The sequence below is a fragment of the Cygnus olor genome, chromosome 3, assembly GCF_009769625.2.
Source record: "Cygnus olor isolate bCygOlo1 chromosome 3, bCygOlo1.pri.v2, whole genome shotgun sequence".
Taxonomy (NCBI): domain Eukaryota; kingdom Metazoa; phylum Chordata; class Aves; order Anseriformes; family Anatidae; genus Cygnus; species Cygnus olor.
The window spans coordinates 56,455,741-56,711,103 of record NC_049171.1 but is presented as its reverse complement, the minus strand read 5'-3'; the positions used below and the strand labels follow the sequence as shown (position 1 = coordinate 56,711,103).

Here is a 255,363-nt window from a genome sequence, read left to right as displayed (position 1 = left end):
CTCATCCTCAGCCCCTCAATCCTAAAGTAATGCTGGAACAGGTGACGAGGCTACTTTAATGACAGGTGCCCATTTCTTGCTTGGTACTGCATGTGTCTTGTGAATGCCCTGACACAACAGGACATATATGCATGTTTACTAACATTAAAACCACTTAGCACCTAATCACAAAGTATATCTCAGGCCACAAGTATAAATACAGTTAAATATATATATTTTTTTAATCAGTAAAGAGTAGGTGATAACCAGTGGGATGTGTGCCTGGCATATAATTTCCTGCAATACCCCTGATGATGGATTACAGCAAACTAAATTCAAAGAGTACAAACACAAAACAAGAGTACAACACAAAAGTGAGAGATAGGTTAGATTTCAGATGAGGTCAGTTGATTTCTAATAACTTAAATCCTGCTTTGTGTGCCAGAAGCTAAGCCATAATGTTATCATTATATACAGACTTGGTAGAAGAAAGAATAGCAGCAGTAGTGAAGCAAGAATTTGCGTATTGACTTCCAGGTGCATGGAATAACTTTATGATACAATAGGAGTGGCCTTCAGAGCACAAAATACTCGTATACTATGCAGTCAATGAGACGGGAGGGAAAAAATAAATATTTTTCAGTTATTTATATCTTTTTCATCGTTGCCAGTAAGGGAGTTTAAAAAAGAACGTTTCAAATAAAATATAAATACTTCAGAGTAAATTGTAATCTGAATGTATTTTTTCAGGCAGATTTTCAGAAATGAAGAGGCTTTTATTGAATGCTAAAACAAACTTACAGTCACCTGAGAATAAGCAGTATAATTTACACAAAACAGTTTAGCACAAAAGGATCCTCAGTCAATGATCCAACTTCTTTAGTAAGCAGACATAAAATCATTCGACTTCAAAATTATGTTAATAAATTAATGATTAAATATGAGCTATCAAGAGTGAGATGGATATAATTCAAGTATTTTTTTCCTGGGAAAAAAAGGAATTGAAAATTTTAACGTCAGTTTTGTAATACTAAAGAATAAACACCCTGGAGAACAAGAGAACTACTGCTTAGTTTCCTTTGTTACACTTGCATTCATTTTGAGTGCACAGAAATTTTCCTGAATATGACTATATGCCATGCCCTTTTCAAATTTGCAAACACGCTTCTAAACAACAGCAGGAATTGAAAAATATAACACACACACACACACACACACACACTGGAACTATTCCAGATTAGGATTGAGAATCAGTTCTTTTCTAAAGGATCTAAATGAAAAATTTACAGTTTAAAAAAATTCTGCTGCTATATAAGCATAAACGAAGGGAAAATACTTCATCAGAGAGCATGGTAGTATAGGAATTATTAAACCATTTTTCTTTCAGCTAGTTTTTTGTTGTTATTTTTTGTTTTGTTCATTTTTTTGGTTGGTTGTTGTATGTTTTGTTGTTGTTGTTTTTTCCAAATAGCCTGCTGTATAGTGTATAGAAAGGGGTTAAGTATCGATTGAGATAAAAATTCTGTTATTAGCTTAGAATCATTTTACCTTGCGAGTACGATAACATTTGCAGATTCAAATTTGATTGGAAGTGGTAGTTTTCAGAGTGAAAGCTATTGTATAAACTTCGTGAATGTAAAACAACACCAGTAAGTATTGCTTAAATAAATGTAACTTTGACCACAATTTTGTAAATAAACAACTGCTGATACGATCTTTTTCTTTTCCTACAGAACAAGCCTACTTTCTTCAAACAGTGCTTGACACAAAGAAAAACAGTGAGGGCGTAACGCTTCAGGTTAATAAAACTAAAAGATAGCAGCTGTAGCTGCTGCCTTGCACGGAGGCAAGATACTGCTCCCTGCTGTAAGAAACTGCATTGGAGCCTTAACATAAGAATAACCATTGTTGTCTGTGGAAAAGAGAAGCCATATCGATTTTTCTTCATTTACCCCAAACTGCTGTGTAAGCATGTTGTTACAACAGAAATGTACATTGAAGCACAGTAGCTATTAGAACTGGTTTAACAAATGGAAGTGACATACTATTTTTCTAGAAACAATGAGGCTGTCTACCTTGAGTATACATAGAATAACTTAACTAGCACGAAGCCAAGAAAAAATTCTATTTGAAATTCACAACTCTTGCATCATCACAGATCAATTATAACAAAACTAATCCAATAAAAACACAGTGAATCATAACACAAGCGCAAGATTTTTTGAAAGAGTGTATTATAAAGTTAGCTGACAGTTAGAACACAAGTCAGCTCTAAGGTGTAACTCTCACCTTTATCTGAGGTATTGCAGATAGGGGTTTTGTATTTAGACTGCCTAGCATGAATGCTAGAAAATGTTATGCTTGATTTTGCAAAGTACAGTGATGTTTTTCATAGTGAATAAGGTTGCTGTGATGTTTCTTAAACAAGTCCATTCACTTGGGCGTGGGCTCTGGCTCCTTGATACCACCAGTGAAGCACCAGCTCCTAGATGTACCATGGAATAGTTCCCTTAGATCCTATGGAGGACGTAGGTAGCGTCAGACTGCTATTATATACCGTCCTGATTTTACCCCTGTACAAACCATTTCCTGAATGCTGCCACTAAGCAATGCAGTGGTAAACATAAAAATGCTGCTCGGAGGCAGCTCTGCCTAAAATGGTGGCGGGTGTGTGCTATTCCAGGTTTTTTTAGTGCTAATACATTGATATTGAATACTGTCCTGCTTTGAGCCGGGAGTAACAATACGGTATATTTAACATCTGGATTTTTTTTTCTTTCAGCATGTTTTTCAGACTGGTTTAAACGTACTTGCCGTTTTGAAGGATGTGTTTGCATCTCTCTGGAATTCTTCCCACTTTTTTCTGATGACATGGTGATATCTCTAGGTCTGTGTCTCAGCTGCATTGTGAAAAGTGTCCAGGAAGAGAACCACTGGGAGAAAGAGAAAAAAATTAAGATTGTACAAGAATATGGGAAGCTGTGACTAGGTGCTGTTGTTTTGGAGGTTTTCTAATGTAAATGTCATACAGTTGAAGGCCCATACTCATTGGTATGTTCAGCTGTTTTGCACTGCTTCAAGTAAGCAAAACAGCTGTAAACCTAGCTTAGCTCTCCAATTAAGCTGAATTTATGGCATCTTTACAATACCAGTGCACAACAAAGCAGCTGGAGACATCAAGTAATTCTGATCCGAGCAATCCCTTTTTAGGGCTTTCTTTGGCATTCTTTAGTCAGGCAAAACTTTGCCAGTTTGCCTAAGATTAAATTTAGAGGCCTCTGAGAGGCCTCTGAAGATTAAACAAAATTATACCATAGAACACATGTTCATAAATGCTTAGACGTTAGATGTTTCAGTGTAACATTATATTTTGAGCAGATTAATCCAATTTGGGTGCCTAGTGAACTCAGAACTCTCACTAATTTCTGTAATTACCAGGATTGCATCTTCATTAATCTTGCCTCTTACGATTTTCCTTTTTTTTTTTTTTTTAAACAAAGAAGTAAATTGATTTTTCTCTCCAAAATAAATTTAATAATTGCATTCTGCCACAGTTCTTACAAGTGTGAATTCTGTGTGTGGATGACAAATCTCCTTTTGCCCTTAGCTACAAGACTCCTGAAATATGGTTCTGAAATACGGTCCTGAAATACCTGTTTATAAAAAGAAGCCACAGACATTAGTATGTTGATGTACAGCTCAACTCCTTAGTGCTTTTCTTTACGATTGTCAGCACAGAGGACAATTTGAAATAACTATTACTTTCTCTTTGCATCTGTTCTGTATTACGAGTCAGCTGCCTTTAGTAGACCCAAACAGCAGAGCCTTCTTGTTCTTTCAGGGTGAGACTCCCCTTTTTGATCTCATAGGCAAGATCTGTACTAACAAATGTAACGTTAGGGTTAGTCATAGGTCTGAGAGTAGGTACCTATGGCTAAACTCTCTTCTCCCCCCAAAAAAGAAAAAAAGGTGATCTGGTCAACCCTGACTACTGGGAACAAACCCTGCAATGTACCAGGGTCTGGACCGTGTCCAGGAGCTGACTTGCAGAGTGCTTGTTGCCTTGGGCCAGAGCTGTGCCTGCTACTCTCATACTGCAAAGCAGAATAGTTGCTGCTGTTGTATGCTGGTGTTTGTGCCTATACCTTCCCCAGTTTAGCACGCTGCACCTGTAGCTGTGCAGTAATGCAGTTACAATTGGATGGAAGCAGTGCATTTGCCAGTGAGGCTGCAAGTACTAAACAAGAAGTTGCAAGTCAAAAATAAACAGGCTCATCAGTCCAACACAGCAAAGAGGCTGGTCCATGTTGGGATTGTTTCTGGGGCTTATTTCATGCTCCAATGTGCCAGGACCAGGGTCCAGCAGATGGATCTCCCCTGTGCCTGGGGACTACCCTAGTCACTGACCTACAGCATCAGCTTCATAAATTCATGGGAGAATGAGGTGTATGTATTTATATTGCTATACATGCAAAAGTCCTGAATTACTGTAGAAGCAGTGCCTTGGTCCAGAGCTTTCATTTTGAGTCTCTTCCTTTGGAGATGCTGTTCCATCCATATATAAACCTGAATTTAACAATTGAACAAGTACTTCTGCTTCCTGGGTCCATAAGAAGTACAAGACTGGGTTCAATCATACAAGACTAGGTTTAGAAGTTCTCTCTTTGGGAAGATTTGATTCGAGAATTCCAGTTCTAACATTTCTCTGATAATCTGAAGTCGGCTACGTGAGTATGCTGTATTATACATAAAAAAATATGACTGAACACAGGGGGGAAATGAATTGCTATATGTAGCAATTAATGATTAAAGCGATTTTGTACAGCATTAACTTTATTCTGGCATATCATAAATCAGTGGTACCAAGTACATGCACTAGTACCACAAGTACTGTGCATGAATACATGATATCTAATCTGGTGTTTTAAGAGACGTGTTTTTTTTCAGATGATACAGTTCTATACAACAACATGCTCAGAAGTTAGTGAGGCATTATAAGTTTGATAAGCATTCTTATTTTGCATTTCTTGTTAATAAAATTCATGTTTTAAATATAACCAGTCCTTCCTGTTACTCAAATTAAAGCTACCATCCACAAAAGAGTCAGAATGTTTTCTGAATTCTATAGGATCAGTTGCAACCTCAGCCACATCGTAAATCAATATCTATATTGTGTGATACGTTAAATAAGTACAGCTTGTCTTTTACAGGTTATCTCCTCTCATTGACTGTCAAATGAAACACAACAAAAATGATAAAAAAAAGCACTCCTCCGTAGTAATTGCATGAGTAGTTGTCCGCTTACTCCAAAGATCAGTAAAATGTTTGGCAAGAAAAGCATGGACTGAGCATGAGTACTCATTCACATGTCAAAGCCAAAATTGAAAACATAGTTCAGTGGAGTGCAAGGACGAGAGTGCCGGAAAGGCACTGCTGTAAATGTGTGCTACAAAACTGTACCACTCTCCACCTTCTGTATTGCTTTCATGTACAGCCCAAATACATTTCTGTAAAACAACGTGCGTGAATGCAACTCAGGAATGTGTATGTCTTCTGCGAGCAGACACAGAGCCAAACACCAACCCCTGTATCAAAGCCCAGACATATTGCACAGAATGAAGAGCAATTGCAGCTACTGAGAAAAAGCATGTTTTTCTCCCTCCCAGGTTATCTAAATGCTTGATGTGTAGCACAAAAGTGTTTTAAACATGATTTTGACCACATTAAATCTTGCAAACTAAATATATATATATAAGTATATATACATTTAGTGATGGAGTTTAAGCTCTCTAAAGTTTTAAATTAATGCCATACTTTAGCAGTCAAAAGTAGGTGATTAGTTCAAAATCAAATTGTGTGAAGTTCTGTGTATTTAAGTCACCGCCTGACACCTGCCCACACCTTCAGAATAAGCCGTGTGGGGTCCTCAGAGTAATAAGCACAGCTGTTAAGACCCTGTTTGGTGATAAGAGAACGTGAAGAGTGTTCTTTTTCATATGGCTGGTAAGTAAGCCAGGGCATATGCCCTGGCACAATGCATATGCAATAGCACGTGTTTTCCTCCGCAAAAGAAATCAGCCACACTGATCCACTGGATTTTTTACAGCAATGAAAGATATGGTCATGAAAAATTGTCCCTTAATGTTGGCCAGGCATTAAGAAAAAAAGTGGCTCCATGTAGATGTCTTTTTACACTGATGCTGAATAACTTGCAGTGGAAGACAAGGTGATATGGAACAAGAAGGATGAGTGTCCAGGGATGAGACCTTATCTGAAACTTAGCATATATATGTTCTTGGGTAGCATATATATGTTCTTGGGTATGTGTGTTTGAGAGAGAGACACTGTGATATTGTAACTTTTTAGCTGAGAAAATGCTGGAGTTTATATCTTGGGCAACACCCCATTGAGAGGAATTAGTCCCTATCTAAGTTTATATTAAAAAGAAAAAACAAAAACAAAAACAAAAAAAAAAAAACCAGAATGGTTCTTAATACCTTTTAAGATAAGCAAACTCGAAGGTGCTTCAACCCTTTTAAAAAAAATCTAGTCCTTTTTCCCCTCACACATACATTGACGGCTTTAGCCAATACTTAGCACTTAATAGACCCTTAAAAATGAGTATCTTCACGTGACTAAACTACAGTAAAGTTGATACAGAAATCACGATCCTCGCTTTGGAGATAAGGTAACTGGTTCTAAGACAGAAAGACCAAAGTGTAAAACTTGTTACCATAAATCGGAACATCTGCAGACAATATTTAATAACAAACAGGTGATGTAAGTGTTCTCAGGACTGAAAACATCAAAGTTCTTAAGGTCTGCGGAGATAGATGCCCAAGTCTGAAAACACTGTTCAAGTTCATGTTTAGCTTCCAAACACTTCAAACTTGCATAATTATATTTACTTATCTGCATGTGTTTACAGACAAATTATTATTATTATTATCATTATTATTATTATTAGAATTTCATGTTTGAGACAAGGCTACTTTTTTCAATAGATTTGCTTTTTGCTTCTTCTAGAAGAGGAGTTACTTCTGGGCTAACAAATTTCCAGACCATTTAATAATGCATGAATTTTCCTCGTATGAAGCTAGATAGTTTTTCCATCACTTGTACTTCAGTATTTCTGAAACCAGGTGTTAATTTTCAGGGGGATAGGAGGTTTCCAAGCAGCTGCCAGGACTAATATAGCAGCCAGCAGTAAACGCTGAATAAGCTTAGGTACAAAATGTATACCATCTGGTTTCAGGAGCCTCTAGCCAAAAATGTGAGGCCAGTTCCTTTCATGTCCAGAAATCTTCCCGTTCACTGGGAATTGTGAAATGGATTTTACCTTTGCATTACCTTTTAATTCACAATTCAGAGAAAGATTTGAATAATGGTCTTAAGAAAATGTTGCATAACTATAAAATGGGAAAACAAATATGCTCGGGTTTCATAATAAGAAAGATGAACGCTATTTGACAGGCTGAGATCAAAGTCCTTGCTCAGCCTCACAGTAGTCCAGTTTTCCAAGCTGGTATTTCTCAAAGTCAGTAATAGCTACCTGTGCTCAACGTGGAGACAAAGTCCCTCAGAGGAATTGACTCCCTAGACCAGTAAGTCAATAAGGAGATATAAAATGAAGCCCTGAAGGATGGATTTAAGACCAGGGAAGTGAGGAATGAGGTCTGTCTTGTCTTTCAGTGAGGAAATCCTTCTGGGTTCCTTAGGTGTCTGAAGAGAACAACTGATCTACATAAAATATAATTTTACTGCAAAAATTGATAAAGGAGTAATTTAAGAGTGTTCTTGTCTGCAGACACAAACACGTTTAGATGTAGAGCTTAGTGATATCGTTTAGTGGAGGACTTGTTAGTGTTAGGTCAGAGGTTGGACTCTGTGATCTTGGAGGTCTCTTCCAACCTAAATGATTCTGTGATTCCGTGATTCTATGAGGCGTATATATGGTTTGGGCCAGTCTAGAGGTACCTGAGGTGATCCAAGCAGCAGAAATTCCACTGGAGAAATGTGGGAAAGGAGTGTTTCCTGCAAAAAGCCAAATCATTCTGCCCCCTCTCTCTCAGGCAGCCATTTACAGCTACAAATAATCCATAATGTACCTTTCTTATCAAATCCCTGAAGATACCAACCGATCACCCTATTCAGAGAATGGTTAATCTCTCTTGGATTTTCTCTTAATTATTTATGGGTTATGTATTCAAAAAATTGCATATAATTAAAAACCATGCAACGCTATTTTTCTCTTTCTGCCTTCAACTTACTAATTAAATCGTTGATTTAAATGAATGATTAAACCCTCTTGAGAAGGGACTGCCATGTTACTGTGTTTGGCTAGACCAGAGCATAATGATTCTCTAGTCTGCAGGGACTATCACAACGCAGCAAGTATCATGCTGTTACTTTCCTGGTAACTGTGGGGTTTTCTTCACTGTGGTATAGCATAAAGGCAAGTGAGATTGTCCTGAGATCTGTACAGCAAATTAGAATAGCTCTATCGTGTGATCTAGCATCAGATTTTACAGAAACATATATAAAGATGGGCAGATGAATACAGATCAGTCTAAAGTAAGAGGGGAAAAATATAGTTTTAAAATCTTGATGTTTTCATTCAGCAACCGTATCCAGAAGACTTAATGTTCAGAGGATTTGTTCTGACTTCTTCTGTGGCTCATAATACGTTTTTATATGTACGTCTAGTAATAGTAAAGTGATAACCCTTCTGATTGTATGCACCACAATAGGGTTTGATGATAGATTCCAGCCAGAAAGCATTCTGAATTAACCATTTCAGGCAGTGGAACAATAGTCGTGGTATAAATCCCAAGATAGCACTCAGTGTACTTTAAGAGAGAACTTTTGTCGCCTTAAAAAATTTAAAAGGCTGTGGTCCACATTTCCACATATCTCTGAGTGTATGATAAAATGTTGATTTACAGAGTCTTCTGTATTGCACCCATGTAGCATGAAGCATCCGTAAGTAATAACTTAGGCAACCTTAGTTTGCACTGATACTTTTCAGAATGGTAACAAAATACACATCAAAATACTGACCAGTTACTGGTTAACCAACTGCTGTATTCCAGAACAGTTGCCTCACTCTGAAGCGGTAGGCTTTGCATACAAAAGGGAGGACTATTCCACAGACTGCAAAACCACTTAAAGAGCAGCCGTGCCACTAAGGTCAACCAGATCCAAAAGGCCTTCATGTTACTAATTTTCATCTATTTCATTATTTAACGTATTTGTATGGTTAAGAACCATCTAGTATGGTTCCCAAAACTCACAAAACACTTTTAATACCAGAGAGAAAACATTTCAGTGAAAGCGAGTATATGCACAGCCTCTATCCAAGAAGCAACAGCAGAAATTTTATTACTCACTCTTCTTCAGTGTTAACAGCCAGAGGGAATACACTCTGGAAATCAATTTTCTCTTATGGGAACTTGATGTGGGTAGCTGCTTGATGTGTTCAGCTTCTGTATGGCACAGATTCAACAAGACACTTAAAAGCGCGTCTGACTATTCATGTGGGTATTTAGGTATGTGCTTAAGTACCTTCCTGAATTGGGACTTATGTTATGTCGTATGTATTTACTAGGCCAGGCATCTAGGCTAACAATTTTTCCGTTTTTCCTAGCTAGACCGCAGATAAGTACTGTCACACTATGCACTTGGAAGCACCTGCAGTGAATTTATCAGACAGCGTTACCCAAGGCAATGCAGAATACCCAAGGCAACAGAAAATGTTCTGTTGGAGAAACATATTAATCTGCCTCCTTAGAACAGACCCTGTACAATGCTGAGAGGATCTGCCTGGGCCAAACTTCAAACCTACAGGATAACAGAGTACTGTTTTATTTAAATATGCTGCCACAGTATCCAGCAGTTGCAGCCAGTCTCATGCACTATTGTATGAGGTGCCATAGAGAAGCATGAGGTCCCTGCTCCAAAAAATTTGCATTCTTAAGAAGCGTTGCATGCCAGGGCTAAGTAATTGGAGAGCATACATTTGCCACAATGAAACGCTTACCAAGATAAATCAAAAAGCAGATAATTTAGGAAGGAAAAATTAAGTGCATGACTGCTCTTTCCCTCTTTAAACTCTGGCTATTAGCCCAGACATTAGCCTATCTAACCCACAAGTGAGTAAGTTGTTTAGGAAACACAGTGATTCTAAGCATTAAGGAAGTATCACTGAGCAATTTTTTTCTCTTTTCTTGGAAGACAACATGTGATTAAGATTGCTCTCTAGTCTGCTCACCAGCCCTCTCTTACTGACTTCTAAAATGGTGGCACATTTTAAACACAATAGCCCAGAGGAATAACTGTGCCAAGGGGACAAAGTCCCCAGGTGTTCTTTGAGATCCCGTGGCTGAACAGAAGAGGAACCTTGCTGCTGTTAGCTGTTGCAAGTCCTGTTTGTGAGGCAGAGCCTGGCTGGAAAATCTGGTGCCTCACTCTAGTTGTAAGAGAGATGGAAACTCATACTCACTGCAAATGAACCAGGTTCCTTTCCCTCTTCTACCACTGCCTGTATTTTCTCTGATTAAACTGCAGCATCCCACTCATCACTTAGTTATCCTGGCAAAAATACTTACAAAACCTTGAATTAGTGCTGTCTCTGAAGAGAAGACTACAGCTCAATTAAGGTGTCTAATCAATATGTGCATGTAGAAGAGCCAGTCAATTCATGCATGGCCATAAGAGAGCCTGAGCACATGGGGAATAAAGAGTAGGAGAACTTGAGAGGGAGCTGTAGTCCACAAGGGTCGTAGGAGAGAACATAGGACACAAATTCAGGTTTCACTGGTTCCACTGCTCACTTATTTTGTAATTATCTTCCCTAACTTGCTTCCTGTCAGCTGTAAATGACAAAAGTGGTTCTCAGTGTCTCCATTTCACCTCAAGATCAATACTTCAGTCATTCTTCTGTTCAAGTGCAAATTATTTTCAGACTGATTGCTTTTACATAATTCAGCAGGATTGAACGTCGGTCTTGGGAGTTGTGGTGTTGTTGTTTTTCTGTTACTGACAGCACACAACACTAATATGCTGATGCCAACTTTGTGAACTGAAATATCACCCTTCTGATTTTCATTCAGGCTTTCTGTAAAGTTTAATTGAGAGTGTCAGGTCATATTATAAGATTGATTCATATTTTAGCGGTATGAAAATTCTTTGCTATTTGCAAAAAGCCACAGATATATCGTCATATTTTAACAGTGGAAATATACTGTTAGCATTGACAAAAGGAACTAGTGGAAACTGCTCGAGCCATATTTCTTTCTTAGTGTAAATTAAATACAATGCTGAAGAAGTTTAGTGTGCATCAGAATTAATGGGAAATCACCATTAGGTTTGCAGAACTTCTGCCTTACATCTCACCCATCTTCACTGTTTTGTTTTGCTTTTTTGTTTTTTTGCAAGTATTTTCAGGGCTAAGACTGGTATAAACTTCAAGCTGAGGAGGTGGAAACACAGAAATGAAATGACAGAAGAGAAAAAGAATGAAGCTGAAAATTAGGCCAGAAGACTGAAATCAGGATGAATTTAAATCATTTGTTGCTATTTTATTCATCTTGGTTGCCTGATAAACTACCAAGCAGGACGAAGTTCAGGAGTCTTGATATACTGCATGTTAAGTCTTTGTTGTTTTAAGGTGAACTCCCTTACTCCAGCTTGCTCTCCTCATCTCCCACACTTGTTGTTTTAATACAGAGGAAAGTTCAACTCCCCCTGCTTAGCTCCAGTACCTCTTAATGAGAGAACTGTAACACTATCCAGTCATCTCACCACACAGCAATCAGAATTTCACTGCTTCACACAGCTTGACTTATGTCAAAAAGAATGGTTAAAATTCACCCAAGTCCTGGAAACCCCCTGTTGAGCTAAGCAGATCACATCTTAGCTACAGGAGGATTTTTTGTTTGTTTTGATTTTTAAATGGTCAAAGGGCAAGAGGTATTATTTGTGAAAGCTCTTTCACATACATGGTTCTTAGGATGCTGGCATCAGTAAGATGATTTATATATCATATATTTAGAGACAGCAATGATAGAGCTACACGTGCCAATAAAAAGAAACATTTACAAAAACACAGTCTGATCATACAAACTGAATCCTCTAGCCTATTGTGGTTAAGAAAATCTCTTAGACCGTCCTAATAGATTATCTTTGACAGTGTGGGCCCTTACATTTACAAAAGAGCAAAAATCAGAAGTAGGAGGTTCAAGGCCAGTAAACTTGAACCACAGGAGGTAATGTTATTTATGTGCAGCAGCACTTGAACAAGCATTCCTGAAGCCTTCAGGACAAGCCTTCTTGAAGGCTTACATGCACATCATATGGTTACTGCGACTGCTGCAAGAGGAAAAAATACAAGCAAGCATTTGCAGGCACTTGACTTACGCTTGCTGTAGCTCAGGTCGTACCTGCCAAGAGTTTTCAGACATGCTTTCTTTTTTAGTGTGCTGCCTCAATTAAACTGCAAACCAGACACAAGAGAATGGTCTATTAAACTGTGAAATTATTGTATTGCATTACAGGAAGCCTCCAAGTATATAAAAATAGGAATGTCTTTGTGGTATAGGGGTAAAAGATTCCTTTTACCCCAGTTACAAGACAGTTCAAAGGATATCATAAACAATTACCACTGAAATGATAATGCTGTGGATATTTTTCTGTGTTTGTGGAGTCAGCAGAAGGAGATGACCTTTAACAGTGGTGGCTCTACGTCCATGAAAAATTAATTATCCAGAGAAAATCTGAATTGCCTCTGAACAACAGCCTTGAAACCAACAAATCAAATCATATTTTTAAATGGTGGCTCATTTAAAGATCATTTAAAGATATGCGGAATGACTGAGCATACCAGCATCCTTTATTCTGGTAAAGACCCACTGAGGGAAAATACAAAGAGTTTATAGAATCATAAGTGACATGGAGGTAGATAGGCATCAGCTGTTCACTATTCTCTCCACTGCAAAACCAGGAAGGTATCAAGTGAATAATGTAAATCCTGATCCAAACAAATTTGAGAACATGCTTCTTCATACAATGGGGGCAGTAGTGGATGACCTTGAGAGGACACTAAACAAGTTAATGGAAGAAAAATATAATACAAACTACAGCTGATTCAGAAAATCCCTCACCTAGAGATAGCATAAAACTGGGAATCCTCAGGGCATAATCATATTTGCTTGCTCTGTCCTTACTTTTCTGTGGGCAACTGCTTACAGCCATTGTTCTCATTAGATCTCCCCTTAAAGACACACTTCAGTCCATTCCTACACCAGCTACCCAACCAGGGTAAAGGATGATGAAATAAATAAGTAAATGTAAAGGCAAAAAAATTAGAGACATCAAACAGGAAGAGAATCAAAGGGTCAAAAGTAGAAAAAATTATGTGTGGATGAGGTAATGGGAACACAAAACAACCCCAACCAGTGTATGCCAGCAGTATCACCACTCCTTCAAGGCACCCACGTCAAGGTATGCAGGGCAATAACAGGTATTGCTTGGTGGTGCTCTTCCAAAGTGGCAGGAACAGGATGAGGGAGCACAGCCCGGTCCTGCATGCACCAGAGCCCATCAGGGGCTCCCTAAGAGCCACAAACAGTCAGCATAGCCAGGGCCAGGAGTAGGTTGACAATGAGATCGTCTGGCTTTATGAGGCCTCAGGTGAGGAGGGTGTAAATGAAAATCTGAGGAGATAAACGCTGCCACAGTCTCAAGGACTTTTCAGTCCTTAAGCCAGAAGATCTGCAGGGACATGCACTCAACATACTGCATGCCAGAGCCTCTCACTCACTCCAAGTCAGGAACCTTTTGAACCACTTTACACAACACGGATCAACATCCTTATCACAGAATCACAGAATTGTAGGGGTTGGAAGGGACCTCAAGAGATCATCGGGTCCAACCCCCGATGCCAGCTCCATCTTCTTCCTGAAACCAACATAGTCTGTATTCATCCTCTTCTTTAGTATTTACCAACAGTTCTTTTGGCTGAAAAATGTAAGCACAGGTTGGGGCCAGACCATGCTGGAGACCATGTTGGGGTAGAGGCTTTATAGACAGGCTGCCCATCACCCATCCAACTTCTGGTTCTTTTGGCACATTTCTATCTCCACAACTCTCACAAGGCAGGGCTCACAGCTTCTGAGATGAGTGAAGCTTGTGGTACTCATTAGCATGGCCAATAGTGTCTGTGTGCAGAGGAGGAAGAGGTTCTATTTGTACTACAACGCACACCACTGTTGTGCAGCAAAAAACAGACCAATCCTTCAAAATGGCCCAGAGACTTAAACAGTACAGCCACAAGCCAAGCTGCCTCATTTGGTCAGGAGGCATTCTTTGGTGTGAATATCACCAGCAAAATCAATGTAGCCTATATATACAAGAAGAATGCAGCAATGTGGTCCCAGGACCTCAGAGTTCACAATACAGCATTTGACAAGGTAGCCAGAATAAATGGACTGCAGATAACCTAGGTGAGTCCAAACAGTGCCCTCCAAACATCTGATGCTTTTATCACTTGCCCCAAATGCAAGTTCTTCCATATCATTACCATGATTCAGTGCGGTGAGGAAGAAAAAACACAGCATTTGTGCACACAGTCTGAGAAAATTTGGACTTCTCTCTTTTATTTGTTTATTTATTTTTAGGGAGAAAGAATGATGAATTTCTCTGAGAGGAATCAGGCTTCATGTTGAAAGTATGAATGACTTGTTATGTGCAAATACTGAAAGCATGTTATGTTTCGGGTTATTTGTTAGTCTTTGGATATGGTCTGTGCTATGCGGATTTATGACCCACAAAACACAATGGTCTTAAACTAGGCCCAATTGTGCTTTCAAAGTCAGGGTGATGTAAGATAAGAAACTTTACCACATACATACTGTGCTGAATTTCCCAAGTGCAGTGCAAACATTCACAAACCTGCTTGCAGAATGGAAGATCTATATTGTACAATAACTTACATGCAGCTACCTCCAAGGGAAAGGTTACACATCTTGTCAGGGCCCTGAGTGCAACCTTTGTCTTCCCTGCCTCTTTCCAAGGACCGGCTGCCTGGTCTCATGGCCAGCTTTTGATGTAGTCTTCAGTCAGAGAGCCACGAGCAAAGAGTTGTGAGAAGCAGGTTTCTACCCTTTGTTCCTGAGGAGCTGCTTTTAAGTTCAGACCTCACCCTTGATTTCTGCCTAAGCAACGCTTGCAGCTCTGTCTGTACCTGACCATTACCAGGTGACTGGACTTCCCAGCTTGGCCCTGAACCTGTCTCCTCAGTATGGATGTTTCTGGTGATCTGGACTCTTGATGGACCCTGGTTACCATCTCCAGACTTTGCTGCTCCTGGTACAGCCTGGAGAACCATCCTATGGCTGATCTTGGCACTAGCTTCACAGCTGCTGCAGACAGAGACAGACTGCAGGGTTGGCCCCAGGTGATGTCGGAGACCATCCCAACAGGTGGCATCCCACAGCCTTGATCTCACCACCTGGTTAGTCCCAACAGGCTGTCTGTGAGCTGCCTGGGAGGCAGCTGTGTCAGGGTGCATGCCATGATCATGGTTTCATGTCAAAGGTTGTATAGACATAGGCAAAGTGATTTACAAAGCTAAGTGGAGAGAGAGCTAAGTCTATTCAAATATCAGATACCATAATTCATCCTGATTAGCCTGGGATGATTCAACAGCTGTAACCATTTAGGCTGCAATTCAGAAAGGCAAATACTTTAATCTAATGCTAGCAGGGGACGGCCAAGGAAAGGGAGGAACTGAAAAGAAAATATATCAAAATTTCAAACTTCGTCCTGGAAACAGAATTCCAAAACTTCGTTAAAATGCTTATGCTGAAAGTATCAAAATATAACTCAGTTATACTAAAAAAATTACCTCAAATTTGTTGAGAAGGATCCAGAGCACCCAAGATGCAATGTAGACAGAACTTAGGTCCAAGAAAAGTGATGAAGAAAGCTTTTATTCAACAGTGCTTTATCATGAGATCATATAAAATGTAGTGGGCACATCTATTGTGCCTTTTCATGGCCTTAAAGCTCTCTAAGTACCTGCACATCCACAGTTGGGCCTCTGCTATGAAGCACATTTTCATGTACACTCCACCATGATCCAGAGATAAGGATGTCTGTCTACAGCTGCAGTCCATTACAACCTGCTTAAAAAACACACAGGGCACTAAGGTCAGCACGTAGCACACAGCACGGCCACCTTCTCCCAAAAAATCTGGCCAGCACTGGCAGCAACCTTTCCTCTAATGGCCCTGCCAAGGGACAGAAAGATTGATGTGGTCTGGAGGAATCTGGCTCTGCAAGAGAAGCAGAAGACATGGGCCTGTTTTTAAAAGTGTGAGCCTTACTCTGCGAGGGGCCTTAGCCCTCAGTGCACCAACACTTAGCTCTCAGCCCTGAGCTGTAGCCCAGGTTGCAGAGAGGAGCTGGAGGTCAGACGCACTGCCCCTTTCCAGCTAATGCCAAGCACTGTCCTGCTCAACACTTCCCACCCAGCCTTTCTGAGGGCCGCCATGCCCTGCACTGGGCCCAAGCCCACGTGGCTCTGGCCACAGAGCACCTCAGTCAAGAAATGGTGTCTCCCTTGTCTGGCAATCTCAGCTGCTTGTGTTGCTGTTGTGTGACACGATCCAGCTTTCACTTCCCTTTCTTTTAAGTGGGAGGGTAGGCTTTTTTCACCTAGATGCTTCAGAGCTCCAGCCCAGGGAACAGCCTCCTGAACAGCTGATCAGCCCAGTGGAGGTGGGAGCAGACTCTGTAGAGGGGAGGAACAGGTGCCAAAACTTGGAAATGGGAGCCTCTGCTTTGGGACTTCACATCTCCAGTCTCTCTCCCTGGTTGATGTGTTCACGTTTGCTTGTACTCCTTGCTGTACTTCATGTTGCAGGTAGGATATGGAGTCTAATCTCCACTGACTGACCAGTGCTCAGGAACCCACATCTGCCAGTGTAGCCCCGCACACCCTGTGTTGGCTGGGCATTGTGCAGAACTACCCCTTTGGTGAGAGGAGGGAAAAGGCACTAAGCACCATGAAACTGAACCTGGGCATGTAGCATGCTGTGAATGTATTGTTATTTTCTTCCAGTGTAGGCACGCTGTGAAATAACATTCATTCTTCACCATCTCAATGTCAGTGTAATGCAGCTGAGTCATTGATATATTAGGGTTCACTACACATTGCCTTCAATGTGTAGTGCCCTTTTCAACTACTAGCACTATAAAAAAAAAAAAAAAAAAAAAAAAAAGTGGTTAGGTAGTGTCTTCCTCCTCCTTCAGCTCACAAGATTAATTACTTGTCTTCAGTAAAGACCAAAAGAAGAGGCTCATGTAACTCTGGATTCCAGCTGGGATGGAGACTTTTCCCAGAACAGCAAAGATGTCAGTAACTGCAACACAGTGTTAAGAGACACTGTCACTAAGCAAGGGTGCACTGATAAGATCAGTGTATGAGAAAAAGAGGTTAGGTCCTCTTTCAGCCAATTTGTTCTTATAAATTGTTTACTATTGTTAAAGTAAACAGCAGTTAAGATAAGCTTTCTTCTAAAACACTCTTTCTGTCAGAAGGAAAATGGGTAGGCCTGGGATGCAAATGTTTTTTCAAGGCAATTTGATATATACTGCCTTTTCTGCAAGATAGTTTTTAGTGGCTAAGGAAAATTGACTGTCATCTTGTACCTAGTCAAAAAACATGTAGGTCACAAATGCCTAGATGTTCACATTTTGGCAGTAATTGATATGGCCAAATGTAATGGCCATCCTTACACTGTCTGTCATATACAGGGAAAAAAAGAAAAACATATGAAAAAAAAAAATCATGGTTCAGAATTCTGACCAGTCTACCAACAAGAGACAAACTGTGGGCTCAGAGGACAGCTGAGGTTGGAAGGGACTTCTCACAAACATCTAGTCCATCTACCTGCTCAGAGTGTCAGCTAGAACAGGTTGGACCTGGGGCATCCATAGTCATATTTTGAATATATCAAAGGATGGAGACTCCACAGCCTCTCTGGGCAATCTGTTGCAGTGTTTAATCATCCTTATCATAAAAAGATTATTTTTCCTATGTTTAAATTGATTTTTTTGTACTTCACTTTACACACATTGCCTGTTGTCCTTTCACTGGGCAATACTGAGAACTGTCTAGCTCCTGGAATATGCTACCTGGTTCCCATACTCTACCCTCCTAGTCTATAAGTTTTTTTCTGATATCATGTCCTCCCAAGCCATAATTTGTGACCATTAACCCTTCTTATATTATCTGCCACAAAGGAGAAGAGCTTGGCTCTGTCATCTTTGTAGCTCTACTTTTACTGCTGTTAAATCACCCTTTAGGCTGCTCTTTGCTAGGAAGAAACGAGCCCAGCTCCTTCAACCTTTCCTCAGAGGTGATGTACTTTGGGATCCCAACCAGCTTGGTAGCCCCTCTGGTCCCTCTCCAGTTTCTTCTTCTGGAACAAAACTTTCTATCCCATGTGTGGCTTCACAAGCACCAAGTAAAGGGGAACTATAACAATTATAACTTCCCTTAAACAACAAGCCATGCTCCTCCTAATATTGTTCAATATGCAGCTTGCCTTATTCACTCATTTATTTTTCTGCCACATCCTACATCCTTGCTCTGAAATATAAATATGTAGTCATTGTTTGAAATGAATCCATAAATTTAATGATGTTTTTAAAACAACCTATGCTGCTCTTGAAAGATATACCCCAAAGTTATTGGTTTCATGTTCTGGTGACAAACCAGTTGACCACAATAAATTAACATTGCAGAAAAAAAAAATGTTCAACCAAACTGAGCATTGCTTAGCAATCTGATACTTGGCACACCTTCAGAGTTTGCAGACTTATTCTGCTGGTGTTTGTGATGGGAGAAAGCAGACTTTTGCTGCAAAATGGAACCCATCTGAAAATCAAAGACTTCTTAGTCAAGGAGATCAGACAGTATCACAAATTCCAGAATTAATGTGTGGTATATGCAGAATCTGTTTATCTCTGGAAAAATACTTCAAAGTCAGAGCATGACATTCAGAAGTATTGACATGCATCTCCACCCATCCCTTGAAAAACTCTCACTCAAAAACCAAAGCTTCCATCCTGGCCTAGATGAGCGATCTTGGCTGAAGGCCCAGTAGACCTTGCAGTCTGCCTAAACCAAGCTTGGGTGGACCCTGAAATGAGATATAGTCGCTCTTTTTTCATTATAAAGGCAGTGGCATTGAAAGAAAAAGAAAATGTAGAGAATTGTATTCAAGCCAACTAATAGTAACTTCAAGAAAAAGTTAACGGTTGGGAAAAAAAAAAGAAAAAAAAACCACCTGCCCTTTTACAATAATGAAGAAGCAGTAGACTGATATATTATTATTATTATTATTATTAACTATTAACACCCAGTGCAAGGCACTTAACAGCTTCCACTCCCAGTAGCTTCAGTGGGAGAGGCTGTACTTTGTCAACTGCTTCCCTCTTCTTTAGCAAAACCTTGAGCCATCTGAGACACTTAGCTCATGCTAAATGATCATATGCCAAGTATTGTGATGATGACTGATCTTGCTGCCTGAGTGGAGTTACACAATGAGCAAGAGTGGGAATAAGTAGGTGATTAAAAGCACTTGTGCTCTTAAGAACGCGTTTGTGCGAGTCCCTGACTTCTCGAGCTACAGCACTGTCTTAGAAAACACTGCTGCCAAGTAACACCCATCCACTTGACTGCCACCACAGCCATCAAACCTGCAACTTCAATCCTAGAGCTTGAGCCAAAGGACACACAGAAAGTGTGCTCCCAGTGAAGGGACACGTAACCCTCATGTAACCCTCAGAGGGTTACAGTCAGGGAGCAGCAAGAACAGGACCCATGGAGGGGGACAAGCCAGCTGCCAAGGGTGATCCCAACACAGGCTGTGCCTTCATCAGCAAGGTACTATCCCATGAACACAGCAGGCAGAGTGAGGAGCTATAGCAGGGACCACCAACAGCCCCCAGAACAGAAATTGATGAGCCAGGGCCCACCCCAGGGCCCCAGTCAGGAGCAAGAGGAGATTGGCCAAGAGACAATGCTGGAGACAAGCTACAACATATGACCAAGGGGTCCATCTAGGATACAAGCTACCTACAGCACAAGTCCAAGGTCCATCTCGGAGGCAGGGCTGGAGACAGGCATGCCTACAGTATGGCTCATGAGGACTACATGTCCAGTACTGAATTTAAATTGAGCCCCTGGGCTGAAGATGTGGGGCTGGGGATCCCAAGTAAGGATGGTTGGGGTCGTTAAGGCCTATCAATGCCCTCAGGGCAGTGCTTTTACCTCACATAGCCCTTATGTTTGTGTGAGGCATTTCTCTGTATTATAGAAAGATGCCACATCAGAGAGCAAGAGCAAGCAGGAAGCAACTTATGCAGGAAGCACAAGCAATCAACCTGGATCTCCTCATTCATAGGGACTAAGCACATGAGCCCAGAAAGACTGAATCCCATTTGCAAGAAATCATTAAATGTTGTACTAGACCAGCTGATATTAGTAAGGCCACACAATCCCTGTTGTCGACAGCTTATTCGCATAATTCATGGCTGCCTCCAATTATCTGTGGGAGATTTGCAAGCCGGACTCTCAGCCTGCGAAGGAGGTTCCACATGGGCAGGCGCTTAATGAACAGATTGGATTATAAACACTGGCTAATCTTTCCCACATGTACACCTGAAGAATATCACAAGTGACAGCTGTTTAAATTTCCAAGGAAATTAATGATTCCTAAAGAGGCAAGGCTTATCAAGGCTTTGACTGGGACTGATAACGGACAACCACCAAGGGGCAAATTGTTTATAATAGTCTATAAGTGCCTCATTCTATGGGTTCATCTTGGAAACTTTTATTGATGTGGTCCCTTTTATTAACATTTGTGCTGGCAAAGAGTAGAACAGCTTTGTTCAATCTACTGATGATATTGGGCTACTAAGGCCTCTAATGAGCATCTCGTATCTTCAGGTCGCAGTCAGCTTAAAATGATTGGTACTGAGGCCAGGATACCCTGTGCTCAGCTGAGCCCTACTAGATGGCTACATTGTGCTTACCCCGTCCAGAGCTCACATCCTTGCAGGACCCATCTGTGAGACTGCTGAAACATTAACTAGCATATGGTAGATCATTTAATGCATTCACTGTCTAGAGAATTGGGAGTGAGAGGTGGGAAGAGAGCAACCCAGGTTTACCGTGAGACTCCAACCTCTTCTAATAGACCTAACATGGAAAGAGAAAGCCCCTTTCTCTGTCTCTTTTGCAGAAAGTCGGTAGCTTTACAACAGGACACAAAACCTGTGTCAGTTTCTTTCCCAGTATTCTTCCTTCCCCATGGAGCACATGTCAGGAAATACTTCCATGAGGACTTACCACAGTCTAGTTCTATTTTAAAGAAGGTGTCAGGAAGAAAGGGCACCTATGCTGTCCTGTAAAATTGGCCAAGTGGAAAGAGCTTTGTGGAACTCAGGGGTCAAAAAAAAAAAAGGTTGACAGCTACAGCAAGCCATTCACCACAAGTTACAAGTACTGCAATTCCTTTGCAGGATTGGGTAGCTAAGGGATTTTTTTTTCCTCCTGGGCAATGAGTGTTTCACAAAGGAGCATGGAACTAATTTAAATTCAAGACTACAGACAAATCAAGCAGCCCACAAACAATTTCAGCTTTTTCTTGCATAAGAATAACTCTGTAATCCATCACTGAGATCACTGCTGAAGTATCTGGCCACAGCAAGGGACCTATTCCTTCTGCCATGCTGGTGTAAACCAGAATTGACTCAAATGAAACAAGTGGATGAAGGTCATGGTTACAGTCATGCTAAAACCAATGGAACTGGAAAGAGTCTGGTATGTGTTTTATCTAAACCCATTCTAGTATTACTTTCTGACCCATTGCACTCAATTGGGCCAATTTTGGATGCATGTCATATGTTCTACAATATTTGTTTAATTACACTGATAGAACTCTGCTTGGTGAAGGTCTGGTCCTCTATCTGCTAGTTTAATTTCTCTGTCATTCGTCATCAAAATTATTTGGGGGTTTCATTTAAAGACTATTGAAGCCTCCGATGACTGGATACACTATTTCTGCTTGGATAATTTCTTGTGTTTTCTCGAGCTAGGATGGTGTTTTTCCCAATCATGAATATGAAAAAGAAGTAAATCAGTGATCTTACAATTGGATTAATAAATAACGGGTATCTTAAAAAACAACTTTCAGGAAGAAATGATCTATGTCCTCCCAGCATGGACTCATGTGTGCACACAAACACACACATACACATATTTTCTCAGTTTTATTTTAGGATCTTGCATAATTGGGCTTTTTATTCAGATGCTGAATATCTGCCACGGAGAATGTTTTCTTATAACCATAACAATATGATGCTATATTAGGATAGGAACTCAATTTGTAGGACATTTGGAATCTTTGTTACTTATGATTCAAGCCTGTTTGCTGTCATGAGGCAAAAAAAAACAAGAACAGCTAGCCTAAGCAGATGTTGCTAGCAGGTAATAGGACTGCTTTGGTCAAATTAACTGTTTACTAACTTGCTGCTGGATTTCCAACACAATCAAATTTTTAAACAATGTGGACAAGGACATGGTTGTTCTCTATGCTTCACTAGTTTGTTTGGGTATTTCCTTTACAGCATATGCATCCTTCAGTAGTTAATACAGTGCTATTTAATCAACAGTTAATGCCCTCTTCCTTCTTACATAACAATGGGAATGAAAAGAACACGTACAGAATGAATGTATGCATGATGGCAATTGGTGTAAAGCAGGTAAGGGCAGTGCTGAAGCCATGTAGAACAAATCAGGCAAGTCTTTTCCTGATGTCCATCTTTTCTTTTCCGTTTCTTGTTTCTTTGTTTATCTATCTTTCTTTGTCTGGTATGAAGACCCTGCCCCGTCTCCTGGCCCAAGGAGGCCAGGTCCCCAGAAAGCTGGAGAGAACCAGCTGACCAGCGGGAAAAATATGATGGAGGCCCCCCTGCATGGCAGGCAAGAGAAAAAGAAGTAGGGAAAGGGAAGATTACTTTCCATTTCTCATGGCTCTGCACCTCTGCCGCTGTTATCCCCGTACATCAGTCCTGTCCTAATGCAACTAGTTTTATAATACACCTACACACCACTTCAGGAATTTTTTTCTGCTCTCAAGGACCACTGTTCAAATGCCTATGCTGGATTCTCAAGGTCAGCTAGCTCTATCTGATGAAAGATTCTCTATGGCAAGGAAAAAAAAAAAAAGTCTCAACAAAACCCCTTTCTTACAGGACTAAAAATTTGCTCATATATGCTGAGAGATTTTAGAAGACGATGTGCAACAGTGCCATCTGATGGGCTTATTCAAAAGGGTAAACAAGGTGACTAAGTAATCTGGAGGTCAGGCGAACTTCTGCCCTCTGTCCTAAGCAAAATGCCATGACCAATACTGGATTTGATTAAAAGAAGGTGCTGTCCAATTGATTGTTATTAACATAGCCTTTTCCCAGGAACTTGTGTCAAACTACTTTTTAAAATAAGGGTTTTTTTTGTTTGTTTGTTTTTTGGATAAAGGTAATAGGGTTAGAATAGTTTATATGGTGGGATATTTGATTTAGCATTGCAGAACATTTTGATTGAGACACTACAGCAAATCAAACATACATATCATGTTAAATGAATTAATTAATGGGTAATAAGCCCTCAAGAGAAATGTCAAAGCAGGAAGCAGTACAGGAGAGATGAGGGTCAAGAGGTCTCTCGGGAAGAGCTGGTGTGTCACATGGGCAGACTGTAGAGCTTCCTGGGATGACAGAAAAAGAGAGGAAGTATTATGTAATTGATCAATATTTATGTATCTTCTTTATCTCTTTCGCAATGTGAACAACTGTGGATTTTATCCTTGGAGAATACATTGCCCTTAAATAGTTTTTAGGAATTTTTGGGACCAAAGTCAACATAGTTTTTTATTAAAACCTTATTCATTCCTCTGTAAGACTCCAGTGAATTGACTAGTTTAAAGAACAAGACAAGTTCATGTGATCTTTTAATTGATTTACATCTTCATTATTGTATTACAGAATAGGTAAAACAAATTTCTCCAGGTCTGAGCTCCTGTGAACATATAGAATTGGAGAGCAACTTTTATTTCACTTGCTGGAATGAAATAGCAAGAGCCATCCCTGGCCACAAAAATCAGTTCAAGGCCCTGCACTGTAAACAGCTTTTATCAATGAGCCAAGAGAAAACCTTAAATCATTATTTATACAATCTCTAAATAACAAAAATACTGAATATATGTAAATAATGGAAAGAAAAGATTTTTGAAACAGACCTCGACAATTTGGCTAGTAGGGTTGAGATCAGCGTTATATTGTTCAGCATGGGAAAATGAAAATCTTAAGGAAAACATAACACATCTTTTGGGGACTCACTTTATCTTCAGTAAGAAGTCTGCTAAAAAAAAAAAAAAAAAGTTATGAAAATTAACTGGCTTCTGTTGTGTGTCTGTTTTCAACTTCCTTCCTAACTCATAACTTTCACAAACAAAAATCCCTAAATTTTTTCCCCTCAAATTGATTAGTCTTGGAAACAAAAGCAATGCTAGACTGTTGTCATGCAAAATTAATTTTTTACAGACTGAAAATAAGAAGAACAATTTTACTTTAACTCTTGATTTTCTTTGGAGTTCTAACCCCTGTCTAGGGGCTGCTTGTGAAGGAAAGCTCTGTTCAAAAGTCTGTCTTAAAGGGGGATTAAGTGGGTGGGATATGGAGTGCCAGGATACAAAGAAAGGTCTATTCAGGAAAGCGTTGTTTCATTTATGGCTATTTGGAGGGAGATAAGGGAAGGGAGAATTGCATGTGTTGGGGGTGTGTGTGGAGGGAGGGGATTGGTGAGAAATAGGCATCTCACACCTGAAGAAAGCATCATTGCTGCTTTTGAAAAACTGAAATTAAATATGCAAACACTATGGATGAAGCATCTTATTGTAGTTGACATTTCCTGGATCTACTCACAACAGCCTTTGATATTAAAAGAAGAACAAACAGTCCTGTGCCAAAAGCTGTTAATGTCCTGTTTCATAGCAAAGCTCAATTCATAGTGGTACCCACAGATAACTTCAGCTTTAAAACAAGCAACCTGTAAGGTAACAGAAGAAAAGAGAAGAGTATGTCCATCTGGACATACTGTTCTCCCCGAGAGAGTATTTAGATCCTATAATTGACTCTAGTTAAATACAGAAGCTATTTTGCAGTAAAAGCATAACTGAAAAACTCAGGTAATCAGGCTTTTCTTTCATGTGTGTATATGTGTGTGATTCAATTATGCAGCTAAAAAGGACCAAATCCATATGTCCTTTGCTTACACAGCAGAGAGCATGTCTAAGAAACACCAAAGCTTGCTGTGAGCAGCACCACATTGCTGTAACAGGACATGGGTATAACGCATCGTGATCTGAGGAAAAGATAGGAAGCAAATATGCAGCGCCATATCCGTGCTTTCATCTACTTTTGTTATTGATTCTCAAATCCCCTGGGAGCCATTCTACAAAGAATGTTTGATATTTAGATTGGTATTTACCAACTAATTTTCTTCTGCCTCATATCACCTTTGTCAATAAGTCTCGTTCTGGTTATGGGCTCTAAGAGTGCGTGATGAAAATGTGTACAGCCAGAAGCCAGTAACATTGTCAGAGGTGAAGGCACATAAACCTCTGTGAGTGACTGAGTGTGTGTGTGTGCCATGCCAGCTGCCATGAGCTAGCTGCTTCTGGCCTCCAAATAGAGTTCCTGGAAGTTCATCTGTCTGGTCTAGAGGTACTTCTGTGATAAAGCAGATTTAATGGGGAAGAGCTCAACGTGCAATAACATAAGCTGTATGTTTTCTTTCTTCCCTCTCACCAAAAGCTAGTATTCAGTTTCCCTCCTGTCCAAGTCAGATTAGCTTCCCATAACACCACTCACTCATGACAGTCCCACTATTTTATTTCATGACAAATTGAGCTTCATGAACTAATACACTTGCTTTTGGAGCTGACTGCAGTGGATGCTGAAAGAGCCCCGAGCAGTTGCATGTGGGAAGAGGCAAAGCTGTGTATTTATATCCTATCTTTCTGCCTTTGTGTCTGAGCATATATGAGATCTCATGCTGAACTTTCTCGTTCATCTGTGAATTGCAACACAATGTAACATGCAGCACATGTGGAAAGGAACGATTTCATTTACAGACCATGAGCAGGTGTGGCATCTGCAATTGTTTAGTTATTTTTTTGTTTGCCAAGAGGAAAACAGGTCTTGCGATTTATTTATTTTTTTAAATGAAGACTCACTATTTGTAGAAGTTTCTCAGTAGAAATATTATCCTTGTACTTTATTAATACTGAGTGACCACAAAGCAAACAAACAAACAAAAAAAAAAAAAAAGAAAAAAAACACTATAGAGTTAGTTCACTGGTTTAAAGAGAAATCATTAGCTTATTATTTCTTTTTAAGTTAGTGCCACTTTTTTAGTTTTTATTAGTTACAAATACAATGTTTCACTGCATACTTAGCATAAAGTCTATAGTTTCATGACAGCATTTAAAATATGAAGAATTCTCATGAAATAGAGGAAGGAATGAAACAAAAATTAACAAGGTTTCAAATGCAGCAGAAACAAGAAGCATGGCAAACAGTCTGTAGAGCCAATAGACAATTCAGCTGTAATAGCTTTCCAGAAAGATAAGGCCATGAAAGAAAAGCTAAATCAAGTATTTACTTATTAAGGGATGTTTCCACCACAGCTCCTCTTTACAGAGGGCTGTTTCAAATTGCGATGTCAGAAGAGATTTTTGAATAAAATTTATAAAATGAGAAGTAGCAAACCACAAGGACCAGATGGTATTCACCCAGGCATTCTGAAGGAACGCACGTATCAATGTGAAAATATTATGTGTAATCTGTCACTTAGAATCAATCTCATTCCTAGAGAAACAGAAAACAACGAATGTGACACCGCTTTTAAGCAGTCAGGAAAGATTTCGGGAACTATAGATCAAAAAGTCTCACTTCCATACAGGGGAAACTATGAAGACTGTAATAAAATCTAGAATTAGTAGCAACACAGAAAGATTTTATATAAAATGGAAGAGTCAAAATTGCTTCTCTAGATGGAAGTCACAGCTGTCATATTAAATATTTCTTCAAATTAATTAGTGAGAATATTGCTAGGATATTCTGGTTGACTACACCCAAAAAGCTTTCAACCACTTCCTTCACTAAGACTTTTCAGGAAACTATCTTGGTACAGTAAGGGGGACAGGTTTCACATGGATTAAAAAGGTAAGAAATAACTGGTCGTTTTGCACCAGGGTGACTTTACCAGTGGAGCTCCACAGGAATCTGTACAACCTGAGCTTTCTGAGAATACAGAATTACTCAGAGCTGTGAAAGCTAATCCTGTCTGCAGAGACTTTGAGAATGAAATTCTGATGGTTTGAATGGTGAAGCAACAATAGACATTAATAAACAGAAAGTACAAGAGATGGGGAAAATCAGTGACAGTTACATGTACATTTATGCCTCTAAATTTAATATTAATACTGACATTCAGGAAATAGATCCACATCATTAAGCCACTGTATGAATCCATGTTGAGGGCTGCATGTAAGTCTAACCCTTGTGTATCAAAGTGTATAGGAACCTTAACAAATACACAGAGAAAGAAGTCATTAGCATAGCAAAACTGTTAAGAAAGGACAGCTAACTTCTGACGTTGCAACACCACTGAGAAACATGTTATTTGAAAAAAAAAAAATAATAATCTTATTACTGAAGGAAAAAAGATTCTTTATAGAAAATAAGTTTTTAAAGTCTTACAAATATCATAGATTCATTTAGGTTAGAAAAGACCTTCAAGATCATCAAGTCCAACTGTATTACAATCCCAGATTTACCTATTTTTTTTTCCCTTGAGGTGAGACTGACACTTATTTAGATGCTGATCATTCTTCATTGATGAAACCATCTCTATATTAAGATGTGTCCAATTTTTATTTTTATTATTTTTTTTCCTGAAGACATCAGTCTGGACCTTTGATTTATAACCTGCATTGGCTTCTGTTTTGTTGGTTGGTTTAGGATTTTTTTGTTTGTTTGGTTGGTTGGTTGTTTTTATTGGCAGGTGGAGGTGGGGAGATGGAGGAAGACAAAGACTTATGCCAAAATTAGGGCTTGGGGTTTTGTTTTGAACATACATGCAAAACTTAGAAATAAAATGCCAGTTATTTGAATCTTTTCTTGTGTTTGCATTTAAAGTGGAGTCATCCAAATAAAAAAAAAAAATGTCCCCAGGATCTCTTGAGCAATACACAGGGAATGAGTTTCCTGAGCATAGCAAAAAGGCTAATGTTAAATGGAGATTGAAGACAGTTACTGAAAAGCTATTCTGGAAACAAAAGACAACCTTTCTCCAAACAGAGAGGAAATAAAAGCCTGAAGTAAGGCTCTGAAGTTTGGAAGAGTTAAATTCCAGTGAGAATGGGTGGTTTAACCAGAACTTTTATCCTACACCACTCTTAGCACTTGTTTCTAATATTTCCCTTCCCTTCCTTCAAGATTATCTTCTGCAAAATCTGGTTCTTGCAGCCACAAGGAACTGCCTGTGAGGATTTTGAGGGAGATGCTAAGCAAGGCAAAAAAGAGGGGAATGGGTGGATCCTGGTGAGCACAAAGGAATTGATCCCATGTGTGGAAGAAATGCTTTTCTGCAGTGTAGGCAGTATCTGGGCAAGCCCAAAATTCCTAGGCCTGTTTCCCCAGTATTGAAAGATAGTGACACTCATGGCCACATTTTCTGAGACGCTAAGATCCTGTGATCAATTTTTGTGGAACTCAAAAATGTTTTTAATGTCCAAGGGAATGGAATTACAGCACCTGCATTAAAAAAAAAAAGAATTAAATTTTCAGCAACAACAGGTATGTTCATTCTTTCTTTCTTTTGATCTTTCTTTAGATTTACGTGTATGAATAAGGATATATCTGTATTGCATAGGGGATTTTGTTCTTAAAATATGTTTTTAACAAATATTTACAGATAATACTGTAACAGGCAATTTCAGAACCTCAGTCTGTCCTTCCCCTCCAGCATTTCCTCTGGCCTCTTTTACAAGTGGATATTTTAGTCTATCCCAAGGCTAGTGACTATGACAATTACTCGAATAAGAAGAACCTCATAAACACATAAACACACAAGCACTGATAACACCATAGGTCATGTTTCAACAAGAAAAAAAGTCTTTCCTCATTGTCTGTATACCAGAAAACAGCTCTTTATATGTATCCCATTCCCCACCACCACCTTCAGCAGCTACACACACAAGAAGAGGCAAATGTCCCAATAATATTTCTAAATCTCTCTTTCACTTAACAGAAGGAGTGTTTTCTTAGCAAAAAGCAAAGCAAGTAGCCTCTCTTCTTGATTAAAACCCTCTGACTTTTGGAATCTCCTACTAAATTATATTTGTGATACAGGAAGGGTGTAGGAGGGAGGAAAAGAATTGAAAAACTCCAGCCTTGTGTCAATTATCAAGTGTTTTAAATATAGAGATTTTCCCATCAACTAGAAACTAAATCCACTTGTTTGTTGCCAGGGAAAATGGGTGAAGATGCCATTTCTAAAATGTGTAAAGACTTCGTGGTTCATTTCACAATAATATTTGTTGAACTTTTGTGGCATGCTTTCAGAGGAAACAAGATGGGGCTGCGTTAGTCATGATTTGCTAAATAGTACATCCTAATCCTTCCTAGTTTTTGTTTATTCATGCCTTGCTGTGGGATTTACAGTATTAGCTCATGGAAAGAAAAAGAAAATCCCAGCACATAGAGGAATGTAGCCTTCCACTCCTCTGCTTGGAGGCAGGTTTGGATATTTGTTTCAGGATGATTTTCTTCACTTCTGACAGAAACCCAGAAGCACAAAGAATGGGCAAAGGGGATAGAAATGGGGAGTCTGTTCCTCAGGCACCAGTTTGCTACACCTGTGAGACCAAGTTCCACACATGCGATGTCCTGGAAATCTTGAGCTGCCCTGCAAGGCAACGTAGGGTGAGCTGCACCCTCCTGAGAGCACACCATCACATCGTGCCTCTGCCTGCTGCCTCTTGTGGCCAAGGCTCTTATCAGGTAGACACTATCTGACTTCAGATACCCTAGGGCACCCTCTTTTTCAGCCCCAGCACCTTGGCCTCTGTTTTGTCCTCTCTGGCCTCCTTCCTGAGCAATGACATATTGAGAAGTTGGCCAGAGGACAGAGGAACAGAGGTGAGGAGGATGCAGGCTATGGTAGAAATGTTCCCACCACTCTCCCCTGCCTCGTAAGGTATTTTCAAAGTTTGCTGTCACTATCCATCACTCCAGACAGAACTGGCTGATAAAGGAACTCTTCTTAGTTTTTCTCACCTGCTCTGAAACAGGATCTGTTCCGTGTGAGAGGCCCTTTTGTCAGAGGGGAGAATGTCACTTTTTTGTGTTGTTTTGTTTCCTCTTGACTCTCATTGGCCATAACCTTGGCAGAACCAAGGACGGTGCTGCAGGTCATGGAGTGCCATCCCACTGGTGGGGAGCAGGCGTGGAGGGGTGGCAAGCAAGGCAGCAAACATGATGAAATCCTTCCTGTGCTTTTCCAATCCAGGTGATCCTCTTGGTGATAGATCTGGTCTGAAACTCTGCCATGGCTGAGGAGGGCAGGTGCAGAGGGAAACCAAAGCCTGAGGTGCATAATGCAGTCCTTATGAGCTGAAAAGTAGCATTCGATATGCCATGGATGGAGATGCTGACAGCAAAGACCTGTGCTTTGCAGGAGAATGTTTCAAAGAATAAATTCACTTCCTTTGAAAATCCCAGCACAGAGCCAGCATTGGCCTGGAGAGCAATAGGTCTGCTCAGTGATCACTCCCATCAGAGAAATAAGGAAGAAATAGTTCCATTTTACCTTAGTACATTTTACCTTCATTTTACCTTAGTACATTCCTCAGCTGCCTAGCATACAGAGCAAGGACCGTGGCATTCAGGAAGACTGGATTTCTGTTCCTTGGCCTGACGAGATCTCTAAGGATGAACTTATATAAGTCTGCTCTGCTCTGGACACCTCAGTTTTTTTCATTTCAAGTCTTTGCAGCTCTTGAGAAGCTGAGTATCAAATATTGTTATTATTTAAAGTTTTTTGAAGCTATTTTTAGACTTCATCAGTCTACCAGTCCTCACATCAGTTTCTAGAAATCTCTCTTTTCCAGTAAAAACGTATTTTCCTACACAAGTTACTGTGAAAATAATGCGGTAAGACTCCATAAACAGGATGAATGTGTGCTGTGTGACTGATATGTAACAGATAAAAGACTGGGCTATGAAGTGATTGGGATAACAGGAACAAAAGCATATATAATTCATTAGTTTAAATCTGACTGTACCTTGCAAATTTTGTTATGAACTGTTAATTTGAGTTACATATTCTTCTTTATAACACGGAATTTTAACATGCCTTTTCAACTGCAGTAAGAATTCCTTTTGGTCAGACTGCTCCAGTACCTTATGTTTCCTGTTCACCCATCTTTTAACAGTAGTCATTGCCAAGGTTATCTCGCTTCATTATTTTTCTTCATTTATTCCTATAAAGTTGAAGGTAGATTTGTAGGACCCAAACTGTGAGCATAGTTCCACAATCTCTCTCTAGTTGTCATGATTTGAAGCAGCTGTGCTGCCCCAAATCATGCTTAGCATTCACACTGTATAAAGGGTGGCCATTTCATACTTGAATAATTTTACCCCTCTTGCTCGCTTGCAGGTTGACAGCTCCCACACGTGGTAGGGAGAGCTCAGATCTAGCTCTGGGTTGGCCATGGCACACACATCCCACTAACACATCTGCAGGTAGCTTGGCTTTATCAGCTTGGATATATGCACAGCTGCAGCGGTGTCTCTCGTGAGAGGAGCCGTGTCAGCTCACAGTTGCAGACCTGCACCCCTGCTATAGTTAAGTATGTATTCCTAATGTAGTTCTTGCCTTTTACTTTTTCAATTTCACAAAATAATCTATGTCTCTGTCAGTGATTCCTCAGATTTCTCCTTTTTGTCTAGGCCTTTCTTTCTTTTCTTTTTTTTTTTTAATTATCTCAATAAAGCATAAAATTTTCAAATTAAACGAGATCCATGATGAAAGACATAACACAATTTTGTACTTTGGCATGAGGAGAAAGTTGAAATTATGCTTTTATTGAAGGTAGATCTCATTTCTGGTTGCTTAAACCACTCTTACAATTTTTGCAACTTTACAAAAAAAAAGAAATAGAAATTGAAATTTGGCACTGTCTTCATTTAATGAAGTTTTTGTTCTGTATACTAGTCTGAACATCACTTTTAATTCAGGAGATTTTTGAAATAAGCAATAGAAATCATTTTTTTTCAGCTTGTCTTTGAAGTGTTGCTGCTTTTGTGTCACTAGAATAGATTTTTCTATTACCCACATCACAGTTTTATAACATAAAGGTCTAAATTCAGAGTAAACACTAACTTCACAACAATCTAGATTAAATCATGAAGTGAATGTAACAAAAAAGTCTCCTCTCAGCACTGCAACTTCGTATTATACTCTGCAAAACATCATCTTGCACAAATTATATGCCAGTTTATGCTCTCTTCAGCTTCATTGCTTCCATGACAAAACCCAGGGCAAGCTCCAAAACCATGATCTCGTCTAATAAGACCATGACGCTGAAGTCCATCATAATTTCTACTGTGAAGCCACTGATGGCCTGACAGGCAAAACAGACTGCTCAGTTCTAGTTCAATGCCATTTATTTCAACAGTTTATTTCCAATTTTCTCTTGTGTACAAAACAAATTAGATGCACTTATATAATAATATTATGTTTCTGGCTGAAAGCAGCAGTTCTGGTGGTTTTAGAGTTACCATTGTCATGCTTGATTCAGGGTGGTAGAAAAATATGCATAAAAACATTTGGGTAAGCATTCTTTGAGTCTTTTCTTACAACAAAACAAAACCTGAAATGTTTTTGGGTAGCAGAAACTTGCACAAACCCATGTTCAATTTTGGAAATGTCTGTATTACATGATGGCTTGGCCTGCAGAGCTTAGGAAACTGCATTACTTTCTGTTCCCCTCTATTCAAAATTCAGATGTTTTTGGCCATGTCTTTTCTTTTCAAAACTGTCTCCCATTAGTACTTTGCCCTTTTCCTACTGACCTGTGTTCTCATGAGAGTAAGGAATGGATTTAGTTGGATAAGAACTAACTTGTACTTCTGTAGATAGTATGCAAATTTTGTTTATGTTTTACCTTCTCCATTATACAAAGTGTGTATAAAAATGTCATAGCAAAGTAAAATAGCACCCAAAATCATATCTCACTCTTCACTGGGATATCATGGGGTAGCCAGTGCTCCCTTCAGTTCAGCTGGTCTGCTCTCACCTACACAATAGCCCACCCCACTGGGAATGAATGTCCATGGGTATTTGCAAATCAAACCCTGACTTCAGAAATATGAATATGGGGGAAATGAGGTCAGAATATCAGATTCATGTCTACAGTTGAAACAATATGCTGTTGCACAAAGTTTTCATTCTGGAGAGAAGGCAAGTAGTTGCCAAGCTGCAAAGAGGGACAGAACACAGCAACAAAATATGTCCTTATTGTCTTCAAGTTTCTTGAAGTGTCCCTACCACCCAGTTATTTCTGATGACATCTGTCTTTGCTCAGGGGGTGCATGTTATTGCATAGCCCCATCACCTATGCTGAGTAACTGAAAAAAAAAAAAAAAAAAAAAAAAAAACCACTCAGCTCAGCAACACCCTGTTTACAGGAGAAAAGCTTTAATTTCAGCACTTTCAACTTGGAGTGCTATTTGGAAATATTTAGCTCATAAAAAGTCTTACAGTTCATGCTTTGACCTCATCATGACCTGAACATTTTGTTAACAAAGTACCCTGTTAATGTTTTGACCAAAAGAACTAATGTACTTGGGGCTGGTTATGTTGCCAAAGCGGTGCTTGCTCCTAAAAAGGGAAAGTTTTAATTCTATTTTCAAAACCAATGTCTTACTCCTAACTATATATGGAAATGTCATCAATCAGTCCTGGAAACTGCGTGCACGGCAGTGCATTATAATAGCTTGTGTTTCTGCATTCAGTGTAACAAATCTCACCATACCGTAGCTTGTGGCGGAAGTCTTTTACTGTGTCTATTTTTTCTCTGCTAGCTTGAATAGATGTGAATATCTGTCTGTATATAGAGAGATATTTTTAATCACCATCAGTACGAGAGTCCTTCTCTTTACTGATCAAACTATGATGTGTAAAGTAACAAGCTAATCAGGAAAGGAGATAAGAAAACACATAGCCACTGCCAGCTGTATTTACAACAGAATTATTGGAATAAGGTTTCTTTGCTTGTTTGTTCTTTTAATTAATTTGTACCCACCTGAACCCTTCAGCAGATTACACCCTAAGTCACCCTGCTATGCTGCCATCACATTGTCTTTTATGTGAAGATTTTTTTGTATTTGTTCTTTCGTGGAACTAACCTAGGCATCTCACGTTAAAGAAGAAAAATGGAAAATAAGCACACACAAATCACATGCTGCTTCATCTGCAAGTACCTGGATACCATTAACTCTTACTCAACTAGTAAAAGTAATACCATTGGAACAAATACCTCTGTGCATATTTTTATATTACAATGTTTCATAAAATATATACAATTCTTTGAGTTAGAAAGAAAAAGAATTGTATTCTTACAATAGCTAAGTACTCAGAAGTCTGCAAGTTATCTGTCTAACATGTATTACAGCTCACAGGTATTCTCGTAAGATACAGAGTTTTTGTAAGCTGTAGAACTGACAGCAAATAAAGAATTTATAAGTTAATCTGGAAACTACTTCTGGCTGTTGGCTCTTTTTTAATTTAGCTAAAAATGGATTCTAAACATTTTTATCATTGCTTTGTTAATACCTACCAAAGGACTTCAGTAACTAAAGCAACTGATTTCCTTACTTAAAGGAGATCATTATTTGATCATTTGTTCTACCATGAATGCAGAAAAATAGTGTTTCTGAACAAGACAGTGAGTTTAGACTATGTACTCTTCATCTTTATAAGTCAAATCCCATGAAATTCCTGACTGATAAATTAAGTATCAACAACAGGAATAAACACATAGAAAAACTACGGTAATAAAGAAAGAGAGTTATTAAGAAAGGTCATATTTGACAGATTAGAGTTGAACCCTGTTAAAAACAGTGCATTGGGAAGTACTGTGTATGCAGTTATCATTTACTAGCCGCCCAGCTGCATATCATCTGTGTATTTTGAGTTTTTGGTAAGTCTTGGTCAAGATCAAGAAGTAATGTGTACTGTGTATATTTTAAAACATCCTTATTGGTTCCCTTTTTTGTTTATTTGTTTGTTTGTTTGTTTGTTTGTTTGTTGTACGGAGCACTTCAAACATTTGGTATTCATTTTTTCATTGTCATTCATATAACTTACTACTGTCTCCATATGGGAATAACATGCATTTCTAGGTTCTTTCAGAAGTGTGTTTTAGGGACTCAAAAAAAGAAAAGGAAAAAAAAAAAAAAAAGCAGTCATAGCCGATTGGTTTAATATGCAAAAGGGGGTTCTTCAACCCCCTGGTAGAAGAGATCTCATGGATGAAAATATTAGCTAAGTGGACAAGATACAGAAAAAAAAGTGAAAGAGGATAATAAATGGGAGGTTCTGTGACTTCCTAAACTATTGCCAGCTAAATGTAGGACAGCAGAGACCTTGTCAAAATTAGCAGTCAACACGATCTAAGTGTGTAGGATAACATCTATTTTATTGGTGAGGAAAAGCAGACTATTGTAACTTATTAGCTACAGGATATTGTTACTGACACATCGTCATCATGTTCTTATTAATACGGAGGCTGAGCCTTATTTGTGTCAAAACTTTCACTCAGAAGCCTCACTTCCAGCAGACTTCAATTTCTTAGTAATCTGTACTCATATAGATATTTTTGGTTTGGGGGTTCAAACTTCATTTGATGACAGGGTAAAAATGGCAGACAAGCAGAAAGAGACATAAACCCACCACAGAGTTCAAACTATTGAGCAGGTTACAAAATCTAGAGTATTTTAGGTAGGAATCCTGATGATCTATAAGGGCTTTGAAAAAAGCCAAAGCTCAACTTGCTGATTACATGTCCCTGATTAACTGACTTTCAATTACATGCAGAAGAGAGAGAATTTTCTTGTTCAGAAGTGCCTTTGTGTTGTGAGAATGCTTTAATTTCTTTACTGATTTGTTTCCTGTTAGTCACACCAACCTGTCCTCACCTTATCAGAAAACAGGATGCACAGTTGCAAGGATTTTGGAAAAATCTGTATTTTCCCACTTTTGTAGTGCCCCATTTCTTGGAGAGACTATACAACATATAGGTCATCTAATTAAAATACTTATGTTATATACAGAAGGCTATACTTAGTTATAGTAAGCAGATACAAAACTTTAGGAGAACAATTAAATCTGGTTTAGATTTAAGCTAATCTCTGTTAACCAGAGGTTGGGAGAGATCTCCTTCAGTGTGTGTATGAGTATTTTCATGAGCAATCTAGGTGATGGAAAACAGAAAGACCTTATTAAGTTTGCAGACAATAGGAAGGGTGGAGCTTCAGCCATGATGAAGAGGTCAGAAGGATCCTGAAAACTGAAAGTTACACATAAAAACTGGATGGTATTCAACAAGGAAGAATGCAAAGCGCTACACTAAGCCAGAAAGAAAAAAACTCAGATATCAGATGGGGAACAACTGGTTAGGTGGACAGTACAGAAGAAGGTCCCAGGGTTATAAAGCACTGCTGTCTGCCTATAAATCAGCAATGTCATCCCTCTTTGAAAGGCCAAACACTAAGATAAACAGGAGAAAAGACAAGCAGCATCTTCTGTTCTACTCAGAATGCAAAGTTCTGCTTTAGCCAGTTTTGGGTTCCCCACTTCTCAGTCCTCTCCAGTGCTATTCTCTGGTGGTATTATTACTACTCCAGGCATCATGATACTTTCATCAGGGGATGCAGAACAAGCCACACTAGTGACCATGTGCTGGGTGAGCAGGGCTGCAGCGGTGCCTCCTTCCTACACAGCTCTGCCATACACAGCTCCCCAAACTGGGGATGGGGCTGCTCATTTTGCACAGCTATTTTTTTCCATTTTCACTGGAGAAGATGGGCCCAAATGCCCAGGTCTGACAACAGCTCTGAGATGTTTCAGTTTTTAATTTCTCCCAAACTCTGGGCTTAACTCCAAGTCCTTCAGATGAGAAAACGTTGAATGACATTTGTATTGTCTTTACCTCAGCCACTCTGCAGCACCGCCAGGCCAAACATCCATGGGATGGAAGGGGAGACAGAGAAAGGGCTAGAAGGTCAGGTCTCTGAATATTAGACATAACTCACTGAGAGAGGGATGAAGAATTTTTGCATTCATAATTTTACTTGAGTTCAGGCCAGTTGATAAACATCCTTATTCTGAAAAATACGTTTCATAGCTATTGTAATCCTGCATTTTGTTCTGTTGTCTCTTAAAACCCTTTCTTAGATTTTACTTTTTCCTTCATTTCTGATGAGAATGAAGACATTTACTTGGCCCAGCTTTGTTCTTCTGTATTCTGTGAACACTATGCCCTTCAGAGAGCAGAAATTGGCTAATCACGAGTGAATTATCATAGACAGCATGGGGAATGGCTTCATGAGGAAAAACAGTCACTGCTGAAGTCCACTATTCCCTTCTTCCTACAAAAGATTTAAAACTCTGATATTTCTATTGCAAGCAAGTAAGGACACTGGTTTCAATTCCACCACCCAGACAACACACCACCTCCCTCAAGTGGTCAGTGAGATGAGAGTTTGTTGTTTTGTTGTTGTTTGGGGGTTTATTTTGTTTTGTTTTGCTTCAAGGGCCAATTTTTGGCATTGCCCACAAAATGTGTTGAAGAACACATTTTTAAAAAACATTATTAATAGAGCACGTTTAAACTGTTCTGCACAAAAATGTATTTTGAATGGTAGAAACAGATAGCACTCCCACAGAAACAAGTATGTAGCTGGCATCACTTGGTCACTGTGGACTTTTGATGAGAAGAAAACTGAAATAGTTGCCTTCTTGTGGATGGGCTCTAATAGCTGTCTGCCTGCGGTTACAGGCATTCAGTTACGGTCACTCTCACGGAGGGACTGTATAAGCACATAAGCTAATCAAAACAGTGGCCCATTTGGAAAAGCAGCACTGTTAATTCTGATGGCTTGCTCAAATCCTCATTGGAATAATTACAGTTTTCTTCTTTTGTTCAAAATGTTCCCCATTTAGAAACATTTCTTTTGTAATTTGCTGTCTAATATGTGCTTGCGGAACAAGCTGGAACAGCTCTGGGGAAGAGCACACAGGAACTCAGAACAGAATTAGATAAGTTACAAAACAGCAATAATGATGGTAAGATAGAAGCACAGAGGAAATAGAAAACTTCAAACTTTGGGAAGCAACCCAGGCACTTACTGCCAGGGCTTGGGATAAAATTTTCTCATGGAACACTGCTATACGAGTCGCTTGCAAAGTGCTGTACATCCAACACATGAAGGAATGGCTTTGTACTTATGCTGACAATATCCATCACAGCAATGGCTAAAGAAACTCCTTCTCATACAACCAGATCTTGCTCTTCTACACATCACTGGACACCTGCAAAATTCTGTGGGTATTAGAATATCCATGATGAAACTGAATATTCACACAGACCACTACCCCATCAGTGCCCAAACACTGTGTTTTTCAGCATTACTTTGTATGAGCAAAGACTGATAGCAAACATAAAAGGAAAGCAGTGTTGATCGAACTGGGTGAGCAATGAAAAATCATAACTGCTACAAAAAGTATCTTACCATAGAGACAGACAACACATCTAATAAACCTATCTAACAAAAGACTACACACCGTGTAGGTTGGGAGGTGAGAGGGGGACATAAAAACAGTGATGCCAAGCCACCAAGCAGTTAAATTAGTTAGTACAGGAAACACAATCCTCATGTTTCAAGGCCTAAGTCAGTCCCCAGCAGGAGTCACGAATAAAATTGTGAAGTGTGACACATATAGCCAAATATATTATAAGCATTGCTCTTGCTACAGGCAATGTTCTGTTCTAGGATGTAATTTTTGTGTTTCTTTAGCTTGGTAAAACTGCAATCAGGTATTTCCAACCACTGCTTTTAACAAAAGCCTGCTAATTAAAGCAACACTACCCAGCCTCCTTCTTGGCATTAATGAAGTGCCAGAGGAAGGAAGCCTTAAGCATTTATTTTCCTTTCTGAACATCTAATATCCCACACTACAGCTGGTGGAAAAATGGTAACACATTTCCTGACCAAAAAAATAAAAATAGAAAAATATTAAAAATAAAAATAAAAAAGAGAGAGCGTATATCACAGAAGTTTGAAGTACAAAGTTTATTTTGCAGGTCTCTCTGAAAGCTATTGGAAGGATAATGTCCCCTGTATATTTGAAAGAAACATAAGTGATATGCAGAAAAGTCCTTTTTGCCTTACTACAGCATCAGGGTGGTTTAGCTTGGCTGTTGCAGACCTCTTAAAAATATAGCAAAAGCAGATTGTACACAACCTGCGGGTGTCGCAGAAGATACATGGGGAAGGACAGCAGCCCTTGACTTGTAGTACAAATGTGAAGAGATGCAGAGCAAGAAGATAGCTTCAAATAACTTGCAAGGTCATCATTGTTAACTTTTAATTAATCTACAGCTACAACCTCCATCTAGTTGTCTACTATTTTCCCTTACCCTACAGCTCCCACCTAAGAGCTGTCTTTCATTCACTCTGGCATCTGAAAAGCCTTTAGAAATAAAAGCAATTTCTTGATACCAGATGCAAACCAAACCAAACTCCCACCTCTAAATATCCTGGAAGCTTAGAGTTGCTTGAAATTTAAACTCATATCTAGGTCCAAATTTGGCTGTTTAAGGTCATCTTTACACATTTTGTTTAAAAAGTAGCATTGTCTGATTGTCCCAACCTTTCTACTTTGTTCTTTTGTGTCATGTTCTGATTGACTTACCACAGACTCTGGTAACCATACACATCCCATTCCCTCCCCCCTCCACTTCATAATCTTCCAGAGATGAAATTCAAGATTGCCTACTAATTGTAACAGGACAGCTTCTCAGACAGATGACTTTCCAAGTAACCTTCTCATTCCACTCATATTCGGGGAATGAAAAAGTATGCCAGAGCGTTATGTGATGACGGATAAGGGCCAACGTTACAATTTATGTTTGTGACCTGGCACACAGATGGAAACACAAAGTATGATTCAGTGGTTTTTGCAGCCTTAATCCCTACTAAAGAGTGGCTTTGCCAAGGTAAACCTGACATTTTAAATGAAACTGCTTTGCATACACTGCATGGAACCTGAGATCCCACTTTTGTGCTGCGGTTTCCTTCTAAAATGTAGCTACTGCCTGACAGGGCAGAGTAAGTGTGCAGTCTGGGCTCTCTCGTGCTAATGTTATTTGGTCTACTTCAGCAAATGGCAGTGGCCAGCAAGCCGTGCAAACGCTCTGTTTGAGACATATGTTATTTGAACAAGTACGTTCCCAAGGCTGAGAAGAGGAGCACAAATAAGGGCTGGATCCCACTTTCCTTCCCCACCCAGGCAACTCCCAAGAACCAAAATCCAAATTAGGCCCCACATTTGCAATAACATCACATTTCCTGGTAAATCAATCATTAATGTGCAGAATGAGAAAAGGCAATACATCTCATTATTATGTCCACAATTCAAAACAAGGCTTAACACTGGGAGTAGTTTCCTCTTTCCCCTTGCCATTGCTTTCTTTGTGCTCTTTCTAAAAATAAAATATTGACAGGTTTTAAAAGAGGAGGAGGAAGGGAAGGAATTCAAGCTACTTAGTGATCATTATAGTGCCAACCAACCCAGTACCAAAAGCTAGCCCCTGCTTAAATACACAAGTGGACAAAATCAATGAGGTCTATCATAGCTTAAAAGTACTGCACCAAAGCCTAAATGCATCCAGCTGAGCCTCTCTGCACCACTGTAGCAGGAACAGCACTGGTTTTCCTCAGGCAAACCCCACCAAAACACCTCAAATGCAGAGAGCCCTACCCCAAACACAAATACAGCTCATCTCCATACTCACTTGCTGTCCCAAAGACCCTGTATTGGGTAAGCAGTGAGGACAGTTGTGTAGCCTGACAGCAGGTTGTTTCACCTGGACACCCCATGGTCGTAAGACGTCATCAAAGCCACTGTGATCTTTGCCTGTCGCTGCCCAGACCCAGAGTCAAAAGACCAGACTGCAGTAAATGAATTACATGTCTCCAAGCACTGCATAAGCCTGGGAAATGAAGAGCATGGAGATAAGTGGGGGCAGTCAGCTAACATGGACTTTCTCAGCCTTCCTGTCTCTGCCCTGGAGAGAACAAAAAGCAGGTAAGTATCCCCTGTCTTACCTGTCCTCCACCCTCAGCCACCTTCTGCTTCCCTTCACCCTGACACAGTTTATATGTTAACAGATGAAGATTCAAAGCCCCAGCAAAGACAGTGTCTTGGGCCTCGGGACTGAGAAGTACAAAATGCTGTTTGAGACCTTGTAGGTAGCACTCCCCCTGCAAGGGTTACCCTAAACACCTAGGGCCACCTTTTTGAGCATTGTCCTCCTTCCCAGGAGCTCCCCATGCCTCATCTCCCAAGCCCTACCAGAAAGGAAAGGAGAGATTCCTACTTGCTTTGTGGCTGTCCCACAGATAAAACACAGGAAGATCATTTGACTTTGAAACCAGCTTGGAACATTAGGCTCCACTGAATGTGTACCAGTAGGGCTGGAAGTAGCTGCCGTGGTAATTTCTATTTCTCTGGTTAACTCTAACCAGAACAAGAGTATTTCCACACATCTATTTGATCTAAGCCTACTAGTGAATGTGCTACCACCCAACCTGCTCAACCTCTTAGCTCTGTGTTATGTGAGAGAAGCATTTAAAATTTCATCTTCTTTCACAACATAACAATGGGAAATGGCAAAGCATTTCCTGAAGAAATAAAAAATCAGAAACGTTTGAAAGACACGATTTTCCATCCAGCTCTCTAAAATTTTGAAGGGCAAAAAGATATAATCCAATGGATTTTCTACAGAGGTCAAACAGGTATGAAATGGGCTCTTCCTAAACTCCCACAGGTGCCAGGGAGATTGGAAAGCTGCCTTTAGCATCCTAAATGTTTTAGCTTAGGCATCACTGCTCCCCCAGTACATCTGTCCCTGACCATCTTTATCCTAGTCAGGTCCTGTCCCAGACCACGTAGCTGGGACAGCAGATTTCTGATCCTTCCAGCAGGGTCATTTTGGACTTCAACCACATTTCTCGGCAGCTAGACACAGCCTCTCTCACACAGCTATAAGTTTTTTCCTAATGCAGTGGAATCTTCTACTATTTAAATAATTTTTTCCAGAATATAATTTAAACAGGATTTGCCATAATTATATACGTTTTGGAAATTGGAAAAAACATATGATAGGAATGTATGTTTCCTCTTTTCCATCACTGACTTTGAGGTTCTCCAAGGAGCACTCAGAAAGCTTGAAAACTTATCTTCTGCTTTTAATAATCACATCTTTTTGATATTAACAGTTAAAATGCAGTGGTTTACAAGTCCACAAGTCCCGTGTGTTTTCTTCACCATACAACCCCACAATATTGCAGGAGCACTTGTCCTTAGAACAGAAGCGCAGACAAAAAATGAGACGCAATGAAACTCCTAAGAACGGAGAGGAGAAGGTAGTGAGGGATGGATCCAAAAAAGAGGAAAAAAGACGAAGGGGTGCAGAAGCCCATCCTTGTGTCTCTCTCTTTCTGTAACTACCAGCAGATCAGTACATCTTAGAAATGCTCCACAATGGAGGGAGGCAACAAATAAAACCATCTTTGAAATATGATTAGCTGTAAAGGATATCCAGGTGCAAAGACATGTAACTGTATTAGGACACCCTCAGCTCATTACTTCCTAAACATTTCTGCAAAGATAACAAAAATTATAATAAATTGTAACATAGGAGGATGATTCGATCTGGCTAATATGTAGCATAAACTTCCTAAACACTATGACAGAAGATGTTAAAAACCTTTGGACTTACATTAGCATTTCTTTTAAATGACGAGAGTAACAGTAACTTTAGAAGCATATCACACGTTGTAATATTTAGGAGCACATTTAGCCTTTTTTTTTTTTTTTTTCTAAGAACCCGTTAGATTCATGGGTCATTTGAAATTTTTATTCCCAAGAAAAGAAAAACAAGAAAGTTGCAAAGAAAAGCCCTGCCTGTAGTCACACAAGGAGAAGTGTAACCAAAGTAGTGGAAATCGGAAACCGCAGAAAACACATGCCTGGTTCTGTGAGGGTGCTGGCGTACAGAATTAGGTCTCCAAAGGATGTTCTGCCTCCTTTTAAAAAAAAATTCTTGGTTTCCTGAATAGAAATCCAGGAAATCCAGGTCCTATGGATTCCTGAAGGGCCAAAACAGTGTCAGCTGCTCCCAAGGACTGGAGCACTTCAGGTTCACATCCTGAGCAGCACCACAGGTGAAAGAGGTGGCATTCTTTCCTCTAAATGTCACCTACAGGCACAAGTAGGTTTGCACAAACAGTAATCCAATCCTCTTTCCACTGTTTAACACAGATTAATTTGCTCTTAAATATAAATCTTCCTTGGGCATTTCCATATTTTTTATTTTATGTCTGTAAGTGCATGTTCTGCAGAGACAGAGACATAAAAATCTGCTGCTGAGTCATTTTGGGGCATGAATACTGTACCGAAATACCACACAAGTCTGTAGGAAAAGCGTGAAGAGTTAAAGACAGTCAGAACTAGTGCTGGTCTCTGCCCTTTGGGTAGCAAAGGCTTAAAGCAGGAAGCAAAAGGGACTGATCAGCCTAAGAGGGATTAAGCCCACTCACTCCCCCAAAGTGCTCTAACCACCAGATCATAGGGTACGCCGGGCAAGAGCATTCCTCGCTCTCCCGCTTGAAACTGAGCCACAGCGCAGCCGGGCATAGAAGAGCTACGGAGGCAACCAGAGAAAAGGCAACAAGGAACAGGACTGCAGCTAATGCTTAGGACATGCATCTTGGAAGGAAGGGGTTGAGCCCCTTATCCCAGGTCTGCTCAGGACTTTCTTTAATCCACATCTAATGCAGTGACAAACTGAAGGGAAATGCATGCCCATCCCAAGAAGGATGTTCTAACCCCCAGCTTCCTCCCCTCCCAGCCAAGCATCCAGCTAATCAGCTAAAGTCAACATGTCTCCTGCTGCTTTTTCCTGTGGCTCACCCCAAACTGCAGTACCTCTCCGGAGGTCTTCTATAGTCTTGGTGGAAAAGGAAGGCACTTAAATTAGGTGAACTGACTGACCATGAGAGATGGCACTGCTCACACTACAGGCAATGAATGAGGTGAGGAGGCTAAGCAATGAAGAATGCACCTAATGCTGGTTTGTGTGCACACGTGTGTGTGTTTGAAGAAATGGGAGCATCTTCCAGTCCAGTGATCTTTCAGGTAACATCAGGAGGAGTTAAGACACACACGCACAGACACCATGTAATGATCCAGCCAGACTGCTGTAAGCTTTTGGTTTCTGCTGATGCAGACCAGATGTTGGCAAGATCTGAATTTCTGAGTTTGCTTAACTCCTTGGAGCATCATTTTAGCATCATAACACAAGAGGCGTCTTTTCTCACTGCTCTCACAGCTCTCTTTTTCTCTCCCATAAAACCTACCTTAGTTGAATAGGTTATTTATTGTCTAGTGGGAAATGTCAAGTACACAGCATCATTTGTACTGGGAGGGAGGGAGGGGAAAGAAAATCACTATGAAATTTTCCAGGCAAAACTGCCTTTTTACCCACCATTTGATCTGATACAGTGGTTTGCTACAGTCAGCTATAGATCCATTGACATGTTTAAGCAGACCAGAGAAAAACCTCACACTATTCAGCATAGTAAGATAAATGCAAATTTAACGTACAGCTCATTGAAAACTCATTTAGGATTTTAGTCAGACGATAATATAATTCTCCTCTTCCTCAACATTTATTTAGTGCATGAAGAGCAGGTGCTTGGAGACATAATGGTTTCAGAGAGAGTGTACCCAGATAAAATCAACATCTCTCCTGTTCCACTAGTGTAAGGTAGTACATGACAAAAATCCAGAATTTCAACACCACCTAGAGAAACTCTGTACAGTTTCACCACTAGCATAAAGTGCCTTGAATTATGCCAGCACAAATGCAGCACTACTGCCTTACAGTGACATTTGGGAAGGGGCTGGTCATGAAAGGGAAGTTTCCAAGCTGTATCTCACTGCCTTGCTCTTTGTGTCCTTGCGGCAATGCTACCCCTAAGAGCCCTGTTGGGACTCAGGAGCCAACAAGGGGAGAGAGAATGGCCCTGGCATTGCTGCTGGGGCCAGCAAGAACAAGTCTCTCCTAGGCCTGTCCCCTCTGAATCTCTACCACTGAGAGGCACAAATGAACACTGAGCTCTATGTACAGCTGCATGGTGCTTCCTGGCACTCCTTAAACATCACAGTCCCAAAAGTGAGGAGGAGGAGCGGGAACGAGTGGGACCCCCCCTGTGCCAACCCTCCCTTTCACAGTAGCTGCCCCAAATCTGCTCTGCCTCCCAGATGTCCACAGTCTGCGGCTCTGGCTCACAAGCAGGAAAAGCCACCTTCTTTCCTGAAGGAAAATTGCTTCAAACATGGAAATTGTGGGAAGAGGCAGCAGACCAAACTATATGGCATGGCAAGGTCTCTGACCAAAATAGCCTAAATTGCACTTATAAAAGGGACCAAAATAGCATAAACTGCATTTATAAAATGAACAGAAGTTCAGGAAAAAAGAACATATGGGTGACCTACAGCAAACTTTTCATCCAGGAGCTACAGTATTCTTTTTGCAGTTTACGGATATAACTGAGAAAATGTCACTCTGCAATGCCTCTACATTTGCAAATGTGTGCAGATGTTTAGTGCAGTGCTCTGAAACAGCACACTGCTGCCTAGCTCACCAGAAATACACGGGCTGGGGATTTGGCAGAACTGACTTAATTATTTTCACTTGAACTGATCAGTAGGATCACAAGTTTGTGGGGAACTGCAACTGTCTATGCTGCAAGGATTTCTTACAATGTATAATTTGACTGTGCAGCTAGCTGAAAATGAAAATCAAATTAATTTTATGAGCAGAAAACCCATTCCTCATTGCAAAATATTTGATTTTTTTTTTATATGAACCATCTCTCTTCCCTTCCCCTAGATCAGCAAGGGTGATCCATGCATTCCAGAGAGAAGATTTAGAAGTAGCATGGTAGAAAGCTAAATAGCTGGAGAAGCCACTTTAAGACTGGGAGGTGCAAAAGCATGCAGCAAGGCTTTAGGCTGGCTTTCAAAGCTATGGAGGACTCCACTATAAGTGGATGTGAAAGAGATGATGTTTGCAGCGCTTCAGATGTTTAATCCATTCAGTGGGTAAACAATAGTAAAATCAGTCTACTGGATCTGATGAGTCTGCAGGGATACATACACATGTGCAAGAAACACCCTTCTTTTATTAGGATCAGAGAAGAGGAATCCCAAAACTTTTTGTGACTTGGGGTCGCAGTCTGGAAAAGATTGAGAACCACTGTGTTAGAGATCCTCAGTCTCTGGCACTAGTCAATCCAACATCTTTCCCAAGTGGTGGAAGAGGTGAAAACCCATCTACACCACCCATAGATCACTGATAGTTCAAGCAAGCTCACTGATCATCCAGGCCTCCGAGTAATATGCAAAATGAGACAAAATAATGAACTCCAGCTGTAGATTTTGAACATACATCTAACTAAAGCATCTCTCTCTTTAAAAAATGTCCTCCTCCTGTCAACATTGCAAAGGCTTTGCTAGACAGGCCTGGTCTCCCTGCTCTCTGTGAGTCTGACAGCCCTGGTACTGCCAGCTGCTCTGCAAACGTTCCCATTTATTAGCCGGAGGCTGACAAGTCTATTGAATTCCACTCAGCAATAAAGCATGTAAGGAGTGACACTGTATTCTGCTTCTGGCATTACTCACTTGCTTTCTTTCTGAGGCAGCGCTTAAGTGCTTTGCTGGATCAAACCAAGCCACTCAGCACCACCCAGGATCTGGCACTGCAATCCTAGCTGTATATCCAGCGTGCTACATAGAGATGCTTTTAGGGTAGGAAAAGCTGATAAATATTCATAGAAGAGCAGGGAAATCATGAAAGATTTGAAGGAAGGCGATCAGGAGCAGAGCGACACTGGTGTCATCTTTAAAGCAAACCAAGAAAACCTTCAAATCAGATGTTTTAAGAGATCTTGCTCTACACAGAATAGGGAAAATAAACAAAGGGAAATAGTCCTAATTTGACAAGGTACAGGACGTGCTGGAACAGCCTAACACAATGAGATGACAAATCTAGGCTAAACATCAGAAGTTAACTATAAAATCAGTTAGCCAGAGGAGCAGGCTCCCAAAAGAGGCAGATGAAGCCACAAGACCTGCAGCTATGCAGGAACCAGTAAGGTAAGGTACCAGAGGACACAAACCAGGGCATGGTGTCCCAAATGTCCCATTCAGATGGCCCTTTTCTGGATCACCCAGGCTGATGTATTTTTCCCTACCCATTGATAGACCAAGTCTGCTTCTGTTGAAGTCAATGGGAATTTTGCCACTGACTTCCAAGGGAGCAGCAGCCCTATGATTTGGCTGTGTACAATTTCAATTAAAAAGTCTATGAATCACATCATTCTCCCCTTGGCAGCTGAGAGACGAAGACAGCGGGATAGGAAAAGAGCAGCTCAAGCAAATGGAAATAATTTTTCTATTAGACTCTTTTTTTTTTCTTTTTTTTTTTTAAAGGAAGATACTCAGAATAACTTATTCCTTTTTTCCTTCTGTTCTGTTACTAATAACTGCCTGGTGTGATTAAAGTGGATTGCTAACATCTTGTTTACTTTTCACTATCTATGAGTTTGATCCTGTAAGATTTATTCAGCATGGATAAAACATTCCTGTACAGAAAATGCTGTCTCGTTCAGGGATCATTCAAGTCCTCACTTTGCTCAGTTTTGACAGTTAATTTGGGGTTTAGGTAATGGCATACCCTTGAAAGAGGGCAATGGAAAGACTCTCAGAAATATTCCTGTGAGCTTCAGTGGTGCCAATGGAGCCAACTAATTGTTCAGGTTGTAAACAGCACTCTGCTCACTGCCTGTATGCTTCCTCTGTGTCACAAGCACCCAGCTGGGTTGAAACATATCATTGCGTGTGCATGTTTGCATTATACACTGTGTATATTTAAGTACATTTTAAAACAAAGCCATCCTGTGAACACAACTGCAGTTACATAAAGAACCTCCACATGCCAATTTTATTGTAAGCTGACACAGACCTTGAAATAAAACTTCCCTATGCCTTCGGGTGCAGTAGGTTGCTAGCTTCAGATGAGTACCACCACATGATTCCAGACATAGCCAGGATCACTGTCAGTTGGGTTGATTCAAACATACTGCAGAGACCTATTTTGAAAGTGTTTTCCTAGAGATAAAATACTACTTTCTGCCTCTTTATCCCACTAGCATCCATATTATGTAGCACTGTGACCTTGTCATTACATAGTAAAGTAATAGTGGTACTAAGATAACTCTTTCTCTAGTAAGAACAAAAGCATCAGAGCCACTGCAAGGTTCAACCTGAATGACACCTACTGATCCAAAGCTGAACCAAGAGAAAGTGAGATAAAGCACTGAGTGCAGCAATAGCAAACAGCATGTTTTGGAAGAATAATGTTTGCTGTTGTTTTTTTTTTTTGTCTTTTACGAAGGCATCAAGCCACAAAAGGTAGATGAAAAATCTTCCACCCTGTAAATCGCTTTATCCACAAGGTCTTCTTCATGTGTGTGCCATGTGTCCCCTGGTAATCTTCCTATTTAATACCCCTAATCCACAATCTCTTTCCATAACACCCATAATCCTTTGATACTGCACGGAGCAAGGTTCAGAAGCTTTGCGAGCCAAGACATTTTTTAGTGATTTATACACCGAAGTAGAATTTCCTTTGCCCACCTGCAAAAGCTGAAACATTTCTGTGATTGTAGTTCATTTTCAAGAGTTTCCGTTCATGTAGTTTTTTATTATTATTATTATTAAAAAAAGAAACACATTAAAGGGATTCATGTATATGTGCCTGCTACTTAAATCTTCAACAGATCTGACAGTGTGCCACTTGGAAGAACAAATGTGATTTCATTTGAAACAGTCTGCTTGCCACACGCAATTGTTTTAGCTGTAAATTGTTTTGCTACACTATAAACAAATAAAATATAGGAAAGGAAAATATCAATTACACATGAAGAATTTTTCCTCTAATAACATCACCACACAGGCTTGTTTTTATTGTAGAATGAAATAGCAATCTGTTCATTTTCATTAGCAATGTCACACTCTAACAGCTATTAAAATCACTTCTTGAGGATCAAATTAGAGCAATCAAAAGTAGAAATAAATAAATAAATAGATGAAAGACAAAAAACCCTTCTCATATAGTTACATTCTTTTAACTTTCTTAGTCCAGACATGTAGAAGCAAGATAGTGGCAAACATTTTCATATCCCATTACCTACTCCCTGAGATGTGCTGTCCCTTGTTAACAGAAAAGAATCTCAAACTAATCAAAAGAATACATATCAGAATATTTAATTTATAACAAAAGGAGAAATGGTTAGCAATGTCATGAAATCACAACTGGTAACTTAAATGTTCAAGGACTGCAGACAAAAAGCAACACTCAAATCTCTAAATTAAAAGCACATAAAAGACCTTGTGGAAAATTAAGAAAAGGACCCCTATATTTAAAACAAAATGTACGGAATATGTTGTAGAAGAAACTAGCAAAAGCAGCAGCCATGGAAGAAAAATTATTACAGGGTACATAAACACCAGTTAGAGGAATAGCATGGCCTTCTTCCATCTTGGAAGGCTGTTATGTTACTAAAAGGCAGCAATAAAAGATCAGAGCATTGTTAATCAGCATGAAAGGAGAAGATCAGCCAAGAACAGCAAAAAATAAATATATTTTTAATGGCTATTAAAAATCGCAGGTCTTCTGGCCAAGCAGGGAGTCTGGGATGTCTGGTTACCTCACTCTAGCAGGAGACACAGTAATTGAATTTACCTTTTGGTGCGCACACAGAAGAGACCAGCCTCAGCAGCACCTGAGCTGTGCAGAAGCAGACGGCATCGCGAATCCCAGGAGGTGGCTTTGTCTGCCCTTCTGGTGTGGGCTTTAGGAGTCAATGGCTTCAGCTGTGCATACAGAGCAGCGCAATAACCCCTGAGAAGCTGTGGCACTGAATCACCGTTAAGTCCATGAAGGCTAAATTCCACCTCAGTTTAATATAGTAGGTAGTATTTCTCACAATATATGGAATTTCCTACTTAATTCCCATGCACAAAATACCCTGCCTACAGGTTTCCATCCTTTGGAGGTGCTTAGGCAGTAGAAAACACTGGAAACCTTAACTGTGTGGACATTTTCTCAGGATGTTTTTCAGCATGTTCCAGACACAGCCTTGTGGGAAGGGCAAGGAAAATACTTGTTATACCACAAAGAGCTTGAATGGGCTTGAGCAGCAAAGAGCAGGGCCTTGTGGAAAGGTCTGCAAAGTATGAATTTAGACTAAGGCAGAGGCTCCTTTATCTAAAAAACAAATAGGCTCTAGACTGGCCTGGGAAGACCGTCTGTAGTTCAGTAAATGAGCAATATGAAAAGCAACACATCAGCGTTTCAGTAAGTGCAAGCCTCTCAGAGCAATGATGTGCCCACTCGAGGAGCAGGGCATGGAGTCACCCCTCCAAAGGGCTGTGAGAAAGTATTACCTAAACCTTACCCTCGTGGAGGAGGATCTCACTGCTGGAGTTTTGATATCCCTTGTGGTCTTTCAGGAACTCCAGGCCTCTCTCCAACAAACCTTCAAACCAGACTCAGGCCCAAACAATCTCCCTAAATGTTTCTGGCAGGAGGGCATACAAAATGAGATCAGACTTTTAGCTCAAAGCTATTGGGTGCTGTCCACATACCCAAGAGCTTTGTTCTGCACATTGTGACTTTCCTCACTCACTTCGTAATGCAAAAGTGGATCCATGTTTCACAAAAGAACTTTTCTCAAGAAACAAAGATAAAAGGCTTATTTCATAGGACTATTCAGAAAAAACATTGAAGCACGTTACACCAGATGCCTGCTATTTGCTGCTATGGGACTTATTGCTGTATGTATGATACAGTCCGTGGGGCGTTGCACAGAGCTGATCACGCCCTACTTTGGGGAAGCTGAAGTCTGAAAAATAAAGAGCATCTAAAGCATGATACTTCTACTGAGTCACATGGCAGCAAGCAGTCTCACCCTTGGGTTATTTAATATGAAATTTCAAAGCAGATATGTTTTTCCTGATGCTATTTACAGATCTCTCAAACTGCAAATACAATTCTTTTGTTGCTCAGACTTTTTCACTGCTGAAACATAACACTGATACCAGCCTGAATGTTAAGATTCCTCTAAACTTTTTGTCTTTCACTATTTGTTAATGTATCTTTGGCTCCCATTTAGACATCTGTAGAAAATACAAGTGGATTTACCTTTCAACAAGAAATTTTCACTGATTTTTTTCTCTCCTGGATGAAATCTCTCCTCCTGTTTTCATGGGAGGAAATACAGTTTTCTTCTGCGATTCCTTATTTTTGCTTAGTTCTTTCTGAGACCTTTAAATTACCTCTTACCCTTCAACTGGTGGGGAGAAAGGAAGAAGGATCCCTAAAGGCATCTCATGTTTTGGTTGTTCATTTTTAGTAGGACCTCAGAATTATATTGATTATATTCTCAAGTAATATATTGTAGTATTTTACTCAGGTAGCAAATTGCTGACACAGCCTTGGATTTTTAAAATTTTGCCTGCTTTTCATGTAAAAATTCTCTGTTCAGAGGCAAGGACTACACTGATCTATGTGAAATGCAGCATACTCCAACCAAAGGCAGTTCAAGAAAGCAGCATTTAAGATCCATGGCACATTTCAGCTGGGGTTCAGGGTCCGGATCTGAAACTGAATCAAAGCCAAGAATAATGCTCCATTTATTTCCACGGCTTTATTTCTCATTTAGATTAAAAAGAAAATGAAAGAAAACACAGAATAGCCTTAAATCTCACAAATCAAGTATAGTCAGAACTGTAGAGTACAATCCCACAAGTCTAAATTCAGGAACTGGAGCTTTAATTTCCAAATGTGGGGGGCTTAAATTTGATGGTGCACTTAAGATGGTCCAGTCTAACACTATAATGGGTTACTTTATCTTATATTCTACCTTAAATTAATATAAACCATAGGCCAAATGCTCTTGCCTAAAACAAACCGTATGGCTGCACAATGTTAAAATCAGAATAACTTTTCTGGTACAAGGCATTCAGGTAATTTCTGTTAGATGTCATATAGGCTACAAGAACCTGCTACTTTTAACATTGTTTTAATTCATAGTACCAGCAACAGGCTACTCTTTGAAAAGTCTAATTTCAGTTTCAATTTTGATTCATTTTCAAAGCTAGTCCTATCCAAGACATAAAATTCACTGCATGAGATTACAGATCTTTTAGAAGTGGCCTTTACCGCCTGTTTTCTAGGACTTCATGCAGTCCAGGATTTTAATAGCATCTCAGGACTTGTGGTTCCACTCCTGATTACAACCAGAATAGCAAGGACTTTTTAGAATTGCTTGAGCATCGTAATGCTCTATTCAGCTTTAACTCTGGAAACAATCTGTGTATTGCAGACAGAGGCACAGAAGGTATTCCAGACCAGCTCATCTGTCTGTGGTTTCTATCACCCGAGACCAGTGCATACGTTACATGTACTGTTAGAGGTGACTTAATGAAAAATCTTACCACTGTAGGTCAGCTTGGGCTGCCCTCATCCCTCCTCTGTAGGATGATAGCAAAGATTTCACATCTTCCTTCTTTCTATGGTCACCTACAACCTTGAAAAGCAGCTACAGGACAACAGAGAATAGAGCAGAGGTTAGAAATCCTGATAATAAAAGGCTGCAAAACAGAAAATTGGTCCAGTGGGGGTGGGGAAGGAAGTGATAGAAAAAATTAGATATTCTTCTCTCTGTTTTTTGTTTTGTTTTGTTTTTCCTGCAGAAGGCTATAAAGAGAAGCACAGGCAACCAAACAAAGCCTACAAACTCAAAAAGAAAACAAACTTCTGGAGAATCCTCTTTGAGACAGGAGTAAATGGGAGCTCCCATCTGCCATTGACAAGAACATTTTGTGCTTCCTCAGGTTTCTTTATTTGCTTTGATCTGAAAACAGAGACAAGACTTCAAGGCTTTCACTTCAAAAACATAAGTATGGGAAATTTAAAAAGAGATGGTAGATCCTGTGGGAAAAGAAACCTTTACCATCTTGCTGTTCTGCTGCTTTAAAGACTTTCACCCATTTTATTGTAATTGTTTGACTCATAAATTGAGGACAAGATCTACAACATGTAGTAAATTAATGCAGCAAAAGTCAAGCTCATTTACAGGAGTTCAAAACTGAATCCTCCATTGCCTTTGGGTATGTCTTCTGCAGTAAGCAATTCCCCAGTCTTTTTAAACACTTTGGAGTACTAGGGTATTTTTGTACTCTATTAATAAGATTAGCTTTGTTAGATTTATCTCAAGTTTCAAAAGATGATGCCATTTTGAATTACTAAAGCAATAAAACCAAGGACTTTAAAAATAAAAAATAAAATTAAAAAAATCCTAACAAGTTTGCCAGCATCGTAAAGTTAAAAAGAAGCAGTCAGAACTGGCAAAAAAAAAAAAATAATAAAATAATAAAAAAATCAGTATAGACGAGGCAGGTTATGACTGGGAAATATGGAAAATCATTTGTCCAACTGCATAATGAGTTAATAAGTATATGTATTTTATGCAGTGCAGGCTACTATATCACTATTTTTACTTGTAAAAACAATCTCCTTTTATCTCTCCGGGCTGTGGAACATCTGGTAAGCAGCTTCCATTCCACATTCTTTGTTGCCCACTAAAACTTTAAGGCTTGAGGAAAACCCATTACCCAACTTGCCCCTAAAAAATAAATATTTTAAGAGATCCACCAGAAAGTCTGATGATAATTCACTTATTTATGGACATGCTATTAACTTTATAGCTCAAGCCAGTCCTGCCTCAAATGTTCTGCATCTGATAGCAGGGAACCTGTTTTTCATGGCAGATGGATGGGAGGAAGGATAGCCCTTCTCAGAAGGAACGCTTTAACAGCTTTTGAGAACTGAGCTGCACAGTGCAACTCAATCAAATGCAGTAAGTGGATCTGAAGACTTGGCTTCTTGACAATATTCCAACAACTAGTGTCTTTGGAAGGGAAATTTCTCACAAGAGTCTTCTTTCTAGCTTTTTTTTTCCCCCCTCCCTCTCAGGGAAAACCTCAACACCCAAACTCTAAAACTATTCCTCTCTGACCTGCTCTGTCCCCTTCCCCACTTCCCTCAGAGGTGGGGCTTCCTTTCAGCTCCTCCCTGCTCACACCTGCAAGCAATGCCAGGAGAGCCAAGGGGCAGCCGTGGAGCTGAGTTGCAGGTCAGATTCAAATGGTCTCCTTTGGAGTTGTGCCTGATCTTGTTAAAAAGCAGAGGGCACAAGAGTGGAGAAATAGTACCCAGCTTGTTTTAAACCAAACCAGCATATTTAGTGCACTCTCTTATACAACCCCCACAATATTTCCACGTTCCTTTCACACCAGAGCAGTGAGTTTTGAAATGTGGTTTGCCATTTGTCCGATTTACTCGTAGCTCACCAAAAGCAGCTCGACAGTGAGCGACAGCTCTGCAGCTCCTCTCCCTTGCAGCACGCTGCTGTGGCCATCACATGGGCTGTCCTCGCCATGCTCAGGGACCTGCTGCTCAAGCAACAGGATGCTCAGACCTGCATACACCCAGCCCTTCCAAAGGGGACTTACAAAGGCCCATACAGGCATCTCAATGGCTTTGGGCTCCATGAGATTCTAGGGCTGGGTCTGGCTCCACACAAGTGCAAATTTCTAGCAACAGCTTGAAAAAACTTATATGGCAGCAGTTGTTCTGGCTGGAAAATATCTGAATCACTAACTGTACTTTTGTGTCAGTTTTGTGCTACTTAGCCTATCCTGGGCATGGTCCTAAGGATGAAAGGCAACAGAGTTACATCATTTCTAGACATTGCAAAAGGACACTGAAGTATGAGTCTGAAAAGGTTTGCTTCAAATTAGCATTGAAAACACATCCACAGGTCCTAAATTGAGCTCTTCTGGTTCGTATAATTTGTTATACTGGCACTTCCCGCCCCTGGCTTTGTTTAATGTTACCCAGATGTGCAGTACCGCAGAGATCCAGACATGAGGCATGCACATTTACTGCTCCACCCCAGTGCTGCAAACTGTCCAACAGGTGGGATCGCTGCAGAGCAACAGACTCCAGCAGTGCCAAGTGCAGACTAGAAGGGAGATGATCAGGGCCAACAGGAAGATATGAAGCAGAGGAAGGAAGTTTTCCTTGTTTTAACAGCTAAGTGGTGAGATTCTGTGGAGGGAGCCCATAATGCCAAAGGGAAGGTACAACCGTCTCCCGTGACCTCCCTCCATTCTCCTACCCCAGCCTGCCTACCTTCTCCTTCCTGACTTTGAAGACGAGAAAGGAAGAAGATCCCTCACTTGCTCTTCTCATGAAACAAAACTCTCCTTCTTCCTCCTGCCCTGCACTCTGGATGAAAAGAGAGGACGAACCCACAGCATCCCCTCCCCTGGGACTCCTAGGCAGCATAAGGAGGCACTGCTGGCATGGGTTTCGTTGTTTAACTTTAGGAGTGCATTTTTGTCCTTCGCTTTTAGCCTGTTTCTTTTTAAGAGAACATACTGGATAAAAGTCATTGCTCAGGGCGAAAAAAAAAGACACTGGGCTTTGAGTTTCATTCAACTTATTAGTCCAAGCTGACTTGTGGTATAACTGTAATTGTGCCAGCTATCTGGTTAAATGTCCAGCTCGCTCCAGTTCTGGGACTGTTTCTCCTCAGAGTAACTTGTAGCTGTACAGAAATGGTACAAGTATAAGCACTTGAAGTAAACAGGAAAAACTGTTATTGACAAGTCACAGGTTTGGGTATCTAAAGGGTGGGCTTTATTAATCTGTCTGTGCTGTTCCCAGAAATCTCTCCTTTGCCATGACTCCTTCTAAATGACTTATTGAAACCCACACATAAATAAAAACAACAAATCAACAGAGGATGGCAGCAACAGTAAAACACTGACTGAGAAGAAGCGACAATTTACATGTAAGAAGCAAGCAAAATATCAGGAAATGCGACCCAGATAAATAAATGAAGCGAAGCGTTAGCTTAAATTTAGCATGCAGCTGTCCTACAAACCTAGAAAAAGGATTCTTGGTTTGTTAGCATAGCTACTGGGAAAACAGCTGGTCCTCAGTCAGGAGAGAGCTGGGCCGGTCTGCCTCCTTAGGGAGCCAGGGTGGAGCTGGCTTCTCAGCAGCACTGATCTCCCTTCCCAGATCTCCAGGAGAGCTGTCTGTGAACGCCGATGGTGGTTTTCAGGCGTCTCTCTATTTGCAGACCCCCTAAAATATTACACTGGAAAGGCAGAGGACGTGATATTGCCTTAAATCCTTTGCCGCTAGGCTTGATTTACTTACTTACCATTCACTGACCTTTTTTAATAGTCCACAGACAGTCCAGAGGTTGGAAAGTACTGCCCTTGGACCCTTGCTTGTGGCAGTGTGGGAACGTAGAAACAGTGCCAAAGCTAAGAAAGCATGCATCCATCAAAAGCAAAAATCTAGGATACGCTAAGGTTCACAGAAAGTCCTTAGGAGAACTGGCTATATCCCTGCATAAGAAGGTTTTCATGACTGTCCTAGGAGCTGCATCAACTGCTTTTATGCCAGGAGTCACTGTCTTAGGAAGAGCAACAATGTGGTACAGTCTATCAGAGATGCCAGAAGATGACATACAAGGGGCCCTATTTCTTCTGGAACCAGACTTCTTGATGTCTGAGTGAAAAATCTTATTCAATAAAACAAACAAACAAACAAACCAAAACTCTACTTCAGAGAGACTCTACTTCAGCCTCTCCTGCAATAGAAGAAATCTGATAACCACTACATACCTGGGATAACTAAGTACCCAAAAAATACAAGCAAGGAAGAATCACAAAACCATAGAATCATTAAGGTTGGAAAAGACCTCTAAGATCATCCGGCCCAACCATCCCCCTACCACCAATATCATCCCACTAAACCATGTCCCTAAGTACCACGTCCAACCTTTCCTTAAAACTTTCCTTAAGAGTATACATTGCTCTTGAATTCAATGAAAGTTAATTCCATATTTTCAATGAAAGCAGCAACAGCCCTCTTCAAAGCAGAAGTCTCTCTTCAAGTACCCACAAGGATAGTCTGATGAGGCGAGAGGGCTTTGTGATTTCAGGATCAGGCCCTTTGGGAATGAATAAAATAAAAGGTTCTGTTATGCTGATAATATTCCTCTGTACATTTCGGTCTCCATAATGCTCTGGACACAAAGCATTTAATTTAATTAGGGATGGAACAAGAAGGCCGTGTTATGGTTTTGGTTTTGAAGAACTACATTAGTCAGGTTGTGATTTGCACAACCCAGATCAGGGATGGTTTAAATCCAGGTTCCATTTTTAGCCAAACCACTAAAGTCCAGAGGGGATAGAGAGCCCAGATAAAAGGTTTTGAATTTAGTCTCATGCCTATAATGGACAAACTGGAGTGGTATGGGTTTGAATTTTGCAAAACCTCATCACTCAGGTTTTGGTTTTGCAAAAACAAAAACAACTTGGGGTTGGTTTGGATGTCATTCTGTTTTATCTGAATCATTAAATTTGGGGGAGGGGATGGGGTTGGATAAAGGCTCCATTTATGTACCTTCTCCAGCTGTAACAGCATTTTTGTGATCTTTCCTGTGATTTTTCAGGAGATAATCAGCCAAAAAAGTAGATTATGAAGTCAGTTTACAAGTCAGTCTTTCCAGATGCTAAGCAAGATTCTGCAAGATACCGAGTTAACATAGGTGCCAACAACTTCACAAGATGTTGAGGGCACAGAGCATTTTGCAAGGGACTAAGACACTGGCACTTTACAGACCAAACCCTTGACTGGCAGAGCTGTCACCATGTCTCTGAAGCTATGATCTGCTACACTGAACAAAATTTCACTGTTGTAATCAAGCATGTAAGTCTCATTCAAGAAGTTAGTCCACTTGGATAGAAGTCACTGGAAGCCGAAAAGGTTAGAGATTTAGGAATTCAGATGACATTTGAAACAGAATTAATATTCTTTGAGCTTAAAGGTTAACATTGTCCAGTACAGGACTTGCGTTGGGAACGATTAGAAAAAGAACATCTGATTCACAGTTATGAAACAAGGATTCCTCAAGAACTGGGAGCAGAGAATTGGACGCACTGTTCCGTCTCATTTAAACAATGCTATTCATAGCGTAATTCAATTAGATTTTATTATTCTCTCTTCTTCTTACCCTGACTCTGTTGATTTTTCTCAAATCCAAATTCACATATAAAGCCAGTTGCTAACATTTTCAGAAACCAAACCTGGTTGCATAGCCTAGAACAATTTTTCTTCCCCCTTTTTGATCTCTCTATTTTCAGCAAATGAAAAGAAATATATATATATATGAAAATGCATATATCTATAGATATTGTCAATGTTATTAACAATCAGATTTAAGCTGTAAATTTAAGTACTCTTTCATTGGGAATAGAACAAATGTCAATTGAAGCTATCTCCATTGCTCAAATCAATTTTGGATCAGTTCTGTAGTCAACAATTACATCTCTGTAGAGTGGTATGCGATAAACAAGTGGGAAGATGTTAACGAATGGTAAAGTATTTCTGTCATCTTCTTACCCACACTTGACCACCACTTTGACCTTCCTAGACTGCTCCATCCAAACACTTCTTTCACTCTTAAGCCCTGCCTCTTCATTTTCCCAAAACAACCATTTCTTTTCCTGATTTCACGACTTGGTGATTAATGCACAAACTATAGGGCAGACCTGGGCCAATGGAGACACCTGCTCTGCACAGTTTTCTTTCCAACCTCCTCAATACATCCAGGTTTCTGAGATGCCAGGGTCCATAACGAAGCACTCTGGAAGACAGCACAGATTGGAGGCAGCTGTGCTCACTGTCATCTTATTATCATTCTTGGCCATTGCTAATGACTATGTCATGTAGTGCAATTTATTAATCAGTCTTATTCTAAGTCGTTTTATCTATTATTCGGGATCTCTGTTTTTTATACTTTCTTTTCTTCTTTGTCTGTCTTGTCTTTTCTTTCCCCTTTTTCATTTTGTCTTTTCCACTTTCTCAGACAATGCTCTTTCACTAACTTCAGACCTTCTACTAGCGTGCATGCTGACGATATAATACTGAGCTGTCCCACTGAACAAGAGGAGGATGCTGATGAATGCCAGGCAACATGCTCTAGTGGGAAAGGGTAGGGAGAGATCAGGTGGGAGAAACAGCTCTTGAAAACAAAAATACTGTGGCACCATTCTAGGGGAAAAAATCTCCTTTGTAATTCCCCAAACAGACCTGATGTTTACACATATCTGGCATAACTGAAGTCAAACAGAAGATTTTTCAGTCAATGTAGAATAAGTTTTAACCTGGATTTTTTAAACTCCTACCTCAATGTCATCCAGACTTCCAATAGCACTCTAGACTCATTTACTAAGTAGACCCAGGGAACAAAAAAAAAAAAAAAAAAAGAGAGAGAAAAAAAGTGGATAGGCAAGAAAAGTTTCTTCTTACAGATGGCAAAATCAAAAACAAACAATGACAACAACAAAACTACCTGACCAGTAGTCAGGTTTGCTGCTCAAGATTGCCTAAGACAATAAATCCCACGTTTCAGGGCTCTCCCTGAACGCAATTTCACCTTTCCAAAACTCATGTTGAACCAATGTCAGTTGTAAAATAATAATAGCAGGAAGGGCATTGCACACCTACCCCAAAAAATGTTTTGCTCTCATTGTAGGAAAGTGTTATACAAAAGAAATTTGTTGGAAAAAAGGTTAAACAGAGCTTTAACATGAAAGGGTGTTAGTTTGGCAAATTTTGTCACAAAGGGTTGTGGGAATTATTTTCTCTGCATTTAACTAAGGAAATTAAATGCAAACAAGTCTCCTTTATAACTCATTTGGGATTTTTAAGCACTGAGAACTCAAAAATTTCATTACTAACATTCCCATGGCAACTGTAACTTGTCCATACTGCAAATGTATATGGCACCATAAAAACTAACGCTCCAGACAGTAATAGAAAAAATTCTGAACAATGCTTTTGCACTGTGGTGGTTATTGCAGAAATTAAAATGCTGATTTCCATCATACATGTTGTAGCAATATATCAGCCAGAAGGCTGAACTAACATTGGAGAGGTTTCACTTAACCACTACGGCACTCTCTTAACTTCCTCAGAGAAGTTCCCTTCACCTCTGCATTGTCTTTGAGCCCTCCCTACCTCTGCCCTTGAAGGACACGTAGTCCTTGGCTGCACACTACCATAGTCCATGAGATGAGATATGCTGCAGATCTGTTGCATGCATTGGAGGATGAAAAAGGCTGGTAGATTACCCTCAGGGATTCATCAAAAGGACCTGCCGCTGGCCAGAGACGAGCCAGCGAGCAATGTTGGCTGGGCCTCTGGGAGAACAGGCTGAAGAAAAAGGAAAGAACAGAACTGCTGTGTAACAGCAGCTGGGAAAGAGAAGTGAGAAACATCCTGCAGCCCCCCCAGGTCAGTGCAGCAGGAGGGCAGGAGGTGCTCCAGGCACGCAGCAGCAGTTCCCCTGCAGCCTGTGGAGAGGCCCCTGGTGGAGCAGGCTGTCCCCCTGCAGCCCATGGGTCCCACATGGAGCAGATCTCCACGCTGCAGCCCCCCCGTGGAGGAGCCCCCGGTGGAGCAGGTGGATGTGGCCTGGAGGAGGCTGCGGCCCATGGAGAGCCCCCGCAGGAGCAGGCCCCGGGCCGGAGCTGCAGCCCGTGGAGAGGAGCCCACGCAGGAGCAGGGGGGCTGGGGGGAGCTGCCGCCCACCCGTGGGGGACCCGTGCTGGAGCAGTTTGCTCCTGGGGGATGGACCCCGTGGTACGGAGCCGTGTGGGAGCAGTTCTTGGAGAGCTGCTGCCTGTGGGCAGCCCCCGCAGGCTCAGTTCGGGAAGGACGGCATCCCGTGGGAGGGACCCCGCGTGGAGCAGGGGCAGAGAGTGACCGTGAGGGAGCAGCGGAGAGAGTGTTAGGGACTGACCACAGCCCCCATTCCCCGTTTACCTGCACCACTCGGGGGGAGGATGTGGAATAGGGTGGATGGGAGGGAAGGTGTTTTAGTTTGTTTTTAGTTTCTCTCTTCTCTAGCTTGTTAGTAATAGGTAATAAATTACATTAATCTCCCTATGCTGAGTCTGTTTCGCCCGTGATGATAACTGGTGAGTGATCTCCCTGTCCTTATCTCAACCCTTGAGCCCTTTCCATCATATTTTCTCCTCCTTTCTCTTTGAGGAGGGGGAGTCAGAGAGCAGTTGTGGTGAAGCTCAGCTGCCCAGCTGAGTAAAATCACCACAGCGAATTGTCGTGATACTGTCTTTCACCTTTGTGATAGCAGCTGAGCTTATGGAAGCCAAGCTGAGTCAGGAAAAAGTTGACTATTTCTCCAAGAAGCACCATCTGGCATCCACAGTTGGAGAACCACTGCAAAGCTTGTCTTGGTATCACCATCTGCCATCTGGAGGCCAAACAGCCGCATAAGGTGTTCAGGTGACTGATTGCTTTGAGTCAAGAGCAGGGGAACTGGCAGGACAGAGGACTGTGAGCAATATAGAGGTACCAACCAGCTGCAGAGGAAGGCATGGTGCTGGAGCAGGCTAGCATACAGTCAAGAAGATCACTCTTCCTGCATCTGTGTTCCCACTTTTTTTTTTTTTTTTTTTTCTCCCATCCTTTCCAAAACATCTTTGCTCTCTTTTGTTGCTCTGCTCCCTCCTGCACTGCTCCCAGGATGGGTGCACTGCACATCTGGCTCCCCGCCTCTCCTCAGTTCCCATCAGCTAAAAGGAGCAGACTGTCAGTAACCAGGACCCCATGCAAAGCAAACCAGAGAGCACTCTCCTGCTTACAGGGCACCTCCTCGTTCTGGCCTGCTGCTGTAGAAGGGGGCTGTGGACAGGCAGGAGGACACTACGCAGGCCGAGCAGCATGAGGGAACTGGTGGTTCAAAGGGAAGCTGAGGATGTTGGCTGGGAAGCAAGTGGAAAGATCAAAAATATGGGAGACTCCTGCTTCAACTGCGTTTTTGGCAGTTCTGTGACTGTCGTTGGCTCAGAGCGCAGTACATGACTGGCACAAATAGCTATTTGGAGGAACAAGGGAAAGGGAACACTGTATATTTCACATACAATTTGACCCACCATAATCAAATTTGTTAATAATAACCAGCAAATAGCTGAGCGGTAATGAAATGATACAGAACATGTTCTGTGGAAATTTCTAGACAGCACCAAAACTCTCATGCTGAGTTCTGTAATACACCACCCTTTTAAGGAGGAAAGGAGCCATTTGAAAAACAGCCTTCCCATCCTCCCATCAGTCAGATGCAGCAGATGGATTCAGTTACGGCAAAATCAGTAGAATAAAGAAAGAAATTAAAAAATAATCAGGTAGCTGAGCATGAATACACCTAAGCAATAGAGTCACGGCAGCAAAGGAGGACATATCGCTGATGATAGGGAACTGAACAGGGAAAATGTCACGGGGGAGGAGGTGAAGAAGGAGAGGAATTTGGGGGAGAAAAACAGCAAAGCAGACAGGCTCCCAGTCTCGGAGTTTCCCGAAGCAGCACAGTGCTCTGTCAAGTGGCACCAAACAGGTAAAGTATAACTGCTCCTATGGAGGACCAAGCTTAGTTAGCCTTGCTCATGAAACACGGTTATGTAGGTCCATCTTGCAGATGCTGCCCTGCATGGTACTGGGTGGGCAGAAGTCCTTGGTCTGAATGTGCATCTATGCACGGAGACCTAGCAGGAATATATGGAAAATTTTGAGAAAAACAAGTCCACTGAAGCCAAATGAAGATTGTAAGTGGTGAGGGGGAAGAGCACAAGCCTCTGTTGTGTCCAGCAAGACACCCCATGGCTCCATTTGTACTTCAATAGTAAACCAAGTGGGAGCCACATGAGGAGACTAATGCTATGAACCACCTGGCAGTGGGGCTATTGAAATCACTTTTTATGCTACTATGTAGGGAAGATCTTAAAGACCTCACAATATATTTTCCATATGCGAACAAAATAGCTGCAAGACGCATGGCTCAGCACAGCCACCAGCATGCAGGCCTGCCCGGGGAGGTGCTGCTCTGCAGCTGCTCTGCGAGCGCTGCTGGTCTCGCAGCTGCCGTGGAGGTTTGTCAGCACAGCGCTGCTTCCTGACTAGCGCACTCCATGAATCTCACCCACTGTCAATGCATCGTGCAGAGAGGATTTTGTTTATGTATGCCCCTGCATATGTGACAGAGTTCACTGGAGCTGCATGCAGCGTAACCTGTGCTTTGACCTTTCCCTGTTGCTGGCTTTAATCAGGATGCGAGATTTCTGTTGAGGACTTGCTATATGCAAAGTAGATTTCGGAAAACGTGATAAGGATAAAGCAGTTGGATGCTAGCTGAACAAATGAACAAACAAACAAAACCGCTTCTAAAAATTGCTATCACGTGGTTCTATTTTGGCTTCTGTCTGCAGCATTTAATGATAACCACACTGGTGCTGACATTAAAGCGTCCAGCTGCAGATCCCCCTCTCTCTCTCGCGCTGCTGTGCTCCTCCAGGTCATCCTATGACCTGCTTTTCCCTCCCTCACATTCTCCCACGGGGATCATTGCATTAGCGATCACAACGCTCAAAACTGCCAGCACTGACTTGTTTGGCGAAGTCACAGAAGCATAAGGAAGCTGCCCCGGCGCAGGTACCATGCCCAAGGGAAGTTTCCCAGCGCAGGGCCCCAATCACAGAGCGGTTTCAGGAGAGGCCAGTGCCCTGCGTTACAAGCCCTAGCTAATTAGTCTTATTCGTTCTTGATGGTTATTTTTGAAGGTAACTGAGGAGATGATGGTCCCACAGGGAGCTGTTCTGGCACTGGCTGGGGCCTTCCAGGGTGCCTGGAGAACCCACGGCAGGCCACAGGCATGTCCCAGCACCCACCTGGCAGGAAAAGCACTGGCAAGAGGGCGGAAGTCAAGGTCTCCCCGTCTGACCTCGTGTGTCCTTGTTATTAGCTTTGGTATGCATTTTTGTTGCATTTGAGATTCCAGGTCAGAAATCAGCTGAGGTGTTGACACAAGGGGGCATGCAAGTAAACATGAGGGTCCTCAGCTGCTTGACAGCAAGGTGCATGGGCTTTCCAGCATGCTGCCTTCCTCTCTGAGGCTTTTTGTACAGAAATGCTTTCTATAGACACCAAAGCTCCACTTGAATACAAACACCAAATTAGATCTACTCAGACCCAGAAATCCTTATGCCTTCAAATAATTTTGCACCTAGAAACTGACCATGGAGACATACTGTTCCCTTGAGATTTTACATGGCACATCTGAACAAGCAGTGGCCTTCACAGCTTTCTACAAATTGCTCATCTTCAATTTAATTCTCAAACTATCATATATTGAAAATGAAGAACGGAGGTGAGGGAGCACAGGGTTACAACCTGACAGGCCAGTGGCTGCCTTCCCTCAGGTGACACTCCAGCCATGAGGCTGGCTTCCAGCTGGACGCTCCTGCCCGCATGCGGGGCTGTATCACTGACAGGGACCTTGCCTCTGAGTGAAAATCTTGGCATAAGAGGTCTTACAGCTCACCCTTAAAAACTATAGCTCTGAGAAGGGCAGGTCCCAGAGAGCGTGCTTTCTTAAATCTCTGTTATATTCCTAGCCCTTACACAATGACCATTTCCTGAGAGGGGTGGATTTTCTGTCTTTAGGTCAGAATAGTTTTTGGTTTTCAAGAGTCATCGTTCCCATGTGCTGTGATTTTTATAAGGCCAATGAAGCTTTGTGATGTTTCTACCATATGGCGTAAGTGCCTTAACTTGACAGCTCACTTTATATTTCATCCATAAACTTGGGCTAGAAGTAAGAAACACAAAACAGTAGTTAGAAACTCCTTTACTCTCACCTTGCTCTTCTTACTGACTCCCTGTGAGGCATGGGACATGGGACTATAGCAATTCTTAACAGCAGCCTCTGAGCGGGACTGCACAGTTTCTGGATAGCAGGAGACACTGTAGGCCTCCTCCTCACATTTCCGGTGACTATAAAAATCAAATGTTTGTTTTCCACTAAAGTATTCAGATAAGAACTTAGCCACCTAAAAGTTACTGGACATAAATGTCTGTATCAGTTTCCCTGTTTCTAAATGTGGGTGCTAATATTAATCTGCATCATTCACATGGACTGAGAATCAGTTATTTAAAACCTATGCAAACCTTTGATGTTCCCTTTGAATCAGTTCATATCCAGTCTCTCTCATTTCAATACAGAATTAAAGCCAGGTTGAACCGGGATATACATGTGCTATATAGCATAATGTTTATATATATAATAATAGTTAGCATAATGCTTAATGGTTGTATAATGTTTATATATATAAGCAGTCTTCAGATGACTTTTACTTGCATGCATCACAGGCACTTGTTTTTTTTTTTCTACTATTGTTTCTCTGTTGACCCCAGAGAAAACGGCAGGCTTGTGAAAAGACTGAGCAACTTTCTTACAGCAAAGAGTTAAGTATCCAGAATGACAGCCCTTCAGAAGAAAATGTGTCATAAAAAAATTACTGACTCAAAGAGGACCAGCCACATGGAAACGTTTGCTGCTCTAAAATATCTTGGGTAATCCCCAAAGCCTTCTTCTCAGGGTCCTTGCTTTATACCTGTCAGTTCCCTGGTGAAGAATGTTATGCCCTCTCTAGCTCAGGGCTTGTTGTTAAATAATTAAAAATATTTGTTTGCTGAAGCCTCTAAGCTAGGTCATTTAAGCACATTTTTCCAAGGTGTGTAGGAAGACTAAAAGTCTGAGAAAAGTTCAAGGACTTGTGGATTTGGATTGGTTTAACGCTGGGAGTTTGTGTTCCTTTTAGCTCCTGGAGAAGGCACTACTTGCCTCATTTTGTGAACGTGATCACTAACAAAACCAAGGTACTCTTATACCACACGTGGTAGTTTCTGGGTACTGGCCTCCTATGTAAAAGAGAGCACACCTTGTGGCACAGTTTGTCTCAGCCCTTAAATTTAAAATAAAGTCCAGCTTCTCTACAATGACTACAGCATTGATGGTTTTGGCCCTCTACAACTAGCCTTATAACGTACCTGTGTCACAATGTGTACATGTAGTTGCAACCTTCTCTGCCATACTCAGCCTGTTTTGGCACCTCACCCAGCCACCCATGCCAGTCCTATTGCACGCACTGCCTGCCATTGTCATCCTGTGCCCAAAATGGCAGGCAGATTGGGAGATCCCCAGGTCTGAGGTCTCCTTACAAGCCATCATTTTGGACTCTGCCTTGACTGGGATTTTTGGTGGGCCTGCGATGAGTGAAAGTCATGCATCATTATCCAAAGCGTACACTTTCCACAGAGAAGATATTAAAGTAAACTTAAGCAGTAAACCTGTATATGAGGACAATTCATGGTATAACGTGGCATAAAGACCAATCGATGCCAGACTGACTATCTGACGATAAGCAGCTCCTTTAGCAAGTGTTTTCCTCTTATGGGCTGCCTATTGTCGTATTCCTAAAATTGGTAGGATCTCCTTAAATCAATCTCCTTAAATCAATCAGACATGGGTGCTTCACACACAAATGCCCATTTCTGTGTAAAACTTTCAGAAGTGCCATTGTTACAAACCGCTGTTGACTTCAAGTGGTACTTAGGAGATCAAACACATAGTCAGGTTACTAGAACTTGTCCAACCTGGATTTACCAGAGGTTGTGCATAAGCTGAATGGCAGTAAATATCTGTGTGCATACAAATGCAATGTAATTTGACCTAATTTAAACCTCTGATATTATGAGGTAAGTTCAGAGCTGCTACAGACTGAAAGCAGACACACAGAGGTACTGCTATTTAGCTGACACACGGTAACCCATGTAGGCTGGGTGGTTGAGCTGGGCTCCTAGGTTCTTAAATTCCTTTCAGACATGGAACTTAGACACTTCAAAAAATTTCACAATTCTCACTTGAATGTTGACAACCCAAACTCAGCACTGTAGCTTTGGAGGCACTTTCAGAGAAGGTTGCTATTGATAATAATAGCATTCTGGGCAAAATAAAAAATATAAAATAAAATAAAATAAAATAAAATAAAATAAAATAAAATAAAAATATAAATAAAATAAAATATAAATAAATAAATATATAAAATAAAATAAAATAAAATAAAATAAAATAAAATAAAATAAAATAAAATAATAAAATAAAGCTTTCAAAAATAAAAAGCAACTCTGACAAAGCTCCTGCTCCCCTCAGCTGAAGGGACTATGGGACCTTGCAACTAACAATGATTTCTGACTCCCATGCAGAACACAACAATTTCCCTCAACTCGTCACAGTCAGGAGATAACTCGATAGTGGAAAACTGAATTACTATGTACTTAGCTTTATTCTCAAAGAGGTTTCTAATGAACTTATCATGTAATTTCCATAACAAAGTGTGTAATTATTCCTCATTTTTTATTGTGGAGATTTAATTTTGAATAGTAGCCTCAGGTCTATTGCTGAACCACATGCTACTATAAAGCTGCTGTTTTGTTTGATTTTAATTCTTAGACCTAACAAAAGGACACCCTAGCAGAGCTTGTTTAAAGCGGAAAATTGCCTACATCCCTTGAAGCTCAAAGAAAACAAAATTTATTATACAGGCTTCTCAATGTCTTCATAAGCATTGTCCATTTTCTGGAAAATTATGTCAATAAATCAGCTGCTAATTGTTGTTTGAAGTCCAAGCTAAGGGTTTTGTTTTTCTTGCAGTTGACTTCTCTAGGTGAAGAAACATTTGGCTTTATGGCTAGTCATTCTCATTCTTGGAATTAATTTTCCACAAGTTCTTGTGCTACTGACTGTCAAATATTTCTACCCTTGAAACTGTCACATCATTCTGAGTAGCTAAATCTAATTGCCACCTCTTTGAAATATTTCTTTGAGCATTTCTGTGGCTTTTTAATTTTCATATGTATTCTTTTCTTCTCTGCCTTTGGCACTTTTGTTCGTATGTGTGTGTGTATTCAAAGATTCAAAGACCCTTCTGAATCCAAGTGCCTTGTTAGGAGCCAGGCTAAAAACAAAAATTGCAAGTGATGCTTCACTGCTCTGTGCTGACTTCCTCAATGCTTTAGGAAAGTGTTTCACCTGCCCCCTTGGGCTGAGAGAGGGATTGTGGGTGGCTGCATGGAGAGGCAACCATGAGAGTTTGCTTCACAGATGCAAAAGTCTACGTGGGAATAGATGTAACAGATAACTAGAGAGAGCAAGGTGTTGATGGGGCTATGAGTGTGGCGGAAAGGAGAGAGAAACCATGGAAAGCTGGTTGGCTGAGGGTCTCCAAGTTCTAGCTGGGAGTGCTGTGGGAAGGGCTGTTGAAGACAACAAAGGCAAGAGTCCACCATGACAGTCCAGCAGACCAGGTGTCATGGAGTCTGAATGCCTTGAAAATGAGCAAGGGTAATTACAAGGATGCATCTCTCCCCTGATTTCATCTCACACAAATAAATTATGCACTATCCCAAGGAGCTGTTGGAGAGAGCTGCTGTACATAGGGTGTCATCATGGAGTTTCTTTCCTATCGTGTGTGTTGAGCTATCGTATACCACTTGGCAGCAGTCCCAGGGAACTGCTGCACCAACACGTGTGATGCTCTGGCTATGCAGCCCACTGTTCTTGCTCTCCACAGTGAGTCGTGGTGGAAGGCTGCCACATTACTCCCAGCACAGTGTGCATTGCAGCATCCTTTCTGCTACAGCCAGCAAAGCTCATCTCACCTACTATCAGATGCCAGTAGATATCTACACATGGACTAATTGTGTAGACTCACTGCATAGTTAACAGGCAGAAACCAACACTTCAGAAGCGTAGTTCAACTTTTCCTAAAGCAGACATATCAGGGCAGATCCAGTGCTCTCCCAACATACCTATTTCTTTTCTTTGACTATAAAGGAAGTAGACTTTGTAAGCCCCTAAAGTTAGTTTAGATGAATGAACTCTGCATATCCATAAGAATTACTTCTAATTTTGCAAAGTCCATGTGTGCAATATTTCTTGGATTTTTACTTCTTTCCACTCTTTGCTGTTTTCCACACCACTAACTCTTTTTCATATTTTAATCTCTTTGCCGTTATTACATGTATGATGTCTAACTGCTGTGATGTCTATTCCTTCTCCATTGCCTTGCTTGCTTACCAGATATCAACAGTATGATTAGGTGCCAGTTACATCACAAAATATTCACTCCGACTGAGCAAAGGTCTTTTGATGTAGATGTTGATGTTTGGCACAATGAATCTCACCCTGGGTGTGACTTCTTAACATGCAGAAACTGGCTGTGTCCCAGTGCTTTAGAAATGGACAGCAACTCCTCATCTTTTCCTGAAGAATTAGTCTTCCAGCTGAGAGAGGCAATCAAAATAGTAAAGACTATACAGCAGATTGGGAACAGATGATTTCAGAACGAAACTGAATTTTGAGCAGGAGTGCTTGGAGGTGTTGAATGGAAAAGAAAATCTGAGTCTATTTTTCTAAGAAAGGAAATTAAATTGTTGCACATAGGCAAGAGAGAAGACTAAAATGAGAAAAGGAGAGGATTAAGAACATAAGAAATGAGTGAGGGCGTTTTGGAGAGGGTGCTTATAAATCTCTCTTACCTGCTCTGCTACAGTCAGACCTGAAATGCCTCGTGGAACTGACCTTCCTCGTGCCATCTCCGCCTGCAGGCAGCTTGTGGGGGCACGGTGCTGCCCCTGCCCACATCTCTGAGGAGATAGCCTGGCCTCCAATAGCAGCCGAGGTGAAGGGCTGGGAGGGAAGGACTGCACGGAGCGATGTGAGGAGACTGTGCTGCCCTGTTCCAATGGGAGGGGGTTGTATCCTACTGAGATCTAGAAAAATGAGTGGAAATTGTAGCCATAAGTTTTGAATAAATAAAATAAAATAAAATAAAATAAAAACAGTTCTGCAGTTCTAAGGAGAAAATAATATTTGATTAAAAGACAAAACATGTATGGGGTAACTTTTTCATTTCCTGTTCATGATGAAGGTATTACTGACATTATTTAAGCTCAGTTGAAGACATATAACGAGAGTCTAAGCAGATATAAATGTTCTTCTGGAATGTTATTTATAGTTCCTTGGTACCCAGTGCCAAACATTAATAAGGTTTATGAGAAACCAGCGGAGACTGTAAATTGTTAGACTTCTGATTTAAATCACGTTGCTGACTCCATTTGTTTCCTACACATTGATCTGACAGTCAGAGATAAGTCTGATAAAATTCTCGGAGTTGGAGAGGGATTTGTTTTCTGTCAGTGGGAATCCAACTATTAGAGAGACAAGGAGTGAGGTTATTGGGAACAAAGCCACAGGCAGTAATATACCACACTTGAATACTTCTTTTTTATTTATTTAAATGTTACAGTATTTGATAAATTGCTTATGCAGCCATTTAACTGACTCTTCTGGAAAGTGTTTATTTGCAGTCACCTCAATGTCGGCAGTGAAATGAGCTGGGACTGAAATTTCATTAAGAAAGTCATATTTCATTATTATGGCCCCAGCGATCATCACTCTGTGTACATTAAGTACAAAACCCATAGAATGTTTAAGTAATAATACAGCTATGGCAAAAAATGGGCATGAGCCAGACAGGATATTCACTGTTAACGTACTAGCCATACCAACAGCTTGGGCTCTTGTGCTCAGACAAATAGCTGAAAGAATATGGGGGTCTTAATCTTTGACTTTCCTTTGATTCGCCCATTTGAAATTGCAGCCTTAATTTCCTTCAGTGCAAAGAAAACCTCAGAGTATCCGCTTTGTGCCAAATTAAGCCCTCCTGCTGTAAAACCTGAAGGAGAAGGCCAAAAAGGGAGAAAAAAAGTTAAGAGGATCTTCCGTAGGATGTCTCCTCTGGATGCTTACCTCAGGACAGAAGGTGGATTTCCTCCTGTTACGAGTCAGGCCTCAGAGGTGGGTGAGCCCCCCATCCCCTGGACAACCTGACAGACACAGGAGTCTGGGCCGGGGGCTGGTGCTCCCCTGCTCAAAACGTTGCATCTGCAGTCTCGTGGACATTTGCTAGGGCTTTCTGCCTCCCCCATCTGTTCACCTCAAAACCTCTTGAAAAAGGATTCCACTGTAGAGAAAGGAGGCAGAAAAAATGCACTGTGGCCCAATAGCGAGCGCAGCTTGGAGGGAGGTGGCTTGAGTCTTTAGGAGGTTCAAATTCAGTGCCTTGATCTATCAAAGCATCCTTGAGTTGCTGAGCAACTTCAGTGGCTCTCCTGTGCCCCTGTGTCCTATACTCAAAACAGAAATCATTCTGGTTTCCTACCTCACAACCAAAGGGACATACTAATGCTTAGGGACATGGTTTAGTGGGTGACATTGGTAGTAGAGTGATGGTTGGACCAGATGATCTTGAAGGTCTTTTCCCCTCAGGCATGGGAACCTGCCCCAGCAAAGGGACAAACTTGCCAGTAGCACAAGTGATTTTGAAATTTCCTGCCACATTATTCACATTTCAGAGCAGCTAAATTTAGCCTTATTCCAAACAACACTGTAGTGCATGTCTACAAACTTGCTGCTTGCCCCAGTTCAACTAAATCAGCTTAAACATTTCTTCTCCCACTCACTACACGTGTCACTGCAAACTGTGCTGTAAGAGTTTGGTATTCCTATGAAGGGAGCATGATTCAGAGCCTGTGAAGCCAACAGAGAGTAATAGACAGACAGACACACACGCAGGTCTGCAGGCAAGTGTCAACAGTGGAAAGCTCCGGGCAGGAGGGCCTGCTGGGAGGGATGTTTTGCCCAGGTATAGCCTTGCACTTTAATTTTTTTTCCCATCACATACCCTGTCACGTAAGTGGTCTGGTGCACCCCAAAGTGTCACACACTAACTCAGAAGATGCAAGATTTGCATATAGCTGTGTTATGAGTGTCACCGTAGATTTAGAAGTCTCATCTTGAGGAAACAGTATTTGGAAACAAGTCCTGTTCTGTGTGTGTGTGTATTAAGAGAGCATCAAGAAGCCCAGTCAAGAATCAGGACATGAAGCACTTTATGGCACTTTATGCTTTAAAGAGATTGGTGATACATTGCATTTTATTCCTATTTTCTGTCAATCAGAAAAATCCTCAAGGAAAACAGGCGTACAGAAATGAGTACTATTTAGATGAAGTAAATAAATCATGGTTGGTTGGTGGGTTGAGGTGTGTTTTTTTTTCTTTGTGCCTTTGAATATACCAGATTGAACCAAATGAAAATCAAGGAAAGTGGAACCAAAGGGGACCTTGAAACATAAGCAGCTTTTAGACAGCTTATCTACACCTTGCCTCCCAATGGTGCAATTCAAACCCTGCAGAAGTCAATGTGTATCATAGGCTTCAGTGGCTTTAGCTCAGCTCCGCAGTGTTTTACAGTCCCTTCGGAACAAGAGAAATCTAGCTTGCCTTCTCCCATACACCAAATAAAGTTTCCAAAATGGCACCTCTGCCTTGCTGACTACACTATTTTCTTTTTTAATTGTACACGTGTATCCCTGAGAAACCTCTCTCCAAATTCAGGATAAACTCATGTTTCCTCTGCTTGCCAGAAGAAAATGAAAAGTAAAGCCCCATCAATTTTATTGCTCATAATTGTGGATAAAATGCAATATTTTTGGCTCATATAAATTTGCTAGCAAATTATATTCAATAAAACCCTGGTGAGCAATTTAAAAGCATAAATCCCCCCATGCTGAAAAAAAGCTCATAAATTATACAAGAAAAAGGAGTGATTTCATCAAAGAGCTAAGCTCTGCCCATGGAATGTTTCAATAGTACTGGATTTATAGTTTTCTGAGAGACGATTTATGATCCCTAATTTTCTGCAATAAAAAACTCAGCAGGGATTCTCTGAATGAAATATCTTTTAACAAAGAAATAAATAAAAAAATCCATCCAAGAGTGAATGCAGACAATGCCATTCTTGGAGATCTGCCCCTTTCGTATTCCTGTTTCAAAATTAATCATGGAAGACCATAATAAAGATTGCATAGTGAGAAAGGAAAGGAAGACCATTAGACTGAAATAAATGCACTGCACAGTTGGAGAGGGAATTTCTAGCAATAAATGTTCACCTGTGACACTTCAGAGCCATTGTCTTTCAGTAAGAACAAAATGATCAGACTGATTTAAAGGAAAGGTTAAACATTTCCAAAACACATGAATGGCTATATTATATAAACAACCTAGGGGGAGGATGTGTGTGAAGCCTGTGCACAAGTGAAGCATAACCACAGCTAGATACACTGAGAGATTCACTCACCTCTACTAATTTTAGGGCTCTAAATCACAGTCCTTGCCAAATTTAGAGGCAGTGGCTGAAGATGTGACTGTTCCCACGGGTCATCAGTCATCAGGCAGCAGGGACCATGAATCAGAGCATGCATTTGTCACAGGTCACGGAGCAGGGTAGGAAGGTGAAGTGAGAACTACAAGTTTTAAGTTAATATGCCAGGCTGTGAATTATGACAACCAAGGAGACCAAATGTCTCTCTGACTGCTAAAAGAATGGGATAGAAAAAGTCCTAAATCACCTTTTAAAACTCTCACATAAATCACCAAGGTTGTGACCAAGAACTCCTGTTTTAAGGATCTGCTACCGGGTGTTATCAGAGAGAAGATAGTGGGCTGGATGGGCAGTGCTGTAGTACACTATGGCTGTTTCTCAAGATAAGATGCTATTATTCCTGCTTTATAGATAAGAAGCTGAGGTATGTAACGATGTAAAGACCTATATGCATGATCACACAAGCAGACTGGCAGTGCTGGTAAGTGAGAGAATTATCTTACAAGTCAGACTGGGGACCGTCCCACCTCTGTCATAGCAGTCCTCCATACATCGTCCATGATCCTAGCATACAGGGATAGGGATATCTGCCAGGAAAGCTGGGAGCAGTGAAAGTACCCACGTTGCTGGGCTCAGCAGCAAGCACTCAAAAGTACTCTCTCTCTACAGATTTCCAGACTTTAAGAAGCAGAAAAAGGGTGAAGGTGAGTTTCAAGTAGCTTTCCCATTTCTATCCATTGTATTTTCCCTGTTCTTCATTTCCCCTCTGTGAGGGCTCGAACCAAGGCTCCCAAGCTTTCAGATTCCATGGCAAAAAAATAAAGACACAGGCAGTTACGGGCTGATCCAACGCCTACGCAAGCCTGTAGATGAAAGGACTCTTATTTCCTTTGCTAAGCATAAGATTGAGCCCTTGCCTAAACCCACGTAACACAAATGAGAAGAAAATTCTCAAAAACATTATGTTTTGACAGCAAACAATGGGCAGAAAAGGTTAGTGAAGATATTTGACTGACCAGTCTTTTTCTCATCAAGTTTTATTATGAAATAGAACAAGAATTGCTGAAAATAGCCTTGGTTCAGCTAATTCTTATATAGCACAGCAGACTCAGTTAACAAAGTTTCAGAAAAGAGGGCTAAGAAAACTGTAGCAAGGAGCAAGACTTTTCAAGAAGTTAATTTAAACTCACATTGCAGCTCAGGAAGACTTTCAGCTAAGAATGCTGAGGCAGAACAGCTGGCTGAAAGGAAGGAAGTGTGTCTTTGGAAAGGTAATTTGTAAGTATTAAGCATGCAAGATTTGCTATCTATCATCTATCCCTGCTCCAAAACATTTTACAAGCACTGGGCATTTTGCCCATGTCTGTCCAGCAGGACCTGGGAGTATTTCCTATCCCCTCTGGCTAGATATTCATGCCAACTACATCTTATGGTATCTGAGGAGCAGACCCAGTTACAGACAGGTCCCCCCCATCCTATGCAGTGGAAATTCAGGAGGTAATTACGAAGTGATCCTGATCTGGACAAAGAGTGTGGGTCTGGAGCTAACTTAGCCCATGCTCTGCAGATATTTGTGGCTGAAGCAGAAGAGGAGATGACATTCATCAACACCTCATTCATTTTTCCCATAATAAATAATAATAATAAAAAAAGTCTGCAGCTCAATCATTCACTGATCTTACAGAGTTTCGTTTTGTTTTGTTTTCTGAGAATCCAGTGTGTTTCAGATTGATCAAGAATTCAAATCAAGATTTTGTTACCAGGTATAATTGTTCTATTTATCTACAGCTATTCCAGTAATCTATATTCTTTTCATCCAATGTTGATACCAGAAGAGACTTCAGGGAACATATATATATGTAGCCATATATTAACACATCTACTTGGCCTCCCATTGTACCAAAAAAGCAGCATTTTCTTATGCAGACAGTGGTATCTGGCTTCCATACCAAATAGTAATAACATTTATTTGACATAAGTAGAAACATCCCTACAAAACAACATCTCCCCACAAAATAAAGGCATTCAAAACTAAAACTCTGAGATCCATTCAGTCATCTGACTAGATTAAATTTCAGGGACAAAATGAAATCTCTTTATGATATATTTTGGAGATAATGCCAACATTTCAGTAAATGAGACTTATCACTGATGATGCAGAGTCTTCATGTGTCTCCTGAAGTACATCACCTGTCTGACCTAGGCAGGTGCTATCTGTGCTTGGGAACAGCTGTTCCTGAAAGGGCCTTTAAAAAACTCCTTCCGGGGGTCTGACAAGTAATTTGGCACAACAAAACAAAGAAAAAAAGAAAAAGAAAAAAAGAAAAAGAAAAAAAGAAAAAGAAAAAAAGAAAAAGAAAAAAAGAAAAAGAAAAAAAGAAAAAGAAAAAAAGAAAAAAAGAAAAAAAGAAAAAGAAAAAGAAAAAAGAAAGAAAGAAAAAGAAAAAGAAAAAGAAAAAGAAAAAGAAAAAGAAAGAAAAAAAGAAAAAAAGAAAAAATGAAAAAGAAAAAGAAAAAGAAAAAAAAGAAAAAGAAAAAGAAAAAGAAAAAGAAAAAAGAAAAAATGAAAAAGAAAAAGAAAAAGAAAGAAAAAGAAAAAGAAAGAAAAAGAAAAAGAAAAAGAAAAAGAAAAAGAAAAAGAAAAAGAAAAAGAAAAAGAAAAAGAAAGAAAAAAAGAAAAAAAGAAAAAATGAAAAAGAAAAAGAAAAAGAAAAAGAAAAAAAGAAAAAAAAAAAGAAAAACAAAAAAAAGAAAAAATGAAAAAAAAAGAAAAAGAAAAAGAAAAAGAAAAGAAAAAGGAAAGAAAAAGGAAAGAAAAAGGAAAGAAAAATGAAATAAAAGGAAAGAAAAAGGAAAGAAAGAAAAAGAAAAAGAAAAGAAAAGAAAAGAAAAGAAAAGAAAAGAAAAGAAAAGAAAAGAAAAGAAAAGAAAAGAAAAGAAAAGAAAAAAAGAAAAGAAAAGAAAAGAAAAGAAAAGAAAAGAAAAGAAAAGAAAAGAAAAGAAGAAAAAAGAAAAAGGAAAAGGAAAGAAAAAGAAAGAAAAAGAAAAAGAAAAAGAAAAATAAAAAGAAAAAGAAAAAGAAAAAGAAAAGAAAAAAAAAGAAAAAAAAAGAAGAAAAAAAAGAAGAAAAAGAAAAAGAAACCCCATCTCTTCTCTTAGTTTTTTATCTTGATCCACAGAATAGACCTGAACCAACCTTCCAAACTTTTACTTGATCCCATATGGAAACTCAGCTCAATAAGTATGGTAATTATTCATGTCATTGTTAAGCCTTACTGCATTAGTACCAGCTCCCAATGATCCGCAACAATAAAAACAGAATTTTTAAACAACTGCCCATTATTAGTGCCTAAAACAGCAGAGCTGGATCTCCAGAATAGGTTATATTCAGAGAAGTGAAGGAACCTTGCCTGAAAGCTTTTTATTCTTATTCAGCACAATCTAACTGACCTACAATAGATATCTTGCAGCTACTAAAATAGCAACTAAGCAAATATTCCTCAAATCAAAATACATAAGAGGACATCCAAAAGGAAACAAAACAAGTAAAAGCAAAATTTACAGTAGGTACAACAAAAGGATCCTGAGCTGCAGAACCATCGGCGTGTATAGACTGAAAACAACCAAAGAAATACCGCTCAGGAAGGGGTCCAGCTTGAATAAACAGCCTCCCAGACAGTATGTATAAAATGCAAGGTAACATTTTTGGGTAGTATGTTCATTCTAGCAAAGTGAGAATCCTAGAAACAAGGCTGGGAGGGATCTCAAGAAGTCATTTACTCTATCCTTTTGATGCAAGGAAGGCTATACACAGCTGAGAGTGATATGTCCAATCTGTTCTTAACAACTTCTAGTGAAGGTCAAACGAAAGACATATATGGAGAGTAAGGGAACAAAATTAATTCCAAACACAACACCTGCCTTGCAGAGGGCCACATTCCCAAAGCAGCTACTTACTACAGCTTCCAGAGTTACAGGCCATGGCACTGACCAGCCACAAAGCATAAGTTATGGTGCTGAAGTCAGCTTCAGCATGGTCAAGGTGTCCCAACATCATTCAGTTAGACTTAATGCAAAGGGATTTTTGTTTTTGTTTGTGACAGAGAGCTAAAGACATAGTAGGCTTTTCCCAAATTTTGTGAAGTTATGATCCAATATCCAAATGGCATACATTCGGAATTCAGCTGCACCCAGCTGCAAAGGTTTAGGAGTGGAAAGGATTAAAAGCAAAGGAAGGAAAAGAAATGTTCAACAGTACAAATAGGTGCTTACTAAATAAGCCATGAATGAGCCAGGGTACCTCTAGCCTAAATAATACGGTGTAGCTATTTTTTCTCCACTTAATTTTTGACATAAGAAGGATGAAAATGGCTCAAAAGGAAGACTGAGCAAGAGGAAGCTGTGTGCTTTATTGAGGATCAGCTCTAGGATGCTTGTGGAAGTGAATCAATAGAAAGCAATAGAAAAAATACCTGGAAGGAGTACACTAACCTGCCTACATGCCCACTGTGGTGATCAGATATCTCACGGTGGTTCTGGGTTACAATGAGACAAATCAGTGCTGATGCTCATGCCAAGCCACAGATACCACAGCCAATTTGTTAGGGAATAACCCTAGGCCTTTCCAGCATAATATTCACTCCTTCCATATCCTGTCAGTGAGCAATATGGAAAAACTTCCATCTAATGGGTGAGTGCTGTGTCCTAAAGCAAGACTGGGAAATCATAGTTTGTACTTCGTGCATGAAAGTACTGGAGAATTAGAAACTCAGCTGAACCATCCGGATTGCATGGTGATGAGGGTGGAAGCTTATTAAAAAAGTGTGGAGGAATTTATTCTTTGAAATTTACAGCTGTTGCCATTCCAACCACAAGGCCAAATTTACATCCATGGCAGTTGTAAAACAGTGCAAAATCTAGCTTGAAAATTGCATGATCGTTTTCCACCTTTTTGTGGGAGGCTTCTGTTTCCTTCTATTTTAATGGCTTTGTCAGGGCAAAAATATTTTGTTTGGTACCCCAGAAAAATGAAGTCTCTTGTTGTTCCCCAAGGTGGGGTAGCTGGGAAAGGAGGAGGATCTCAGAGTGGTTTCTGCCTTATTTGTGTGGAGGTCAGGCCATTTTCAGTAAGAGTGGGATTTCTAATCTCACTTCTCCATAATGCCTTCCTCCCTCTGTGCTCCCCATAAAACTACCTCTACCAAAACTGTGCTTCTTTCCCAGAGGGGGGATAGCATTGGACTCAACTAGATATAGAAGAGCAGATTAGAATCCATGCTTTTTTTTTTTTTTTTTTCTTGTAGGCTCACCAGTTAAATCCAGCAGAGGCTGTGATGTGTTTTGTTTGTTTGTTTTTTGTTTGTTTGTTTTTTGTCATCTGGATAAAAAGCTTATGCTCTATAGCCACTGCAATGAGACCCTGGTGCAATGTATTTTGCATAGTCCATTCAACAAATGACAACAATCTTTCATTATCTTGATTTTTTATCCTTGATTAAACCGAGCTGCTTATTTGTACTTTACCTCAGAAGTGGGTGATCTCTTCACTGTTGTTCCAAATTCAGTGAAACAAGATCAAAATCATCCAAGAATAAACCTTAATATTGCCACATGTGCACAGTTCAAACCTTCTTTGCAAGACCTTTTTGTAAATATCCCTGAACCTGTAGATTGCTTAGTCTGATCATAAGAGCACTGGTGTTGGGGCAGGTGTTCCTTTCCATTACCCACACTGTGTAACTCTAAGGCTGATGTGCTAAGGACATTCGTATGTGTGATGGGCAAGGAGCAGCCTATTGCATATTTGGCTAGGTAGTGTGTGGTGTGATGGACACAGAGCTACTCTGCAATAACGTTAACAGTGTGCGTTGGACCAACAACTGTTGCAAACATTGCACAAATATTTTGGTTAAGTTTAATAGCAGACTGTAAGGAGAACAATCAGAAAGGATGAAAAATGGCTCGAACTCAGCCAGCCCTGCAGTTAGCACAGGACAATGGGAAAGTCATGGGCTTGCAGGAGTCTAGTTCAGCTTCCTGCAGGGCCTACTGAACTGGTTGGGAAAATCAGAGCCAAAAGTCTGACAACCGAGAAGCACAAATGAACTCTGGCAGCATCAGCAGGACTGTCTTTTCAGTGCCAGGGAGATCTTGGGGAGCTGTTCAAGGGCACCAGACCGAGACCCATACACTTGCTGTAGTGTCTGCAGAAGTGAGACCTGCCTCAGTTGCCAAAAGGACAGAGCTTTGGATAACTTGGAGGATGGGGAAGAATTGCTTATTTTATAAACTCTGTTTGGAAAAGGAAACAATACTACAGTTCTGAGAAAGGGGTTTTGTCATTTTGTGGGCATCTTTGTCACTCTGTCCTTGAGGGAAAGCCCACAGGCATCCAAACATTGCTGGACTTGCTGGTGAAACCTTTCCTCCCTGTACTGCAGCCTCTGGCAACTCAAGGAGAGAATAGACTCAGACTCCTGAAATCTCCCCAGCTGGGCAAGACTCAACGCCCAAAGTGAGGTCAAGATCCATATTTCAGTAGCAAACTCTGGTGGGGCTTTGGATGTAGAGGCCACCCTGCAAGCTCCACAGCCCAGCTGGTCCTGGATTGCTTTGTTCCAGCACTGGCAGTTGGCTCAACCACATCTCTACTGCCAAGAAGAGCATTAGATAGCCCCTGATGTCTGAGCCAAATTGTTTTCCTTCCCTCTTGTGGGCCTTACAGCCCATCAGAGTCCCAACACCAGAAGGGCAGAAACACTAGTAGCTCTGCTTTCAGGATGAAAGGGATTATATAAGCTCAAACAGATGCACAGGGCAAGCTTGTACCATCAGGAGAAAGCATTGCCTACATGGAAGGTGACACCCCTTGCTAGGACCAGTTACCCTTTGCTCCACTGCAAATAAATAAGCCAGGCTCATTTAAGTTACTCCAAATCATGTTTAACCCGTTTTCATATTTATCCTTTTGCATTACAATTGCAGTGGAGCAGGCATGAGGCTGGCCCAGTTCCTTCCTCTCAGCTCAGGGCTGTAACAAGATGTGCTAATGCATGTCCTCCACAGCTTTTCCATACTGCATTTCAGGACTAGCAGTTCTCCTCTTCCAAAACCAAACTGCTTATTTAGATGAAATTTCATTGAGATTTCTGTGGGCATTATAGATGTGCATCAGTAAGAAAGGGCACAGCCCTTGTCGGACAACAGTGAACAGTCACTGGCTTATGTATATGAGGACAAGTGACTGCTGGGTCATATTTAATTTAACCTTACCACACTGGCCATAATTCTGTCTAACCAGAAGAAAACATTGCATGATAGGGAAAACAGGCAGACCACAAAATAAGTATACACCACAAAATCCAGTACAGCATGTTGAGTAAGCAGATGCCACTGGAAAGAAAGTACAATACTATAAGGTATTGAAAAGCTTTGACTGATATCTGCATTTCTTTATTTCTGTCTAAAGGTCTCCTTTAATAGCTGGCTTCATGATCTTATTTATTATTCTTTCAGGTGTAAAATGCTGGTAGCTTACATCTGTGATTCTTTTAAAGATGTTTTTTTTTTCTGCTCCAGAAACCCAGATAGCTTCTTGTTACAGGTGAGTTAATGTTTGTCTGATAGCTGATTTTTGAGCAGCACTGGTGGGTTACTGAGAAATGGTCATATTTGATCATGCATACAGAAAACGGCATTTATCTGGATAAAGAATCATCAACAAAAACAAAAGGGTTGTCAACCTCAGATAACCTAAGTAGCACCTTTGTCCTTCAGCAGGGAGCTAGTCTTGAAGAGCAGTACTAACAAGGGAAGAACTGGCACACAAGAGTGTCTACTTCTCTTCTGTCCACAATTCCTCTTAGAAACTACCCCTCAAAAATCTCAGGAGGGACTTGGATGCTGAGTACCTCATACTTTGGATGCACAACTGAGAAATATTAAAGGGGCCCAGTTTTAAGGAGGTCTCTCAAAACTCAGTCTTTGTTTTGGATACCATAGACTCCTCAGTAACATCAGACAGTTGTTGAGATCTTGGCTAGAAAGTACATCCTCCCAGTTGCAGTGTGCACATCTTCACAACAGGAACCTAGACTGCTGTTTGTAATGCTTGGCATTCTAACTTCGAGTAAATACACCAAGTAATCTGAAGGATATGTCTCCAAGCATGCTTACATGGTAATAATGATGTTAAAGCAGAATGTCCCTATGATTTATTATGCCTTGTGAAATAAAGCAAAGCCAATCTCTTCCCACCATGGGAAGTACCATCACAGTAGAAAATGGAAACAAGAAAAAATGAAATACCACCCAGGCCTGGTTCAAACATGCAAACTTTCTAATAAAATATCAGAACCAGATGCTGCTAAAGATGAGTGATAATTAAAGAAGATAAATTAAAGAAATGTTTTTCCAGGGAATGACTCTGCTGCACACAAATTGTTTCAGCATGGGGAAAAAATATAATAAAATTACTGCTGCTGTCTGTTTTCAAAAGTTTCCATTAATGAGTCAAGGCAGGTTCCCTGCTAAATTCCCTCACATCCAGGCTCCCTCTTTGCCTCTGTCGGTCTAATCTCCGTGTGGTTTAGCAGAGTGAACAGAGGACTGAGCGCCAGGAGCTCGGTTCCAGCACTGACTCACTGTGTGGGCTCCGTGATGTCATCCTCGGGGCAGGTCAGCCCTGGAAAGCAGAGCTGTAAAAATGGTGCTGAGGGGTCCAGAGCCTGATGGTCGCCCGGTTCTCCCCATCAGATGTGGGTAGTTCACTGGGGGTTTTCCCCCGACTGCCAACCCAGCGAGGTGCTCGCAGGCTAAGCTGGTGGCATGTGATTTTTTCAGTCTGGAAAAAAACTTTTCAGTCCCATCACAAGAAATGAGTACCTCCAAAGCCAAGCTGTGCAGACACCTGTGCAAACTCCCAGCAGGAAACATGGCCAGAGCGCTGCAGATGAAGGGCGGATGCAGCAGCCCCTCTAAGACCACCCTGGAGCGTCATGCTCCCGTGTATAAACTCATCTAAGTCCGGGCTGTTGTTAAGCTTCATCTTGGCTAAACATGAGATCATGTTTAAGCCCCTTGAAGACTTTTAATTTCTTTAGGTCTCTTGCACACAGAAAGTGCCTATCCAATTGCTATATGCATTTTCATAGCAAATAAAATAACGTGCTACACAGGGAAAGAAAAAAAATAAAATGAAACCATGTAAATACGTGGCCTAGTTCCCTTTTAACCACATGTTCCCCAGGCTCATAACCTCTGTAAATGCCTGTGAGGAATAATGCGGTTTGCAGTGTGCCTTTCAGGTCAGCAAATCTGGCCTGTGTCAGCCCGAACAAGGGCTCAGACACAGGATCAGGTTCCCGTTGCTTAATGAGTTACCACGTGGTGAGTGTCTGTGCTAGCATGTTTCGCACACGGCAGAGGCAAGGTACAAGGCAGCAGGTCTCACCGGCCTTGCTGAGGACGAAATCTCAGGACCCTTGCCTCGCTTGTCTGACAGGCTGGGAGCACGAGCATGGCCAGGCACCGTGACTCAGCGGCTGCACCCCAGCTCACTCAGCCACGGTATCCCAACCACATGCCTTGGGTTCAAGTGCTGAAGCCCAGAGAGCTTCACAAAGGACATGGGGCCTGCAGCTCTTTCTCCTAGACTGCAAGGCCAAGCTGAATAGATGCATACACACACAGGGAGCCAAGAGCAGGGACAGGCCTCTAGAGCATCTACGCTCCAAGCTACTACAGATGTTTTAAGCTAAAACTGACAATTTACACCACAGTCGAGACTCTGTGCAAGCTAAATCTGTCCACAGGCCATGAGTCTATCTGCCTTCCATGTGGTAACACCAGCTGCTCTCTGCACCTTCTGTCCCAGCACCTCCCAGCCACCCTGTCCTGGGAGCACTCCACGGCAGCTCAAGCACAAGGAGAGAAAGGCATGGACGGCAGCAGCTAGGGCTGCTTCCAGACCAGCAAAAGCCATGGTCTGCTAGCCAGACCTGGAGAGAAAAGAGCAGTGCTGACCACAGCTCTCACTTGATCCTCTAAAAAGTACATTTATTAAGACCCTCTGCCGCCTGCAGAGCTTTGAACTTGAAATAAGTTTTGGTTACACATCTCACAGGGAGACTGGCAATCTCTCCTCAGTCTCTGCTTTACTCCTGCACACTACCAGCACTGCAGTGTTTCTGCCCTGGAGTCATGCATCCCATGTAGGACAGGCTTCCCAGAGACATCAGATGCAGGATTGCGGAAGGGAAGGGAAGGGAAGGGAAGGGAAGGGAAGGGAAGGGAAGGGAAGGGAAGGGAAGGGAAGGGAAGGGAAGGGAAGGGAAGGGAGGGAAGGGAGGGGAAGGGAAGGGAGGGAAGGGAAGGGGAGGGGAGGGGAGGGCAGGTCAGCAGAGTGGAGGGGAGGGGAGGGGAAGGGAGGGAAGGGGAGAGGAGGGGAGGAGAGGGGAGGAGAGGAGAGGAGAGGAGAGGAGAGGAGAGGAGAGGAGAGGAGAGGAGAGGAGAGGAGAGGAGAGGAGAGGAGAGGAGAGGAGAGGAGGAGAGGAGAGGAGAGGAGAGGAGAGGAGAGGAGAGGAGAGGAGAGGAGAGGAGAGGAGAGAGGAGAGGAGAGGAAGGAGAGGAAAGGAAGGAAAGGAAAGGAAAGGAAAGGAAAGGAAAGGAAAGGAAAGGAAAGGAAAGGAAAGGAAAGGAAAGGAAAGGAAAGGAAAGGAAAGGAAAAGGAAAGGAAAGGAAAGGAAAGGAAAGGAAAGGAAAGGAAAGGAAAGGAAAGGAAAGGAAAGGAAAGGAAAGAAAGGAAAGGAAAGGAAAAAGAGACACGAATCTGGGTGTGTAATTTATATATGAGGGAAAGTTTAAACCAGTGTGATTGGCAAGAATACAATGTTACTAAAAGCCACAGACATGCTAATTGGTGAGTCATTTTAAGTAAACCCTATTGATCTTGTAAGTTTGCCAGCTTTCAATTTTCACTTTTGCTTGAAAACAGCTCAGAAAATAAGACTTAACCAGAAACTCATGATCGGTGACTTTTTAATCCAATTTTTTAGCAATTGTAACCTATCTGTCTTGAAGGGAGCCTTTGTCTGACCAAGGAAACGGCTACAGCAAGCTTCCCTGTAGGAACCTAAGCCTCTCCCAGAGTGGGCTGGAGATGCACACTTGGGGTAGGTCAAGTCCTATGTGCCTTTCTCCTGCTGCTGCAAAACAGGATATTGTTGTAAGTGGAGGTCCTTACTGCCAGCAACCAGTTTCTTGTGTATCAGCAGAAACCACCCATGACATAATCACGGAACAGGTGATGTGCTACCTCTGGAGGTCACCTGCTCCAACCCCGAGCACAAGCAGGGCCACCTAGAGCAGCTTGCCTAGGACCATGTCTCAGCGGCTTTTGGAGATCTCCAAAGAGGAGACTCCACAGCCTCTCTGAGCAACACCACTGCTGAAGTGAGGTGAAGCCAAGCTGTCCAGCTTGGCTCAGCGCAGCTCTGTTCCTCTTGTTTCTGTTTCCAGCACAGGAGCTCCGAGCTCTTCCTCACAGTGCCCTCAGAAGTGTGACAAGCATAATCTTCTGGCAGACGGTCATAAAATAGGTGGAGTACCTGCTGTATTTTCTCTGCAAGTTAAAATAATAATAATAATAATAATAATAATAATAATAAAGTGACATGAACAAGACATGTAAAGGAGCAGCAGAAGAAGAAGAAAGAAGAAGAAAAGAAGAAAGAAGAAGAAGAAGAAGAAGAGGAAGAAGAAGAAGAAGAAGAGGAAGAAGAAGAAGAAGAAGAAGAAAAACTTTTATCATATCATCCCAGTCCTCCTTTATTATTTGAACAGTAAAGGCAAACTTTGCAGAAATGTCCAAGGCAGGTACCCCTGCTGTCCAGGCTGCTCCTCTGCCGCAGTTAAGGAGGCCTGGCCCTCCCTGAAGGCAGCACTGGCTCCCGCACAATCCCAAGCCACCGTGATAGAGGGACGGGCTCCTGCTCCCCCTCCAAGGCAGCACCATTAAGCAGGCACAGGCTTCCCACATTCTTAAGCAAAATATTTACTTTATATGTGCTGAAACAAAATTTGGAAAAGTGAAGAATAATATTTATTTTGACAAAGTTAAATTGCATTAAAGTTTAAAGTGAAAATTAGATGCATGCACATATACTGAGGGCATTATCCACTAATCACAGGAACATAAAAGAACTGGAAAATACCCTCCTCCACTGCCACTAGGAAAGTTGGTCTGGACTAAATTACAGGCGAAATGTATAATTAAGCAAGCTATTATTATCCAGTGTCTTAGCAGATGCTGACCCCATTTGTGATGATTTGGATGCGAATTCAGCTGAGGTTTGATTTCACAGCTGTGTCCATAATGTCTTGGACCTGCTGGACTGCCCCAGAAACTCTCTTCATGTTAGCACTGGTGTCAAAGAGCAGTGCTTACGGTTTCCTCATCTGCTGGTTGGTGAGCTTTCCTTCAGCTTCTCAGAAAGAGAAAATGGTTTTACTGATCTGTCAGCCAGCCTTAATACTTGAAATCTGTGTTTAATTCCTTTGAACAATCTTTAATATTCCACTAGTACAAGGAGGGGGGACCTTCCACTGCTGTTATTCTCTTATTATTTTTTGCAGGTGTATGTTTGTGGCTTAGTTACTGAAATAATAATTCTGCTGGAAATAGCATTGGCATGAGAGATGAGCTGCCAAAGTGTTACGGGCTCAGTAATTTGTACATGGAAATGAGGATCCAGGGGACGTCATGAACATCAGTGGCCCGAGGAGTTTATGATTAAAACATGATGCTGAGCTTTTATGATTTCTACAGCTAATTAGCAAGATTTATAAGCACCCACCAAAAAAACAAGGCTGAACACAGAAATGATCCTTATTTTCCACTTGGAGCAGTAAACTACTGGGTTCTAAAACAGAAGGAAAAGGGGGAGAGGAACACACACTCCTATCTCTTCTCTTTTTAGCCTAATTGTCCCTTTCTTTTCCATAGGTTGAGTGAATGCCTCTCAGGTAGCAAGCGTGAAGCCTCTGTCTTATTCACATTGATGGTAATCCCTCATTGATTAAATACAGAAAAAAAATTTCTGATGTTTCTGTATAGTTTCAGACCAACACAGGTTTTGTTTGCCAGCAGCGTGTTCGGGCAATGTGAGATGTCCACAAAACCCCTTCCACCAACATCTATTTGGTTGATTCTGTTCCCCAGAGGTGCAGAAGGAAAAGGAGAAAATAAGAAGAAATTCAAGGCTAGTATTCCCTACAGGAACAAACTCCTCAGTCTGCAACCAGGGCCCCCTGTTCCTGGGAGGGTTTCCAGCTAGCAGTGTATGTGTGACCTGCCCAGATGCCTTGGTGTGCACCAGGGCTCTGCATGACCTGAGCCCTTTCCCTCAAGCTCCTGCATTTCCAGAAGCCCAAACATCCTCACATAGTCCACACTGGAAAACCTTAACCAGTGTGCAAAATGTCTGAAATTCTGCCTGCTCTTCTCCAGCTAGAAAAGGAGACATGCTCCAGAAAACTTGGTTGTGTGGAAATCTGGTTGCATAGGGTGACTCTTTCTCAAAGTACGGATGAAAAAAATATATTATTATTGAAGTCATTGGCAAAGGAATTTCTCCAATGCAGCCCCACAGCAACTAGAGTCAGATGGGGTGGTGGTTCTGCTTTGAACAGAGCCAGCTAATGTGTATGGCACAGCCAGAAAGGCTGTTTTGGCCAGGCTTTCCTTCGCCCAGTGTTGCCTTTGGGAAGAGGCTCTCCAGCTGCAGCAGGCACTGCCCTTCCTCAGCAGCTGTGGCAGGCACCTCGCCCATGTCCAGCCAGGAACACAAGGACCACCAGTGGCTCTGTACTTTCCCAACTGGGACTCATGGGGCCCTCAGCTGCATGGGCAGGAGCTCTCCTGGTATGGATGAGCTCGGCTCCATCATGAGGAAGAGGAAGGAGCAGTCACCCCAGGGCTGACCTCAGAGGTATGTTCTTCGATTTTTCACAGTTGTAAATTTCTAGTGGCAGGCACAGCATCTTCCCACCTCCATGGAAAGTGCTTTACCTGTTCTGCATGCCACCACAGTGTAATAATTAAAAACACACCGCCCTATTACACTGTTAGTGTGGCCACAGAAGTCCATTCATATAGCTCCACCTATTTGTACTGGAGCTGTGTTTGCTCAGCTCACAGATATACAAATACTGGTATGCCACGGTTAATAGCATCCTAGCATTTTATTCTTTTTTAATGAACCACTGTCATCACCTCCTCTAGTATTTTTTTATTCTTGTTCCTGTATTCCTAGACAGTTGGCCTAAATGGGAATAATGGGATAATTTCCACTCCAGCAATGGTTTGGCGCTAATATCAGTATCTGGTAGCTGGCGCATCGTTAGGACACAGAGTTTGCTGTCTATGGTGAGAGCCATGCTGGCCACATGACATACTCTCCATTTTCACCTCCCAAACCAGTCCATTTCTTAGTGAAATGGGATGGGAACAACTGCACAGACACATTTTTGGAGAGTTTCTACTCTAACATTAGATAGAGAGGTTCAGGCAGCAAATTTCCACTGAAGTGGCACGTAGGGTCCTGCTTTCTTGGAGATCCTGGAGATGCTTCAGACCATGAGCAGACCACGTCAGCATCTCCAGCAGCTGAGACACAGCCAGTGAGAGCAGCATCAGCAGAGCTTGCCCCCATCGTACGCACCCCGCGTGCCCAAAGCAGGGCTGCACAGGGCCACAAAGCTCTAAAAACAGGGCTGTGGGTGAAGGGACCCGTCCCAAAGAGGAAACAGGGTGGTGGGGACCCCTTGTCAGGTCAGCACCCCTGCCCCTGAGCGCAGGGAGCAGGGTCCCCCTTTTACAGGTATGGAGGAAAACAGGGGAGCAATGTGTGGCCGGTGCTCCCATCCCAAGCATGTGTGCTCCAGATGTACCCGGAGTGAAACCCAGCCAGCGAGGAATATTATTTATAATAATAATAATAACAATATTAATAACACAAGAACATCTGGTAACTTCTTTTTCCATCTACCATTTGGCTGAAAGCAGAGCATCTGGGTGACATGACAATTGGTATTTCTGTTTCCAATTTAGCCCGAGTCCAGCTGCTGCAGCGACTCAGAGACAGGCACTGCCAGGGACGTGTCCCTGGCTCCTGGGCTCGGCTGGCCCCGCAGGTGCCACTCGTGCCAGCACCGCCTGCAGAATCACCTACAGTCATCTGGGCTTGGGTTTTCTCTATCAGCTATTTCACAGGAGACTGCGAGGAGCTTTTGCACTTTGGTGGCTCCTTTCCATCCTGCCCCATGAGAACGTTATCCAGCTCTACCGGTGTATGGTTTCAGACAGAAAACAAAGGCTGGCTATTTTGTAATCAAAACAAAAGGGGCTATGCTACATATTTCACGCTATTGAAAGTGTATTTGACTAAATACATGTTTAAACCATTTTGGTGTTGCTTTCAATTTTAAGGCTTTCAGACGCGTCCAGTAAATATATCACTTCCACCTACAAAGATTTCAGCCTTGACACGCAACTAGCATGAAGCCTAAAAAGTTAAAAGACGGCACTCTAGCTTTTCTCTCCTCGTTATACTGACTGAAAGCTAAAAGCAGAATTACCGTGGCAGCTGCAGCTGCTGCTCCCAAACCGCACGTAGGTGTGGTGGAAATCATTTCACCCGTACTGCTCACCGTTCGTTCCTCCCAGCAGACTATAATCCGAGGAGTTCACTCCTTTGGGCAAGAGGGTTGACTCCACAACCGTGGAAGAGGCGATCGTTTCGAAGCAGAAACGCACTATGCGCAGTCTCTCATCTGCTATAAATTTATACAGGTTGATGATAAACTTAAAATGTGCACTATTAAAACTTCACGTTCAAGAATAATGTTCATTTAAGTATTTGAACATTCTCCCTTAAGTCATTAAAGACTGAGATTTATGTCGAGCAAATGAAGAGGCCCCCGTACGCCTTTGGAGACATATATCCTGTTCCTGCCCTTGGGGCCCACCACAACTGCACGTACGCTCAAGGGCAAGCCAGGCTCCAACACTCATTATATTATCACATTTGCATATGAAGCAGCAAAATTTGCTGATAGACAGAAAATCTAGGCCTTTGGCTCAGCACTTGTCCAATTATTAAAATCAGATGCTTTAGATCACGTTATTATAAATAAATCAATTTCTTCTAACGCGCTTTACACACCACTTTGTAAATTATAGGTTAGATTAAATCTAATTATGCAGCTTGAACTCCTGGGTTATGCAGCTGAATTTATGGGGCAATGTTAGTTGCAGGACTGTTCCCATTGCTTCTAGTTCTAGTGTAACGATTCTTAAATACACAAGGTGAAATCTGTAATAGCGCACCTCTATCTGTAACTAGCGAGAGCCAGGAATTAGAGTTAATTCCACCTCCAACCTTATATTAATCCCCACGCAGGCTCCCTGTTGTCACAAATATTATTTGCACATGAAACCTGCCAACTGCTAAAGTTTGGGGAATCCCAATAACCAAAGAATTTCCATACCCTTAAATCTGACCTATTTTCTGTAGCAGATGTTCAGCTGGTGTGTGTCCTACATACAGGTCCCCCGGTTTTGGGACCAGCTCCCGCTAGCTGGCAATGCAATGACACCTCCACCAGGAGCCTGAGCTCTGGCACGCGAAGCCTGCAGAGCATGACCACTGTCCCTTTTCCCCGGGGAGGTCCAGGCTCTCTGCTGTGGTGACAAGGTGCTGCTCGAAGCCAGCAGGCAGCACTGGCTTCTGTGGGACACTTGCAGAGGAAGCACTAAAAGTCAGCTTGCTTGTGGGCCTTGTGGATCGGAGGCAAGGAGCTCAGCACGGAAATACGAGTGAAGATTTGGCAGCTGAACAGCCAGAAGAGAGGGGGAAGAAGCAGCATGGACGTGAGCAGAGATGGGAAAAAAAGAAACTGGGAAGGAAAAAAGAGAGAGATATAATCAGAAATAATATAATCTGAAGCAATCCTGTTAATATGTTATGCATAACAATGTCCTTGATGACAGTCCAGGAGTCTGAGCTTGGGCCAGGGAAATGTCAGCTAGAAAGGAGTGAGTCATTACATAGGCTCATGCAATTAATAATGACAGTGCTCAGTAAATCTTACCTTGTGCACTGTAAACAAGTTTTTATTCCTGCAGCTCAGGAAGAGTCCTTCCAAGTCCAGAATTTATTTGTCTCCCCGCTACACAGACCAGAGGTCCATCTTCACAGGCACAACTGAAACTGAACATTGCACTAGTTGCACGTATTTTTTTACTATTAAAAGGTGTGATTAATCTTCTCGCAAGATGCTGAGCCCCTCATTCACTTGCTTTTCCCCATCACACATCCTACCCTTCACAAAGGGGGCCTTCCTGTTTCATTAATAAATCACTTTTGCTTCATGGGAACTAAAGTATTTGCTGAGGAGCAGTCACAGAAGTGGGTTCCTGGCTGTACCTGAAAGACTTGGTGCAGTGGGAGAGTGGGAACCAGTTCTCTACAGTCTCCAGAGAGGTCTAACAGCCTGCTGAGTGATCCCGGCTTCTTCTGGTGTTTCCTGTGAATGTGATAATTAAATCCTTCCATGCAAACATGACAGCTTGGACAGGGAGACTGGGTGCCTCACCACAAATCCTTTTAACCCTTTTCTCCTACAAGGTGGGACAAACAGCCCTGGATCCTCATAGCAAAGGCAGGGTCTCACACCAGGAATCCCACAAACCAGATGAGCAGCTAAAGTTGGAAGTGCCAAAACTATTCTGGAAGTGGTTTTGGGGTCTGTCTTGTGTTTCCATTAGAGGTAAGCAGTGAGCCAGCCATTCTTTGAATACCAGCAGCTGATGACTGTATGCCTTCACGCAGAGGTGCTCTTCTCCCACCTGCAGGATGTCGGTAGGCCATTGCTAAGAAATCCTGAATATCAGCATTGATTTTCCAGTAAGATTTTCATTATTTTTTAGAATGCAAGTGTAGTAGGCTGACAAAAGATCCCCAGAACAATGTGTGTTATGGTGTTAACATCACTAATCCAGAGAAAACATCACCAATTCATATTTCTGCAGGCAGGTCATCTGAAAGAGAAGCTTATTAAATGCTGAGTACAATATTATCATAGAAGGACACAGAAATCAAATAGGAGAGGGCACACACACTTCTGGCCACACTAAAACATAATCCTAGGAAAGAATACTGCAATTCATTAAACATTTCTGCTGTTTTATGCTTTCTTCCAAAGGCTGCCTTTGATCATCAGTCAGAGGCAAGGCACCTTCCTCTCCTGCTGGCCAAGGAAAGAAAAACCTCCCTATCAAAGACGGCCTGGAGGGGAGTAGATGTAATCTACCTGTCAATTGCAATTTGGAAGTCCTCAAGGAGTTCAAAATCTCCCAAGTATCAATGCCCACAAATTTCCTTGAACATTCAGACCTCTTTTTCTGTGGAGACAGACTGTCACCTCAAAAACAAGTCTGCTAGCAGGGGAGCTGCCTCTTGACTCCTGGTTGGTATTGCTGCTGATGAGCTGTGGGCTGGCTCTCCAGAGAATAACTCTGGAGTTCATAGAGATGACACTGGAGAGGTCAGTAAATGGCAGGCAGAAGTGAGGACAGGTAGAGCCGTACTGATTGCTATCAGCAAGCAACTCTGAGCACAGTCCCTTCCATCCTCTTTATTTGGAAGGACAACAGGGCTGAGGAAGAGAAGAAGCTGTCCAGCCCAGTGAATCAGGACAGAGAGTCCATCTCTGCAATCGGTAAATGCCCTGGTCCAGTTCCTACCACAACGTATCAGGAGCTGGAGGTCTAAGCCCTCTTAACTTTCACCAACTTTTGCTAATGTGGGACCTTAAACCACACATTTTGGGGGATCAAGAAACAAGAGTGCTACTGGCTGAGTTACAGTGAACTAAATGAGCAGCAAAGTGAATGCACATGGGCAATAAAAGTAATAGCCAGTGGGAAGCATGAGGAATCATTTGAGTGATGCAAGAGAAAGGATATACATCTGAGTCTATTTTTCATAGGCAAACAGATGAAAACTGGTCCTCCAGCAAAGCTGGGGTACAGCCAGGGACTTAGATGTTGCAATGTTTTAATTTGTAGATTTCCTGTTGCCTAGCAGACTCCTCGGCCAGGAATTAGACAGTCAGGATACAATTTCCAGGGAGAATTAGGTAGTTTTGAATAGTATTCCTAGAAACCAGCACATTGAGCATGAAGTTATTCACATTGGCCTGGAGAAACCACAGAAGGAAAGAGCAGGACCACAGTCAGAGACAGCAGGACCCTCTGTGCTCAGTCTTGAGTCTGCTCCTGGAGGTAGGTGTTCAAGCCCCATTAACCCTCTGTCACAAAAAGACACTTCACTCTTTTTTTCCTCCCACTGCACTAGCGCAGCAGCTACATCACTCCCCACAGAGGAGGGAAACCTGCTTCAAACCTCCATGCTGCCTGACCTGTGGCGAGGACGTGCTCGAGTCCAGCGCACCGCTCGTGAGCACGCACGTCAGTCCTGCTTACCCGCTGTCCCCCCAGCAACTATGTGAGGTAAAATGTCTTCAGAAAGAGAAACTGGGAGAGGCTTACCATAAAACACCAGGTGAAGCAGTAAGCAGCATGCTGACAGAGGATACAAGGGTACGGCATTCAAATATTTGTTCCAGATGAACTAGGGAGTGGGAGTTTGCAAAAACACCCCGCTTCCCAGGTCAGCCTGTTGTCTACTGGGTAACATCTGTCTGCCACGTCCTTAAAAGCCTGATTGACGGCTGCTTGCAAAAGCAGGATACTGTTTGAGGAGAATCATGAAGACCATCCCAGAGGTATGGTGAGAGAAGACTTGCTGCACTTGAGAATCTACACAAGGACCCAGGGGCAAGTGGGGATCACAAATTATCAGCCATACCAAAGCTGAAGCTGTGGCAGGCTTGACAAGAGGCAGAGGTTTGAGTAGACAGCAAGGGCTTTCAATTGTGCCAAGAAATCAGGTTGTAGGCGCCCTGAGGCGATACCCATCTGATACTCACACACCCATAGCTGCCTATATTATTCAATGTGAAGATGCAGATGAACTTTGTAAAAGCTTAATGTAGAAGGATTTCACAGCCAGCTCTTCGTCAGCATTTTCTCACTCCTGATTGAAAAAATTTTGTTATCTTCCCTCCTTCATGCTACCTTGTGAAAGAAGGTTCTGCTGTCCCTGAGGAAGAGGAGTGCAGCTGTGTATTTCTTCTATATTGGATGCAGAATCTGTTGAATCCTGCCAAAATTTTCACTCCTCCTTAGGCTTCCTTGTTAAGTGTATAACAGTAATATTTATGTGAAATCAGCTGAGAACTATACATCCAAAAGACAACTATCCAAAGAATATTTATGTGATTTTATCCAGCTAACAGTAAAATGCTACAGATTTACCTTCACAGAATATATTTATGCAATACTACAACATGCACAGCTGCATATTGCTTGCTGGGAACCTCTCCATTGATTTCAGTAGGTTAGCGTACCTTAAGGCAATGATGAAACCTGCTTTAAAATGATTAACTCTATATTTCTCATTGTCATATATTCTTGAATATATAATAATATTCTTGAAAGTCTAGTCTAGGAACATCATTTTGAAATCGGTGTGAGTTATATACGTTTCAAACTTGTATCGTGGATTTTATGAAATTTAAGCTTACTGAAATGTGCGCTAAGTAATTTTCACAATGATGTTTGCACTATGGCACCATTCCCAGTCTTTGATTCCATGGATTTCTGTCTCTATGGCTGCCAGTGAAACTCTTATTTCCTTCTATAAGCAAAAAATAAAAATAAAAATAAAATCAATAGTGTATTTTTGAGATCTTTAAGATAGGCTTCCCTGCTAGATAAACCATAGCAATATGAAACCACAGTAAAGTCAACTGAAAACCCTTTTGTCCAGAACAAATGTAAATGTACAAGTAAACATGCTCTTGAATATATCAAAGAGCCCTTGGGTTAACGTCGATGCGTGCCAATATCCAACCTGTTTTCTGCTAAGAGAATATTCTAGACTAAAAGGATAGGGATCAGCAGGACTTGAACAGTGCTCTGGATGTAGATGTTTGATTTGACCAGTTAATGAATTGTGCTACAGAAATATAGTCTGAGTCTAGTCTGAGTAACAAGAGCCAAAAAACAGATAATTTTTCTGACCATTCAAGGCCATCTCCCACCTCTCAACAATAGCCCAGACTACTCCATTGTTATAATTAAGGTTATGTGGGGTATTATTGGTGGCATAGCTTTGTCCAATAAACGGAGCCTATTTAGCAATCGACTGGACAAAACAATAGCAAATAGACCATGCAAGCAATAATCCTGTGCTGGCAGCGATGGACACTGGATGATCTAACTGACCTTCTGCATTTGAACCTTCTCATCTATCACTGGCTACGGGTTGCAGAAGAATGAAAAATGTGTGAGATGAAAACAGGTTTAACAATAGAAAAAGAAAACACAACTGCAAATGCAGAATGCAATAGGATTGCTCAAGATGCAAATTATAACCAGACCCGGGGACAGATTAAGAAATGATGAGTATACTCAGAGTGCCAGACTCTAAATAGTAGGTTACTGTAATGTCTCCTTTTTAACCCCACTCAGTCACTAAGCCAGCAGTGAGCTTCCTTTGCAGGACTTGCATCTCTGCATGTTCAGGAAGTGGGTAGGAATGCACATTCAAAGTTCCAGTTCTACTTCTAGGTCTATGGCACGGTAGAGGCAATAACCTAGACTTCATTCTACACCTAGAAGAGTCACGGAAAGTAGCTCATCTAATCTGATGCAGCCCAAGGCTGGAAAAAAAAGGTCTGTGGAAGATGAGGCAATTGACACATCACCTCTGAGTACAGTTCTATAAACTCTGATTTCCTAGAGTTTATGCCAACTGTACTGCTGCAATTAGCTGAAAAAAGCCTTGGATTTCTACTATAATCAGCCTGAAAATCTTTGGTTTGTAGAATATGTCAATCTGCATTGTTTCCGTGTCTGCGGATTTGTTATCACTTTGTGCACATATTGCAACCAGCCCCATTAAGCTAGCCACTGCCAAAGGACAACAGCATGTTAAGTGCCTCTCAACACCTTCTCTCTGCTTCAAGATGTAACACGAAAGGATTCTCTATCCACTTATGTGGGCTTAGGTCCATCAGCCCACCAGACAAAATACAGGAGAAGAGACTTTTCCTGCTCTAAAGCTGGTATCCTTCTTTCCTTTGAGAAATGCTATATTTGCTTCATAGTTCTTGTTGAAGAAGCAATTCTGATGCATCCCCCCATTGTCCATCTGGAGCTCAAAAACAGAAATTTTATAAAACAGAGGAATGAAGTAAAAGTGCCTGCTAGGAGCCACAGCTCTACTTTCTCATCTTTGCTGCTCAGCTTGAGGTCCACAGACCACCAGGAGGATGTGGCTGTTAAAATGACTGCACCTTGCTTTAAACACACCCACAGTCTCCAAGGTGGTTCGCAGAGAAGTGTCACTGCCTGCTGGAGAAAACAGTGGGAGCCAGTCACCCAGCCATCAGGTCCTGTGGGCTGGCAGCCCCTACTGGCAGACGTAAAGAGATTAACAAGAGATCAACATTTCTAATCAAATTGTTTGACTACAAGATCAAGTTACAAATATGCCAAATTTTTAGCCCAGATGCCATAGATTCTATGATCCTATGAATTTTCTTACTTACTACTGACCCTTTTATTCCATGAATAGTGGGACACAAAAAGGTTCATAGGTTTTTATAAGGCTACATCCTTCTTCAAATAAGAAAGGTTGAGAAATACTAGCCTTATTCAGAATAGTCAAAGAGGCTACGAATCCCTCTGCTCTTTGCCATATTTTTCAAAGCTAGATTAAGAAGGGAAAAATATAACTTTAGAATAGGCAGATCAGCCTCTCCCAAATTCTGAGTTGCAATAGAAATGGAGTTGGAAATTTCCATATGAGCAACCCTTTATTGTTTTTTCCATTTTCTTCTACTGCAAGCACAATTAATAATAAGTTTAGGTTCATTCTATACCTCAGACTCTCTCAGGGAACCAATTGCTGTTCTCCATCTCTAACAAAAGGTCCCCAGTCTCAGCATTAGCCCAACAGCTCTAATAAACAGTTACAGGTTGCCACTGAACAATTTCTTTGCAAATCAGATTGACACAGAACAATTTCCTTGGCCAAGAAAACCAAGAATTCAGCCAAAAAAAGACAAACAAAATCCCTTTTCCCCTCAATTTTCAGGCAAACACACAACTGTAATAATATTTGAGCATATTTTATCATCAAAATCAACTACTTCACTCTTAAACAACTTACACTCTATAGCCAGCCATCCAGCTATAGTGTTGCCCTGTCCAAACAATTAGTCATATTTTAAACCAATGATAACAGGCAAGACCATGGTTTCCATAATAAATAAAGTGATAATTTTTAGTAGAAACCATAGTTTGTGTCTGTTTCTCCAATATATATGTTATTGCATACATATTGATATAGTTAATGTTCAGATGGTAACTGATGGAGAATTGACAAGAAACTGAGGCTGGTGTAGATCCTACCTCATCCTGAGTTTCTGCTTCTGGGACAGGAGTCAGGAAAATGAAAGGTCTTCAAAAACTTCGTTCTGTCACAAGTAATGCATAAGAGGTAGGTGAACCTACAAAAGAACCAGAACAAGATGTTACCTTGGGATTTCAAACTCTCTTCCAATTTGTATAAACAGGGTATTTCCTTTGTTATTTAGATCCCCACCCCACTCCATTGAACATTACAAATGGAGGTCCCAACCATTGAACTGACCGAGTTACCACAATACGATCCACAAAGAAGAACTGCAATCCCATGAGGTTGGCTGGTGTGCCACCTGCAAACTGGTGGGCTCTTTCACCAGGGCATAGCAGCCACATTGGAGCCAAATGCATGGTACATTTTGGTCCTTCTAATCCCTGTGCCCCTGGGCACAAAACAATGCTTCAACAGAAAGGGTACCAACAGCACAAAACAAAGCCACTCAGCACACCAACTCTGGCTGTCCTGGTCAGAGAGTAGGTGTCTTTTTTGGCCTGCAACACCCAGGCAAAGACTCCTTTCCTCTTTATCAGCCTGTCTAGGCAGTGCTATGCCCATCACCCCTTCCAGGCTGCTGATTCTTCACCTTAGCAGGGGCTGGCCACATCAGAACCTCCTTTCTCACAAGGACCAGCAGAACCAAAGTCTTGGGACATTCAGAACACAAAGCCAGGGTTTCAATTTTTTTTTTTTCCTGGCAGACATTTATGCAATAGAGAGCACCTGAACTAAATAATGATGGGTGTGAGGTAGAGGGGGAGGAAGGGGGAAAGGAGTGGAAAAGCTTGGTCATCAATAGTTCCTTACCTATAATAATCTCTGAACCACGCTAAGCACATAAGCATGTGCAAAACTGCATACACTGAAGTCTTCCTCTGAATCACTTCCAAGACACTAATTAGAGTATCCAGAACTAAAATATATAAATATATATATATATGATTATCATTAATGAGATTATAGATTTTGTGAAATGCTGTAGTTTCCAGCTCAATGTAAGAACAGTAATTTTGGAGGGGTCAGTTGCCCTTTTTTATCCAAAGGACTTGCGCCAATGTAAAATTACTAAGTGGGAGGAGAATTAAAGCATGTCCCTGGAAACTGGACAATTTAAATCTCTGGAGATATACATCTGGTTTTATAGTTCATTCTTTGATATTTTTATTTAAAAGACTGAAAAAGCACAAACAATTGAATACCAATTAAACCGTTACAGTGTCTGCAGTCTTTTTTTTTTTTCCGCTGCAGGTTCAATAACCTAAATGAGGCATTTTAGTTACTTCTACAGAATCCAGATTTTTAAGAAAAGAAAAGAAGAAAGAAAAGAGAAGAGAAGAGAAGAGAAGAGAAGAGAAGAGAAGAGAAGAGAAGAGAAGAGAAGAGAAGAGAAGAGAAGAGAAAGAAAAGGAGAAAAAGGAAATAAAATCGCACACACACAAAAGCCTTAGAATGCAGAAAAAGCTGGTTTATAAAATCACAATAATATTAGTTCTGAAAGAACTCAGAGTACAATTATGAGCAAGAGTCCAGTTATGTACCTGATCAGACAGCCAGCAGATAGTGATCACTTGGAAGAAAGACACCCTTTTGTCCCATTCAGAACAGTTATGTTTCTGGTGGTGAGTCGAAGTGAAGTACACGCAGCCATTGTAACTACAAAGGTGTCCTAGAGTTACAGCAGAGATTACTACAAAATTACAGCACTTGGGCTTTGAGCTAAAAATAGAGCAACCAGGTGCTTAGTGTTTGCAATTCAACAAATCTTCTTTACCCCCTTTTCAGAACTGTGGGTACTGACACAACAGATGTGTTGGGCACTGTAAAAACAGCCCTGTCCAACTTTCCAGACACTCCAAACCTACAAAGAAAAAGGCAACTGGTACCAAAATAAAGTCTTTGGGTACCAAGCTTACAGACTGGCAAAATCTTAAGCCAAGAAGTGGTTAGGTTTCCTGCTCTCTCTGCTCTCTGCCCAGACTATAAAGAGGATGTAATATTTCATGGTAAAAGAGTGCCATGGAGGATATTAGCCTGCACTTTTTTTTAATGAAGTCTATTTGGCAGCTATAGGGGAATGGGCCATTAGGTATTTTTCCACCTCTAATGTCTATTATTGTAAATTCATCTAGGAATAGCAATGCAGTATCCATCTGTAGCAGTGCAGCTAGAAAGGTAGAGCTAAGCACGGACATAAAAACACAGGCTGCTGGAACAGCCAACGTGATCAGTTGTCCATATCTGGTAGCCAGTAATCTGATAGTCCAGCCTTTTACCTTTAAGACTGAAACTATCCATCATCATAGAGTGGGGATTCATTTATAGAAGAACGAACAAAAAAACTTTGAAAATAATCTTCTAGGCATATGCTGGAGATACCTCACCACCCTCTCCTCTCTTTTTGTGCTGATGTGTAGCATCCTGTGAAGGCTAAGCCAGACTCTCTGAAATGTTGTGATGTTTTTCTCTTCGCCTTGTCACAGCTCTGCTGAGTGATGGAAGAGGATTTGAAGGGTCTATTGTCTCTGGAGTGAGAGAATAGTGTCAACACTGCTCTAGATTTCAGATCTGGCAAAATGTGCCTGAAGGTGATTTGGAAGAACAGTAAGTTTTAAATGACATCTCCGTTCTCATATGACTCCTGTGAAGATCTGCCATTAATAAGACAAAACTTTCTTAAAAATTAAATGTTATTCTTGTGACTCTCATACTGAGTATTTCAGCACGATGCTGAGTTAAATAAAGCAGTCACTATTTTATTTCAGATGTGGAGTGATAAGAACCAATGACTTACCAGTTTTAATTAAATTCTATGAGTACATTTTAGTTCCACCACCACCGGAGCTCACAGACTAGCAGTGCTCCATAAATGAGTTACTCTTTCTTGACATTAGCAATCACAAACACAGTTTTTCACAGAATCACAGAATCACAGAATTGAAGGGGTTGGAAGGGACCTCGAAAGATCATCGGGTCCAACCCCCCTGCCAAAGCAGGTTCCTTAGAGCAGGTTGCCCAGGTAGGTGTCCAGACGGGCCGTGAATATTTCCAGAGAAGGAGACTCCACAACCTCCCTGTGCAGCCTGTTCCAGTGCTCCGTCACCCTCACCGTGAAGAAGTTCTTTCGTATGTTGGTGCAGAACTTCCTGTGCTTCATCTTGTGGCCATTACCCCTTGTCCTATCCCCACAAACCACTGAAAAGAAGTTGGCCAAATCCCCCTCTCCCACACCTCAGGTATTTATACACATTGATGAGATCCCCTCTCAGTCTTCTTTTCTCAAGGCTGAACAGACCCAGGTCTCGCAGCCTTTCATCATAGGGAAGATGCTCCAGGCCCCATATCATCTTTGTGGTCCCCCGCTGGACTCTTTCCAGGAGATCCCTGTCTTTTTTGTACCGGGGAGCCCAGAACTGGACACAGTACTCCAGGTGAGGCCTGACCAGAGCAGAGTAGAGGGGGAGGATCACCTCCCTTTTAATGCACGCCAGGATCCCATTGGCCCTCTTGGCCACGAGGGCACACTGCTGGCTTACGGTCAACCTGTCGTCCACCAGGACCCCCAGGTCCTTCTCCTCAGAGCTCCTCTCCAGCAGGTCGTCCCCCAGCCTGTACTGATACGTCCAGTTGTTCCTTTCCAAGTGCAGGACTCTACACTTGCTCTTATTAAACCTCATTTGGTTTCTTCCTGCCCATCTTTTGGAAAACCTAGCACATGGGGGTCACTTTTGGAAAAAGTCTTGCAGGTAGGCTTTGAAAGTAACCACTACAATGAAGTCTCTCTTAGTTTCCTAGGTCTCAATCTGTTTGCTGTAATTCAGCATAAAATAAAGACTACCTTCCTTGCAAATGACAGGTTAAAGTGAACAATACCAACTGTGCAGATTACGACCTTTGAAGTTTTTCTTGAAGAGTACACTAACTGACAGAAAAATTTAACAACCAATCATTTACAAATCTGTTTGCCTTGTTGTTCATGGTACCAAAAAGTTTACATAACCTGTCCAACATATTTTGTTGAACAGAATGTGCAGTACATTGTGAGTAATTATTTTATAATTCATCATGAATTTCCCCTCTAATTTAAAAAACATTTCATGTATTTTCAGTACACCCTTAAGGATCATTGGTTCTCTCCAGTTAAAAAGAAAATGAATGTCAACGTTGCCCACAAGCATTAAAATATTAAATGCTACAACAGAACCCTACAAAATGACTAGCTTCACAGCTGGATCCAGATTTAGATCTACAGATCCAGAACATTTTGCTTCCTCTATCTCCCAGCATGGAAAAATAACCCAGTCAACGTACTGCATTGTGAGCTGGTTGTGGTCAACCTTAGCAGAAAAGATGGTGGAGTGGTTTGGGATCTAGCCTGAGACTTGGAAGATCTTCATTTTCCTGCTCTACCACAGGCGTCATGTGTGACCTTGGGAAAAGATGGGAATAATATCTCTTTTGTAAGGATCTTGTGCAGACAAATGCATTCAAGAATGAGAGACGATCAAACATTATAGTTGTATGGTTTATATATATACATAGAATAATTGTGCAAGATCCGTGGCTGGAAGCTTTGCAGTGCAAGGAGTCCTAGGTTCCCATACATTTGTAGAAGGAATGGTTCGGTGCTGGGTAGAGTCTTCAGCCTGAATTCCCAAAGGCAGATGTTCCATAGGGAAAGATGTTCTCAGCCTCAGCAATGAGCGCCCACTTGCATTTCACACAGAAAATCCCTTCAGGCTTCAGGCAGGATATAAAATCTGGGGTACCCACTGCAGTCACAATTGCTGCTCTGTTACTCTTTCACCACTTCATCATCTCAGCGTGTGGGGTACAAACATCCCCAAAAGTACACACATAATGTCTCATTCCAAACGGCACCCAAAACTCTTCTGGGCACTGCTGTTTGCCTGGTAACTGACTTAACAAGCTACACAACACTGCTGTTCCCCTGTACTTTTCATGGTGGGATTAACAAGTCAATGCTTTCCCACACCAAGTCTGCTTTATATTCTGCTCCTCAGACCAACACAGACCAGGACTGTCCCACCAAAGAACTTGCAGAGAACAAAAACCTAGCACATCCATCACAACAATGCACCCATGTACCACACCAGCTACCTGGGCATGCTCTTTGAAACACATGGCTCAAAAACTTGCTGCAAACAAGTTAAAGGAATGCCGGGCCACAGCACATTTGACAGACCAAGAGGAAAGAACTGATTTTTCAGTAAAAATAAGTAGCCACTGAGATATGAATCCAAAGAGGACACAGACCAAATCACAAACACATTATGTTCCAAAAGGGTCCATTTGATAGGGTTGGAAACAATTTTGAGCCAAATCAGCTTGGAGAGGTAATTTTTGAAAAGAAAAGAGAAGTAATAGTTATGAAGTATTCAAAAAGAGAGAGCACTGGAGCCAAAGTCACCCTCAAAAAAGGAAGAATTTGCTGTTATGACACACACTATGGCTACACTTTTCTACACCTTAAAAGCCTTCAGAATCTGAAGAGAGGCTGCCAGTGTCCCTGTGCTGCAGATCTCTTCACGCCCCTCCGAGGTGCTAAATCGCATGGACCAAAAACTCGGCTGTGGCTCCACTGCTCATGCTCATGGTTCCTCTTGATTAACTTCAGCACACCCTGCCCCCAGACCACAACAGAAAATAAAGCTGTCCACAGCCACAACATAGCTCTTCATTGAGAAGAAAAACACAATAAAGTGTAAGTCACAAGTGAGTAAATAACCCCCAGATACAATCCTTCTCAAACGATTCTCCTTCTCTTTCCTTTTCTCAAAGACATGGTCAATCTATGTTTAGAAAGGCTGCTAATGACTTTTTCTACTTTCTATTATTTTACTTTTCAACAAAGCCCACTGTGACACCAAAACTCATCAGTTGCTTTCCTTTTCCTGGCAGGACATCCTTGGATGATCGAGCAAGGAGCTGCACAGTCTCTGCAGTCAGCCTCTGGCCTAAGTAAGAGTGACGTGGCAGAGACCACAGCTTCATGATCACAGCCTGCTGATCCAACAGCTTACCTCTGATAGAAGAAAAGTCGCTTCCTGGTCATCATCTTTTTTCAGCAAAAGCAGTTTTCTGCTGGCTTTGTAAGTCAAAATGACCCAAGACTCTGTCCAATAAAAAACAGCTGGTGCACAAGTGGGCAACTCTCCTGAGCACAGTGTGAGAAAAGCCAGGAATGGGGAACAGGGGAAAGGCACAAAAATCCTTTCAGCAACACTGAACTGTCACATTAGCTCCCCTGCTTGTGTAACCGCAGGCTGAGGACTTGTTACGGAGTAATAACTCATCTGCAGAACCCTTCATGAAATGTAATCTGGTACTGCCAAGCAGAATTCATATCTCACCCACCATCTCCCAAAAGCATCGTATGTATTAAGTAACAGGCTAGTGAAGGGGAAGTAATGCTGCTGTTAGAAATAAATATTTAGATTACTCGTGAAAAAAGGAAAAGTACGTAACAACTCCTAGAAATGATAATCCAGAAAACTGATAAGGCAGAGAAATGGATAAAGGAAAATAAATTCTGTGATGTGACTAAGAAAGGAGAGATTTTGATGTTTGGGTGTTTGTTCTCTGGTGGTTTGTTGTTTTTTCTTTCTTTCTTTCTTTCTTTCTTTGGTTGCTTGTTTGGCTGGTTGGTTGGCTGAATTCTTGTTTTCTTGCTGTATATCAAGAACAACACTGGTTCACTTTTGGATGGACAAGTAGGTGAAAATGAAGAGGCAGAACTATTTCATAAATATTCTTATCCATCATTATAGAAGAAGCAGCTGATATGCATCTATGGAATGAAGGTGAATTAACTGGCCTCACTGTAAAGAAAGAGTCTCAGTAAAAGATTGACATTACCAACTAGAGATGTTCTTAAACAAGTCATGCGTATCCAAGAGCTCTAGAAGAGCAGACTGACAAGTGCTCTGGACTTATTCCTCTCCATTGACTAGAAGGAGGCTAACAAAACTGTTTTAGACATAGATGCTGACTCAGCATCTGTAGACTGAGTCAAAGCTGTCTGAACACTGATTGTCAGTAGGATGCAGAAACTTGGGATGTTTGGAATAAAGCTCATGTTGAGCTCATTTAGTAAAAGACAAAGTATTGGCTTGCCAACTTGGTGGTACCAACCTTGGCATAAGACCCAATTAACGACAAGAAAACAAGAATATTAAAACAATTAACACCAGTCAAAATCAGTATCTGGAAAGCAAGCTTTAACAAACTAGCACTGCAAGATTCCATACTGGTGATAAAAGATTTCTCAGGAAAGCACTTGACATGAGATATTGCATAATCTATATTAAGAGCAATGGAAAAACAAGCTAAAAAAAAAAAAAAAAAGCCTTAAAGAGAAGGCACAAAGCACCAGTGGTATGCTTCTGTGTATGTAATGCCACAAGCATCAGCTCTTGTTCCTCTGCTACTTGACCTTTTACCCAGCAGCACATGGTTCACACACCCAGAAAAGAAGCATTCCACTGGAGACAGCAAGTGCCGGTGGTAGAAATACAAACAAAAACAACCTCCTTAGCACAGCCAGAGTTGTTGGACTTAAAGCAGGAATTAAAGCAGGGAAATCCTGTGGCAAGTACCGTGTACAAGGGCAAACCAGACAACCACAGCAGTCCACTCCATACCTAACATCTATAGATTAACGCCTTAGATAAAAAATTGTCCTGCTGAAACTAGATGCAAAAACCATGTTTAAATTTTTGAGAAAACTATTAGCAGTTACTTGAAGGCATAGAGAAGTTCCTAATAAGATTTTCCAAATGTCTTTCAAGAGCTAGGAACCTAAATCTAGTTAAGTCTTTTGTGATTAACATGTTTGCACTTCCGAGAAGCTTGCTAGTTGCTTTTTTTGGCACGTAGTAATTCCTGAAAGCCTGCTATTCGAAATTCTAAAAAAATCACAGCACTCTATGGTTAGTTTAAACAATGAAAATTTTGGAAGTTTCATTCCCAAAACATGGTTTCCATAAATCAAGATAGAATGAAGTATGACGGGAAACAGTGAATCATTTTGTCCAGTTCATTGGTAGTGAATTAAATGGCTCGCTCTTTTAATTAGGTATACATTCCTAAGGTGTGATCCAAATCATGCCTAATCAATCCAAATGATTTAGTGAGATGAAAATTCAGAGGTAGGATTCAAATTCTTCCATCTCTTGTTGTTCTTGAAGGGTTGAATGAATTAAAAACTTTAATCAAATTCAACTAGAATTGTATAAAATTCTTAATTGATTAGGTTATTTTGTTCAAGGGTTTTTCAGGTATTTCATTTCAATCTGTTCTCACTGTAAGGTTCACATAGACCTTAATGTCACCAAGGAACTTCTATACTATCTTTTACCTAAAGTCTCTTCTCTGATAGGTAAGCATTATTACCACTGAATACAGTAAGAGCTGTTCACACAAAAATGTGTGCTCCTTGTAGCTTATGTTGTGTGCGCTTAGATTCTAATGCACCAGCCTAAGAGTTAGAATCTAATGGAAAAACAAAGCAACTTGTTAAAATACGCATTTTTATTTCGAAACTGGGACTCCACACCTGCTGATTGTTGATAATTAGAAGATGATTAAATAAAGTATCTTTAAAATGAAGGGTGCCCAAATTCATGCCCTGTTTATGCACTAAGACTATAAACAGGAACTGTGGCAGAAGTTTTCAGGGACACGGTCTGAAGGTAGCAGCTTCCTACAGATTTTGTTAGGAGGATAAATTATCCTGAATGACGTTCTCTGCTCATAATAGCAGAAAGGTGGAGTGGGCATCCTCTTACAAGGCCACCAGAACAGGCTGCCATTGTCACTGGATTTAGGGCACTGCCTTGTCTCTTGCATGGCTGTGGAGAGAGAAACACAGCGAGCAAGGTCTTGGTAAGCACACAAGGTTCCAGAAAGCTCTCCTGGAGAGAGGCAGGAGGGGAAAGAGCACGGGCCGTGTGCCAGAGATTGATCTGTCCAATTTGAAGAAATTAATTTAATCGTTCATTGCAGGAGAAGAGCTTGCAGCTGCTGCCTGCACGGTCAGAAGGCCTGGACGGAGCAAAAAAACGATGCCAGCTCCAGTGGGGAACTTGGTGCCTTCGCCATGTCAGACAGGCAGCCCTCAGCGCGGCGAGCTTCCTGAAACGCAGGCCTGGCATTGCATCCTGGTGCAGCTGGCACAGGAGAGCCTTGATGGCCTCCACCTCCACCTGATGGCCTCCACCTCCACCCTGCCCTCACAACCTCAGAGCCCGGCCTTGCGGAGGGCCTCACTGCAGAGCCCCATGCGAGTACACCGCGGCCCCCGAAGGGGGAAGGCGCAGGGAGCGCTAACAACTGTGTAATTGCAAAATTATGTTTGCTTGTTTTTCCCCCCCCCCCCCCCCCTTTTTTTTTTTTTGCCTCAGAAGATAAGAACAGTTGGAGAAGTCTATGCTGTGGGGCCTCAGCAGATCTACTGCCAGGATTTGCTGTTTGAGGCTTTCATCCATCCAGTTTTAATCCAAATTAGTAGGAGCTTCAGAAAAGGATTCTGGCAAAGTCACAGCTGGAAAGATTTTCATCATTAATTCTGCCAAGCATATAAAAATACAATTAAAAAAAAAAAGAGAGAGAGAGAGAGAGAAAGGGGGGAGGGGTGTAACAGTTCTTGGCACAAACATGCTTTGGTTTGCCTTTAGAGTAAAAATATTAAAAAAAAAAAAAGAAAACCCATATTTAATTAAAAAAAAAAAAGCCATATCTTTGTTGTCTTTGCCATCTTTACATAAGGCTAGAAATGCTATTCTCTTATTATTATATAATTTATTTTTTAGAGGTGGACATTTGCCTTGTTTTACAAGCAGGAAGGTCAGCTGGGAGGTCCCACCTCCCTCACCCTGTGGGCACAGGGACTCTGCGGGTTTTTGGCAGGTCACTCCCTTCAGCGAACAGCAGTAGTTTATCAAGTTCAAGCTGCAGCTGGTCACATTGCCCCAGAGAGCACCAGAAATACAAGGCAGAGCAAACGTATGCAGTATTTGGGAGCTTGTGGATATTTGCCCACTGCTGTACGGTGCCATCATTCAGGCAAGCAAAACCCAGGCACCAAACACTGTCTGCACCAACCCCTTGAAGTTATGGGGCTGAGGACATTCATCTTGTTGCTGAATAAGCTGCTTTCCAGCAACCACCACCAGCCCACAGGTGCACATACACCTCTGCAAGAGCAATTTATAAAGCACAAACTGCAGCCAAAGAGGCATCATCCTGCCCCATCACACACAGCCGCCCAGAGAGCAGGACCACAGCTCTGTGGAGAAGACTGCCTGGGCGGAAGGAGCTGTCATTCCAATTGAATAGATCCAACTGCTCACCAGATTTTGTCCACATAAACAAAAGCTATGTTTCACCTCTAGCTGAAAAAAAACAAAACACATTATTTAAATGAACCTTCCCTATCAGTTGTTAAGAACTTTCACACCTAAATTTATCCTGTACTGAAATTATGCCCTTGTGTTTCTCCTTGTGCTGCACACAACAGAAAAAAGACCAAGGATTAGTCTTGCTCCAAAATGCAGTCATCAGCATAACTCCCAGTCTACGGTGGAAATCTCTGTTATCGGTCTCAGGATAAAGCAAGCAGACTTGTCAGATGTCCAGTCCTGGCATTAAATACCCATCCTCGGTCATCACTCAGAGACATCACATCTTTTGGGGCAGACTTTTTATAGAAGGAAGCATTATGATTAATTGCTATATAACAATTTTGCAAATGGTATCTCCTTGTGCAGATGAGATTGTTAAGAGTTATCTGTTTATTTAGAATTTATTAATAATCCCATAACATACAGTAACATGACTGGTTATTTTGCACTGTATTAGTGTAAAATTTATTAGAATGAATCCATGAACAACAAATTTTAAATTCAAATTTTATACAGTAAATGACATTTGCATTGAAATAAAAGCTTGAAAAAATATTTTAAATAAAACTTAGTTTTGGAAAGAATTAAACCAGAAAAGAAAGAATTAAAATTAAAAATATAACACTGCTTTGATATTATTAGAAGGGAAGATTGTTTATTTTAACCATTTTATTTAATGCAACAGACATTTTCAGTTAGATTCCTAGATGATTATTGGCAATCATTGTTTCCTTGTACAAAATAATCTCTTCATCCCGCACCCCAAAACTGAATTAAAAAAACAACTTTTGTGGAATTTTAAATAAAACAAAATGTCCTGTTCCTAACCATTTGTACTGAAAATACTCCTTGTCAAACTTGACATACAGGAAGCCTCCTGTGCCTAGGTCTGCTGCGGTTTGTCAGAAATCTGTAATGTATCTCCCAGGCATCTTACTGAGACATACCTAAAATCACAACAGTGGCAATGAAGACAATAAGATCTACCATCAATAGATTTTATTTTTTGGCTGCTTACCTCATTTTAATTGACATATAAGAATTTAAAAAGATCTAACTTGGCAAACTTGTCTTGAGGTCCAATACCTTTAGTCTAGCCAGGCAGCTTGTCATTTCTCCAGGACCTTGAGTTTGATTAGACTTTTTAGCTGAAAGAGAGCTGACGTCTCTTTTGAGAGGTATCCTCCACATCCGTAGGCTCAGGAAAGCTGTAACTGATTAGAGACTGTACAGAATAGCAGCAACAATGATAGACACCCATAATGAAAATGGTTGTGAGCATACATACATAAACAGAGATTTTTACAATCCAAGAAGCCAACAAAAGAACACCAGAGAAATATATTTAAAAGGGCAGCATAGAGGCAGGTGATATACATTTAGTTGTTTTAAATGATGCGATGACCAAAATCAGCAGCATATGCAAACGCGGTTAAAAAAATATTTTTTCCAAATAGCAGACAAAAGAGAAAGGGATACTGGCCCCTTCCTTCTCCTGATTACCCAAAACTCTGTTCTTTTTAGGAGCGAGGAAGGAATTTCCAAACTGAAAAGACAGCCTTGTTCAACTCTGGACCTCAGTTTAGACTGCAGACCAAACTAAACAGCAAAGAAAGAATGTTTTTAAGTTTTCTTCTCAGCTTCAGTGAAGGGGTGGAAAGAAGAGTCAGAAAAGAGAAACGTGGTGGCGACGGGAGCTGAGCCAGCCTTTGCTTTTTGGAGCCTTTATCAGTCTCCCGGCAGCTAACCCCAGAGCTGCTTGCGCTCTGACAGGGAAACTGGTAACTCCTGCGGGTCATCTGCTCCAGTCTTGCCCTCTCCCAGAGGACATCTTCATCTCCGGAAGACTGGTGGCCGGAGGACAGTGCAAAGTCACAGGGTCACCTTCTCTGGATGGTGGCCCAGAGGTTGTGAAGCTCTTCTGGGGATGGTGGAAGTAACCATTAACAAAGAGACCTTAAAAAGTACTGATGGAAGAGAAGATTCAGAATTATTAAGGTGCTTCAGCCTGTTAACAGCTCTGCAGTTAACTGGTGTATCAGTACAGCCTGAGAGAAAGCCTATCTTCTTAGCAGTGTTTTTCAGTATTTTTGGACAGGCGAGCCTTGACTGAGAACTCAGAAAAATTTGGCTGCCTTCTGCCAACTTCCACATGTACGGGTACAAATGACCCTCTTGTAAGTCACAGTTCTGAGCTAAAATACTGCACATAAGGCTAGTGGAAAAAGGAGAAGAGAGGCCAAACAATTAAGGACTTCCACCACAGCCTACCTGCCCTGTTGAAAAAGTAAAGAGGAAGGAAGGCTCCACCAAAAGCTGCCTTCAAGAGCTCAAGTGCCCCTACCCAGCGAGTGGAAGTTGCTGTAGTGCGTGGTACCAGCACAACGTCCAGTGCACATCCTGTGGAAACAAGAGGCTTGCTCTGCTAGCGGAGACCAAGCTCTAGATGTCCTAACAACAGACACAGGTTTCTTAGGCTGGTTTAAAGGGAGGACTGCTCTTTCCCTGAGATGTTCAGCAAGCTGGTACATCTGCTTGACTCCTTTCATCAGAGCGATGATAGCAAACCACTGAGTCTCAGCCTTTGCGAGGTGGTGTCATGTCATAGCGTGAGTAGGCCTTCACGTTCCTCCAAAAAAAAGTTCTTTGCATGCTTTTATTTGGGTCTTTTAGTTTTAAAGAGACGTTCAAGTAGCAGCAGGATCAGCACTGTTTGTGGCAGCAGGAACAAAAATGGTTGTTGGCATTCTTGTCTCAAGATCTTGTTACCATGCAAGTTCTCTGATGTTGAACGAGAGCTGAACTCTTATTTCAGCCTTTCTTCTTGGAAGAGATAATTAACTAGGTCTTTTTCTTCAACGCTTCTGCTCATTAAAAAAAAAAAAAAGTAGATTCTTCTTATCTGCAAGACCCCATTAAACCTTGATCTTCTGTCAAACCTGTTCAAATTGGCCAGTAATTGACAAAAAAATATTAGAGAGAGATAAGCAGGCAGGGCACACAATTAACGTAGAAGAAATCTACTTCCACTGCTTTTCCGCTACTTTTCCTGTAGATATATGGGAGGCTTTGCAGCCAGAAACACCACCTCCAAGCAATGGGATTCTGTGAAGAGACAGGGACCCTTTCCCTTTGTTGACTCAACAAAACGCTCCCTACAGCAAGAGAGGGTCTCTCCCCGTATGACCTTGCAGCCGCTTTCAGCTCTTCCCTCCCTCCAATTTGCTACAACAAGGCACTCCAAAAATAACGTTTATTTTTCAAAACTGGAAAATGGCACCAAACCACCCCAAAGGAGAGAATGACAACGGAATGAGTTCAGCACGGGCTCCCGAACTGACCCTCCCTGCCAGGGACAAGAAGCTGGAACTTCACGGAAAGAGACTGAATGGAACCTGATCGAGGGAACGCGCCAGGAACCGCGGCCACCGGTGGCCAAGTCCTGTCGAAAGGATAACACACCCGCTTGTCAGTCCTCTGCTAGAGGCAGCGCGAGGGCTGTGTCGCGGCTCTGCAGCTACAAACGCCTCTGCTCGGCAAGCCTGCGCACACAATTGTCTGGAGCACGCACGTTAAATGAGGAGAAGTTTAGGGATCAGAAATATTTCCAAGTGATGGCTTTAATGTTGGGGATCAGCAGAGCTGGAACATCTGATTTCAATTCTAAACTCTTTTTGATTAGTGGGTGTTTATGTAGTACCCCAAACACACTCCCAGCTTCTGTTCAAAAGGGTATTCTTCAGTAACGATAGAGCCGTTATGTATGAACTGCTAAACAGAGGCCGCACCACCACTGCTGAATAGACTAAAAATTGGACCAAGAAGAGGAGAAATAAACTAAATCATTCTCTTTTAATAGACAGGGCCAGATTTGCCACTACCTTACATCTTGTATAACCATTTAGATCATGTCTATGTAGAGTAACTTTTACAAAAGTGAAGTTATAAATGCATAATAAATCCATCTACAAAAATTCCTTGCCTCTGAAGAACAGAAAGTAATTTTAATTTGTAAAGTAATAAAGACTGAATGCCAAATTGTAATGCTAAAATTGAAGTCAGAAGTTACATGAAGACAGATTTTCAGAAGCAGTTATTTTTTGATGTAATATTTGAAAGTGATCGATTCAAATTCTGCTTTTGAAAAATTTTCTGAGCTTTGATCTTGCTCCAAGTTTAGCCCCGAACAATTCTTAGATGGCTGACATTAAGAGTCTCAAAACAAAGTGATTTATAATGGAAACAGAGAAAATAAATCGCTATTTCAGAACTACCTAAAACACCACAGATTAGATCCAGAAGGTCAGACAAAGTTGTCATCGAATATTTGAGCTCTCGCTGTTGCAGCTGAGGACCACAACACAGAGAAGAGCAAATTGAATTAATGAACTCAACCAGATACACAACGATTCATACTTGCCTAGGTATGACTGGGTTTTTGGAGAGACTCTTAAAGATTATAATCTACAAAGATCATAATGTGGCCACAGTCAGTAGCTTGCAGCAAATTAAGAAGTGAGGCTTTCCCTGGCTGGAGTTAGCAGATACATTCACCAAGGCCCTGCTGAAGAGTATTTGGCCATATTTGACCACCAAAATGAGAAGAACCATTAACATCCTGAATTAATGGGCTTAGTGGTTTTCAAATAAGGTATTTTCATGACGGACATGGTACAGATTCAGCAAAGTTTTCCCTTTAACAACTACATCTTCAATTTCAAAGATTTGATTAGGCTTAATACCATTAGGGAACCATTACTGATTTTATGCTGTTGTTACTGCTTTAACTATCAGTTTCTGAACCAAAAATTGCAGACAGTTGGCTTGACCAAGAGTCAAGGTTTAGGAATGCAAGAGCAAATCCAAGGTACAGATGAGCTTCAGATGTGGACAGGCTTCATAGGGTTTAATAGGCTCTCCAGAGTTTGTCAGGTCACAGAGTCGTGTGTGCCTGTGTGCACACGCGTGTGCACACATCTGTTTCTTTGTGTTGTTTGTTGTTTTTTTTTTTAAACACTGCTGGACTCAGCCAGAACAAATCAGAACACATATGAACAGTTACTGCATACAACAATTAAAAATAAAAACTCACAAACTTTTCTGTTTTACTGTATATCATTTAGAAAAAAAAAAAGAAAATGATCTTCACAATAAGCAATCCTTGATCACCACCACGTGTTCCTAAAACAGCCAGATGTTCACAGTTTAAGAAGTCAAATAATACTACTACTTTTTGTAAACGTTAATGGTGGAAGAACAATAATAATGGTTTTAGTCAATCATCATTATAACTTGAAAGTACAAATATAAATTAAATAAGACTCAGAAAAACTTGTACAATAAAATCTGCTATAAACAAAGCTAATTAAAAAGAACTGCTCTCAACCTGTGTTGTGGGCTTCATCTTGCTTTAAAATTAAAAGCAGTATTTATTTTTCTGAAGCATCCAAATGAATGTTCATATCCAGATGTCCTTACAAAGAAACACAATCTTCATTCTTTCCTCATTTTTTAATCTGTTTATATTGTATTTTACTTCTGGTTGTCTTTTTCTTCCTTGGCAATTCTCTTTGTCACACCACTGAAATACTTCTCACGAAAAGAATTGTGTCCCCTGTACGGCATGTATTGATCATCCAACAAGTAAGAATTCTGATCTTGATCCTGCATGGCATCAAAATGCAAGTGTCAGTTTTTATGGCAGTCTGTTCAGCGTGCATTGCCATTGTTTTTCCTTCAGACTTTTTCAGATGATTACAAGCAAAAGTAAAGTATTATTTAAAATTTAATGGCAAACATTTAAACCATTCAACAATGCAAAAAATACAACGCTGAAGTTTTCATTCAGATTAACAAGAACACATACATCCTACTGAAAAGTCTTAACATTTAACATTGGCATTGATCAAAAACAAGCTGTAAGCAAACATCAAAAAAAACATTCAACCCTTGCAAGAATGAATGAGAGCAGAGTACTATGCCACACAAACTTTTATAAAACAGAAATATAAAGATTAGTTTCCAGAAAAAATAGCACCTGGAGAATTCAATCACTCATTTTGTGGAAAGCAGATAGAAACAGAAGGGGAATAAAAATGATTAAAGAGAGTTCATACAGAAACTGAAGTGCTATCAGAGGATTTTTTTCTTGTACAGAATGCACGTACTTCTGAAAATTAAAATTGACATAGTAAATCCCTACACATGACATTAGCCAAGAAAACAGTTTAGAAAATTGGCCCATTATATGGGCCACTACATATAAATGTTTAGTTCATCACGTACTGTAGCTTTACACAATCAAGATACTTGTCAACTGATGTTTATCAATACTCTAAAATAAACAATACACCAACTTTTTTCTGAGCGCTAAAAACTGATGGCAACTTTCAAAACAGTTTAACACTTACGGTTGATGGCAGTTTATCACAATGCCAAGATAAAACATAGATAAACAGCCTCACAAGCACAACTGAAGTGTGCAAAGAGAAAATAAAAACAAGCACACAACAGAACTAAACTTCTTTTCTACTAAATGTTTCTTCTTAATGCATCCTCATGGTTTACTGTAAATTTTTTAAGCAATGCTTCAGCATACAAATTGGTTCATTACTTCAGTATGCAGTTCAGGGTTATTCATTCATATTAAAAAAAAACAAACGTTACTCTAGAATGCCTTAGCACAAGTAGCAGCAGTAACATGGAAGTAGATTTAAGTCAGTATTTTCATACATTACCAAATGCTACCAACACTAAATGAACTAAATTCTAGTGGACATTCCCCTCTTCCGCTATTTTTTTTGCAGCCCTTCTGGGCTTTCACCCAGCAGGATCAACACCATGTCTTGCTTTGGGTACCTTAAAATGCATCCTAAGGCTGTAAGACAAAGATTTTTCAACACTTCAAGACATTTCTGCGCATGTACAAGTGCCCTCTTCTGGACACAATGAGCTACTCTCATGAAGCAGTTCCCATCTGCTATCCTAGCTCAGACACCAGCGGAATGCCACTGGTTTAAATGAACTTCTTAAATGTTAAGTGCCATGTGCATATCTAATATGTAAAGCACATCTACCATCAGCATCCAATTAGTTCTTTTTAAATATTGTGATGTTGAAAAATAGCAGGAGAAAATGACCTCAGAAAAGCCACTCCAGACACTGTACTATTGTCTTCTGGTCACCTGTGAGAGACAGGCATCTCTAAGACCATTCTCAGGGTCATAATCAATGCCTTTTAATGTGTCCATGAAAAAAAAATTACTACTGGGAGACAGGAAACAAGGAGGACTTAAGACACGTTCCTCTTACAGTCAGCCTGTAGCCACTTGTCCAGGTCTCCTATACAGTACCACGCTGAGGAAAAGAGCACTTGTTTTTCACCTGAATTTACAGGCCAGTAAACCCTCTTTGACCAAAGCGTGTGATGGATTTTCATACCTCTGGGAAGTGTTTTCATGATGATTTTACTTAATTCAGTTATTTTAAGAAATTATTTTAAGAAATGGATGGGATATTTGACCCTGAAAGGTAACGATATACAGGTCAACAGTATTTTAACATAAAAGTTAATCCCTATAACCTCTAAGAGGTCACACATCTGTACTCCATTCATCTTGATTTCTTAAGTAACAAACTGCTGATTCAGGGTGAAGGGAAGAAGGAAGAAATGAACTAACTCCCACTACCCCCAAGCTGGTGAGGACAAAGAGAGGATATATGTAAGAGAAGAAACTTCAAGAGGAGCATCTGCATTCATCAGATGGAAACACCCTTGGTGCTTCACACCACAGCACAATCCGTTTTGTAAATCCAGGCTTCATCAAAAGCTATGCAAATCTTTGCTTGCTAGATGAGAGGAAATCTGCAGTCAGGCACTGGTTTCTTGGAATAGTTTACAAAGAAAGCTCCTGGCCCACATCATAATTCCAGCTTAAGAGCTTCCATTCCCTATCTCTTCCTTACACAGACATGACTGCCCAATAAAGATGTTAATGGTTTTAAAGAAAGAGAATGGATTGGGAATGACTTCTTAAAAAAGGAAAAGAAAATAAGAAACCCTAAATTATCTGCAGATGCCACTCACTGTTGACATTTACTAATCAAAATAGTTTTACAGGGAATATGAGAACTGAACCAAGTAAAAGGAAGTCTTGGATTTCAGAGATGAGTGATTTCTGAATAAATTCTAAGTTAGGGTATTTTCTATCTACATGGGGAGCCAAACAGGTATAATCTGAGCAATAGGGAAAGTCTGCATTCAGCTCCACAAAGATAAAAACACATCAAAATCATCTTCAGAAAAGCATTCTGACTATTTGGATTGGAATTTGCCTAGGCATCGAGCACCATTTCATTTCAGTAAGGAAACCAGACAAACACCCTCACGTGAGCTCTAATTTGAGTAGTATGAACTGGTAGAACATGCACTCTGAATTTCTGGCAGGAATGCTTTGTAGTTAGAGAAGATCTCTTACAGAGGGTGGATGGGACACAGTAATGAACAAAGCATTGGACCAAATCCTGGGAATGGTTTCAGCCATCGATCATACCATTGTCAACTCCCTGGAGTGCATTAACAGTCCAGCCCAGTTAGCATACTTGTTTCTCCGTTCACTTGCCCCTTCTCCACTCGCCCCTTTTGTGTTAAAGTTTAAATTTGGGGAACGGAGTTGAACAACTGTGTTTTAACACATGTAGCCCCTTTCCTCCTCTTAACATGATACACTGGAAGAATCAGGAGTACTACTTGTGATACAACGCTGCATCTAGGGATGACTAGCTTTTGCCACATTTGTTTTGGAAAAAAAAAAAAAAAAAAAGTATGCATAGTTTTCAAGGCATAAAGTTTGTAATTGGTTATTTGGCACAACATACTGAGACCTCCCAAGAAAGCATTTCCTTAGGCCACGTGCCAAGACTGATCAGCAATGATCAGCCTACTTGGCAGTAAGCCAGCTCCATCCCCAGCCTACTGGTCCTACCACCAAGACAAAGCCTTCCTCCTTTATTTGTAGAACCGAAGATGTTGATTAGCCACTGGTCATTCTTTTTAAATCATCCTTGGTTCTCACTTTGAATTATTCAAGTTCTCAAAACAGCAGACTAATTGCAAACAGCAGTTATCACATAAAACTTCTGCTCTGAAATGTTTTACGATGACTTCTGTGACAACTGAAAAATCAACAAAGCTCTTGCAAAGAAGATGTTACCAAACTGCTTTTGCTGATTTGTGTTTTCAACTTAACACTGAATTGTTCTAAAGACAACACTAAAAAAATAAAGGTATCGTGTCCCTGATAAATAACGAGAGGTGGAAGAAAGAGGACGGAGCTTGAAGATAACAAGAAAGCTTTGTCTTTAAGTTTTTGCAGATACTATGTGCAAGTTTACAGATTTTTATGAATCTGGCACACCTCGTTTCAGCCTTCGGGCAATAACCCACATTCATTTTTTGTTTAAAAGATCTTCCTAGCCTTATCACAGCTTCCTACCGCTCTACATCTGGTGCTGAACAGTAGCTACAAAAACCACTTGTACTAATGTTATACAGCTATAAACAGCACCGAGCAGTTCCCAAATCACAGATGCAGGGTCACATCCAGGAACAGACACGGCTAAATTCAGTAGGAAAAGTTCTACGCTAGTAAAGACTCTGGAGTGACCCCATGACATGGAAATGCTGGACACATCCAGTGTTGTGAATTTGCATGCCCAACGCTCCAGGGCCTTTTCATGGGCAGTCATACAGACTTCATTTTTCAGTCAAATTTTGTGTTTCATCTCTCCCTGTAATTTCTAGGTGTCTCTCTTAACCCTTGTCAACTACAGATCTCTCCTTTTTTATGTGTATATATATATATATAAAATTTTATTTTTTTTTAAGAAGTACTAATGAGAAACATTAAAACTAGGTAGCATTTACTAGCCAAATAGATGTGGTCTATTTCTTTAAGACAGCCAGCCAAGGAATGAAACAAACACAAGCAATTCTACAATGGCTGAAACAAACATTATGGGGAAATCCACAGTCTCTGAAGACAAAAAGCTAGACACACTGTAGTAAAGAAAGGTAACACCAAGTCACCCTACAGTTAAACACCGTTAATAAGTCCATCCTTTCTGAGACAGTTGGTTGATCACCAGATATGGACTCCCAAGAACGCTTGTGATAATAACGCTTGTTAAGTTGTAAGTTGTTATACTCCAATTTTCCTGCTGATTAACTATTTACCAGTTATTTGACATTTAATTTTTTTTTTAAAAAAAGTAACAATTCAAATATAGATAATAGAGATGAAGATCTTTCAGTCTTATATGCATATATTTTTAAAGGCTTTTGAAAAATAAGCCAGGACAGTGGAAGATATATTTTCACTTGACTCAGCATGGAAGAATTAGTTCAAACACCCTCTGACCTAAAGCAGAAGACTGGACTCCTAGAAGATTACAGGCAACAGACATTACAACACAAATCTACTCAGCCAACACAACAGCTCCTCATTCTTCCACTACCACTGTATTTCAGTTCTTATATATGAATGGTTTAGTCTCTGGAGAGTGGAACTTGTGTTTTTACTGCTCCGAAAAACCTCTCTCCATAGTTCGATGAGGCTAGACTCACACAGTCCTGCCCACTTTAATATAAATTAGAAAGCTTTATTTCAGGTTTAGAAAGATATTTAGGAGATCCATGTCCATTTAATACCAGCAGAAAGGCCACTGATACCTATACAAGAAGTAACACATCAGGCTAGTGAGTTCTTATCTCATACCATTTCCATTTCGCTCCTCTCCCATTCCACTCGTTCTTTGTTTCTCTAGCTCTTCACAGTTTTAGAATAGAAGTCACCATCTGCCTACTGCTAGCTGCCGTCTACAACAACTGCCTTCATGTACTTTATTATCATCATTGCTATAATTTAAGAATGGAGTGTGAGGGGGAGTTACTAATGATCACCACTGGTGTCCAAAAGTGTTAAAAGAAAAAGCAACTGTTCTGCTCATCTTGCGTACACGTGGAAAAATCTATTCATATCAACACTGTGTTCAGTAAGAAATATTTTCCAGTCAGCATGATTGCATTATAAACTTCAAAAGAACACACTGGATGCTTACAAGTCACTCAGCTATATACCAACTTTATATTACCTACTTTTGTGATGGTTTTAATCTAATATTTATGATCTTCATGCTTATGATTAATTATAGATCAATATTTCTACTAGACTTGTATTCACTTTTTACACGCACTTTGGATTCCTTTATATCACAAGCACTATCAAGTTACACCACCAATCTCACCTTCTGTAACTGATCAAATTTGTCTTCGGTTAAGAAGTTAGAGTTAATAAGGGAACTGAATTTGCTTTGAAATTTGCAATTCACTATTGGTGGCAAACACTGGGAAAACTGAAGGACTGCATAATGGCATTACATAATTTGTAAAATTTCTTAGTCACTTGTGAGTACTCCACTAAGCTGAACTAAAAGAAACATGTAAGTTCTCGTTACAAACCAGTTTATTAAAGAAAATGGGAACTGTCTGAGATGTAAATGTCTGTATATTCAGAATAACCCACTCTTTCATAGAAAAAACTGCCAAAGCTCCAAATACTGAATTTTATGATCATATCTCGTGAGTCATAAGCATCCAACTCAAAAGGATTTTTAAGACGTTAAGACAGGAAAAAATATGTCCTAGAGAACCAAGAGAATATGAAGCATGTCAGGTAAGGGAAGCTGCGATGGGAAGATCTTCAAGTAGTTAGATGCCAAACAACAGGACCCCAAACCAAGCAGGCAGTAGTTAAGGTGTCAATCTGTGTACTGTTATTTGTACAAGTTTTGTGTTATTAGAAACGATACACAGTGATTAGCATCTTTAAGTTATCTAAAAAGACATCTGGAGTCCACAGCAGAAGCACCTGCACAGTTTTATCTAGGCAGTAAGCCTGCCAAGTAGCATCAGGTGCTCAAAGCTAAGTGCTTCCAGACGCGAACCTGTCAAAGCACGTCCTGAAGAATACGTGATGCACAAAACAAGAATAACAAATGATGAAAGTTTATTCGCAGAAGGGTGAACATATTTTTAAAATTAGGACATCCTATCCTACAGCACTGGCAGCCGCATACCAGCTGGCGTATAAAAAAATCCCTGCAGAAAACCTCCATGGACACCCTGAGACATGCATGCCAAAAAGCATCAAAATTTACCCTTGTGGTTTGCTACTGACAAAGTTGGCAGCTCTGGCTCTGAACTCCACATACAGTGTTTTACAAAAAGTCAGGTGTTGCTTGACAATTTCAGTCATCATTAGCATTATGAATGCAGTGCTGAAATCCTGCTTTGTTATTTCTGCAAGCACCATGCAGACACAGCAGTCTGACAGCATCTCTTGTCATTTTAAATAGATCTTCCAACTAAAAAGGAATATACGTAAGACATTTGCTCACCTCTTGTTTGTGTTTTCATTAAGATTTTGCTTCACACTGGTTTAGCATCTTTTTAAACAGTCTTAGCAGGTAAGAGAAGCAGCAAGAGCAGAAAGCAGACCTAAATGCAGTATTTGCCACTCTCAGGGACTCCGGAAAAGAGCTTAGCACGTCCCCTCTCAAGGATAAATTTAAACAAAAAAATCCTTGCTTCATTGTAATTATGCCACAGATTCAATATTATTTCCAAAAGCTGTATTGTTTAGTCCCTCGTGGATTTAAAGATCACTCTAAAAATGAAGTAATATTTGAATATGGTTTACCAGTACTGGCAGATCCACAAAGTATCTGGCATTTAGTACTTACTTGGGCACCAAATCACACTTTGGAATCAATGGGAATTTAGGCATCTAAACTTCTCTATAGATCTGATTCACAGAGTTCAGTTTTCCAAGAAAAGAGTATGCAATTTCCATAAGCAAGCATAGTTTCATGCTATTAAGGGGCTTGCTCAGGACGAAAAGTTTATCAGAAGTTGAGGAGAAAAAGGAAAACAACAAAACCAGTAGAGTCCCTTAAATCACTACTCAATCTACTTTGAAGAAATGTGTGACAATTTTACAAAAGCTGTCATAAAAAACTCAAGTGTGAGAGAAACGAAGATCAAATACTGAATAGCACAAACGTTTCATGAATGCAACAGCTACCACTTTACACAATATAATCAAGAATTCAAGCTTACCTTGTATTCTTTCACCTTTTCCATGGTTATCAGGCGCCTTGACGTGTGGCTGGAAAGCATCTGCTCGCAGTTGCTAATAAGTTTCAGGCATGGGTGGCGGGGAATGATCTCTTCTGTATATCTGGAAGAAAAACATTCAGAGAGTTGTAAGCTCATGAACTGCAACACTTGCATCTGAAACAAAATTCACACAGATTTTTCACAAAATGGCTTACACTAGAAAGTTGCTGTGCATTTTAAATTAAGTTACCAGAAGCTCAGGTATTGGTGCTCAGAGTTCTTCCAATCATACATTCCAATCACCTTGTGACATTAAATGTGTAGAAGAAATGGAAATGTTACTGTAAAGAGGCCCCCACCCATATTTTATACATGTATTTACGTTACGTTAATGTATGCATGCCTGTATCATTTCGAGGGGAAAACATCTCGCCCAATCAGAAATAACAACCCATCCAATCGGGAGCTGTGATTAAAACAAAAACAAACAACAGGATTCCACGGTCAACATAAATAAAGATGCAGCAACAAGAGACTTAACTCCACCTCCCTAAAAGGAGACCATTACACTTGAATTCCAAATGATACTAAACCAGCTCCTACAGCAATGACATTCCTGGAGTTCAGAAGATGTTGCTGCAAATATATCATATTGTAATTGTCTTGTCAAATGATGGAAGACTTTTTCTAAATGGAGAAAAATCAATTAGCTTTTACCATCAGATGGTAGCAACATGGCTTGCAATTAAGCCTTGTCTATAGAGCCAAGCAGTTACAGTGTTTTAAATGACTTCCACCTCATACTATTTCCCTGTGGAAAAAGGGAATTTCCCTCCTTCTATTTCTCCAAATGCTGAAAAGAGGAATCTAAAATTTAAGAGCTTTGCATGAGACTGGATTATTAACCTAGCTTAATAATATAAAATGAGATGTGACATGATTCCGATATACTGGAGTATAAGTCAGCCATGTAGTCCTCATTTTTGTAATAAGCTCTCCTATAATAGTTACTGTAACATAATACAGAAAATGGTATATGGGGTATTGTCAGTGACTAGGATTTCATATAAAATGCTTGCTCACATGATTCCCCTGTGGTTGGGGGTCAACAGAAGTAAGACATTAAAAAATCAGAACTAAATTTTGGAACCAGTCACTGGAACTTAAAAGATACAACAGAGGCGCTTGGTATTTTTCTTGTAAAGAAGTGGATTTTCTGCACTTTAACAAGTAGATGTGTTGTTACAGGTGAAAGAGAAGTCAAATCCAACATAACTGAAAATGGATTGTCCTGTATGTATGGCATAGGCTTGCGCATGACAGCGGGCAAGACACAAATTGGCAGACCTGCAAGGCTATTTAGACACACAAACCAGAGATGCATTGAAAAGACCATGCCAAAGAACCAAAAAAGCAGTACAAAAATAAAATTCCACTTATCTAGCCCTACTGGCAAGACAGGGCCGTGATATGAACTTCTCTGGACCATAGTTTTAAGTTTGCTAACAGTAGCTGGTGGAAAACGAAGAACTCATTGGACAACCATGCTAACCCAGGATTTGGTAGAATAAGTTCCATGCAAGCTCTAGTATTACAATTATTTAACAGTAATTTCAGATGCTCAGTTGCTGACAAAGTATTTGTAGAAAAGAAGAAAATAAAGTCATTCTTCACAAAATCCTGCCACAAACTTTTCACTTAAGAGAATAAAAATGTTAGTTCTGAAGCTTTAGCAGCCTTGCAAATTCACAAAGCACAAGTCGATAAAAGGATCCCTCGAGGAGCTGAGGGAAATCTTGACATTTCTTAATTTAAAGACAATAGTGAGCTGTTAAATTAATACAACAATCCAAATACGGACTTGTACATAAATAAAAAACTAAAAGTACTGCATCTCTGCATCGTTTCAAAATTTCCAGATAACCAAACAAGCTTTCAGTCCCTTCTTGTGTCCAAAATCAAGGCATAACTTCTGCTAGGTCAAGTCAGAACATGCTTTTGACAAGGGAGAATCAAATGAATTCTCAATTGTTTTTTCTACTATACAAAATTTTTGATGCACCCACTACCACCAAACTGCCTGTCACTCTTACAAAGGTAGGCACTCCGCCACAGTATCGTAAAAGTTTCTCTTCATAACCATAATAAAGCCTGGCTGCAGAGGAATTAAAAGAATTCAGACAATAATGATTTCAATGTCAGATTGAAAGAGTAAACTTTGGAGTGAGATGCTATCTTGCAGAGTGAGAGATCATTATCGGCTTGTTAAAAAACCTTGTCTGTTAGCATTAATGCATATATATCTTTCTGCACTCCCAGGTGAAACTCAGAACATTATCAAAAGGGTAATACAGTAGCAATGCTTTTAACAGAAACCCATTTTAATTTAGTTCTGTTTTTAATTTAAGGTAATACACCAGGATCTCAAATACCACATGAACCTGATGGCAGGTGTTGCCTAAGCGTATTTGAGAGCACAATAAATTAGTAGCTAGTGGCTTATCTTTCCTCTACACTCTTGTTTTAACAGCTTCTCGTGTTCATCTTTACAACTGAAATTACGATAAAACGATGATACTGCGCTGATACAGTGACTTCCATATTACAAACTTCATTGCATAAAGTCAATTCATACTTATATGTACAAATGTACTGTTTAAGAGGCAATTCAACTAGAGTTTGAGAGAGCTGATGTCCCAAAACAGCAGCTAAAGTAGAACGAGAATGGGTAGTTCATAGTTATCTAAAGATAAACGCTGTATTCTGCTGTACAGAGGATGCATGTTCTTACCAATGTTCAAAGACTAGACAAAAAGCTCTGTTATCTAGACAAATAGAAGAAACACAATAATTCCAAACAGAGTTCATTGACATGGAAATCTAAGACCGTGTGTACTTGTGAATCCTATCAGGGTTAAAAGTATGTATAGAAAGACATTTTGAACAATGTGTGTAACACTGTTAATGGCACTCTCTGCTTTGCCTGTGAACAGTATTATATAAAAAAGCCTAAAATATCAATTATAGCATTAAAAAACAAACAAACAAACACCACAAGCTATTAAGCACACTCTTCTGTTACTGAAGAGCACACAGAAATTTGATGTAATAGAATCGGCTTCTTCCATTTTCCAAATTTTCAAAACAGCATGTGATAATTATACAGAAGACTGTCACAAGGCTTTTTTGCGTGGTGAAGTTAGGGACAACACCCACTTCGTTTATCAGTATAGCTTGGCCATACGTAGGAACATAAAGACAGTGTAGAAGCTACATTCAGTACACACCTACATCTGGGAGATACTCAGAGACAGTTACTGTACGTCATCTCCCCACTTTACTATAAAATGTTTTTCAGGAAAAACAATAACAGCAAGAAAAACCCCAAAACTTATCTAAAAGATGCTAAACTCAGGTACGCAAACAGATGTCTCTTCTCTTAAACTCAATCCAAAGCTGCACTCCTGAGCAGACAGCATCCTGCAGTCTCTGCTGGCCTCTCTCGTCCTTAACAGGGCTGCTTCCCTGTACTGCAAGAAGTGTACTTCTTGCCTCTCACTGCCATCTCTCGGTCACTTCACTTTCGATTACTCAGAAGAAAGCTAAAATTAGTGGTGCCAAACCCCAAACAGCCAAGAATGTTCTCTTACAGGACCTGGTCATGCACACCTACTAACTACTCTAATACAAACACGTATTAGTAAGAGCCTTTCTACAACTACCTTAGGAATCTATCTGCACCTTAAAAGCCTAATTTTCTAAGCTTAAATCTCAAGCCATTGGACATGCATTTAAAAGGAGATGTGACGGCTTTTTCTTTTTGGTAAACAGGAATTATCTCCATTCAAAGACCTTATTTCAAAATCCACTTCCCCTCATACAAAGTTCTAACAATACGATGCCTGAGCATTACTTTTCAGTGCTAGCACTATGGAAGTTCCAGCTGTATTATGCCCAAATAATCACAGTTAGAATTTAGCATCCATTCTGACATGCTACATACCAGAAATCAAGGATACATACTCAGGCCTGTATATCGGCAGCCAGTAAACTAATCTTCCTCCCATCACCAGATATTCTGCTGCAAACTTCAATAGGTCAAAAAAGATATCGCTCAGATGATAGTTCGATGAAATGAAGATGTGATTTTCTGTGCTAAACAAAAAAACACAAGTGTAAACATAAAAGCACATGTAAAGCCTGCATTTTTTAATTATAAAAGAGTAGCACTACCTGAGATTTGCAAAACGACCTGGGTAAATTGAAATGTGCAACTTCTACTTTGAGGAATAAGACTTCCCAAATTCCCCTACTGGCTATTTACTCTCATTTTTAGTACTTCTGAAAATCACTGAAACACAAGCACGTTGGAAATAGTTATTTTGCATAGCATCTTCCCTAAGGGCAATTTAGAGTAAAAGAAGACAAGAAAGGCCATGTAAGTGGAGAAGCCATGCGTTATCTGTGAAGAGAAAGGAGCAGTGGAAAACCAAGAGGGAAGGTTAAGCTGAAATAGAGGTACTCCATTTTAAACTGATTCTGCAACTTGCAGGGCTTGAAGAGAACATTGAGAATAGGAAACAAGGTATTGCTGGTTCACAGAGGTGAGATGCAGGATTTGAAATCCGGACGCATGCAAGTTATAAGGAGGTAAAACAAAACCAAAATGGATTTCAGGAAGTGACACATTGGTTTTGCAAACAGAACAAAAGGGGCCTTTCTTCTTTAATTATTAACATTTTTTTAAAGGTCTGACAGTCAACGAAGAAAAAATAAAGATTCTAAAACTGTGACTGGCTTCCCATTAAGACATTTATATTGTACGTCAGACAGAGTAGCTTACTTACCTTCTTTCAGCTGACTTAACTGATTCCTTCTGTGAACCTGTTCTGCGAGTAGCTTCTCTGATACCATATGGTGCTATACAAAGCGAAAGCATAGTGCAGAGATGAGAAGTTCAGTCTTTGCCCAAATAACATTATACAATTATGCTATACATATAAAACAGTGCATAATCTATGGCTTATACAACGTTTAGGAAAAAAAAAATTACAAAGAAAGTCGGTAAGGGTAAGATCCAAAGAATTGCTTAAAAACTGTTTCAAAGAAAGCCTTTCAGCTGTAAGAGGCTTCCAGCATACTAGATGTTAGCTACAATACAGAAAATGCTTTTCTGTTTTGTTAACAGTTTTATTCATTAAAAATAATCCTTACATTTTCAACATGTGACAAATAATCCCATCCTCTTGTTCGACATAAGTAAACACCTCTGCTATAGCACTTGGCTGATCTTTTTCAAAACTACTTGGTATAATTGGAATTTCTTGCCAGCACATTCTGCAAATGGTAATTCTCATACAGATAAGAGCAGCCAGAGGTGGCTTTTCTTACATGTTTCTGCAAATTTCTGATAGCATAACATGCTTATTTCACATTCAACACATTTGTTTTTGTAAGACTCATTTCAGTATTTCAGCATGGAAGCACTAATGTCACCATGTTGTAAATACAGAAGTTTCAACACAATTTACAAATTCAGTTCTAAGTAACGTTAATATTCTGCATTGTCTTATTTTCAAACAGGCCAAATACAAATCAAGGAGCAACCCACAGAGAAAAGTCACCCTCCCTATTCCTAACTAATATGAATGTATCATAGTATGACCCAGTACTAGACATCAGAAATTACTCAATCAAAGTCTTCTATTTATTCCCTTAGCCTCTACTCCTCTCAGGCAAGACAAATGGTGTTAAGCACACAGGTTTCTCGAAGAGCAGAGGATCCTTTCAAACTCCTAGTACTTCCAGATGTTACGTGTATCGTAAATGCATTAAACTCTCTCTTTGGAAGCACTCCAATAAGTACTTAAGATAAGTCTTCAGAGTCCATCAGACTCCAGTGTGCTGCAGATCAAGTCCTAAAAGCAACACAGACCGTTCTGGTAAGAAGGCTCCATGCATCAGTAATGTTATGCCTTTACTGAATGAGACACATTCAAAGGATGATTTTCAGCCATATTGATTTTCACTGTCAGTCATAATATTGTCTCCATGGAAGACAGCATTATCTCCAGCTTTGTTACACATTTATAACTATCCTTAAAATAAATGCAGAGATGTCAAAATGCAGATCCAGTTTCCACAGTGTTGAATTCAAAGGTCATTTTTTGTAATATGGAAACTACAGATCCTGCAGGAAACTGCAGAACTCATCGAGACATTAAATCAATATACATATAAATATACCTAGGCAATAATATTTTAGTCATTGTAATTAGGCAACAAAAAACATTAACAAACTTACGATCTGTAATGATTGCATCAAACAGCATCCCTTTTCGCCATACTGGTCGTGAAGAATCAGAAACTAGGGCATCAAGGTAATACTTCTCTAAACCGTACTGTCGGAGATTAGCTCTGATATTTTCATCTGGTCCTCTCCATTTCTGGTTCTTTCTGCTTGCCTTGCCTGAGAGAGAAAGGAAAAAAAAATGCATCCTCAACAACAAAACCTTTCATATACATGTCACACAAAACAAGAGTTTATCTCCTGCCTTACTCTACTCACCAACACAAGTATTTGTGATAAAATAAACTTTGTAACTAAGAAGACATAATGAAAACAGATGAAAGATAGTTCCACTGTACCATCTGTATAGGGTGTCACAGAACACATTTTTTAAAATGTTAGTTTATTAAATATCATCTTTGGAGAAGCACTATCCATCAGTCATAATCCTATGCAGGAAATCATTCTAATTTGCACAACAGTTTTTCAGAGAAGTAAGAATGGGACTAGGCTTGCTGGGTTTGGTTATGTAAAAATGTTCCTATTTCACAGAATAAGAAAGCACATAGCTATTGTCATTACTATTTTGATTTTTGTTTTGGTTTTCATTATTCCTTTTCTCAAATATTTAGTGCTTAAAAAGTAACAGAATAGCTCAGCTAAGACACATGTAAATTGATCAATAAAATTACACACAAACAAATTAATCCTGTGAAAATTAACGTTGCTTTAAAATGCACTACATGCTATCATCAGAATTCTTAAATTCCAAAGAGTAAGATCTCAATGGCTTAGAAGTGTGTAACATACCTAATCCATGGATTGTGTTGTAGTCTATATCAGTACCACATACATATGCTCCAAAGTGTGCCGAGGAGATAAGGAGGCCACCTATAATGGGCAAAAAAGGGGAAAGGTGTAAATTGTTGTTATGAATGTCATCTGTGTTAGGATTTTTTCCTCAGGAGCGTCAGGAGTTTACAGAAGTAGAACACTAGACTCAAAGCTAAACCCAAGAAAAAAAATAAAATACAACTATAAAACAGTGAAAATCTCTACACAATTAAAATCAGAGATGTTAATACTAAATTATTATACATGATCTGTTATACATGATCTTCCTATGCCACTCATCTCTGGTGACTTTCTGAGGAGTTTGTTTGTAGTTTTCTGTATTTAAAGCAATTAGACCCTCTGAGCATTACAAGAATCAAAACTGTTAATTCTATTTTATAAGCACTTCTAGCAAACAATCTGAGAAATTACCGCCAAAAAAAGGCAATATTACAGCACCTATTCTCAAAGTTAGTCTCCTTAACTATGTCAAAAATTAAGCTTGTTTTGTATGTGGGCAGTCAGTCCCTTATTAGGAAGCAATGGTAAAGAACCTCAAAAATATAAATATCCCCACTGTAAATGTCAGTATCAAAAAAGTTTCCTTGTTTATATAGCTCTCAACTAGCAAGAGATGCCTTTTTTTTTGTGTATGCTGCTATTTTGTCAACACATTTATTAGTTTACTAATCTAGCAATAAAACTGTTTGTTTACTATTTTTGTTATTTACTACTGTGATCTGCATTTCTAATTAAGAAAACTGCTAAAAGCATGTGTGGTTTCCCCTTGAAACTGGGCAACTGCGGAATAGCCCCCAGAAAAGAGCACCTCTACTAAGTCTTTAACAACTTCCAAACAAAAAAAAAGGATGGATGGCAGAAGATTATCAAAGAATTGTGCTGTTAATCAGAAAGTACACAGCTAACAGAACAGTTTAGAACTGTACTGTAACCAAGAACTTGGCTGTGAACCCCACATTACTGATGCCACATGCTTATGGGTAGAAGCAGTCCCACAAAAACGAAGGGGACAATTGCTGCAAGAAGAGAGCTCACCAGCACTAGGAGCATGCAAGCTGCCTGCATGGATGACACGAATTCTTGTGTTCAGTGGCAGCCTGAAAACGAGCGTCTCAGGCAGCTGCATTGCCCCACACCAACCACTCAGCACCAGCAAGTCTACAACACATTCTGCATGTACAGGCTAAAGGTCCTACATGGGGCACTAGAAAATTCCTGCATTGTATGCTAATAAACTACCAAAACTGAAGGTGAGGGAGAAAAAAAATAAATCTGTTTTCTTGTGAAATGGATCAGGGAAAAGCAAGGTTACTCACCCCCATAGGAGTCACCCATTTCCCTTCTCGGCTGTAATCCCTCAGAACAGATGGGCAGTACCTCCAGAGGGTCAAGACAAATTTAGCTATCCCTGACCCCAAGTATGGCATACCACCCAGTCCTATAAAAAAAGTAAGAAGAAAGTACTTTGCCCATCTAAGAATATTTTTAATCACATTAAAAAAAAATGAGATAGGAAAGCATGAACTTATAGCTTTTAAATCTCAGCTGATACTAGTTCAATTTTGTTCACAGAAACTTACATAGATACTTAAATATTCTAACTGGGCCAGCCCTTTGACCTATCCTATATTAAACAGATGTATGTTAAGGGTTAATCAGATAACCATTGCGTCCACTGACGGCTATTAACCTAATGACAATGGCACAGAACTTCATGCCTTTCTATTGGATAGTGTCTGTTTTTCCTATCTCTTGAGCATGGATGAGGGTCTGGTCATATCACTTTCCTCCACGATGTCGAAGAATAAAATTGTGTTACTTGCAATTATACAGCATCATGAATTGGCAAAGGGAAACCAGGGACAAACATCTTCTCGAGGTACAAGCAATAGGCTTACTGGGGTAACAAGAACAAATTGTCAAACAGGACAATACAAAATATTCAGATAAAAGACTTGATTTCCTCCTCCAGAAACCTCCGGGGAGGAATTAAGTCTCTTAAATCAGCCTAGTCAAACGCACTTTTCATTCCAATGACAAATTCCACTTGTCCACTATTACACTGATCTGGAAGACTTGTTTGACTCATGTAGCAAAACCAGTTTGCTTCCAACAAGCAAGCACCATTTTGCAAGGCTGTTCTAACCTGGTAATATTTATTTTTAGAGCATTTAAAAAAAAAAAAGCGAAGAAATTAATCCAGGTATTCAAGCTGCATCAGTGAAGAAATCTGAACTACAGTTTCTTCAAAGTACTCCTGAAGTACCAAAGGTACATTCCTTCCAAACTCATAAGCTCAAATTCACTGCTTTATTCTCAACTCTAAACTACCTTCCAAAATTCCTGATAGCTCATTACTACACCTGACAACCTTGAAAATCCTATAAATGACCTCATTAAACTATTGAAATTCCTGGGTCCTATTCACCAAGAGCAGGTACAAAAGAAAAGACACTGTTTAGTTATAAATGCAGTTTTCTGACTGCCTTACCCAGCATCTCTAGTGTCCCTGTGTACCATTAATCTCAAGTCTGTACATTACAGATGTTTACTGCAGTAAAACTAAAATTTTTAATTCAAATCACTGGGCAGTTTGGGGAGAATTTTGTGTATGCTACACTTTTGAACTGAATCACTTCAGTCTTAACATTCATCATTAATTTCTATAGCTTCACCCATTTCTATGCAATTTTTCTTATTCTATCTTTACCCCTTCATTTTTTTCTTCATTTTCACTCCCAAGAAAATAATTGCTTTCAGAGGACTTTTTGTGATGTAGGCTTAGCAGATAAAGAAACAAAACTACTAACACCAAAGTGAAACAAACTGCTTAGAGATGAACTAAAGGAATTTCCTCACCCTTTCAAAGAGTACTACTCAAACCCAAGAACAAGGAAGATGAGTAAATGTCGTAAGAAATCATTCTGCATGCAAAAAATCAGGTTGTATATGAGTACAAATACTGAAGACAAACACACACAGTTTACTGAAGTCCTGTGTTTCTGAAAATACAATATTCCTGTTGTGTTTTCTGTGTTACAAAGAATCCACATGCTAATAAACATTTGTCCTGCTAGCGATGCTGTAGTGTTGCCTTCGCTCTCCCTAGCATCTTTGTAATAATTTCTGCAGTGAATTCTCTTCACCCTCCTACTAAGGATTTTTAATTGTATGTGGCTCACGTGGTCTTCATGGTCAAACTTTAGCAAAATCCAGGTCAGCAATGCAGCCTTTGTTTTTCTTTTCAATAAACTACTAAAGGTAGCTTAACATGATATTCTCTTGTGTGATTAAATGCCACAATCTGACACCATGGATCTTCTTTTTCAACTACAAAAAAGTTGAGTTTCCCTTAGGTAAAAGGTACTTCTATGGCATGCAGACTAATATGTGGAATAAAAGCTCCCCCTCCTGGTTTAACTACGAAAAATCTCAACTGGAGTGAATAAATGTTGTGAACAGCATTGTCCTAAAGGAAAGATGCAACAGCACAAGGAGCCCATCACTGTCGAATGCTATGACCTAACAACTGCTACATTGTGTGACAGGCTCAGAAGTGCCCTCAGCACCTCTCAGAAGAGCCACCTCCAGAGATGCTACTCCACACAACATTCTGAAAGTTGCTGCAGGGAATGTTGGAGCCAAATTTCAGTTCTTAGTCACTTTGGATCCTAAGTGGTCCACAATACACATGAACTGGTGTTTAAACCATGTTACATTAAAAAAAAAAAGTTGATTATTTCACACATCTGAGAAGTCCGTTTGCATCTAAAACTGGTCTCCTTCCCCTAAAATCTCTTTCAAGATTCACTTTATGACTCCCATGTTGCTTTTGGTACAATCTCTAATGTCAGTCGAGCGCCTGAAGCTGCTGCGTCAGGTAGGAGGGCGGTGTAACACCACAGTAACACTATCTCCCAGTTTTTCCCTCCAGTAGAAAAGAATATACCTGTTCCAACAAAGGGGTCATATACAATATCGTTGGGTTTCACTCTTCCATGATTTGCCATAATGAAAGACAGGCAGGCATCCATGCTAGTATTTCCAATAAAGTGTCTCTTTTTTACACTGTAGGACTCAATGAGTTCTCTTTGGCCATCTGCAATCTGTTGAAAGATTTGAAATCACCATCAAGTCTTAGATACAAGAGATAGACTGACAAACTTGCTTAACTGACACTATCCAACAAACAGCAAAGTCGTCATTTCATAATACATCATTTTGCTTTCTGCCTTCTGCAAGTATGACACACTTCTTTCCGAGCAACAGGTATCTTGATGCAATATCTAGATAAATACTTCAAGATAGAGATCAAAAACATACAAACAATTTGTAGTGAAAATTATTCTAAATAAATAAGTATTAGAGCAACTTTGCTATTATTCTAGTATCAGAATAACAATTTCTGGCAATTCAGAGTTAAAAGAACTTCAAAATGTTAACAAATAAAGTACATGTAAACAAGTGCATGCACACAGGTTAAGGTCACACAGAATTTTGATGTTCACCAGCTTTTCTGTCATGCTCAAAATCTAAAGTTCGGAAATTTAAGATAGCATTGACGGATTGGGATTTACTGGAAAAACAGACAAGGCCCAAATGCTAGCATTTTTTCCATCAGACTTCCAAAATACATTGACAATGACCAAAACAGTCCAGAACTGAACACGTTCAAAAGCTCTTCCAACACAATTCTCTGACTCCGGCCACCATCAGTTTTACTGGTTAAATAAAACACATTTGTCTAAGTTTTCCAGGTTGGTTTACCTGTCTTTGAACATTTCAGGATTCCAGCACAGGTGGGACAACAGCTGCACCATTGTGCAGTATTGCCACAACATAGGGTGCTATCAAGTTATCACAGGCATGGAGAGTATTCAGAGTCACTAACAGGCAATGCAGGCCTCTAACTTCCCACGTAGTTATCTTTATACAACCTCTGACCACAGCTGTGCATCCTTAGCAGTGATTCTCTTCCCTTCTAACCGCTCTTGACCCAGGACATCGTAGAACACCGTTTTCCATCAGTCAATGGTGTCATTCTGTAAGATGTCCTTTGGGGATCCACTTTTCCTCACAAAAGACCAGATCCAATTTCCTCAAAATATCCTAATTATGCAGCAGGTTTGGAGCGCATACACCCAACAGACGAGAACATTTGCAGTAAGTACCTCAGATGACAAACTCTAGACAGCTTTTGAAAATGACCCTTACTGTGTGTGAGCAGCGCAGCACAGTCAGTGTCCTCTCACACACACATCCACTTGTGGGCTGGACCCACTGTGGTCCAGAGTCTCAGTCCATGATAACTAACAACTACATGGTAACTACTGAGTCAAAGGCTCAGTCCATACCTTTCTCTTGAGGCGCTCATCAGGACCACCTGAAGCACTTGCAGAATGCTCCAGCAGGGCTGATGCAAGTCAGCATGGTAGCAAACCATCTACTATTCTGTTAATATTTCTTCACATTTTGAAGCAGGTTGCTGGTGCTTTTAGCTTCACCTGGATTTACAATACCATAGCTGTGTGGAGACATTGGTGCTGTTTACAACCATTTTTTCCACCTGTTTTTGAATTGCTAAATGAAACTGCTTTTTGTTGGTCACGTAAGGATTTTCAAGACTTGTATCACTGTTTTATGCAGTGATATATTCAGTCATGGTTATACTGTATGCTTCCATTAAAGCTCAAGGCAACTTTCACATTTTAAATTGAAGAACACTCTTCTGAATATACACGCTCAAAAACTGAAGCAACTGTACTTACGCACCCATCTACCAAAATACAGATCAAAGGGCTCTTCTGGAACATTATTAGGGTCCATTCCATAATCTTCCAAAATCCAGAAGACGTGTTCTGGATTCTTTAAATTTACTTTTCCGTTGAATGGCAGAAACTCAAGAGCCTATGCAAAAAAGAAAAACAGTCTACACGTTCTAGGTCAAGTTTTTAAAATACATGTCCCCCCAAAAAAAGAAAACCTAACCCCCCCCTAAAATTCTACACAATCACCAGTGACTAAAAATAGAGCGTGGAAAAGCAAAAACAGTAACTTAGAAAAAAATCCTAATTAAAATAGTGATATAATTAGGAGGAGAACACAAGTACAGACAGAAACATAAGGACAGAACAGAAAATTGGCAAACAATCCACAGCTTGCAACTAAAGTCAGCGGACTGGCTGTTCCACATACTCCAACAATTAATGTCTAATATGGAGATAAGAGATTTTCTCAAAACTGGCATCTAACTCTATATGAAGCTTATAGTTCTAGGCCATAAGCCTAAATTTCTGCATCTATAAATCAGCACTGTGACAATTGTTTGTCTTTGTATATGCCTTACATGATCTGCTTAGGAAAAAAACAAACACAAAGGTAGGAATTCACAGGCATGTTACGTCAGACGGAAAGATCTCGTTTACAGGTGACGAGACATAAGCTGTAAACTGTTTTAAGATATTCAGGAAACCCCAAATTCAATACATCTTAGAGAATACTGATAGTATTGAATAAGAACAACATAAATAGATAAAAATAAATGTTGATGGTACCTTAAACATCTACTTACATCTATCTTCTTTATCTTCTGTGCTTGGGTCAGTGTTTTATTAAAAGTATGAATACGTATTTTGTATGTAGAGTCAGGCTGTAGATATGGAAGCTGAAAAAATGGCAAAGATTCTCATTAATAATAATTCTCATTAATACAGTTGCAGTGTTAACTACTGTGAAGAAGAAAACAGTTTTAAATTCTTCACATGCATACCATCTTGTCCATTGGATAGTTCTTCAAAGATGCATAGAGCTCCCCTGCAGACCTGCCATGACCCCACAGTTCAAATATAGACCTGAAAATACCAATATTTTTAGAGTGCAGTAAGATATAAGTGGCGAAGGGGAAGGGAAGAGGGAAATGCCTTACAGACATTCCTTCTCACCAATCCTTCTTGGTCAACATGCTTAGGCTTCATGGGGATAAAGGGGGATGTTATTTATGTCTTAGCACACATTTAAGTTTTGTTCTGAACAGGGAAATACTTTTTCTTTTATCCTAAGCTGATGCATCAAAGACGCTTTTTTGTTTGGTCTGTCTTATGTAGCCAGAGATATAATCAGTGGTTCTATCCCATTTGAAGATTTGGCTAAGATGTTTGACATTTTAAGATTTTTTAGCACTATGCTGTTTCTTACACTTTTGTTGTTGTTTCCATATTGCTGGCTTCAATGAAAGCATTGCCTTGGAAGATGATAGAACTGATGCTACTGCAGTGAAGGCACACCACCACACACCACATCGCAGACCTTCCCCCCAGCATTCAGATATCCCAAGTGCCCTATCCATATCAAAGAGAAAAATCCTACAACAGGAACCCTCGTGGCACTGCATATTGTTAGACATTCCTGTGTGTATTTGTAACACACACCATACACAAAGACAACCTTTAAGGATCAGCGGTGGCATGCAGTACTTTTACAAGGATGGTGGTTGACTCCCTAAGGGAAAAACTTCTCAGCGTTCAAAGGTTTAACTCACTCACGCAAATGTAAATGAGAACTACACTTTACTAAGTGACAAGGGTCAGTGGTAGGCCATTTAGTTACAGTATCCCTTTCGTGACAAATATTTAGGGCTACATTTCTAACCTGCATTTACCCTGAAAAAAGAGTAAATTTTAACAGTGTGTAACTTCTTCTTAAAGCATCTGTTTCTATTTACTTTAAGAATGTAAACTATATTTATAGATGGAGCTATGGAAAAGCTAACAACATAGGCTATACTAGGGACAACCAAATATTCATCTTTGAGTTTTATTTTGCTGTTGGAGAAGCAATTCAGGCTCACTTCTTACCTTTACACTTAATTATCTAAAAAAAAAAAAAAAAAAAAGCCCACAACATGCTGCTGAGAGTTTATTTAGATAAGTATATGCTTCAGAGCTTTTAATTTTCATTAGCAGTGCAATTGAGATGCTCTAGCAATCTTATGCTAACGTAACTCCCCATAAGAGGTAATAGGGCAGAAAAAAATAGCGGGCAAGTCGTGCTTTCTACATAAAATAAGCATACGATAGCTGTATGTATTGTTTGAAAGAACATGCCATATAGAACGCCTGTAAGCTGTTCTGTTGTGCTTTAATTCCTCAGGCACATATGACAAGGAATATATATCTTCTCATACCATTCCCTTCTAAACTTGATTTTCAGTTTTTACCTATCACTGTTCTTATCTTTTAATTCCATATGTGTTTTAAAATGAGCCACTAACTAAACAGTGCTCAAGTCAACTGGGAAGTCACTGACACTACAAGATGAGCACTGGCTCTACAGTGAAAAACAGTGCTTCAAGACCTGGTGCTGATTGTAAATTAAGTAAAAAGGACAGGCATACTATGTAATCAGTCCTACAGGGTCCGACAATACTTCCTTATTTCTAGAGGTAAGCAGTGACTTAAGACTTAGGACTCCATAAGACTTAAGACTCCATACAAAATTAATATTTTCCCTCATATAGTGAAAGTTTTTTTACAGCCTACTTTATCATTTTCAAGATTTTTCACCTCTTACTTTGCACATACTGTCCGTTTCATTATTCTCCTTGCCATCTCTTCTGAAGGAATATTGAGAATCCAAAACGGAGACTGAAATAAAAAGATGATGAGTGATGCAAATGCCTACCTGGAGGATGTTACATGTATTACACAATTACACAATTCTGTTGTATCAAAACAGAACATACATGCTGAAGAAAAAAACACGTTAACAGTACAGAGAACATGAGGATAAAACATTTAATTTAAGGTAAAATTAAATCTTGGTTGAATAGCCAAAAAACTTTATTACAAATTCAATTTCCCTACCATATCTTAGATTTGGTAAAATATTATGTTTGTTTACAATTTTCTTGATTATTCATCCTCTAGGGAATCATAACACCTACTTAAACAAAACTAACAACAAAAAGCTAGTAATGTTTTCTGACTAAGCACTGAGACCAGCTTGCCAGCTTCACTTTTTTGGATATACTGTCTCATCAAATTAGAGGTAAACACTAAATTCACACGGCCTACTAAAATGCGTTCATGGTTCAGCTATTCTGAAAAGAAACAAGCCTCCCAGTAGATGGCACAATTTCTTTCTATATAGCTAAGTGAAGACATCCTGATGTGCTTTTTGTGCATCTTTCCCTAAACTCAAAATCTGAGCTGAAATTCAGAATTGCTCATTTTTCAAAGACAGCTTATTTTCCTAAGAAACTTCAAAATATATTCGGTTACACACTTTAAATAAAAATATCATAAAGGGCATATTTGTATATCATACATGCACTCAAGTAAAATATTTGGTCCCCACTTACATTTACACAAATTTCCTGCTGATCGCTAAATTGTCCACCATAGAGCGAGAGCAAAGATGTTATTTCCTAAAGTGAAAATAAAAAGGTCAGGCTTCAGGAGCATTCACCAACATTTTAAACTTTTATATATATATATATAATATATATATATATATATATATGTATGTATCAGAGAAAGAACAGCATATTATAAGTTTTAATGCAGACGTGTCCTCTACAGGGATTATAAACAAAAACTTAGCAATAGAAGAAAGAATGGCATTTACTACGGATTTATTGTGAAAACCAACAATGAAAAAATCTTAGCGTAATTGTGGCTAGGGCAGAGGTTTACAATTAAATTCAGCTTGTAGGTAGTATTTATGAGATGAAAAAAAATAGACTCTTCTGCTGTTAAAATAGCTGATTGTATTTCTCAGAACTCAGCCGCAAATGAACAAGTTACTGACAGGTTATGAAAAGCTGTACAACGTACAGTACAGTAAGATCAAACGCACGATTTCAGTAAGGAAATCCCAGTGTTTTCCATTCCTGCATTCATCTTTCGCTGCTGTTAATACTGCCTAAAGGAAAGCGACAAGAAGTGCAGAAAACACGGCCTGCGAGGAAAGACTGAGAGAAATGGAGAGCAGGGCGATAAGGATCTCTCCGCGTGCTAAAGCTTGCCGTGCTGAAGGAAGGCAATGACTGGGTTTGTTTACTACGGAGATGATGAGCAGCACCCTGGGTCAGGCATTGGGAAGATCCCTCCAAGAGGAAAGACGGCGAAGTGCTGGAAGGGGTTTGCCTCCAGCGCTTCCTCTCCCCACGCAGCGTCCCAGCCTCCCACTCCAGGCTGTGCCCGGCCCCAAGCGGCAGCCCCGAGCCGCGGGCCCGCGGGGGGCCCCGAGGAAGGCGGCCGCGTCCTGGGCACGCCGCCCGCCCCCGGGCCGTCCCCGGCTGCAGCCGGGGGGGAGCCCCCGAGGGCAGCGCCCCCCCGACCGCCCCCTGACCGCCCGCGGGGCGCTCACCGGCAGGCGGAACTCCAGGTGCTCCTGCGCCAGCAGCAGCAGGAACCGTCCCAGCGGCACCGGCGGCCGCGCCGCCATCTCGGGACGGCTCCCGCCTCCCCGCCCCGCATGCGCCGCCGGGCGGGCCTGGCCGGCACGGCACGGCTCGGCACGGCACGGGAAGGGAAAAGGGAAGGGAAAGGGAAGGGAAAAGGGAAGGGAAAAGGGAAGGGAAAAGGGAAGGGAAAAGGGAAGGGAAAAGGGAAGGGAAAAGGGAAGGGAAAAGGGAAGGGAAGGGAGCTCCCCCTCGGCTCCCCGCAGGGGCCCTGAGGTAGCGGTGGCTGTGCCCGGCCCCCACCCGCCGGAGCTGCCCCGCTAGGTAACGGGTGAGCGGCGTTTGTCTCGGCTTCGCCTCAGCCTTCTGCGGTTTCCGTGTGTGTCGGTACGCCTGTGTAATTTGTGACTAATTAAACGTACATCTAATTGCGTGCTTGTTTTTTTTTTTTTTTTTTTTCGTGTGAAGCAGGGTGGCGGCTGTGACATGGGTGTTGAAGCGGAGAGTTCCTAAGAGACTGCCAGGAAGGGGGCAGAGATACAGCTAGAGAGGATACAGGAGAGAGGAACAATGATTTTTGTGTTGCCAGTTATCCTTTTATTATATTTTAATATCCAAACTTGACGTTAGAATATATCAAAACTCTAATCCCGTGCTCCCTGACCCCGTTACGCTGACCTGGAAGGCCCGGCTTACCCAGCCTTCAGTAAGCCTCTCACAGGAGCCGCCCCATGTCCCGGACCCCCCTGCATGTGCCGTGCGGATTTTTGGATTTTTGGTTCTCAGCACGGGTAAGGCTTTGCTCGTGACCTGCTGCTTACAGGCACGGGCTGCGGTCTTGGGGTGTCTGCATAGCCTCCTGCTGAGGAGAGCTTCTCATCCCGCAGCACTCAGACTGGAGTCGGTGTGAAGACGATTAGACGATCCTGATGCAGACCGGCGTCTAAAGGAGCACTTCCCTGGGCAGCCCCTGGGGAGAATTGCTCAAGGCGTTGGGCCGGGCGCCTGCTGGTTTCCCAGTGCCCGGGGAGGACCCAGGGCCAGCCCAGGCTCAGCGCTGCAGCGTGTGGGAGGAACCATTGGGGGGGGCGGGCGCTGTGGGGGCGGCGCCGCTCGGTGAGGGGCCGCGGGGCTGGGGCCGCGTCCCGGCGCTGAGTTCCCCGGGGCGTTTCAGCGGCTCGTCCTCGGCAGCCTCGCTCCCGGCCCCCGGCAGAAGCCGTGCGCCCGTGGCCCGCAGGGCTGGCGGGGCACGCCGCGGCCGGGCCGTGCGCCTGGCCCGCCCTGGGGAATGGAGCGCGGGGGGTGCGAGGGGCAGGGCGAGGAGAGCGCCGGGGCGGTGGGCGACCTGCGGAGGAGCTGGCAGAGCTGGGCGGAGGGCCGCGGCGAGTACCAGAGGAGGAACCCCTTCAGCAGCGAGGGCGGGCTGCCCTGCAAGCCTGCGCTGGCTCCCAGAGGGGATCCCGCCTACGGGAGGCCCCCTGAGGGCTCCAGGACGGAGCAGCGGGGGAAGGATGCCCACTCGCACGTGGGGCGGGAGGTGGAGGAGCTGTGCCTGGTCATCAGGAACACGGGGCGCACGGGGGACGACGGGCGCGTGAGCGTGACCTTCGGGCAGCTCTTCGAGACCTACGTGACCATCTCCAACAAGGTGGTGGGCATCCTGCTGAGGGCCAGGAAGCACGGCCTGGTCCGCTTCGAAGGCGAGATGCTCTGGCAAGGAAAAGACGACGACGTGGTCATCACGCTGCTGGAATGAGACCCGGCCGTCCGACAGGTTGTGCTGCTCGCTTCCGCGTGGAAAAGCGCCTGGACACCGCCTTGGAAGAGGTTTTTGTTGTGGAACTTCAACTCGGCAAGTTAACGGGAGGGACGCTCGCAGGAGAGAAAACAGGTGAGAAGGATAAAAAAAAAAAGCTTTCATAAAAACAATAGCTGTTCTGGACAGAAATCACAAATAATCAGCTAATCCATCACGTTGCCATTGGATTGTCCTTTCATTGTCATCATCCACCACAATGTACTGCGGCTCTTCGAGCATCCCTGCTGACTTAGGGCTTTAGGCTGCTGAAAGCAAATTGCTAACTAGCTGCTATACAACACTGATTCTTACAGGTTATAAAAGACTCACCGTGGGCGGATTTTGGTGTACAAAATATGGAATTGAAAACTCTTTGGGGAATTCATATACTTCTTCAAACAGGAGCTTGATATGTAGCAAAAGTTTAGGTTATTTTCACACTAAATAGATGGAAGTTATGCTGACTTCCATGAAGCATATGCAAATTCCCAAGTATACAGAAATATCACTTGCTTAATGGTCTACGGTACATACAGCAAGGATGTTTCATGACTCCTAAATACACTGCATGTTGCATGTATTTTGGAGAGCTGCACTAGTCCTGGTGTTTGTCTATTCTCCAAACCATCTCTGTGTCTTGTCCTTTTCCTCTCTGTATCTCACACCATTTTTACCTGTTCTTTCTTCTGATGCTATGTCATACTCCACATCCCAAAGTTCTGCAGCCTTTTTGGTGAACTTAGCTATACCCCTTCATAGCGAGCACGGTGCTACAGCATGAAGACATGAAAGACAGCAGGAACTGTACACCGAGGCACTGTGCCCATATGAAAAGAAGAAAAAGAAGTCTCTTACTTCTTTCAGCAGAGTGTAGTAATGCTGTTTACAACAGGAGAGTAGAGATCCTGCAGTGCCAAATGCATAAATACAAGTGTAGTGGTGCAGTTACATGCCTCACTGAGCTGTGCTTTCAGAGCACGGTTGTGAGTTCTCCAAACTGGGAGCAAAAATGATCTGCTAGTTAAAACTAGGGACTGAGAGATGAGTGGTAAGAATGTTCTTCATGCTTCTTCTGGAGGAACTTTTTCAGTGCTCAGAGTTGCTTATATACAATAGTTGTTATAACTCTGCTTACAATAGTTCCCACCAAGAAAACAATACACTGGGAACACAAAATTCTTTTTCTTTTTTTCTTTTTTTTTTAACCAGGGCATATAAAAGCCTTTATGTGCTGTTAACTACATTACTTGGTCTTTAATATAAGAATATTCTCTTGCCTCAAAAGGAAATTGAGGCATATTATAAATTATTAACTTGATTTAAATGATAATCACTTTATGCTATTTGTTTTTTTTTTTTTTTCCCAGAGGGCATAAGAAAATAATGATTTTTGACATTTTAATCTAATGGGGATTTGTAACAAAATAACTCTTCTGACTGAGCATACAAAAATGCACTTTTCATTAACCTCCTAGTGAAAAGACAGTGAAAATAGGGGAGAAAAGGATGAAATGAATGTGGCGAAATAAGTATATTTGGAGAACGGGACAGCCAGATGCAGGTGCAGCGTGGAAGGGGAAACAAAGGATGAGTTTTAATCACCACTTAATTTTACCATGTTGGAAGCTGGGGAATATGTGCTGCGCCACACACTGCTGGTTGGTGTTCACATAGCTCTCAAAACCACTCCTCTGTAAAATTATTTACAGCTTGCACTTTAAAACGAGACACATAACTTGTCATTATAACACGCTTAAAATGCTTTGCTTTTTGGAAGAGCATTCCTTGACAAATGACATGAGCACACATTAAAGGATTCAGCTGCCATTAGGTAAAGCCTGGGGATACATTTTGATTTCAAAATGAATCAAACTTCTTGCAATACAGCCATGGCATGTGGTCTGCTTTATTCTAACAATTTGTGTATCCAATTGATTCAGCAGTAGCAATAGTTCATAACTTGTAGGAAGCAAGACCGGGCAGCTCAGGTATCGCCAGCTGACTAACGGGGTACCAGGAAAAATAACGCAGTACTCTCCAAAGACACAGAACTGAGGCAGTGAGTAACCTGAGCACCCTAAGGTGCAAGTCCAGCTCATGGAGCCTCACAGACTCTTAATTAAGACTGGGGCAGGTAGTTAAACGAGAACAGAGGCTTCCACTGCCATGTATGTAGTTAGTGTCAGATAGCAACACGGCCTCAGCTGCACTCCTGCTGCTGCTGGCTGGTTTAAATGTCACTGGAGTACATCTGCAAAAGCTTTAAGCGTACTTCTGACCAAGTCAGACAGAAGCGGAGGAAGCCCTAATGAAATGGGCCTCCCAGCTTTGTAAGTGACTATGAAAACTTGCCCTGGCATAGTTTGAACAACATCAAGGATTGTTATTTAAAACGTAACTTATAGAGGGATGGATTTTTTTTGTTATTAACCATTTATAGGGCCAAATGTCCTGTCTGCCGTGTTTAGATGAACATTCAAGAGTGACAAATATTTCTGTTTTACGTGCCCATGCAATGGTTACCAACACCAAAAAGCTGCCAAACTGGGCCAGCACACAGGCTGTCAAAACTAATTTCCTGTTTTCAGCAATAGCCAGTATTACAAAAGAAGTCTAAGAGACAATACAGCTGGTCAGTTTGTCCACTGATATACTCAAGAATAAAAAATTAGTCCTGAACTCTGAACAGACAGGAATGCACCCTATCTCATGGACATGACTGAATGTAGCTACTAGTTTACACGTGTTATAAAATTCTGTTTCCTCATCTGCAACGTAGAGTTTCAATTTGATTCTACGGAAGAAAATTTTTAAAACCTTTTTTCTATGCAGCAGGCTCCCATTAGTATAAATGGAACAGAATTTAGTATTATTGTCACAAAAAATGTAGGATGTGAGTTTTAAGTATTATAAGTTATTTGTAGTACTTAAGTACACCCTGACTTTCTAAAAGGTGCTCTTGTCCTACCAAGCAAATTTCAGCTCTTCTAATCTCTCCTAGAACTTCACATTTTTTGTAGCAAGCCTCTCAGCTCCCTCTGTAGTCCTTTCTTTTCTTCCGGTTGAAGCGTGTGAATTCTGCACCTGTTTGAGAGTGTTCATTCTACGGGAAATATCTGTATTTTCTCTTGTCAAACACAGAAAGCACTTTCAGCACTTCAATAAATATTGCACAACAGTTGAAATGACAGCGAGTTTTTGTGTAGATTTTTTACTGTTTCCAAGTTTGTCAAATTTCAGGTATGATTTTTACCAACTTGCTCCCATTTTTATATATTTAATTACAACTCATGCTTAAGAAGACCTCAGCATACCTTGAGGAGCTATTACCAATTTAATCACATTGAAAATGCTGTCCTTAGTCAAAACACTTGAAACTTTTTTTTCCTTGTTCCACATTGAACAGCACTGTATGTGCATGTTTCATTCCTTCTGAAGGGGGCAATTAGTACTTCAGCACAGAAGTATTATTCTCTGGGCTCGCATTAGGTTGGGAGTTTATGTAAATCAATTGAGCAAAAAAGTACAAATAAAGCTTTGTCATTCCTAAACAAGTAGTCAAGAAAGCAGCTTTTCTCAGGACTGCTAATACTGGATCAAAGAACAACAGAGCCAGGGGCAGCGGGTAAACAACTTTCCTTTGGGTCTTGTACACTGAAGAGTAAAAGCTGCCAAGTTCTCTCTCCAAGAGCTTTGTAGCTATCTTTGCTCCCTGGAGTCAGACGACTGGGTAAGCTGGAAAATGGTGTTACAATGCTGCTGTTGAAGAGGGTGACACAACGAACGGGGCCTGCCTGCTGTCTTTCCAGAGGGTAGCCAGCGCTCCTGAAACATAGCCAAAGCATTGGAACAGACTTTTCAGAAAATCGCAGAATCACAGAATGGTTTGGGTTGGAGGGACGGTAAAGACCATCTAAGTCCAGCTCCCCTGCCATGGGCAGGGACACACTTAAGAAAATATTTCTCAACCCGATTAAAAAACATCTGCCAAGTCTGAGAACAACGCTCGTCAATAGAGAAGGAAAATGGACCACAGGTCCGTGCTGAAAAACACTACGGGGATACTGAGCATTCCTCTCAGTAACAAATGGGGCTCCATTTATACACCTTCAGGTTGGAGCTTGTTTGAGGAATTGCCATCACTGTGACCCTCCTCAAGTGTAACATGTAAAAGCAGATCTTCTTGTTTCCTGCTGCATACATTTGACAGTGCATTGGGTCTTGCTGGGATGGCGTTAATTTTCTTCACAATAGCTCATACGGTGCTGTTTGGGATCTGTGACTAAAGCAGCACTGTTAACACACCATTCTTCTGGCCATTGCACAAAACCAAGCAGCTGCGGGGACACAGCCTGCACACCTGACACAAACTGACCTGCAGGGCTATTCCCTGCCTGACATCATGCTCAGCGGTAAGAACCACAGGGAGGATTTCTGGGGGGCTGGGGCAGCCATTGCCACTAGGCTGCTTATGGGAGGCGGTGAGTGATTGTCTTTACATTACTTGTCTTGGTTCTTCCTCCTCTTTCCTTCACGTATTAAAATGTGTTTATCTTGACCCATTCTCTGCCCCATCCTGCTGGAGCAGGGGCGAGGAGCGAGCACCCAGCTGCTGACCGCAGTCAGCACGCCTCCTTGGCTGCACGGTTAGATCACTCCAAGACGAGCATTTGTTCCATTTATTAATCCCTTTTGACAACAGTTCATATGTTGGTACTTTAAATATTACATATTACAGTTAAATGTAGTTACATAGATTAATTACAAATCAGAACACGCAAAGTATTAGCTCTTGAAAAATCTTAACATTCAAATATTTCATATGGTTAGGAACCAACTCAAGCCTCCTAATCTATTGCACAGAATTAATCGAAGTTCAGTGCCTTTAATTCATACTCCTCCTAGCTAACACTACAAATTAAAACCGCAAAGTACGCGAGAGTCCAGTAGTAAGAATAACATGACATTAGGAACAAGCTCTTACAGAAGAGACTGATGTTACCTCTTCTGGGTAGAAAACACTTGTTTAGGAGGGTGTGAATCTTCCCAAGTACGATGTATAGCCTGCTGTAAGAATATTACAACGCACTGTCCCGCTAAGGCAAGAGGTGCTGGATCAGTGGAAAACACTGAGAAGATTATGCTCGGGGAATCTTGCAGGCGCGACAGACCATCACCACCTCAGCTGCATCCGGGTGCATCAGCCAAGGACACTTGATAGTTGAGCACCAAGTCTGGGAACAAAGAAAATCCACTCCGTGTTTTCGGGAGTGTGAACTTTCCAAACAGTCTGCCTTAACACGGTATTGAAAAACAGAGCTCTAAGTTACTGATTAGAGTCCTACAGCGAAGGCAAGTGTTCAGCAGGGTCCATAACCAATTCCGAACGCAATCCCTGCGTGTTCCAATTTTGGGCTGAGTCCCTGCTCTTCCAAATCCAAATCAGGCTGCTGTTATGCAAGCCTGCCACATATTGCACTAAAGACCCATTTCTCTCGTGACCTCATTTAGAAATCAAATTTAGCCAAGGCATTAGTAATCTCCAAATGACTTCATGTGAGAACAGTATCAGAATAATCTCAAAATGTCTTTTCTACCATGATGCAGAACAGCAGTGTACTAAGTCAATTCTTCTGAACTCTTCACGTTTTTGTAAACATACAGTAACTAATTAAAAATATTGTGCACATAAGAGGGAAACAATCTTCCAGTCCAACATACAATCACTTACACATACAATTAAACTATATTCTATGTTTTATAGCATTATCACATCTTGGGCACATACTGTATTAACATTTACAATGTCACTGTCATGCAAGTAAGACAGGTAATATATTAAAGTGGTTTAGCACCAGAAGTTAGTAGTGTACTTTCTGCAAGGTACCTACCACTAACTAGGCATAGGTAACATATCATACAAGTACAGATGGAAACTGAAATATTTTGGATGTTCCTTGCAATTGCAGAACAATGGATCTTTAAAACAAAAGCTAGATTCCACAACAAATATTACCTTTGGTACCATGTGCATGCTGTTACTACTAACTTATTTCCTTAGGACAGGATGTAGTTAGGATACATTCTGCTGCTATACCCTGCATTTTACTGGGAGAAGTTGTTTGCATATGTGTGTGTGTCTATGTATAACGTATGTGTCTATTATATATGCATACACATACCTAAAATTAGCATTAAAATACACTGCCTTATTGGCAGAGAAGTACACAGGCTTCTGGAGTACCCAAATGCGAGGATTAGGTTGACAGCTATAAATTCTGTATTTCCTCGTAAGGAACTAAGCCTTTTTACCCCGCTATATTATTGGCAACAAACTGCGCAACCTTAAATCAGAGTTCAAAACCAAGGAACAAACTGGCTAGTCACCCAAGGCTAGGAGTGCTTTCAACTGGCAGCATTTTCAGTTTGCAGTCGTTCAATCAGTTGTTCAGCCTATGAAAGAGAGAAAGCAATGCATTAACTATGCAGTGAACCTTCAGTTTACTGAAAAATCCATTTTAAAAACAGTAACAGTGTGATGCTGAAGAACAGAGCATATACTTTTCACTTCTAGGGATAAAGCATACAACAGCAGAAGTAAAATACAAGTATTGTTTTAACAGCAGACTTTTCCACATTTGCATCACCCATTAAGTGATCAGAAAAGGAAAAAGAAACTCTGCCAGTCAGAGGATGTTTGAGCGAAGAAACAGTACTGAAAGCAGCATGTTTTAAGGACCTTGGAAGACAGCCGTGCTCAGAACAACCAGGCTCTGAGGAAGGGAATTCTCTGGGAGACACTCCAGAGCAGCGTCTTGGGGCCTCTCACCACCAACAAACCGCACACCAGTTGTACACGACTGAGAGATGGAGAGCACTCACATGCTGCTCGTGTCATCAGGCAAGTATTCATTCTTTGGTTAGGTCACTATGCTCACACATACTTTTCTCTCCATATGGCCATATTTATGCATCTATCACACAGCTGGGACAGTGATATTTTCTGTGTGTGACAGCACCAACCCTCAGAAAGGAACGGGGTAGAAGGAGGCCTGCCACCGTTGTTCTAGCAGGCCAAATTAAGGATATGGAGACTCACCTGGGTGCTTCTGAAATCAGTTTACATTACTGTCAGGTTTTTTTGTTGGTGTTTTTTATTTATTTAAACACCAGTCTCCACTGGATTAATCTTTTAATTTGAATGTGTGCTTGAGGTCTTACTAAGATCTCCAAAGGAACCAAGTTAAAAGGTGAAAAGCCAGTATGTTTTAATACACATAGTAAATATGCAATCAGCTACTTCAGATGGCAACAACTTAATAGGTGTTAAGTAGCTACTACGTTTTCCTTTGCAAATAAAGCTAGATAAGCACAGAGCAACTGAAAATGAAGTTATCTGAATCTTGTTTTACATTCTTAAATACGTATCACGTTCAAGCCCTTATAACTAAAAAAAAAAACCACAAACAAAAACCAAGAACATTTTCCAACCTGACAACAGGACAAAATACCTTTTGAATTGCATCCATATTGGATAGCCAAATTTGGTATGGATCCCTCTGCGTTAATCCAAACCAGTAAGCAGTATAACTACACAGCTACAGTTTTCTGGAGGCCCAAATATGTCTGTGATGCTCTGCTACACAGCAGAGCAATCTGCTTGTTTCGAGATAGCTGAGAGCCCCAGCAAGGTACCCCCCTCCCAGCCAAGCTTTTCCTCTTTAAGAGGCTTTTTATATTCTTCTGTAGAAGAGAGACTTTTTTTCAGCAACTTTGTTTTGGGGTTGTCCAATGATACCAGGATGCTGGAGCTACGCTGCAAGCATAGGTTCCTGATGAGTCAAAGCTGAGAGAGTTCGTATTAGTCCTCCAGAGAGATTTTCAAGCAGTGGTTTAGTCAGCGCCAGTTCCACCTCATTCCTGATCTCTACCGACAGAGATCAGTACAAAGACTAGTTCTGTAAAGCAGACACTTGTTTCAGTCTAAGGATGGCAAGATAAGAAAAACATATGAACTGACAAAAGCAGCCATTAGGTGGCCATGTTTTGCACCTACGCTGGATAAACCAAGGCGTGTACGATACACAGCCCCTCACCCTCTAATATAACCCTTTCACATAAAAGAATAAATACTTACAAAGTGTAGTCAGAAGCATATCACATCACCCTAAGCGATGCATTAAATCCAGAACTACTGTACTGTTTGCTGTTAATGTTATTGTCGCTCTATTTCCCCTATTAATCGTAAACGTTAATGTTAAATTTTACTATTGTATTCTCTCAAAAAGTGAATGTAAAAGTTAATCAGTTATTTCTGTCATTACTACAATTATTACTCAAAGAATTTTGGACATAGTTAAAGTGTTATTTTTAGACACAGTTAAAGTGTTGGAAAGACATGACGTTTTCAGCTTGCAATTGGGAACCCTAACAGAAAGTTCACGTGCATTACACTTACCGTGATAAACCAGTAGGAGTTGATTCTGTAAATCAGTCTGGATAAGAATCCTAGCTGACTGGCTGGGGCCAGGACATGAAGATGCAAGTGGGATATTGAGCAGAATGGAGGCCAGTGAAAACCCATTCTTCAGAAAAGGAAAACAGGTTAAAAACACTGGTGATGTTAAGTCAGAAAGTGGAACATATTAAGGTTTTTAACAAGATCAAGTGAATTAAGAACTTAACTCAAAATGTGTTCCTTTTTATGTAAAAGCATGAACAAAAAATACGTCCTTTCCTTTCATTATGCTCTCAAGAATTTTTTTCAGAAGACCGCTAACCTCTTCTTTCACATCTCTCTATTTAAGATGCACTGTGTTAAAATGAGGAGTAGAAAACAGGATATTCCTTAGATATGTCATATCTAGTTTTCAGCTGGAAAGTCAACTGCCACTAGATTAACGTAGTTTCTACCTATTTTAAACAGGAAGACCCATCTCCCTCTACTCTACACTATTTAAACTATGTTACATTTCACTTCAGTTTGGCAACCAAACACAATGGCTTATAGTAAAGGTAGCAGCACTGAAATTAAGTGAATGCAGGTATGACTGAAACAGTGCTGCAGTGCCCCGATTAAAAGGACAAAGTTTACCTCTCCTGGAAGCTGAAATTAGAGAATATATTCAGCACGTAATGAAGGAGCAGACCTTTAGATAAGCTGTATAAAGTGGCTTCCCTATCCCACAAGGAAGAGAGAATTGGAGTTGGAATGCAATCTGCGCTAGACATTGATCAGAAAAAAGTCGATATTCAGTGCCAGCACACGTGACTTGACAAGTCATGTGGTAAGTCAGTGCAACTCCAATTTCTTCAATAAATTATACTGCAGTCATTAACACTATCTCAAAACCAGCATTTTGAAGAGTTGAGAACATATTCAACAAACACAGAAGGCTTCCATTACATACCTTATATCATTTAAGTCATTAAAATTATTTCTCTGGAGGACAGATTTTCCAACTTCCATCATTCTCTTCACTATGAAATACAAATACATTTCATTTAACATTTAAGTAATATTTTACCCATTATATGTCTTTGAGTCAAGTAATTTGAAGCAGGTATTTTTCACAAACAAAAACTAACTTCAACAATGATTACACAGATCACAAACTCATGTTGTTTTTTTTGTTTGTTTGTTTTTCTCCCAAAGAATAAATACTAGAACTCAGCTCATACGCAAACAAAGATTGTCAAAGACAGTGTTGTGCAAAGTTTGGTATGAAAAATCACTACTGTACTGATTTCCAAACTAATGAGAATTTTAAGTGTGGAACTATTCTAACAGCTTTGACCAAAGCCATGGTATCACCATATCCTTATTGAAAAAAAAAAAAAAGAAACCACCACCACCAAAACCAAACCACTACCACCAAACACTGACTTGTTAGAATGATGAAGACTAATTCCCATGTTTTGTCTCTACACAGCAAAACTTTCAGAGATAAAACAAGAATTAGATATAAAACACTCGGTCCTACTTATTACTGGGACAAAGCTTTTATCGCTGGAAAAAAAAATTAAAAAAAATCCTAATACAGAAACTTCAAAGGCAAAAGTCTAAAGAATTTCCTTGAAGCCAAACACATACAGAAGCTGTTTCTGGAGAAAACTACCCTACATTCAGAAGTCAAATACAATGATTCAAAACATGCAGCATGCAACTATAATGATTTTTTTGCATCACCTGTAATAAAATGTTTTCATTAAAAAAAAAAAAAACCTCTCAACACAAAGTTTATATACTTTAGAATCTTGTCTTTTAAAAAGTGATTGAAGTTTATTTTAACACCATTTCTTTCTTCTCTATCCCTTTTCCTGAAAAATGATGTAGCGCATTATAAAATACATATTTCACAGAAATCTCATTTTTTCTCCATATAATTTAAAACCACATATATACCTAAGAAAATGCAGTGGAGCAGCACATTAATAACGTAAAAAACAGAGTGGCCTTTCCCACAAAGCGCAGAGACACCTGCTCTCCATGCACACAGAAGAGGCTTCATGCACTGGCACGGCATTACTCCGGAACAGCACCAGCGTCAGGCCAGGTGCCAGCAAGGGCACGTCCTTACCCACACTCACTCACACCACCTGTTTTTTTGGTGTTTCACAGCCACAGCCAGTGCTCAAGGCTGTGATTTACCTGACAGCACACTGCCTAAGACTGTGGAAAATGATGTTCCTCCAAGTTAAACGCAGCAGCCTTACCGATGGGTATGTGCTCGGACTTGAGCGTTTTGCAGTTCCCCATGTGCTCCACCGGCACCACCAGGTAGTGGTGGGGGGCACCGGGCCTGATGTCTCTGAAGCAGACAAGGTCTTCGTACTGAAAAAGAATACACACAGGTTAGGCCGATCGGGATGAGGACACTGGGTAACAAAGGTGATCTTCCCCGGTGTCGCTGCGATACTCAGTATTACGTTTGAAACACCGGGCAGAAATCTGAAGATACATTTATTTATTTTTTCCACAGCTACATCAAAGTACCTTGGGAGGCTACCTCCAAGGAGGCCCACAAGCACGCTTTGCTGTCTCAGTTGACTTTCTGCGGTCAGGATTTCTCACTACCTGGCAGCAAAACGTGCTGCCCGGTGACTACCTATGCCGCCACCGCGTACAAACGACGGGCTCGCTCCTTTGACGAGCGTTTCACGGCTGCCTGCACGGCAGCACAGAGGACTCCGGCCCCCCGCGTCCAAGCCAGACCCTCCCCTCACACACCAGCTCTCCCCAGCGCTCCGTGCCGGGCCCTCGGCGGGCACGGACCCAAGGGGCAACCCCCCCCGTCCCCCCGTCGGCCCACCTGGCAGGGCAGCAGCGCGGTGCCCGTCTCCTCCCGGCGGGCGATCCTGCAGAAGACGCACTGCTGCCCCTCGGGGCCGCCGCTGCCGGGCTCCCTCCCCTCGGCCCCGAGCTGCCCGGCCCCCGCCGCGGCCTCCTCCCCGGCCATGGCTCCTCGGCCTCCGCCGGGCGCCTCCCAACGGCCGGGGCGGGGCCTCCTCGCCGGGCCCGCGGCCTCCCCCTGGCGGCCGCAGCCGGCCCCGCCCGACCTCCCCTCAGCCACCGCCGGCCCCCAAATGTTGGCTTCACGTGCGCGGTTCCTTAACGCCGCCTCTCCCCACGCCATAAATCGTTAATAAAGCCAGGAACACGGTGCTCTTAGGTAGCTTTATGCCTTTGTCTGGCTTGGAAGGAAAAATACACAAACACTTGGGCAGTATAAAAAGGGCACATACAACAATGTTGTGTACAAAAATGTACAAAAATGTGTGCAGACCTCTGATATCTGCTCACAGGGTGGTCAGGAGGAACAGGAAAGGCGTCAATCGCCCCAGCTGAGAGCCACGAGAACCGCTGGGCACCCGCACCTCTCCATACAGCCTGCCCCTGAGGGAACGAACGCACGACAGGGCCCCATCCGAGGAGATGCCACCCAACAAAAAACAAAACGCTTCTTACAACGTTTCTGAAATATGATATTGCTGGAATGCTCTTCTCGAGGGGAGAGGCTTCGATATTGGTCAGCATAACCTGTAACTTAAGCTAGATCCTTTCATCTTTAAAAACGTACTCAGGGCTGTGAATAAAGGAAAGGATCTGCCACACGTTTCTGAATGCATAAATTCCTTTATTGAAAATATTGTGATAGCACTGCATTACATATATTCAATATTCATAGCTTCAAGGGTCACAGAATTCCGATTGAACAACACTGCTTTGAATATAGAACACAGCATTTAGATATGCTCTGACAAGTATAATATAATGGCGTACATTGGAGGAGCAACAGTGAAATGTATGGAAAATGCTGAACTTGGGCATGGGGTTGTTGGGGTTTTGTTTGTTTTTTTTTGTTCGTTTTCTGTTTTTTTTTTTAAACTAGTAAGTGGTCTGCCACCATAAAAAGAGCAAACTAGTAGATATTTCTGGTATCTTCAAAGCATTATGCTACTAGCAACTGGGAAAATATTTTACAGCATCACCAGTAAGTTCATTTACGGCTGTAGTAGACCACGTAGACGGGAACTGTGAAAAGCTTACGTGCATCATGGTACAGACTTGCTGTATCTAGCATGGGTTGTAGGCTGTGAAATTTCTGTGCAGAATTAAGATTTGTTAATGCTCTTGAAAGAAAACCACTGGCTTCTTTTTCTTTAAATACATTTAAAAAAAAAAGAAGAGCAGTAACTAAACTGAGTTGTATTACTTCATTAATGATATTCTAGAATTAGGTTGTACTGTTTAATGCATGGAAGCACACTACCATTTCTAAAACCTGCCTTTCTCAGGACAACCCCGCATACGAGACTAACGGGGCAGGAGAGTGTTCTAGCGTAGCCACAAAGGCTGTTTCGGTCAGCTTTGGATTGTGTAAATAAAAGCATAGCTTAACTGGAAAGCAGAATTCTTTAGAAACCAGTGAAGATTGCCAGTCCTCTGTCACACTTTCCCTACTTGCCAAAATTTTAGTAGTACTGACCTTTTTAGAGTTTAGCCTAATTTTGTAACACTGAGTCTTGTTGGTGTTGAGGGGAGAAAGAAGAAAATTATCCAATTATTTCATGAAAACAAAGACGACAATTTCTTTGCATGTCAAATCCTCAGCCAGCCCGTTGCTTCAAGTCTTTTTCAGGAAGGAAGTCATATATTAATTACTAAGAAAACAACTATTACACTAACATGACCTGGCCTGTTAGGGAAATATCATTCTTCTCTAAATCTTAAGATTGCATTTTCTCCTTAACAAAGCAGTTATTCAACTTGTAAAGAAATGCTCAAAAAAAGCACAGTGGGTGGTTTATTTTGATTCATTTGGTGGTAATACAGAAAAACAATCCTCTCTTAGAAACGTCCTTCATAAACAGTCACATAGCACTAGGACAGATGCTCTGAGCATGCTGTCCCAATTCTGTTGACTGCACCAGAGCTGATACAGTCTATACTAGGTGGCAGTTTGCCCGGTGTCTCCATACGCTGCCAAAACAGTAATCTGTTAACAGGAACGTGGCAGCAGAGTTAATGAGAAGCACTAACCACCTTCCCCTCATCTCCGAGAAAACCAGAATTATGCACTCAAGTGTTTCTGCCAGAAAACAAACCCTCTTATTAGGGTAAAATGAAAACCAAATCTCATGTACAAAATAATATAAAAATTAACTCCAGAAATCAAAGAAATTGATTCAGAATAAATGCCAATGCCTAAGAAACCTACCTGAATAGAAATTATTTATCAAATTGAGGTCTGAAACATTAAAAAAAAATCATACCTAATACATTCACAAAAAAAATCTGCTATACAATAACAATAAATAAAAAGACTTTAAAAACATGTTCCCTTAAGTGCTGTGTACACCTACTTCTGATTCTTTTCCATGGCAAACAGTATGCTGTAGATTTTGGTGAAGTAACCTTTTATTTTTGGTTAGCATTTGTACACTGAACATAAATACACATGGAATGTACTAGACAATTATAGTTTTCCCACAGTATCTTTTTCACAGTTACAGAAGTTTTCAATTTATACACCATGAACGTTATCATAAGCATCATATCTCTGATGGAGGAATGTTGGAGGAGGGAGTAAAAAACGCCTCTGGTCTTTTATTGTTCTGTCTCCTACTGCCTCTCAGAACCGGCTCTGTTTTTCCTTGGTTATTTTTTGCGTAGTCATGCTCTGGTACAACTTGAGAAAAAAGCGTGTAACATTGTGAGGCAGCCCGCACCTTCTACTTTTTAAGTGCCTAATGGATCCAGTCCTTAAGGCAGTCAGTAAGTACTTCATTCAAATGTCCATACTTCTACATCCTGTATTATGAAATCTTCTTTCTTAGATAAGATGTCATTATTGAAGGTGCTGCAGGAGTTGCTTCGCCCATGATACAAATCTGCATCTAACCATAAACCAAACCGGCCACTATAAAGGAAACACACATCAGGTTTCAGGTCATACGTCACAGTTACATACAACTGGAAGCTACAGAGGAGCGATATGGAGAAACCAAGGCGATTCTGAAAACCGCTGGGACTGAGCATGAAGGGCTTAACCCTGGCAAAGCACTTCCAAGTAAGCTTGGCTTTGTTCATACCAGCTATCGCAGCAGAACAGAGCCTTGAGCGCACACCTTCAGCGCCACCGCCTCTGGCTGCTGCTGGCGAGCAGCCTCTCGGGCATGGCCGAGGCCCAACTGCCCCAGGGCGCAGGCATCAGGGACACCTCCCCGGCACATTTGCTGTGGATGTGGCTCCTTCCTAGTTTAGGAGGAGAGGTGTTTATGCACCCCCAATGCAAACCATGGCCAGATGTCGCATGGCGCAGCCTGCTGTCAACTTCAGCTAGTTGCATGGCCTTAGTCCTTGATTTCATACCCACTGACTTCTGAAATTTGGGATCTGAATAAGCACTGTCTGCATCCTTGTTCTATGGAGCAACAGAATAACAACCATTTAACAAGGACCATGTGAGAAACCCTAGAAGTTTATGGCAAAACTGCCATTACAGATTATCTTCCAGAGGCAAACCTCTTCAGCAATGAGCAGCGTATCTATCCAAAACATCTGGTTTTGTCAACCTCCCTCCCCCCAAAAAAGATTACTTGCCCAACATCAGTTGCTCTCTAAGCAATGGAGATTGCTCTAGGTCTGTAACAGAAATCAGATTGCTGAGGTATCTGTCCTAAACAATTTACTAGAATTAAGATCAGCCATTTTGCTGATTAGTTTTTCCTGCAACCACCATTGTCTCTGTTCTCATTAAAAGATAAAATAAAGCTAGCTATGCAATTTGAAAACCAAACATTTGCTCACCCTCCACCTCCAAGTTCCAGGGAGGTCATGTCTCCATTGATGAAGTAGGTATTCTCCCCGCTCCATTTGAATACCTGGGGGCGGGAGGAAACAAATACACTTGGATTGTGAGGATACTGGCACTCTAAAACTACTGGGGACTGACTTCTTAGAAGGTATTTTTCGTGCGGTCATTTTTAATTTTTATTTTCTTTTTGAAGGGGGAGAAAGAAGAGGTGGAAAGAAAAGGAACAACAGGTATTTAAACCAGGAACAAGACACCCTAGTAATTTTTAAAATTCTACTTGCATCTTTAAATCAACAGGCATTCTGTTAAAAACGGCCAATGTATTCAATACTGAAAAATACAAGCTATGGACATGAAGGGGTATTTCAGTGGCACTCTCATCTCTAGCTTGTCATCACTGTGATCCTAAGCATGCATGAAATTATATGCTACTCCTGATATCACTGCCTTCCAAGGTGAGTCTTTGACTCCTTACTTCTCCCTACTTCAGCCCCTCAATCAGCTTGAAGCCCTCTGCTTACCCTCACAGACTGTCCTCTCAGCACTTCAGATAATTACAGCCATTTTTGTTTAAAGGATTGCACTGAGGCAATGAGTGATTAACTGCGTTCATCAACAGCTGGCACATCTTCTAAACTCAAATATGCTGCCTTCATAAAATTTTCTCATAAATGTTTCAGATGTGGAATCCAACAAAATAATTTGAGAAATCGGACACCACTTACCTTGAAATTTGGACTGAATGTGTAGAGGAATGTTTCACCAGTGCCATAGTAGTGGTCGCTAAACCTGAAGGGATGTGTAGCATATGCTCCAAAAATCTGTCAGAATAAAAGGATTAATCTGTTTTTGAGAACTGCAAAATTCAAGAAAAATAAATTCAAAATACTTTCTGGTATTTCATCCTGAGCTGGTGTTTCATGTTGAAAGAAGCAACTAATGCAGTACACCAACTGAGCAAGTAGTCCTGCAAATCTTCTGTATCCTTCAATTTAAAAGACACATGGCAACAGGAATGATGACTCTAGGAGCTAGTGAAATACTAGACCTCCGTTATTTGTGAGAGCTTGTTAACTGAGTTACCTAGGGAAGATACTTCCATGGGCACTATTAAAAGGAGCACTTGTATTTATGAAACTATGGGGTTTTGTTTCTATTAGTGCTGATGTAAGTTTCCTGCCCGTAAGCTTAGTATAAGCAGTAGAAAATATAAATAGAATAAAAGAAAACACCACCGCCTTCTTGCAGTGTGATGTTACTTCAGTAACACAGCATGGTTAGCACTTCATCATGTTTTGTTTTAAACAATGTTGCCCTTTCAGTCCAACCCCTGCACCACAAACACTCCTTACCTGGTTGTCCATATCCTTGATGACAAGGAGAACTGGACTGTCAAGAGATGCTGATTTACGGTACAGAGTCTTCAGGCTAGTCCCATGCTCCAGTGTGCTATATGCAAGCCGCCAGGGATATCCCTGCACTCTTGCAGGCAAGCGCTGGGCAAGCTGAGCAGTGAACAGGGAGAAATGGTTACATATTCAACAGGTTAGCTCACCGGTAGTGTCTTACAGACAATTCCCTCTCTGCTGTGGCTTCTGAATCCAAAAAAATGCTGCTGAGGTAGCAGCTGATGCCATCAGGTTAACACCTCCACCACATGCACGTGGCCTTGTACTCCAAGCTCAGCTGACTGCACTCACATCACTTGTAAAAGAGTTTTCAAAACTGGCACCCCCCTCTCCAAGCACTGAAAAAGCTACCAGTCCTCAGTATCACAACTCAAACTCCACATAAGTTTTTTTTAGGTGAGCCAGTGCTGCAGCAAGCAGGACCTTGCACAAATCTTCCAAACTCTTAAAAAGCATCGATATTACCTCCAGAAAGTAGAATGACCCACACTCAGCAAAGACAGCACCAGACCTAATAAGGTAACTTGCTTTTCTTCCAGCCATACCTGCTCTATGTGCATATTCTCCAGGAGTGCGCTGTGATGCTTTAAGACAGGTAAAGTATCATCTTCTTCTTCTTCATAGTAACTGCAAACACTCTTGCGCCGTTTTGCTTCTTCTACAGTAATGATCTGAGGCGAGATAACAAGGGTCCAAACTGAAAAACAGCTCTTATTCTGTCAGTCCTTCACTGAAGCAAATTAATTAAACAACATGCTCATTTTCTGTCATACTGCATGAAACAAAACCACTGTATAGAATGGTTACATCCAGCACAGGCAACCTTAGTAAGGAAATTCTCAAATGGCAAGGTACGAGACAGCACGGCTAGCATGGTCAGAACATCTTCACACCCCAGGGAACACCCACTACTGTGGGGTCCTTTGGGATTAATAAACACAGAGGTGAGCAGGTGACAGCACGTGGTCAGTCTCAGACATACTTGGCCCCAAGTCAGAAGGCTAAAGTGCACCGACTTCCAAGGCACACTACACACATCTTCTCCTTGTGGGAATCTAAATGAGGACACAAACTTCTTTGTTTTCTTTCATGCAGCTACTTGAAAATATTGATTATTTTCTCAGGTGCTAATGCATGAGAATATAAAAAAGTTTAAAATTTCACTTCCCTTTTTTTCCAAACTGCCAGCTTTTTCCTGTGGTTGTTTTTTTTTTTTTTTTCCTTTTGTACACACAAGCTCAAACAGAAGCAATATAGCAAAGAGCTACAAACATAAATCAACTTTAACAGATATTTTGCGGTTATATCATGCCGGAAACGTACTGAGTAAAAATCCCAGCATCCAGTTTTTGCAAGTTTTTTAAAATACTCATTTTCGGAATAGTCAAGGTCTTTATAACATTCTTTGTTGAAAATAATCAACTATTAGAAAACTTTTATTTACTCATTTTCTTAAGAATTCATGTGGAGAACACATGATAATATTTTAAAAGGTCAGTCAATATTTACACTTCTCAGGTATGAATCCGAATACTTGTGAAACAGAAGCACAGGCTTCTCTCCCACAACTAGAGGTAGGCCACACATGATCTTTTCCTATAAAGCTGAAAACAAAACGAGAAGGCAAGTCCATACGTTTAACCCCCCAGTCCGTAGAAGTACACAGCAGCCTACAACGTGCTGAGAGAGACGGGGACACGCTCTGAGCCACTTGCAGCAGGCCACAGGTGCCAAAACGGGGCCTGGGCAAGAGGGAAAGCTGCTGATCCTCCAGTGCACCTCACGGGGCTGCAGGCGAGGTGAGACGAGGCACGCTGCACACAGCCGTGGGGTTTTGGCTGGGTTTAGGGCCCGGTGCCACCATGGCAAACAGGAAGCAGCAGCAAGGGCTCAGAGATGGGGCTGACGAGAAAAAAAAGGGGAAGGAAGGAGCCTTAGCTAGAAAACAACTGGGAACCCTTAAATCACCTTCCTTCCATGATCTTGTTACCACAGCAGTTATCTTGGAATAGGAACCTCAAAATGTGGCTGAGGAGCACTCTGCGGGGGCTTCCACATACCTTCCTACTAACACTGTTTCTAAACATCTTTCACTGCACCCAAGGATTAAACTTGCACAACCCCCCCCCCACGCCTTCGCCACCGCTGCTGGAACTTGCAGGAGCTGCCAACTGCCAAAAACGCCCGGAGGCCTTACGCACACTTGCCCTGTGGGGTGGGAGAAAGAAATGTAGCGGACAAACCCCAGACGCAGGTTTAGCCACACCACAAAGCACAGAGGGGGCTTTCCAGTAGGACCAGGACTTGTGAGGAGCTCGCTGTGGGGAGGACGAAGCCCTGGTTCTGCCAGCCACGCCGAGCAGCTCCAGTGGGACAAGAGCGACACCTCCACTGTGCTCGCTCCATCCAGCCCGCGTTCATCCACCGGTGCCCCAACATCCACGTCAGGGGTTCGGAAAAGAGGACAAAACCCAGCCTGCATGATTAAAGTTAGGTGCCCCCGTGAAGCCAGGCAGCGCTGGTATTTCTGCCCGTGGTGCTGGAAGAGCCGTGCAGCCGCACCCTGACCCTCCAGCCCATGCTCAGCCAGTCCTGGGCCCTTCAGAGACGGGAGGGAACCCTCTGTTAGAGCATTTCTCACATGGCCAATTTCACTGAAGGCTTGCACTGCAAAATTAGGCCAACTTAAAACAAACAAGCAAAGAAACCAACCACCACAAAACAATCCCCCCTCCTCAAACTGTTAAAGGAAAATGGGTTTTTCTGCTTTTAGCCCTGTTCTTTCTCCACCTCATGAATGTTTCTTCTTCCCTCCTAATCTCCCGGGCCATTATTAGTTTTAAATTGAATATATATATTTTTTCATTTTAAATCAGAAGTACCTAAACTCCTCTTATAAAGACTGTTCTCTAGGCTTCCTGGTGGCTGGGGGGTGGCGCATCACAGTAAATCAACAGCAACAGGTACCTGTGGGAAAATGCAACCAAACTTACAGATACTGGCAACCACAGAACTATTAACTCAGTTGTAAACTGCAATCCAACTCCAAATACACACAAAAGCTCTCTCTTCCCTGCAGATGCCTGTTTAGTCTCTAAATGCAGCTCTTTTCACTGTAACTGAAGCACACATTTGCAGCAACTTCACACTCAAGAGCTGCAAAAAGAGTGAGATGCAAAATCAGGTATTTACAGACCACGCAAAAGCGAATGAAAAGAATCAACAACTACAGAAACTGGATCAACAGCATCTTTTAAAGATTTTATGGGAAGGAGAAAGCAAGCTACCTGAGGCAGAAATAGTCTGTGTAAAGTTCATCTGAGAACAGCGTATGTTTTTTACTAGGACAGAAGTGCTGGAGCAGATCCATGCTGTTTAAATAGGGACATAGTTCAACATACCTTCACTGAAGGTTCCTCCTGGTCAGGTCTAGCACAGTAAAGAATTTGAATATTCAGTGACATTTGTTGCCTTTTCATCATCTACCAGTTTATTTTGCAGTGTCTACTGTACTTCTGTGCTTCAGCAGCAAGAGCTCCTGCCCACGAGTATGACAGACAGCCACTGCCCATGACACACTTTGATAAAATTGCTTATATGCTTCTCTACAGTCACACTTTCTGTTTCCCCAAAAGGGAGAGTGAAAGTATCACAGTAATCGTGCCCAAATTTGGGCTTTCACCAGGGATTTCCTGGCAGTCCTACGTTGAATTTGTAAAGCCTGAATATATTACAAACAAAAGAGACACACCTTAAAACGATTTCCAGCCAATTCTTCCCCCAATACATATTTAAATAAAACAATGAGAGACAGGCTCCCGGTGCAGCTGGATCCCTCCCACATTTGTTCTTTGGATCATTAGTCCTTCCCCTTCATTTTGAATTTAAGGACATACAAATAGCAACCGATGAGTGAAATCAAATGTAATATATGACTGCACTCAGCTCTGAACAAAACAAGGACTGAAGACTTTTTTTTCTCCATCCTGCAGTTCACAAAGCACCATCAAGAAACCACAAAACTGTAAAAATAAAAGCTATTTAGGATCAGAGATGCTGCTGCTACATTTCGAATGACAAGCTCCATTCCTGAGTTCTGTTTTTTTTAGCATCCTTTGAAAACAGAAATGCTTAAAAAACAGGGCAGTAGAATTTTTTGAACAAGTTTAAGACTAATAATCAGATCACTTTAAAAATCACCATCAAGCTACTTCCCATTTAGGAAATTATATGTATTTTTTAACTTATCACACATCTGTAGCACAGCAAGTGCTTCAGGGTTCATCAATATCATTAGAAAAACATACACAAGCTTATTTTCCCTAGAAACTAGATTTTATACGCATGAAAAACAGACAGGTAGCAAACACATGCACACCAAGTAGTTAAAACTGACAGCAAAAGCTCCCAGATGAAAAAGCCAAAGTCTGAGTATAAAACCTGTCCATCTTACAGCTAACATTTAAACTTCCGTGGGCACCTAAGAAGCAAGGGTCTGGTCTAACAACAACATCACACACCAATCCACTTCAAGAAGCACCAAGTTGTTGGTGTTCAAACTGTGCTGGTGTTCACATGCATGTATGCTTTTTGGACAATTTATTAGTAGCATATAAATACAGTATGAATTTAGCAACACAGACAACATGTGTCTGTATAGCTTTGCAAATGGCTAACATAACATAACCAAAATATTTACATAACTTCTACTAGTTGCAAGCCAGAAAACTGTTAGCTGGTTGCCTGCCATTTCTGGGGAGAGAAGAAAGGATTACTGAAGGAATATGAGTACATTTGTGAGACAGCTGCCTTGAGAAGGCTTCTACCAGAAGCAACAAACGTTATAAAGAAACATCATAAAATCATTAAGAGAGCAAGTGTTGAGATTTTTAACAGGATGCACACTTGATACAAACATGCTTCACGGAAAGCACTCACCTCCCAGCTTTTAGTAGTTGGCTCACTGAAGAAGTTGTCTATCATATCAAGCTCTTCCTTTTCTACCACAACAAAACCTTGCTCTTTGGCATCCTTCCCATATATTTCTGGTGACCACTGAACAAAAAATGTGTACAGGTGATCCACCCTGTAAACAGAAAAGGAGAAAACAACCACTTTTCAGTAATCCATGAACCATGTACTGTCACGTAGTACAGAGATGTCGCCCAAGGACAAAAGGGGACAGCCAGACACACAGGATACCCACATACTTCCACCCTCGCAAACCACACAAAGCAATAGCTCCTTTTACCTAACAGCCTGAAGCACTTCAAGGTTTCTCTGCTTTCTCTCCCTGCAATATATTTTTCTTTCTTTTGCTATAAACACAACCAAAGCATCATTGAAAGACTAAGTAGCTAAGACTAAGCCAGTCCCCTACAACTCATATTAAGAAGTCCACTGGTTTAGTACTAGATCATGCTCACAAAAGTTAAATCCAGAAAAAGAATCACTTAAATAGTTTGACCTTCCACATAAAACAAGCCATAAAGTATCATCAATAAAGTCTACACCACATTTCTAGCTGTCCTCTAAAACTTACAGACGCTAACCGCACCACAATTCTTCATTCTGTTATCATAAGGAAAACGAGCCATTACTGACAGCTTGGTTAATGATATAATGCCAGCAGGGTATGTGTTTTCATAAATGTAGTCAGGTCTCAGTTACTTTCTTTAAAGAGATGTTCTCTGACAACATCCATAATGAATAGTGAACAAATTATAAAGAAACCATTTATCGTATTCCTTTATTCCAACAAATAGTACTGAAGATCAAAATCAAAATGAACGTAAGCAAGTCCAAACGGGAATACGTTAGTGGATCCACTGTACAAGAAGTTGAATGCAGTGAAATCAAATGCTAATTAAAGAGGGCAGACATAAAGACAGCAAGTACTTTTGACACTGGATTTTTCTTCACTTATTCACCAGAAAGATTCTCCTGGCAATTCCCTGGTCAATAACAAAACAACTAAAATCTTAGAGAATCCCAGACACTTTCCTATCACATTTCATGTTACTTGGATTTATAGGATATGCATAAACAATACGAGTAATCTTAAAACACCATTTCAAAACTGTTGGATGCTGTTCACAAATATAATTTCAGGTATTTTTACAATTAAGTCTATATTTTTTGTTCTACACTCCTACCAGTAAGGGCTAGAGTCTGACATCAGTTCTAACTGCAGAACCGATAGTCCTAAAATGGTTGCCTGCTCATGATGGCTACATTAATTCCTAGTAAAAGTGATATCTGGGGGCTTGACTCACTTTGGCTTCAACAGATTTTATGCCCAATTCCACTACCCTCAAAGAATAAAGGATCGACTTTGCTGCCTCATGTCCTCCTAACCACAAAAAAAAAAGGAACAAATCAGCATTGCCATCAGCTTTTTCTCTTCCCCTTTAAACATTCAGAAATGCTTCTGTGGTGCCTGGCTACTAGATGTCCTCTCCTGAATTTAAATTTTTGTTATCAAATAAGAACTGTACCCATGAAACATTTGTAAGACACCCAAGCACACACAGCTGCAGTATGTGAACACCTAGTACTAGTTTCTCAGGCATCAAGAGCCTCCCTTCACCAAGAACAAGCAACATGGCTAACGCTGGTATACAATGCCAAAATTTCAGCTGCTGTTCGTAACTCTGCACAACACACACAAATGAGAGCGCTCAAGGTAGCAACGCACAAGCAATCAGCCTTCTGGATCGCTCCGGCCGGTAACTGCCTGGAAGAGGCTAAAGGAGGCTCTCGCTCCCCACTGTCAGGGGTCCCCCCACTTTCTAAGAAGCCGCGTGACTGCTTACGAACTTGCATAGATCTAACATTAGTGAAATATGGAACATTTCTGAAAGCTGTATGATCTAATTTTAGTTAAGATCTTTTCCTCTAATTGCAGTTTTCCCACATCCATAGCTGACACAGCATGCCCCATTCCTCTCTGCTTTCTCTGCAGATGCTTCAGAAAGAGCAGGATGACAATCTTCTCACTAACTAATTTGAGTTTTAACTGAAAAGGGCATTTAACTTGAGCACTGTGTATTTCACGTGCAGTAATCCTACTCTGGAAAGTTAGCTACCTAATTCCTACAAACACTAACATGAGAGCAATAAAACTAGTGGCTGCTGTTGCCTTGCTAAGACTGGAAAGCATGCTCATGCAGGTGGATGTAGGAGAGCAGCATTCATTCTCCCATCACAGAATCACAGAACAAATTTAGGCAGTAAGACACTTCTGGAGAGCACCTAGTCCAATTTCTGTTTGAAGTAGAGCTAATTTCCAAGTTAGAGCAGCTTGCTCAGTCTTGTCCTTCTGCATTTTTGAAAATCTCCAACAGAGTTTGCACAGCCTCTCCACGCACCCTGCTCCATGCATAACCAATGCCATGTTGTTTTTTTTTCCTCTTACGTCTAATTTCCCCTGATGCATGCAGCACCTGCAAAAGGCCTTCTTCATTTTTATTTTAAATTTTAAACCAGGTACCCAAAAGAAGAGGGGCATAGCCACTTTCCCCAAGCTGCTTACTGTGCTCTTCCTTATGTGGAGCCAGCCTTCATTAATGCAAAGAGCCACGCTGACTTATGCTGAGCTTGCTCTCAGCTTCCCCAGCTCCTTTTCTGCAGAGCTGCTCCCAGGCCACCCGTCCCCAGACTGCATCACTGCAGGGGCTGCCCCACCCCAGGTGTATAGCTTTGCATTTGCCTTCTCTGAATTTCCTGACACTTCTGTCAGCACGTTCTGCCTCCTTGTTGAGGTCCCTCTGACTGGCAGCCCTGCTCTCCGGTGTATGAACACATCCCAGATTTAGTGTCATCCCCCCAAAATGACAAGGATGTGTTCTATCCCATTGTCCACACCCTAGATGAAGACATCGAACAGTATCAATCCCCGAGGAATACCACTTGCACCTGGCTGCCACTTTGACTACCTATTGACTTTCTGAGCCCCGCAGTCCAGTTTTTCATCTACCTTGTCACCTACCTGTCCAGACAACGTTTTTTCAAATTTGGCTGTGAGAATACTCTAGGAGATTAAGTTCACTAACACCCCCGTTTGCTCTTTCCTTGTTCACAGAGCTCCCCATCTCATGACAGAAAAAGCTATCTGGTTGGGAAAGCACAATTTCCCTCTGGTAAATCTACAACAGCTGTCCCTTGCCCTCCACGTGCCTGGAAATGGCTTCCACAAGGACTTGCTCCATAATCTTCCCAGGGACTGAGGTGAAGATGACTGGCCTGTGTTCCCAAAGGTTCTTGATTTTTCAGAAGATGGTTGCAGCCTTCGTCTTCCTAGTTATTAAGGTCCTCTCCCAATTATCATTACCTTTCAGAGGAAGACAGAAAGCAGCCCTGTAATAACATCAGCCAGCTGCCTCAGTACACTCAGAAGATTTCCTGTCAGGGCCCATGGACCTGTACATGCTCAGTTTCTCTAAGTACTCTATAACTCAGTTTTCCTCTACCATGGGCGGATGCTAAATAAATCCAGACTCTCTAGATTTAAGAAGCAGCAACACAAAATGAGAAATAGCTAATTGGACAAGAGAGGTTGTTCTGAAATGGGATGCAGAGCATCCCTTCTGTGTTAATAAAACTGTAACATTATGTTAGGCTGGTATTTCCAAGCTACCAAATGGCAAAAAAAAAAAAAAAAAAAAAAGCCACTGCTTGGGAAACTCTCTTACAGCCAACCTGAGAGCTGCAAAGAAATGTATCCTAGATCTCAGTAGCTGTTCTGGTGATCACATGCTTACGAGCGTGTCATGTACTAACAAGAAAAAACAATAAAACAAAGTGCTTGGAAAGGCCCAAGATCAGAAACCTGAAGTTAATCACTCCAGAAAGAAATTATTCAAAAGCAAAAAGATGATAATAAGAAACATTCAAAAAAAATACCTAGGAGATGCAAATCAAAAATGAAAGATGGAATACTGTTTAAAAAAAGGAAAAAAAGGGGGGGAACACCCTTGCCACAGACAGTTTAGTAGCAAAGTGAAGGTGCTTACAAATATACCCATAGTAATGTACATACAGGGGGAACAAAAACATAAAACAAGTTTACAGTGAAGGTTATAAATTCAGTAGAAAACTCATCCTGTAAAGAACATAACTTAAAAACCATGACAGCAAAGTCAGAGTTATTATTTTTAAGCACTTTGTGAGCAACCTGAATCCTAAAAATTGTATTTGCTGTGCTCATTAATGAAAGAGCACATTACCAACAGTCATCTGAAAGAGACAAATTACTCAATACATATTTTGATTTTATATTTGAGCAACCACCACGTGAAATTTCTCAGTAACGGTGATGATGAAATACTTTATGTTCCTATAGTAGCTATGAACTATATTAAAGAGTAGAGAAGATATTGCCTTTTTTTTTTTTTTTTTTAAAGAATTATCTCTATGCATGCAGTCTATGTTTAAAAGTTTTAAGAGAGCTGGGAATCAAGTCTGGGTAGGTGATGCTGATTTTTGATAAAACTTAAAATACTGGGGCAGCTCTAAAAGTTTGGGAGAAACCTAGCGTTGGGTAAATACTGTGCAAGAACAACAGTAATGAAAGAAATAACTATTGCAACTATAGTGTCCTAATTATAATGGAACAGCTGAAATATCCCTTGATTAAACAGAACGGGAATCTCAAAACTAATTCAAAAACTAATTGTTTAAATGAGATTTTTTTGTTTAAATGTTTTCCTGACAGAGATTTGACATGTAGCAATACCATGTGCTTAGGCTTCCATAAAATATCTGATATGACATCAAACGATGATTTAATCCATAAAAGTAGAATAACACAGGAAATATAAGTTAGTGACTTCAAGTAAATCACAAGTGCCGCTGACAGACAAAGATTTCCAGCAGTGGATGTGTGTTAAGATCACATCTTCATCCCCAAATGAACATCTGAAATCATTACAGGTAAGTGCCTAAATTGTTTTAAAAAATCTCCAGATGTGGAGACTGATGACCTCTGTTATAGGAAGGGCTTTTCCCTTGGGGACAAAGAGGCACACCTCTACCAGAGCTTTGTAACACTCAGCAAACTCTTTCTCTGCTTTATTTCTCTGCTGTGCTGATCAGGCGATGCCACAGAGCACCAGAGCCAGCAGCGTAACATGCTTGAGCCGTGGGGAGCTCCCAGGGAGGGACCCCTAATGTGATCTACTCCAGTGCTTCAGTAGCCTCACTATTAGAAGGACCAAAAAAAATAATATAAAATCAAATTAATAAAAATGCTGGTCCTGATTTTTATTATTTTCATATAACAGGTAGCTCAGAAATGGCATTTTAGCCATTCTAAATAAATCAAGAAAATTTCTACTCAAAGAGACTTTTCACATCAGAACAGATTGTTTTTCCTGCTGCTGGAATTGCAGTCCAAAACAAAACGAAATTCAATTTGTTTCTTACCAAAAGAAAGTGTAAACAGCTCAATATTCTTCAATCAGAAAAATATTCTCCCTGAAAAAAGTCTGGCAGAAACAATACAATTATTGCTGATAAAATCAGTATAAGACAAAAGCTTGGTGGAGTATTTATGCCACTGCACTGTTTAGTAAACTGGGCACAATCAGGTATGTATGTCAATGCAGCCAAGCACAGGAGGATATATTTAATAACCAAAAGCAGAGGGCATGCTTGCAGGATGGGTGCTTTGTCTTTGGCAGAATGACCCTGGGATAATGGTTCTGAATTCTGGAGCAGAAGCTCTGCGTTAACACACTGATGGCAATACTTTGTGCAATCCTTGAATGTACAAACAAAGTAAGGTTACGTGGAAAAGAATGAGATTGTGTTGGTTTGGTATCTGACACTTGGGTGAGAACTGCTGGAATACTCTGCTCGCAGTACTGGATTCAGGAGTCCTGCAGGTGTCCTAGCCTAGGCAAAGAGCCACAAAACCAACAGCAAAAAGAGTTACATAGTTTACAGGAGCAATACCCTGGTGATAGCCTACATTAAGAGGAACTGAATCCTGGTAATAGATACAACCACATCCAGGAACCAGAAGCCAGAAAAAGTAGGTACACAGAGCACTGAAAAAGAACATTTTTTAAATGGCAGAGGCAATTATCAATAAAACGTATTAATCAACTTGTCAAGCTACTGTTGATTCCTGAGAGGGAACTGTAAATGATTTTTCTTCTAAAAGACGTACTTCAATTCAGGACTTTCCAAAGTGACATCATCACCACCGTAATATGACAACATCTGACTTCTCTGGGGTAGAGGCAAAGAAGTTTTCCATAAATGAATGATTTCAGGTAATTAACGGGTGAGAAGGGTTGTGTATCCTGATGGTACATGTACAAGGGCTCCAAGTCCACTAGCAGCTCCTGGCCTCAAAACACAGAACGGCTGAGGTTGGAAGGGACCCCTGGAGGCCATCTGTTAGGCTCCTGATAAGTAAGATATCAAAGTACTACTTTGTGGTAGACTACAAGGTATCAAGTACTACTATACTCATACAAGGATAATTCAAAAGGAGTCTAAATCTAAGCTTTATGCTACCTATTCCTCTCCATTAACAAGGGCACAGAAGAGTTACTTCACCATCAGGATCTTTTTAATCAATGCTTTATGCAAATCTCTGTGTAAATGCATGGAAAGCATCATGCAAGTATTGACTGTAGGTAGTTATGCTGTAAGTTCTTCAAGATCTCAACTTCAATCGTATTAAATTCAATGTTTTATGCGCTAGATATGAAGAAGAGTCACAACAAAGCAAAATCATACTCTACCAAAAGAAACAAACTTTAAAATCAAAAAACAAAACAAACAAACAAACAAACAACAACAAAAAAACAAACCTCACCCGACTCCCCAAAACCAAACCAAAAATCAATGGGGAGGAGGCTAAGACTGAAAAAAAGAAGCAAGGCTCAAACTCTGCTGTTTTTCCTCTTTGAGAATCCTGCCTGCTCTAGCAAAAAGTAACTTCCAAGGAAGTGGATGCCCTCTCAGCAGCATGATTTTAATGCGATGCATTTTAAATCAACACAAAATAATATATATTCATTAAACAAATTATGTCTGCTAAATTTATATTATAGATAACCAACAAATTTACTTCTTGACTGAGGAACTTGTCAACGCTAAAGTGAGGAAATTATTTGCTAGGATACACGTTTGTAAAGAAGAATTATGCATTAGAGCATCTCTGTCCCAGCACAAGGCATCCTCCTCTGCAACAGCTTGAGGAAGTCTGAGTGACATAATTACTCACCTACTGCTACTCAAAATCCACAAAGTTAGAAAAAGTCTACATTCCATCTCAATATCCTTAAGCACAAAACCACAGAGCGCACACAGACTCACCCTCTGATACTGTAAGCTACACCCATTGCAAGGCTTCTCAGCAAAAGACTCGATCTTTTCATTACTGTCCAAAACCTTGAGTGCCTCTCTGCTCAGACGAACAGTTACCCTGATGAGAAGCTGCCTGAGACTGGGTGATCCTTATATAGGACAACAGCGATGTCCATCTCCCCCATTACGTGCTAAGACAAATGCCTCTGTGATTAAGCAAAGCTACACAGAGCAGCCCCAGAGTCGCTGATTAACTCAGCTGCGCTGCTCAGGGTCATCAGTGTCGCTGGGCCACCCGCAGCACCCTGTGAAGTCACGTATACCGAGAGAAGAACTAGAAGAACTTACTAACGCCCTTTATAAAGAAAATCGGCCAGCACTTTTCCCTGTGTAGAGGAAAAAAAAAAAAAAACTTTTAAAAGGAGGGTGTCCCTCATCCCCCACTCACTCCCCAACATGCAGCTTTACCGAAGCCTGCCAAGGGCACAAAAGCAGCAGGCTGTTTGCACGCGGAACGGCAACTCTGCTGGGAGCAGCAGATTACAGGGCTCAGGGTGAAAATGAAGTCATTTTGGCAATTGGTTACCAAAGCTGTTTCAACAGCAAACAGTAATAAGTCACAGAAAAATACAGTTAAATGACCTTATAGCAGCCTTCCAGTGCCTAAAGGGGGCCTACAGGAAAGCTGGGGAGGGACTCTTTGGCAGGGGGTGTAGGGATAGGACAAGGAGTAATGGCTTTAAACTAAAAGAGGGGAGATTTAGATTGTGCCCATGAGGGTAGTGAGGCCCTGGCACAGGTTGCCCAGAGAAGCTGTGGATGCCCCATCCCTGGAGGTGTTCAAGGCCAGGCTGGATGGGGCTTTGGGCAACCTGCTCTGGTGGGAGGTGTCCCTGCCCATGGCAGGGGGTTGGAACTGGATGAGCTTTAAGGTCCCTTCCAACCCAAACCATTCTGTGATTCAACTTACACAGTGATTATAGACGTGCATACTAATTTCTTCACAATCTCACTTTTTTTTGTTTATTGATGGAAACATGAAGATGCTGCATAAGCTACAGTGACAGCAAGTATTTTATTTACGCTGCTTTATGGCCAATGAGACGAGAGGTATTTTTGATATTTTCCTACATAACTTACTAAATTTAAACATATTTTGAATGCAGATTATATTTATTTTGATATGTTGCATCAAAAATACATTGCAGAGCTATCCCAAATAGCGTATTGTCCGTGACCTTCTCAAGATGCAAAACCAGTGATCACATATCTTGTAATTCAAGTACCAAGCAATCCCATCAGTGAGCAGGAAACTACACAGTTTGCTTTCAGATATGTCTGAGACTTCAAAGAAAACACCCACTTGTTAGGCAAATACATATCTTGCATTAAAATGGTGGAGTGGGTCTCAAGTTTAATTTTTGCCCCGGGTTCTGTGCAACCTTGTACACACCCACGTGGTGTTTAAACAGGCATGTGTGAACATCACTGGAATGACCCAATCTTGCAACATGCACCACCATTTTGATAAAGATCCAAACAGCGGATGCGACAGCCAAGATTTGCCTCGTCAGCCAACGTGACCAAACACTGCAATAGCTCACTTCAGAAATTAATTTTACTGTTCTAAAAACTGAAGCATAAACCAATTATCAATGCTCAAGTTTGTGTATTAGTTAGATCCCCCCGCTAAGAATAAATTTTCTGCTTTTAAAACAACAGGTACAGAAGCTACTTTCCCACTTTGTTTAACAGATTTAGCTGTTACACAGAACAATGGTCAGAGACAACCTCAGTCCCGGTAGCTTTATTCAACACCAGACACGCTATCTCCAAAGCAGTAACTGACCTTGTGTTGTGTTGCAGCATCACTCTAACCCCTTGAAGTCTTTACGCATACACCAAACCAGAATTTTCTGAACCCATACTTTTGCAATCCCTGAGAAGCCAAGGACCGGTTTCAGCAGATAACAAGCAAACCAAAAGCTACCTGCAGCTACACTCCTGATGGCCACGTTCTAGCTGGTTTAAACCTCTCCCCCTCCTCCCGTGTCAGCAGCTTCCACACTACTGGTCTGCTTAAAACACTCATTTCTAAAATATATGAAATAAACATTAACTTCACACATATACTACAAATTTGAAAATAAATACTCTGATTTTCTTTTAAAAAAGATAAAAACGAACTGCATCTTAAAGACACACCACTGAAATTTATCACAGATTCAGATTCTTCCTTTCTAGTATCTATTCACACAAAGTATGATCACTAATTTCTGTATTTTGGTTCATCAGCAGAGATGAGAGTTGCTCTTGCTGCCTTCTAGCAAGAGAAAGACCAGGGATGTGATTCCTCACAGCCAGGGAAAACTCCTGTGTGATTTATGTGGAAAAATCACAGGCCTTACTTTTTTTTTTCTATAGTACTACTCTTTATACATATATACCTAAGGGCACAGACCATTTAAGCAGATTTTATCGCAAAGGGATGTGTGTTTTTTTTTGTTTGTTTTCATGGGCACGAAGTCAGAAGCAGCCACACCCATTCAGTTAGAAGCATCTCCCTTTTCCACTTCTTGTCCTTTGCTCATGTGAGGTACCTATTTTTAACAATGACACCTTCGTGGATTCCTTGGCACTTTTGCAACCGCTCCACCTTTCCCTCACTTCCTACACTATGCCCAAAACCCAGATGATTCCCCAGTGCTTTTATCATGAGCTAGCAACACGTATATCACCCTTTTCATCTTCCATGTGACACTTACTGCCTTCTTCTTTCCCTCTGGAAAGTATAACTGGACCAGCAAGAAACATTCCTTTCTCTCTCTGGCACGCAATAAAACGGGGGCACCCCTCTCCTCATCTCAGCATCCTTGCTGCATTTGACACCGTGGACCACACAGGGGAAAGTCACATTCAACTCTTGAAAGCACTACACATTTACAAATTAAGTGCTGTAGCTTACCTTTCCCGAGGAACAGCAAACCAGTACTCTGGTTGCTTTATCTTTTTACTGTACTGTTGAGACATGGTGGTGCTCTGAGACACAAAGGACTTTCTCATGGGTTTGCCTACTTTAATGCACAGAAACATTGGAGGAGTTTTGCTCTTCTCCTCTTTTGAAGGAAGCATATCTGAACAAGAGACAGGAGAAATGGACTGTTTACAGGACAGTACAGCTACGGCAACTGATAAAATATCGGCACAGAAGACTCAGAATTATCATACACAGAATTAAACCTAATGTCATTAAATAGCAAAACCGGTTTAGCAAATCCTTGCTCATTCTATATTGTGGCTATCTATTCCCATTTCATCAGGGCTGTATCCCCCTCAGTTGTACAGCAACGTACAGAATAGCACTGCAGCTCACATCAGTATGACAATCAGGCTGGGTGCAGACAGCAACATGAAGCAGGCAAGGAAGGGGGACAGCAGAAGAGAAGACCTTGACTACCTCGGTCATCACAGCCAGCTCAACACACCGCACCACAGCAAAGGGTAATGCCACTGCTGTCTCCTCTCCTGCTAGATCCCTCCTTCCCACTCCAGTGTTTGAGTGGGTCCAGGAAACTGATCCAGCTAAAGAGCAACTGTGCACGCACACCAAGCCCAATCAGTTCCTCCACCGTGATATCAAACAGCCATACCAACACCTTTTGTCTGCACAGGGGGGACAGGGTAAAACATAAGAGTGGTGTAAGTTCTTAAATTGCCAGTTTGACAGAAAAAAATGTTTATTAAACCGTAACCTCAATTGCACTGAAATCGCTGCATAAGTTGTAGGAGTACACATACAGCCATTTTCTGGTTTTGCCGTTGTTTTCCTATGAGAACAATCATCAAATGCAACTAGCAAGACATAAACCCTTCCAAAAGAAAGGTAAAATTATGTTAAGAACGTATGTTTTTAAAATGAAGACTTCCACTCTAATTGCCCTCCACCACTTGACGTGGATCGGGGGGATGCCCATTAGCTCACTAGGCTAACGCTCTGGGATGGACTAGTGCTCACATGTCCCGAGTAACAGTAGAAACAGTAGTATGCGAATGGGCTACCTAAAGTGAGATTTCTTTTTCTTATATGCTTTCCAGTAACTTCCTGAATTTTACTTACAAAAAAAAAAAAAAGACTAATCAAAACAAAAGTATCAATAAGACTCTACATATACTCCTATTTATCACTTCTTTAGGCATTTCCATAGCATCAAAGACACCCGAAGGAGACAGTGACAATACTAAAGGACCCACTTCACAGCAAAGCACTGCTATACACACTGTGATGGATTCTATCAGAAATACACTGACCAACACCACTGAAGAACGAGAAGTTATGAATATGGAGTGACAATTCCTATGCCATGATGCATCCCTGTCAGTATTCCAGCTGGATGACATTTTATTGTCCTTCTTAAAGCCAGTATCCAGCGGTGAGGTTTATATGAGGTGAAGTTTATATAAACGGTGATCACCGAATATGGAAAGAGCATGCAAGCTACTTATTAAACTAGAAGCTTAGGGAGTTTAAAGGTGTGTTTTTTTCTTCTAAATATCAAAAAAAATATATTAAATTATAATATACAAGATTAAAAACAACGAAAAAGACCAGTACATAGAAATAGGAAATTCAGAGCAGAAGGATATCAATTCAAAGGTTACCGTCATAATGCTGTCCAAGTCTCAGAGGAAACAAGGATAACCAGAGACCTACCTTCAATTGGCACTTGAATTTTCTGCAGCAGCCACAGTCTGATCTCTGATTGATTGTCTAACTGTGTTTCTTGACAGGTCTTGTCTACAGCTGGTACTAATGAAGAGTCCACAGACTCTTTCAGATCCTTTTCCTCTGCTGCTGCTGAGCTGATTTCTAATGAAGGTGCTTTCCTCTCAGTGCAGCAGGAATCAAGCTCCATACTTTTAACTGTATGGACTTCATTAGCTTGGGACTTTGAACAGCTAAGTGTAAGGTCTATGCCAATTGCTTTATTGTTTTCACCTTTCTGGATTTCAGCCTTGTGTAAGTCTTCAGATGACTGAGACCCATTCCCATCTTTATTGAGGTAAAATTCGATAAGTTTATCTTTCTCTAGCTCTTTCTTAGTGTCCAATGCAGTCTCCACCTTACCTGTCGGGGAACTGACACATTTGTTTACTTCTGGAATAACATCTTGCTTTTCACACAGCTCTAAGTCTAAGTCAGCTTTAGGTTCAACACTGTCCTTTTTTTCCAAGGAATCAACAGTCAAGTGCTCCTGGACTTCTGTAGCAGGTTTGGTTACCTGCTGCTTAGTTCTCCCCAACTCCTTGGGGTCAGCCAGCAAGCCTTCCATTACTGAGATTTTCCTGTCCAGCCCTCTATCCACACGAGATGATGTCTTTTCCAGTTCGATGAAATCATCCCCTCCTCTTCCCAGAAGGGAGTTGTCTTTGGTTCTGATGTCTGAAACGTTTTTTTCTCCAGAAGGCTCCTTGGTACGTGGATCCACAGCAAACTTTTCCAAATGCTCAGTGGCAGTGATATTGTTGGTAAACTCCAGTGACTTTGATTTGACTGAACCTGTACTCTCAGATGACTGAAGAACTTCAAAATCAGCAGACTTTTCCTTATCTGAAGGTTTTATCTGTTTGGCACCTGGCACAGTGGATGAATCCCCGTTCTGTTGCCTCTTTTCCTTGCTAAGGGATTTGAATTTGCTGAAAGGATTGATATCTTTCTCAGAGGAAAGGTCTTCCCATTCTCCTGGCCTGTACAGAGGACAAAGATCCTTTGGTATGTCACTGCCACGGAAAATGGCGGATGTACATAGGATGTTAAAAGCAAAATGGAAACAGAAAAAAATGGAAAAGAAAAATGAATAATATATCAACTTAAAGTCTGAAACTCAACTCAAAATTACTTTCTCCAAAATAAACATACATCAGTGGAAATAAATGACTTTAAAGAAAACAGAGAAAAATGTGGAAAGGATAATACCAAAATAAAATGAGTAAATCACTTTGCAGACTATGAGACACAGGTGAAGAAATGGTACAGATGTCATAAGAATGTGCAAGTCATCAGAAGTTGACCAAAAGAAAACACAGGACATGTATTTAGCTGCTGGAATTTAATTCATATCATATTAATATCGTTACTTCCCACACCTGACAATGTGTCAAGGCTATACTGATTGGTAGTTCAATGGTTTTTCATGCCTTCCTAACCAGTAAAAATGCATTTTTGAGAAGAAAGCAAATCAGAGAGAAGCTGTACCCTGTTTAAACATGTTTACTGCAAAGTGGTAACTGTCAACACATCTTTTTTCCTTTTGCTTTTATCAACGCTAAAACCTACTACTTAATGCAGACTTCCACAAAGATTTATTTTTAATGCAAGATAATCATAAAACGCTCTTAAAAGGAAAATTCTTAAAAATTTAACAGCACACAGCAGCAAACTGCGTAAGCTCTTTCTTACTGCTAAAAAGTCTGAGGTGAATAAGAATGCAAGACTTTCATCACTTAGGAGTTACTAACAAGTTACTAGACACTCTAATGACGAGCATAACACAAGTATCTAGAAAATTTTTCTTGAAATAAGAAAATGGAGGGAAGTAGATGAGTTTCCATCTTGCTTAGAACAAATTAAGCTTACACTACACTTAAGACCACTCCCCAAGACCATTATGTATTACAAATTCTAACTACCAAAGCTTCTCTGGTTCTGAATTGGAAGTGTTCTACAAAATGATATTTTTGCAAGTCCTGAAGATAGCAGTTAAGGTCTTATCTTCAAAGGTTTTAAATAATACTCTCAGAATGGTCCTCGTAACAACAAATGTGTTCAGAACAAACCGTCTTCACTTCCACTGAAATAACCTTAGAGAACAGATAGTACAAGAGCCCAACCAAGGCATGCCACCCAATGCTTGTCATTGTTTTTTTTTTTTTTTTTTTTTTTTTTTTACTCGTCTCCTTTGCACTGCAATTCCCATATTCATGACCCATGTCTCTCTGCCACTGAATTCCTCTAAGCATTAAGCAAAAGGACAACATAATTCCTTTGAATCATTCCTTAGCTGGCATTTTCATCCCCTGATTTCTTATATTCTGCTGCATTCTGTGATTAAAGCCCTTTGCCCTCCACCTCCCTCCATTTCCATGACCCTTAGGGAAAATATGTAAACGTAAGTTCAGGAAAGAATACTCCTTACGATGGCAATGCATCTTTAATCTTCATGTGAGAGATGTCATTGTAGAGAGCTATAGAGACAACCTCCTCCATGGGGCAGATTAGCCCGTATTCTTCACAGCCATTCTCAATTACCAGAGGATCAGATTTATGTGGGTCAAACATGATGTTATTTGGAGTCACTATCATGACTCCTCCAACTACACCCTGCAACAGAAGGAGGAAGAGTTAACATATCACATGCAATTAACTTATCATAACTCAGTAGCATTTAGGCTACTAGACTAAAAATAAAAAAAATGAATAAAAAAATCACCAAACTCTCTCCTGCCTTTCTATATCCCTGTCACACAATATTTGGTAACAAAACATTTTTTCCAATTGCATCAAGTCAGACATTGTAAGGAGAGTAAAGAAAAAAGATTTTAGTGACATCCAAGTTTCTGGCTACTAAGGAGGAACATCTGAACTACCCAACTTTCTGTGTTAGCTGCTACAAGCTAGAGCTGCAGACTGATAATCAACCTCAGACAAAATAGGGTAGTGGATTTAAAAAATAAACAAGCAAATTTATCCTAGATACAGCCACCCTCACACAATATACGAATTTATAGGCAACTAGCACACCTGACGGTAGTCTTCATCATGGAAATGTCAAGGTTACCATGCTAAGCTAAATTCCAAATCCCCTTGATTTGGAATTCCAAGTGGTACATGCAAAAAGCTTCTATATACAGTACCTAATATGAAGCAGTTTCTTTCCTGGTACCTCTGATTCAAGCATATTTTGCACAGCTGTAGAAGATGCATTTAATTCACAAAAACATGATCTAGCCATTTATTCAATAAAAGACTGCATCAGCCATCATTCAACCTGTGACATCTGACCATATTTCAAGGTTTACAAAGAAGATTTCTAATGTCTTGGTCCTGCACCCTCTCTTCCAGACAAGCTGCAAACTTCACCAGACCAACTCTTTTTGTACTGTGCACAAATCATCACATACGACAAATAGGAGCCACAGTTTAACAGGAATGACCAACACCGTGGATAATATCAATTATTCAAGGTCATCTGCAAAGCAGGCCAGGGAAGACTAACAAATAGGCAGGTAAAGAACCACAATTTGTGTGTGTTTGTTTGTTTAGTGTGTGTGTGTTTTGTTTTTGTTTTGTTTTGTTTTTAACTCGGGAGACAAAGCTGATGGCTTGGCACTGGCAAATGAGTGCATGTGTGCCTGCTCCCTTGTAAAGCAAGGTCTGTAAGTCTCTCCCATATGCTTCTCCTGTATGACAAGTACACAGAGTACACACATTTGTCTTTGGATGAAAGAATCAAAATCAAGTGCAGAAGCTTCTTCCCCAGCTATGTACTCTATCTATCCAGATGAGCAACACATCAGTAGGCTGTACTTCCCCCCACTCACTTCAGGAAGCAAGGCAACAAGGGATTCTAGTTACACTGACAAAGATGGTGTCGCACATTCCACTGCTTTGACTGCAAACAAATTACTTTTTCAGCCCTGGAGCAAAAAAAGAAAAAAAAAGGGGAAAAAAAGGCAATCTGCATCCTCTACACCTAGCAAGCAGCATATAACAAAGCAATAGTATTGCCCTAATCTACGTGCAGACATCAAGTAGCCCTCCATTACTTCCTACAGAATAAGAGTCTATGGAAACTGCAAAGCGGTTCAATGCCGTCCTCATCCACTCCATGCTAAAATAAACCAAAAAACTCTAAACACATCCATCTTACGGAATTCACAGGATTAAGGTGGAAAAAATATCTTTAAACCACAGTGGTTAGTATGACCAGTATTATAAATTCCAGAGAACTTAAAAGCCCAAAAATGCAGACATCTAACTAAGAACAGAGTCAACAAGAGATGTGTTAAAGAGCAGATATATGAAAGAGCAGATATATGAAAGCAGACAGTTCAAGAACATAAAGTATTGCAACCTTAAGAAGAGAATAGGGTCAGGATACTGCATAAGTGTTGTGCCTTCACTTCTAAAACTGCTGCTGTAAAATTTAGGTTTGCATTCTTAATGGGAACATGTATGTCACAAGAATGCTTCTAGGGAAAAGAATGAAAAGGTCTTCTCATGCAGTATTTATCTTTTTATTAGAGTTTGTGTGACATTCATTACCAAATGCAGAACTAATACGAACATATTTGGAAACAATCTGGAGAGTTAAACGAGTTAAATTTTAGCTTAAAGTCATAAATGAAATAGATAGGCATGTGTTCATCTTATAAAGCTGTTGCACAACTTGATGTGACTGGACAACTAATCCTGAATTGTCTGAACTCTGAAGTGCAGTTTTCTGTGTCAAACAATAAACTCTGAAGCAGATATTTCTGGTTAAGTCATGGTAAGGGAATGAAGGTGGTTAGAAGAGCTGTTCCTCCATAAAGCAGTTATTATAATATTAAAAAAATACTAACGAACAAAATTATACTGCATATCACTGTGGCAGCAATAAACATAGCAGTGACAGATAAAGCCACAACATTTATGTTCTTTACAAACATGGAGTATGTCTGGCTCCCACAGTGCTCATTTCTCACGTTATCTGCACAGATTTCGCTTTTAAAGAATCTTAGACAATGCCGAAAAAGCCCAAGTTCCACCTACCTTACCATCTGTGAAGTAACGACAATTCATTTTTAAAAATTTGACAACCACAGGCTCATCCTCTTCTGAGGTGGAAGACAGGACCCTCTCAACTGGTTTGAAGGCCTTTCTTGCCAAATCAGCATCCTTAAAAAAGAAAAGCTCAGTGCAAAGCAACAGGACCAGAACAATCTACTTCTAGATTTTGGGCAACTAAAAAAGCAAGTTTAAGCAAAAAACAAGGTAGTTGGTTAAGGAAGAAAAATGATGGTCATGAATGTGTAGGTACGTATGTACATTTAATGCAGTATGCTCTAAGGAAGAAACACCTTGTAACATTACAAAAAATCCCTCCATACAAATAACAGGCAAGAAATTCAGAAACGTCAAGCTCGGAATACAGTTCACAGTATTTCAGTGAGGTAGTCTCATTAAGAGAGGGCCAGTCCTGCCACCCCATCTACGCACAGTGCAGCCTCGCTGGCACTGGTGTTGATTCCCATGCAGGTGGCCCAGAGGGGTAGGACTAAGGTTAAATCCAGTAATTCACTCCAGGCTTCTCTACACTTTCTCTCTTAATTGGTTATGGATTTGAAACATCTAATTGCTTTGATATCAGCAGATGGACAGCTAAACTCCCTGAAAATGCTACCTACAACCACCGTTCTGAGTAAAATGAAAGTTGAACTATGCCACTGTGCTTCACAAAGATTAATTCCAGCAGTCCTGAGTACAACCATAGTACACTTGCTAGAAAAATACTGGCTGCTCAGACAAACTAATATTCCCATAAGGAATCCCCAGACAGGATCAAGGCTGCAGAGCAGCAGAGAAAGACTGCACAAAAGCATAGAAATCTCCAGGGTGAAACAGTAAATACTCCTTCAGTTCTAACTTTCTATTCTTTAGAAACCATACACTACACTATTTCCAATTGTTCTGATATACTCTGGGTCCAACTGATCTTTCATGGGGTTTCTCTGCTCAGATAGAACCCTTAATTTGGATTATTTTAAGTGGTGGCAAAATTTGTAGTACAGCAAATTAAAAGTAATGTTACTCAACATTAACAACACTATACATGAGGCCTGAATTGTAACTTCAAAACCGAACTATTTACACAGGCCTGAATCTCAGCTTCAGCATCAGAAATTGTTTTGTGAGCACAAGATCAGTGAAACAATGTTTGACTTACAGGGAGTTTATCATATTCAGCATCCGATGATGAAGGAGAAACGGGAGCACCAGGACTGAAAGAAGACAGCCTGGCAGCACTTGTTTCTGGCACAAAGAGAATCTAAATAGAAAAATATGTAAAAACATTAGGAAAACGTTTTTTAAAAGTTATTTGCTACAAATGCTACTTTCTACTAGAAAGACAAACCAATATTGATTGCTTGTGATTGCAACGCAGTCCTTAACTACTACTTATTCTAGAATCCTTCCTCATTAATGGTGATGGTGGGGTATGTGCAGGTCTAATTACAGGATCTACTCCTACGTTTTGTTTTGCAGAACAGGCAAGAAAATAACACATTTTCCACACAGAGACATCCTCCCATCCCCCCCCGAAGTTGCAATACCAATTTCTCTTGCAACTACCACAGCTACAAAACCAGTAACTGTGAAATGACTATTAGCAATTAACTTATAATGGCAAACTCTGACCTTCTCTTTGGGCTATTGTAGAAGATTTGGGATTTTTAGTGCTAGAAATTCATAACACTTCACTCTAGGTTGCCTGTTTCAGAAAACATACTTGTACCTCCAAATTTAAGAACATATCCTTTATATGACCCAGCATTTTAGCAACATGCACTGCATTTAAAAGGGATAAAAAGCTTTACACTAGCACAAGTGTATGTAAAAATGTAATCCTTTGAATTTCTACATTCTCTCAGTTTGAGAATTGCAGTACGGCTTTTGTCCTCCACCCCAAATAAAAACACACTCATTTGTTGCAAGTGTCAGAGCAAAGGAAGATATTTCTAAAACTAAAAAAAAGAAAAAAAAAGAAGTTTAGTTTTAAACTACGCATGCTGAGAAATGTAAAGCAATTTAGCTTATCCCAGCTTTTGTCTGCTTGGTAATGCTATCTCTGTGCCTCCGTTTTCCTACGTGCAAAGCAGGACATTTCAGTCTCTTCTTGTCTGTAAAGCAGGAATAGAGATCTGCCCTTCATGAACCAGGTGTCAGCCTTCATATTTCCATCTCCATTATGTGACTCTCCCGAAAACAGTCTCCAAAACTGACTCATCTCCAAAATAATGGCAAAGAGCCATTTCAATTACTGTATCTAACTCTCTAATTCTTTCATATATTATAGATAAAATTCACGTAGGTTTTCCAAGAATTTTACTCTCTTACATCAGCTCCATTCCCCTCTTGAGCTTCAGAGCTCAAGCTTTATTGACAGCAAATAAATAACAGAAGTCAGATACAGCAATTACAAAACTGCCCCCCACGCACCTCCATGTAATGATCTCTTAAGTTGACCTTTGAGGGGTTTTAAATTACCATCCATTATCCTTGCATCCACGTACCCAAAAGATATGTGAAAGCAGTAAAAAGCCTCTAAATACATAGCAAATAATCAGGTTTCAGGAATAGAATACAAAAGATTTACCTGGCCTGGAACAATTGTCTGCGTGAAAAGCTTATTGAGTTCCACAAGCTTGTTTGGGGTGATGTTAAATTTTAATGCTATGCTGTTTATGGTGTCCTGATTTCCAGCCTGAAGAAAGATTCGAAGCTTAAAATATTGTGGTGATCACATACAGCATAACAGCTGAACTATAACCATCTAGCAGACTGTTTGCAGGGAATAGATTTGATGATTCAACACACCCCCTGTTTAACAGCTTATGTGATAAGCCAATGTCAATACAAAGAAATAAATATTATCTCACACTATTCAGTAGATAAAATGGTAGATGTGTTACAGATATCCCTCTCATTTTGTCACAAACTTTAAAGTAGCAGCACCTTATTCAGATGTGGTATGGCAAGTGGGGAAAAGAGACACACACTGGAAAGTTCATTATCCCTTCAGTATTAAGGGATTCCATTAAGTCAGACACTTGTTCTGTTCCCAGCTAGAATACTGGCCTTCTACAGTCACATTGGGTGTGGGAGGGTTGGGCGCAACTTCTGTTCAGGGACCCTGGATGACACACAGGAACCTTCTGTACAGAGCCAGTCCTCTGAGCTGTAGTGGCAGCAGTATGTTTTCTCAGTGCTCCAGATTAGAGAAAGGTCACACAGTCATCTCAGGACCAAGAAGAGGCTTGCAGTCCCTGAGAAGCACTGTGGAAGTATTTTTCAGAATAACAAAACTGATTATTCTATTAAAGGGTCATATTGCAGAAGTAAAAACAGGACTGGCAGCTGTGAGGGAGAGGCAGAGCACCTGGACTGAACAGCAGCTCTGGATGTGAGCCCGGCTCTCCCCACACAACAGTAATTGGAACAAACCCTCCTGACATACACGCAAACATTATCAGTTAGCATTCATTCCCTGCTTTCTGTTTTGTGTCACTGGCTCACTGTCAACCTCAACAACTCCACTTTCAAAAAGCAGATGTGAACAAACCACACAGTAATACTTACAGTATACTCTACTGTACCAAGGGGTTTCTGAGAAACCATCTTCTTCTCTTTCTTTTCATTGGTTTTGTTTTGATTGTCATCTAAAGAGGAAAAAGCAGAGACTGTCATTGGCTTTTGTGTATCATTTGTTATCAACACGTTTCATTATCAACATGTTTCCGAATAGACTCAAAAGAAGCATAAACTGAAGCTACCAATGGGAACAAGACACAGAAATATCTATCAACTACTAGGCATTGCAAGGCAGGCAACACTTCAAGTACAGCAGGTTTAGTAATCCCTCAGGAACTCTGAAAGAATAATCTACATGATACCGTATCGATACGGAGCCGCTCCCATGCTTTTCTCCATGATTACTACACAATTCATCTGCTGGATATAAGCACTTTGTGTGACAAGCTGCTATCAAGGCTGAGATAGAAACCAGCCTCCGAATATATGCACTGGTACTGCATTGTTATGACCATGGCAAATACTAGTTCAACACCATTTCATCACTAGTACTTCATACTTAAATGCTATTTTAGACTCTGAGGCTTGAAGTCACCAACAGTCCTGCAAAACAAGTGTGCACACTTGTGCACATATAAAACAGCATAAGCACAAAGCTCGTTCAGAAGACATTTTCCACCAGCATGACAAACGTGCTGCACCTGCCCAAGCACCAGAGAGGCCCACGCAGCACCAGCAGGGCGGCTCCTCTTCACCCTTACCCCGGCAGAGGGGCAGCAAAGCCAAGGACGAGGGAAGCCGCCCGCTGCCCACCCGTCCCGCTGCCTGCGGCCGCCCTCAGCCCCAGGGGCTCACCCCGCACCCAGGCCCACGCCCGCCTACCTGCTGGTGGTGGGGGCGATGGCGGCGGGCAGCCCCAGCTCCAGGAGCGGGGCCGGGGTGCAGAGAGGCCGTGCATGGCTGCCCTGTGCCCCAGGGCCCGAGCACGGGTGGGAGAGGCGAGAAGGCAGGGCCGGGCCCAGCACACCCGGCGGTGGGGCTGAGGAGACGCTGCCCTCCCGGGGGGCTGCCAGGGAAGGGAGGCCGGGGAACAGCGAGGCGCCTGGCTCGCGTTCAGGCTGCGCCACAACCTTTGCTATTTCCACAGAGTGAGAGGCAGATAGTAAAAAGGAGGGCGAGGACTCGTATACTGACTGTAATGTACACAAAAAGAAAGGAGGGGCCCACAAGTGTGTCACACCTGGCCCTTCTGCCCACTGGTTTCCACAGCGACACTAATGCCGGGGACTGACCCAGCACTTCCCGAGGACTGAATGCACACACACCGGGACCCTCTCCATCAGCCACCAGAGGCCAACACGAGCACCTCACGGCGTGCCCAGTTGACACACGTGGGCAGAGAGCATTTTGGAGCAGAACATCCCTCAGTTGTCTCAGCAATTTCATCTCTGAGACTGGAGACCCACAGCGAAACTTTCAGAATTAGCACTCTCGCTGCCTTTTTCTGACCATTTGCATTTTCATCGCTGCCACAGTCTTACTCAGATCTAAGTCAATGGTGAAGGATGGAAAAAAGAGGGTAGTGACAGCAGTTAGCAGTGCACAGTACTAAGCCATCAGAAACAGTGCCAATGATGGACAGAAGTGGCAAACAGTGGATATTTCCCACAGCGATTAAGTACAACTGCCAATATGGCACAATCTTGTTTGAAGAAATTTCCCCAACTAACAGTAAGTTAGATCACACCCTTTTTTGTTACTCAGGAGACACCACTTCAATTATGTCAGGATAATTAAAATTACATAACACAAACATGAAGGCAAACTATATAAGCTGCCTGTGACCTATCATTACAGGCAAGGAAAGGTTTACAGGTAAACTAGACCTTCTGTTAAATCATTTGGTATAGCTGGAAAAGTAGACAAATTTTCAAATACATTAAGTCTTTCTTAGCTTGAAACGGCACACATTTATTAAGAACAATTATGACATAATAACAGGACATGCATCAGTAAGACCATAGGGGGAAAAATAAAGCAGTCCAGATAGATGTGGGAAGGGAGGGAGAATTTATACCTGTTGAATATGAAGTTAAATTTGTATGTGAATGAGAAGAATAACAATACACAGTAGCAGCAGTTTCCCTGTGGAGCTTGTGCTACATGCTTTTAGCTAACCAGTTTTAGTTCCAAGACTTTGTCTTTGGATGGTGAGAGAGGTGACAGAGAACTGACTGTGTCAGCAACCTCTCTGTGGCACAAGGGGACCACAAAACACTATGCCAACACAGTTAACTTTCTACTTTACAGCTTCATGCTACCGAGAGACATACTTTGTCTCAAAAGTAGTAGTAAAGCTGCTCCTTTCCACCTTCCCCTCTCATGAAAAGATCCCTCGCGTACCTCAAACTCCTGAAGGCAGGATGCCTGCAGCTGCTGGTCTCTCACAATACTCCCTACAGACTCTACCTGCATAGGCTAAAAGAAGCCAGTCTGTGTATCCACCTGCCTTTCAAAACCAAAATCTGAAACTTCTTGTGCAGATTTTATATTTTTAGTTTAAAAATGTCCTACAACAAGGATTCCAGATATCATTCTTACACTAGCCCTAACCACTTGACAGACTTTGTCAATTCCAAACCATATCATATAATTTTCAACAATGAAAAGTCTTCAATAGTCTGTGGTTTTGATTTTGCATCTAAAGCTTTGAAATGATAAATAAATATCAGCCCTTCAGAAGAAATCATTCCAATGAATCCATTAAATCTGACAGGTACTGCTCACTCCACTTATTATACACATAGCTAGGCCAAGGTGACAATCTATACTCTGCAATGAATCAATATAACAGGGTGGTAGGGGGGAACACGACTGGCAAAGAAAGCAGAACAATACAGTATTTTCCCAGTGCTCTTATCCTCTCCCATTTCATCTTCAGGAAGCCAAATGTTTTCTGACGTTATCTGAAGGCAGTAGTCCCACAGACATTCACAGCACACGAAGGCACGATAGAAGCTAGTCAGGCTGATCCTCAGTAACCCCATTTCTTTCAGCCAGAACTAGATGGAAGAGATGCACCTCTTCACAGGCATTAAAATAAAAGCCACTGGCTACTTTTTGAACTTGGAAGTTTGCTTAGTGGTGAAGTGACTCAGTTCTGCCTCCCAAGTTTTCCTGCACTGCACGTACACTGAACGCGGCATCGTACAAATGTGAGCGCTGACTGCGTGTTAACGCAAATGGAATCACACTGCACTTGAAGGAAAAGGGTGGAGTGGGTGGACTGTACCTCTCTGCCATTTCAGGAAACTTGTAAAATAGGAACTGTGTAAAAATAGTAAAACTAATGAGCAATGGGAAAAGGAATGCTGAGTGAGAACAGGCAAGAAAATACAGGCCTATTAAAACTGACAGGTTTTAAATGGAAATTTTTCTGCCCTTGATATATTTATACCTAGTTCGTTTTCCTAGCAGACTGTTCATACTTAATTTTGCAATTCTGTGGGAAACATTGCGAAAAAGCAATAGTTCAGAAAGCAACTCTTGAAGGGGTAAGACAAAGAGGTCACTTTACCATCCAGAAGACCTTGACACATGATAGGAGAATTACACCTCTGCAACTATGTAAATAGCTGTACAAATAGATAGAATAGGTCAAGCAGCATCAACAGAATCCTGGGCTGCTCACACTGGTGTATGACGTGCCAGTGCAAGACGATACCGTCACCACCACCGTTACAGACTAACCTGCTACCGGCTGAAATCAGCATGAGGCTTTTTCGTACCAGCAATGAGAGCTGAACTGGCCTGACAGTTCGGCTAATAACCAGTAATGCTGTCAGGAATGCAGAAGTAAACAAGGGGCTGAAGGACTGATCCCTTCCCACACCAGGTAAATAAACTCAGTAGCCTAACAGAACAGAGGCAATAGCATAGTTAGACCAAAAGTCCATTTTACTCATTAATCTGTGTCTTAACAAACACTTAGGCAGCATGCAAACAGAACAGTCTTTTCCCTGACCAGCCCCCAGAGCGGCTAGATATAATGGATTTCTCTAGGTAGAAGAGAGCAGAAGCCACTAGACAGTGGCCCAGTCCCTTTGCACTCCCAAGACCCCCACACTAGTCCTATGACAGCAAACCCCACAAAAACATTATGCACTACATAAACCAGTGCCTCCGTTCTTCTACTTAAAGTTTAAAACTTGGTTAAGTTCACCGAGCATCTTATTTAATATCATCTTGAGGATAAACAACTAAATAATCCTTATTCACCTTCTGCATACCATGTATGTCGTCACAGATTTCTCTACATCTTCCCTCAGTCATATCTTTTTTCAGGTCAACTAATACTAGCTCATTTCAAACTCTTTCCTATTTCTCTCATCACACAGGCTGCTCTTCTCTTTACTACTTCTTTTTCTACTATGGTCTTTTTGAGATAGAGCAAGGAAAACCACATGCTGTTTTCAAGATGCAAAAGAGCTATTAATTGATACAATAACACAACGAGGGTTTCCTTAGAACTAACTGTAAGATACTAGTTGTATTTCTTCCACATCACTGAGTACTTCGCTGCTGTTTTGGGACACTCCAGACCGACATCTCTAAGACAGATTTGCTAGAAGAAATAAAACTGTATTAGTTACGGCCTAACCAAGAACCAGAATCAAGGAGTGAAAATCTGAAGGTAGCTCGCAAGAATCTAAAAGGCAATGCATTCAGAGGAGGACAGTTATCACTTGGAGCAACCTAATCAGAGTGCTGATAAGAAATTACGCAGACAAGGCTTCCTGAGGGTAGCTCCCTTATCATTGAACGAGGCCCAATACCAACTTTCTTGACAGAGATGTAGCACAATAAGTATCACTTAAGTCATTATAGATAGACTTCAAGAGTACAAAAGCCCTTCTCGGGCTGGTCGAGGAAGAAGGAGAAAGATGATTCAGTTTATCTGAACAATTTTTTCCATCTCTGCTTTCTAGACTGACGTTTTAATAACTTTCAGAAATGCTGTATACACAGAGCAGTTGAGTACAAGATGATTTAGTTTTGCCTCTACAAGCACTTTTTCTGGCTTGTGGCAGGCAAAGGCAGCAAGGTAGATGGAAACATTCTCAGCTCGGATTTGGGTAGTGGACTGCAACCATGCTACGTGAGGAGAATTTAAAAGACAACACACCGATGACCCCCCCACACCATCTTTGGTGTCTGTTCTTCAGTTCTGCTTCCCACTTCTCCAACACCCTCCTGCCAAGCCCTTACCTTTACTTCTATTTTTCCTCGACTGAATCATTTCATCATTTAGCTTCCTTTTGTTCTGAAACCACTGAAACAACAAGTCAGCTGTCACCATCCATGAGCTCATGTGTGCTTATCAGTTAGTGAAACTTCTGCCATAGGGGAATAGTAACTCCCAGACCAATAACAAATCCTGCCACATCAATTCTGAAATATCTACAGCCTGAACAATTTTTCTCTGTTTTCATTAACAATTGATCGTGGTTGTGCACTAGCTACTTTCCAGGCATGTCTTTTAAAGGAATGAAGAGATCACCTGAAAATACACGGCCCCAAAACAAAGTCACAACACTTCCAAGAGCTGATATAACAAAGGTAGTAACTCCTTCTGCAATAAATGGAGATGGTATTTTAAGGCACATTTAAATAAGAATTTGGACCTGAGACTCATGCAATATTCATATACTGCAGCTTCTACATGGAAAACTGAAAATATTTTCAAGGAACTTAAACTCCTCTTCTATCCAGTCATCAACTCCTTCCTTCACAAACTGAGTTTTTAGGTGCTCTGGTTTAATCTGCAGAGGCACAAAGCAATGCTGTATGTTACATTTTCAACAGGTTATTACAATGCAAACACACTGTGCTAAAATGCAAAGCAAAAGGAGGTACGGCGCAGGGCAGTGTCATTGTTGCTCTTTTGCTGGCACATGCACATCAGGCAGGATGGACGGGGACACAGCAGGAGACACAAATCCTACAAAGAAAGCGTGAGGGGCACAAGAGGCTCCCCCAGCACGCCAAGCACCCAGCAACTAAGCGGCTCTGATGGTTAAGATGGCAAGATGTGCACCGCAGCACTCAAAGTTTCCTTTACTAGCATATGTTAGAAAAGTGAGAGGAGGAGCAAAGATCTAGTTAAAAAGGTCACTGAATTTTAGGTAGAGGGAAAAAAAAAGACTATTTCAGAGGGAGGCAGTTCATGTAGCGCAACTGCCAAGAGAATTATTTAGCACATTGCTGTAAAGAAACATCGAGATGCAGCCAGCAGTCCGGTGCTTCAGCTTTAAACCTCACCTGGAAAACAACAGGGCAGTAGCTGAAACGTGCTGAGCCTGAAAAACATGTCAGAGTGCTGACTAGAAGAGTCTTTATATTGAACATTATAGTCAGAAAGAAAGCTTAAAGGAGAGGATGTGCAGTGGCACGTGCAGCAAGGACGTGCAGAGGACGTCCACCAAAGGCGGGGGTGGCGGAGGGCTGCTGGTGTGCTGGGTGCCAGCTGAAGATACAGGAAGGGTTCAGGTCAGATAATGTCGTATCAGATAAAACAAAAACTTCTGCAGGTAGAGACCACTACTGAGAAATAGGTCATGGCAGATGCTGGTGGGCAGGGCAGTTTCTGCCTGCAGCTCCTGTGAAACTTATCCAAGGGCAAGGCAGATGGGTGACTACCAGGGAGTGCTCTCCCACCTTCTTCCAGGTGCAAAGCAGCCCATTTGCAATGGGAATATTTGGAGTCACAGGGAAGAAGGGAGAGAACATGAGAAAAGGGAGGGGGGGGGTTCTTGTTGTAGCCATAATGATCAAAAATAGGCAAAAGAAGGCTGTTGTGAAAGGTAATGGGTTTCTGACAGAGCAATTAATGTAAAATGAAAAATGAGAGGAGTCTTTGGGACTACAAACCCACTTTTCAGGTCTGACAAGCAGCTTTCTTGCTAAGTACACGTTAAGAATGAGCTAAGATATATATCAGCTGGAGAGCAGTGTTTTCCCAGCCTTCCAGATGCAAGGATCCTAGCTGTCTCTTTGCCCCCAAGTAAACTGGCTACACGTGCTTTTTTTTGTTGTTGTGCCAGGTAACGCTGTCCTAGTGTACTACAGACCTTCTGTGTCCTAAGTCTCTCTGAGAGAGGCTGGGTGCACTAGCAAACCGTAACTTCATCTGCCTGGGAATCAAAACATAGCTTGCGTTCCCTTCCCGGTTTGAGGCAAAGCTGTGGCTGCTTCTGAACAACCGTTTTGTGGGAATGTGATGTAAAGAAATGTAGTTATCCTGAGCATCTCTCCAAAGGAGAAAGTGATTAGTGTTTGAAGAGTGGCAAGGAAGACAGGTAAGAGAAAAATCTCATTCCTGCCCATCACATTTTGGGTAACAGTTCATACCGTTTTTTTAAACCAAGTGCGAATGCCACAAGTGGAACACTTCCATTAGCCAAGTTCGTGCAGATGTAAATGAGTACCTCCTTATACAAGGCTGAAATACATACTGAGGCTGAGCCAAAAACTAACAGTTATGAACCGTGTTACTAAGCCATATTCAGCTTTGCTCTTGGAGATGTAACTGATGCTGAGATACCAGTCGCTGTTTCATTTTGGGTAGGATTTGCCTAATTGTCTGGATTAAGTTTTCCAAGAGCAATTTGGGGCTCTGAAGTAACTGCATCCCTCATGAAGATTTTATACTGGTATCTTGAATCTTTTAAGTATCTTGAAGTATCAAGTATCTTGAACTTTTTCTTCCTGTTTCTTGGAAGTGGTAGTTCACACTATCATACTGGAAAATGTTTGCCACAACACCACACACAGGCAAAGAGCAGTGTCGGAAACAAAAGGGACCGCTCAGATGCTTAAAATTCAACCCCAGCTGTACATCTGTAGGCCTCTGTGACTCATCCAAGACTGCAGGTTGGTAACAGGACAAAAAGTTCTCTGCAGAGGTAGTCTTCACAGTATAAATCAAGTTAGTATTTTTAAACGTTGAGGAGACGAACAAATAAAAATCTGTGAATAATATATTGCAGCTAAACATATGAAGGGCAGAAATAAAAATGGTAGAGGGATTAAAAAATAAAACTGGGTGAAGTAATTTTTTTTCTACAAAAAAGGCGAATACTTTGGAGAACAGGAAAAAACCAACCACAAACAGCTCTTAAATTATATGGCATTTAGAGCACGTAAACTGTAGAAGTTACTATACATCACATGAGCCCAAGGCAAAGTCAACACTGCTTACACAGAGAAAAGTATTTAGAGGATGAACTGTAATATGCACTCCCCTACACACAAACACCATACAGAAGAGGAAAGACTGAGACATCAAGAACCATTCGAATTGCATTAAGGGAATGCAACAGAAGCAAAATCCACACAGCTACCAAACTGATCTCAGCAAGGGTACAGCGGCCTAGATGATTAGTTCAATAGCTTACTTAAACACGAGGCAGAAAAGCGTTCGTGCAATGCAGTACATTTATACAAAGCTACACAGGGCTGAAGTTTCAGAGGATTTATATAAAGCTTAACCAGAGAAGTGTATGACTTCTGCTCTAGATTCCTTCAGCCTCACTTATTTAGCAGTGACACTCAGTTCTTCTCCAGAAGAATTTGCCTGTAAGACAAAACAATGGCTTCTTAGGGGAGAGCTGTTCTCTCCTTGTATGCTTTTACCTTGGACTCCAGCTCTCACCTGATCCCAAAAAGAGCCAATTCAACTGATTAAAACAAAAAACTAACTCAATATTTTTTTGTTGGTGAAGTGAATTGATTCATCTTACCTTATGATCAGATGGAGCAGGGACAGGAAGCACAGGGCCTCCCCTTTCAGCCACAGCAAGGTGTTAATTCATGTTGCTGAACATCAAGCTGTTCATATCACTTATCTGTACTTATGAAACCATTGCCTATGTAAACTACAGTCACCAGGCATGTGGAGGTTGCCTAAGTCTATCCTGAACCACTTTTAAAAGAAATTTTAAAAAGAAAACCAATTTGCACCTATGAAATTTGTTTATTACTCTTAAAGACTGAGGAACAGCCAGAAAGAATCGGATGGCATAAAATCAGTAAGTTTTGCAGCAAATAGACAGCTGACAGGAGAGCAGTAAGGAATAACAGATTTTATGAGGAAAAGAAGCCCTCGCTAGTTTTAAAATTGTGTTTGCACCATTCAGTCTCTATAAGGAATTAATGAGAACTCCTCTCTCTGCGGAACTAAATGACAGTTACTATAGCAAAGAACGAGCAGCTCCTCGAATACCATGAGCAAACTGCTAACACAAGCTAATACATGCTGCTAATATCCTGTTAATATACGATGCAGAGTCAATCCATCAACATAAGATGGCAGAATCAATCTCGCTCTTATTACCTTTTCTTATATTTTATAGAGCGCTCTAAACCATGAGTCACATTCTTACGTGAAATTTTAGTATGAGGAACACTATTTCAAAACGCAACACCGTACAAATTTGAGATATCCATACTATTCGTATAAAACAAGTTTTCAGTTCCTCTCTTGGGGAGCTTAATTTTTTGGATTATGCTTTAAAAAATGTAAATAGTTTCGTAGTGTTAGTTTCTGCTCATCCTACGCCAATCTATTAGTTCTTACTGCATCCCAACCTGTCTAATCCTTCCAGGGCAAGGTGGCATTTAAACAAGTGTGGTGTCACCACTGAGGATGACAGAGGGAAAGAGTGGGGAGAGAACAAAGGCGTGGGAATGGGGAAGACAGGAGTGTTTGAAAATGCACCAGCCCTATCACAGCTGAAGCATGTGGATCATAGAACCACAGAATGGTTTGGGTTGGAAGGGACCTTAAAGCCCATCCAGTTCCAACCCCCTGCCATGGGCAGGGACACCTCCCACCAGAGCAGGCTGCCCAAAGCCCCATCCAGCCTGGCCTTGAACACCTCCAGGGATGGGGCATCCACAGCTTCTCTGGGCAACCTGTGCCAGGGCCTCACCACCCTCTGTGGGAAGAATTTCTTCCTAATATCTAATCTATACCTACCCTCCTTCAGTTTAAAGCCATTCCCCCTTTTATTATCACTATACTGCCTGATAAAGAGTCCCTCCCCAGCTTTCCTATTGGATGACAGTGCCAGTTCCTACCTCTGTTATTTCCTTTGGAAAATGACAATTAATAGCTTTCTTTCTTCATTATCACTCCTATATCTGATATATATTATTGTATTTTTTTTTTTCCTGAAGCTTGTCTTTAGTTCAAACTGACGCTGTCTGGATACATGAAAGCACGCTACTTTTAGCCTCCCATTCCACAGCCAGATGTCCTGCTGCGCATGCCTGCATACAGAGGAAGCAGTGGTGAAATAAAAGATGATCTTTTTACACATATCTTTAAGTGTGACCATTCAAAAGGAAATCCACAGAAAATTTGAGATAGGAAAATGTTTGTTCATGCCTGCCGCCATTTTGCATACATGATGCAACTACATTTACTGTGGAAGTACTTGTAACCACAAACATATAATCTGGCCCTGGATGGTCACAGTGAAATACTGACCTGTCTGTAACAGCAGGATGTGATCATAAGTTCTGTGACAGGAGCTTGTTCCCATGCACTCAGGATAACTACCCTGTGGTGTTACTAAATCTGGGGAGTCTTCCTGACCTACTTCCCATTTACCAGTAGGAACTGTCTCTCTCCTCTCTGCTGCTTCACCAAACTCCAACAACCTACGATGGACTTGTGAGCATGACGTTGAGCTATGCACCAGACAGACCAAACTTAACATCAACAGCACTACCTTAGGCTAACTGTAAGCAGCAGCCAAACACCACACCTTCAGCTAAGTGCTTTATCCCCCGCTCAGAGCAAACATTTATCAACCACATAAAAGCCACACAAAAGACAGCCTGTGAGCAGTGGATGTCCACCACCTAAGGGCAGATAAAACAGCAACTGTCTGCAGCTCTACAGCCACCAGGGAAGTAACTACACGGTGTGCAGGTACATGTTATCTTCAGCCTAAGAGGTGTGAATAACAAGCAAAGCAAAGATACAGCAATAAAAACTTCAGCGTGGGCTGCTACAGGCTTGCTGGCAATGCTGGGCACGCACATGGCAGAAACCCCTGTACCACGTTATTATATCCTCAGGACTGTTTGGCAACAGTATGGTCAGGTTCCCCACTAGCAACATCAGCATTATACTATACACAATGTTAAATCAACCTTCCACTGAAATATCGACTTGCATGATGTTCGCAGACTCAGCATCCAGAAACCTCCTCCCCACCCAAAGTTCAGCTTTACCAACGTAAAAGAAATGCTCAGACTCGAGACTACAACCTGGTCACATCCTCTGCCATCACTTCTTCCAGCTCCTAGTTCAAGACCATTCAACCCAAGATCCCTGTGTTTAACACTACCTTTAAAACACCCTGCTCTCATATTTGTGTAGGAAAAAAGGCTGTCTTGGATGCACTCATACAGCTGGGCAGAGCTGTAGGACAAATTTAATTTTGTGCTTTGCACAATTTAGCAGACAGAAGGGTATTAGCTGTCTTACAGTATTGCAACAGTAACTCCAGGCTTAAAAGAGACGTCTGTACCCCAAAAACTAGCCAGGTCAATCATATTAAAAAAAAAGAACAGACTACTTTCCCCTGATTAAAACACTTTTTCTACATGCACATTCTACCCTTCTTTAAAATCAGGGTAAAAACTCTAAATTTTCAGTTTAATAAAGGCAGTAACAAAGTGTCCGGTGAGCATTACCCTAGATAGCAGGCACCCTTAGGTACCTTTTTCCCCCGTTATTCCTGGAACATTAAAAAGCTTTTCTGGCTAAGTTGGTCACCTATGGATGCACATTTCCTGCAGAGCTCTGTGGTATCAACTCATAAACCAGAGCAAACTGCACGGTACAAAGTGTGTCAATCTCTGAACACACTACAGAAACACATACACTGTGTTACTGGGAACGCAAGAAGAAAGCTAAGCACATCCTTAGATCAAACAGGTAAGGTCGTTCTCACTTTCTCTCACTTGACTGAGCAGCTCCACAGACAGTTGGTATCTACATGGCTAGGAACCCAATTCTTATGCAAATTCTACATCCTGTTTTCTGTTACTGAAGAAAACCCTGGTACAGGAAGGAAAGATTTCATACTGCCATGTCTGGCCACCGCTGGGTGAGTTCATTCAGGTTAAGTTAAGAAACAAAACGCTAGGAATAAGAAAAGGCTGAGACTTTCATTAAGAAACGCTCTCCACGTACATATCTTACTCTTTAAAAAAAAATCCCAACATACAATTTAAACTGCAAGTCAATAAGGTGTTTTTTTTTTTTAATACCTAATACACTTTTCAGACTAAGCAATGATTAAGAACAAACCCTTTCACATAAATTGACTTCAATTTCTTTAATGTATTTACCTTGGCAATGACAAAGGCTTAACACACGACTGCGCAGCTGCTCCCTGAAAGGAGACTTAAGATTAGTCACTTTGGAGCACTACTGGATTTGGGCACAGCTCCACAAGCAGTTTAAAGCGATCGATGATGAAGCTGTTGTCAAAAGCGTGCATAAAATTTCTGACTAACTGTTGTATCAGTGGCCCAAAGAAAATACGTGAGGAGAATTAGTCTGCTAGCAGATCTGGGCTGAGGGAACATACGCAGAGGCATCCCCCCCAAAAGATGTGCATTTTAGAAGACTTCAGATTACACACGTTGTGTTCATTCATTCATTTTGCTTCTTGAACACAGGAGCCCATCTGTGAAGGCTGTGCCATTTATGCCTACAAGGACAAAATCTCCTCAGAACACATACTGGGCTGCCTGGCTTACTGGTTGGTGATAATGAGGCCACAGGGTAGAAATATAGATGAAAATCACAAAGACTGTAAAGACGCAGGACACAAGTCCTATTTTTGTGTACAAGGATGATTTCAGCATCCGATGTGTTGCTGACCACCGTCACTTCATTCCACAGACCTTCAGGGGCCATGTGAACTGGGCTGCATTTTTCTGTATGATACTGAACCCCAGTGCACCCTGAGGAGCCATATCACAGACATGCTGTGACCAACGAGACATGAGGAAGCATCAGCACGGAAAACTGGGACCAAGAGCATTACAAAATAAAGAAGATCTGGCTCAACTCTGCATTGTTATTAAGGGCAGGTCAAAGGAGTTCTGCTTCTGGAGCACTTCTGTTAACTTCCTACAGTGTGTTTCAAGCAAAAGATGGGAAGTTAAGAGGAGAAACCAGAAGCCTGCCTTGAGGATACCAAGCACGACCCCTCGCACCTGTCTGAAGGCTACAAGATCTGCCGTGTGCTTGCAGTGTGGTCGAGCACCCTCCCAGAATGGCCCTGCAAGGCAAGTGGAGGCTGGCACAGCTCTGCTGGCACAGCACGGCCCGAAGGAGCTCACTCACCAGGCACCACACTGCTGGGGCTCCCCGGCAGCAAGAAACACCCGTGCAGAATACGAAGACTGAAAGCACCTCCAGGAATGTCTGCTGTTCCAGGACTGATGGAAAAAAAATGGGGAAGTGCGGTTCTTCCCCCCAGGGCAAGACAAAAAAGGACGCCCAGCCCAGCAGGCACTCATGCAGCAGCACGGGGCACACGCACCCGGAGCGCTCCTGGGGCTCGGGCTGCCCCACAGGCACCCCGCTGGCTGTGCACACACCACTAACTCGTGCACCCTAGCAGCAAAGGCCTCGCTAACCGTGCAGGTGTCTCTCCCTGCATCATCCCCGCCCGAAATACGGCGGCCTCGTTCATTAGTTCTCCCAGCACGCTTCCCGTTCCAGCACACGTCCAGCTGCCGCAGCCCCACTGCACGCTGCGTGCCCAGTTGCCGCCCAGCTTTCCTCCCATCCTCCAGGGGCCGATTTTCAGCGAAGTTAATTACTTTTAAATGCAGAAGCACTTCAGAATGCAAGTGCTAACTCCTCCTGAAAACGCTGGCCCGGGGTAAGTAGGCAGCCCTTGGAAACGTGCCTGGTTCCTTCAGCCATGAGACCAGGTTTAGCTGATTTAACACTAGTCATACTGTGATCTGACCTTTGTGGAGCACATCACAAGACTTCACTGTGCTAAGTCTTGCCTTGAGTAACCGCTGTAGGAGAATGTAATCTCTAGAAAGTACCAAATCCTGGTATTTCCCCCCTAGTGATGGAAATTTCACCGTAACTGTTCAGAATTTTCTCAGTAATGACCGCCACTGTTTGAAGGGCATGCCAGATTTCTGATCTGCGCATCTCTCTCCATCTCCTAGCCTGCTTGGCTTGCCAAAGCTCTTTGCTACGACATTTCAATTACATACAAAGGAAATTTGCGTTAAGGCTCTGCTTCCCTCCTCCCCAAAGATGGTTATAACCAAAGGATTATCTTATAACCCCCTCCTTTCCCCCAAATGTTTGCTTCCTCCCCCAACTGGGCTGAACAGTACCCAGTAAATCAAGTCAGCAAATCTGAGTTATGAGCCAAAACAGCCCCTGCCCCAGCATCCTGGTCATGGAGCTTCAGAGAAGGATGATGAGGATGAGCAAAGCCACAAAGGATTTCACATGTAAGGATTGCCCAAATTCTTCAGCCTGGAAAGAAAATGATGGAGGAGAGGTATTTTAGAAAGAGCACCCTTCACCTCTAGCACTCCTTCATCCTAGAAGGACAGACACCAAGCTTGGATGTTGTGGTTCAACAGCAGTCACACCATAATTCCCATTATTCCTGTGCATGAAACTTGCAAGTACTGTTACTATTCAGTTCTTCCAAGTGAGACTCTGCAAGCTTACACTCACATATGCACATCAAGTGCCCCAAGTAATTTTTCAGACCCCTGTTTCCGGAAATCTTTGTTCTAAACCTACTCTTAAAACACAATTTGCTTGTTATCAAATTACAAATCAATTCACACAACTCAGCACTGGTAACTTGCTTTGTCTGCAACTCAAACAACCTTGGACAAATTTGACAGTTGCATTTTTTTTCCATCTATTAAAGTGTTAAAACACACACAGCAAGCAACAGATACCTTCACGTGTTCAGTCTTCCTACCAAAGTGAGATATCATTCAAGTTGGAAACTTGTGATGTTCCAGAATTTAAGCTCAAGGACCTCACAAAATACTGGTATGTAACATCAGCAACGTAACTCTTATAAACACAATTGGCCTTGACTGACCGTTTGAAAATTAAAGAAAGGAATATCAAAGTGTTGCATCAAGCCTTTTTAAACACCTACTGGAAAAAAAAAAAGTATCAGTGATCAAGAAGGTTCTTCAATAGACTCTTATGACTCCTATGTGGAGCCCTGCCAATTAAAAAAAAATAATGCATCCTTTAAGTTACACTTTACTGTCATTTCTAACTGCCTGAGTAAAGAGAATCACACCAAAGGATACAAATACATCAATTTTCCTTGCACTCCCTTTTTTTCCTCCCTGCTTCCCAGATGCAGACCAGAAAATTATTGACAATTCAACCACTAGCATCACAGAATGAGCCGCAAGTTTCTCTTTTCCTCTTAATACAGTTAAGAAATCTCCATTTTTATGCTACTGGACACATTTTTCATGTTCTGTCCTCTTTCCTATTTCAACTCCCTCACTTCTCACTTAAAATTTACAATAGTTTCGTTACTATCAACAGCCTATTTTACACTTTGGTTTTATATATTCGTAAAGCTTTGCATCCGTGTAACAGTAGACTTTCAAACAGATCGACCTTCTGCCTGAACTACAGCTTTTAGGCAGCTTGTAGCATGTTGACAGGCAATACCTAAGGATTACATTCATAACACCAAGTTTCCCTTGTATATCTTTACTCAGCTTTACAACAAACAGGAACTTACCCATCAAGGTGAGGATTAAAAGAGGATTCCATACACGGAGAACTCAAGAAACCTTAGATGTTTCCATTCGATTTTTTAGAAATTAAGTGCTAGCAGCATTATTTCAGGTACCTACTCCTCCAGCCAAATTCTGCTGCCTGCAGACAAGGCATTCCTTCTGCGTGTGACAGTTTCTTGTAAACACCAATTAACAACTCAGCTCGAACATAACCTGTTAGTCTTAATGCCAATCCACTGGGATTCGAGATCATTTGTTCTCTATTCCCAAACAAGTGCTCGGAAACCTGCTGTCTTTCAGTCATTTGTCCACCTCATTCTTTCTAAATGGTTTCAACAAGTAACGTAATATATCAACTGTGTGAAGCTTCCCATCCAGCCCACTGCCAACTGCATTCAGTTCACACATAAATTATCCCAAACTCCTTGTTATTCTACCCAGGCAATTATAACAAAACAAAAATAAATTATTCCTCTGCTGCTTTAATTTCATTTGAGCCTATTTAATAAATGGCCTGATGATTAGAAATCACCATGAAAAGTGGGTTCAGTAAGTGTCCCACCTTTTAATTAATTTAAACTCTACAATAATTGTCACTTCATTGCAAGCAACCTTCAGCTTTGGAAGTGGCAGTGAGTTTAGCTGTACGAGGGGAGCTGCCTCTGCTGATTTGCTGCCAAGCAGGGCAAATCTCACCACATTGCAAGTGCTCAAAATTGCTACATCCTCTCCATTTTATTGACCGACAGCTGCTCTTGGCCAGCTACCCAGAAGGTTCAGAGGGTCTGTAACTGCATGCATGCCGTGCTGCTCCCATACCACCACTGCCCAAATCATGCCAGGGAGAACAAACCATCAGGGAACCCACTGTCTGCCTCTGGACTCTGGGGACTTGCTTTGGCACCCCCTGCTGGATGCGTGCTATCTTGTCTGATTACGTGGGCACAGACCATTTTCCCTTCTCAGGACTCCTGTCACGGTATTGAGGACTCCTGCTTGTGCTGGACAGAAATCAGACACACAAGAAGATGAAGATCTATCAGTGTGACCTCCCACTCGCTGCAGAAATTGAATGGCGTGCATTAAGTGAGAACAGGAGGCTGCATGAAAAGAAAAGATGGCTTTATGATTAGAGGGCAGGATAATAAGCTAGAAAACAAGACTTTGTTTTGCTGATAAAACCGTGTGATGTGGGGCAATTAACCAAGCTTTTCTTTATGATGCTTTCTTTAATGGTGACTAATTCCTCACGTATGCTGATGGATTATGATTTCAAGCAAGATCAGAGGAATCTAGGAATACGCAGCACATCTGGTAGCAAGACACATTATATTGTTTTGGACTAAACGTATGAATGAAATTCAGAAGGTTGCTCTCAACCCTAATTTACACTACTGTCACACCGTCTGCTTTCAGTGTCACATTTGTTGTTTTCACAGTCTTCAGTGGCAAAGCACCATCACCTTCATCTGCTTTAGCAATTCCTGACAGAAATGCTGGTTTCCCAGTCTCACAGCATTCCACCCGTGTAGTCTGTCCCGGAGATGGGGGCTCTGCCCTAGAGACAGTGAATTGGTCCCTCCAGGCTGTTACAGCTCCAGCACTGGGTTCCTGCAACTCACCCCCCATATTTGTGGGAGTGTTTTAGAGCCTGTGACACTTACCAAAAAAAAGCAAAACAAAGGATAAAATAATTTATATACATTTATACATACACACATATATACATATATATATTACACATGTATCTTGAAGCTCGGGAAGTCGACATCTTCCAACTAAACAGGCTTCCCACAGAAAGTGTGTCTGAACTAAGCAGCCAAGATGCAGAAGCAGATCACCTAGGTTATCCCAAGAAGGGCAGAGCATCCTGGGCACTTGGTATAGCAGCTAGGGTGCCGAAGCAGAAACTGCACTGTGCTGAACAAATACTTCCTTAGAAGTCTGAAAGAAGATACTGGAGCAATAATAGCAGAAAACATAAGATGAAGTTAAGAAGCCAATTGCTACATAAGCTAAGAGACAAGGTAAAAAATAAGGAGAAAGTTGTTTCTGTTGGTCCTCAGAAAAGAGAGAGAAGCAGTACTGGTGCCTCTGTCATTTTAAGGCAAGAAAACAAGGGCTATATCTACAAAGCAATGTCTTACAGCGTGAGATTTGGAGACTGAATGGTACAAATATACTGCAGAACTAATATAAAGCCACTGAAGAACACAAGTGCTAATAGAGAAGGAAAGTATGAGGTTACATGGGAGAAACCTTCTGGTGGTGGGATCTGTTCAGCCATTTAGCAGTGTCTCAAGAGAAATTATCGATACTGCAGTACCATTAGGTTATTTGTAACGGTGCCACCACCGTGCCAAAAGACATGCTGTGCAGAACAATCCTGGATGGGGAGACGCATGCTGCAGGACTCCTTCCTGCAGGATGCCGAACTCTTTCTCCCCAGCTCTGCGGTGCCACCCACCGGCTGCAGACACCAGCACATCACGGCGCTTGGCCAGGAGCTTCTCACCCCATAGCTGCACGTCGTCTGCTTCAAAGAATAAGCCTTTTAACCGCTCTCTATTCTACAAAGCGTGGCAGGGAGCACCATCACCCCCAGTTCTCCGCAGCCTTCAGAAGCTGCATTGCAGTCACCCTACTGGAGAGGGATTTATCTAATCAACAGAATCCTTCTCACATATTAACAGCTCTTGCATAAATCAATTAAAGGGAAAACAAATTCAAAGTGGAAAAAGTAAAGTTGCCACCACCAGCATTTACAAATTTATAAAGGCAAACATGTTCACAAGTTTCTAAGGAAGGGACATGGTGTGTGAGGAACAAATTATAGTGAGATGTAATGTTCCTTCCCGGTTGTCTAACAACAATAAAGAAGCATTTGTGGTCCTGCAAAATATGAAAGGGAGATCATTCAGACGACTGAGGTCTTCATTTGTTTAGATGGAGAGACACGACCTTGCTGGGCTCAAAGCAGCTTATGACAGGACCTCCACTAAGCCACAAAATAAATTATGCATGCATCCTCATATCAACACGCAGATGAGACAAACTACAAGATTGTTGCTGCATCTAATGTGTTTTTCTTTAGACTAGCAAAATTAGGCATTTTGGTAAAATGCAGAAAGAATTTAGGAAAAAATATTAGTAATTGGCATATTAGATTTCCTTAAAGTTCTAAGCATTAAGTTAAAGCTGAATAATTGGAAAACAACACAAAAAAAAAACAAAAAAAAACTTTGGGCAAGTAAACCCAGAAAAATGGTTAACCATAGGAATGAGAGGGAGATCACTTCAATCTGAGCATCTCAGAAACATCAGTGAAGGGAAAACTCACAAGAAACCATGTGGAAAGAAAAATATGAGGTATAGGTACCCATAGCGTTAAATAAAGAAGACAGACACATGTGCATTGATGGTCTCAGCCAGTTTCATATGGGAAAGACTGTGTTTTAGAGGTGTGGATACAGATTTGGCAGTGTATTCTGACCAATACAGCTAACACGTCTTCCACTGGGGACCTGCTGAATTTACACTTCTGCAGAGCTCAGTTCAGAGACATGACAAAAACTGTCTTGCACACGAAGGTGAAGGCTAACTCCTAAACAAGCCCAGCTCCTACAGGCTGCTCTGGGTTTTGGCAGAGCTCTCAGGAACCACTCAGTCCGCAGGGCAGAGGCGGCAGCTTTCAGGAGGGCTGTGGTGACAAGTGGCTGAGCACAGTAACCGCTTTAACAGGTACAGCTGCAGGGGAAGAAGGCAGGTGTAACACAGGCAGGCTAATACTACGGCAACTGGTGTTTCACCTGCAATTACAGCATTTTGAGACTTGCATAAGGAACGCAGAACTATTATATTTATTTCACAATCAACCACTTTCCACCTCTCTCTAAGCTTTCACTCCTACAACTTTGATGCTCCAGTTGGGTAAAAAACTTTATTTTTCATGACCGAAAGTGTAAGTTTATATAACACAGGGGTTTCTCTGTGGGTTTTGTCAGCAGGGTCTGTGCTCAGGTCAACGGCAGAATTAAGTTCTCATACTTCTGAAAGCACTGCAGAACGTCGCACATCTGCATGACAGCTAGCAGTGCGACAAGTCACCCCCACAATGATAGCCATCCACACAAAACACCAGCATGCTTATCAAACATTAGTAAAACCTGACTTTGTACTGACTGCTGGATCATTAGCCAAGGAAGACCTGGAGAGCTTTCTATTCTCCCGTGTCAGCCAGAAGGACTTGTGACAGATGCACGCCATCCCCCATCTCCCTACAGCAAGCACCAATTGTCACAAAGCTTTTCACAGAACTCCTGACACACTAGAGAAACAAACCCCAGCTACCTCACGCAGCCCTGAATTCCTTTAGGTACAAACCAACAATAAATTGATGCTTTAGGACAAGCACTTTGTTAGCGATACAACAGGACTTTACGCTTTGGGGTGTGTGTTGTAGGCTGTGTTTTTAAAACTAACGTACTAACAAACCAGAAACAGGGCACAGATTCATTCCTTAAAAATTATTCAGTTTTCCTTCTACTTATTTTCTTTCAAGAACAGCATGGTAAGAACTTCTTAAGACAACAGTGAAACAACTTTTCTTTTAGTTTCCAAATTACTGACCTTATTAGATTCAAACCTGCCAAAACCTACGGTCTGATCAATGCATCACTGCAAACTCTTGTGCTTGCTAGGAAACATTACTCCACGATTTACCTTACTTTTGGGAAGGCCCATATTGCCTCATAAAAAAAATATCTTTAGATGCAGCCTAGTCTGCATGTGCCAGTCAACGTGCAACAGCACTTCTACTGCTGATTCATTTCCTTCTCCTAGAGAGGAATCCTCCTCAGGATTCAGCTGTCTGCGCACACTGCGTGAGCAGGAAAGAAGTCTGTTTTCACGATATCTGCAGTATTTTGTTGCCTTCCTTCTTTAAAAAAAAAAAAAGAGCTCTCAAACTAAGAGTTCATTCCCTATAAACTATCCTTTCAAATTCTCTCTTGATAAGTAATTTTAGATACTATTTATGAAATACTTCGAGTATTTAACAAATTACAATACAGAACTGCAAACATCTGTAAATGGTTCATCTCACATATATTTATGCACAAATTTAATTTTGTCTGAATTAATTGCAAGAATAAATGTAAAAAAAGGTATTTATGACTGAGTGAGGTACTGACGATATAGTGGGAGGGAAGGGAGAGAACATGATGAGTATTCCAGCACATGAAGCTTTTGACATTTTGTTTAAAAACACGTAGTTAATTTCCTTACTTGTTCACACTTCAACAGACAAACTGGGATGAATTAAGACTGCAGTCTTATAATAGTGTGCATCATTTAAGAAACAAATAACCCAACGAAAAAAAACTGAACTCCAATTTCATAAAACATTGAAGAAAAAGTCTAGAAAAACAATTGTAATAATGAACATAACTGTTGCTTGTAACACTGTTTTTTAGAACTGAGAAACAAGAATGCTTTTTTTTTTTTTCTTTAAGAACTGGAAGGGTAAATTTAAAAATAGAGGATATGTAGAACATGAATTTGTTTGCTTTTACAGAAAAGATATCCAGAGTCAACTAACCTTTCAAGGAAAGCCCATAAAATAAGAGAAAAATATATTAACAAGCTATCAAAGCAAGTGCATTTAAAAGTACTCTAGTGATAATATAACTCACCAGTACTATAGTATCTTTTAAGTTCTGTGCGCCTGATGTCTTTCAGTTGATTGTATTTTTTCTTTTTCTTTTCTTTGTCCGGAGCAGTTTCTTTTTCCCCAGAAAATTTACAGTTGTCTTCAGAGGAACTGATTTGGTCCAAAATAACTTTACTTCCATCATCTTTCTCAGCAGGAGTTTTGGAAACAGGAGATCCAGGTGAATTGGCAGAGACAGTCTCAGCGTTTTGTTTGGCTTGCCTTTTCTTTTTCAAACTGTGCATAAAAAAAACCAAAAACATGAAGACATAGCTAACCTCTGCAAACAAGTTAACTCACTTGCTAGCTTGATTTTTAAAATGAATTGAACAACAAAATTCCTTACGACTTTGTAAAAGCCAGACTTTGCGTGAGTATCTAGTATTATTCTAGGGCATGCTCTTCAATCATCATATCACCACCTCTAGGTTATCTTCTCAAGAACAATTAAAAAAAAAAAGATAATGTTTTTAATGTTGTTTCCCCTGTTCCTCTTCCCCAGTAAAAGAAACAAAAAACAGACAAAAGTTGTTTTGTTTTTAAACCACCATACATCTACACTTAGAAAACAGAACCATGTTTTCAAGATGAAACTTAAAATAAAACTTAAGATCTTAATGTATAATAATACAACAGCTAACACAGTAATTTCACAGTCGACTGCTCCTGCTTTATAGAAAGCTGCTTGTTTTGATATAAACTTGTTATTTATTTCCATTTTGTCCAAGGTTATCTACCAGTGGCCACCCACGCTAACCGACATCTGCTCTTGCACAGCTCACGTCATCTTGCATCCCAAGTGTCACCAGCAGCTCATTCAGCAGCGCAACCAAAGTGGCCACAAACTATTTGCACAGGAACGTTTTCCAGATATTTTATCTCTTCTGAGAAAAACGTTAATGGCCTGCCAATAAATCTGACAAATTACCACCAACAAGAATATTTTCTTTTTAGGAGAAGCCTTAAAACACAAGCTCAAGCGAGAAAGATGCTTCAGGAATCCTAAAACCATTTTCTGCTAATTCATCATCTTTGCCACTGACTTTCAGCAAGAACAAAGCTCACTTTCTGGGCTGAGGGTCAGGGTCACTAAAATACCCTCAGTTACCACTTGTATAAGAACCACTGATGCATACCACACGGAACAAAAAGCTAATACTTCTCTCTAGCACATTCACTTCTTAGTTACAAGGTACCTAAGGGAGGGAGTAGTATATTAAGCTTGTTGAGGCTAAACAATCAGCTACATGCACAGTAAGAGATACAGACAGAAAACAGACAACCAAGGATTCACCACAAATGTGGAAAGATTACATGACCTCCAGCAGCAGTTTAGGGAAGTATGGAAAAACTTAATGGATATGCAGGGATTTGAGAGATGGTTCTTTCCACCTCTTACATTTATATTTTAATATATTTTTTTTTTCAGGCTACAATATAAAAATAAATACACAGAACAGTTTGAGAACTGTAGGAAGACATTTCAGGCTACACACCGTTTTTGTTTCCTTTTTGGTGTTTTTTTTTTGTTGTTTTTTTTTTTTTTTTAACCATTAAATCCAGTTCCCAAATTTGAGACTTCTAAGAAGGGTCAGTTTGACAGACCACATGTAACCAACATTTTCCAGTGAAGCATTTCGAAAGACAGTCTCACAAAAGCTGTGTCTGTATCACACATCCGTATGCATATTTCTTAAATGCTTTCCACAACCTGCAGGCAACTCAGCAGGGACGGGTCCTACTTCTGCAGCAGTTCCCTATTCGCTCAAACCAGAGATCTGTGAGGCAAGTAGTAGAAGCTCACGCTCTGCACAGCAAAATAGGTTGTGTATGTGTGAAATTTCACAGACCAGGTCCTGACTACATCTGAAAACAGCCTACAGAGACTTCTAAACGATAAAAGCGAATGCATCTACATATCAGATGAAATGTTTTGTTTAGATTGGACAAAATTTGGGTATGTAAAGGAAGCTCATCTTTGACTAATAAGGCACAAACCCGATCAAAGGCTGCTCTAACAACTGCAAAACATTACAGTCACATTGAATATACAACGTCTATAATTAGCCTTGGTAGATGTCTCTACAGAGCAGCCTGCTCCACTAAAATGACGTATCCTTACCTTGTGGCTGAACTTGGTTGCTGACTTGTAAATGAGACCCGCCCCTGACTTTTTACTCCAGCGACACAATGACCTTCCTGCACGCGTGCACCACAGGCTACCCAAACCATTTGCTTCAATAGGCTGGGACTGGCAAACACTCACTGGCTGCTCCATTTCTATCTACACTGCATCAGAGCCTTCCGTTTCAGATTCCTAATCTATTTGTTTTGATCACAAACCCCATTACGTGAGTTCTTTGTAGTATGAAGGTAGTATCTCAAACAAAACAGAACAGCTAATAGAAAGGTATAACTCTTTTCTGGAGTTAAAAAAAAAAAAAGGGAGAGAGAGACAAAACCTTCTCTAGAGGTCAATAGTCCTCCTGATGATACTACCAGCTCCCATCAGTACTTTTCTTAAAACATACATGAACCAGAGTTTTCAAAGTTGCCCTGGGCAACTTTATGAACAAAGAGCTGAAGTAGAACGGGTCCATTAGTGACAGAAAAGAGGAAAGCAGAAACGAGCCTGAACTGACCCGTGTAACATTGCCGACGAGTGCTCCCCACCTCGCCCGACCCCATGCTGCACATACCACGCACCCTCCAGCGGCTCCCACACACAACTGCTGCTGCAGATGGGCAGGGGTGCCCCGTAACTCCTATCGTGTCTTCAAGACGTATACCAGATTTCCAGCTAATGCCAAGCCTGCTCCTCCTGCCCACTCCTCCGTTTCAAGGCAATGACCACCCAACTCCCAGAGTGGTGACCACGAAAAAACACTGGATGAGGACTGAGTATCCTTGGCGTTCATCACAGGAGCTGGAGTCACTGCAGCTCCTCCTGGGATTATGATCGGTGCTGACAAGATGCTGCTTTTAAAGGTTTCTAAAGCCTGACAAAATTACCCCCCACTTTACTCACTCTTCAAAGACCTCAGCTATAATATCCCAAGGAACCAAAAATGAGCCTTCAACGCCATTTAACCCCATAAAACCAGCCTCATATTCACTGCATTTTTCGACTTTAAGTACTCCCTCTTAGTATAGCAAAACCAAAGCCCTGTATGCGCACAAGGCAATTCATTATTAACATGCACTGGCAGCGTGCTGCAGAGATTGGGCTGTAAGCAGCATGGCAGGAGAGCTACTGCATATTAAACAAAACTCCATCCCCTTGGGCACCCCTTCAGCATCTCCCACACCGAACACACACCCCGGCAAGGCTGCTTAACACTGACTCAACTGAAATACCCAACAGACAATCAAACGGGAACTCTGTGTATTGCACAATAATTGACCACAGGCAAGGAGCACCAGGTCCACATCGCAGCAAGGCACACGACGAGCTGCTTGTCCTGCTCCTGCTAATACTAAGATTTTAAACTCCTCCTCTCTTGAGCAAATTGGAGGCTGAGGGTCTCACCTGCTCTTCTCCCAGCTCTCTGTTGTTTCCTACCACCCTCCCTTTCCTTTCCGTCAAGGAAAATCTATTTAGGAACATCATTTTTCAAACTATTTCCTTTTTTGACTGCTTTGGAAGATTTCTAGTGGTTTTGTTCAGTTGTAAACGGGATTTCCTTGAATGCAGCCAGAACTCAGTGTCTTATGAGGAGAGGCTGAAGACACTGGGTTTGTCTTGTTTGGAGAAACGGAGGCTCAGAGATGACCTCATTGCTTTCTGCACCTCCTGAGGTGGTGAAATGGAGAGAGCATGAGGGAACGGCACAAAGCTGTGCCAGGGGAGGGTCAGACTGGACATCAGTGTTCAGGAGGGATTTGGATACTGCCCTCATTAACATGCTTTACCTTTGGGCTAGCCCTGAAGAGGTCGGGCAGTCGGAGTGGATGATCTCTGAAGGCCCCTTCCAACCGAACTATTTTCTACCTTACAAGAGCCAAAACAGAGCTGAAGGCCACATAAATAAATAAATAAAGCCCCTCAGAAAACAATGTCAGGTTTTGCAATTAAAACAGCCTTTCAGACAAAACTATGTGCATCTTTTCCAGTAAGCGGACAAAATATTACTGCAGATGATGTTTGTTTTTCAGTATCACAGTCGAGGAATATGCCGTGTTTCACCAGGAAAGTTGCTAGGGGAAGGAAGAGGGAGAGAGAAAAAGGGAGGGCTGGAGACAGCTTATCTGCAAAAACACTCCTGTTTATGAAGAGTCTTACACATCTGCAATTTCATTTAGACAACAGATAGAGTTTTTCAAGCTAATTGGTTCTGACAGGCAAAGCACGTCTTCTGTATTTACACAGAGGCATCATTCTACTGCTCTTCAAAGCATTTTCTGAGCAACAACTGATACTCCATTTTCTAAATTTGTCCAAATATGGTTTTCCAGTAAAAGCTTTCAGTCTATTACCGTGAAAAATGGATGACATGGGAGCTTTACTACTAAATCCCATGAAAATCAGGGGGAACTAGTTTTTAATGGACACTGGGAGCTGGCTGCAGAGATTTCTGGCACCTACTCTTTAGCCTGAACATGGAACAAAAGCATTTTGCAACACGAAGACCGTTCTCATATGATTTAATAAAGACTAGCCAGCTGAAAGGCATATAATTTCAGAGTAGGCAGGTAAAAGTACAATGTCAGCAGTGCTTGCTTAAATTAATTTGCAACCAATTTAAAAAAAAAAGTCTGGGCACTGACTTACGGGAAAAGAGCCAGGAAACATTAAGAAATTACCTAGTTCATCTTCCAGATCAAAGTCTATTTGATTGCCTACAAAAAGCAAATAAATATGCATTTTTAGAATAAAACGTACGGAATTTCCCATATCACCAAGATAGGTCGTTAGTGTAAAAAGCAAACTGATCAGACAAAGGAGAGGTGATGTGATCTGCAAAACTTTCACTAGGAGACTACAAGCAATCAAGAAAACAATGCATCCCTGATACTGAAAAAATAAAGAAACAGAAATCTAACAATAACTTTTTTCTAAAAAATGCATTTGGTTTCAATTCACACTTATTCAACTGAAAGGCCCAACTAATAATTGAATTTGAACTCATTTTGTGTATATTCAATAAGTAATCACAGACAAAGAGCACTAGGTCCACATCACTGGTTGTTCTAAAAACCTCCCAGGTTAATAAGACAAGGCTGTTTTTTTTGTGACGTATTAGATTAATTAAAATCACGGGGCACAGGCAACTCCTTTTAGAAACAAAAGCATCTAACAAAGTGGCCCTCCAAGAAGTATCAAAAAAAAGAGGAGGAGGAAGGGAGAAGAAATCTTCATTATATTTTGAAGCTGACACAGTTTTCCCTTTGGAAAATTTTCTCCAATAAACACCCTCTAAGATATGCCTTGATATCTGGCATACCATCAGCATAACATCCTGCAGAGCACAAACAGATCATGTTCCACAAACGCGTTTCTTTTAATTCATTATTTATGCATACGTGCAATAAGGTTAACAGAAATTGTGAAGCACTTCAACTATCTTAGTCCCTTTTGATCTCATCAAAATTCCTGTAAATTTGCCCTATGTACAAAATCATATATACCACAATTATCTCCTTCAGAATTAACCATTTTCATCTACGTTTTACAACTCTTCACTTAATACGTGCTAATTTCTTTGTCTGCCAGATGCCTTTCTCCACCCATCCAGAACAGCTGAATAAATCAAATTCATTGTGTTAAAAAATTACGTACAGAAACCTTGTAGCATGACTGTGCTCTGATCCAATCTGATGTAGCCTGATGAATAAGTGATCTCAGGCAAAGCAAATCATTACTGCTTGCAGAGCCAAAGGAAGTCAGCCTGCTTGCCAGACCATAATGCCTTCTCCCAACTTCCTCAGTGCAGCTACTTTCACTTCATAACAGCACGGAGAAGTGTTCACCCTCAGTGAGAAATCTCGGTAAATAGCAGCCACCCTGCAAGAAAGCACGCTCCAGCAAACAGCCGCCGTTTCAGGCTGGTATGCATCCTGTTTTGGAAATGAGTAAGCCACAAGGCTGTATGTTTACAACTAAAACAGACTAGTAGGGTAAAAATAAAGGAAGGCACGTATTTTTATTAATTTCAATAATTAACTGGAGGGGAAAAACCTATGATAAAAGTAACTCCGAACAAGCTATCAAGGACAACATGCACGGCTGCAATAAACAGAAGTGCCCACGCTCTGGTCATACTCTGCCAGTTCTTCCAAATGACAATGCACACGGCAGCTACAGAAACCTCTGGTATTGGTACCACAGGTCAAAGCTGGAAAATTCTACCTTTATTGGAACTCCTGTTACTAATTGACAACAAGTACCAGCTCTGGGTTTTACACATGGTCAGCCATCAGCAGGGCTCAAGAAAGGAACTATGCTTCAAGGAGTAAAGTACTGTACTGACAGTTCAGGTATGTCCATTTTCTTCCCGATATTGCCATTAACTTACGTTAACAAGTCCCTTTACCTTTCTTTCATCATCTGTAACGCGGAGGAAAAGATTCGTAGCCACGCTATTCTGGAATTCAAGAAAGGCTGTACCTTCTGATAGAAAACTGTTCTTAGATTAAATGAGAAAACGTTGTTTTTTCTTCCTCGAGTCTTCTCCTGAATCTTAAATAATCTACTTAAGCTCTCTCTTATGTCCATTTTAGATGGTGTTTTTTCACAGTTTCCCAGGGTAAAACTCAAGGGAGTTTTGAGCTCTCCGAAAGGTTCTGTTTTCTTAAATTTAGGAATAGAGTGCTCCCGCACAGCTTAATAAGCTCTGTTTTCCAAGGCATAAAGTATCCCCATCTTTTCTGTTTACTTAGCGAAAGAGGTTATGCAGTATTCAGCACTCCATTACCATGACAACAATTTAATGAAAACCTTTCCATAGGGAAAGGATTTTGGAAAGCTGTTTTAGTCTGATTTAGACATCTATTTAATTCCTTCTTTTATAGCCTCAGTTACTGCATGCTCTTGAAGAAGAGCTTTAGACAGTGTAAAATGAAGAAATCTCTCCCTTAAGAGTTACTCCTTTAACTTTGCCTTAAATTCATTGAACGGTCTTGTTCGATTAAATCCACACCACAAATCTATCTTGTCGCAAATACCAACTTGACTTTTAGCACAATCCCATCCTGCTCCCCCTCTTCTCCTTTGCTAACAAAGCCAGATACTTCTCGTATGTGCTCATGGTGCTCATTAATCATCCCAAACCCTCTCCTACACATGCAACGAATTCCTCCCAGGCTGGCTCAGTGAAACACTTTTTCTCCATTGGAGCCTCTTGCCGGGGAGGGATGGTCTTGACTGGTCCCCTCCGGCTGCTGCACGCAGCTCCATCCGCTCCCCGCTTGCCAAAGCACTGCTCCCGCTGACACCCACGTGCTGGAGCCGCAGAAACCACCGCTGTACTCACACGGCTGAGCAGGACAGTACAGGGAGGCTGCACGGCTTCTGCACAGGACAGTCACGCTGTACAGAACTACGAAGATTATTTGATGAAGAAACCAAGCACATGGTAATCAGGCTCGCTGAAATACATTTGCTCCCCGGAAGTTTCATAAACTCCTCCCTCTTTGCCTCGGTTAGGTGCTCTTCAATAAACTCAACTTGCATGAGACAAAAAGGAAGAATCTTTTAGATTACTAATTGATTAAATAGGGAAATAAAGTGCAAGAATTGAGAACTTCCCCAAAAAAAGAGAGAAGCCTACAGGACATTAGGAGACCTACAGGAATGTGTACTGCTCAATGCAGTCATCGCTATTCACCCACTTTCTCAGAGAAGTGCCATATTTTCTTGAAAATACAGTTAGCTTTAGTTTTGATTAAACTGACTGAAAAGTCAGAAGGAAATGTAATGCTCAGTGACTAAAATAGCGATAAACATTTACAATGAAGCAATAAAATAAAAAATGAAATTCAATGGTCAAAGCAAAATCCAGGGGAAAGAGAGTCCTAATGCGACACGCATCGTGCGGCAATAACATAGCTGGGACCCACCTCCAAAAGAAAAACCTAGGGAATGATACTTCAGTATTTTAGCTACAACGAGTATTGGGGTCATCAAGATAAATTGTTTCATGTAATACTGCCAAAGTGAAAAGCAGCTAAAAATAAATAGCTTAGGGATGCTGTGTTTGCTAAAGATATAAACAGATACAAAAAGCAACCATGAACATTCATTGTGACTGCTCCTTCAAGCAGCAGTGCCAGTTCAGAGGTGCTCTGCCCAGCCTGCAGGGCCCGTCAAACTACAGCCCCGCTTGTTCTTTGCAGTATCAGGCTGAGATCAGCAAAAAGAGGACGCCAGAAAGCCAAACCAGACACAGGCTAAGCGATGACCACCCAACCTTTGGACAGGAACACTGAAGTAGTTGCGGGAGCTTCTTCTCACTTGCCCAGAAAAGGCACTTTGATGATGGGAAAGTTTCAGTAGGGTTTGAGTTGTGAGAGCCGGGAGAAGCGTTGAGAAGTGGGAGAAGTGTTTCCCTGCTGCAGAAAGCAGGGAAACAGTGACACTGCTTCCCCAACAGTGGTGGGGAAGAGAACACTGTTTTCTTCTTAAAGTAGATCCTATGGTTGAGTCACTCGACTCAACTTGATAAATGAAGTCATCTGGCTTTGCCACCAAGGTAAGGGGAATTAGAAAGTAACCACAGCTAAAAAGTCAGAAACCAAAGGGTAGTCAGAAGTTTTCATTATTTCTTTATTTAAACAACCCTTAAAAGGGATGTCCTAAGGAGGGAGAGGACCGAGATTGAAGTCACTTATCTTTGCATTAGCTTTTGCTTTCATTTAAAAAGTTACTTTGAAAATTACCATCAAATGTCAAGGCTACCTGCATTGTTGCACCACTGCGCATGGCGTGACCGCCAGGACCCCAGAACGCCACGACACCAGGTGGCACTGGAATTATCCAGCTGCCGCCACGCATTTCTTTGGGATTCTGTTAATCACATCTGGGGCTCGTCAGGGATACGGTGCACATGCTTACAAGCAGGTTGCAAACTTATCTGTTCAGGAACAAATTTACAGCACGAAGCACCGTGACACAAGTGGAAAAGGCTTCTATTTAAAGCATTTCAGAGTGGTTATTAAAAGCACGTCTCACTACGTGTCTCATCTCTCCAGCTCACTGTGTGTCTCAGTTCTACGTTTGCATTCATTGCTCCCAAACAACCTACAAGCTATTTAGCAGGTTGAGCAGTTTAATTGGCTTCTGAAAAGAGTCCCAATTAAGTGACACTCAGCGCAGGAGAAGAAACGAGGGCGTGTATGGAAGATCCTGTTATTTGGCTTAAAGTTCAGAGAAGCACCCGGCAATGCTGATAATGGGTGGGGGAAAAAGAAGAAGCTGCAGCTTTTGTGTTTGGATAATGCGTGATACTGTTTCATACAATGGGTATTTCATACGTGAGAACAGTAATCCCCCCCAGGAAGCGTTTGCATCAATGCTTCTATACCAAATAGCATGGCACCACCTGGATCAAAAGGTCGCTAACGCTAAGTACGAAGATGACAGGACAGGGTAGGGCTTGCCTACACAGGGCAGTTACACGGCACGCGTGTGTCAATGCAGCTTTTCGTATGGATATCCCTTATTGTGTAGGGAGTATTTGGCATGGTCTGACGCTATTCAGTAGCCAAAGCATTATACTAGTGGGGTAGGTCCTCCATTGCATTCACAATTTCTCTGCGGTTCTTACATCACAATAATAAATTATTTGTTTTCACTTCTAAATGAAAAATAGTTTGGATTTACCGCAGGGGGAAAACAGCAGCAAAAAGCAGATCCTGACCACTGTTAGCACGAAGGAAAAAGGGGTGACGGGGACACGAGAGGTTCTGCTCCACTTCCATCTCCTCTGGACTCCAGGAGTCCAAAGGGCCAGCACACTTGAGGCAGACACCGAACCAGAGTAACAGCCTGGGGAAAAGGGAAGGTTAAAGTGCTCCTGAATTTGACTGCTCCTCTGCGTGGGCACAGAAGGCCAGCTCCCGGCAGCAACCCCGCACACCCACACCGCAGCAAGGCCACGGGGTGGGTAAGACACAGCATCACGGGCCGCCTCCTCCCCGCAGGAGCGAGAGGCCGGCTGTCTTCACCCCCCGCTGCCTTCAAGGACAGCGGGCTCCCAGCAGGCTGGGCTGGCAGCAACCAGATAAGGCAGGGGCAGGTGCTCCTTAACATCCCTCTCACTTTGCTCCATCCCTTCTCAGAGGCTGGGAGCAGGAGCTCCCTGGCTGGACAGGATCCACCGCCCCGGCCACAGCTCTGTTCCTACAAGCGGCTCCCGCTGTCCTGTTAAACCCAGCAGCACAACTCCCCACACGCACAGCATGGCTCAAATGCATCAGTTGGCAGGACCAGAGTCGTCTTCTGCAGCGTGAAATACTCGGGATCGCCAAAAGGCGAAGAGAGGCTTCTGCAATACCAAGAACCATTCTCGGCCTGGGGCAAGCAGAGCTGCTGCAGGGGGCAGCCGCTGTGCTCCAGGCAGGAAGAGGAGCCCCGTCCTTCTAGCACAGGCACACGCACAAACCCTCGGCTTCAGAAGATTTGATTTTGAGAGATCATCTGATTTAAACATGTGACGAACGCCTCGAAGCCATGTATTTATAGAAGCATTACCAAAAGCAGAGCATCCAGCAGCTGACAACGCAGAGATGCGACGTTAAGTCAAAAACATCAAATATAAGCTAAGTTCAGCGTACACGTGATTGGCTAGACGCTAAGTCTAAGCCTACTGAATTAAAAACAGGCACTCCAGAAAAAAACGAGTTAAAAGCCTGGATTTATTACCAGCAGATGAAGTGCTACACAAGACGCATTCTCCATGCCAAAGAGACTGCTGCCTGACAGGAAAATGCTCGGTGCATTAAGACGCGCAGAACCAGCTACCTGATTTATGGCTCATTTGCATTACAAAGGTTTTCCAGCAGAAGGGCAATTCTCTTCCTACCCCCCAAATTCCTAACCAGTTTTGCTGCTCTCCCTGGGATTTCCCCCCACACAAATCAAAAAGTCCCACAGACCTCAACGGTGGAGCATCAGAGACTCAGAGCACAGTTAACATACGTCCTCAAATTTCAGCTGATCCTAGGCAACAGTCCCTGTCCAGACTACAGAGTAAGACAGAAAAAAAACCCACAAACCTACACTTAGAACCCACTCCTTGTAACCAGATTGGCAGGAGCAAGACAGGGCTTGGAGGAATTGCTCCCAAACCCGGTCTGGAGGCTGGGTTAATGCTGAGGGCATGGGAACACACCAGCCTTGCACCACAGAGAGCCTACCCCCATGAAGAATTGCAGCACAGGCTCCTACGCTGCTCCAATTCCTCCAAAGCCCCATAGAAGAGCAAAAAAAAGCTGAGTTTCCTGGGGGAGACAAGGGTGGGGAGCCTGATGCCCACAGGCATGCAGCAGAAGCTGCAGGATGCGCACTGAGTTCTGCAAATAAAGTGAAAGCATATAGCCATCCCACGTCCCCATCTCTTACCTACAGACTTGCCCTAGCTGGTTGTATAATCCTTTCCAAACTCCGGGACAGAGAGGGAAAAAAAAAAACCTGCCTCTCTCCAAAAGCACACTCCTGCAGGCATTGTTCCCTAGGTACACCATCTTTCACTTCAGACGTGCAGCACCGTTATCAGAAGCGGACCCTCTCACCCGCCAAGCCGGCAATTGGATGTAACATGGCACACACCAGAAACAAAAGGGCAGGAGCCCTCAGTCACAGGAGCAGACTTCATCTGTGGGCCAGAAGCGCCAGCAACTTTTCCTGAAGGTGGATGCTTAGCGCCTTATCAAACCAGGGTTTCTCCCAAGCAAATTGTGACATACCTCCAGACGCTGACTCTGCTCCTTCTCAAAATACTCTGTGCCCCACCAGCCACGAGGCACAAGGCACGCGAGAGCTCAGCGGGGCTGCTGTCACAAGGTGGTAGGGCAGCCAGGATTTCCTGGAGCACAAGCAAGGGATGATCAACAGCACCGCCGCACAAATCAGCCCTGCCAGGCATCTCCTTAGGTGTGGGCACCAGTGTGGCTGCTCCTGGAAGGGGCCCCTGCTCCCAGCAGCTCCCAGCCAGCAGCACTGCTGCCCATAGGAGACCTGGCAAAAGAGAAGCCTGTGTGGGACCGCCTCTTTCGGTAGCTGCTTGCGCCCAGCATCAGCGTAAGGCACAGATCTGCCAGGCATTAGGGCTAGATTTCCACCAGCTTTAAGCAGGCTTAATCGCTGGGAACAGGGAGAACTGTACGCAGTAGGTCCTAAGGGCAGAAGGAGAAAACACTGCTGGGAGGCTGACTCGTGGGCACTACAGCAACACAGCACCGTCCGTAAAGGTAACTGCATCAGTTCCCTGCGGACCCTGGTAAAAAACCTAAATCTCACCTATCCAGAAGGCCGCCTTCTGAAGCTCCCACGTTTTTATAGCCTTTAAGATGCAACGTCTTTTAATCTCTCTGAGAGCAAAGAGGCAAGTCGCAGGCTGCGCCTGAAGCAGACCTGGCTGCAGGCAGTGTGGAGAGGAGGAGAGGAAGACAAAATACATTTGACTACGTGAACAGCAAGTCTTATCGACACCGCACAGACTCCTACACCAAAAGGTCTATCATGTAACTATTTATGTTCTATAAAAGAGGAGGCTAAATCGTTTTTTTTTCTTACAGTTTCTTTTTAAAAGCTGATAAGAGACACCCAAAGGTCCCTTTGGGAAAAGCAAATACAAGGTCACCGTACACTTTCTGCCTAACAAACCAGCTGGGCACCGATCTTGCAAGTTAATTAGTGAAGATTCTGAAATTGCTGCTATAAGACAGCATGCTTTAAGATTAAATAAACTGGATCTCTCTTCTCTGCATATTCTGTGATATGGCCCTCAAGGAAATCAAGAGCATAATGGAACTCTCCCTTTCTTCTCTTACCAAAAAGAACCAAACAAAAAAAAACACACTACCACATCCCTTTATACAGAACCCACACTGTTACCGAGTCAAATCACATGCAGAGGGAAAGAACGGGTGAGGAGATTAACCATGTAACCAGTCTTATGCAAGCTCTGAATCTCCATAAATAGCATTTCTGGTATTAGAAAATTTCAAAAAACCCCGTCTCGGGGCCCTATTCGATACTTTCACTGAACTGTTACCCAGTAACAGCATTCTCCTTCGACCATAGATGACTCCACTACGCTTGAGGACAAAAGCATTGCCCAGAACCAGCACTACACAAGCCGCTGTCTTGTTTGTATTTCCCAGAGGGAGCACTGAAATTGAGAATAATTCACGGGCTAAGTAGAGGGTGATAATTCAGGCTGCTCTTCCGCTCTCATCTTGCATCACAGGATTATGAGACTGCTAATATAAAAAAACAAACAACAACAGCAATGTGAGATGAGGAAACAGTTCCCAAGCTAAGCAGCTATCCGACATTCTTCTGCAAACATCAAGTCTACAACGCACTTCAGAAAAAGCAGGTTCGATTTTCCCCCAACCCTCCTTTTTCAGGTGTTACATCTATTGCTTTCATTTTTATATATACACAATAGTAAGTATACGAGCAACGTACAGCAAATGTCTCTCCAGCATCGAAGGGATCTCACCAACCTCCCCAAAAAGCCCTATTCAAAATCTTCCCATGCTGCTGTCTGTGAAATTCTAGATAATCTTTAATGTCTGAAAACTAGAGCAGTTGCAGAAGACAGCTGAAACACTAACCTATACAGCAGCAGGCAGAAAGTCTGCTAAAAACATTGAAACCCCTCCATTTTAAGTAAGTGGAAGCCAAATAGCAATACTGCATGCTTCAGAAAGTCATTTTTATGTTGGCTGCTGAGAGAAGCCATATGAAATCAATCCCGCGCATACACACCTAAATAACAGAGCAAATAATATGCTTGCACCTATAAATCTGACAGACTGATATCTTCAGCCTTTTCTTAGAAAATAAAATGCCTCAGGCATATATATTATTGGTCAAAACAATGGGAATAAACTGCAATACCATTTTTAGTTTCAATAACAGCATTATGAGGTAATGTTTATACGTCTGGAAGGAGAGCTAAGAAACTTCCATTACACGGATGAGCTGAAATGAAGTATTGTTTCCTCAAGTCATTTAAAAAAAAATTATGCATCTCTAGGATCTTGGCTTGAATATTCTTCACACCCAAGATAAACCTCCACGACGGTTTGTTTTAAAAACAATGCGTGGAAACTTTTCCTTCCAAAAGCAAAAAATTAATCATGGGTGCTACAGGAAACCTGAATAAACACCAACACTTTGGCTCAGCAGAGCAAGAACAATTGTGAGGAGATGACTGCTGACAAGACTGTAATCTGAGGAGCACTCAACATCTGAAGACTGCCGTGTGGCTATAACGAGCCTGGCCAACAAGAAAAGCACCTGAAATAAAGATTTATGACCAAGTCTCACATATAGGAGATGCTCTCAGGAAAGTACATTTGTGTGTTTATTACTTATCTGGGCTTCCCTCCTTCCTAGCCACCACTGATATCCTCTCATTCCACACATTCCCTCTGTGCTCATCACATTCTTCTCACCTCACCATTCTCCTATGTCTTAATGGCCACAGGAATGAAAAATATGAAGTATACAAGCACTGAACAAGGCAACAAAAGAGAATAAACCCGGAAAGATCCCACATGGGTCCTCTTATAGCCTTATTGGTTTGTAACACGCAGCAAACTGACCCAAGGAGTGACTGTGCTGCCCCAGAGCAAGGGTCCGTGCTAGCCAGCACCCGGCCTCCAGCAGCAGCCACGTGTCAGCGGCGGGGAAGGGGTGCAGCAGTACGGTGGCTGCAGGCGGCTCCTTCGCCCACTCCTCTTCACAGACTCCAGCAGTTGAGAGCTCAGCACCTAGGTACTGCCGATTCCTACTGCAACCAACTGCAGATGTTTACAAGTGAAGCTAAAGTTAGGCTGTAAACAGCTAACGTTACAGTAAATCATACACAGTGTTCCAGTATTATTTCCTTTTAGCTATTAAAAATAATTAAGAGAAAAGCTGCAAATTAGAGCCGAGTAACAAGTAAACGATAACTGTACTCAACACTCACATACATAATCCTTGTAAGCCTTGGTTTTAATGTGCAAATCTCAATCTGCATGAAGGCAAATTCAGCTATCTAAGCCAAGAATCTAAATAAAATTAAAACAAGTCGTGAATTTCATTTCTTTCCTTAAATATTCACATCATAAGGCAACATGAGGTGAATATCAGGCTGTACAACTGGCTTCAGACTCTGACTGAGTATTAGCAATCTGGAGCTAAATGGAGCCTCTGCCTACTCAGATGGGCTTTGGAGCATGTCCCAGACATTTGCAGAGGGTTTTTTTCAGAAGAATGATGCTAACAAGACAACTGTAAACTCAATAAACACAAAGGCACCCAATTCCCCATGAGAATATTTTCCCCAATAGAAGTGCTTCGTCTTTGACTTCAGAAAACTCTCATTAGTGACCAAGAAATTGGGAAATAAAATTCATAGGTCCCTTGGAAACTATATAAAAATAAAATCATTCAAAGTAAATATCAGTCTTAAGGTACATCTCTATAAAGCATTCTTCAGATTAAGGTCATTACAGATTGGAGACATAACTATTAATAAGATTAATGTAAGCAACTTGTTCTACTTGTTGAAAACCAACTTTTTTTTTGTTTTGTTTTCAAATAAAGGATGTATTTGTTGTTCTCTGCTAAGGAAATAGTTGAAAGCTTCTTCACATAGCAATGACAGATCATGCAAGGCATGGAAAATGCTAGCTCACAGCAAAGAGAGCTAAGAAATACAGAAAACTTAAAACGAAAAAAGCCTATTTTGTCACTTGTTCAGAGAGCTGCTCAAACTCTTCCCTTGTGATTTGCCATCTCCTAGAACTTCTTGTCCAAATATATCCAGTAACACAGAACTTTGCAAGCAAAGCAACTCCAGCAGCTTCGAGCTGTGCATTCAGTCTTCCAGATTATCAACTTTACTCAATTCTCTTCATGTGACACGTGTCATTCATTTCAATAATTTCTTTGTGTAATTTAGTGAAATTTGTAATAGCTATTCATTGTATAATTGTCTTAAAAACTATTCCTGACAGAAATGGAACTAGGTTTCTATAAGCAACAATGATAATGATTATACTAAGGGATACCAAGTTAGCCGGTGTGGGGGGTATCTGCTCTTTGTTCATACTAATGGAAATATTCCCTTCAAGAGGGCATGAGAGGATAGTCCTGTTACTGTAACAGCTACTTTGTTGATTTCCTGCTTTCAGACGGCACCTCAGCACAACAAAATTTGGATTATCTGAAGTTTATGCATTTGTATCACATGCAAATACCATAAATGAGTGAAATAACTCTGAACTTGATCATATGTAGCAGGCAGAGGAAAACTGAGAGGTTTTCCATTCTGCAAGAGCAGAGGGAAGGCAAGGGAAGCACAGCACAGAGGAAAACTGCACATTATATCAGGACTCAAGAGCACATAACCACAGTAAAAAGAACCAAATGTCACAGGCAAGCAACAGTAGAGTACAGACCCAATAGACACAGATGTACCATTGTACATCTGTATTATACTGTACCATTTATTTTCTGACTGCCTGAATACCAGGAGAGCCTTCAGGGCAAGAGGAGACAGAGCTCTGTTCAAGAGCTGGAGTGACATTGGTCCATTTGGGAGCTAACGGCACAGAAGTAAACAGAAAAGCCTGGAAACGAGGTTAAAAAGAAAAGGCAAGAAAACTTAACTATGCTGGGTAGTCTTTAAGTAGGAGTAGCAGTGTTAAATAAGGACCTATTGCTTAAGAGAAATCTATGCTTGCATGTTACTCTTCTACTTCTTGCCTGTTAAACTCCCACGAGCTGTAACATCTTATCTGCATAAGGAATCTAAATTGATCTTTGAGAAGTTTCCTCGCGATTTCTATTTCACTTGAAAAGTTGCTTGTTACAGCTCTTGACAACCAAGTCCTTTAACACAACACATGCTGGGTAAAAGGAGCACTTGGTAAGCAGAAGAAATGGATGGGGAGAGCTCTGTATTAGCTTCACTTCCCATGAGAAGGGCTAGGAACCTCTTAAAAGTGCAGTTTGTCAGCAGGGAAAGCCTGAAGCACTGAAGAGCATGAAGATCTGCAGAACAAAGATACAATGGCTGGGTACACCTCTTCAATAGAGGAAGTTTAAATATTTTAAAGGATTTATGTTGCAACCAGCTTACTTGAAACACTGATCTGGGGGAGAGAGATGCAGACAGTTCTTGTTAACCTCGCACCCCCCTGGCAATGCAGGAGCTGGTTTGCCAGCACACTGACCAAGGATTTGGGCACAAGGATTTCGGAGTCCTCAAGCTGACCACTTCCAGCAAACATTAGTGTAACCCATCAAGACATTGAGCACTGCCCTGATCAAAAGCCTTCCAGGAGGGGCCAGGACTACACCAGTGTGTAGATGAGAAGCTGCCTCCTGATGGGAAATCAGACCCTTTGGGGTGCTGGCAGGGCCGCGAGGCCAGTGCTTGTTCTGCTGCTGGTGCCCACACGCTGCCTTGCGCTGCCAACACAGAATTTCAGGTTTCAGGTAGCAGGCGTTTAAGACTGATACTGGTTTAAAGTAAAATTCCATAAGATGCAAACATTTCCCCTTTTAGCTAATGCTTTTGTCCTCGTTAATACCGTAACAACCTTTCCCCTCATATTAGCGAGCGAAGTTTTCTGTTTAAATCCATATATTTTCATGCATATAGCCCACAAGCCTGCTGTGAAACATTTTATTTCAGCAGCACTGCATATATAAGTTTTTTCCTTTCTAAGCAGAACCCTTCTCCTCAGCCCACTGTAGAGCAGAGCCCTTTCCCCCACGCTCCCGACATGGAGCACAGTTTTTCTTTTCCATGGCAAAGGGTCTAACGCGTTTTCCATTCTCTACTTTGGCAAGCGGTAGAGTCTTCTCCCTTGGATATTTGATCTCATGCAGACATAACAAGATTACAATAAACGGGGGGAGGGCAGTCCTTGCCCCATAAGAATGTTTACTGTACATATATTACTTTTGGCAAATACTATTATTACCCTAGGCCCACAAGACAGAGGCAAGGGGAAAAAAACAGTAATGGAAGTAGTAGTAATAGAAGCAGAGGGATGCATGTGTTGGGGTATCAGCTGAAGTTGCTCTTGGCCTAATAAGCGTGAGCTCAAGCTAGCAGGAAAAACAGGATACGTCAAGTAGAACACAAACCAATCTGAACCTAGGGCCAAAACTATTAAACTTAGGTGCTCAAATACAAGGACAGAGCAGGTGTCCGCAGTCTATGATACTAAACCAAAATTGACAGCAACATCAGAGTACATGCCTGAGTAAATTATCTAGGTGTGCCAATATTGGGCACCTAATGGAGACAAAAGTTTCCAACTTAAGTCAAAACTAGCGCTTTAAAACCAAACAAACAAAACCAGCCAAACAAACAAAACAACAGCTACTGGCCTTGTTAGAACTGCCTTTGCACTAAGGGCAATACAAACCAGCTAACTGTTCAGGTACTCCTGTGACACTTCTATGGGCCATCGTGTAAAGCAGTTATCTGCAAGATGTTGTGACAGCTGCTTGCTAGAGGAAACACGCTAGACTAGAACCGTGGACATGTAAATTCTGTTCTGCTTCTGTCCCTGACTGCTCATCCAGACGATGCATGTGAATGTAAGCCGGGCTCAACACTTTCTGACCTATGTCAGTGTCTATTAAACATGACTCGAGGGCCTGTGATAGCATTCGTGTAGAAACCATACATGGGTTTGCTCAGAGTGGAACTTTCATTTAAGGGCCTAAGACCTACATAAAGGAAAAGGGTGCAAGCCAGGAGGGAAAAAGATAGATGACCTCCCCAGTGCCACACAGCAGGTAAATGCTAGAACTCGCAACTGATTTCAGGTCTTTTTGACCCTTACTTAATGTCCTGTGCCCATTTAGGAAATGCTGCCCCCGTGAACATTTAGAAGAGAATAGCCACAGGTGACACAGAAAAGCTGCAAAACAAATTAAATAAAATGTCAAGGAGGACTTTGCTGAAAGCTTCTCATGGCAGTTGCAATTTGTTTAGCAGATAGCATTCAGAAAGGGTGCAGAACATTCTCTTCAATGCTACAGCACCTTACTCAGACACCTCTTGAAGATCACGTCTTCCTTAACAAGTTACTTTTTCCTTTATGAAATCTCTTCAGATATGTTTTCCCCTATTTGATATATCTTTTGCCTACAGCTGCCACTGTTTATTTCCACTTCTCAGAATCATAAATCACAACATTCCTTTCTGACAACATCGACATAATTGCATTTCTCCAAATGAAAAGCAAGTTACCTGACCTTAACAGACATCCTTCACCGCAAAACCTTCTCAAGTCTTTAGTTATCGTTACATGCCACATGAAGAGCAATTTAACCAACCAGTGCTGCAACTTTTTCCCACACTGCTTCTTCAAGGTGGTGTGACAGACATGTCTCTAGGTGTCTATAATGCACTTAGGCTGGTGTTTTAGCAGTTTCAGTAACAGTTATTTAGTACAGAGTAGAAAGAGTACAGGCTTTCCCATTTCAGTGGCGCAGGAAGTTCTTCTGAATCAAAGATGTTTTTTATACTGATTTTTTCCTCCCCTCCTATCCCTACAAAAGTAAATGAGCTTTGGTTCTTCTTGTACATCAGAGCTCAGAGATTACTACAGACATAGTAAATTATCAAAGACAAGTTATCAGGAAATCAACGTCACTTATTTCTTTAAAAAAATCATTAATTCCAAATGATAAAAAATGAATGACTGAAAAAATGTAGCTTGTATTCATATAGATGATAAAGTCCAGGCAGCTTAACCCATCAGCATATAGCTACCTTTTCTTAGCTCACCTTATCCTGCAAGATAATACTACTTAATCTGTGCTTTATTTGAGTCAGATAAGCTTTAGATTTAGACGTTTTTGTTTTAGATGTGTTTATTTTTACAAACACTCTCCAGAATGGAATGCTGGAAACTCAATTTTTGTGCACTGTGCAACTGAGTACCCAGGGACAGTTTTCTGTTATAAGTAACAACTACAATTCAAGTTTGTCTTCTCTACCTAAAGAGAACAAGTCACCACTCCAACATCAGGGACAGGCCAAGAAAAGCACTCTTTGGACACATAACGCAGCTCGGGGTTTATTTTTATGCATAATTTTAAAATTGTAAAGCCTTGTGAAAAAGGTAGAGTGGGGAGTTCGATATTTTAATCTGCATTGAAATAAAACCCGTAACCTTACCGAGCAAAATAGCCTTGTCTTCGTTCCTTCTTCTCTTCCTTGGTCTCCATTATGTGCACTCAAATGGGCAAGGTGAGCGGCCAGGCGTGATGCTCTTCTTCCCCTCAGTACCTCATATCCAGGTAGAGTTCCCTGTATATAACATTTAAAAACAGGAAGTTCATAAATCACCATGTCAACAACACCTACAAAAACCAAATGCAACTGACACAATGACAAAGCAAAGTAAAACTTTAACTAGTCAATGCTTGTCATGTGGTATCAATTTAGTATACGGTAAGACAAAATACAGTAAATGCACGCAGGCCAGTTTCTCCAGCACAGGAAGAGGCATACTACAAAGCAGGTAATCCAAAGAGCAGCAGCAAATTGTAAAAACCCTGGAAGGATTCAAGTCTTTAGCAAGTTTACACCAAAACATCTTCCTGTGTGTTACAGATAGGAAGACTGAGACTCGTCAAAAACATCCCATAGAAATGGTAAAACCAGACTCTGTAATAATTCTTTAAAACGGTGAAAAATCAGAAAGTTTAAGAACAATGGAGAGGAGAGAAGAAAAGAGGAACCGACATTCTGTACACAGGTTTTACTGTTGGGAACAATACACAAGTTCAAACAGGCATACAGGGAGAAGAAATGGGATCGACCTCCTGCTCCTCAGATAAATTGCAGAAGTGCTGCGAGACTTGTAAACCAGGAGGTGGGAATTTTAGAACGGCTTGGCACTGACTGCAGTTAATAATATGCCACAGCAACTGCTTTCAGACAATCCTGCCAACAAGGTTCATCCTCTTCCCCTCTCCAATATACATTCGGGCCACCCTGATGGCATCTACACATGCACACCTTAAGTTAACTTCTTCAAAGTTTTTTTTTTTTTTTAATCAGTACTCCAGATTAAAGTTTAAACCAGAAGTTACTACTGAACATTTGAGTCTAATGGACTGTACAACAAAGAAATGGAAATCACGTAACTTATGATTCATAGAACAATTACTCCAGACCTAATCAGTTCCCATTATTTTTTTCCTGCATTAAAAGACCATAAGCTACAAGCTACCAGATGTCAGAGATAATGTAGTAAAAATAGATTAATCTATCTGAAAAGCCAAAGAGCATATTGTGCTACATTCTTTCAGAAATCCTTGCCATAACATTTTCTCCACATTTATGGAGCCTCAGACCACGGCAATTAAAGTCCATTGCTTCAAAATGCGCATCCCTTACTCATTAATTTTGAATACAGCCAGGACACCATAAAGAATCTAATTTCTCTGATCTCTATGCATCAGGCAGAGCCTTATTCTAATGGTCAGTATGTGACGGCACTCTTTACATGGCAAATTTGCCTATGACATCTTTGGTTTATAAATAGAAGACTACTTTATCTCTGCAAGTTGATGCATGCTGCGGTCTCCAGCAGAATGCAGACATCTACATGACAGCAGCCTGCTCTGCTGTCCAGCCTACATAAGGGCATCGCACATCTCCCCAGAATTTCAGCACATCCTCACCTTCCCTGTTGAGTGAGAGGTAGGCTCTTAGGCCTTCAGAGCATCAAAAATGGTGTTTCTGTTAGCATTGCACTTAGAGCTACAAAAATCTTTCAAAAGCACACAATCACCACCTCCACAGCAAACTACATGAAGCTCAAAGAAAGAAGAGCCAGTTTTTCCCTTTCTCCTACCATCCCTCTACTACACGCCGTGGTGCGTGCATAGGAGCACTGACCGGTCACGTCCGAGTCTCACGTTGATATCAAGAACTACCAAATAACCAGAGTAGTGAGACAATATTGAACCCCCAAACAGAAGGAGCATAGGGGGACCCATGGGAATGAGAACAGGGAAGTGTCAAGGGTCCCTCAAACAGGACAGCTAGAAAGCACGGGACGAATGAAGGGAAGTAAGATCTCTCCTTGGGGCCTCACCCTGTGCAAGAGGTGGAGGCACACTCCTTCCATCCGTTCTCTTCCTCTCCCCTGATTTACTCATCCCACCCAGCAGAGTATCTGCTCCAGCACGTTGCTTCCAGACGAAAGGAGCATCACTGACCAGGGAGCCAGGAGGAGAAAACCCTGCCTGCCCGCAGCCCTGTCCTGCCAGTGCTGGAGCAGCAACCCCCTGCTGCAAAGGGGGGCAGACTCTGGTGGGAGGGCTTCTGCCTAGAGCTGCAGGTGCTGCAGAAGGTGTCAGCACAAAGCAACCTGCCAAACGTGAGGTTTGCTGAACTCAGAACAGATGGGCACTCTGAAAACAGGAGCGTTGTCCATAGACCAGAGGGAACAAAGGCATTCTGGGGAAACTGGCTTATTTATTTCCTTTGGAAATAAAAATACACAGGGATCTTGTACCCTGTAATCAATCACTGGAAATTTTCACAATAAAATAACATGAGGTCCAGCTCTGGTGACTTAAAACTTATTTAGCTTACCTCCTTAAAAGAAACAAAAGGATTATTCTAGGAAGGTCTATTTAAAGTTGAAAATTATACTTCGAAAATGTCTTCCTTCAGTACCAGGAAAAGCAAAATGATTTGTACAGCCTTCATGACCTCTGAGTTTATTTTTGTTCTTTGTAATCTTTCATGTACTAGTTAGCTTTAAGGGAAAAAAAAAATGAAAGCGAGGAGGACCACAGAGTAACATGCAGTGATTGCTACTAAAAACAGTGTTTTTGAAATGCCCTTTTCAATTTTTAGTTAAGTAGGAGGACAAAAGCAGTGTCTACTTTATAGGTTTTCAGTGGTATTTTAAAGTTAATCAGAAAAAGCAAACCAATTCCACGCTTCACCCCTACCTGTCCTTCGTAACCTCCCAATAAAAAAAATACCGGATATTCTTCGCTAATATTAACTGCTTAAAATGTTATATGGATACACGATTAAAACAAATCTTGGCTTCCTAGTAGCTGTTCTTTGTTAGAGATGAAGATTGAATTGGGCAGACTATTAAAAATGTATATATTTGGGGAATGTTTATATGCTGGGAGACAGACATGTTACTCATATATCATGAGTACAGTCCAAGCCCAAATGATGACAAAGCTGATTTTATAGAAATTTCAGGCTCCCTTTAACCCTTTCTACACTGAAGCTGAAATAGACAGTGACAATCTTATTTTACATGTCTACAGCAATGCTAATTCTTTAATAGATTACTTCAAAACGAAAGATATTCCTGATGCACAATGTATTTATGTAGGCATCCTGTTAAAAATCTACTGCTCTCCAAATTCAGCAGAGTCAGGTAACATCTCACCTAATAATTACAGGAAGAACAAAACACTTAAAAATACACTATGTTTTGCCATTAGTCCTAGTGCTCTGGACTTTCTCGTTTAAATTAGTATAGTTTTGGATACTTGCTCCTTTGCCTGTTTAGGCATGCTGCTAGAGCACTACTGAGGACGCTGCTTGCTCTGCTCAAGGGTAAGAACCCAGAACTCCTGTTTGCTGGCTCTGAAGCAGCAATCACCAGTCCTCCAATTGTGAGCATTATTTTCCAAAACCACACGCATGAACAACGGCACATTCCACAGCACCAGCAACGCAGAAGCCAATGAAGTATCTGATTATTTTTAGAACATTCAATGGACCTGATAGCGCATTGTTGGCCATCTGTGTCCACTGCAAGTCCTGGAAAGACACAGAGAAAAAAAAAGGAAAGCATAAAACTATTAGAGAGTGTCCAAAGGAGGGCAACAAAGATGGTGAAGGACCTGGAGGGCGAGATGTATGAGCAGCAGCTGAGGTCCCTTGGTGTGTTCAGCCTGGAGCAGAGCAGGCCGAGCGGAGGCCTCATGGCGGCCTGCAGGTTCCTCACGAGGGGAGCAGAGGGGCAGGCGCTGAGCTCTGCTCTCTGGGGACAGCGACAGGACCCGAGGGAACGGCATGGAGCTGGGACAGGGGAGGGTCAGGCTGGGTGTTAGGGAAAGGTTCTGCACCCAGAGGGTGGTCGGGCACTGGGACTTGCTCCCCAGGGCAGTGGTCACGGCACAAAGTCTGCCAGAGTTCACAAGTGTTTGGACACCACTCTCGGACACAGGGTCTGATTTTTGGGTGGTCCTGTGAGGACCCAGGAGTTGGACTCAATGATCCCTGTGGTCCCTTCCAACTCAGGATATTCTGTGATTCTATAATGTAAGATGACGCAAGTCTCTTTCTGTCTCTCTCTGTGACCCTGTTGTGTCAGTCTCCCTCAACCTTTTATCAGGTAACAAAAGGCAATAATTCCCTATTTTGCAAAAGGAGAACAGAGATAGAAGAAGTACCCTCTGCACGCTCACATGAGACCAGAAGAGCAATGTGCACAAGTATCCTCCCAGTACCTCTAATCCGAGCAGCCCCAATAACAAACAGCAATGAGAACAAAGGAGGAGACTAACCTGACAAGGAACCAGCTATTATTTTCACTGTAAAATTTAAACTGACAAACCACGGAAACCCATAGCACAGTCTCACCTTTATTTAGCTCTGTGGCAGCTAAAGCTCAGGTCCACAGGAGGAAGTAAAAAGCCTCAGTTTCCCTGTGGATCTAGGTTCAAATGGTTCTCTTAACTCTTTCAGGTAGTATTGAACCAAGCTTGTGAAAACCAAATCAAAGGTAGGTAGCATCCTGCACCTTAGCAGGGGCTTCACACGGCAAGAGTGATGGCAGCAATCACACCGTGAAAAGATGACAGAGGCGGCGAGAGGCCTAAGCACACGATTTCCATCACCAGAGAAGCCGAGCTGACATGACAGAAAGCTCCCGTCAGGCAGCCAAGCAGACACGCTCAGGCTGAGGACTTACCGAGGAGAGCCCGCCGTGCAGAGGAGCAGCACGCGTCCCACAGGCACGCACCGCAGCCCACACCTGCTCTCTGCTGCCGCATCCTACGTAGAACCAGCTTTTTATTTCTGCTTTTTTATTTTACCTCTGACCCTGAGGCTACAGGCAAACAGCACACAGCTGCTCATGCAACTACACGTTTCCTTACTACTGTCTGCTGCAATACAAACATCCCAGCGTTGCCCCCCGTCGGTTTGGGGCATGAACCATCACCGATGACTCTGCCCAGCTCCGCAGCACAGCGTCTTCTTACGACTTCTGGGTACAGGTGGCCCTTCTGACCCCTACAAAAGTGCACCATGAGAGGCGATGAGGATCACACCAACAGGCCAGTCTTAAGACCAAAAAAAGGAAAGATACGTATGTAGTACTTTAAGTGCAGTGCAATATTAAAAATTTCCATCAAGCAGACAGAGTAAAATATTGTACAACAAACCACAGGTAGAGGGGAAGTATTTTTAGTGTGCTAGCGCTCAAACTGAACGCCTGGGGTTGCTGTCTGTACCTCCGGTCAGCCCAAAGCAGTTACCAGGGCACTCCACAGATGCAGCATAGGGTCTCACACAACACACTGAAGTATAAGACAGTGGAAACAAGGTATCACAGGACAGGCAACATTCTCGTTTGCTACCAGGTCATATATAATGCACACGATTAAGGTTCACCAGCCAAAGCACTAATATCAACTCTAAAATTCATTTCAGCATACGTCACATTTTTATAAACAGGAAGGGGAAAGCACATTAGCACCTTAGGAGACGTGCTAAACTTTGCAGTATTTCATTAACGTCTCACTGATTGAACTAGCCAGGTTGAGTTTTACTGCTTTTATATTCTACTAAGGCATTTCATTTGGTGTTATCATAAAGATAAAGGTTTCAGAATAAACACTACAGCATCTTAGGATGAAAGAATAACAGAAATGCACAGCCAACAAAGATGAAAGTAGCCACAATTTTTTTTTCAGTCTTTGCTTCAGGCAGAATGACTTAGCTAAAATGAGACTGGAAGTTTTCAGGAAAGTGCTAGCACACACCAGCAAAACACAGCAGAGACTAGTTACGTTAATTAAGATTCAGTAGAGCAAACAAAAAAAATGAGAGTTCATTTCAAAACTATCTCAAGATAAATATAAATTTTACTACAATTACCATGTAAAATATAATGTTACTTCTAAAACATTAATAAACTCTATCCTTATAAAGTACCACCAGTCCATTATATTTAATTGAAGGGTACTAAACTAAACTAGGAGAGCTTCCTCGCTTCAGTAAAGTTAGGGCTGATCATACAACTCTTGCTAAGTAGAAAAACCCTTATTTATGTATGCAACTCCACTGACCTTTAAAAGTGTTACGCCTGTCATGTTTGTTGGAACAAGGCTGCACTCTTAAAAGCCTGAAATGCAAAAATTAAAAGACTGAGAATGAATTTGTATGCAGAAACAATTTCTACAGTCCCTGTTCAGATTGAACACAGACCAGCATCACCATTTCTCCAAATGGATAGCCTGACAGTGATTTGATGTGGTGGTTGTACCCTGTGGACTCACAGCAACATTTTCAGAAGCCCAGGACAGTAAAGATGAGATCTGGAGATGAGATCTACAAAGGAAAAACACACCTGCTCATAAGAAACTGGCTGCAGTGGTTTAGGAGGTGGTTATCCCCACGGCAGAGGTGCAACAAGCTAATGACCTGACCGTTTTCATTCTGTACTAATGCAATAGAAGCAGGCTATGCTTAGATCACCACCAACTCGCCAACTGGATCTGCAAGAGCCCGTCCAAATAAAGAGCTCAAATAAAATAAACTCAAGGGGTCAACACAACAGACACGTCTGATTCAGAAACAGAACAAAAACAAAGACTTGATTCAGTTCCAATGGACTTTCCAGCTGAATCATTCCTAGCTTACTTGGGAGGAAAATTTTACCACTAACTCAGGCTATCACATTTCACACAGAATAAGGGAAGCAAAAGAGTTGCCAGAAAGCCCAGCCCGAGTGAGAGCTGTCAAGAGAGAAGAACATCCAGATGTTATCTTCCCTGACTGGCAGCTGAACATCACCAGATGCATTTTACATAAGGATCAATGGATTCTACTACATACTTTAGCTGTGAAATTGGTTACAAAACACAGTGTAAACCAGTAACAAGCAGACTGCTACGCTATACTGAACGTAAAAGCGCAGCACTGTTTGAAATAAAGCCACTTCAAAAAAATCTTTCATTTTTAAAATCACCAATAAAGTTCCTAGAGAATTTGCTGCCCACTGGAGTTTTAAAAGAATTAACCCCTTCATTTTCTTATATCCCCTGTGTTAACTCACCCCTGTTCAAATTAACATCAAGGCCAAGCCCTCTGAACCCAGCCACCTTTCACACTCACATTGTGCAGGCACACACAGTATGCTGAGACGACATGACAAGTCCTGCATGCTTTATGGACTGTTGACAGAAAACACCGGTGCCTTCCTACCAAATACTGTAACAAAAGATAAAAGGCAGCAGAAAAAAACATTAGCATTTGGATAAGGAAAATGAACTCCACAGCCACCGAAGTACAGACAACCTCATACGTATAAACAATAGAAGCACCCAAGAATTTGCAGGGTACTGGTTCCAGTTATTTGTAAGATTCCAAGAAATTTTAGAAACCTTATGAAATAAACTAAGCCTCTCAACATTCTTTGTCAAAAACATTGCTTTCAATTCACAGGCAAGAGGCTGAGATCCAGAAGGATGTTGTGGTCATTCTGCAAAGTTATTACAAAACCACAGCTCCTATAACTGCAAGCAAAACGGTTTGTCCATTGTGCCTTTCTTTCCCAGGACACCTTTTGAATGAAATGAAGCCTGTGTTTACGCCACATACTGAGGTATTTCTACCACTGTTTATATGGCATTTCCAAGTCAGATCCTAAATGCCTGACATATGGCAACACAGTTCCACCACTTCTGAACAAGAGGAGGATGCGGTTTACCACATCCAGAGACGAGAAGACAGATGTACCTGTTTCTTACCTTTCCCTGGAGCATGCAGGGCACATACACAAAGGACTTATACGTATGTCCTCAGCAGCATTCACCTAAAACACTAAGTGCTTCTAGTTTTCTAAAAAATAAAAATTCATGAACACTCTAGACACATCAACTCACATTTAGAAAACCCCCTTGGGACTACTTTGCTGATTTGACAGTTGACACCAGCACGTTCCTTGCTTATAACGACTGCTAGCTTTATGACCTGTTTATAAACATTTCAAAGAACGCCTGCACAGGTATGTTTTGACAAGGTTTTGACACACGCATACACAAATCAATGCCACTCCCAGAGCAGATGACTTATTATGTTCTCTGCTGTTTTTTTTTTTAACAGATGTGAACAAGTCCTCCCTCAATTCCCTGCACTGAACCAAGCAAAGCAACAGAAGCAGCAAACAGAAAGTCACTCCATCCTCACAGTCCCTAAAACAGCATGGTGTTACAAGACAGCATGAGGTAACAAAGGGGCTTTGAACAATCTAATCTAACCTAGCTTGGGAGGGAGGTTGGACTAGATAATCTTTAAGGTCCCTTCTAAGCCAACCCATTCTGTGATTCCCTGAAAACCAGCCAACTGCCTGGTGCCACCTCTGAGCCAGCTGAGCCATCAGAACCATCACATATGCAGGATGCTGTTAAGGGACATTGGATCGCAGCAGTCACAAACCCCAGGCCTGGCCACACCTCAGAGCTGCTCCTACAGGACTCAAGTGGGATTTGCATTGGCAAAAAATGCAGAGTTCCTGACACAGCAGCACCACTGCTGAGAGGTACAGCAAAGGTCCTTTGCCAATCGAGTGGACCTCAGCCAGCAAAAGTGCTGAGCCAAAGAAACTGGGCTTTCTGAAGCCATTAAAACACGCCCCTGCAGCAAGCAGTTGCTGTGATTTGAAGTACTGCTGCCCTTCGCAGTTCTCCCTTTCACCTACTGCAACTGTTTATCACTCTTCCACCAAAAGTTACCAGACAAATTACCTGTGTGTAACAGTCATCAGAAGAGACTGTATCTGCAGCTCAGTTATCTCCTGCCATACCAGCTCACGCCCACTTCCACTGGGCTGACCTCCTGAAAGCAGAGCCGGGCTTTGCACCACACAGATAAACTGCATGCACGCGTTTTTTTTCTGCCAACTCTGCCATAAAAGACAGAACTGCAGCACAAAGCCGGGACAGATGTCTGTAGATGTAACTCCTCGTGCAGTCACCCAGCACGGTGAACGTACTGTTTGACACCTGGGAAGAGGAGTGCTGATGAAGCCTACAGCCAGCAAGCTCAAGGTGAGAGGCATAGACTAGAAAAGATAAATGCATGCTCACAGTTTCACAAATTTACTCTCTCTTCTCAGTTCCTGCCCCACCAACCCAATAAAGGGTTATACCAAAGATAAATCAAGTAGAGGTAGGTTTGAAAGCAACCAATGTGCTTACTTTGAAGAGTCACTTCAAGAAAAACAAAGATGCAGCTCAATGCTTGGCACAAATACGCGTACCATAAATCCCCTTCTAATTACTTTAGGTCCCAAAATGCTTAAGCATGATGTTAGGTTTCTATTTACAAATAGCCCTGCGGTACTCAATGAGACTTGGTTAGCATATTCTCAGTGCTCTACAGAACAAGGTCAAGAAACAAGGAAGTATAAAAATATGCAGAAATCAGTTTAATGGGAAGTATTGCAATCAGCCAGGTACACTTCCCACAAAATTAATAATTGTGCTGTGAAAATTACTATAAACTTTTATTTAGAAAGTCCTTATTATTTTCAAGTTTTCAGGAAAAAAAATTACAGCCTACTGACACTACAATATTAAAGATTAGCATTTAAATATTCAAACACTTAAAAAAACAAGATAGAAGAGGTACTCAAAAGGAAAAGGCTCGTTTCCAAGCTCCCCCTCAGCATCCCTTTTCCAATCAAGCCTGCCCCAAGGACCCATGCAAATCCTAGGTCATGGCCATTCCTCCCTCACCTACCTCCCAGCCAAGAAGCAGAAGGGGCTGAGAGGAGGAGCGGGAGGGAAAAGGGAGTCTCAGAGTAGTGCAATGGAAATGTTTTCCGATCTGAAACACGGTTAACAGAACCAAAAAGCCAGGTCTCCATAGCAACCCCAACTCTGTCACATTGCATACTCTGTATATTAACTAACATACTGAAGGATTTCATCGTAACAGAAAATCCTGTGTGTTTGTAACACACAAGGATTAACGCTGAAAACCTTGACTGGTTATTTCCGGGCTGCTCAGCCCCCAACATTTACTGCATTACAGGGCTGTGAGTGCAGGACGGCGCGCAGGCCGCGGCCCAGGGCGCATTCCTGTCACAGCGCTCCCACAGCCACTCGCACCCCTACCGCCACACGGCCCGTGTTAAACGCAGCAGTGTTTCTAATTATGTCCTTCTTTCTTGCTGAATTCCTTTAGGTATTCCATAACAAAGAATGATTTAGTTCTCTTGCTCTTCTGAAATATCCTCAAAACCTTTATTATCTTTCCGTTTTCCCTTTCTCCAGCTCCTACACAACGCTACAGAGCTAGCTTCTGGCCTTGTACTTAGAGCCAACTTGCACTTATATATAGGACAAAAACTTCTATGTGAAACTAAATACACCTTGGTATTTAACAACACGCTCACATTTACCCACCTAATTAATTAGACAGCCTCTCTGATTAGCTACTTGCTTCTTCACTTGTTTACAGCTACATTGAAGTAATTGCTTGGCCTAGCTCAAGTAGAAGTCAGCCAGAACAGTTAACATTTTTTTTTGTCAATGTTAAAGACTTTTTTTTTTTTGAGGATCTATAATCCATCTAGTTTTGGTGTTAAAAACTTAAGATTTGGCAGGCCAAAAACTTTGGCAGACCGCAATGCAGACATTTTCACAGGTCCTCTGGAAATCTGTCCAAACTGTGTAGAAATATACACCTTTAAGAAAAAAAAGAAGAAAAAAAAAAAGGAAAATGCTGCTTACACCTACCCCATCTGGGTACATGAGTAATCTGTAGTTAAAAAGCACTGACACATTACCCGTAGGAAGCCCATTATCCCCGAGCTAGATCTGTGTTCTTATCAATAACCATTACAAGACTTAGGATTAAAATGTACACTTCAAGCCTAGAGTGCACTGCTGGGTTAACCTAATGAGCAGGCAGTATGTGGCATGAGCTTTCCACGGGTCAACATAGCTTTTCTGAGCTATCTGCTTGCTGAACTCAGTGAAGCAGAAAGATAAAAAGTGAAGAGAAACAGGAAGAAAGATACATTTCAGGGCCAGATAAAGTAAATTTCAATTTATAACACAGTATGCTGTCATCCTAAAGCCTTTCAGTGAGACGATAATCATCTGCAGCTCTTTCATCACCGAATGCCAAACAAACAGCATGTCGGATGAAGAAAAAAAAATCAAAACTTCAGCATCAGTTATAAAACACAGTAGCATGTAAAACTTTTAAGTGCAATATAATGTTGACTGCAAAGCAGTTAAGGGTTGAAAACTATACTCAGCACTGAAGGTAAAGTCCAGATTTCAATGACATCCACAGAAATTTGGATGGATAGAGACAGAAAGATGCTCACAGGCAGTTACCATTTACGAAGGGATGACAATCATTTTGCCTAAGAAATATATTTTCTAAACTGAAACCCTCACAGAAAGAAAATAAAAAATAGCATCCAAATATCCTATCCTGGTCCACATAACAGTTAACAAACACAGAGAAATACTTCATCAGAAGCACCTTAAAATCACATTTATTGCTATAGGTGGCCTCTTCAGCTCTGACAGCCTGCAAACCTTGTTGGCTTTCTGATAGCATTTACACAGATTGCCCACAGCACTGCTGTGCCTCGCTCCTGATGGAGCAGGGCTGGACTGGATTCTGCAAGGAGCAGAGCACTCCTGCTCGACAGAGTTTGGGCATTTCCTTCCCAGAAGTGAGAACAAGGAACATAATGCACCTTTCTGTCTTTTCTCATAGTCTGAAATGTGCTTCACAGACGAGAAGGACTAGGACCAATTCTCCCGGGTAACATATTTTCTCCATAACTCACTATTCACTGCTTAAAAGCAGTTCACCAACATCCATCACTGCATCAGTCTGCTAGTTTCCTTGCCACTACTACCCTTAGTAGAAGTATCTGGATTTCTTGTATTTATTATCCGAGTAGATTTCCAGGAGAGAGCATCCACTGGGAGCTCCTAAATTGTAAAAGCTGCCTGTTATCTGCCAGGTTCAGCCTGGGACCTAGAGCTACCACAACCGTATTCAGGAAAGGACACGGCCAGTTGACAAAACATTGAAACTTGCCACTTGACACAGTGTCATCTGAGTGGGAAACTCAAAAGAAGACTAATCTCTGGCTCCTTAATCTCTTTTCATGACAATGTGCTACTTGTACCAACAGAAACCACACATTACACTGCGATTTTTAAAACAAATAACCCACTTTTAAATGTATCCACTGACTGATCAGTTAGCAGCAGGGCTCCATTTGAAGGAATACAGAATTCTTGTGTTTAAGGAAACAAATATGCCCCAGCAAACAACCACATCCACATTAGCTCCACATGAGAGATTTCGCTTTCAGTCTTGCAGCAGGACACAAACACAGATGACACTGCAGGCTCCTGCCTAGCCTCTGTACGGTGATGTAATGATGCCAGCCACCTCTCACCATCTATTCACTCCTAGCAATAAGCCATGCCCACCCAACAGAGCTCAGCATCACATCCTTAAAAAAAAAGAACTACCAGTAAATCAAACAAAATTTCTTCAGCTGATCCCTAAGCACAAGGGCTGGAGAACAGAGAAAGGCACCCTTGTAATTCCTTTGCAATTCACAACTCATCTCTTAGCCGCTCAATGACTACTCAGACTGCGTGCTACTTGACCCCTCATACTTGGGCAGCAAGAGGGCCTCCCATGCCCATCAGCTGTCGCCCAGCTGTTAAACATTTGACCTATATCTGCCCGAGTGACTGGCTTACAGCAGGCAAAGTCAATCTTTCACCACACACCTGGACATGTTTCAGCACACAGGACACGCTGCTCCATAACAAAGTAGAAGTCAAAGATTTGTCCACTTGGTTTACCACCCATTGTCACCAGGATGTCACCACTCACACCACACACCTACTGGACAACTCCTGCAGGCTGGAAGCCCTAGGAGCTGGGACAGATGGAACTGGCTGGGTTTTATGCCATGCGTTATCAGAGCTGCTACCTTTAGTCATCAGTCTTCAGCAGCTTCACCGCAGAAGGCTTGATAAGAAACCAGGATGGAAAAAAAGGGAGTATGAAAAATCAAACATTGCTTGTAGATTACAAGAAAAGTTACATATATATAATATATATATATATTCTAAATAACATACAAACCATCTTAACATGTAAAACAATATTGTACTCTTCATCATTCTTCTGAATTAGCTGAATCTCTGTGAGGAACTGTCAAGAGAAACTCAAGCCATTCTCCAGCCTACCAAGCTTTACCGTGCTTGGTACAGCTACCAAAACCTGCATGCAGTATCATACTCAGCTTTACTAGAATAACTCAGAATTTCTTTGGAATCACTACAGCTATTGAAAAGCATTATACAAATGTCACTTCTTAAGCTAATGGTAAAATAAAGCCCCTGCCATCATAATGGGGGGCCGCCACTTGACCAAGAGACTGTCAATTACAACACACTAATACTACCTACTATGTTCTTTAACTTACATTTTGCACACTGACAGCTGACACAACATGCAAGCACTGCTGAGCTGCTGATACTGAATCATTCCATGTAACATCCCATACAAGCCACAACCAAGGCAGATCCCAATTAGTTTCTGAAATCACAGAATCACCTGAGCTGGCAAGAGGCCATCCACACCTCTTCCCCTCAGAAGTGATGGTTCATGAACATGCATACTTCTTTTCTATTTGTGGCATTACAAAGAAAACAAACCAGAAAATAAGACAGATGGCATGTGGGACAGAAAGCAGAAAAAAAAAAAGGAAAGAAGAAAAAAAAAAACAACAGACAAGTGTAGCTGCAGAGAAGGAGCACTGTTAGAAAGGTTAAATTACTTGAAAAATGACTCAGGGAATAAATTACCTTTTCTTAAGACAAGTGTGAGTTCAAGGTAGTAGTAGCTGTCACTGTGAATTTCTGTAAAACAAAGCTGTGATTTCCTCTAACTGGTGCGCTGGGACAGCTCCTTGTCTGCCCTAAGTCTGAGATTTTGGTGAAATGGCTCTCAGGTATCTACAGAAACACTGAAGGGAGATTCCCCAAATCAGTCACTAATAGGTGAAACTACTGTAAGAAAACTTGCATTCTAGAAATATATAATTCCTATTAATAAAAGGCTTTTAAAATCTGCTAAATAGAAAGGGAATCAAACAAACAATCTGAATTTGACACTGCAAATAAGAAGGTAAACACAAATCTTGCCTGTATAGAGAGATGTATTCTGATGCTTTCTGTTCTTGTGAACTTGGCTGGTTCTCAGAAGGAACTACATTTAGCTTATCAAACAGGAGGCCTGATGCTCAATCACAACATGTGCTACAGGAAACAGAACAACTGAAAGCCGGGAACAGCTTCATCCAGCTGACAAGGTCACAGGACCACACAAGACACAGAGTCCGAGGCATGCAACTGAAAGCTCAGCACACATTTTAAAAGCAAGATAAGTGATGATCAGAAAGGTTTGTTAAGATTATGATGTATACCATATCCATTAAAAGCTCCAAGTTTAAGCCAAAATTCTTCCTAGAAGACAAAAACTTGTCATGAAATCACAGCTTAAGTCTTAAGTGAGTATAGGCTCATCACTGGCTCACAATGTGGTACCGAGCTGAAACACTGGTATGAGCTCTGCAAGTCTGGCCAGAGACTGGGAGCAGCACTGGTGTGAGAGCAGAACACTGCACCGCGAGTAACTTACCCTTCCCAGCACCTTTTTACTAGCTTCTGCATTGCGACCCATCATGAGGCCCTGACACACCCTACAAAGCCTGCCTGCATACCGTCCTTCTGCAGTCAACAACAGAAATTGCAGATTCAGAACTAAGGGCCCCTGGACCTCTGCAGAGTGCTGCCGACTTCAAAACAGAACAAGCAGTTTCTCATCGGCATCTTTCAGCTGCAGCTCTGCTGCTTACACCTGCTGGATATTTTGATCAAGAACAAAGAAGTATGGCTTTCCACCCACAATCAGAAGAGTTTGCAAAGACAAGGGGGAAAAATACCCCCATATGTGTGTTTAATGTGTCAATCTGAAACAATGTGTTTGTAGCGGGAATATAATCCCTCTGGTTTGCTGTGAACCTTGTCACTGCCTCACCATTTCATGAATCAGGCTAGGGAGAAATGACTTGGGGATAAGTAAACTAGTCCGATCTCAAATAAAGAAAATCTGAAAACTTGTTTCTCCTACCCTTATATTTTCTTCCTTGTCAATGGAGCCCTTAAGTGAGTTCTCTCTGTGCTGACTTCGCTCCTCAGCTGTAGAGTTGTTTTCTCTTTTAGGAAGAATGATACTAACCCACATGGAGTCCCTGAAGCAGCAGCACCATTTGTGTGTTTTCCTCTTCCACAACAGAGCTGACCCCGAGGCTGAGCTCCCACACAGCAGGGAGCAAGAAACAAGGAGCTCAGAGGTCGGCTGGCATCTCCACCCTCCGTGCTGTACCAGCAGGCAGATGCTTCGTCAAAATAAGAGCTGAGCCGGTAAAGCCTCAGACGTGTTTGGCTTATTGATCGTGGGGAGGAAGAGATTTGTCACTCTGTCACTCCTTGGACGGCTACACCAGATTCACTCAGCCTGCAGAGCTGAGGTAACACAACCGACCGCTGAACAGTCCCTTGATGCGAAGGGCACAAGTCAGGTGCAAGATAAGGAGTTTTACTGTTTCTGTTGCTGGTGGTGGTTATATTCCAACTTTCCTGCGCTGCCTATTAGAAAGCACAGGGCAAACGAGACCCTTCATCCTCCATCTAAATCATAACTGTCTTCTGTAAAAACCTCCAGCTGCCTGGAGCAGCAATTTCTTGCATCAGATCGTGCTCCAGAGGGTTACACTAATTTCTGCCTTTGGCACGCTCACCCAGATTGGTGACTGCACAGAGCCTCTGTAGCTGCCATACCTATCTATAGGATGTTCACAGCTTTATTCATAACCTTTTTAAAGAAATGTTATTCTCCGAGACAAATTACTTTCCAATGATTTCAACTTTATTTAAACGAACAGAGAGACTTATTCCCTAATACTGTAAAACATTTGCAAGTTGTCCACTGAAGAGAAGTCAGGATCCTAAGCTAGGCAAATATTTACAGAAGCAATCCCTAGCCAACCTGAGTCTTCTCTTTCAAAATCCTGGATACATAAAACAACAAAGCAGTACTCCTATCCAACAGGACAAGGACCGTTCCAATCAATTCTGAGTCACTTTTGCTCCAAAGGGAGCAAGGGAAACATTTATCATTTCAGCAGTAGATGTGGCAAATCAAAACCAGAACGTGGCCGTTGATACAGTGAAAGCACAAGTGAACAGCCCACTGGGCAAAGGCAAGGCCTGAGCCTCACAGACCTGACTTTGCAACTTAGATAAATCAGGTTTTCTGGAAGTTTGCCTTTTTAATATCATAATATACAACAACGGTACTGAATTTAATTGAAGTGCAGAATTTCCTTTAAACTCAAAATTTTGCTTCACTTAAAAAAAAAAAAAAAAAGGGAAAGGAAAGCCATTAGAAAACATTTTGTGTCTACAAGCAGTCCCATCAACTTCATTACAGCTCTTCACAGGACCCAAGTTACTTATGGGCTTAGATCCTTACAACTGTTTGTTTATATTTATGGCCATCATCCAGGCAAAAGGGTGAAAGAGAGCACAGCCTACAACCCACTAAACGTACATATTTTGAACCATGACTTACGCTTAAAGACATCTACTCCTGATAAAGTCTCTTTCATTCGGAAACCATAAAAGCGCGTGCATTTTCTTGGTGTTTTCTGTTGCGTTCTCCATTAATTTCTCAAAGACTGAGTGTGTACACATAAAGATGCATAGACGGGCATCCAAAAAGCAGTATGTGCATAACATAATATCCACCCTGCGTAAATACCTGCTTATACAACAGGCTGCAAGGGTTCTCCAACAAGCGTTTTAAGCATCACCCAACCGCAGGCCCTCCGCCGGGCCGGCAGCCCCTTGCAGCACGCCGTAATCAATTAACGCGCATCCAATTAACCCGTCCCAGCAGCCCGTTACTGTGCGCTACCACCAGAGACGCCCGACGACTCAACGGGCGCCCGGTAATCGCGGCGTGCAAAGCAAACACCGGCCGGCGGGCTGTCACCCAGCACAAGCACCCATCCGTCCTCTCGCTCCGTCGCCTGGGGGCCGCCCGGCCGCGCATCCGCGGGTACCACGGCCCCCACCAGCCCCCGGCCGGCCCCACCCGGAGCAGCGCCAACAAGGCGAGACCGGGAACGAACCGAGGGCGAGCCTGGAACGTTCCAGCAATCCGCGGCGAGGTCCGCCGGGGCTCGCACCCGAGGCGCCGGAGGAGCCCGGCCCCAGTGCCGGCGGGCAGGGGCGACGCCGCAGGCCCGGCTCGGGGAGACGCCCGCTCCCTCCCTCCCTCCCTCCCGGCCCGGGGCAGGCGGCGCAGCGCTCCCCTCACCTCCCCTCCCGCTCCGCAGCTCCGCCGCACGCCTGCGGCCGGCCCTGCCCGCCCCGTGTCTCCTCCTCCTCCGGCCGCCCCCGGCCTCCCCGCCTCCCCGGCACCCCCGGCCGGCCGCACCTGCAGGGCGGCGGCATGGCGGCCCCGCTCCCCGCTCGGCCGCGGCTCGGCTCGGCCTGGCCCGGCCCGCGGCTCCGCCCCGCCGGAGCTCGGGGCCCAGGGCAGGGGGCGCGGCCCGGCCGAGGCCGCGGGAGGGGAGCGGGGCCCTGCCTGGGCACGGGGGGCTGCCACCGGGCCGGGCGTCCCGCGAGGAAGGCCGAGCTCCGGCCTTTGCCCCCGTAGGAGGGGTTTTAAGGACGACACGGAAACAGCGCTTCGGGATACTGGGGTTAACCGAAGCCTTTCGACCCTTGGGAAGCGGGGATACCCGCAAACTTTATCTGTTGTCTCCACGCTCTTGGCGCGCAGGCTTCTTCGCAAACACACCCAACCCCCAAAACAAAACCCGCCCTAGTTATCAGAAGCTCCGTTCCCTTACCTTAGATCACTCAGGGTAACCCATCTAGACCTTACAGCTAGCCTAAATAAGATCTTGCTTCTTATCCCCTCCTTCAGTCGGTAACCAGTCTGAAAGACTGGAAAGCCCGGGGAAGGGCCCTCGGTATTACAGCACTGTTAAATCCCAAGTTCTACAAGACAGGCAGATACATGCATTCATACAAATTTAATTGTATAAACGCGCATACAGACAATAAAAAGACGTGCAAAAATAAAACAGCAAGTGCTGTGCACGCATCTGAAAAATCATTGTTCTTAATAGTTATGGTGTTAATATTAGAACTTGGATGTATAAGAGAGGTATTTGTCACAGGCATATTTTTTAATCTAACTGCTGTTTAAAGACCCCTCTCAAAATCATGTATGTTGATTCCAGGTGTGAATGCAACACTAATATGGATATGCAGCCATCTCCCCCCACTACCACCACCCTACTCATAGCATAGGCTTTCTGCTGCTCAGTGTCAATACTGGGTCAAAAATACTAAATTTGCTGCTGTATTTTCAGCTAAAATTGAAGTTTTTACCTGTTGTGTTCTTTTTTTATTATTTTTTTTTCTTTTTTTTTCCCTGAAACATTTTGCAAGATACAGATTTTCTTTAACACACAGTCTCCAACTTAGAGGATACATTTTCATAGCATACTGAACTTACTACATCTTATACCTGCATTATTACCCAGGCAAAAGATGGCCAATCCCAAAGTTACATCAGCTAAAACCACAAAGAGCTCTCTAACACAACATAGAAGAATGGGGCTATGCTCCCAGGTACCCCTCAGGTACTGTGTAGATAACAAAATTTGGGGAAAAAAAAAAAAAGGAAAGAAAACTGCAGGCCTAAAATAGTACCACTTACCTGACTTCTTTTGGGTTTGCTGAATTGCAGTAGAAGATACGCAGCCCTATCCATCAAAGTTGTGGAAAACCTACTTAATCTCCTAGCTGAACTTAAATGACAATGACAGTGACTAACACCTTATTTTAGCTCCAGGAAAAGTTGTCTCTGTCCTGTCCATCGTCATTCCAAGCACATCAGCTGCATTGTCTTGTGTAGGAAACTCTGTGAGGATGATGCTTAGATTCCATACAGCAGACAAAGTAACTACACATTTCTTTTCAGTATTTACATTGCCCCAAGCATTTTAAATGTATATTCCAGCTACAGGTATTCGGAAGAAATCACTCAAGCTCCTGTCACAGCAACAGAATAAGCATGCTGAGGCTGGAACAGAAGCATGTCACAAGTTCTGGTTACAGCACTGTAGGATATTGCCTGGGGTTCAAGGCAGAGAGTGAGTGTCGTTGGAAGAAACTGCGTGACTGGATCTAACATACCATTTCATTTAACTGACTCTGGAAGTAAGCGGTACTGTCTGAGTATCTGTTACAATGATGATCATGATATATAGATATAGGTAGAGATACAAATACACATCACCTTTGAAACAAAATTTAGTTTTTACCTCTGTATAGCACAGATGATAGAAGACAGTCCGAATGATTTGCTCTTTCCCATGGTAATATATCCCTGTGGCAATTATTTTGAATAAAAATGATCTAACGTTGTTTAATTCATGGTCTTTGTGATATTAAAACTTAGAATACCCTTATCCAAGAAAATCTTAAATTCAGGTTGCTCATTCATTACAGGATCAGACAAATTTGTTTTATCACTGATTGTGCTACTCTGAAAGCGATGAAAATGCAAGTTTGCTTTTTAATCACTTCCAAATTCAGAATTTTAACCCCAGGTAAAGATTTCTTACACAAACTCACATGCATAAAAACACGTGGAAGACAGAATAGACTTGGGATATTTCAGTACAATATCTGAATGGGTTTTGATTTCCTACTGAATACCCACAGCAGCGTATATCGATAGAACTGCATACATTGCACAGAATAAAATGGTCACAGATACTGACAGTAAGTTTATGGCCTGCACTCAGATCAGCTTAGCCAGTATCAGAAAAAAGAAACAATTGCTCATGCATGGTTCATGTCCTCTTTTTTTAAACATCTGCATCTGTTAGCTTATTGCTCATTTGTTTGAGGAAGATAACCTGCAGTAAAGAATTACGCTGATGAGCCTGAATACCGTTAACAGCCCAGTTTTGAAAAGGTATAAAAATAAATGTAGATGGATGTTTTCTATTCCCATTAAGTCATCCTGGTCTTTCCCAATAATTCTTATGATTTTTCACTATGAAATAGTCACAAAATTGGTTTCGTACAGGCAGTCCTTTATGCCTAGTTGAGGTTCTGCTTGATACTACCATGCGCTGGGGGCCGACTTCCGTAACAACAAATTGTTATTTTTAGCTTGGTTTCAGTTGATGCAAAGAGGAATTTTGCAAGTCTCCCCAGCTAGCCCTGTAGTTTTGAATCAATTGCCTAGATTTAAAACAATTTAACAGACAGGGGTATTGAAAATTTCTACGACTTTCACAAAAGTGAAACAGAGAAAGACCAGAGCTTGAAAATCTGTGAGAAGTTCTCCCCACGTTATTGTTCACCAGTTTCTACTGTCTAGTACAGCAAAACAGTAGATTATTCCAAAATGCTCTCCAGAGAGACTGTGAAAGAAAAAGGATGTGTTCACATACATGAGGAGATAATAAAAAGTCTTATTTGTTTCAGCTAAGGTATTTTGTTGAGCTCTGTGAGAACACTTGATGAAGCACCCCACTGCCATACCTGATCCCAGACCCCGGGATAACATACATTATAATACAGGATAGAAGGAAAAGCTGACACAGGATCAAGAACAGTGTCAGGAGAAGAATGGAAGATCAAGGGAGGCAGTAGTAGAACTTGAAAAAATATTTAGAAAAATATTGTTGGTGAGTTACTCCTCTATTTTTCATGAGAGTCTTTAAAATATTTTCTATTTGTAAATAGTAAATAACTAGTCCACACAGTATTAAGACATGACACTGCAAATTCTCACATACTGCCCCCTACCTCTGTTGAAAATAAACTACAAGAAGATAGAGCAAGTCACCTTAGAGCTTCTAAAATGAAATGGTCTTGGAGCTAGGAATATCAGAATTGCTGTAAAATTTGGAAAACTTGTTTTGAGATTCTCTTTAAAATTCATTCCATAAAAACAATATTATGATGAAAACAGCTATAAGAAATCCAAACTACATTTTTTTTCCCAGAATATGTGTATAAACTATCAGTTAGGTAACCATTCTGAACATACATAGAATTAAGCATAAAATAGCAAAAGACAGTACAGCATTTTTCCTTCACTCTCCTCTCCATCTCCCTAAAACTGGGATAATGCTCATTTGAAACCTGGATAACTTAAAGAAAAACTGATGCCAAGACTTTCCAGATCAAATAAACAGCTGGGGAAAGAGAAGAGTGATAAATGCACACATTACACATAATTATGAATAATGTTTACAGTGCCTGTGCACATCAAGGATTTTCCCTACTACTGAAGTGGGTACCCCAGGTACTAAAGACAATTTGTACTTACCATTGTATAGAAGAAACATATCCAAATAAAAGACTTTCAGTAAATTAACACATTACTTTGATGTCATTCTTACTCATTTTACCTAGTAAGCCTGCTGTCACACATCAATTAACAAGGCAAATTAGAGTAATAACAATACCTAATATATTCATATGGAACAGACAAGTTAATCGCATGCTGTTTACAGCTGGCAGCTAAAGTAAGGGCTCTGATTTTTCATCTTTAAATACCCAGCTCTGAAGGCTGGGGTACAGAGCCTCTGACACTGAATGCTACTCACTTCGCGTTACTGACACACAGCCATCCCGTCGTGTTAGGTGACAAGGAGCATCGGTCTCTGACATCCCTCCCCTGGGGCTCTCAGGACGATCGTTCTTCTCCAGCTGGCATCACAGGGACGCAGGCACAGGCAGTGGCTGCTTCTGCGCGGGCAGGAGGCTGAATCGCTGACAGCTTCACTGATGGGTTTCTCTATCGCATGTAGGAAGCCAGAGAAGAGGCACAATCTTTTGCCAGCGCACATGACTTGTACGGAAAAGAAAGCCTTTTCTAAAAATTACCACATACCCTGTGACTCTCCGTGCTATTTTCCTGGTGGTCATGGGGTCTGTCCCCTCACCACTACAGCCTGGGTTCACACCCTGGAAAAGATTTCTTATTTCGGTGAAGCTTCTCTTGTACATACAGTCAAGTTTTCAATACCCTTACAGCTGCAACCAGGGATTCTTTCACCGATAAAAAGAAATTTCATCATATTATTGCACATTCATGTGGACCTACCCTATTTTTAAAGCATCTGCCCTGAGTGCTGTTAGCATCATAGCCACTCTGTAGCTCTGAATTCCGTACCCCTCCAAAAGCCTCTTTTGGGGTGACGGTAAGTGCTTGGGGTGGAGGAGCCTGTGCTGCTAACAAACACCATGGAGCTGGTTAAGCACGCAAATGTATTTAAACCAGCTCGGTTCCTGTGGTTTAGAACTACCTTAATATTTAGCTGTCGTTCCTGTCCTGCTCTGGGGTCAAAATAATCACTGTGTTTACAATGGCACATTTACCCTTGGCTCACATTGGCGTGAAACCAGGTCCCATGTGGTCTTTCTCTTCAACGAGAGGCACTGGTGACCTGCTGGTACCACGGACTCTCTCACCTGGCCACGTCCCTGTCTTTCTATGTCTCAGGCCACGGTGGCACCTCGATCTGAGCTGCTGTCTGCCTCCAGCACTCCTCAGCTTTGTCCCCTCAAGGATGAAAATGCCTCGGTCTTACCGAAGAAGCTGCTATCAACATACGCATGTGAAATGCAGTTCTTGCAGTGTGTAAGACTCTGTCCAATGGGGCCTAATCCTAACGTTACAGTTTTATAAGTTACTTACATCATTGCATACTAAAATCAATCAGCTTGGACAAAAGCAAGCTCCATCTCAATCCAAGTGCACACTGTGTTCAAGCCTGCTAAGAGGTTTGGGCTGAAACAAACCGTTGACTCTGCTGGGACTTGGTAAGGCTGAAACCAACACCCCAAGCTGCTGAGCACACCCCCGAGGACGCGGGAGTCCTCCACGTTTGCTTTCTGACTCAAAGGCTGTTAAAGATAAGCTAAGGCATATTTGCAGAATCCACAAGCATAAAGTCTGAAGCTTATCTTTCTTAATGTGGGAAAGGTTTCTTGTATAATGAATTTCAGAGCCAGAGGGTTGGAGAACTAGCGATTTGCTCGTACAGAGCAAACCCTCTCGTATTATGGACATGGCTTACATAGAGGAAACTACTTTCTGTTAGTATAGCTTACAGCTCTGCGTTGCTTATGAAATCACCACGCCAGAGGGAGAAGCAGATGCAGTCTGCATCTATGGCTGAGTTTTCACTCATCTCATAGAAATATTACCAAAACCTGAGGAGTCACCCATTCTTATCTATCACATCGGGGTGACCTGAAATAGCACAGAGGTCAGCATGTCTCCTTTCTCCCCCATCTCGGGCCTAGATTTGTGGCCCAGGGCACTCTGCTGCCGCGGCCTTCTCTTTTTAGGAAGGGCACGAACAGGCAACACGAAATAAGGGAAAATAAACAGTGATGCACTTTGCACAAGGTATGCTGAAGCCTTTTTATTTGTATTTTTAAACATATTTTTAACAAATACTCTTGTGACGCTTTCCCCTAGGCAGAAGAGGAGGAGGAGGAGGAGAAGCAGGACCCACAGCTCCCTCCTCCCTCATACGCTGCCTGGGGGCGCTTTGGCCTCGGGGCGCGCCCCCACAGCGCCCCGGGGAGCGCCGTGCCCGCCGCCATCCCGCCCCGCCCCGCCCCGCCCAGCGCCCGCCCCGCCCCGCAGCCCTCCCCGCACCCCCTCCCGCGGGGTGCAGTGGAACGTCCCTGCCTTACGCACAGCTGCCGCCGGGCCTTGGTACGGTCTGGAAGTGGGGGAGCAGGGGAGATCCCGGCAAGAAGGGAGGACGAAGGGGCGTGGCCTTGCCGGTAAGATCTTGAGGAAGGAGTTGAGTAGTGCTTGTAGAGTTCCCTGGTGGTCTAGTGGTTAGGATTCGGCGCTCTCACCGCCGCGGCCCGGGTTCGATTCCCGGTCAGGGAAGGAGTTATTTTTCTCCGTCACTTTATTACTTCTCTCTATTCCTTTCGTTTTGCTTTCACAGTTCAAGGAACATCCAGTCCTGCCTTCACAAAAATGTCTCTGCGATACTATACGATATTCCCACATGCAGAGTTTCTAGTACCCAATGGGTGGTGCTGTTGGCCAGCACATGGAAATACAGTATTTTCCTTTTTTTGCCTGCTCTGGCAGCTAAGGGTGCTCCCACACCCACACAGGTGAGCAGTCACTTGGTGCCCTCATGGGCTGTGCCAGTGGGGACCCAGGTGAAACGGGGTGCTGACCCCATGGCTGCCCCCGCCATGCACAGGCCTTGTGGCCTCGGAGGAGCTTTGTCCCCTGCCCCTCTGCTGGCCATGCCTCTCCCTGCTGCCTCCACGCCTGAAGAACAGGCCGTGGTTTGTGGGGTAAGAGAGGGGCAGGACCTCTTCGTTTGTGTTGGGGCAGCGCCTGTCGCAGGTAAGAGGAGAAATGTTAGCTTGGGCTGAGGAGCAGAGGCTAGCATACCTGGCAGGATCCTCCCCACTGCCAGGAGCATGCCTCAGGCCTCGCATCACCCAGATGACTCCTTCGTGTTGGCAGGCCGTGCTGTACACTGGAGGACTTTGCTGTCATGTGAAGGCACCCCTGGAAATAATGGCTTTGGCTGCCTTTGCCCAGGTGTGCTGTAGGAGTGCTGCAGGCTGGCCCACCCTCCAGTCCTGACGGGAGCATCTCATGAGAAACCTTGAGCTCTTCCACTCTATTTTTAACAACAGAGGAGCTCCAAGGGGGTGCAATGGGATGGGCTCTCCTTTGCTTTAAGGAAGAAAACAAACAGTCAAAAGGGCTGTCCTCACCCTTCTGATATTAAGAAAAGCTGTCTAATAATAGTGTGTGTGATGGAGCACCATTTGCGGGTGATGGAGCACTGGCACAGGTAGCCCAGAGAGGCTGTGGAGCCTCCCTCTTTGGAGATCTTCAAAAGCTGCCTGGACATGGTCCTGGGCACCCTGGTCTGGGTGTCCCCTCTTGGCAGGGGGTTGGACCAGATGGCCTCCAGAGGGCCCTTCCAACCTCATCCATTCTGCGATTCTGTCAATAGTTAAGCACTGGGACTGAAGGATATAAGCTAAGGAATTATATCATCCCCATGACTGGAGGCTGTTAAAAGCAGGCTCTGTGAGCAGCTCATCCAGGGTCTTTCACAGGCTCAGTGGGTCTCCTGAGGCCTCAGGTGTTTTTTTTGTCTTGGACCTTCCTCTATCATTAACAGCTTATTTGAATTGCTCTGAGATATCCATGTGAGAGCTCTTAGACTTCTCCCTCTATCTTTGGTGTCAGTGAAATGTGTTACGAAGTTGGTGGAAGAAGTTGCTGTTTTCTATTTCAGAAAATTACCGGCCACTTTAGAAGCAGGCAAAGTGAATTTCAGGTCATGACTGTCTTTCAGAAAAGGTATAGGTATGGTTTTACAGAGTAATAACAAAAAAATATTTCCTTTGCTTTTAACTCAGTTTTTGTAGTGGTATGTTTGCATGCTCTTAGCAGCATGAGCCCTGCTTTAAAGTAATTTGAGAAAGGTTAATCATATGCAAGATTTTAGACACTTGGAAAAAATCACCAAAATAGCTCTTGCAGACAAAGAAAGTACAGTTTCCAGTGTTTTACTATAAATGGAAACATAACTTTTCCAAAGCCTTTTCAGTCCAGTGCCAGACCTGAAACTTGCCACTGAACGTCAGAGGATGAATATCCACCTTGCAACAAGTGGGAACCAGCCCTCTTTCTGGTTTCCTAATGCTTCGGGTTTGAACTGAAAAGACTCCAGGATAAGTGTTCATCTTCAGCATGGGCCAAACTGTTGTGGTGGTAAAATCATAAATTTTTAAGATTTGAGTGGCCTGGCCAAGAAGTTTGCCCTAACTAAGAGATTATTCCTTTCAGCTGAAGGCTGGAAGCCTCTGATCATTTCCAGGCCCAACTTCTAAGCTGAGCTAGCACCGGCTCTGCCACTCCGACAGACTCCTTCCTCCAAGAGCCATCTTGCCATACGCCACACCACCACATCTTCACTGCTTCATCCCTTCTTAACTACTCCTAGGGATGGGTGCTTGGCCTTGTTAACATTGGAACAGTTGTTTTTCCTCATCTTTTTTTTTCTTTTTTTTTCTTTTTTTTTCCCCCCTGAAGTAGCATATAGATCAGATCTACGCAATCCCTGAGCAGAGAACAGGGGAGAAGAGGGGGGAGATGCTGCCTGGATGTGCTGTCACTATGGTCATAGTTCATAAAGCTTCTGTCTGATCTGTCTTAAATTGCACTTGCATTATTACACACTTGGATTACCAATATTCTTTGGCACAGTTATGGGGTTTTAAGATTGTCTCCCTGTTTCATGTTCTTCAGATTAACATGGTAGAGGGAAGGAGTACTCGTTTTAAGAGATGGAAGAAGAATCTCTCCTATGTTCTTTTTTTTTTTTTTTTTTTTTTTAAATAATAGGTAACTCATGACACTGGAATGCAGAATTCCCAGACAAGGTGGGCTGTGGGCTGTTTTGCAGAGGACAGGCAGTGCAATGAAAGATGCATTACAGGAGCAATCTGGCTCATATCCGCACAGGCTAACAAATTGGTGTTTCAAAATACAAGATCAATATATGTTTTTATTTATTTATTTATTTATTTTTAATTATTATTTGAAATGTCACATTCTCAAAGTGTGGCTGAATTTGCTCCCAACTATGATACATTCTGAGATACTGGATCTCTCAGGTATTTTTACTTTCACTTATGTTCTTCCTCAAAAGCTTGACCAATTGCCTCCTGTCTCACAGCAAAGATCAGTGGGAATACACGACAGTAGAAATAAGGAAGGTAAAGAGAACAATACCTTAAGTATAGATCATTTTAACCAGCAGCTGAGTATCTAGTTAAGACTCTTACCTCTTAGTTTTTATATCTTATTAGAAAATTTGGAAAATAAGAGCTTTCAGACCCAAACTTGATCTTTTATCTCTAACATTAACTTTTCTTTTTGGCTACCTATTTTAAGTTATAGCACTATATTAATTCAGTTTCTGAAGTTTTTCCAATCTTACATTAAATATTTTGCCTGTGTTGAGCATAAAACTTTGCACAACTGACTATTTAGAAAATGAAAGCTCCCAGTGTTTTTCTGAAGGCATATTTTCTACTTGTCCTCATATTGCACTTTTGTTTGAAGGATAAATGGTCATGTATTTATTGGATTTATTCTGTTCCCATGACATTCAGGTGGCAACTTATCTTTTTTTTTGTGTGTGTGGAAATAAATGATGAAGTAAAACGTCACGCTGCACTCTTAAGGGAAACGATCCTCTGCTTGTTGATAAAAATCTCCTTTTAATATGCCACGAGGTGGCATCCTAGTCGCGTGTCTTCCACAGTCTCGCACCCAGCCTCCCAACCCAGCTGCAGTTCAGATTTCAAACAATTTCGTAAGTTAACAATACACCAATTCAATTGTAATAAGCTGTGAGGTAATGAAGGCTTTGTATTTGCTGATAAAGCAACTTCATGTACAGATGAAGCTGTCGTTAAGTGAAATCCTAAGCAACATATTTCCTTCTCTTCCATCTTCTTTCCATCCTGTCTTTCTACCTGGAGATTTGGAACAGAAGGAAGTGCAGAAAGTCTGCGCTGAGGCAGAGGAGGGAACCACCATTTCTGCATCCTGGGTAGGTGGGCATCGTGATCAGCTGCCTGGGGAGGCAAGAAGGGTCCGGGTCTGGTTCGGTTCCTTCTGCACTGATCCACCGGGCCAGGGGAGCATGGAGCCGGCTGTGCTGTGACACGAGTGCCGTTGTCACCATGGCAGTCAACGGACACAAACAAGGCAAAGTGCTTATTAGATAAGCTGCTGGAGATGGAAGGAAGAGAAAAAAAGAAAAACACAAAAGATGTTGTCAAGCACACAACCTCTTCTCCAGACTTTTATTTCTTTTTCCCTCCCAACATCATTTCTGTAATATACTACTGGCTCGCAAGTGTAAATCTTTCTCCTAAATACAGATTTGATATGTAACACTTCCTGGTCAGTAAGATAAACTAAAAAAGCATAGCAATCTCATTTTAAATATTACTGTGATTGTCACTGCAGAACTACAGTTGGAAAACCTACTCTGAATCATAATTTAAAAGAAATGGTTTTATTCAAAAGAAGGCGTCTTATTTAAGGTGATGTTAATGAAAGTCCAATGCAGATTTAATTACCGCAGGCCGCTCTAGATAATACTATCCAAGGGCCATTTTCCAAGAAGTGTTTTCACAGGAGCAATTGCCATGTCCTATTAAGAAGTGCTCTGATCATGAAATTATGAAAGCTCTGACCCTTTTAAATGCCTGAACTTTTTCAGTTGCTCACTGAAAATCTGCTTTCTAGATCTGTTTTATGACTGCCTTGTGGCTACAGTCAATCATTACCTTCTGCTTTTCCATGCTTTGTTTCCCATGTGGTCTTTTGATTAATCACATTTTAGTAAACTATATTGACAATGTATTGTGCTGAGCCTAATCTTTGTCTAGCTGGCAGGAAAACAGAGCTGGGAGGTGCCAGCTTCCCCCGAAAGCTGGAAAATAATAACAGGCTATAAATTGATATTGCAACACATGCTCTGCCTTGTGCTGCTGCCTGCTGCGTGTGACAGGGGATAGCAGTGACCCAGGCGAGGCCGGCAGGGCTGGCGGAGCGTGGCCACGGCAGGGAGCCTTCTGCAGCTCCGCCGCCGAGAGGCCGAACGCCCGGGTGGGCCCCGCGTCCCGCACAAGGGATTTTTTTCACAAACACCAACTCCACGTTGCAGAAACCATGTGAATTGTACTGCGTAAGCTGCGGTTCTGCACAAGTGGTCCAGCAAAATAAATGAAAGAAATGGGTTGAGTTTCCCTCTGTTCAGAGAAGAGACTGCCTGGCAAATTAGAGCAGGGCGAAGTTTTGCAGTACATAGTCTTCAGTTTGCTCGTCCTCTGCCCCAAGCTGGGCCGAAAATCCCAGCTCCCAGTTTGTTTGGATGAGGGTCTTGGGTCAATGGAAGTGGAGCATCCTGCTGCATCCCGCCAGGTGGTTTCCATCCCCCCAGCCATACCACGTGCATCTCCTGGTAAGAAAGCGGGCTGAGGCTGAGCGTGAAGCACGTGTGGTGATAACAAGCTCATACCACCGTCAGTCCTCCGCCTGCTGCGAGGTCGCAGAGAGTGCCTGCATGCATGCAAACCCCAGCTTGGAAGGACTCACGTGTAGGCATCCCACCGTGACCTGCCCAAGGTCGTGTTTTGAAGAGCAAAGCATGGATGGAGCTGCCGGTGGCTCCGGCTGTGCACGCTGGGTGTGGTCTTGGTGGCTGCATGCAAGTATGGGTAGTCTGCACTTTTGAAAACAAAGTACTTTAACATCTTTAGCACCTACAGTCTATCACAGTTTGCTGATCTTGCTTTAAGACTGAAAAATAATAATAATAAATCAATGGTTAAAAAATTTTAATAAATTCTGCTTCTCTTCTGGCCGTGTGATTTCAAGGGGATTTTTCCTCCATGTCATCCCTTGTATCATCAGAAATTTGCCTCCCTCACAAGCAGCTTGGCTCTAGGACAGCTACGGCCTTCAGTCAACTGGAGCCTTATGGTGAGGGCCAGAAACTCCAGTTAGGGGTGCTGACGCTATGAACATGGGCTTGAAGGAAATCTCTTCCCTGGAGTCTGACATCTAATTTGACAAGATCAAGGACAAGAAACTAAATAACATTATCCCTACTGTACCACAGGGCAGCCAGGAAGCAGACAAACAGTTGCATTTCTGACATGTTTAAACATTCAAAAGGAGCTTGGAACCTAAATATTTTTGCAAATTAGACAAATGAGAATGCATCCTCTAAAGTTTTGGTCCTGCAAGGGCTTAAAAGCACAACTAACTTTATTTATATGAATAGTCCCACTGAAGTGGAATAGTTCCTCTGAGTGGGGCTACTTACGTCCTAATTTCCTCTGTAGGATCAGTCCTTAAGTGCGTATTGGTTCTGAATATCAGACCGCTTTTGAAAAGCAACAGGGGCCCCCCTCAGCTGAAAAAGTCATGCACATCTGTGGTAGCTGAAGTTGTCTCTGTGAAACGCCCAGCTTTTCTTCCTTTAAAGGGTTATATACAGAAAAAAGGGGAGGGGGGATTTATTTCTCTCTGTTTTTTTTTTTTTTTTTTTCCTTTTTCCCTCCAATTGCAACAGAAATACCCCACTGCAAAAGCTGGGCATATGGGGAAACAGGTTTTACATATTTATATTGAATTATTACTTCTCTATTGTTTCGTTGGTGGCTACCGCTATTGGGCATCCTTGGATTTT

The 255,363-nt window shown here is 41.6% G+C and overlaps 3 protein-coding genes, 1 long non-coding RNA gene and 1 other non-coding gene across 30 annotated transcripts; 1 reads left to right on the top strand and 4 right to left on the bottom strand.

Moving 5' to 3' along the window:
* Positions 1-85,395: 85,395 nt before the first annotated feature.
* On the bottom strand, positions 85,396-98,159 carry LOC121068366. 2 transcript variants are annotated; one of them, XR_005818833.1, is made up of 3 exons: positions 98,096-98,159; positions 97,500-97,597; positions 85,396-85,514 (listed from the first exon to the last, which is right to left on the bottom strand). It is a non-coding gene; the product is annotated as an uncharacterized LOC121068366 (long non-coding RNA). The 2 variants fall into 2 exon arrangements; XR_005818834.1 differs by lacking the exon at positions 85,396-85,514 and adding an exon at positions 90,609-90,850.
* A 14,764-nt stretch (positions 98,160-112,923) lies between these two features.
* On the bottom strand, positions 112,924-138,795 carry TRMT11 (tRNA methyltransferase 11 homolog). 4 transcript variants are annotated; one of them, XM_040551495.1, is made up of 13 exons: positions 138,620-138,794; positions 137,610-137,675; positions 136,820-136,893; positions 135,021-135,102; positions 134,823-134,915; positions 134,024-134,158; positions 132,201-132,357; positions 128,207-128,287; positions 127,412-127,576; positions 125,955-126,027; positions 125,131-125,262; positions 121,108-121,228; positions 112,924-113,594 (listed from the first exon to the last, which is right to left on the bottom strand). In XM_040551495.1, the coding sequence occupies exons 1-13, from the start codon at positions 138,695-138,697 to the stop codon at positions 113,463-113,465; spliced, it is 1,389 nt and encodes a 462-aa protein (XP_040407429.1). In that variant the 5' UTR covers positions 138,698-138,794; the 3' UTR covers positions 112,924-113,462. The 4 variants fall into 4 exon arrangements, with proteins under 4 accessions (XP_040407429.1, XP_040407431.1, XP_040407432.1 ...); XM_040551497.1 differs by lacking the exon at positions 138,620-138,794 and having other exon boundaries at positions 136,813-136,893; positions 137,610-137,626; XM_040551496.1 differs by lacking the exon at positions 112,924-113,594 and having other exon boundaries at positions 125,111-125,262; positions 138,620-138,795.
* A 6,321-nt stretch (positions 138,796-145,116) lies between these two features.
* Positions 145,117-151,957, bottom strand: HINT3 (histidine triad nucleotide binding protein 3). 2 transcript variants are annotated; one of them, XM_040551493.1, is made up of 6 exons: positions 151,764-151,957; positions 151,168-151,285; positions 149,862-149,931; positions 148,910-149,036; positions 146,839-146,904; positions 145,117-145,685 (listed from the first exon to the last, which is right to left on the bottom strand). In XM_040551493.1, the coding sequence occupies exons 1-5, from the start codon at positions 151,908-151,910 to the stop codon at positions 146,857-146,859; spliced, it is 510 nt and encodes a 169-aa protein (XP_040407427.1). In that variant the 5' UTR covers positions 151,911-151,957; the 3' UTR covers positions 145,117-145,685; positions 146,839-146,856. The 2 variants fall into 2 exon arrangements, with proteins under 2 accessions (XP_040407427.1, XP_040407426.1); XM_040551492.1 differs by having other exon boundaries at positions 145,117-146,904; positions 151,764-151,956.
* Positions 151,958-152,794: 837 nt separating this feature from the next.
* On the bottom strand, positions 152,795-246,822 carry NCOA7 (nuclear receptor coactivator 7). Of its 21 annotated transcripts, none has more exons than XM_040550916.1 (16): positions 246,682-246,822; positions 224,796-224,927; positions 204,407-204,660; positions 182,904-182,983; positions 181,921-182,028; positions 180,490-180,591; positions 179,316-179,441; positions 176,698-176,882; positions 174,216-175,249; positions 172,470-172,638; positions 162,119-162,266; positions 157,726-157,851; positions 157,124-157,276; positions 156,497-156,592; positions 155,765-155,838; positions 152,795-154,874 (listed from the first exon to the last, which is right to left on the bottom strand). In XM_040550916.1, exons 2-16 carry the CDS (start codon positions 224,843-224,845, stop codon positions 154,739-154,741), a joined length of 2,841 nt encoding a protein of 946 aa, XP_040406850.1. In that variant the 5' UTR covers positions 224,846-224,927; positions 246,682-246,822; the 3' UTR covers positions 152,795-154,738. The 21 variants fall into 21 exon arrangements, with proteins under 21 accessions (XP_040406850.1, XP_040406837.1, XP_040406842.1 ...); XM_040550903.1 differs by having other exon boundaries at positions 174,216-175,282; positions 246,682-246,821; XM_040550908.1 differs by lacking the exon at positions 246,682-246,822 and adding an exon at positions 242,890-242,911 and having other exon boundaries at positions 174,216-175,282.
* Positions 246,823-248,918: 2,096 nt separating this feature from the next.
* TRNAE-CUC lies at positions 248,919-248,990 on the top strand. Its single transcript has one exon. It is a non-coding gene; the product is annotated as a tRNA-Glu (tRNA).
* Positions 248,991-255,363: the final 6,373 nt, after the last annotated feature.

Coding starts and splice junctions, on each gene's coding strand:
- TRMT11 (XM_040551495.1), bottom strand. CDS start 138,697: ATGGCGGCGCGGCCGCCGGTGCCGCTGGGACGGTTCCTGCTGCTGCTG. Junction 127,577..128,206: donor CAACACAATCCATGGATTAG/GTATGTTACACA, acceptor TTTCTCTCTCAG/GCAAGGCAAGCAGAAAGAAC. Junction 113,595..121,107: donor AAAAGGTGAAAGAATACAAG/GTAAGCTTGAAT, acceptor GATGCCATGCAG/GATCAAGATCAGAATTCTTA.
- HINT3 (XM_040551493.1), bottom strand. CDS start 151,910: ATGGCCGGGGAGGAGGCCGCGGCGGGGGCCGGGCAGCTCGGGGCCGAG. Junction 151,286..151,763: donor CCGCGCTGCTGCCCTGCCAG/GTGGGCCGACGG, acceptor ATTCTTTTTCAG/TACGAAGACCTTGTCTGCTT. Junction 146,905..148,909: donor ACTCCTACTGGTTTATCACG/GTAAGTGTAATG, acceptor TCTCTTTCATAG/GCTGAACAACTGATTGAACG.
- NCOA7 (XM_040550903.1), bottom strand. CDS start 224,845: ATGGAGACCAAGGAAGAGAAGAAGGAACGAAGACAAGGCTATTTTGCT. Junction 204,661..224,795: donor AGACAAGGCTATTTTGCTCG/GTAAGGTTACGG, acceptor TTTTATGCACAG/TTTGAAAAAGAAAAGGCAAG. Junction 172,639..174,215: donor AATTCAAGTGCCAATTGAAG/GTAGGTCTCTGG, acceptor TCTCTTGTTCAG/ATATGCTTCCTTCAAAAGAG.